The 264,852-nt window shown below is 42.4% G+C and overlaps 6 protein-coding genes across 8 annotated transcripts; 4 read left to right on the forward strand and 2 right to left on the reverse strand.

Annotated features, from left to right (window-relative positions):
• Window positions 1-1,411: 1,411 nt before the first annotated feature.
• Window positions 1,412-74,478, forward strand: arhgap35a (Rho GTPase activating protein 35a). The gene is made up of 7 exons (XM_033631648.2): window positions 1,412-2,013; window positions 48,358-52,207; window positions 57,565-57,706; window positions 65,079-65,156; window positions 68,358-68,489; window positions 70,027-70,132; window positions 71,422-74,478. The coding sequence occupies exons 2-7, from the start codon at window positions 48,470-48,472 to the stop codon at window positions 71,909-71,911; spliced, it is 4,686 nt and encodes a 1,561-aa protein (XP_033487539.1). The 5' UTR covers window positions 1,412-2,013; window positions 48,358-48,469; the 3' UTR covers window positions 71,912-74,478.
• A 3,862-nt stretch (window positions 74,479-78,340) lies between these two features.
• Window positions 78,341-161,396, forward strand: npas1 (neuronal PAS domain protein 1). 3 transcript variants are annotated; one of them, XM_033631845.2, is made up of 15 exons: window positions 78,342-78,664; window positions 79,575-81,457; window positions 81,547-81,687; window positions 114,770-114,937; window positions 124,581-124,748; window positions 126,230-126,468; window positions 141,712-141,779; window positions 145,328-145,417; window positions 154,670-154,844; window positions 154,983-155,095; window positions 155,529-155,725; window positions 155,804-155,910; window positions 156,130-156,277; window positions 157,860-157,972; window positions 158,078-161,396. In XM_033631845.2, the coding sequence occupies exons 5-15, from the start codon at window positions 124,654-124,656 to the stop codon at window positions 159,166-159,168; spliced, it is 2,436 nt and encodes an 811-aa protein (XP_033487736.1). In that variant the 5' UTR covers window positions 78,342-78,664; window positions 79,575-81,457; window positions 81,547-81,687; window positions 114,770-114,937; window positions 124,581-124,653; the 3' UTR covers window positions 159,169-161,396. The 3 variants fall into 3 exon arrangements, with proteins under 3 accessions (XP_033487739.1, XP_033487736.1, XP_033487738.1); XM_033631848.2 differs by lacking the exon at window positions 114,770-114,937 and having other exon boundaries at window positions 78,341-78,664; XM_033631847.2 differs by lacking the exons at window positions 78,342-78,664; window positions 79,575-81,457; window positions 81,547-81,687 and adding an exon at window positions 114,212-114,487.
• Window positions 161,397-170,465: 9,069 nt separating this feature from the next.
• tmem160 (transmembrane protein 160) lies at window positions 170,466-179,074 on the reverse strand. The gene is made up of 4 exons (XM_033630700.2): window positions 178,737-179,074; window positions 178,540-178,564; window positions 172,522-172,614; window positions 170,466-171,766 (listed from the first exon to the last, which is right to left on the reverse strand). The coding sequence occupies exons 1-4, from the start codon at window positions 178,956-178,958 to the stop codon at window positions 171,429-171,431; spliced, it is 678 nt and encodes a 225-aa protein (XP_033486591.1). The 5' UTR covers window positions 178,959-179,074; the 3' UTR covers window positions 170,466-171,428.
• A 20,453-nt stretch (window positions 179,075-199,527) lies between these two features.
• Window positions 199,528-216,502, forward strand: egln2 (egl-9 family hypoxia-inducible factor 2). Its single transcript, XM_033631207.2, has 6 exons — window positions 199,528-199,835; window positions 200,345-201,811; window positions 211,245-211,364; window positions 211,538-211,674; window positions 213,460-213,527; window positions 213,625-216,502. The coding sequence occupies exons 2-6, from the start codon at window positions 200,570-200,572 to the stop codon at window positions 213,675-213,677; spliced, it is 1,620 nt and encodes a 539-aa protein (XP_033487098.1). The 5' UTR covers window positions 199,528-199,835; window positions 200,345-200,569; the 3' UTR covers window positions 213,678-216,502.
• A 32,305-nt stretch (window positions 216,503-248,807) lies between these two features.
• Window positions 248,808-259,469, forward strand: slc1a5 (solute carrier family 1 member 5). Its single transcript, XM_033631898.2, has 8 exons — window positions 248,808-249,484; window positions 254,845-254,887; window positions 255,011-255,079; window positions 255,184-255,350; window positions 255,486-255,719; window positions 255,897-256,091; window positions 257,160-257,294; window positions 257,411-259,469. Exons 1-8 carry the CDS (start codon window positions 248,946-248,948, stop codon window positions 257,643-257,645), a joined length of 1,617 nt encoding a protein of 538 aa, XP_033487789.1. The 5' UTR covers window positions 248,808-248,945; the 3' UTR covers window positions 257,646-259,469.
• A 596-nt stretch (window positions 259,470-260,065) lies between these two features.
• fkrp (fukutin related protein) lies at window positions 260,066-263,235 on the reverse strand. Its single transcript, XM_033630747.2, has 2 exons — window positions 262,858-263,235; window positions 260,066-262,595 (listed from the first exon to the last, which is right to left on the reverse strand). Exon 2 carries the CDS (start codon window positions 262,495-262,497, stop codon window positions 260,899-260,901), a length of 1,599 nt encoding a protein of 532 aa, XP_033486638.1. The 5' UTR covers window positions 262,498-262,595; window positions 262,858-263,235; the 3' UTR covers window positions 260,066-260,898.
• Window positions 263,236-264,852: the final 1,617 nt, after the last annotated feature.

The raw sequence follows: 264,852 nt of genomic DNA on the forward strand, positions 1-264,852 counted from the left end.
CCACACACTAATCCATGTAAAAACAAGATGGCAGCTACGTATGCCAAGTCAGTCTGCAGCCGATCTTGACACAAAAGGTCCAAAACCTGATCACATTTAATGGTTGAAACTTGTTTATTTATGATTAATGTTTGCAGTTTGATATGGCAACACATTTGACCAATTTTAGCAACAGTAACAAGCTACGACACGGTCAGCTAGGAAGTAGTCGTTTGAGGACACTTGGACTTTACTGTTGTCTTGTGTGAGGATGTTGGGACTTTATTATCATTGACAATGTTTAGTTTTTTTTAGATTTATCGGGTCCCAAACAGCCTGGAGAAGTTAAAAATGTATAGCCAACAAAATCACATTTTGGGTTTACTTTACCGTACACTTCATTCTACTTAACTCAGACTTGTTATCCTTGTTTGGGGACCCTTTTTTTGAGCAGTCTAGTGGTAGTAAGACCACAACACACTAATCCATGTAAAAACAAGATGGCAGCCAAATCAGTCTGCAGCCGATCCCTGACACTTGAAACGTGTTTACTTGTGATTAACAATGTTCGTAGTTTGATATGGCAACTAATTTGACCAATCTTAGCAACAGTAAGAAGCTAAGACAAGGAAGTAATCGTTCGAAGACATTGGGACTTTATTGTCGTCTCATTTAAGGACATTGGGACTTTTTTTTATACTTATCGGGTCTGAACCCAAATAGCTTAGAGAATTTTAAAATGCAAACCAGTTATATTATATTATATTATATTATATTATATTATATTATATTATATTATATTATATTATATTATACTACTTTAAATATCAAGTAACAGAATGAAAATACTCATGTTTAAGTTCTTTACATTCATAGGTGTAGAGCAGTAGCCTAATCACATTTTGCTTCCTTAAAATATATTAATTTTTGTGTGTATAGTCACTGGCCTATTACAGGTATTTCTGTGATGTTTAGTTTATTAACCTGTCCAGTGATAATTCTTCTTCTACAGGTCTGTATTGTTGAATAAATGTAGCATATATATCTATATATCTATATATATCTATATCTATATCTATATCTATATCTATCTATCTATCTATCTATATATATATATATATATATATATATATATAAATATATATATATATATATATATGAAATTACCTCAAAGTTTTTTTCCCTGCATTCTCTGAAAATGTTTTTAGTGCAAAATTAGAAATAAACAAAAAGTTTAAAATGTAGTTTGAGTCATCATTAAAAACAAACTCCACAGTCAGGTTTAAATCTCTTGACAAACAGTGTGTGTGCGTGTGTGTTGTAATTGTGTCCATGAACCGCTGGGCGAGACTCTCCCTCTCTGTCTGCTCTGTGTGAACAGGGGAGGAGATGCTGGATTCGGGAGAAGGTCCGCCGCCATTATTGGGAAGCTGAAAAAAAATAGACTTATACACACACCGTCACACATTTGGGCTGCACGGGGATCAACGATAGAAAGGAAAATACATCGCTTTGGGACGAGCTGTTGTGCGCTAACAAAGCGGCGCTTCGGTAACTGAAGGTAGAGCTTGTGGTCGCGTTTCATTACGGACTCTTTTTATTTTTGACACAACAAAGGAAATAATAATTGGTCAAAACAACGTGGTGCTTGAACCAAGAAGGAAAAAACACACCGAAACAGCGCTTGTTCCAACGCCTCCCCCTTTTTCTCCTCGTTTCCAGCCGTGCTGAAAAGCCTGGAGTTTGAACAGCATTTTTTTCTTCTTTTTCCTGACGAGAATTTAGTTGTTTTTTCTGCTCTCCACAGATATGCATCTCGTTCCTGAAAACTTCTGATTAAAAACGAGCACCCAATGTGGGAAGCAATGGACAGATAGGCTGTTTGTTGTAAAGAAGCGGACAATAATCGATGTGAGTGCTGCTAGGAAGTGTTTTTGTCTGTTTTTTTTAAAGTCTTTCACCGGCTGAGTCGCAGAGGAGCACCCAGAGAAAGAAAGGAGTGGACCAGAGCTGGAGAGAGGGAGGAATGCTATGGTATGTAGACTACACTAGACACTCTTCCCCGACACTAAATAACACACATGGATAGAAAATATGAAACAATGTTGAGTTTTAAGGCGTTTACTTCCTGCCTACACTGCAGCTTGGGTTAATTTGTGCTGCGAAATACAGAAAAAACTGGGAGTCAACCCCAGTCCCCCTGAGGGCTGGTGGGATTTCAAGCCCTTAATAGTAATAATAATGGTTATTCTAATGACGATGCATGAGAGTGTGGAAAAATACACCTAAAACCTGTTAGGTTATGCTGCCCTGTGGGTGTTTAAATGTTCTCAGGGGAGAAAGGGGGGTCATAAAAATTGATGTTGTCCAAACATTATAATTGTTTGCACATCAGAGCCTAGAATGCACTGGTCTTGTCAGGCCTGGAGAAATATAATGAGCAGTAAGGACTTTCATTTGGAAGAAAGGAAATAGGATGTTTTGGTTGGACTGTGGTGCATGTTTTGCTGAATTCACTGTCTGATCAAAGACTGTTTTTTAAAAAAAAAAACAATGAAGTGATTTATAAATTAGGTTTTGCTAAGTTCTAACTTATTAAATGTGGCTGCCTTGGCTTTTTTTTGTATGATTAGCATTTTAGTGCCCCCAAACTGTGGCCCTGATCAGATTTAGGTCATGATATAAGCACTTAAACACAAGAAATCTTTGTCATGAGTGATTCTTTCCTCTCTCGTTAAATGTCCCACTAACTTTGCAAACATCAAAGCTGCATGTACAGAGCTGCCTGGTGACACAGTTAGATAATGTGCGTACGCCCTGCCGGGAGGTAACTCTGCTCGGTTTCCGTTTAACTGTACCTGTCACACAAATGACTCAAATCTTCCGAGACAGGGAATACAGTGTATGTGTAGCTATCTCCACCAATTAAATACCCCAGGTAGGGGATGTTTAACTTGGCTGTCTGGGTGCTGCATGCCTACCTCTTCTTGATGTAAGATTAGGTACAGATAGACTGATTAAGGTGAACTGATTTATTTTGTAATTTATTTATGTGCCAGGACTTGTCACCGATGTGTCACAGCTTTATCTCACTGCCACTGCAAAGTGGTCATTGCCCTGCCTGCCACTCCCTTTTTTGTCAGAGTCCTTCCTGTGGACTTAGGTAGTTTCATTTCTCAAGTGATCTTTCTACCTTCCTCTGGAATATTGATTTAAGATCGACTGTGAAAGAGTTCAGAGAGTGAGATAAGTGGGGGGAATGTCTGTGAAGGTTCGTGATATGGCCTTCACTCAGAGGTGTGCAGCGAGGGCCTTCACTGCTGTGTCACTGCCAGATCGAGGGGACGTTTTCAAAACAGGAACTCTGTCACTTGATAACAGATATATGTTGATATGATGTGGATTTTACACGATGTCCCGGAAAATATGTTGACTCATAATTCTGCATTTGCTGTGACTGAATGCTTTTTGATGAGTCTCTTTGATCTTAATCAACCTTATTGGGAGGACCGCGCTATGGAGGAAGTAAACACATGTACTCACGCTTTCCTGGGCAAGACAGTCTCTTTGCTCTCAGGTAAATGCATTAGCAGCTGTCAGCACTTCTGTTCTCTGCTTGATTGGGCCCTTTGCAGTGCAGTCACACCTCTCCAGGAAGCCTCTTCTTCCCCTAATAGCCGTGCCATTTGCCCAGGCAGCGGGCTAGCTACCAGCATACCCACTCACCCCTGTCTGTCTGCCTCTGGGCTGCGGATCGTGTCGTGAGTCCCTGGACTAGAACATGTTCCTGGGATTAGAGGAGGGCAGGCTTTGTTCTTCAGGATGTAGGCCAGAGATGCGGATACTTCCTTTGATGAGGGTGCTGGAAGTGAGATTCAGTCCCATATAACATGGACAGATAAACACAGGGGGTTGGCATGCTTTGTAACAGAAACAGTGAAGGGATATTTACTCCTTACATTAAATCAAATTCTCAGTCCTCACTTGTCAACACCAGACCAGCAATTAAACGAGAAAGACATTCAGGAAGTGCTTGAGCAAGTGTGCAACATTTTCTTAATCAGTCACTGTAAGCTATCTTGATAAAGAACGATGTGTTACTGGCTTATAATATCACTTAATTTGAAAACTTGACCCACACCATATCATTTCCACGTCACCCCAGGCTTTTATTTCCACAGACCACTGTGCCGCTGAATGAAACGGTGGCCTCTCACTCGCTCGTTTGCAGATTTCACAGCTAGCATACCTGTCATCGCAGGGTGACTCTGCATGCCAAGGATGGAAAATTTCCCCGCTCATCTGAAAATGTGCCGCTCACTCACTAAAACCCCTTCTCTCCCCTTGTATTACAGGAGAGGTTTGCTTGTGAGTCAGTGTAAGCCTGTGTTTGATGGAGAAAGGAGCTAATTATAGCGGGCAGCTTTGGAGTTTGGTGGACCAGATTACAGTCACTCTCCTCTCAATGGCTGCCTTGTTCTAGTGGCCGATTATTAGGCAGAGAGAAGTGCATTCTGGGATGATTGTATCTGAATTTCCATTAGAAAGTGTGCCTGCCTCAGTTGAACTGAGGTTCTCTTCTCTCCCCACTGTTTCAGCTCCCATGCTCATTACAGATTTGCAGATGGGGACAGCTTGATATAAAGGCCTCTGTGGTGTGCCCCTATTCTGTTTTAGAGCCATTTTAGCTCCGTATCCTGAATGGCCGAATTATGTATGAGGGAGCTGACCCCAAATCAGCAATGGTGGTTGTGCGGAGTTTTTATTTGGGGATAAGAAAACATCACTGTGCACAAGCCCTTTATAATGAATGGTTCACCCAAGAAGTTTGAAAGTAATTTTTATTGAAATCAATCAGTAATAAAGATTGCATTTGCTCTCTCTCCCAAGCCCACCTTATTATGGTATTGCTTTTCCAATACAAATGCATTATTAATGGATAATGCTAGTGGAAAGTAAGGGCTTTAGATATGATTAATGGTCTGAACGGTGGCTGTAGGGCTCTATTGAGATAGTTTTAACTAGCCTTCATATTTCTTCAAGGGGAAAAAAAAGACACTGTTTGGAAGCACGGTGACCATGGAGATGAAGGACCAGGATGTAAGCCACAGAGGAATGGTGACCTCTGGACGTGAGCGGCCCTGCTTTGCTATTCCAGATACAATTACACAACAGAGGAACAAGGCTAATGGGCTATGGTAATTTGGATGTGCTGTAGAGAGGGGACATGAGGGGAGAACGAGGAAACAGTGTGAGAGAGTGACACAACAAAGTGGTTAGTCAGATGGAGGAGGAAAAAAAAGCAGCAAGAATGAGAAAGTAAAGTAAAACGCGAGTTTGTGCTTCAGGCTGTGATCCTGGTATGTGCCCTTTCAGCTTTGTGCTCAGGGATCAACCAATCAATGACAGCCATAAGTAACCCTGCTGCTTGGCTATTGGCCACTGCCAAATTCCATGACTCAGCGCGTCTGTAGATAAGATGTTATGATTGAGCCACTGCCAGTGAAATGAGGCCACTGCCCAGGGTTCAATAGATTGGACTTCTGCTGCTGTAATCACACGCAAAAAAGTTTGTACCACCTACATGCAGTGCCAGCAGGCTCCTTAAGCCTGAAGTTTTGTGGATAGTTTAGGGGACTGGTCTAATAAGAGAGGTTTGTCATGCATAAATATATGGTCCATTACATGATCATATTAGGGGTATAATAGCCTGTGATTGTTTTGCAGTGAGTCAGTGTTTACGCTGACTGTACTTTGGATTTTGAAAGACTGTAGACACTGGTAACCTCTCAACCTTAAACAAAGAAAGACGGCCCTGAAATCCTCCTACGCACGAATTAAAGGCTGACTTTGAGCGTGTTTGTAATTTGTGGACACACACTCACACATTTCCCACACTAAGCCAACACTTTTCATTTTTGTCTTAACCTGTCGTGTTGACCTACCCTCATCTCACTAGCAAGTCTACGGGCTTCATTGCCTAAATTGGGCTTGAGTCAGGAGGAGAAGTTCCCGTGTGTCATTGTTTGAGTTTCTCTCTGGAGATTCTCCCCTTGTGGCGCCCCTGGGTTTCCTGTAGGAAGTCCACCTACGATGCCTGGTTGTGTTGTGGGAGGCCAGGAGAAGTGGATAGGGTGGAGGAGACGAGGAGAGCTAAGGGTCAAAGGTGAGGGGATGATTCAGAAGAGAGCAACAATAGTGCAAATTTCATACTACTAATAATCCGTCTCCATTTCTGTCTCAAACACTTCCTGTTTGCAGATGATAGTTTGCAATCTAAATGTTGTCTCTACTTCCTGTCTTTTCCCCAATATCTACACTCTCTGCACGTTTGCTTTGAGTGATGGCAGGTGCAGCGGGTGGCACACCTTCCGTTCAATAGCTGCAGGAGCAGTTGTGCGTATTCTCATACAACTTGTTGGTTCAGTAGGAAGCTCAGCAGTCAGCGCGTGCCTATCCTTTTCAAAAGAGAGGTAGAGTGCTGGATTTACACGTATGACGGAACATTTCTCTCTGATTACCTACTGTGCAACATGTCAATAGGACACCTTGTGCAGTCGTTTTATTTTGTGCAAGAGTTACACATCCCTGGGTATCATCAGTCAGATTAATTTCATTCGGGGAAGGGGAAAAAAAGGCTCCTGTAACGGCAACTTCAGTGTGACTGAGACACCCTGAGGTTTTGGGGGTGTTATCTATGAAGACTGGCTGCACACGTAAGCCGCTCCTGTCAGGTGTAATATTACAACTTAGAGTAAGGAAGCAAAAAAAACCTAGCATGCTCACCTCAGCTCTTCTCCTCTAACTGTTCTGTAAACATTGTAATTGAAAGCAATGTGGTGTGTGACTAACTACAGCTATTTGCTTTTTCATTTCATTTTTACACATTAGCCATAATAAGATTAGGTGTCTGGTGGAAGCTGGCGTGGGAATGATTTCAGCGTTTGGCAGTTAACAAACAGCAAACTGTGTGCAAGAAGAGGCAGGAAGTGAGGTTGTGGCAATACTTCAGGATAGTCCCTCTACTGTAAGTCGTCACACTCTCTCTTTGGGTTTAGATTTGTGCTTTGTCAAAGTATAACCGCTTTAGGTGCGTGTATGTTAATGCTTATGTTTAATGCATGTTGTCACTGCAGGGGTGTGATGTTTAGTTTGTGTTATCCCCCCATCATGTTGTCTATTTATCACGATGTCTCCTACATGCTGCTTCTGCCCAGTGTTCTGACAACTTTATTGGAAGCGTTCTCATATACCTGCAGCCCAGAAAAAGAGAGAGGTGGAGAGTGGGAGGCAGAGAGGTGTTCTACTTCTAAAGTATCCTAATTAAAGTTGGCAGGTTTAATCACAGACTGATAAGCATCAGAGGAGGAAAAAGAGGGACAGGAGCAGAGAGGAGCAGGAGGGGGAAGAAGGTGCCTGCAGACCCAGACAACCAGAGGCCTTTGAAAGTAACTCACTCGACCCCAAGTTTTTCTTACTTTTCTCAAACTCTTCCAAAGCTCCATCGATCGCTCTTGTCGCCCCTCTGCTTCTTTTTCCTCTTTGTCTTTTTTCGCATTGTCGCCGCATATATCTGTTTACTTCTGTTCTCATGGCTCCCTCCATCCCTCAAATTTTCTGTCCTTGGAGCGCAGTGCAATGTTATTGTCAGCTGTGGTTAAGGACACAGGAAGGGCACCACCTTGTCACTAGATGTTTGTCTCAGATGCCACTTCAGGGGAATCTGGCCACCACTGTGGTGGCCTGTGGCATCTCCCCAGTGAACATGTGCCGACACGGTCTCTCTCCCACACATACAGGGTCACACAAAACCCTCGTATTTTGACAAGGAACTTTTTACTTTTTTTATTACAATGATTAGGTATTCTTAACTTGGAGCTTGCCCCAGGCATTTTAACATTTGCAAATCATTACGTGGCTGTTATTGTTTAATATTCATGGTTGAAGCAACTCAACTTTGACAGTTTGGAAATTGGCATAGGAAATGGCTAACTGTTTTTTTTGCACCCATAAGGACACCCCGGTCTGAAAAAGTATATGTACACTTCTCTACACACACACATACAGGAGTACACAGCGTAACCAACAGTGGCTGACCCCTCCTCACCCTCATAACATAACTGTCAGAGTGGTTCTGGGCGTTAGGCAGCTGTGTGACAGTGGACATCATATCCTCTTTAAGGTGAGAAGATAAGGTGGCTGTTCATAGCCATTTGTTATCACAGGCAGCGAGCCCCCGACACCTCCACATCCCTTATCTGGCCCAGTCCCAGTTTCTGGCCCTAGCTAGGTCTCATGCAAGCCCAGGGCTGATGAGTAAGCACTGCTCAGCCTGCGGATGGCTTGGCCTGCCGTTATCGATCGCAGCGCCACCGCCTGTCATCCAGCCACCACTTAGCTAATGATGTCCATGTTATTGTCTCACGGCTTGGAAAACGGGCATAAAACAGAGCGGCGACTAACGGCGGCGTCAGAGGGAAAGATGGATTTAACTGATAGAGGAGGCACACCCAAAGCAGCCTGAGCCAAGAGGTACTTCTATCTTAGGATGATAGCACTGTCATTCTCTGCCTCTACTGCCCCTCCTCCCTTTTCTTTCTCTTGTTGGCTGTCTTTATTGTGGTGCTGGTTGGTCCATCTGCATGAAAGAAAGACAGACCAAAATTTCCGCCAGCCCGCCAGTCTCTGTGTTGGCCTGGTTTTGACCTTGATACTCTGATTGTTACTGTTGTTGGGCAAACAGCACATTTGTTTGTGCAAAATAAATACTGTCAGCGATGAATCACCTTGAACGCTTGGATCAAGACGCAATTAGAAAAGGCTGCTGTGAATGCTATACAGATATATATACACAGTGTGCCATTTTAGGGGACTGTAAATAGATTTAGCTCTGAGTTGAGTTTTCATGGGGGTGACATGGGTCATTTCTCTTCTCAGTGCCATAATTTCCCAGGATGCAGTTGGGGCCCCAAGGTCCATAGCTCTTATGTCAGAGTTCATTTCCTGTTGCAGTGATCCAGCAGCTCCTGAGGATCCACCATTTTGTAACATTCTCGTTGGGGGCTGGAGAAATGTGTCTCAATTCGACAGCCATTGCTCACAAGTGTTGCTTTTTAACTCTAAAAGTGTATTTCATAGTTTAGTATTATTTTGGATCGGATGAATTACACAGTGTTGTGCAGAAAGAAAAAAGTTGCAGAGAGTTTCTCTGTTGCAGTCAGCTTTACACTGAATAAACTGAAAGCACAGTCGAGGTCACACTGCGCCTAACACAGCAGAAGTGTGAGATTCTGTGTTGAAGTTACTGCTCACGAGTCACATAATGTAAGATAGTTAAATGTTTCCGAATGAACACAGTCTCACAATAGTTTCTGCTGACGTTTCTGTTTCTAATGATACTTTGAATGCATCATTGTTGGTTCGCAAACCTGACTCTGCATGAGTCCTGCCTCTTCCTTTGTTGCTTTGCTGACTTCCATGTATGTCCCAAGTTTTGAAGATAAAAGTAAGGGAAGCATGGGTGAAGAATGTAAACATTTCTAGGAGTTGTTTTTGGTTTGAGGGTTGTTCGGGGAGAGGACAGCCTCACCACACCACAGCTTGTATTAGTCACAGTCATCAGAGAGAAGAGAATGCAGACCTTTTTGCCCAATGAGGGAAAAGGTCGTTGAGAATGCAGTTTGTCAGGTCAGGACGAGCCGGGCCTGTTGTAGCTTAAATCCACGTGACTGCCAGAAAGAAAATGAGATGGAGAGAGGTGAAGCTCAGCTGGACTAATCTTTGGTGAAACATGAATATCAAGGTGTTACATGTCAGACCTTGTCTTCACTGTAGTGCCAGTGTTGGGATCACTTAGGTGGGGACAGTGAGGAGCAAAGAGGGGGGGGCAGCATTTCCCTCTACATTTGGATTAACATTTGAATTCTGCTATTTGCACAGGTATACGTGATCTTTAAAAATGAAATGTCAAATGTCAAACTTACCTACTCCAGTAATGAGAAAATGATTCCTATTCCCTAAAGTTGTATTCCCACTATTTCTTTAATCAGTTCCATGAATTTAGGGGACTTTGAGAAACAGATTTAAAACAGAATGTTCAGAATTGTGCAACAGAGATACTGATTTTTTTGTCTCCAGTAAAGGTCAAGCTCCCATGAACACTGGGTACTAAATTTCTGATAATGAAACTCATTAGTGTCCAATGGTGCATTCTGTTTGCACTGTGAAGTTGGAATTTCCGAGTTTCCAGTCAGTCCCTGAAGTCAGATTTCCAACTCAGAACGTAGGAGGAACCTCACCAGCCCCGACTTCAAAATCCAATATGGCTGCTCTGCGCACCAACAGTAGTGAAAGCTGTAGTCATATACTGTTAATTAACACTTCTGTCTCATTTGTGTGTCATTGAATAAGTCGTACACACACTACTGTTGCTCATTGCATACAATGTAATGCACAGTTATCAACTGGTATTGCTAACAATGGCTAAAGCTAATATTGTGAACAATATTTTGGTTTTCCGACATGTTATACTGGCACACAGTCAACCTGGGTGTGACGTCATTCCCAGCTCCGACCTCCAACTTCCAAGGCAAATGCTCCACCAAAGCCAACAACTGTTTTTACAGGCTGTGTAGCACTGCCAATGACAAGTAAATTGACTTAAGCATTTAAAAATGGCAGAGTTCCCCTTTAAAAATGAATCAGAATGACACTAAATAAAATAGATTTACTGAAATTGTTGCTATATTGTTTATATATTGTATTAGTATACAGGTATAGTGTTATATTGTTCAGTGGCACTGAAGTTGACCATTTGATCCAGGTGGAAACTGTCCAAACGCTGTTTATTGATGCAGATGGTTATGTTTCCAGTCATGTAGTTACTCCTAAAAGGCAAAGTAGTTCATCACTAATGACTCTGAATGACTAATGGTGTATTCATCCTGCAGCGATTGTGGTAAAATGCTGATGAAGAATTTATTTTGTTCTCAGCTGTTGATCATATCAGGTCAATGAGAAGAAATATTTTTGAACAATCAGGAACGTCGGTTAAAACAAGCTCGGAGACATCGTGGTATTGTGTTTGGAATTTATCCTTGCTTGAGATCACATGCATGCTAAATTTGATGTCAGGACTGTAGCCAAACATTTCATAATCTAAGATACATTATGCAAAAGGGATTTATTAGAGAATGGATGTGCTTTTACACCAGTAATACTTGAATCCCCAGCCTGGATTTTTCCCCTTTAACCACAGTAGCGAATAGATAGAACCAAAACAAGAGTTTATCCAACATGTAGCAGCTTTACCCATTTTGGAACATGTGAACTAATGCTAATGGCATTCCTAGCCTCCTAGTATTCGAGCCAACAAATCTTTAGTCCAATCAGAGTGGTTATTACGTCTCCACTTCCTCCACGAAGCTTTAAATAAAACCACCGCCAATAAGCACAATCGAAAATTAGTGATTAAAGCTGCTTGAGACAAATGAATTGTTTGAGTTGATAAGTGGAAATCCATTCTACTTCTCTTCTGAAGTATTGTCTGTGAGTACTAAGGTCATGCTTTATCTAAGCCATAACAGCATGCCAGTGAAATGCACAATGTAACTAATAGTATCTGATTTTAAACAAAGCTAGGCATGATTCTGCTCATGTCTGGGACATGTGATTGAAATTGTGTTCCTCCACTGTCATCGTAATCTTGGAAACATTCAGAATCACGGTGATAACAGTAATTGGCAATTACCTTGCTTTTATGAGTTTCCTGTCAAACTTCTGCCAGAAACGACACAAAAGCTGTCATTACAGGGATGTCAGTTCAGTACAGCTTCCATTATTTCCACCACATGCTGTGTATATATTGTGCTAGAATGTATGCACGTGTAAGAGAAGTGAGAAGTCAGAGAGGAGTGATTCGGAGCAGCACGACTTTATTAACAAAAGTATATCGGGGCCATCAGCTTAAGTGTTGCCATAAACATGCTGGATCATTTGAGTCATGCTGTTTTGATTGCAGGGCACTTCTTGTTTGTGTGCTGTTTGGAAGAACGAGCCAAACAAGTGCCCGAGACTAGTTTAACCTGCCCCTGAACCACAGTTCAAGGTATTTTATACATGAGCACACTTATTGTGAGACCTTAAGCAAATACTGTTTCAACACGGTCATATATTACAGAGACTCCCATCCGCAATATTTCAGTTTTTGCTCCACAACTATGTAAATATATCCCCTCTCTGTCCCGAGTCTCACAGTGTTTGGTCATAGTGGATCAGATTCTAGGAAATTGTGCAACTCTGAGACTATTCACGTGCTGCTTTTAGACCACAGAGCGGAGCTTACATCTAGGGCCTTGCTTTTTCCTCTCTTCCTCTCCCTCCTCCCTCCAGAGGTCATAGTTGACAGGAGACATGGGTGGGTGATGTCAGTCCTGTCCTTAGGGGATCTGGGAGTCCTCCGGGGTCTCGTAAGGTTGGGCAGCAGCTCTAGAGGGGAAGACGGGAAGTGGTGGTGGCAGAGAGGGAAGGAACAGCTTGCTGTTGTTCTACTTTGTTTGTTTTTTCACATGTCTGTGCTAAAGAGGGAGACGCAGGATGTTGATGGATGGGTCTGTGTCACCAAGAAGAGCTTTTCTATGAGTGTGAGTGTGTATGCATGTATCTAAAAGCTACTGGAACCATTTTGTTCGCCACAAGGCCAACAGATGTGAATTTAAGTTGTTATGCTGTAGTATTTTCTACTTTTCTACCCCAGAATTTCCTTGTTTTTGCTACACGGTCGTCAAGAAAAAGATACGTTGAATTTTGCTTTCATGCTGTGAGAGTTCGCCAGCAAAGGTTGTTTTAGTGCACGCTGGGTCGTTGACTTGTTCAGAGGGTCTATAATGTTTAACATCATGTGCGAAACGCTGTTGTGAGAGTTCCGCGAGTGCGTTGGGGCGGTGCTCCCGGGGCTCCCTGATGATGTACCATGGTAAACAGCTCCTACTGCTTGCACAGCTGGGGCACACTTGACGGGCCTCTGCAGTGCATGTAGAGAGGGAGATGGAGAGAGGGATGGGGAGGAGGCAGACACAGGGAGAGGGAGGGAGGGAGGAAGGAAGGAGAAGGGGAGAGTGACTGGACCGACACAACAGAGGAATGCTGCGAGGGCCTTCAGGGCAGGATACAAACTGCAAAAAGCACAAGCGAGCGCGGAGGAAACAAGAGCAGAAAACTGATTATAAATGACAAATCCCCAGCTCTTGCAACCAAGCAGTGTTAGCTGCTGTATCCTGAGGGTGGGAAAATGCAACAGTAATAGCTCCAACTCCAATCCAATCTCCTGTATGTATTCTGTGCACATGTGTGTGTGTGTGTGTGACTATGTTTGTGTATGTGGCCTCCCCAAATTCAACAGACAGAGGCAGGAAATTTTGCCCATCCCCTCCCGTGTCCTCCCGTCATCCTCTGCCCTGTGCTCACTGCCCAGCGCTGATTGGCTGGAGGGGAAAGCGAGGGATGAGGTTTTGTCATCTAATCTGCCAGCAGATCGCCACTGATGGGCCTCTGTAGAATGGCTTTAGTAAATTACTGTTCCAGGGAAGGGCAAATCCCTTCTATCAGATAGCAGCTCTCTCTTCATCTCTCTCTCCTTTCCAAGTCTTTCTCTTCACTACATCAGTCAAGCCTTGACTTTATCTCCTCATCGCTACCTTGCGCCCCTCTTCGTCTCTTTGTAGCTGCTGGCCCCTACTTCTCCATCTCCTTCTTTCCATTCATTCTGTCTTTTGTTATTTTCCTGTCATGTAAATACCCCATGTTGTGTAGGTATGTGTGTGTCTGCAGTGAACGTGATTGTTTCTGCCCAGGGACCAAGCACCTGGAGTGAATGTCAGAAAGAGACGCTCTGTGGATTGTGCTGTAAGGCTACTCGTACGTCATCAGCATATTACAGTTAGTGTGTGTGTGTGTGTGTGTGTATGTGTATCTTAACAAGACGGACCAGTTTTGAGGGCAGCCATCTTACCTTGCCCAGTCTGACACAACACAAGAGATAATACTGCACATCCTGCCTCAGTAGCTGGAAAACAGTGCTTGTGGATTAGAGGTATTTGTTTTTTGCATGTGGTTTTATGTTTGCATACCTGCGTCACAAAAAGATATAACTTAACCGAGGCAGGTATAAAGAAGATGAGGGAGCGAGATACCTATAGAGGCTGAAAAACAAGGGAGTGTATTTGTCTACCTGCGAGCCCGAGGTGGGGAATGTTGCCTGGCATGGAAAGCCAAATGGCGCCGAACTCGCAGCGAGTGACCGCCTGTGTTTTGTCAGCTACCTCCAGCTCCTCCTCAATCACATAAAACAAGTCGCTCTGGGATGACATATGGCGGCCAGGCGTGTCCGATGTCACACAATGCTGCTGTTGCCACAGCGATACTCCAGCTCGATAATTAACAGGTGGTGTATCGGAAGAAGCAGAGAGGCCACACACACGTAGTTTTCCTTTAAAGAGTGTGTTTTATTGCCGTGATGTTGTGATGAGGCGTCTCACCAAACAAGATTTGCAGAAACCCAACCCAGCAGAAATATCTGTTTGGTGAAGGTTGTTGTTGTAACCGTTTTTCTAATGAGTATGTTTACATGCAGGGCACTATCCCAGTTTTGACTCAGATGCTGGTTTTGATCCTGTTCGAGATAACATATTTACAAGGAACAGAAGTCTTGTTATTTGTATCCCTGTGTACAGATTATAACATGATCCAGGTGTCTTATTTTCTGACGCATGATAATATTTCAGCTTTTTTTTCCCTATATGACTCAGAAGTTTAGGATTAACCCTATTGGCTTCTTGCTGTCTGTGTACAGCTGCTGCATTTACCATTCTGCTGTGTCACCAGTGAAATGGAAGATGAGTGTAACGCCGGATTTCCACTGGATGCGTGTCCGTTGCGGAACGGCAGCGCTGGTTATCCGCTGCGTGCTCCGCCGTCCGTCAACACCCACCGGCTGCGTTTGCTGTGCGGTTTGGTGCAGCTCCGCCGGAAGACATCTCGGTGCACTGCCGTGATTAATATCTCCTCGTCCATGGTGTTCACGGGGTGAAATGACGTCTGAAAACCTCTGACCTGTTGACTTCAGGCCTGCCTCTGCCCATTATGTAGTTTGTAAGGTGTAGTGCAGGGAAATATGATCCGCCGTGAACACTGTGTATTTTATTTTGAAAATTAACCGGACGTTTTATCGTGTTTCTGTGCACGACTTCCTGCCCCGCATGATCTGCTCTGTGCTGAATTGCTGCGTTGTGCTCCGGCGTCCGGCAAAAATAGAAGTCCTGCGTATCTGTTGCGGAGGGCTCCGGAGTGCCGGAACTGAGACGGAGCCGGAACGCAGCACAGCCGCAGCTGGTGGAAACACACACATTGACTAGAATGGAATCCTATCGGCTCCGCTGCCGTGCCGGAGCGCAGACGCAACCAACACGCATCTGGTGGAAATTGGCCTTAACAGTTTACCTTTCGCATCTCAGATGTCTGGCTTCATTCAGTGTGTAAATCATCATTAGGGCTGCAACTAACACTTGTTTTCATGATCGATTAATCCACAGATCACATTTTTCTTGATCAATTTGATAATCGTTTGGTCTATAAAACAGTGAAGCATGCCGATCACAATATTCCAGAACCTAAGTTGTGATATTACATTTCTTATTTTGTCCATCCAATGGTAAAAAACCCTAGATGTCCTCAATTTATAATTGTAGAAGTCTAAAAAAGGAAAATCTTTACATTTGAGAAGCTGCAAGAAGTGAACTTTTGCCATTTTTGCTAAAAAGTTTCATACATGACATCATAACACACACTACATAATGAGAAGACGTGTCTGCCTGTGCACATGACAGCAGTCAGAAACAGTGTATAACAGTAACTCTGTTTCTGTCAGAGTACTGCAGTTTGCATATCCAGGCTTCTTATCTGGGTTACTGAAACCAGGATATGATGTTAAAGGGAAAGTTCCGTTTTTTTGAAGTTGGGTTGTATGGGGAACTTATTCATAGACTGTATATTACATACAGTAGATGTCAGTCAGCACACCCCATGTTTGGAGATGCTAAGCAATCTGCTGCTCTGGAGGGGTCAGCAACAAAACATATTTTATGCCCCCTTAAAAAAGTCCCACCTAAAAAAATCACTGTCAGTTTAAATGTACGCTATATTGAGAGCATTTTCACTGCTTCATCTTAATGTCAGACAGTGATTTCCAACTTTAAAATGAAGCTCTGACAGTGCTCTCTTCAAAGCCACACTCCATTGAGAAAAACAGTGATTTAACATTGCTAAACACAGCAGCTGCTGGTCTGCCACTGCCTCCATCAGTTATTTTGTTTGTGTGATTGTGTGAATTTGTTATTAAAAAGGTTAGTTTAGATTCACCTAAGTCACACAATAACACAAAGGAACTAGCTGATCGAAGCAGCGGTAGACCAGCAGCTTCTGTGCTCAGTGTGCTAAAATTACTGTTTTTGTCAATGGAGTCTGGTGGTTTTGATGGGAGCATAGAAAGGGAACTGAAGCTGTAAATTGCTTTCCTGTCAAAACAGGCTTTCTGGTGCAAAGGCAAAGCCATGAAAATACTCTCAATATAGCAAACAACAAGATTGTTCTGATCTCACTCCTTCTTGACTTTAGTTGTTTGCTTTCCTCACTTCCGTTTCACTTATCATGCTCTGAGCTGACCCACCAATGAGAATGATTTCTCTCACAGATAGGCCTATAAACAGGCAACGACAGCCAACTGTTTCCAACAGTGTAGGACACGCTGCAAGAACTAGGGTGACAGACACTAACCAATGGCCCGACATTGACCACTGGCCAACTGTCAGCTTGTTATGTCATGACTCTTACATGCGCAACACATAGAATACTCCCACAACCTGATCATAACCCACTCAATTATGCCTCTCTGGTTTCTGCATGTGTTCAACAAGTCACCTGTAATTTAAGATTGTTACCTGGACCACACTGGTGTTGATGCTGCTGCCTGGTTGGTGATGTGTTGTTACACTCTGTGATAATGAGCAAACTGTAGAGCCAAACTCGAGCTGGTGTACCGATACTGATCAGAATGACAGGAGCACTGGTTTGGTGAGCCCCACCCTTCTTTATCGACTCTCTCCCCCTGCAGTCTGAGAGGAAGCATCTGCCTGCCCCTCTGCCTCCCCACTGCTTGCCACACATGCTCTCTCCTCCTCTCTCTATCCACAGCCCACACTGCTATCGCTGCGGCTAGCTATCCAGCTCGCGCCGATGTCAGAGCCTCTAATCTCTCAAGCATAAAGGCCATGCAAAGGGAATTTATGTTAGCCTGCCACGGGAAGAAAGGGAGAAGCGGAGAATCGTTTGAGCAGGTTGACAGATAAGGCTCTTGTGCTTTCTGTGTGGTGCTTTTTAAGCCATGTTAAGCTGCTTAATTAGACATAATCTACAGACCCCAGACTGAGGCGGAACTAATGAAGTTAAAAGACTCAAATCCCATCCTACCATCACACTCTCCTCCACTCCACACCATCATTCGCGCCTCTCGGTCTCATCACTACGGTCTCCTCTCTGCTGCCTACCATCACGATCTCGCAGCACACTCTACCCTCTCTTCCTCCTTACCATCCCACTCTTTCCTTTTAACACCACTAATGTCTTGCATCACACACAGACCTTCTGTCCTGTCTCCATTACAACCTTCAAACATGTAATGACAGTCTGCTGTATGATTGTTTCTGCAGAGCAGTGAAATCATCAGAACAAGTGATGCACATAGAACCCCAGAAACAGACTTAGACTGATGTAAGCGTACATCAGTATGAGATGCATGAGTAATATTACAATCATTTTACAAAACATGTTGAACTGTACCCATAGTTTGTACTGTACTCTGTTTGCCCCCCCCCACCAAAACAACTGGTCCGAGACCTTCTTGACGAGGTGGTCTTGGTCCGGTGACAACTGAACTCTGATGCGGTTCGTTTGTGGTGAGACCATGTTCCGACCTGGATCTGAACCAACTGCAGTCACATGACACATTGTTTGGGTTAAACATGAGCATGCTACAGTCCTGGAGGATTATTAATGTGTGCCTCCTCCTGTGCTGCCTTAATATGCACATTCAGCACATCCAATGCATCAAAACATTGTTTTCTTCTGCTTTCTGGAGCCGCGCCTCGTTTTCAAACTGTATGGTTTGACTAAAATGAACAAGGCAAGTGCTTTAACCCTATGGGCCTGAATGACGCATAGTGCATCCAAATTCACACCTGTTCTTCTCTATTGATTTTCTCCATGACCATGTGTCATAGCGAGAAGCCACGCATATCACCTGAAACAGCGGAATCGTAGCTTTCCGACAAGACCACCAGGGCTACCACTTGTCGGTAGTCCAATGTTTTCACAGCCAAAAAATAGATAAATTTACACTAAAATCATGAATAACAGAGCTTTCATGCAGCTTTGCACACACATTACTCTTAGATGGATTACTCATGAATGCAGGGTCGCACAGAAATACCACGCATATCACATGAAAGCGCAGGACCAGAGCTTTCCAATGATACCACACATCATTGTGCTGTCATCCCATCACGCTATAAATACAGATTGATTTTAAGGATAGACCGATACATCGGCCGGCCGATATATCGGGCTGATATTTGAGTTTTTTACTTGTATCGGCATTGGCCGATACGCGCGTGGGTTTGCGGATTTATTTTTCCCTGGCATGATTTACAGACAGGCATCCACGGGCAGCTCTGTGTTGCCGGAAGACCCTGCAGCGCACATGCAGCGAATCCTACTGTGTACAATAATTGTTGTTTTATTTATGCTTCAGCTTAAATATTTGTTTATTTTATAAAGACATTACTGGAAGATTTGAGAGCACTGATGTCTTTTTTTTTTTTTTTTATTTGAATGTATAATAATAATAATAATAATAATATTCTACCTGTTCTACCTCAACTTTCCATCTTGTTTTAGTATTTTTTACTGTTCAATAAATGTTTCTTATTTTAAACTTGAGACCTGTAATATTTGTTATCATTGTGTCATTTTTTTGATGTAAATTGAGGGAGCAAAAGCAGTATCGGCCCCAAATATCGGCTCAAGAAAATCGGCAGTCCATAATCGGTCATCGGCTAAGGGTGATGGAAAAAAATCGGTATCGGCATCGGCCCTAAAAAATCCATATCGGTCTATCCCTAATTGATTGTCTACAAAATAAAAACCTGACTAATTTCTTTACAATCCATCTTGTTATCAGTCACTTCATATAGTGAGGAATATCGTATCTTACCACGTCTTAGGCTTGCGTGTGTGTCTCCCTGTCTATCCACATTTGTAGTCCGGCTTTCAAGATGCAAATATCTCCATATTGTCCAGTTGACACTCCATCAAACTTAGCGTACTTCACCTTTGCGCACCCAGACAACTGTAGCCTAATTATGCATGCCTGACAGGGCCGTAGTCACCATATACATTGAGGGGACACGTGCCCCCCACCCCATGCCCAAAATGTCCTCCCACTATATAACTGAAACTGAAAAACAACAACAGACTTTGTTTACTGCAAACAAAGTGGCAAATATTATCTTGGAGGACATCATTGCACTTGGTTGACTATTTTTCTATGATCTTAGATGTAAATATTGCATGTTTCTTTCAGATAAAACACATTTTTGACTTGTGAATGAGTCAATGGAATTTCTTGCAATAATGAAAAAATACTGGCAATTATGTCCGCCTGGCACAAACCACATGTTTTGGACAGCTGTGAAGTGACAGAATGTCCCACCATCATGGTTCTTATATTCCCAGATTCCAGAGAGTCTCCCCTCTTCATATATGGCAGAATATGTCAACTTCCAACTTGCTATGGTGAAATACATGTAAAAATGTAAGAATTTAGTCACACAGATTTGTTTTTTTTCATTGATATAAAAATTAATATAAAATACAGGCACATAGAAGGACATGGAATGATGGCAAATCTGGTTAGCCCAGATTGTCCTGAAAGAAATAAAACAAAATATAGCATGTGTATGTAGCCTTTATAATGACTGTGATATGAGCTTAAAAGTAAAGGCAGTAAAAATACCCCAAAAACGCCTAGGGCCCATAGGGTTAAATCAACCCATGTAGTTGTCCCTCCACTGTGACATTAGAAAGTGTCACATTTATCTTACAAGTGTACTCTTCTTCAACGTTTTGTTTACTTCCTGGATTTTTCCCGCATGGAAATTCTGACCAATCAAGAGCAGCTTTCTCACACAAGGCATCTCATTTGGTCTGCTTGTAAATGCTGCCGTGAGAGCACGAACCAACTCTAGGCAATTATGCATCTTTGTAACAAAATTAGTCCCTGTAGGTCTAAAAGCACCCTTAGATGAGAAAATTTGCACAACTCTTATATCTGCCTGTTAAACATGAGGTTACAGCCATCAGATGTTAGCTTAGTTTAGCACAAGGACTGGAGACCTGAATCAGCTAGCCTGGTTCTGTCAAAAGTTAACACGTCATCACTCATATTCGTGTTTGTACGGTGGGTCAAAGCACTGAGCAGTGACTTCCTCGAGTCTCTACTGGTTGTCTGGTAATCTCACAATGACGACGAGATCACAGGAAGTCACAGCACTCAGCGAAGGTATAATCCTAGACATAACCTCCTGGTAAAACCACTGAATTAATTTTGTAGAATAGGTATCAGTCTTTTCATCTAACTCTTGGGCATGAAGAAGTGATTATGCAAAGTGTCCCACTATTCCTTTAACGCCTGCACTTTATATTCTATACTCTGTTGGCTGATTTCTCTTTACCTAACAGTTAGTTTTCCTTTGCTGTGCCTTCGCAGACCAGGTTCCTCATGGCAACCAAAAGTCAAGATGAGAGAAAAGTCGTTTGGCAGTTTATTCTGCAGCTTGAGAGTCAGGAGACTCAAACTCTGAAAAAATTATAATGTTATCCAGATACATGCTCATAAATAATACATTTTAAAAACAGTTTAAAAAACACCTTTTGTCTCATCTGTGTTTTCAACATTCACTCGACACAGAAGTCGAGCCACAGTCCTGTGATAAAGTTCCACAGGAGCAAAGGCACATAAAACGAAAACAATATAATGAGGGCTTTCTGAGGTGAGGGACTAATGGCTGCTGTGATCAGAATTCAAAAGGTTGAAGCCAAACTGAGAACCCGGGGGAAGTGGTGAGTGTTACAACAAGTTGCTTGGCAGAGTCTGCGCTCTGTTAGCACATTTCCATCTCTGCAGCAGTTCTGCTTCCAGTCTTCCCTGCCCTTGTTCTTAAGCCTTCCTTCTTCCTCTGGCAGTAAGACGAGGATAAGTTTCTCCTGTCAGTAACACACTTGCTTCCCTAATCCCACCATGGGGCAAATCTGTGCCCTGGCCATGTGTATGAATATTTTATCTTGTAGGTGGTTGAGTGATTCCAACCTTTTGCCAGCTTACAATAGGCTTTGTTTATACACCAGCTCTTGATGTGCCCCCCCTGTTGTTGCTGTGGCATGTTTACATATCTCTCCTATCTCGGCATCTTGCAGGACCGGCTTCTTTGTTGTGTTTTGAGTTTTCCCTGAAGCCGAACAGCAGTTATTTTCCTTCGCCGAAGAGCCGGCTGGCACGCTAGCTTGTAAACGCTCATCCTCTGTCCAGGAGGAGATTGCAGCTGACCATTGTTGGGTTTCATCATCGTCATGAATGCACTGCCTCGGTGGGGATGGCCTGTCAGAGAATTTTCTTCACCCCATTATCTTTCTGCCTCTCCCTCATGCCCTCCTTTAGCCCTCCTTCCCACCTCATCTTTACCTGGAGTGGTTACAGCCTTTTGTACTGTCAAACTCATTCTCCTCACTCTGTCCATGAGGCAAATGTAAACACAGACCGAACCTTTGGAATCAAAATTACCTTAAAGCTTATCAGCTGCCAAAACTAGGTAATATTGTCCTGCTTGCGCTTGTTCTCCTCAACCTGTTCTGCCTCCCTACTGCCTCTCCTCCTTATGTGACACACCTCTCCCCTCCAGTGCTGCCCGGTATCATGGTGGTGTTGAGTGGATGTGAGGGCTGCTGCATTCTGGTCTTGCTTGATTAGCCAGTGTGTGATGCTGTGGGCAGCTTTGTTTTGTTGCTGAATGGGCTGTTCCACTGAGAGTGCAGGAGACGCTGAGGAGGGGATGGAGAGGAGAAGGGTGAAGTGGGAAAGGAAAAGCGGGAGAATGCTGGAAAAGAAAAGATAAAAGCTAAAGGGGAAGGGTATAAAAGCAGAGGTGGGGAGTAGATAAATGAGACGGGAGAAAAGGCTGGAGCAGAAGGGGAAAGCAGAAATGAGGAGAGGACGGTGGTGCAGAGGCAAAAAAGAAATGACCTCTCCTCCTGTGCAGAGGGAAGATAACTGTGAGTGTTTAGAAATGCTGAGGTGGACAGAAGCCATATCTTCCACCAACACAGCACCTGCTAGTCTGCCTGCCCCCTCCCATTCATTGACCGACTTTCTATTGTGGGTATTTGTGCACTTGTGTGTGTCTTTCTGCCTGTGGAAGTGTGTGTGTGTGCGTGTGCATACACATTATTATGCATACAGTTAGTAGCCTATACCATCGTTGTTTCAGCCTATAAGATAGCAGCCTGAGATTTTGTGCTGGAAACATGTTAATACTCAGACATGACAAATCCCTGAACCCCTGCACTGCACCACCTTAATACATGCATGCATTAATAGCTTTTCTTGTAAAATATGGAAGGAGGTCTGTGCAGTAGTTTCTCCCTCGGTGTCTGCGCTTGCATAGAGTTACAGAATTGTACACCAAATACAGATTTTGTGTAAACCTGTAAGAAGTTAAATCAAATGCTCTGATCGTCACACTGCAGGTCCGCTTGGTCATGGGTGTGGTTTCACAAAAACAAACAGTAGTGGCCACATTGTTGGGCTGAAATATCTGAGATAAAATGTCTAATTAATAACAATATTTCTGACCGACCTTGCTATTTTTGAAATTGTTATTATTCCTCATTATGGCTGGATGATATGACGAAAATCAAATATGATATTTAGGACCAAGCACCTCAATATCGATTTTGCAGCAGTTTTGTAGGGTTGACTATAAGTGCTTTCACGAAATATTTACACAATGAGATTTTTGCTAAATAACTATCAGTAATGTGGTTGAATTGACCAAAGTTCAGGGCACATTTATCCCTGATTCACCCCTCCTGGCATTTGAAGGAGAAATCCCAGTCTGGGACCTCAGTCAGGTCATTACAGATGTTTGGCCCAGATTATGCGGTAATGTGAGAGGTTTACAGATCCAGTCTTAAACCTCCTGAACTGCTCACGTAATGATCAGGGCTGCCCTGATAATTTCAAACATGTTTTATATTAGGGATTCAAAAACCGGATGATTTCGGTTATGATTATGTCAGTATGGAGTGACTGACGGTGTTGCCAAGCAACACTAAACATTCGAGCCCTCGAGGCTAACGTTAGCCAGCATACTACAGTGGACAGACATTAAAACTGACAGTTAAAATCTTAACCCCCAGTTCTTGCTGAAGAATGGACAACCAATGTCTCCATTTTGTTAACATCTGCTTCCCCATAAGATCACGTGAGGTGGTGCATTCAAGCATAATATCTGCAAAGTTTCTCTTTATGTTCATGATGCAACCTGATTTTATAAATCAGTTAGGATTTTAAAACTCCTGCAGTCTGAGCCCGGCTTCAGTCGATACAGGCAATTAATAGAACAGCTACAACAGTCTGGTAACTTCAGAAAACTACATCACTTTACTGTTACACAGCCTTTAAAACCATACAAAGACAGCACTTATAATATCACAATATCCAAAGTCTAAGTTGATATCTAGTCTCATAGCACAATATTGATATGGTGTTTATATATTGCCCAGCTCTATATCCTATGACTTAAACATTAGGCCCATATTCATGGTCTGCATAACATCAGACACTTAATACTGCTGTTGACAGCTCTGCACCGTAGCTGCTGTAGCTGACACTACCTTAATTTACTGACAGGACAAACTGCCTCACAGCTTTTAATCCTTGTAAACTTGAAAAGTGAATAATTTTACTCCTTGACAAAACAACCTTTGGCCAAGCAGAAATAGCACAGCACTTTACATTTTGTTATTTCGCCAACTCACACAAGTAACTTTAATTGGCTACAGCTAAGGAAATTTGCCTGGTGCCAGTTTTCTTTGTAGCCGGCAAAACAGCTGGCTTAAACTTTCACTTGCTTATTAAGACTGGGTTAATTATGTAAGTTATAATTAAAACTTCAGCTCTGGCCACATGAAAATTGCACTCTTTCAATTTGTGATTTGATATAAAACTAATTAATCACTCAGCCCGACCATATTGTCTGTATTGGCTCCTAAAAGAAAGGTGACAGGCTTCAGGCCAGCTCGGCGATGCTTCTGTGCATGAGCCCAGAATACTCTTCAGCACCCTGAGTACGGCTTTAAACACCTGCTCTCCTCACCTGTCTCATCCTCTGTCTGCTGCCCATCTGATGACCGCACTCCATGTTTATCTGGGTGTAGTCAGATGGAGGACAAGGAGACAGCCCAGAAAATGTGGGTTATTTTTTAGTGCAGAAAAGAAGGATTTTTTTTCACTGCACAGGCCTTTCTTCCAGAGATGTTTTGAGAGAGCGTGTGTGTGTGTAATTCTGTATGCCTTTGCAAGCATGTGTGTTATGTTTTCTGGAAGCAGACTGCGTTGTAGATGGAATAAAGCCCACTGTGAGTGTTGACAGTATTGGCTTGTTAGCGCTGATGGGGTGGATGAATGCTGAGTACTGTGGGCTAGAATGGGAAGGCAGATCTGCAGTGTTTTCTTGTACCGGATGTGCCTGAATTCCACAAATCTCTCTTGATAAATTCAAGGTTGTACACTAAAATGAAAATATGACAACGATAAGCCCCCTGAGCCCCTTCTTTGCCATCTCCGAGGCTGACTTCCTCTTTCATCGCCTCTCACTTTCTCTTATTCCTCTGTCCTATAAGTGATTCCTCTTTTTTGCCTCCTCTTATTTTCCCTTGTCCCAGAAACCTTCTTGCTTCTTTTACTGGTATCTCCTATATGTTTCCACTCCTCCCTTTAACAAATGGTCTGTTTAAAAGGCGATTGGAAGAACACACACATGCACACATTCATCCACACACAAGCGAAAGACTGAAATAAAGAAGCCCCTTATCTCTCCTACCAGAGACACTTCGTTCATGTGCTCGCATGCAGATGAATAATATATGTGGATACAAGCGCGTACACACACTCACACACACACAACACACAAGTAAATGATTGGTAGTGGTGGTGGTGGTGATGCTGACATGGGCCGTTGTACGCTGTGCATTTGTGCTTTTTGTAACACAACTTGCGTGCACGTGTAAGTGTGCTCTGCTGACTGCTGTCACTGTGGAGGGATGTAGAGTCTCCAAGGGCATGGTGATGAATGGGAGGGTTGTCACCAGTCAGGTCCAGCTGCCTTTGTGCTGTCTTTATGCTGCATGTTCGCCTATTATACCACGAGCCCTGCATGTGTGGCGTGTCTGCGCGGCGAGCGAGTGTGGGTGGGTTTTGTGTTAATGTAGCTTGAATGAAACAATTTTTACGTGAGGCGGTGTTGATGTGTTTGTGAACATGGTGTTAACACTTAGAACATTCCATCGATCGATGTGTACAAGCCATGCGTAAAGGTCCTCATCTTTGTCTGCAACATGTGTGGACACCTGTGTGGACGTCACATGAGACACACATCCCCTGCTTCAGCTCAAATAGCTTAATTTGCATGGATAATTATGAGAGTGTGTGTGTGTGTGTCTTTGGCTTACAGTTGGAAAGTGAGTGTGTTTCCTGTGCCAGCATGTAGATATGTCAGTGTGTGAGCAGTGGGCTCTGAGAAAATGCTGTCAAAGCAGAAGCTGAATAATTTGCCTACAGACACATTCATGATACGGTGACGTGTGTGCATAAATTTGCCTTCCAGTAGACTTGGCTGTATGGTTTACAGATAGTGTGTAATATCGGAAAACCCATACTTGAGTGTGAGGGTCTTTTTTTCCCCCTACTGTTCTATACATGGATATTTGGTCCCACTGGGAGTTTTTTTTAGAAGAAAAGGAGAATATGCACACTACGCACGCACACACACACACACACACACACACACACACACGTATATGGAGAGTTGCAGAGAATTTGTGCCTTCCTATGTGCTTTATGCAGATGAATCAGGTTGTGAGTTGTGTTCAGAGGGTGTGGAAGCAGATAGTATGGGGATGACATAAGTTAGAATACAGGCTTTTGGCTCCCAGAGCATACTGGACACAATTTGCACATCCACCATACCATTCAAATCAGTTTTAGGGTCCTGACACACCAAGCCGTCGGCCATTGATCAATGTGGGGGCATCCGTGAGCGTCTGTCGCCCTAGTTTGTGTGGTATGTCCCACAATAATCAGCCTTTTTTGGCCAATTCAGCATGTTGAATTGGCACTAGAGCCCCCTGAAATTACACCTGATTGGCAGTTTGGGTCACTGCACAAGAAAAGAAATGGAAGTGAGGAAAGTAAACAAAAGGCTAAATTCAAGAGGGTGTGAGATCAAAACAAAGTTGTTATATTAGGTTAGATTATTTTTTAGCCGTTGAGCTCTACAGCACAAACAGTTTAAAATGGTTTGTCTAATTGTTTGTTAGCACACAGTAACGTTGTTCTTTTAACATTGGGTTGGGTTAATAATGTGCTAACTGGCTAACTAGCATCTTGAATCAGTCCCTTTTGGTCTTCTTTGGTTTCCCTTTTTTAATGACAAATACAGACTACGGGCACCTGCTCACACAGGTGCAGAACGTATGTGCTAGTTGACCATTGGCTGTTGTCTTCGCGGTGTGTGTAGGTGCAACTTTGTGGCTGAGACACAGGCATCCTGAGGTGATGCAGTGGTCGACCTGTATTGCCACTAGTTCTTAGATGTCAGTTTGGTGTATTTGAGTCTTTATATACATTAGAAACTAGAAAAAACAGGAATACTCTATAAAGGGTAAATGGTTCCCTGACCATGCAATATGTGATGGCTGAGCTTAAAGAAAACTCTCCATGTTTTATTTAAATGTGAGGAATCCAAAAAATGCAGAAAAATACTCCTGTTGCTGGTAATGACTTCAACAGTTGGACACAAAGGCCATGGCTAACCAGCAGACACTCAGAGGGACAAACCATGTGTAATTTGGTTGTTGGTTGGATTTGACTGATCCCTAAATGTTTGCTTTATTGGCCACAGTTTGGACAGTCAAAACTGGGACGGCACCATCCTGGCTTATTATATGTTTCCTCTGTCTCAGCAGTAAGGTGACGTCGCCAGAGCTGTTACATTCTGCATCTGAGGAAGTAAATACAGTTGTCTGTAACAACACTTACAACATTTTATATGGAAGCTTACCCATATGTGGACGGCTCTTAAGGACACCGTGTCCTGGTAAGGTGCTCTGGTTTTTAGGGGAGCCAATGAGAGTACAGCACGACTGTGCATTAATGGTTGGGTTTATGGTCTGGGAGGCATCACTCTGAGTGTCTAGGGCCAGTGTTTGTTTTCAATGATGCTGTGTAAAGTTGAGTTTATTGAAACTTCTTATCAATGTGGGTTCATGCCTTACAGAGGTATTCTCCTGGAGTTTGCATTTACTTTCTGCAAAGCATCCACTTTCTGTCTTGCTGTGATGGGGATGTAAGCAAGCAGAGCAGACCTTGAAAATGTAGGAGTTTTGTGAAACCAAGGATGCAGGGGCTCTTAACTGTGGCGGGGTTAAGTGCTATGATCCAGACTTGGCTGCTCTTTGGTCATACAGCGCATGAGAAAGTCTTCGGCGCTGCAGCCCACATTTCAGACAGTCTCTGGAAATCAGGTGGGCCTTAATTGTGTACCTTTTATATATTTGTTTTTTTTACTGCAGCTTTACTTTGTTGATATTGCAAAGATACTGAAAGCCTGTCAAACAGAACTGAAGAGGCACTGCATCCCCACATCACCAAATCCCAAGATTTTGTGTGCTCACCATGCTCCAGCTTCTTCAACATCCTGTCTCTATCCTTGGATTTGAATATACTGGTGTCCTTGTAGCAGGAGGAGGATGGCGTGATACAGAATTTGCATGTTGTATGTAGTAGCTTGTAACAGTGGGAATCTCCAGGCACCTCACAATCTCATCTGATTCAGAGGGCTATGATGCGAGTATAAAATGATTATTGATACATCTTGATGCATCAACATTTTTTAATTCTAGACATGATTTATTTATGACTTATTGTATGACTTCTTGCTTTTTTAAAAACATAGCATTTTTGTAGGTCCAGTGTATAGGATTTAGGGAATATATTGGCATAAATGGAACATAATTAAGTATGTTTCCTTTAGTGTATAATCACATGAAAATAAGAATCCTCAAGTCCATTGTGTTGCACCGCCATCTTTCTACAGTAGCCTAGAAGAGACAAACTTCTGAACAACGAACGCCGAAAGAATCTTAAAGGGGAGTTCACCTTTCGCACATGGGAGAAGTTTTAGCTGGTTGCAATCTGCACTCCTCACTGCTAGATGCCACTAAATCACACACACTGCTCCTTTAATACAGTAGTAGTAACATGGAAGAGGTGTGTCAACTATAAGGTTACATTTGCTTACATGTTTCCCTGCATCGCAAAGAACCATCACACAAACAGAAGTGTGCCTCTCTGTTATATCCATCTGTGGCTGCTCACGCTCAGCCAACCTCACCAGAACTTACGAAGCAGTCTAGCTTAGAACGCAAACACAATGCACATGTTTACGTCTGTTTCGTTTCACCCAAGCAGCTACTTCCAGGGCTGAAAAATTGAGCCAACAGGGAAGCGGCTAAACCTGCCGTTCCTTAAATGACCACTGAGGTTATCTCAAGAATCAAGTCAAGGCTCATAGAATCCACGTTGACTTTACAACAGAAATAAACAAGGTTACAGCCTGGTACAAAAAACCTGGTACTTTCCCCCCCTCATGAGAGCTGTACAGGAGGTGAACCTTTATATGACTCACGGGTTTACATCTTATTAAGGCTTAAAGTTATGCATATTTAAAGGCGGGGCAGCTTGAGTGACAGGCTGACCGCAAGGTGTTGCCAATATAAGTCAGGTACAACCTTTGCTCCTCCTCAGCTCCACCCTCTTGTCCAAATATGGTCACTTCTGGCTCCAAAGAACCAAGATGGCAATCGCTGAAACGCTTTAGAATGGCAGTCCACGAGGCAGTGGGCGAAGTCACCATAGCTACATCTATATTTTATACAGGCTATGGTTTCACCATCTAAGCCCAGTTTTACAAAATTGTTAAGGGCAATCATAGCGAATTGGATTTTAAATTTCCAGTTATTAACTTTTCTGCATTGAGATATAATATTTATAAAGAGAAGTACGATACATCTAGAATTGATTTTTCCCCCCTGCATAAAGCCCTACACCTACCTGACGCATTACAGTCAGGATACCTGTCATTTTAAACCACTGCTGCTTTTATGACCTCCTGGATTTCCAAGAATGATACTCTGGTGAGAGACAGGAGTCACACTAAACTCATTTAACATCACAGGTTATAATGCCAAATTACAGCAAGGCTTAATGTTATTGTTGGACACACAGACACACACTTGCTCTCACCTTCCTGTGTGTCTTCAAGGATCTAAATGGGAATCTGACTGGAGGTAAACATGTCATTGTGTAGCGCGGCCCAGCAAACAGACAGCCTGACAGGCCAGTTAATGGGGAGATGAAGGGATAGGCTTTAATAGGCAGCAGAGAAAGAATAGTAGATTTATTTTAACGGGGCAATATTTACCAATCTGGACAGTGCCAGATTGTGTTTAAATTGGCCATGCTGCTCCTCGCCGTGTCATTTATCTGTAATTTCTTCTTATTTAATTCTGCTCATTCATTACCATACTTCCCTGATTGTGCCAAGAGTTTGATTTAGCTTCTATCACATGTTGTTTCTACTGAGGCAAGAGCCTCACTTGAAAACCTAAACATTAGAGTGGACTGTGGGAAGAGAGCCAGGAGCAATCTGCTGCTACAGCCACTGAAGGATTTTAAAGGTTATTGGATGCTATGAGTTAATATGTAGGTACATTGTTTTAAATCAGTGTTTATAAATAGAAAAGTTGAAGAAATGCCTCTGGCTGCTGTGTAGACGTTCCCAAATGAATCTATTCTCTGTAATAAAGTTGTGAATAGCTGTAGTAGCAGGTTTCGGTTTGTGACTCAACACGCCACTTTCTCTTTCTTCCACTTCCAAGGTCCTTTTAATGCTTTCTCTTCCTCTCTCCCCTTTCTACCGCCATGGCAGCAAGTCTCCAGAGTGCAGTAGGAACAGGGCTTTATCTGGCTAAATTCGTTTATTCCTTTCTTTCCGGTCTCCCCCCTTCTCCCAGTAGATTTTATCACGTCTGGATGTTTGGTTGTGCCCCCCTGCTATGTAGATTGGCTTTATGAATGAGCCCACTCAAGGTCATTTGGTCACTGTGCCTGTCGAGGCTTTGCACACGCAGCTCACACATACTTCCTTTATCTCTTGATATTTAAAAAAAAAAAGAAAAAAAAGAAACTTGTTGACTGGCTCTCACTTCCTCCCCCCTCTCCGCCCTCCTCCCTGCTCAAATCCCCATGGAGACAGGACAGAAAGAAACAGAGGCAAAGTGAGCCAGAGAGATTGTGAGAGAAAGAGAGAGATAAAGACAAAAGAGATTCGTAATTCCCCTGATGTGTGTTGAGTGGACGCTGGCAAAATAATCCCTCTTTACCTTCACACGACAATCACAGTAATGACCTTAGCCTGCACTCATCAGTAGACAGACTTGCATCTTCAGTGGGGGGACAGGTGGGGTGTGTGAGACTGCGTGTGTGTGAGTGGCCCCCTCCTTTGTCTGAGATCAAGGATTAGAAAGGCTTAAAGATGGTACGTCTAGCTGGGTGTGCGCATTCGTGTGTCTTTGTGAGGTTAGCGTTATCTAAGATGACGTCAGCACTTAAAGAGACTGGTGTTGCATTTGAAACACTCCCAAGTGCAGAGGCTGCAGTAATATTGGTTCTGTGCTGTGGACAGGAAGTTTTAGAGACATTCTTTGGTTTTATTTCAGCGATACTCTTGTGGGGTTATCACAGCTCTGTTTGGTCGAAAAAAGTCCAAATTGGCAACACTTAACTTTAATCCCCTTATTTAGCATTCATGAGCAGTGTATTAATTCTTAATAATACATAGTTTATATGTCATAATAATGACATATAACAGGGTGTCTGCAGGTCCTTAAAATTTCTTAATATCTGTTTCATAAGTATATAGCCATAAGGGTTATTACATAGCCTTAAATTTGAATCTGTGAGGTCTTAATTGCCACAAATATTTAATTTAATTCATCTGTCTTTTAATTTCTTCTTGACAAAATCCTCTCTGTGCTGAAGTCCACATTTCTGATGTCACACATCTCACAACCTCATACTGCCTCTGTATGACATTGCTGTCATAATATTTTATAACAGTTATGCACATGAAGCAATCTAAGTGCATTATAATGTCAGTTCATGTCATATGTACAAGTCATTCACAGGCAGGGGTTGCTTTTTACAGTGCACAAAATTCATGAAGACATGTTGAGCTTGACCTTAACGACAGTAATTTAAAAAGGTTCACTCAAGGTCTGCTTACTAGTTTTCTCCAACATGTTCAGTTGCATCCTTCATATAAAATATGGAGACAGTTTATATAACAATTGTGTCATATCATGTTGTCTGTCATTGTCTGTTTTTACACCATTTGCTTCACAGCAGGAGTTATAGTTGTTGTCAGATATATTAATTTACACTTAAAAATGTCCCCATTTTTTTTATAAACCATTTATTAACTGTTTATATGTTTTTTTATTTGGCCAGAAAAGCCAAGTTTAGCATGTATTGTAGAAGACAAAGGGCAGTAGAGCAAAAAGCAGCATGAAGGATTGCACAGTTTTTGTTTTTTTTTTTTAATCCTAAGGCAGGGATCCTTGTTTTGCCTGCCTCTGGCCTGTGATGTCAGAGAAATTTGGAGCCATATCAGCGAACCTGATTGGCCAGTGAGCTCATACGAGAACCCAGGGATATGAGGTAGTGAGGAGCAACAGTGCCAATCACCGGGAAGAGAGGGGATGGGTGGGGAGAGGAAGAGAACGGTGGAAAAGAGACTTGGCATCATTGCTAAGTAGGAATGAATTTAACAGAGTGCGTGTGAGTGCGTGTGTTTATGGGCTGGGAGGTAAGGGGTTAACTCCTGGATTAGGGCCAAGAGAACTGCTTTAAAATCCAACCTGGTTGCTTTCCTGTTTCAGCAGAGAGAATGGTCTAATTCTCCTCCCTCTGGCTTTTCCTGAGACATTTTCTTCCTTCAGGCCTGGAGAGGGAGCAGGGCATAGAAACTAGTTTGAAAAAGAATAAATAATGTAGTATATATGGAAGTTTTAGAAATGAGGAGGAGGAGGTCAACAGAGGTCAAGATCGATATAGTGTTTTTTTCCATATGGCTGCATCTGCGCTTGTGGTCTGCCGTTATATTCATTACATTTTACCAACTGTACAGGATTGCGGAGTGTATCAGCTTCAGATTTCTCCTCTAGTCTGCAGCCTCTTAGGCTCCATTCTGCTCCACAGCCTCTCGCAACAGATCCAGACTTCTAATTCAGACTCTTGTGACTGCTGGTGGCCTCCAGCTGCCGCTTTCAACACAGGCAAAAGTTTCTGGGAGGGGACAGCCCCTCTCTAGTCCAGGAAGAAACAACTGTCGACTCAAGGCTGGACTGACTGACCATAAAAGCATGCATATGTAACTGTGAGCTAGTTTTGTCTAAGGATATGACCTTAGATATAAGATGTATAAATATTCAGTAGTTGACATTTTGGGGAATACCTTTATTTGCTTTCTTTCCGAGACTTAGATGAAAAGATCGATACCACATGTGCTAATGATAGAGCTGAAGCCAGGGGGTGATTATCTTAAATTATACAGCTTTATATGCTCACTGGCACCTCCAAAGTTAGCAATTAACATATTGTATCTTGTTTGCGTAATCTGTAAAACAAACAGAAATGTTAAGTTGGTTTTTGGAGTTAGCCAGGCTAGCTGGTTCCCCCTGCTTCCAGTCAAAGACTGTATAAGTAATGGACGCAGCTACCATGACATCACCCATTGGTTTTTGGACTTGTGCTTTGAAGTTTCAAATTCAGCATTTTGGCTGTCGCCATCTTGGTTATTTGGAGCCAGAAGTGACCATATTTGGATGAGCGCCTTGAGCTATTGAGGAGCGAGGAGTGGATCTGACTCATAGACTGCAGCAACTGGTAGCAACACCTCCCAGACAGCCTGTCACTCAGTCAGCCCCACCCTTAAATATGTGTAACTTTGGACCTTAATAAAAAGTAAGCAGGTGTCTTGTAAAGAAATCTACCCCCTGTACAGTTGTCGTGAAAGTCTCTCTACAGAGACCAAAACTGTTTATTGTACCAGGCTGTAAACATGTTATTTCAGCTGTTAAGTTGGGCATTTTAACATGGAGGTCTATGGGATTTACTCTGTTTTGGAGCCAGCCTCAAGTGGCCGTTAGAGGAACTGCAGTTTTTGGTACTCCAGCATTTGCTTTATTTCTCAGCCTCAGAGGTGGCCACATCATCTGATATTGAAAGTAATAGTTTGGCCTGTTAAGACACAAAACAGCTATATAAGCTCATATACTTTGGAATTTTTTTAATTTATTTATTTTTTGCACAGTGGCTTAGTGGATAGAGCAGGCACCCTATGTACAAAGGCTTCCTTCTTGCCGCAGCGGCCCGGGTTCAATTGCAGCCTGTGGCCCTTTGCTGCATGTCGTTCCCTCTCTCTCTCCCCCCTCACGTGTAACAGTCCTATCAAATAAAGGCAAAAACACCCAAAAAATAATCTTGGGGAAAAAAACAACCTATGTCTAGAAATAATAAGCCAACACTGACTCACAGCCCAGTCTCCTGTGTGAAAGTCCTGTGCTTGAACTGTTCACCCACCACTTCTTACTACATCGCCTGACTTTCTGTCAGTACATTTGTGAGTTCTTTCTCATAAATTTACCACTTTAATTTGACCTCTTTGACCTACGAGGAACAGTGTCTGACCTCAATGCATCAGTGTGACAAGTACTAGCCAATCACAGCACGCAGTGGGATCCATAATAACATGTCACAGGGATGGGTGATGGGTAGTGAAACAGCTGAATAGCTGTAGTGTGACTGTTCTCACTGGGGTGCAGATAGACCCTCCACATCTTTATTTTCTTACTTCTATTTTCCATAGCACCAAAAGTACAAGCAAAATGATTATAGTACAAATGTGACTGGTGTATTCACAGCACTCACAGAGTTACAATGTGTGTACGGGAATATTAAGACAGGGATTAAAGAAGCAGTTTTGTGGTTGTACATGCACATGCACAAAGACACAATTACAAAACATCTTGCACCCTGCTAAGTGCTTATCTGACTGTGGTAAAAGCTTGACTCTTACCCTGAAAGGCTGCATTCCTCTGACTGTGATTTAGACAGGACCAACAGGGCAGTGGACACCGCTAAGTGAGCTGCGGCAGGCAAAGCTCGGCCTTGGGCCCTAATGCTGCCGCAGCTGCAGGCAGATCTGTGCAGAGCAGCAAAGTTTTGAGCTGTAATGGCGCTCCAGTGTCTGTCTGGAGACTGATTTAAAATGGATGACCAAGCACAACCCCTGTAACCTCTGGACAAGCTGCCCCAGAGCCTGTCAGCTTCTTCCACTCAGACTGCAGAAGGAGCTCCGAGGCGACACTCCCACGTGTGCGCACACATGCACTGCTTTATGAGTGTTAAAGGTGATGTGTTTACATATGCATCCTCTGTCAGAGCCCGCAAGCACGCTGTGGGAGATATAGTGTATTATGTCTACTCGCCTCTTTTCCATCCCATTCATTCATTCATCTCTGCACCTGAATCTGCTACAAAGGAGACAAATCAAAGGCTACTTTAGTGTGGGGTTATTTAAATGGTTTATTTGTTTGGCCTTCTATTGCCCCTGCATGAATTGCATTTTGGTGGTGCTCACAGGAGGGCAGAAAGAGAGAGTAAAGCTCTTGGAAAAAATGAAAGCTACATAGGAAGAAGAGGAAGGGAGGGGAGGAACGTTCAGGGGGGAAAAAAGCCTCTGCAGCCATCTGCCTTTGTGCCAACAGTTGGTTACTGTGGCAACCAGTAAAAAGTCATTATCTTTAATTTACACTGTGGCAGGTTCAGGTGTTTTCAATTGTATCATTAGCTTTTTTTTCCCTTCTCTGCAGTGGCTCACCCATCTTTGGCAGCGGTCCTCCACTTCATTCTGGGGCTCTTCATTCTTTTTCCCCCCGTGTCATTCTTTCTTTTAGCGTGCTGTGTACCTTTCTTTTAGCTGCCTCACTGGCTGATTTAGGGTGTGTGTGTGTGTATCTCAAGCACTCGTCTCACTCTGTAAGGTTATCCTGTTCCTAGGGCATGCAGTGTGATGCCACTGTGCTTTTAGATGGCGAGGGATTTTGATGGATGACACGATGACAGATAGAGGAAAAAGCGACGAGAGAACAATTTAAAGAGGAAAATGACAGGAGCATAAAAATTTAATGGCAGCAGAGACAACTGTGGGGAAGGTGGAGGGCAAAGAGGTAGAGAAAGTGGTTGTCTATCCTTCTTAACAGCGGCTTATTTCTTTCATGTTGAGGCTCGTCTGGGCGGCAGCAGCGAGAAGTGCAGATGAGCGATCGTAAAGTAGCCCTGTCTGTGTACCATTAGCCAACCGCAAGTACTAAGCACTTACCAGAAGCTGCTTGTGTTAACCTCCTCCTCTCCTCCCCCAGACGTGAACTCTCTCTTTCTCCCCTTCTTACCTTGCTTTGCTGGAAACTCTTCTTGTTCTCTCCATAATATTTTCAATTGCCTCGTTTATGAATTCAGAATCTCGCCTCCTTCCTCGCAATACGTCCATATCCAACAAACTTTGGTTCTTTTGTTCAGCTCATTTCATTCCTGCTCTTTCATAATATGGGACACCTAAGTTCTTGAAAGGTTTCATTTACCAATGGAAAATAATTTCTTTTTTCTTTGCGCCGCTCTAAATGAAAAACACAATTTTGCCCAAGTGTCTACAAAACAATACGAACTTTCAAAACCCATTTGTGGTTTTCAAATCCATTTTATTATAACGAGCTGTTTCTTGCCGCCATCACAAACTCGGTCGATCAGTCTGTGGGTACAAAAAGTCTCCAATTCAATGAAACAGTAATTACACAAACAAAGCAAGTATTGGGATGTTCTGTCGAAAACTGTTGTTTGAATCGAGGCTGTGCCTCTAACTATTGGGGAATCACAAACAGTTGGCAGTGCAGCATCCAGGCGTACCTTTTTATTACTCCTGGCTGCTTTATTAGCTGTCCACAGAGCAGGGAAAGATTGAGGGGATTGACTGGAGATGCAAGTGGAAGTGGCACCTATTGACTGGTTTGGCTTCTTGTGTTATACTGGCAGGGTGCGATGATGCTATAAGGATACTGCTGCTCAGGCCAGCCCATTAGCACCTAGACTCCACACATGAGAACATGACAAGAACAGACCACATACAGCGTGGTATTCGCAGGCAGCCTCGCAGTGATGCACTGTAGCTGCTGGAATATGCCGTTTTCACAGCCAGCGCTGTGTCTGAGCTTACACTTCCCAAGCATTCTGTAGAAATTGGTTTATGTTATCTTCTGTTTCCCTCTTGGCCCATCCTAGTCCCTTCATTTCTGTCATTTTCAGATTTAATTGGTCTCAAGATTCAGCAGCACCTGAAAATTTCTCTTCGCATAGAAGAGACAAAAAACACAGTTTGTTTAAACTTTGGTATTTAAGCAGAGAGCAGTCAAGTTGGAAGGCACGTGCATGTGTGAGATGTGCCGTATCTACGTCGGAGCATATGGTGTAGGTGTTGGGTGTGGGTGCATGTGTGTGTGATGACCATCTGTCACCTAGTAACAGTTTGGGTGATCTCTGGCAGATCTCCCTGTTGGGATCATAACACCTGATTATATACAAAGCTGGGGGGTTACAGGCCCAGATGGAAAGACTTAACCAACATTATCCTTATATTCCGTGCTGATTAGACGGCACGATATGTGTTGCTTTAAGTTCAGAGACTTAAATATTCAAATGTAAAGTTTCTCTGAATCCTGTGTATTTGTAGAGTAGTGTATCTTGGCTGTGGGGTCAGAGTTTCAGCAGCTGGTGCAGTTTATTAATGGCTCTCTAATTGATATATAACAATGTGCACCTAGGTTAAGGCTATGGCTAATTGTGCTTAATCATAATTTCATTAATTTTCATGAGTCTAGTGAGTTAAAAGGTCAAATTGAGATTTTTCCTTGCTACTAGAGTACCACCACATCTAAATGCTTGCAAATGAAAAATGATGGTGTATATTTTGGTAATTTGTATTTGGAGTCAAATCCCAGCAGCAGCAGCCATTTTGCACCAGCCATTCTCCCCTGTCCTTCCAATACCAATCTGAAGCAGGAAGCTGGGGATGCAAAATGCACAGGTGAACACAGCCTGTATGCCGCACAATAGAAACTTGCTTTCATACTAAGACAAAACAATAGACGCTGTGTGGCTGCAATCAAGTAATTGTTGCAATCAAGATGGTGCCGAGAGTTTAGTCTGGCCACTACAGCCCTCGCAGCAGTAGATAAAGTGATAAAAATTAAACTCTGGTGGCAGCAGCAGCATCGCTCTGCGAGCGTGCACAGCTCTCCCGTCTCGGTCACCATCTGGAAAACACACCCAGCACATCTATTAGACACCCACTCTAGCAAAGGATGAGCGCTCCACTGAAAATGGGTTAATAATGACAATTAAATTGAAGGTAATGTCAGCGGTTGATCTGTCGCTCACAAATCACAGTGCTTTATGTGGATGGCTTTCTTTGCCTGGGAGTGGAATTGTGGTTTTAAATAAGTGCGAGTCACTGAGTCGAGTTATTGAAAATCTGAGAAATGTAGAATCGCTGTACTTGTTTTATGGAGACATTCTCTCACTACATGAAGCCTTCCCACCCAGAGGTCAGAGTGCAGATTTGTCTGCAGTAGTTGGTGAGGAAGTAAAGATGAGAAAGTTTCTGTTCGGCAACTTTTCAGCTGTACTATCCCCACAGCAGTATGAGAACACGAGTCGTCCTCTGCTTTACGAGCTCTTTTTATTGAGGAAATCTATTATGCACAGTCTGATTTTATTTGTAAACAGAGAGAATGTGCTGGAAGCAATTTTCAGTTTACACTAATGCACCGAGACATGAACACGTATATTAACACACACAAATATGGGATTTTTTGTTTTGTTCAAGAAAAAAAAACTGGCATGGGTATGAAAATATTCCTCAAATGATATCCAGCGCTCGGTATTGAAAGATGAAGGGCGTCCCCAGTTTTGACATAAGACAAACACACACACACACCTCACACACACTGTTTTTGTCAAACCAATTACACTAGCAGTTCGAATTGGAGGCTCATTCAGGTGGAAGATTAGCAGCTGGGTTTGAAGACTGCCACTAAATCCCCCTCCTCTAAGAAGAGAGCAAAAAATGCTGTCATGTTTAACCACAAAACTGGTATGTGGGTGTTTGTGTGTAAAGTATGCCCCCCCCCCCCCCCCCCCCCCGCTCCATGTTGATTGCATTGGACATATTTGCGTTGGGTCTATAACTGTCTGCGTTGTAGCTGTTTGTTTGTGCTGTTGCATCGAGTTTGGCTGGGAGGACAGGACAGCTGTATTGGATGTCTAAATGTGTGTATACAGTTGTGCTGATGCTGACAAGCCTTCGAGCAGGGGAGCAGGGATCAGATGTATGCTAATATCACCAGCAGACAGTCTGCTAGTCTGACAGGGGGCTGGGCCGTGAGGTTAGGTACTACTGCAGGAGAAGATGGAGCTGAGAGAGGGAGAGACAGAGACAGAGTGCAGCAGAGACATGCTAAGACCGAGGAAGACAGGAAATACAGGGAGAATTAGACAAGGGCCAGGGGGCACTGAAAGAAATGAGGAGTAAGGCAGTTCATGCCTAGCAGAAGGAATTAAGTGGGAGGGAGAGCAGAGGCCCACAGATGAGCTTTTGTGCCAAAGGAAAACACAGGCTTGTCTGTTTTTCTGACCGTGCATGTAAAGCAACACTTGTTGTTGTCGTTGGTGTTGTATAGCCTGTTGAACAGGGAATTCCTGGGCAAAATGTTACCATGTACCAAAGTGCACAATGAGAGTACGCAACTGTCAGTGTTTAGTCCCCCAAATCCCAAACAAGTATGTTTTACTAACCCCAAGATGACCTCTTCAGATTGCTTGTTTTGTCTCACCAGCAGCCAAAAACCCAAAGATATTAAATTTAAAATGATATAAAGAAATTCATCATTATCTCATGTTAGCATGAACAACTGAAGATGATTTTAGAATAAATATTAGCAACTGAAATCAAATCTAACTTAACATCAAGCTCACGTGAAGATCAGAGAGCTGAAACTGTTGCTGCAGAAACACCGTAGCCTCTCACTTTCACTTGCTCACTGTCAGCCTGGAGAGAAATGACCTTATCATCGAGGAAGGTACGGCACTGTGAGTACTTGTGCACACGTGTGTGTTTATAAGAGCGACTTTATGTGGTGGTAGTTCAGATTTATAGCTGTCACTGTCCATGTTTCCAGCACATAATATATTTAGCTGTGCTATCAGTGAGGCCTTCTGGTGCAGTTGAAGAGGTTAAACCACAGTGACACACTGCTCCTCTACCCTCTCCTTCCACTCTCTAAATAGGCTGTCCATTCTTTCGAGATCCTCTCTTTATCTGACTTAAACCTTGCTCTTTTCTTGCCGCCGCTCCTTGAACTGTTCAGTTATAGTCTTGAATTTCAGATTAGGCTGTGAATATGGTCTTCACTGCCCTCTTCCTTCTCTCTTATCCCCGATATCCTGCCTTTTCAATTGTTGACTGTTTGTTTACGGTCTGTGTCCCCTTTTTTTTGTGCTCTTATCCTGCATCCTTCCTTCCTCTCTCTGTCTGTCTGTCTGTCTGTCCGCCTCTCTCCTCAGGGGGTCCATCACTAACTGGTCCTCTATCTCTGCAGTGCCAGGCGGAGGGAGGATGTGGAAATGAACTTAGAGCCTGGGTACATGGCCGTTGCACTTTAAGTTACTAGAAACTATAATACACAGATAACTTGGGCCATAACAGATGGGTGTGGAATAAATAACATCATACTGTATGCACAACGGAGCAGTATTAGAAGATATGGAACAGCTAATCATTAACTTGATGCATACATGTGTTTCTGTGCACACGTGTCAGTGGTGAGATTGAGCAGTAGGGGGATTTGTTATTGGTGACTTTTTCATGCGGTTATATCCCCATGCCATCGGATCATACTAATGCACAGCCAGCACCACTTGTGAACTCACAAATGGAATGATGCAAATAGCCATAGCTAATCCACGATGTCCATAATCCCAGTCACAACTGACCAGCTCTCCTGGATCAGGACCTGGATGTGTGATGGCTGTTAGAGTGCTGCAATGTTGCTTCTGTGCGTTAGTGTGAAGATATGTATTATGTGTAATGACAAAGGTCCAGGGCGTGCTGAGCTTTTTGTGGTTAGTATTTTCTTCTTAAAGCAATTATTCTTTACTTTTGGATTGGTTTCGGTGGTGTGTTTTGTGTGCCTGGCCACATGTGAAATGCATTAGCAAGGGTGCGATAGCAGTGTTTGTTTTCTGCACACATCCAGTCAATGGAAAAAGCAAGGATATTTGAATTTCCTGTTTGGTGAGTGATACGTAGATGAGACAAATGACTTCTGTTTTAGTGGTTACACTGAATACACTGCACCACAGAGCACCTCATGAAAGTGCATCAGACATAGACGCTAGGCTTGGGTGGTGCTTTACAAAACAGCATCTCTGTATCAGTTTAACAGAGAGAGCGGTGACGGTACTTTTGATGGTAGTATAATCATGTCATCGGGACTTCTAAATATCTTGGTAAACCTGAATATAAGCGTTGTGAAGACAGATTTTGTTTTTTTTTTTTTGTTTTGTTTTTTTTAAGATATATTTTGGGGCATTTTAGCCTTTAATTGATAGGACAGTCAAATGTGAAAGATGGGGAGAGAGAGGGAGTGACATGCAGCAAAGGGCCACAGGCTGGAGTCGAACCCGGGCCGCTGCAGCAACAGCCTTGTACATGGGGCGCCTGCTCTATCCACTAAGCCACTGACGCCCCGTGAAGGCAGATTTTTACATATATATTTTTTTCAGCAGCTGTTTACGCCTCACCTGTCAACTCCTGTGCACAAATGACATGATTTCCATTTTCCTCCATGCTCTGGTGAAGGTCACCAGGCTGTTGTTTGTTTGACATGGCCAGAATAAATTGGTGAAAATGAGATTAGCCAACTTTGCTCTGAATATCTGTGTGTGTGTGTGTGTTACTTTTTTACCTTTGGGTATTTAAGGATGGAATTGTTTCAGACCTGTTTTCATCAGCATTCATATCATATTTAGAATCTATCTTTTATGTTTGTTTATGCCTTTGACAGGTAAGATAGCACAGCCTGAGCAGGAAGCTGTATCAGTATAAGGACTCCCACCCCATCCACCCGCAGCCCACTCCCCTGTCCACAACCCTAGTTTTGTAGTAATGGACAACAAGTCTCCAGAGAGGCGGAGAATGGGGGGGGGGGGTTTGGAATAGAGTGATGGAGACGAGTAAGAGTTTATATGAAAAAAAAAACTTGACAGATGGAGATGGGAAAATCTATATGATGAGGATAATGTGGGTGAGAGCAAGAGAGATAGAAAAATAATAAGAGAGAGCACAGAGCGGAAGTGCGTGTGGTTGCAGACTGACATCATGCAGAAGGAGTGAGGAAAGGAGGGGAAACATGTTTGGGGACTGGAGCAAAGGGAGGGCCAGCCAGCCTGGTGTCTTAGAGAATAAGGGAGAGAGATTTTTTCCCTGCTGCCTCTCTGTCATCATCATCACCATCACACTGCTTCATGACTATTTCATGACCTTTGTTTCTGTCAACTCCCAGCCTTCCTGAGTGTATAATACTGTACAACCAGAGGGCTTAGAGGAAAACCATGCAAGCAAGTGGGCCTCCGTGTTTATCTGCGTTTAGCAGTTTTCCATATGAACTGTACTGAAATTAGAGAGTTTTGTCATTGTGTCAGGAGATAGCTTGAAGAGGATCACTGTGATATCTCTAAGTACCTCTATATATGTTGACTTTATAAAAGCCCTTCATTTTGTATTAAATTAGGAAAATTAATCCCTTCAATTTTCCACTTCCACGCAACATTCCTTTTGAGATCCAGCTCACATGCATGGTTATCTCATTCAGCCCATGTGCACTCTCCATTTAAGCGAACATGTCAAAGCAATAAGGATTTTTTGGTATTTCAAAACAAGCCTGACTGACAATTACTCCCTGGCTAACTCTTCCTCTTTGCCCTGTAATGATAGGAATGCAGCCACCCCATGAAAGCTACACAGTCTTTCCTCACAGGCAGTGAACACAGCCTCTTTCCCGCTGCCCCTTGTAGCACGTGTTATGATGAACTTCACGCCCTGCCACCCTAGCATTAGCTTCAGGCTGCACTCCAGTACCCTACAGATGCATCCTATCTTCCGTCTTGTCCTTGATCCAGTCAGTGACCTAGAAAGGGCTGCTACAGTCAAGGCGAGATTTGCTGTCTTGGGTGTGTTTTGACAGTTTTAAACCAATAGATTGGGAAATTCTTGCTAGGAAAAATAAGGAGGGAAAAAAGCAATGGGGAGATGAAGATGTGGTATTTGGGTATGTTCTGCTTGTAATGCTGTTTGTGATTAGGCAGGGCGAGAGCGATGTGACAGGTCAGACCCTGACCCTTAACTCATCCAGGCCTCGCCACACCCTGCCCCTCTTCCCTGAGGGGATTCCAATGTGCAGCTCACATGACCCAGGCCACTGACCTCTCTCCCCTTCCCCTCATACCCATTCTTCTCCAGTACACCCCCATCCTCTCCATGTGCACTAACTTCCCACCCTCTGTCTCTGCCCACCCCCTCCCAGTGTCTTCCACTCCTTCCTGCATCTCCTCCTATTCTCTCTCCCTTTCCTCTTCTGCTTACCCTCATGTTTCAGGGTCAGAGGCAGATGCAGTGCAGGCCCTAACCTATCTCTGCCTCAGCCCTAAACAGCCCTGGGCCTCGAGACAGTGGTATGTGACTGGACATGCGCACCAGACACCAGGCCTCAGGGTGAACTGGGAGACTGGCTGTCTGAGTGCTCAGTAACTGGACTGCCGCACTATAAGGCTAGTTTAGCTCAGGCGGTGGTGTCTTTATAGGTCTGCGAAAAGAGGAAATGTATTCCCTAAATGACTCGATCTATTGTGTATGAAATGTTGCACTTGGACTGCCAGTAGACAGGCTGTTGAAACAAGCTGAATTGTGCAGTTGTAATGTCATATATGTTCCATGTTTCTGTCAGTTTGGCCCGGGCAGAGCAGTCAGTCTCATGAGGCATTTTATTTTCTTCCATTATCTGCTGCTGTGTTTTAAACTGATGCATCCTCACATCACCTAAGATTGAATTCTGAGCTGTCTGTTTGCCTCTCGCTCTGACATGTCACTCGGACACACCAGGAAAAAAAGTCCATTATTTTCTTTTGTTTGCCATTTCTTTTGTGGTTATTGCAAAAATGCCCCAGCTCTCTGTCACATACATACACACGCTTACCTGCACTCTACTGCAGCAAGTATAACTGTCGCAAACAGTGTATGAATTTAAAGATTTGCATACACATAAGAACATTCTCAGACAAAGAAAGGTGGGGTCAGTGAAGCAGATGTTAGCGATGCATCTGTGCGAGTGTTGAGCCTGGCCAGCCTCCAGGTCCATAGGGACTTTAGGAGTGCTTGACTTTATTTAATCCAGACACTCTCACAACCAGTCACAAACATGACCTATTTCACACATGACACACTCATCACCAGGCTATTACATAGGATAAACAAGCAGCCTGTGTGTGTATGTGTGTGTGCACTGTGCATATGCATGTGTGCATTTTAATGTGTGAACTCATATAGGTCATTTGTGCTAATGTGGGTCTGCACCAGAGCCTCTGTACTTATCTGTATGTAACACCCTCTGTCAGCTCAGTAGGCAGCTACTTCAAGCATGTCACAACAGTTCAGTCTGTGCAGAGATGCAGTTCACCGCAACCTTCCCAATAGCAGAGCTCACAAACCTACCTGAGAGAGAGAGAGAATGAAAAGAAAATACTGGTATACACAATTTAGATTACAGTAAATTACTGACTTTAAAGGATCTGCACCACGTAATTGTAATTATTTAGTAAGTAACTGCTGATAAATCAGCTCCACAAGACATTAGAGGTATTTATTTTCAGGCTTCATAGTGAATGGACATCCCATCACATTTTTATTCCTGTGAACCTGGTGGGTGGGATCATGTAGATAAAGTATATAAAAAAAATGATGATTAACAGGCTGGATGCAAGTTCTGTTTGGCCAGCGGACCATATCCAGGGGCAGCAGGTTATGTTTTTGTGGCTGATTGTAGTCGAGGCTGTCTGCTCTGTAATGTGAACATGACTAGGTCAGGGCACAGGTGCGCTTTTAACCTGCTGACTCCAGCTCTATAGATACCACACCTGCAGTTCTTCTCATCGAGCCAAGGCTAGGCAAGTCTAGGCTGGGTGTACTGTACTGTTTTCCCACTGGTTGTGTTCATATCTGGTGCGCGCACACACACACACACACACACACAAGCATACAGAGAGGAAAATAAACACACACGCAGTAAACATACTTATAAGAGAGCCTGCAAAGAGAAGGCTATGAATTAACCATAATACCCAGGTCATATACAGTACAGGCCAAAAGTTTGGACACACCTTCTCATTCAATGCGTTTTCTTTATTTTCATGACTATTTACATTGTAGATTCTCACTGAAGGCATCAAAACTATGAATGAACACATGTGGAGTTATGTACTTAACAAAAAAAGGTGAAATAACTGAAAACATGTTTTATATTCTAGTTTCTTCAAAATAGCCACCCTTTGCTCTGATTACTGCTTTGCACACTCTTGGCATTCTCTCCATGAGCTTCAAGAGGTAGTCACCTGAAATGGTTTTCCAACAGTCTTGAAGGAGTTCCCAGAGGTGTTTAGCACTTGTTGGCCCCTTTGCCTTCACTCTGCGGTCCAGCTCACCCCAAACCATCTCGATTGGGTTCAGGTCCGGTGACTGTGGAGGCCAGGTCATCTGCCGCAGCACTCCATCACTCTCCTTCTTGGTCAAATAGCCCTTACACAGCCTGGAGGTGTGTTTGGGGTCATTGTCCTGTTGAAAAATAAATGATCGTCCAACTAAACGCAAACCGGATGGGATGGCATGTCGCTGCAGGATGCTGTGGTAGCCATGCTGGTTCAGTGTGCCTTCAATTTTGAATAGATCCCCAACAGTGTCACCAGCAAAACACCCCCACACCATCACACCTCCTCCTCCATGCTTCACAGTGGGAACCAGGCATGTGGAATCCATCCGTTCACCTTTTCTGCGTCTGACAAAGACACGGCGGTTGGAACCAAAGATCTCAAATTTGGACTCATCAGACCAAAGCACAGATTTCCACTGGTCTAATGTCCATTCTTTGTGTTTCTTGGCCCAAAGAAATCTCTTCTGCTTGTTGCCTCTCCTTAGCAGTGGTTTCCTAGCAGCTATTTGACCATGAAGGCCTGATTGGCGCAGTCTCCTCTTAACAGTTGTTCTAGAGATGGGTCTGCTGCTAGAACTCTGTGTGGCATTCATCTGGTCTCTGATCTGAGCTGCTGTTAACTTGCGATTTCTGAGGCTGGTGACTCGGATGAACTTATCCTCAGAAGCAGAGGTGACTCTTGGTCTTCCTTTCCTGGGTTCGTCCTCATGTGTGCCAGTTTCGTTGTAGCGCTTGATGGTTTTTGCGACTCCACTTGGGGACACATTTAAAGTTTTTGCAATTTTCCGGACTGACTGACCTTCATTTCTTAAAGTAATGATGGCCACTGGTTTTTCTTTAGTTAGCTGATTGGTTCTTGCCATAATATGAATTTTAACAGTTGTCCAATAGGGCTGTCGGCTGTGTATTAACCTGACTTCTGCACAACACAACTGATGGTCCCAACCCCATTGATAAAGCAAGAAATTCCACTAATTAACCCTGATAAGGCACACCTGTGAAGTGGAAACCATTTCAGGTGACTACCTCTTGAAGCTCATGGAGAGAATGCCAAGAGTGTGCAAAGCAGTAATCAGAGCAAAGGGTGGCTATTTTGAAGAAACTAGAATATAAAACATGTTTTCAGTTATTTCACCTTTTTTTAAGTACATAACTCCACATGTGTTCATTCATAGTTTTGATGCCTTCAGTGAGAATCTACAATGTAAATAGTCATGAAAATAAAGAAAACGCATTGAATGAGAAGGTGTGTCCAAACTTTTGGCCTGTACTGTACCTATTCCAAAAGTATCGGCCAGCCAGCCTGGCTGAGCATAACACACACTACAACTTATTAATACAGAGAACAGGTCTACCCCTGAGTGCCTTGATCCATTTTTCATGCATGTTTCCTCTACAAATATCAAAACACCAGACATTCTTTTTGATATTGATTCCTTTTTCTGCTGGCACTTGGTTATACACCTGGTGCAGCACTGGGGAGGTCTCGCCTCTCAAATGTTAATGCACAGTCTGATTGGAATTTGCTTTAGTAAAACTCAGGATTTCAAGGCTCTGCCATAACTGTCAGCTTTGAACTTCGATTAGTGGCACTCAGCTTTCAAGTAAAACTCGGAAATGTACAGTATATGCAGTAGTCGATACAAGGCAGGTGTGAAGCTGTTTTTTTATCTACAGTGTGTTCCACTGTAGTGAGTTTCTTACTCCTCCTACCATTTCCTTTTTATTGTCTCCCCCTCTGGTGGGCAATGTTGGGCTTTGAAGTTCATCTTTGCGCATCCACAGTTCTCTGTTGTCTGACAAATTCAATTCAGCAGCAACGAAGGCTTTGTCTGCTTTTGTGCTCTCTGTCAAAAGAGCTATTCATGTTTAATAGTGGTTTTAATGTCTGTTTTACTACATTAACGCCTCAGTTATGACATGGAGGGGATGGTCTCATACTGCAAGTCTGTGTGCTAGCTGTCTTGGAAGATTTTTGTTCCTCGCAAATTATGCTGTCAAAGAGGGCCATTCCACAAAGAGCATCCCCCATCTCTCATCCTCTCCCTCGTTATTTTTAGGTCGGATCTACTAATGGAATAAATGATACAGAGATTGGCCAGCCAACTAAGCCTCTATATGTGTTTGTATGTGCTATTTCTCGACAGCACGGCACCAGTTTGTTGCCTGTACTGTAGGTAAATATGTTGAGACATTAGTGATGGTACACCAGCCAACTCTGATCTGTTTGCAGAGTGCTGTATAGTGAGAAACATAGGAAAACATGTTTTTGATGGAGATGAGTCAGCCAACAGGCAATGCAGCCTTTTAAAATGCAGATGGCTTTCCCTAGTTGGCCAATTAGTAACTTTAGCTCTGGAACGCTTATCTGCTTTCATCTTCTTGTGTGTGTCTTTCATTTGGGGTGCAGGGAGCTTAGTGTGCCTGTTTTCACAAGTGTGTGGTGGTGCGTGTGTTTGTGTGCACGTTCATGTGTCTGTTTTCTGCGATAGTGAAAACCCCACATAACTTTATTCTACTGCTGCTGGCAGTGAGACGACCAACCATAGTGTTAGATGTTGGGATAATAAGCCAAAACACATACTGAGACTCAACGAACATAGGAAGGAAATGTGGAAGGCACCACTGTTAGCTGTGAAGTCCTGGCAGTATAAAAATTAAACGAGTTAAATGGGGAAAAATTGCCTTTTACTGAGCTACAGCTGGGTTAAGTAATGTGCAGCATTCCAGCAGCTTTGCCACTGACCTCAATCTTTTCAGGAAACACTCAGTGGAGAAATAGGATCACAGATTAAACATTATCAACAGTACATAGGCACACTGTAAGAATTTAGATGAGACACAATAGCTTTCTAATACTAAAGCCTGTCATTGGAATGTATGTTTCTGTATGTCTCCAGATTAATTATATCTCCCATTCTCTCTCTGTCTCTCTCTATCATGCAGGACCAAACCCCAGCGCAGTGAGCTCCTCTTGCATGGAAACCCTCCTTTCCTGGCAGCCTTCTCCTCTCCCTAGAGCTAGTGGCCAGCATGGCAGGATGAGCCTCTGCCAGCGATGATGATGGCCAAAAAGCAAGATGTCCGGGCACCCACCTACAACCTGGTCGTGGTTGGGCTGTCCGGCACGGAGAAGGAGAAAGGCCAGTGTGGTGTGGGCAAGTCTTGCCTGTGTAACCGCTTTGTCCGGCCAAGTGCAGATGACTTCCATCTAGACCACACCTCCGTTCTCAGCACCAGTGACTTTGGAGGCCGTGTGGTGAACAATGATCACTTCCTGTTCTGGGGAGAGGCCGGGCGAATGCTGGAGGAGGGGCCTGAATGCCGTATGAATGTGGTGGAGCAGACGGAGTTCATTGATGATCAGACGTTCCAGCCACACAGAAGCACGGCGCTCCAGCCGTACATTAAGAGAGCGGCTTCCACCAAACTGGCTTCGGCTGAGAAGCTGATGTACTTTTGCACAGACCAGCTGGGACTGGAGCAGGACTTTGAGCAGAAGCAGATGCCTGAAGGCAAGCTTGTGGTGGATGGCTTCTTACTCTGTGTGGATGTTAGCAGGGGTATGAACCGGAGCTTTGAGGACCAGATGAAGTTTGTTACCAACCTGTACAACCAGCTAGCCAAAACTAAGAAACCTGTGGTACTGGTTCTCACCAAATGTGATGAAGGAGTTGAGCGCTATATTAAAGACTCGCACACTTTTGCCCTAGCCAAGAAGAACCTACAGGTGGTAGAAACATCAGCACGCTCTAATGTCAACGTTGATCTAGCCTTTCTTACACTGGTTCAGCTAATAGACAAGAGTAGGGGAAAGCCCAAGATCATCCCTTACTTTGAGGCACTGAAACAGCAGAGTCAACAGATTGCCTCAGCCAAAGACCGCTATGAGTGGCTGGTCAACCGAATTGTGAAGAATCACAATGAGACATGGCCCACTGTCAGTCGCCGCATGCAGTCTGCCCCTGAGTACAAGGACTATGTTTTCCTTGAGGGGACAGCTAAAGCCAAGAAGCTCTTCCAGCAGCATGTGCATAGACTTAAACAAGAACATATAGAGAAACGTAGGAAGGTCTATCTAAGTACTCTACCACAGGCCTTGTCAGTACTGTTACCAGAGTTGGATGAGATAGACCACCTGAGCTGGTCTGGGGTTCAGAAAGTCCTGGAGACAAAGAGAGATTTCTCCCAGTGGTTTGTAGTGCTAGATGACACCCCTTGGGAGACCACACCACACATTGATAACATGGAGGATGATCGAATTCCCCAAGACCTCCTGGAGACCCCCGCAGCTGAATCTATCTATGAGACCCACCTGGAGCAGCTAAGGAATGAGCGCAAACGGGCTGAGATGAGATGGGAGTTCAAGGAGAAGCTAAGTGTCTCTCCTTTCATCACACCAGGGAAACCGTGGGAGGAGGCCCGAAGCTTCATCATGAATGAAGACTTCTACCAGTGGCTGGATGAGGCTGAATATCTGGATATCTACAACAAACACCAGAAGGAAATCATTGACCGAGCCAAAGAGGACTTTCAGGAGCTGCTTCTTGAATACTCTGAGCTCTTTTACGAGCTGGAAGTGGATGCAAAGCCGAGTAAAGAGAAAATGGGAGCCATTCAGGAGGTGTTGGGAGAGGAACAAAGGTTTAAAGCCCTACAGAAGCTGCAGGCAGAAAGGGATGCTCTGGTGTTGAAACATATCCACTTTGTGTACCATCCTACAAAGGACACCTGTCCCAACAGCCCCCACTGTGTGGACAGTAAGATAGAGCAGATCCTGGCCTCTAGATTCCCTACCCGCTACCCATCATCAGATAGTTCAAGACTGGATTTGGGGAGGGCTGAAAGGATAAATCTTGTCATCTTAGGGAAAGATGGGCTAGCCAGAGAAATGGCAAATGAGATAAGGGCCTTGTGCACCAGTGACGACCGGTACGTGTTAGATGGCAAGATGTATGAGTTAGCCCTTCGTCCAATAGAGGGCAATGTACGTCTGCCAGTCAATTCATTCCACACGCCAACCTTTACACCCCATGGTTGCCTGTGTTTGTACAACTCAAAGGAATCCCTCTCTTATGTTGTCGAGAGTTTAGAGAAGCTTAGGGAATCAACTATAAGCAGAAGGGAAAGGGAAAACAGCTTAGCCCAACTCCCGCTGTCCCTCCTTCTGGTCACCAAGCGGGGGGTGGGGTCCATTGGAGACATTGGAGGGGAGACAGCTCAGACTCTTATCCAACAAGGGCAGCAGGTGGCTGGAAAGTTGCAGTGTGCCTACCTAGACCCTGCCTCTCCAGGCATGGGATACGGTCGCAACGTCAATGAGAGGCAGATCAACCAGATGCTCAAGGGCCTCTTAGAATCAAGGAGGAGTGTGGGAAGCAGCTCCCCTCCTTTACCCCCTCCATCCTCTGCTTTCAGAGACTCTCAGTCCCAGCCGATGCTAGAGGCAGACCTGAGGATAGTCATGTGCCTGATGTGTGGTGACACATATGACATAGACCAGCTCCTTGCTCCCTTCCTGTTACCCCAGCATTGTCGTCCTGCCTCCAGCCTCAGCAGTGGCACCTCCGTTTTGCTGGATCTCAGTATAGGAGGTCAGAGGCAGAATATTGAGCTGTCACTGCTCTCCTTTCATTCCTCATTCTCGCTCCGCAAGACCAAGCTCGTCCATGGCTACATTGCAGTTTACTCTGCTCGCCGCAAGGCCTCTATGGAGACATTATGTGCTTTTCTGTGTGAGGTCCAAGATATCATCCCAGTCCAGTTGCTAGCAGTAGGGGAGAGCCAGATGGAGCTATCGGACTCAGAGTCAGCTAAGGAGCAGGTCAGTCAGGGAGAGGAACTGGCCCATGAAATAGAGGCCAGGTTTAACACAGTAATATGTGGACATGGTGGGGTAGTGGGGGGCCTTCATAAGATAGACCTTTTCCAGTCCTTCTTCAAGGAGGCGGTAGAGAAGCGCACTATTGTTGAGGCTACACACATGTATGACAATGTGGCAGAGGCATGTACCAATGAGAGCATCAGCCCTCGCTGTGGCTCTCCTAGTCCAGTTAACATTCTCATGGACTCAGAGGATGATATCGAACCATCACCACCTTACCCTACCTTGAGGGAGGATGGCAGTCTCAGTTCCCACCTGGGAACCTTCAAGCTGCCAGATCTGGATTCAAGTGATACCTTTTCTGTCATTTCTGAGCTTAGCACCTTTGAGAGCAAGCTGAACAACAAGGTTCCTCCACAAGTGAAGCCCAAGCCTGTCCGTAAGGTTAACCTCGGCCCCTACATGGACCAGCAGGGTGGCACCAACCGCCGCTCCTTGCCCCAAGCTGTCACCTGGGCTCCAGGTAGCGATGGTGGCTATGACCCCTCAGACTACGCAGAGCCCATGGATGCTGTGAGCAAACCTCGACCCACAGAGGAGGAGAATATCTACTCTGTCCCTCATGACAGCACACAGGGCAAGATTATCACCATCCGCAACGCAAACAAGGGTCACTCCAACGGGAGTGCTGGGGGGAATGGCTCAGACAGTGAGGCTGATAGCAGCTCACTGGAGCGCAGGAGAAAGTTGTCCGCCATCGGGGTAAAGCCCAAGCTTTACAGAGACCGATCCAAACGGCTTGGCAAGTTCAGCAGTTTCAGGACGAGCTTCTCAATAGGCAGTGATGATGAGATGGGCGGTCCACCCAAGGCTAGCCAGGATGACGGAGGAGCCCAGAAAGACAACTCCATCGAAGAGAGTGAAGACCCCAAAAGGAGAAATATTCTGAAGAGCCTGCGCAGAAATGCAAAGGTTAGTGCTGTTGCATCCTCTGTTTTTGTGAGATATGAGTGATGTATGGGTTAAATATTCAAATATGTCTGCACTCTGTGAAAAGACTAAAGAAGGGTTAAATCTTAAATTAAGTTTTATTTAAATTAAAAACACTTACTTTTAATTAGTTGATTCAGCTATTCACAAACACAGCAGTGTTATTCCAAAATGATGCATATTTATTTTGGAACACTGCCCAAATTAATCACTTCAGTCATCTTGAAATATTGAGAGTTTTCTTAACCAAGGCTTAAAATAACCTCCTAACTAAAAAGTGTCGTACCCTTGTAAGTATTTTGACAGGGGAAGTGCCACTTGTTTAATGAGTGGAAATTTAATTTTTGAGCAAAACACTTACTGTAAATTGTAAGTAATGGGTGACTCAGGATGTTGTGCAGTCAAAAAGCTTTGTCTGAAGTATATAAGCACATTTATTTGTTTATGGACAGATGTTTGTTAGGGACAGGCATTTGTTTATGGCTTAGATTGAACACCTTTGCTTTTGTGTATAACTGTGTAATCATTTAAGTTGTGGAATCACTAATGAGTTCAGTATAATCTCTCTGCTCTCTGCAGTTTAGCAAACATGGCACGCTGTAGGAGTTCCTCGAAAAACATGTCTGCTATTTTTTTCCCCTGACTGCTTTGTGAGAGCTCCATAAACTAGCCAGATAATCAGAGGAAAAAGAGACAAACTCCAGTCACTGAACTTCTATACCAGAAGGCAGAAAGCCTTAATGAATAGGGACAGAGCCACAGTATACACTGTGCTATTTTATCTGTCTGTGCTCATGTGTATGTCTGCTTGGCTGCATCAGGCCTCCCATTATATAAAAGCCGGCATAATGATGTTTGACATTTTTTATAGCAAGATTTTAAAAGCATCAACATCCATCTCACAGTTCTCGCTCTAGTGGTACATGAAGAGAAATTAAAGCTAATGTTATATCTGAGAAAATTAAGTGTAACACCCCTGCTGCTCAGGAAACAATAGTATTAACAAGAGAAAAAAAGGTGAGAAAATTTCTGCACAGGAGTCCGTCACTCCTTAATTATCATTTACAAAACCTGATTATGCAGTCACCTTGCTTTCTGCCTTGCTTGTAGTATGGCTAAGCAATGTTTACAACCTGGTTGCCAGCGGGTGCGGTGCCTTTGCCGTTAGTGATCCAGTGATTGACATCAGCATCATCTCGTTAAGGCAGCGTTGTTTACTGTTGACTGTTGTGGTGCTGCAGTGAAGCATGTGCCAAGACTGGTCAGCTTGTTCCTAAGACTCCAAATCTTTCCCTGTCAGCTTGGCTTTCTTTGCTTCCTTCCTTTCATTCTCTCATATTCACAGTGTTTGTCTTCTCTTCTTGCTGATTCATACTTTCTGCCTCTCACATTCCTGTCACAGTCTTTCTCTCTCCCTCCGTTATGTTCTCCTCATATCTCTTTATCCTCTTAGCCTCTGTCTGCCCCTCTCCTGTTCGTTGCCGTGCTTGTCTCTCACACGTGTTGTGACGATAGTTTTGACCTTACCCTGTTAGGCTTATCATTTAGGTATGCTGTTAATTCACACACATGGCGTGGTACAGAAGTGTCAGCTGAACAGGAGTTACAGCTGTGTATGTTGAGCGACTGTGATAATTACCATGACTGTCAGAAGGGTGGAACAGGAGGGGGATGATTAATGTTTTCACACACTCAGCTGTGATGTCCAAGTACCTGCGTGAAGGCTGTCCTCTCACATAACTAACTGCCTTTACCACGTTCTTTCCTTCAGGCACTAACCAACTTAGCACAAAGTGTACTCAGTGTCATTTGTCCTTCTGAAAAAATGTGCAAGGACAGATTGCCAATGAATTGGAAAGCACAGTTTAGGTCCCGTGTTAGCAAGTAAGCTCCAGTAGCTCTGACTTCCACCTGACCCTGTGCTCTGACCCAGTCCTTTAAGGGCAGCGAGGGATCAATAATGTATCACATGACACATTATTAGCCGAGTTTCAAAACAAACCCCCAAGAAAATTGAAGCCAGCAGAACTTAGATAGGTGTCATCACCGTTGCTCTAATTAGTGCCTCTGATTTGTGCCCTACAGCAGGTCTGGGATCTGGATATCCGCATTAAGGCCATTATTGCTTAATTGTGGTTGTAACAATGTGCTCAAGTTCCATCACCTGTTTTCTAAGCAGCTGTCTGAAAGATAAGAGTCCATTTTCAATCTGCTGCAGCCTGAAACCCCCTCAGGGTAACTGGCATGTTATTGAGTTATGTGGTCATCTCATGGAGGCGTGCTGCAGCAGTGACTTGGTGCGGGACCAGACGCTCCTGTTAGTGGCTTTTCAGGGTTGACAACCAGTCAGACTTTTAGTTTTAGGGTGAAGATGTGGGTTTATGCAGTGTAAACACTTTCCTAGTCACAGCCTTAGGGAACTGTCTACCACTCTTGAGTCATGACGAGTAGGAACAAATAATTAAAACTAGACTCTGAGCCTGTTTTAAAAGCCCCTTTACCTCAGGCAATGACCAACTGTGTGTCTGTCCCGCCTGCCCTCCCTCAGCGAGAGGCCGGAAACATTTCCTCTCTCTCTCTCCTGCAGCTTTTTTCAAACCTCCTCAGCCAGCAAGAGGAATGCTTCAAATTCCTCAGTCACCTAGTTCCAGTCTAGTGTCCTCTGTGCGAGAAATAAGAGGGAGGGAGACAATCAAAAGAGACAGAGAAAACACAACCACAGAAAGAAAATGAAATGGAGCCGGAGAAAAAATAAGAGTTGTGATAGAACTGGGTTTTTTTTTTTTTTTTTGCATTGCAGCTTTGTGTTTCAGCATCCTACAGCGCGCTGTGTATGTAAACGCTCACCATGGTGTCTGTATGTTATTATTAAGGATGTGTTTTGTTTGTCTTTTGTGGTAGAGGTCTGTTTTGTCTTCTCAGCGCTGGCAACATATCCTGTCTCAGTCAGCAACTAAAAGGAGTGGCCAGAAGGCAAAACTGCAGGGGGAGAAGACAGTGAGAGAGAAAAGTGGGTGGAAGAGAGAAGGCGCGGGGGGGTGGGGGAGTATAGAGACAGTCTGCTAAAGTGAGATAGGGCATAGATATACAACACAGTCAGTGTGATAGGACACAAATAAATTATGAGCTGCTACTTGGAGCTTAAAACCAAGCTGGCAGTCTAGCTCTTCACCACCATGGAGGCTGTTGTCTTGTAGCATCACATTACTACCACTTTAATTCAACTAAACCCCCGTGTGGGTGTTTTGTGCATGTGTGAGTACACACTTCACATGTACGTTTTGTACGTCGAGCATCACAGGAGGATCGGGCAGGGCGGCGGGGGAGTTAGCAGCAAGTGATAAGTGAAGGAATTCCAGTCAGGATTCGGCTCATGCGGGGCTCATAATAGAAAGATAACTGGGCAGCAGTTACCGATTTGCTGGGAAAGTCTGCAGTTATTGAACCTAGATGTGTTTCAACACAGAGCTTCCAGCGGCATCTCAGGGGCCTCGCTGAATGAAGTGCAGACTCTTCTAGTGAGCCAGTCGGTGTTATCGAGTTATCTTTGACATTTTGTTTTCCCGACACTTTAAGCACCCAGTTGACTGGTGAAGTAGCGACAGTGCCCTTTTTATGCAGTTTATCATAGGAAAACACCCCCAGGTAGAAGAGCCTGGATGATACTGGATCTGTGAGGCCAATATTGATATCGATACTTGACAAAAATATAACAATATATTGACCAGTATTCTTCTTTTACACAAACATTCTTGTGAAAAAGGCATGTTAACAACAGTAATTATTAAATGGTTAACATCATTAAAGGTCCAGTGTGCAGGATTATGGAGGCATCTATTTGTATGAAATGAATATAATATTCATTACTATGTTTTCAGTAGTTTATAATCACCTGAAAAGAAGTCTCATGTTTTTGTTGCCTTAGAATGAGCCATTTATATCTACATACAGAGCGGGTCCTCTACCACAGTGTCAGCCATGTTGTTTCTACATTAGCCCAGAATGGACAAACCAAACACTGGCTCTAGATAGGGTCATTTGTGTACACATGCGGCACACAGGAGAAGTTTCAGTCATGCAACCTCACAGCTAGGTGCCACTAAATCCTACACACTAGACCTCTGAAATAAAAGCCATTTTTAATTTTAATAGAAAGCAAGATGAGAAAAGTTAAAGATAAAATGTCCATAAGAAAGCCACCAACAAAGCACGTATAGCTGCAGTTTACCTTTCCATCTCGCTTAGGTGTCTCCCAACACACTGATATGAATGTGTCTGTAATAACCACATATTAGCCCATGATATGTGCCTGCTCATTTGTCGGTCAGGCTCTTTGAGGTGGTAATGAAAGCCAGCTGAAAGATAACATAGATTTACAACAGAATAAATTCACTTAACTGCTCAAACATGCAGTGCAGAGAAACGTCCAGGTGAGCTTGTGTTGATCTGCTCCGTCTTAATTAGTGTTTCCCCGCTTGTTTCCTTGAGTACTGCTGTGAGTTAGTGTGTATATACATGCTATCGAAAATGTTTGGTGGAGTGCGGTGAGGCCAGTGTCTGGAGCAGAGGGCACGCCGGGCTCCTTCTCTCTAATGAGCACTCCTCTGCTCCTTTCCTGTGTCTGTCTGTCAGGCCTGCATTGCTCCCACAGTCTGTGTGCCCAGCCAACCATGCATCCCTGCCTCACCACCCAGCCTGCCAGGGCAGAGCCTCAGGGGGCTGACAGACTTACTAGAGATCCAGGCCTTGGGGGCCTTCAAAACATTCCCACTGAACACCATTAAAGCACAGTGCAATTACTGCTGATGCCACAGCCATACGGAGGCAGGCAGCAAATGTTGCAGGAGTGCATTAGAGGTCTCTTAACAGGAGAATAACAGGAGTTAGAAAGTAATTAAACAATGAATAAGAGAGTTTGATTATGTGAGAGCTGCAGTGCAGTAGAGAGAGAGAGAAAGGGAAGCAGAGAATGTCGAAGGAAGGAGGGCAAGGATGAAGGGACCAGAGTGACGAGCTGATGTATATCTCATTTATGCACAAAACAGGCAGGAATGTTTGATGACTTATCAGGTTAAGGTTTGAAGGAATGTGCGGGAACGGTGTGTGTGCGTGTCTTCTTGCTCAGCTAGGTACAAACATAAAAACAGTCACTTTAAAATAATGTCACGGTCTTTTCCATTTAAATCAAGTCATTTCTAGAACAATGCCCCAAGGCTCGGTGTCATTTTGGAAATGTGTGCCTGTGTCAGCAGTGTCGATGCCAGTCAGCCTCAAATAATGTTGAATTTCTTCTCGGAATCCTCGGAGTAATCTGCTCTTTCTTTGCAATTTACTTCCAGAAACCACGACCCAAACCCAGGCATTCCATCTCGAAGCCCATCGAGAGCAACTACTTTGGTATGCCACTGTCCACCGTCGTCACTCCTGAGCGGCCGATCCCCATCTTCATCGAGAAGTGCATTCGTTTCATTGAAACAACAGGTAAGAATCTGTTTTACTTTACATAATAAGGAGCACAGACACTTAATGGCATCAATTTGGACACAAAATAGGCTGTTATTTTCAGTTATTTAAGTATTACCTTTTTTTTTTAAAATTATTTCAAAGGATCCATCTGCCTCTGCATACACTATACCTGTCTCCTTTGAGCTGTCTTTTTTTATTCCCCTATATTTTTTTCTGTTATCTTAATCCTCCTCCCCGGTGGGATTGTTTTGTACTGTGGTCTTCGTTGCTAAGTGTGTGATTCTGCGGTCCTCCTCAAATCACACACAGCCTTTGTGTCTATGTGCATGTGTGTCCGTGCTTTCCTTTGTGTCTCCCTTACTCTTTGTTCAGGTTTGATAAATGGTACAGCTTTGTTGAGCTGTAGGCTTTATAGGTATGCACCTCCAGGGATGTGAACCAGGTTGGGGTGTTAACTTACTTTTTTTGATAGCCGAAACAGTTGTGTCATAAAAAAAGCAAAAATGAGGTGTGATAAGACTCACGGGTGAAGCAGGTTCATTGTTTGTGTGTGATTATTATAGAAATATTGTTACCAAGGGTTTGTGTGGCAACTCCTGAACTGACTCAAGTAAAAAGACCAAGCAGATCATGCTGGCTTCTGTTTCCAGTGGTTACGGTCATAGTGTTAACTTAAAAATGAGTCATCAGAGTCTCATTCAGGCCAGTGATGCTGATGCGAAAAGCCAAGGGGGAATTTAAGCAGCGACTAGGTTTGTCACGGAGCATAATATCAGAATGGCTCCATGTGTTTTAACTAAAATACTTTCATCTGCTTTGATTAACCTTGAATTTGTTGTGTAGATTAGAGAAACAGGTTTTCAAACTGTTGCCACCAGTCATACACACACACACACACACACACGCACACACACCCGTACCTCCTCCTGTCTCCTCCCTGGAAGCACTGGGAGCACAGATGTGGTTGGATAGCCTCTCCTAACCTTGCTACCCTTTTGCCCAGATGCCAAACCCCCTGCCAGGCTCTTCTGGTGCCCCATTGCCCCAGGACTGCCAGCTTGTCTCTCAGTCTGCCACCAGCTGTTACTACTAAACCAGAGGCGACTTAGTTCAGGGTCGATGCATATGTATAGATATTTGTACATGTCTCTTAGCTGGGCCGTAACCAGGATTTTAGACACTGAAGTCAAGAGTCAGTCTGCCACCTTTCTACCACCAAACACCTCAACATTTTTTAATACAACCCCGAACACTGTGTAAGAAATAAATAGACAGAATGCAATCCTTTCTGACCTTTGTTCAATTGAATACAGTACACAATATACACTCATGCTGAATTTAAAGCCTGCAGCATATCTACAGGGACAGGGTCAGGGACAGGGGCATGTTTACCACCGTGCTACATCGCCTTTCTTTTAACAACACCCAGCAAGTGTTTGGGAACTGAGGACACTAACTGTTGAAGTTTTGAAAGTGAAATTACTTTCTCAAGATTCACAAGCAGGCCCCCAAAAACCTTGAAGAATTCAACGCAGTCCTGTCTGACAACTGTGATAGATAAGTTTCTCCATACACGCTCTGAAATCCCTTTGAAAATTTGAACACAACCAACTAATATCTAGCTAATAAAAAGACCTGTCTCAGAAAAAGAGGCTACGCTTCCTATACCTAGTATCAGATTATATACTGTATTTCTTAACAGGAAACTTCCCACAGAAGTATCAAGACATTACAGACCTGTAAAATGAAGTGTTACAGTTTTATTTTTTGACATAAAGGTCCAAATGATGTTTCAAAGCGCTCTCTCCATGCTGCCAGGAATAACTCTGTGGCAGAGTAATACTAAATTATGTATTCATTTATTAATAAATTAATTTAAACTGGTTGCAAAACATGTTTGGGCTGAAAATACTGGGATCATGTAAAATAATGTTCTAAACTGTGTGACGTAAACTTCCCCATAGTTGCTATCCACCCTCCAATTTCCAGAAAAATGCAGACAATAATACAAGTTACTTAAGTACCAAAGAAACGTAATCATACATTTAAGTAATGTTCAATAAAAGTGTGCACTCATTTCGTTACCTCCCGTAAAATGAGTTGCATGTGTTTGTCAAAACACTGCTGTTGCTTCCTGACATGCCAGTGCATTCCACTGTAATCTCTGTCCTGATTAAAGACTCTGTATTTGTGGATTACTGCGGCTTCACAAAACATCCACCGCCTTTCTCTGTGTAGGAGTATAGGGGCAGAGCTCTAGATAAGGCATCATGCTAGATTTCACCTCCCCCTGTTCAGGTGTTAACTGGAGCAGTCACGGCACTTAGTTCTGGATGAAGGCGGAAAAAAAGTGGTTGAATATGCGTTTATGTATACATCGACTGACTCATGAGAATGTTTTCCACCTTTTACCCCCACTCACTGACTTTAGTATCTTGCCTAATCCTCCGTTTCCTCCTCTCCTCCTGTGCCCTTGTTTCTCTACTTCCTCCTCCTGATCCAGTCATCCTCCTCTCTCTCTCTCTCTGTCTCCTTGAGTACCTTCACTTGTCACATTTGATTTCTTTCATCTTCTTCCTAACCCATATTTCTATTTCTTCCCCTGTCCTATCGTCACCTCTCTCAATTCCCTGCGTTTTTTCTCCCCCTGCTATCCCCTCCATCTCCTCCTCCCCCTCCTTCATTGCGTTCTCTCCTTCCTCTTGTCAGCACGCATTGTGTATGTGTGTGTGTGTGTGGCGGGTGTGTTTTCGCCAGGGGGGTTGCCAGGTAATGTTCTGCCCCATAGCTCCCTCCGTCCGATCAATATCACAAGGTAGGAAATTGGAAGAATGTTTGGGCTCAGCTCTTCTCTGCATGTGTTTAGCTTGCGTCTGTGTTATTTATATGTGTATGCATGTGTGAGGAGTGTAGCTTCACACATCTCACAGTCACAGCCAATAAGAGTGTGCGCGATGAAACACTTTGTTTACATACTAACACATGCAGTACAGAATGGCACACCTACACAGAGAATTACTGCGACTGCGAGGGGAAATGAGTTACAATGTGCCATTTAGTTTCGATTGTAGTTGCTGTAAGTCAGACTTTACTTATCCTGTATCTGCGTCTGCAATCTGTGGCTATAATGGCACTCATGGGAAATTACCATACAGTGCTGACACTATGTTTGTCTCTATAGTGTGAGCTCATGATGAGTGAAGTAGTGAGGCTGACCCTGGACCTGCAGCTTTAACCTACATCCTTCCCCTTTCCTCCTTCTTGAAGCAAAAATACTCCCAAGCCAAACCCAGTGTTTTCTGCCTTTATTCTTATCTGTTTAAATGTCATTGATAATCCTCTTACAGGCTGTGTTCATACTCTGAATGACGACTTTGGTGTATGTAGTAAAAACATATTTTTTTTACCTATAGACAAAGCCAAATTGTTCATTAACTAGAAAACTTTTTCTTAGTCTTTATACGTTTTCAGAGGCATATTTTGGCAATACACAAAGGCACTAGAGAAAAACTTGTTTTTCTGTTTTTATATTTCTTTTCAAACATCTTATTTCTTTGTTGCTTCTCTTAATTGTGCTTCCCAGCTTCACTCCCTTTGTCCTTGAGAATAATAGGAGTAGATGTGGCATTTTGTGTTATTTTCGTGCATTCAGAGCTTGTAGAAAAGCAGCTATATAAAATCAATCCATTGTGACTGCCGTTATCTCTCCTCGGCTCTGGCTTTCTCTCGGCGTTGGTAGCCGCGGTGTGTTCCGCTCATGGGTGCCGGGGTGATGAATGTGTGTTAGCGTGTGCGGGCATATCTGCTGGCCATAGGAGCCTCCATAGCGACATAAAGGGCACCGCCTGTTTTCATGGTGGACTATGAAGTCAGCTGCAGGGGTCTGGGCTGATGTGGGATCAGCTGGGGTGTTGTCAGTAGGTAGCATGGTGCAGGAGAATGGTCGCTAACTGTGGGTACATTGATCTGAGACTTTGTGTGACTGCAGGTTCAGGTGTGTTGGAAGCTATGAAGTCACCATAGATGAGGGTATAGACCCTGAAGCTGATAATGTAATAGTATAGTTTGATAATAGCTCAAATGAATGGAAGTTGCATTTTCTAACAGGACTAAAAAGGCATTGTTAGAAGATGCAAAAAAAACTTGTTTGCCACAGGAAGTGCTTATATTTACATTGACCCCAGGAAGTGCTGGCGCTTTGTTTGACCCCAGAGGAAGAGGATGCTGTTGTCTGTTTGTGAGAGCCCACCTTTCCAAGCTATCACTGTTAAACCCTTCTATTCGCCTTCTTCATCCTCCGACTCTCCTCCCCTCCCGATGCTTTTGGGCTCCTCTTCCATTCTTGTCATCCTCCTGCAACTTCCATCTTTGATGTGTTCTGTTGTTTTAAAAGCATTTCCTATCCCTCTATATATCCTCTCCTTATCTTAATCCCTTTATTTTTTTCTCATTCTCTGTTTCATCAGTCCTGACCCTCACTCCTGTGCATCCTCACACTCCCCCTCCCCACTATCTCTCTCATACTTGTCCTGTTTTGCCCCTATCTCTCACACCCTCTCCCCACTGCTGCTACACTGCTCCCCTCTCCCTATCTCTCCTCACATCCCTGTTTTCCTAGTGTCTGGCTAGAAAAGCTTTTGTGGATAATTGATTGGTAGAAGGAGGAGATCGATGCTGTATATGCCGTGACTGAAAGCTCTCTCATTTCCTCCCTGCCTCTCTCTATCTCACCCTCTCTGTTCTGCCACTCCCTATCTCCCTCACTCCCTCTGGATTGCTCTTTGTCTCCCCGAATCTCCACCAAAGTGGGAACGAAGTGAGAATTTAAAGGGTGGGAGGTGGAGACTTATCTTAGATAAATTGGAAAAAAATATTAATGAAGGAAGATGAAGTTAGCGCTCACTCACAGCAGCTATCTAAGTACCTTTTCTTTCTGCCATTGTCCGGCTTTGACTGGGTTGTTTGTGTCTTACATGTCTGCATACATGGATGTATTGTGGAAAAAACAAGAGTTGAGGTTATATTTACTCATCCTCCAAGGCTAAACATGACTCAGGAAGGACTCAGCCAGATATTTCTCCATAGTGCTACAACACACGTTTTTCAGTTTAATTCATGTAACATTACGTTTAATGTTAAGGATTCTGTTACTCTACAGTATTGTTGTTTTGTAACCTGGAATCTGCTGCTGCAGAGGCAAGTGAAAGCAAGTTTGTGAGCCAGTGCAGGGCCACTGGGTGCTCGGTTTCCACAGTAACAGCTGGTTTTTAGTAGTAGTGGTTTGGAGAAGTGATGGACAACACCAAAATAAGAGCACTGTTGTTTTAAGGTGTAAACAGTTCAATCTTAAATGAGTTAATGAACAATTAAGTTTCACTTTCTTTGCGCCTGGTGTTCTGCTGCTCCATCTGTGCTCAGAGTAGGCTGCGTTTAATTACCAAACTGTATATATATATCGCAACAGGGCTCCAAATTAATAGTCCAGCTCCAAAAAGGGGCTGCACCCGACTAAGAATATTCCTAGTCGACCAATAGTCTTCACTGAGGGCCTTTAGTCGACTAGTTGCCCACATGTTTATGATATTATTTTAATTATTAAATTATATATTTTGGGTGGGGCAACACAATGGTTTGAGTTCAAGCTCTGAGAAAGAATAGTATCAGTAACATTGTTAACACTGTGCTACATTACAGAGAAATACAAAACCGTACTAATGAACCTTCATTAATATAGGCCTATATTTTATCTACAAGTGCACGTCACACACTGAGCGAGCTGCCTGTTAATGATGCTGTCTGCAAAGCAGTAATGATTGTGCTAAGTGGCTAATGGGCATGTAGCTACTTCCATGTTTCAGATGATATGTCATGTTTGTAGTCGACCAATGAAGATGAGTTTACATATCACCTTGGGTTCGTCCTTAACCTTCTCAAAATGATCCCACACTTTGGATTTCCTGCCCAACATGTTATTAACTAGCCTGTGGAATAACCACAGCCGCAGTCGACTATCAGGGGGCAGCCCTAGTTTTTTTGTGACCGTTTTTTTACCATTTGTGAAATAAAAATATATTATGCGTCACCCCAGTTTAATTCAGGGATTATTCAGAAAGACTAATATGTGAAACGATATGCTAAACAAGATCTGACACTGGCCTGTGTAGGACATGTTTTGCACAAGTGTTTTCAGCTGCTGAGCTTGAAATATTTTGAAGGCAGTTTTAAAATTGCTATTGTGCTTTTATTCCCTGTAAAATGAAAATTATACAGCATGTGAGGAAATAGGAGCTTGGTTAGTCAGTGGTTGTCAGCTCAACAAAAAGATCAGTGGTTATGAAAAATCAGTGTAGGAGATTTTTGTTAGATGTTAAAACTTTGAAACTGCCAACTGTATTAGATTATTAGATTATAATAGGGTGGATTATTACTGTAAACAGATAATAAAATCCAACAGGCCTGCTTAATAAGTCTTTAATTGGCTGCTTCAATCATATCGCACTCGACTGCACCTGCTGCGAGCCATTTAAAGTCTGGAAAAATGCATATTGAAGCAGGAGGCGAGAGAAACAGGAAGGCAGAAGTGGATGAAAAATAGCAGACTGTTACTCTCCTGCTCTTTTGTCTTGTATTTTTTATAGTGATAAATGGGGAGCTCTTGTTAAGTCACCTTTACATGCATCTTTTAATTTGCTGCAGTGTTCTTTATTGCTGCCATGAAAGTGTTTATGTCGTCTGAACTATTAGACTGACCAAAATTGTCTAAAAGCCTCCCAAAGTGCCAGCGGTCTCATTATGTGTGTGTTTGATAAAACAACTGATGTTTCAGGTGTTAAATTTTAAGACAGTTCCCTTTGCTTTATTGGTCATAGGATGTATTTTACACCTCTTAATAGACATGAAAAATAAAACGGATATTACAAGAACTAAAAAACTTGCCACAAAACCTCAGTAAACAGAGATGCAATCTGACTGTTCAGTGTCTGAAGAAAGGCAACAAATCCTCAACAAATATCCTAAAAATTAAGTTAGGCGTGAGAGGAAGGGCACAGTACAAGTCAAGCCATTTTTAAGTGTGTGGCTTCTAAGGTAGCCTCAAATTGTCACAGTGCTCCATTGGGCTCTTAGCAGGCCAGTAGGAGTGCTTTATGGGTTTAATAAATAGTGCTAATAGTGTGTCTAGATGGAAGGGGACACAGGGAGAAGCCATTAGAGCAGCCTGCAGTAGCTCCACTTTTTCAGCCTTTCAGAGTGCATCTATTCTCTCCGCATCGTGATGTATCAAAGAGTTCTTGGAGGTGATTGACTAGCTGCTATAAATAGTTGATACTTGTTGCAAATTAAACACGAAAAGAAAAGCTAATAACGTGCTTCTCTCTCTCTTCACCAGGGTTGAGCACAGAGGGCATCTACAGGGTCAGCGGGAACAAGGCCGAGATGGAGAGCATGCAGCGGGAATTTGACAAAGGTATGTGACTTTCTGCTTGCACCACTCACACGTACAAGTGTACACGTGCTTATTATTGCTTCAGCTGTACACTTACATGCTAGGTGTGAAGAAAAGGCCACAGAGATGTGCATGTGCACGTCTGCTTCTATCTACAACAAGCCTGGATCCCCTTAATTAACCAGGGAGCATTAATTCTACAGAGGGAATTGGCCTTTGCTTCCTTTTAGACTGTAGAGCTGCCTCCTCAATCTTCTACCTGCTCCTGCGTGCATGTGCGTGTTCACACATGTGCATGTACAAGTGCTCTCAATGTGTGTCTCTCCATGTGTGTGTCTGTCTGCTGTGGGCAGTTAATTACCTCCAGATTGGTTTGGTTAATGAAGCATGTCGCTGCCAAGATAGATAGCAGAGCGAGATGGCCTGTGTATGAGTGTGTGTACGCTTGCGTCTACGCCTGGTTGAGGTTAAATCCAACTCTGGTAATCAGAGTTGAAGCCCCGTGTTGAATCATTCTGAGCCTCCGGCCAATGGGACAAGACAATTACAGGTGGAACTATGGCGTAGGTGTCTCATAGCCATACTGAAGATGGCACTTCATCAGGCCCCTGAAGATTCAGAGAACTCATTACAGCAGAAAGCAGCATCAGAAGCACCACACTTTGGAAACTCTCAAAATGGGAGCTCTCCTCAGACTGTTCAAGAACTCACTAACCGTATCTGTATTAACTTATTTCTTGCCTCTCTTCTTTCTACACATACTACCTCTGTAAAGTAAAAAAAGTTATCAGAAAATGGCTTTTTTTTAATTAAGTCTCTCTCTCTTTCTCTCTCTTTCACACACACACACACACACACACACACACACACACACACACAAACACTAAAGTGGTGCTCTAGTGGTTTTGCTGTCTGGCTGTCTGAGCTGTCTCTCTCTACTCAAATCGACTTTATAGTTGTCCATGGATCATTCTACTTTTATTTCAGGGCATTAATTAAAGGGACACTTTGCCGATTTTCAACCAGCCTTGTATCATAGCAGTGTGGGGAGTATGTGTAAATGAAGTGTGGTAAACTTCCCTCCATCTAACCAGCGCCCAGATCTCCCTGCTGCTCTTGCAACTTAAATATGCGGAATTATATAAAACGTGTCATTTTGCGGATTTGCACTGGCTTTAGGGCTGTGGCTCAGACTACAGATTTTACTTCCGCCTTTTTATATGCCCGCCACCACAGATGTAAAGAGTATAAAAGTAGATCTCTCTTTTTCTTGCCTCAAACTCACACCAAACTCAGATTAAACAGTAAAACTAGGCAGTGCTGATCAAATATGAACCAAGATTCTGTTTAAGTATTGCCTATTTCTCATCTAAAATGTTTTCAGAAACATATTTTAGTTCACTGTTTGGCTGTAATATGAGAATTTGTGAACAGGAAACAGGCGCTATACTGTTACCTGTATTGTGAAAATGGAGGCTGAAAAACTGAGATCAAATAATAAAACTAAATAGTGCTGATCTAATATAAACCAAGATTCTGTAACTGTCTTGCCTATTTCTCATCTAAAATGTTTTCACATATAGTCCTTTTTAAATGAACTGAACTCGACAGAAAATTGACTTGGTTCTTTTTGTGTTCACATTGTCAGTTCATTTGAAAGAGGACTCTCTCTCAGTTATGAAGCCCTTCGATGAACTTAAAATTGGAGGAAAACCTCAGCGTTTCTGTGCTGTAGACTGTTGCCGTTTGATGTATTCTGTATTCCACATCTGGAGATGTGCAGTGTCTTTAGTGGACCAAACTACTTCTCATCCTGCATCCTTTCAAGCGTTGCAGACTGATGTGGTTTTGTCTGTTTTTTCCAATTGTCCCAGTGCAATAGCATGTGATCTAGAGGGCTAAATACAAAGGCAAAGAGCAAAGCGAACCTGGAGCACTTTGCGTTCACAGTACACAGATTAAGTGAACCGCACCACATACTTGAAACGAACGGTGGTCTGAGTTCGGTTTGCTTTAGAGGGGTCTGAGTTCTCTTGGAGCGTTCACATATGCGCAAAAAATGCTGAGTCACCCCTTTGAGTCCATTAAGATGTGAGAACACCCTTATTTCAGTGCACTGTTTGGCTGTAATTCAAGACTATTTTTACCAGGTGGCCGCAGTCCACCAGCGGGAGTGTTTATTGGGCCGATGCAGGCAGTGCATTCTGGTAGTTGCAGGTTTTCTACCTGTTGAGCAAAAGCAACATGGATGCTACAGCCATTTTCCTCTGTTTTTTTTTTCTAGTCATGTAGCACCAATTTACAAAGTGTTTGTGTCTTTCTGCTGCATAGACAGCCCAGTTATATGAAAAGACCATCTCTCCAGCAGTGAAACACTTTGTAAACTAAAATGATCCTATGGTACATTACCAAAGAGGCTGTTTGTTATTTAGTCATATTGATTAAATGATGAACTGAACAGGCCTGTTTGTGCAGACTTGTCTACAAGCTGTCTGCACAATCCCAAAACAACCACCAACAGTGAATTTTAAGTGAGCGATATGTATAAAAACCCAAGTACGCACACAAGTGTAATTTCACATTGTAATATCTCATCGTGACTTAGTACATTTTCCTGAAAATCAGTAACCAGACGGGCATGTCAGTTTTTGATCCAGAAAATTTAATACCAGACTTTAATAACAGACTAAATCACATTGATGCAAAACTCATATAAAAGTCCATTATTTCCATAAAACACTCCTGTTCATTGATTTGTCAAGCCACCATGCTGTCTTGTTGAATGTGTGCAGTTTTGGCTCAGTAATATGACGGGCTGCTAATAATAATAAATCAGCTTTTCATTGTACTCGAAGGTATATAACACAAAAAGGAAAGAAAATATGAAATAAAAAGTCTACAGCAGGGAGAACAGGTGCATTTTGAGACATCTTTTCAACTTTGTGTTAACCTTGGTACAGCTCTCTGATGGCATTGTTCCAAAGAGCTACTACAGCTTGTGTAAAAATTCCTAGGTGGACCTTTAATAAAAAAAAAGTGGTATAAACACTATAGAACAATCTCTGACAGTTTTATTGTCTCACGCTATATGTGATTTCACAGCCCAGTCAGTGGTGAGCCAACATTTCCAAAGCAGCCACCTCTCTTATTTACTGTATGCATGGTAAATTGTGATGAGTTTTGTTCTTCAAATGTCTTCTTTCCATGTCATTATTTTTCCAGATCACAACCTGGACCTGGTGGAGAAAGACTTCACCATGAACACAGTAGCCGGAGCCATGAAGGCCTTCTTCTCTGAGCTACCTGAGCCTCTGGTGCCCTACAGCATGCAGGGAGAGCTGGTGGAGGCCTTCAGTAAGTCCGGGGGCTCTGGTGTGAGGGCACATGGGGCACGGGGATGTGGGGGAGAGTCCTTCACAAAAACCCGAGGTGTATTGGATTTTGCCTTAAATCCTTTTCCCTTCTTTGTAACTTTTCTTTAACCTAACAAGCAAAACTCTTGCAATCCAAATCCATCCATGGGGAGAATTGGATTTGCCACTCGTTGAGGAAATGGGGAACGGAGGAAAAAAGGGATGGAGGAGAGAATATTTAAGGCTTGGAGAGGAAGGATGTGGGGATGATTGCACATGATGGAGGGATGCAGGAGCAATGTGGATAACGGGGTCTGGATGAAGTCATGAAAAAACAGTCATATGTTAGATAAACGAGGGCGCTCTCCACGGCCTCTCTTTTTCTCTTTGTGTCCTGTAATCTGTCGGAACGGAGATTTAAGGCATAGCTTAGTCTTGCATCGCGCCAGAGAGATTTACCCCCGGGCCGTGAGGCTGCTGTCACTCACCGAGCTCTGTGTGTGTGGGGTTTTTTTTTTTAACGGCCCCGGCGAGACCCTTCAGCCGTGACAGAGACCTGATAAAGCTCCTGCAGTCTGTGCCACAATAGAGGAAGAGAGAGTGAAAACAGAAAAGTGAGGTGGAGTTTAGAGACAAGAAAGCCTTCATTCGGTCGAAAATAGCAAATTGTGCTCAGCATTTTCAGAATTTGAGCTGTCGTTCTGTCACCCAGACTAAGAGGTGGAGAAAAAGAGGGATAGAGAGAGAGCTGGGCGTGTGGATTTTAGCGCATATTGTCATGGTGACGTTACTTTGAATAAGCTGTAGGAAGTTAAGTTTTGATTACAGATGATGGATGTACGGCAGGAGGAACTGGGGCTGTGTTAAGTCATTATGCCTCAAATCTGTTTTTGATCCACGCTGACCTCATTGTGGGAATACAAACTTAAATTCTCTGATTGTAAATCATGTTTGTGATGTGGACGAGAACATCTGCTGTTCCCACTGCTGCTCTCTGCCTCGCTCACACACACACACACACACACACACACAGGATGGACTGTGTTAGCTGGTGACGTCAGCTTTTCTGACTCACTCCTTGCTGCCATCAGGCTTAACACACCCAGTGTATGTGTGTGTTTGTGTGTGAGTTGCTGCAATCTGTAGGACATTGTTATGGGTGTATTTTTCTCCCCTGGAATGTGTGTGGTCTTTGTTGGCCGATTTTTTTTTTTTTTTTTTTTTTTTTTGAGAACTGTAGTGTGGAGTCCCTTTGAATCATGTGTGTGTGTTTTCATGACTGCGATGTGTGAAACTCGCACTGTTGTAGGATGAAATCACTGTGTCCTGCACAGATTTTTTGAGAGCTGAGTCCAATTGCTTTCACTATGCTCTTCAAACTCTCCTCTTCTCCATTGTACTCCCTCCCCTCCCTCCCCATCCCTCCTCATCTCAACTCTCACTCCCCTGACATCTTTTCCTCAGATTCCCCTAATCTTTTCTTTCAGCCACTTTCCTCACTCCTCTAACCTCTCTCTCGTCTCTCTGCCACCATTCAGAGATCAACGATAGGGAGCAGCGCTTCCAGACGATGAAGGACATTCTGCGCCGCTTCCCCAAGGAGAATTACGAGGTCTTCAAATATGTCATCAGCCACTTGAACAAGTGAGTGAGTGACGGGGTCAGAGTCTGCCTCTGACAGCCGTGCTGACTACACTGCCGGTCACCCGGTCAAGTGACCTAGCGGTGACATCACCGAAGCTAGCTCACTGACAGAATAGAGGTTGTTTTACTCAGGTTGAGTCATGATACATGTTAATGCAGTGGTTGTTTAACCCTATTTGTATGTGGATGACTGCTGTGCCTAATTTCATACTATACTGTACAGTCGTTTCCAGGCTAGAGGAACTAAGTACGCCCCTTTTTATTATGTTTGCTCGCAAGAACTATGAACAATCAAAGTCTTTAGACCGCCATTTTGATTGACCTTTTTTTAGCCACAATTTGAGAGTACAAAGGAACTATGAGTGACCAAGGTGTATGCTGATTGGTCAAACACATGAGCCAATGCTGTACTGGCAACCACCATTTTTAAAAACCTGTTAGCTGTGTAAACAACAGACAACACAAAACACAAACAACAGCTTGTAAAGAAAAAAATAAAAGAAAACAGACATACTGAGCATACATGTATCAGGAGAAATACAGCCCACAGGCAACTGTGATTCAGGAGGTAGAGGGGAAGATCAGCGGTTCGATCCCCGGCCTCCTCGAGTCCGCATGTCGAAGTATCCTTGGGCAAAGTAGCGAACCCCAAATTGCTCTTGGCTGTGCCACTGGTGTGTGAGAGTGTGTTTTAGCTAAGTAGCAGGCTGCACCTTGTGTGGTAGCCTCGACCAGTAGTGTGTGAATGTGAGTGTGAATGTGACATGCGTGACTAAAATAGAAAGGTGCTATATTAAAAGTGCATTTACCTTACAGCACAATTTTGACTCATCAAAGCGAAATACAAGAATCTTTGATACATTACATCAGCGTTTCTGTTGGCGGTGCAAATGCAAACCGAAAGAAAGCCCTTGACGGTATGCAGTTACCAAGGGAAAACACCTTATAGTACAGATCAGTGGTTCCCAAGAGGTCCCAAGATAAATCTGAGGGGTCACAAGATGATAAAAGGAATAGGAAAAAAAAGTTGCACAAAATTAAGCTTGTTTTTCCACAGTTTTTTTTTCTTGATGTAAAAAAAAAGAGATACTTAACCTATATAAGAACATTTTAGAAAATAAGAGCCCCGTGCTGTATGAATTTATGCCACATTAGGAGCACAAGAGATTAAGAGGACAACATCAGGTTTTGATCATTTGAAGCATCCCTTTGATAACATGTTATTTTGAAAATTAGGTTATGATTTGTGACTTATTAATTTCATCTTTTGGTTTCTTTGTGTTTCGCAGGGTGAGCCAGCACAATAAGCTGAACCTGATGACCAGTGAGAACCTGTCCATCTGTTTCTGGCCCACACTCATGAGACCAGACTTCACCACCATGGACGCCCTGACTGCCACCCGCACCTACCAGACAATCATCGAGAGCTTCATCCACCAGTGCGCGTACTTCTTCTACAATCAGCCTCTGGCCGACGGCCTCCCCGGCTCCCCCACCTCTACGCTCTCCTCTGGGGGCGGAACCTCGGCCTACTCCTGCATGGCTGGAGGCTACTCATCCTCACCGACTCCGTCCCCGACTCCCTACGTCCTCCCGGCCACCCCTCCTGTTATCCCACACTACGGCCCTCCTATCCACCACCAACACCACCACCACCACCACCATCAACATCAGTCCCCACCCCACTCTCCACCTCCTACTCCTCAGTCCCCGATCCCAGCCCTGCTGCCGCCCTCGCTGCACCCCCATCACCCCCCTACGGAACAACACACGCTGTGAACCAGGGATCAAGGGAAAGAGGAAAAAAAAAAAGACTGATAACGAGATTCAGAGAGATTTAAGGGTTTAGAATAAGAGATTTTGAAGTTTGGGAAGGAATTGAAGATAAATTGAAACGAGAACAGGAGGTAGGAAGAGAAGTCGGGAGAGATTGAGTGAGATGCAGTATGTACAGGGAGAAACCTACACGTTTGGGAGAAGACAGGGGCGTTTGACCCTCTGTTGCTTTTAGAAAAATGGACACACACACAAGGAAGAAAAGGGGAACACTGAAGAGCCTCTGAACTGGCAGTATGATCTTTCCCCCTCCTCGCCACTTTATCCCTTTGTCTCTCAGTCTCACTTCATCTAGACCTGCCCTCCTTGCCTTATAGAGAACCTACACACAAACACACTAATGAGTGAGACGTTGCCAGTAACTGTCAAAGGGACTCAGGGAGGGAAATGGAAGTGAGGTGGAAAGGAGAATGTGAACTCTTGTTATGTTGGGATTACTTCACCACACACACAAACAGACACACACTTGACACAAACACCCAGTGGCCGGTGTGCCTCCGACAACCATTCTCCTCAATCGCTTCGCCTCTAACTGCGCTTGGAAATTTGGTGGACGGCGCCCGTCTTTTTGCAATCCGACCCACCTACTGTACTGACCTGGGAGGCTGTGGCTGGGACAAAGTGGAGCAGAGAGCAAGTCCTGAACACGTTTGTTTATTTCGCCACTGTACAGAGGACTTAAGCAAGAAACACGTGTTACCACTCATCCGACAGGATGTTCTGTCCTCCGCGACACACGCATTCCTATCTATCAACCCCTCACAGAGCCACACACACGCAGACAAATTCAGTTTCAGTTGAGGCAGTATGCCAAGCACAGAATAAAAAAAAAATCTCAACCGACCGGATCTTCTAGGCAGCAAATTGGAGCAAAGGATTTTGGGAACATCGCTTTGCATTCTGGGAAGGCTCCTCCCAGTCTCCTGTTTGTTCTCTCTCTCTGGGTTTGAACTTCAACCTCATGCCCTGTCCATGTAAACACAGTAATTGGTCTAAATCTTGATTCTATATTGAGATTCCTACTGTCCCGATGCGTTTTTTTATTCTGTCCCTCATTTGACAAAATCTTGGGAAACAGAGAAACCCGGGCCCATCGCTCAATGAGTGGCCTTGTCTGTAAGTGTCTGTGTGACTGTCTATCTGTCTGCGTGTGCATGTATCCATGCCTTTTTGGTTTACCTGAATTTCCCTGCATTAGGCAGATAGTGGGAATAATTCTAGTGTTGGACCTTCACCTGTCATGTCGCTTCTTTCACGCTGTGGTGGTTTTTACGAGCGAGTTCAGTGCTGCAGTTATCCACAGTGAGGACCTTGTTCAAAAAGCACTTTTCTGAGCACTTTGAAGGCACATTTTAAATTGGAGCTGCCATGACATGACAGCCACCGTTCACTTTATTGTCAGTCCGCCCTACTCTCTCTCTCTCTGGGAGCACACCACTGACATCTAGAGGAAGAAATGGGTATCGCAGCCATAACCTCACATCCACTACTGCATGGGCGTAGCACCATTTTCCTACTGTGGTTTTTGTAGCGTCAGATTCTCTTCTAGGTGCAATTGTCATGATTTTTCATCACTGTATATCAGGTAAAATTAACTTTAGAGCTCATGAAATGTAAGAGTGTAAAAATAAGAAACGACGGCAGTTTTAAATCTGGTACAAATCAATGAGATTATATAGATTCAAGCTCTGTAGCCACATGTGGTTACATTGCAGTTGATTAGACGTGCAGTGAATAAAATTGCCTCTCTGTCTTTTGTTGTTAGTTTCCACTTCACCAAAGCACTCAGCCCTTTGCAAAGGAGTACATGCCGCTTCCCAGACGCCATATTTGAGTGGAAGGAAATGAAGACTTAGGAGATTGAGGCACAATGTAGCATTACAGGCCAGAGAGTAAGAGCTGGAAGCGAGGCTTTTTGCTTTGACAGGCGGGAGGAGAGGCTTTTTATTGTTGGAAATAATTGGTAACCACAGCTCCACGCCTCAGCACGCTGTCCTCTTAGGACACAGCGTCATGCCTCCAGAAAGGAGACTCAAACCTGCTCTCTGTGGACTTGAAATATAATTTGCAAGAGTGTAACCACTACACCAGACTCCCCCCGCTGTCACTGTTATGCCACCACATCCCCCTAGTCATTCCTAGTCCAAGAGAGACAGTTGGGTCTGGGAGAGACAGCAGACAGAACAGACAGTCCATTCATCCGTCTGCATGACTGGAACGGAGCATCACAGAATTCCTCGGCCCAGCCTGCTGTTACCGTAGAAACCAGCGAGATGGGGCTCGAGGAGAATTGCTGAGCCCTGATCGAAGCAGCTTTTGAAGTGTGTGTGTGTGTGTGTGTGTGTGTGTGTGTGTGAGAGAGAGCTTGAGAAAGTGCGTGTGCATGTGAACCTATGTGTGTTAATGTTAAGCAGATGCTCGCCAAGGTCACTTATTCTGTTTGACACTGAATTGCCTCTCTGCATGTCTCCGCAGACTGTCCTCTCTGCCCAAAAGGAAAAAGAGAAAAACCTTTTAACCAATCACTGAACTCCTAAAGGAGCTTTTATAAGTCTACACTACCTATTTACCTTGTGTGTGGGTGTATTTGTGTGTGCGTGTGATTAGAGGATAGAGGAATTAAGAGTGTGTGTTTGGGTGGGTGGGTTTGAGCTAACATGCTAGCAAGCTGTGCTTGGCAGACGGCCAGACACCAGCGTGATCCAAATAAACGTGAAGGAGAGGAATGCAGTTCTCCTTGCGGTCATTACCCCGCTGTGTAACCCTGTTAGCTCGTCCAGATTACACACACTGATCCTCAGAGAAAGTGTGAGAGAGATGGGGGAGATTGGGGAGAGCAAGAGGGAGGGAAGACAGACAGCAAACGGGTGAATGGGATCATTATTTGGGAGACGGAGGGAGGAAGGAGGGGTGACCACTGGTACTTGTGTGTGAACGCCAGCCAGTGGCGTTGCCTGTGTATATCAATGTGTTAATACTGAACTGACTGTGAGGCAGCCAAAGACTGTGGAAAAAAGGGTCGAGGGAGAGATGGGAAGCAAAGTGACAGTTTAGAAGAACAATTGAATTAAAAATGTGACTTTGGTTCAGCGATATTATGTGGCTGCATTGCTTTTATTTTTCTTTTTTGTTTTGTTTTGCAACAATGGTGACAGATGTCTGTTAAGTTAAAATGAGAAACAAGCAAAACTATATTCAAATGGTTGTTTATTGGTATGTTAGGGGGTCTAACACTTTGCCCTTTAGTCAGTGGTGATAGAAAAAAAAAGTTTCTTTTTATGTTTTATTTTAATAATTAAAAAATACAAAGCATTTTTTTTTTTTTTTAACAATTTCTTTGTGAACGATTGAGAGACCAGCCCAGTATAGTGCATGATTTCTTCCCAACCAAGGAAGAGGGCTCCACCACTCTCACTATTTAAGAGATGATTAAAAAAAATATTAAGAAATAATGGGGGAAAAGAAAATAATAAAAAAATGAAGTACTGTAAAGTGAAAAGATAACATCAAACAAAAAAACTGTCATTATTTGCTGAGTATGGTAATTTGTCTCAATGGGAATGGTGTATACAGCAAGGCCTTATGTGATCTGTATCATAGTTAATAAATCAAATCTTGTAAAGCTTCTGCTTCTTGTCTCTTTGTTACACATGGGTGATTATTGACACATGCAACAGGTGAGGATGTCCTGATCAAGTTTGAGAAAAAATGTGAACGTCCTGGGACACAGTCTGCATTTAGTGTAATGCATTCTTAGCACTAATGACTTTTCCTGTGAGGTAACACTCATCCAAATTTCCCAAATCTATTGTTTAAGTCAGAAAATTGTGCACAGGCATGAAGGTATATTATTAGTGTGATTCTTGATTAGTCTGGCAATTATTTTCTTGATTGATCATTCAGTTGTTTGTCTACAGAATGTCAGAAAATGGTGACAAATGTTGATCAGTGTTTCCCAAAACCCAAGATGACATCATCAAATGTCTTGTTTTGTCTACAACCCAAAGATTTTCAGTTAACCGTCATAAAGGGGTAAAGAAATTAGACAGTCTTCAAATTTAAGAGGCTGAAATCAGAGAATTTTGCCTTTTTTCCCCCTAAAAAAACCAGATCGATTATGAGATTAGAAGGCGATTAATCTTATGGTTGACAACTAATTGAATAATCGTGGCAGCTCTAGGCAAGAAATGGTCCACACTTGTGGTTCCCAACCTCTCTGGCTTGTGACAACATGAAAAAAAGACATCTTTTTGCAACCCCTCATCAGTGGTTGTGACCAGTTTTACCAAAATGAGAGATTTGCCTTCCTTCGTTTACTCTTTCAATTCGATTTTATTTATTTATTTTTGAACATTTGAAAAAATAGAATAGAATATATTGTAGAAAAAATCCTACAAAACAGAGACAAACAATAAATCATGAACAGACTCACAATGAGAAACATAAATTTACATTTCATGTCCGAAAAGGAGCAGGAAGTCTAGCCCTACCCACAATCCCAAACTGTACTAATCCATCACTAATCAAACTGTTACAAAAATACACTCTCCTCACCATCGATCAACCACACATTTACCTCACTGCAGTTTTTAATACCTGATAACCAGTGTTACCCGTGTACAAAACAAATATGAAACAGTATCACCCTGAGTGTGCTTTACAATCCCTCTAATCGTGTCTGTACATTATGAAAATACTGTCTTCGTACCTCTTTTTAAACTGCCTGATATCTTTACAAAGTTTGATTTCTTCACCAGGTGCATTCTACACAACTTAAACAAAAGTTAAGAGACCTGAAGAGGTGAAACTATCCAGTATTTCCCTATAAAGACTATAAAGATAGCTTAATTAAACTGCTGAAAAGTAGAATTACACAAGACAGAATAAGCAGTATGCATGTTAGTCTGGAAATTAACTTGAAATATTACGTATTAGATTTTATATTCCAAGATAATTAACTTGACAAACTAACTCAGAAATCTGTCCCTGCGTATGGCAAACATGTAGCAGCCACATGCAGGTCTGCATCGTATATTCAACTTCCTGCTGAGTCACTGATTAAGATACATGACATCCATTTTACAGATGTTTCTGCTTTAAGTAGAAGCAGTCTGGGGGTCTATATAGGCGTGTCATGATAAAAAGTAACATAACAAAGAGCAATGAACTTTAAGTCTGACCAGAAATGGCAGCTTTATATGACTCAACAGTTTTTTTCTGTTCATTCTGCTTAGGCACTTAGTCATACAGTGGTCGGGAAAACCCAGCTGTTTATTCTGACATCATGCTGGCTAAAATGTTGCTGACATTCTTATGTTAAAAAAAAACAAAACGTGAACACAAGGGCAACATCAGATATATAGACATGACCTCGATCATTTTCACTGACTTCAATAAGTGGATAACATAATTATCATGGCAGGCCAGGCTCTACGTCTTTGTCAAGGACACTTTGGCATGTGGACGGTCACACACCTTACGATTAATGGTCACTCTGCTCCTCTAAATGCCAAACAGAGATACAGCGGGCCGGCCCAGGATGCAGTTTTTGGGTGGAGGAACGAAACACACAGTGTGTACACGACTAGTAGGTGAAGAACAGTTATCTATCCACCCTAGGTGTTACTGTGTCCTAAATAGAAATACAAGTATTTACAGTCACAGGAAGACGTGCATACTTTAATTTATAAACCTTCCTAAAAGTTTAGTTGCACTCAACTTGTGACAATCATTGTATCACGGTGTGTAGCTCTGCTGTCTCTGCACGCTGTTGGAGGGCCACTAAAGCCACATGGGGCACCAGGCGAGGTCACAGCACCCCACGGGGCCCTCCCAGTTCTTCTGAGAGCGGCCCGAGAAGGGCTCCGCCTGTGCCATTTTCAGGGTGATGTAAGGACTCGGGTCCCTGTGAGGGTGATGTGAAGGCCTCACTGCCATTTCATGGTGCCCTCATCTGACCTTTTCATTGAGTCAAACCAAAGGAAATCCATGTCCATGACCTTTGTGGTGCATCTCTCTCCATTCTGGCACAGGAAGAAAAAAAAAGCGAGCGCAGCTGATTGGGAATGAAAAGGGCAGGCCCGTGTGCACACAGGACACATGACCCTTGAACTCTAACCTTTAAAGAGTGTCACGAGGGAGAGAGCGGTGTGGGATTTGATTGGAAGTCAAATATGGGGATCGTCAACATTGCTTTACGGGCCAATGTAGGCACTCAGGGCTGTCAGGGATGCCAGGATTGATGCAAAGATGATACTTTGCAAAGTTAAAGCAGCCCATAATCCATTTAACTAATTTACAGTTATCTAAAATCCTAATTTTCTTTAATAAAACGTCCTCACAGGCATTTTGCTGCCTTTCCTTGTGCGTGCACAAACTCGCCACTAGGAGGCTGACTTGTCCCACACTACCCATCATCCATAGCTCTGCTGTATCCGGGTAAAGGAGGCAAACGCCGAGCATGGACCTAATTGATTGGGTCAAGGTTTGGATGTCAACATTGAGACGACGCTTTAATCCCGCGCTCACAGTGAGATGAATGCGTGAGACGAGCATCTGAAGACTTTTCTCATTGATGTCGAGCTACACTTCCCCTCTCACAGTTTGAAGTTGGTGGAGGAAAAAGGGTTTGACTAAACTCCAGAGATTGTGTGAGGAGTCGGAGGAGGAGGAGGAGGAGGAGGGGAGCTCGGCAAAGTAAGCCTCGGAATAAAGACAAAGAAGTTAATTTGAAGTCATTGTTGCTCTGTATTAGAGGCGTGATGTGCTTCTTCAGTGCGAGGCATGACCAAAAAAAAAAAAAAAAGTTGTGAGGTAGACAGAGAGGAGGAGGAAGGGGACATATATGGAGAGAAAGAGACTAGTCTTATGATGAGTCGAGGCACGTATCTCCGCTCAACCGTGTCTTTCTGGGCTTCGAGCTCGCAGCTGCGGCGGCGGGTATTGAATTCAGATGCGGCCTGTCTCTCCGCTCCGGCCGCTACAGGTGGAAATGCTCTTATCAATACGGACTGTCCGAGCCTGACTGCGGGCCGATCCGTCTCATTGATGATTTTAGGTGCCCCTGCCCTCCCTCTCCTCCCCGAGGAGCCCATTGATTAATGTCTGGGTCACAGTGATATTTCCATATTGATGGCTCGATTGATGACGGCGCTCCAGGAACAAGCCGTATTGACCAGCAGCAAAGTGATACGTTTCAAACTGTTTGGCGGATGTATTTATGTATAATGGGCATAATGAGGGTTAGGTACATCTGGCGGAGGCGCAGGAGATCTAGGTGAAAGATGAAGTGCATGTGCGAAGCGTGTAAACGCAGCGATGCTCTGTATCCTGGGAGGAAAAACATCAATATTCCTGCAATAACAACAACCTTTTATACTCTCACAGCCATCACAAGCAATGGACACATTACCACTATTAATACCTCAGTGTGACATTGTGCTTTATGGCATCTTCACCATCCTGTATTACAAGATCAGATAGCCTAACTTAATTGATCACCAGGTACAAAACTAATAATAAATCAAAATTAGAAAGCTATATAGGTAGTTTGCAAAGATAAACTGTACGTGCAATGTTTCTACTAAATAGACTCCTCATCTTTAAGGTCATTTGTTCCAAACCTGGAAGACAGGACGCCCTGATGTGTCACAGAAGCAATCTGAGGGGTCATGAGAGGCTCAACAAGGTAGGAAACAGTAAACGCAACACACAAAATTATGCTTATTTTTGCTAACTTTTAAATCTCTCCTACAGTTTTGCCATCTGCAGGAGTCCAAACACCATTACAACCAATCTGAGAAAGGAATAATAATTATTTGTAGAGCTTTCCAAGAAGAAGAAAATACAGAACAAAAGTGATACTAATAAAACATAAGCATATGCATATGCCTTCACCAACTTAAACACATATATACCTGTAAGTATGCAGGCATGTGCACATGGCTGCAAATGCATACACACCCATACACACAGTAAGTCTATCAAGTGTCAGGAAAGGCCACTCTGTAAAAGTCAGACGAGGTTTAAAGACGTGAACAGAGTCAGCTAATGGAGCAAGAACTGAAAAGGCTCGATCGCCTTTTGTCTTTAACCTGGAATGAACCGAACACTTTGCTCATATTGTAGCTGATGGACATCTGTAACATGTGACTACGGGTGCTGGGGGGGTTTAAAAGGTTTAAAGGTGCTTCATGTTGGAAAATTGGGGCAACAACTTTTGGATTCCTAAATGTAGTCAGTGAGGAACTTTGTGCAAATATACCTTGAAAATATTACAGCAAAAATGACCAGGGAGAATCCCATAAATGCCACATGAAAAAGGACGTTTAAGTAACTAAATTATTATCAGAAACTCCTACAAATATCAGGTCGTAATAGGTTGCATGCTGGTCAGCAGCAAAAAAGACTGTACAAAACAGACCCAGCAATCACTGCTCTGATAAATGAGTTTTCAAAGTGGGTTTCAAACAAGTCAAATTATCTGTGCCCAAATTGCAGGTGCAGTGTTAAAGAAACTGCGCTGTTATTGAGCAGAGACCTGTCTTGAGAATCACATATGTCAAAATCAGAAAAAGTAGCTGTTATAAGGATACAGTATGATGGACAAACAGGAGTGCGCATGACTTTAGCAAGTGCTGCTTTTGACACGCAACCTAATGTGACCTTTGCAGCTATGCTTGTAATGGTGATTTAGTTATTTTAAAGTTGTTAAGTGGGGTGTTTACATGCATTTGTCAGCCTCTTACCGCTATGGGAACATATTGCTGTGATATTTCCACGCTATCTTTCTAAAACTGTCTAGTTTTTTCTTCATCAGGTCAAGTGCACACACTGCATAATGCAGAACAACTCCACAGAGGGCCCAGAGTTGTGAACCCAATTTTGCAGACACCCAATTTAAAGGACGGGCAGACAACAACATGATTCTGTGGGACTTGTTCTGCTTGTTGTGGAGATTACTTCGGAGGCAGAGGGCATTGTGTGGAGATGGTAGTCAGTGGGAAAAAAAATCAAGCCTTGAGCAGAACTGATCCCACTTTACGCTTTTAGGGTCAGTGGTCGAATAGGACGCTCGGCCTCCAGGTCCCCGTGACATGGATCAGGGGCCCCAACGTATATCTGCTGATTACATCTCCTGAAGTGGAAAAAATGCAAATAATAAATGTATGAGCAACGTGCTTGTTTTTTTGCTTGATTAATTATGCCGTTTAATTCCAGATCCACCACGCCGCTCCACCGTATAATTTCCCAGTGGTCTTGGCTGTTTCTTCTCTCACATGCGCTCTCTCCTTTTTTTTCCTCATTGCAAAATGAATCATGGATCCAACCGTCTGTACCCGGGGGAGAGCGGCGAGCTGGCGAACGAGCTGACCAATCATGAGCATCAGAGGCAGACACACAGACGGAGGGAGCCTATTGTTGTGTGCTGCACTCATCAAGTTAGGAGACAACTACCGATTTGGCCTGAAGAAAATTAAAAGATGGAGTGTAAGGAGACGAAATAACCAGCTTCATTTGTGTTTGTCAGTCTGTTTTCTCTCTCTGTTGTTACATTAAATCTCCTCTTTGCGCCGCAGCTTATCCAGTCAGACTGGCCAGTGTGTGTTTATCTGAGTGGGTGGCAGAGACTCAGCGCCATTCATAATGTCAACTGGGACCATGACCGCTCCTCTATTCCCAGCCTGGCCAACCCTCTCTCAGCCTCCTGACAGTTCCAGGTTAGCCTCTCTCTCCTCTATCCCCTGGCCCTCCTCTTCTCTCTCCTCCAGCTTTCCTCTCTAGCTCTCCCAGGGGCCCCACTGAGAATACTGCTCAGATCCAGGCCTCTGAGCCCCAAAGCCGGCCCTAATCCTCCGCATCGATCGCCCTGAGAATTTCCTCCCCAGCACAGCAGGCCCCGCTCCCCGGCACTCACACTTCTCGACCCTGAACAGCCAGCACTTCTCAGTTAGAGACAGAGAAAATAGGGTTGGGCACATTACCTGTGTCTTCCTAACAGATGAGTTTTTTTGATGTGATTTGTTATTTGGTGCTTATAGCAGGCTATACGTCGCTCCAGAGAGCGCTGATGTTGTTGCCTCCCCAAATTCAGTTAGATTTGACTGTAATAGGCTCAGTTAACATCTCACAATGTTTCAAACTGATCTATCTGTACAGTCTTTTTCTAACACAAGTGGCAGTCAGGAAACTGGCCTAGATGTTGTTGCTATTGTATTCAGTGATCCCCAACCAGGCATGCTTGTACCTCAGGGGGTACTTCTGCAGTTGCTAGTGGGAACTTTGGAAAAGAAAGAGTTGCTATTACGAATGCGTGAAAAGTCTAAACAGGTAGCTAAAAGTAATGTATTAGATGATTGAAATAGTATGAAATAGTAAGCTAAAGGTGATGGATAAATGGTCAAAATAGTAAGCTAAAAGTGATGTATGAATGGTCAAAATAGTAAGCTAAAAGTGATGTATAAAGGGTCAAAATAGTAAGCTAAAAGTGATGTATAAATGATCAAAATAGTTAGCTAAAAGTGATGTATGAATGGTCAAAATAGTCAGCTAAAAGTGATGTATAAAGGGTCAAAATAGTAAGCTAAAAGTGATGTATGAATAATCAAAATAGTTTGCTAAAAGTGATGTATAAGTGGTCGAAATAGCTGGCTAAAAGTGATGTATGAATGGTCGAAATAGTCAGCTAAAAGTGATGTATAAAGGATCAAAATAGTAAGCTAAAAGTGATGTATAAATAATCAAAATAGTTAGCTAAAAGTGATATATAAGGGTCGAAATAGTAAGCTAAAAGTGATGTATAAATAATCAAAATAGTTAGCTAAAAGTGATGTATAAATTGTCAAAATAGTAAGCTAAAAGTGATGTATAAATGGTGAAAACAGTTAGCTAAAAGTGATGTATAAATGGTCAAAATAATAAGCTAAAAGTGATGTATGAATTGTCAAAATAGTAAGCTAAAAATGATGTATGAATTGTCAAAATAGTAAGCTAAAAGTGATGTATAAATGGTCAGAATAGTTAGCTAAAAGTGCTGTATAAATGGTCAAAATAGTTAGCTAGAAATGATGTATAAATGGTTGAAATAGTTTGCTAAAAGTGATGTATAAATGGTCAAAATAATAAGCTAAAAGTGATGTATAAATGGTCAAAATAATAAGCTAAAAGTGATGTATGAATTGTCAAAATAGTAAGCTAAAAGTGACGTATGAATCGTTGAAATAGTTAAAAATGGTATATAAATAGTCAAAATAGTTAGCTAAAAGTGATGTATAAATGGTCAAAATAGTCAGCTAAAAGTGATGTATAAATGGTCAAAATAGTCAGCTAAAAGTGATGTATAAATGGTCAAAATAGTAAGCTAAAAGTGATGTATAAATGGTCAAAATAGTTAAAAGTGATGTATGAATGGTCAAAATAGTCAGCTAAAAGTGATGTATAAATGGTCAAAATAGTTAGCTAAAAGTGATGTATAAATGGTTGAAATGGTCAGCTAAAAGTGATGTATAAATGGTCAAAATAGTCAGCTAAAAGTGATGCATAAATGGTCAAAATAGTTAGCTAATAGTGATGTATAAATGGTCAAAATAATAAGCTAAAAGTGATGTATGAATTGTCAAAATAGTAAGCTAAAAGTGATGTATGAATTGTCAAAATAGTTAGCTAATAGTGATGTATAAATGGTCAAAATAATAAGCTAAAAGTGATGTATGAATTGTCAAAATAGTAAGCTAAAAGTGATGTATGAATTGTCAAAATAGTAAGCTAAAAGTGACGTATGAATGGTTGAAATAGTTAGTTAAAAATGATGTATAAATGGTCAAAATAGTTAGCTAATAGTGATGTATAAATGGTCAAAATAGTTAGCTAAAAGTGATGTATAAATGGTCAAAATAGTCAGCTAAAAGTGATGTATGAATGGTTGAAATAGTTTGCTAAAAGTGATGTATAAATGGTCAAAATAATAAGCTAAAAGTGATGTATAAATTGTCAAAATAGTAAGCTAAAAGTGATGTATGAATTGTCAAAATAGTAAGCTAAAAGTGATGTATAAATGGTGAAAACAGTTAGCTAAAAGTGATGTATAAATGGTCAGAATAGTTAGCTAAAAGTGATGTATAAATGGTCAAAATAGTCAGCTAAAAGTGATGTATAAATGGTGAAAACAGTTAGCTAAAAGTGATGTATAAATGGTCAAAATAATAAGCTAAAAGTGATGTATGAATTGTCAAAATAGTAAGCTAAAATGATGTATGAATTGTCAAAATAGTAAGCTAAAAGTGATGTATAAATGGTGAAAACAGTTAGCTAAAAGTGATGTATAAATGGTCAGAATAGTTAGCTAAAAGTGATGTATAAATGGTTGAAATAGTTTGCTAAAAGTGATGTATAAATGGTCAAAATAATAAGCTAAAAGTGATGTATAAATGGTCAAAATAATAAGCTAAAAGTGATGTATGAATTGTCAAAATAGTAAGCTAAAAGTGATGTATGAATTGTCAAAATAGTAAGCTAAAAGTGACGTATGAATCGTTGAAATAGTTAAAAAATGATGTATAAATAGTCAAAACAGTTAGCTAAAAGTGATGTATAAATGGTCAAAATAGTCAGCTAAAAGTGATGTATAAATGGTCAAAATAGTTAGCTAAAGTGATGTATAAATGGTTGGAATAGTAAGCTAAAAGTGATGTATAAATTGTTGAATTAGCTAAAAGTGATGGATAAATGGTCAAAATAGTAAGCTAAAAGTGATGTATAAATTGTTGAATTAGCTAAAAGTGATGGATAAATGGTCAAAATAGTTAGCTAAAGTGATGTATAAATGGTCGGAATAGTTAGCTAAAAATGATGTATAAATGGTCAAAATAGTAAGCTAAAAGTGATGTATAAATGGTCAAAATAGTCAGCTAAAAGTGATGTATAAATTGTTGAATTAGCTAAAAGTGATGGATAAATGGTTGACATGGGATTCCCCAAAAACTTGGTATTTCACACAGATGAGCGTGGTTTTGCAGGATGCAGCAATGTATGCTTTAGGGAGTTCTGTAAACGTCTCATCCCATGCTCTGACTGCATGTTCATACTTTATACAATTACCTGCACACACCTTTGTAAGAATACAGGACAAAGACCCTGAATTATTTCTAGTTTGGTGAAAATCAGAAGTTGGACTGAGTGGCAAGGTGTGGACTGGTTTTATTTCTAAAGCTTGGAAAATTAGGCAAACTAGACGGCATAATACACGCTGCAAGTATGAAGTCAAACAGAATATGGGCTGCTACTCAGGTGGTATATTGGTCTCACACCTATACAGTACATGGAAATTGATAGTCTGCCACGCAAGCCAGTTGCTCTCAGATTACAGCCTCGTCATCTGAGCAGATTTTTGTTGTTGGACATAATTTAGTCCATTGAAATGTCATTATAATTTAGCTCTGTTGAGTTGGAGATATTTTACAGTATGACATTATGATGGTCAGTGTGAGAATTTATCAGCAGCCAGGTAAACGTCATTTGAAAATCTAAATCTACTATTAGTCGCAATTGCAGCCATGCCCACAGTACAAGGAGTAAAAATCTCAGTGTATCTTTTAAGATCAATTATCACAAAAATTAAATAAATCATCGCCATTTGAAGTTGCAATTTGGTATGAAGCTTTGTGTAGGTTTCATCTTGAGGTCAAGACAATGTGTGGGTTAATAAAAGTAATAGATAAATGGTTGAAATGCCCCGCTTTTGTCACTCTTGTAATAGTACGCAAACATGACCAAAATGGCCAAACAGTTTACAGCTAAATTGCATGTTATATTACCGTTAGAATATCCACTTTTATATAATCAGTAGTGTTAAATATCATCCAGTTCAAATGCAGGTGAAATGCTGACGTCGATCAGGGGGTACTTGTTTACCTGATAAGGCTGTGAGGTTACATCAGTTGGGACCACCGCTCGACTGTGAGGAGCATTGCACAAGTTTGAAATACACAGTTCAGTTGTTGAAAATCTCTGAGAAATCTAAAATGCAGAGCTCCTGGCTTAAGGATAGGCTGTATTTCCATCCATCATGCTGATGAAGATGGAATAATGGAAGATGGTGTATGCTATACAACTCTGCTGGAAGATGAGAAAGCATCATTACTGGAGTCCTCCTGGGAGAGCTCCCAACCAACAGTCTATGCCGCGTAACATACTTGTTCATAATTTATTTACGCGGCAAGCATCCCCTGGACTCTGTACTCTGTGTGTGGGTGTATGTGTGTCTTTTACAGCAAGTGTAGAGGTATTTGAGAGGTATTTTCCTCTACCTCTGTCTGCTTCTGAACAAAACCAGCAAGGCTATGTATCCAGTAGTGGATGATTAAACCTCATACTTTATTAACACGTTTGCTGTGTGGTCATCCCAATGATGAACAAGAGGGGGGTGGGGGGGGGGGGGGATTTGGAACATTTGGCCCTGTCAAAATGCTGCCATGTGGACCAGTTAGAGCATCTCTGTCAATACTGGCATTTAAGAGCCAGTACAGATGGTAATGTATCAATACTCTGTTTAAACAGGGCTCTGAGCCACATTTCTAAATCTGCCCCAGAGATATTTTGGGGAAAATCTGTTTCCAGTCCTTCTTGGGTAAATTTACAAATCTGGTTGACTTGTGGTCCGCTGCGTTGTCACAATATACTGCAGATCCATCTTTTATCTGCATTTTGGATTTTAATGCGACAGATAAATTCAGTAATTATGTACCTTTTACTCTCTCTGCCTGTCTTCCTCACACTCTCTATACCTTTTATTCATTAGCTTTTTTCTACCTGAGCTGACCGCACACCCTTAGCAGTCACACACACACCCACACATCCACACACACACTCTATTTTTGCAGCTTTTACCTCCATCTCCTCCCTCCCAGACCTCTATACTTCAGTGCGTTGCTCTTTCCTCTCATACCTCTCCTTCCCTGCCCTTTCCTCAAGTCTGCTTCCTTCCTTCACTCACTCTCCTCCCGTTATACCCTTGCACTTCCTACTCTCCTCTTGTCCGCTCCCCCCCCCCCCCCCCCCCCCCTCCTCTCTCCCCTCTTTCTCTTTATTAATTTATTGGGTTGTTATTCTCCTTGCCTGGCTCTGCTAATGAAGGCAGGATGCAGATGAGGGCGAAGGTCGTCTCCGTAGCGATCGACCCCACCGCCCCGCAGTATGGCACTCTGACTGGCACAGGTCAGTGGCAGCTGTCAATCAAAACACACACACATGCACATTCACGTGCACATGCAGTCTCACACAGACACACACACTATCATTAAAATACATTCATACACAAAGATATGAGCCATCACAATTAACAATTCATAATTAGCTATGCAAATTCAGATGCTGTGGAGCACAAACTTTGCCAGGCTCTTATAGCAGTTTCGGTATATAATCCCTCATCATGAAGCAGGCAGCAACATGCGACCCCTAATCATAGTTTGTACATGTCTGTGAGCTTGTGAGCAGCTTAACCAGTGAATTTTCCCTCTCAGATTTTTGCATTTTTACAATTTTTACAGGCCTGAGGACGTAAAACTGTCTGGAATTTAAAAAGGAAAAAAAGCAAAGATTAAAAAGTAGAAGTCCATAAAAACGGACTGAATTTTGAGTAGTTTATTAGGTCAAGCCATCCTCCATTTAGTCTACCCTAGTGGACAGTGAGACAGTGTGCTGTAAGACACTTTGGACAAACAGTATATACTCAGTATAACTTTGAACAGTATTGTTCAACAACAATAACTCAATCTAAAGCCTCCAAATCTATCATTAAGTTGCCATAATCAACATATCTCTAAAACAGTTCACCTTCATTAAAGAAGAATTCATTGCAGAGCTGGTTTATTAGACTGCATCTGAATCAGATAAGATTTATTACCAGGTAGGTTTTCACTTATAAGGAATTTGCTTTGGTTTAAGCATAATAAGTCAAAATAAAAATAAGAAAAAGTACTGCAACACTTAAGAAGATAAATATAGATAAAAAAGTTAAAATGAAAAGTACTTTCAAAAAAGTACTTTAACATAAAAAATGCTTTGGTTTTAACTAATTAATTGATGACTGAAAGTGTTATTTAATGTTCTATGGGTTGGCTGATCCACATATATAAGTTAAAGATTTTCCGCAAATGTTGGGCTGATTTGCCGGCCAGCTGGGAGCGTTTATACACACAGGCGGAAAGGCGAGTTGATCCGAGACGCCCAATTTTCCACCATGTAGGGTAGTTATAAGCCCATTTTAGATAGGAATTGTGCAAATTTGCAGGAAAGCCCAATCTGTCTTTTTTCAGCATTGGCAGTATAAAAACAAAATCGAGGAGGGTGGCAAAATGCAGCCTACCTACTTTTGTTTATACAGAATGCGCCTTTTTCAGGGCAATGGGGGGCGTGAGCAAGTAACAAAACGTGTAGCTCAGCGTGTGACGTAAACAGTGACATGGGAGGGAAGCCGCGGCTAGTCAGGCGGCTATTCTCTCATAAATCGGCCCGTTCTTCACCATCCCCGTCATCTGATGGTTAATGGCCTCTTCGTTTATGGGTGCAAGGAGGCTGCGCTATTCCTTGTCTCCCCAGTTGCTCATCTTTACAGAGTCTGTCAGGTTTGCGTTTCCCTCTTGCTACTAGCTGCTCCATAATTACTGCTATCAGCTGTTTCCTGTTTATTTATTTATTTTATTTAATTATTTTTTTTAAAGATATTTTGGGGGGCATTTTTGCCATTAATGGACAGGACAGGTAAGCATGAAGGGGGGAGAGAGAGGGGGGATGACATGCAGCAAAGGGCCACAGGCTGGATTCAAACCCGGGCTGTTTCCTGTTGTGGCCAGTGGGTTGCACATGCGACGTCATCAACAGCTCCTCCCACAAGTCTTCAACAGCCCCTCCCGATGCGGAAGGCGGCCTCGGTCTGTTTAAACTAAAAGGGTTCCGCCAATATGTCTACCCTATGAGGCGGAAAATTGGGCGCCTCAGATCAACTCGCCTTTCTGCCTCTGTGTGTACAAACGCTCGCAGCTGGCTGGCAAATCGGCCCAACATTTGTGGAAAATCTGGCAGTGTAAAAGGGGCTATATTGGCGGAACCCTTTTTAGCCCCTTTAACACTGCCAGATTTTCCACAAATGTTGGGCTGATTTGCCATTACAGTCATTCTTCCGGCTGCAATGACTGTGCAGAGACGCAGATACTGCAGACCTGGAAATGCTGACCAATCAGAGCAGACTGAGCTTGTTTAGGAGGGGAGCTTAAAGAGACAGGTGCTACTATGAAGTGTCAGATAGAGGGTGAATACAGGAGTTCAGGCACAGACAGTATGAGGATCATGTTTCTGACCAAAACATAGTTTAGTTTTGACCAATCATGTTTTATCAACACTGAAACATGTAAACATGTTCTATTAGAGGCCCAAACTGTGAGTATGACCCTGAAAATGACTTTGTTGAGCCTCTGACTTTTCATGTAGCGCCACCATGAGGTTGACATTTGTGGTTCTGAGGGAAATGTCTCAACCACTGATGGATAGATTGTTGTTATATTTGGTTCAGATATTCATGTATCTTTCATGTAACAACACATTCTCACTCCAACCTTGTCACATACTGACGTTTGATCATGGACTTTCCATGTCCACATACGACGTGCAGGATACCCTGGGTGGGTTGGTTGTTGACGTTCTGGGACACCATGTCAAATTCTGCCTGTTACATGCATTGTCTTATTTCAAAATACACTTCCGTTCTCACAGGAAATTTAATATTTACATACAGTCTCTTTCACAATAAATGCACTACATCGGTACAAAAAACGCAAGTTGACGTTTTTTTTCCGTCAGCAACAAACACACATGGTTGGGTTTAGGAAAAATGAACAGGGTTTGGCTTTAGAATCTTACAGGAGGCGAACACTGTCTTGGGTGGAAGTTGGAAGTTGTTTGTTGGACCCATCCACCACTCCTCCTTCCCGCCCCAGTTGGACTTTCGCCGCCGTAACTTGTGTCCTTGTCCCGCTGCGTTTCCCCCTGACCCCCTGAATGCCTTCTTTTGTTGATTTCTGATGCTGCAAGTCACTGCCCAAGCGCCAGAATTCGCTGACTTTGGAGTGAGACCGGGCTCATTGTAATCACTTAGGTGATTACCTGACTTTGAATCAAGCACCATCATTAGGTCAAAAATTTAATTTGTCCAGTAGTTTGGTTTATGACTAAATACCTGCAAGACTAATGGAATTCCCATCAGCCTCAGCTCATTTGTGTTTGATGCTAATTAGCAAATGTTAGCGTGCTAACAGGCTGAAATAAGCTGATGAACCTGGTATATGTTATACCTGCTAAACATTGTGAGCATGTTAGCATTTAGCTCAAAGCATTACTGTGTCTACGTACAGCCTCACTGAGCCACTCAACATAGCGTGTGTCTTCTTTTCTATCTTGTTAATCATATTGTAACCCTTTAGGGGGTCCTGACCCCCAAGATGGAAACCACAACCATATAGAACATCAAGTGTGTCCAAATGGCATCACCTCAACACCTACACACACAAATACACTCACAGATAGTCTTTTATTTAACACACATTAACTATTACACATGTGTGTGTGTCCACAGGTTGTGTTATAGCAAAGATTGTAACCCCTGCCCTGCCGTTCATTGGCCTCGACATGGTGAAGACCTCTGAATTGCTCCTCCCTGCGTCCCGTATCCCAGTACTTGTAGCATTTACAACCTCTGCTCTTCATCACAGCGTGTCAAGAGATTGTGCGTGTATGTGTGTGTGCGCATGTTTGTAGATGCACGCTGCGTTCAGACATCCTGTATGCATGAAGATTTTGTTCATGGTTATTGTTGTGGGTTTATTTGTGTGCTCAGCCATGTTCTTGAGTGTGTTCACCTGCATCTGGGCGTCGGTGAATGTGCATGAGCGCACAACAACCACACGCACACACACATATCTCTATTAGCAGTAAGGTAGTGTTAACAGTGTTATGCCATGCGTGAACCTCCCCACCTTTCCCTCATATCTATGCAAAGCTGGGGTCCTGTCAATCAGTCACCTTGGTGACATAGAGCCCCACCTCCCCAATTAGAGCTGACAGGGCAGGATTAGGAGGGGGGCGGGCCCCCGCCGACCTGCCTACGTGTCAATCACGCGCCGGGCATCCACACGCCTGTTTACTGTCAGATCCCATCTCCGTCTGTCAGACTGCACGGCAACCGTCGCCCAGGGAGGAGAGGAGGAGGGTGGGGGTAGGCGGGGAGGGGGGAGGAGGAGATCTGATCAGAATTAACTATGCTTCTCCCCACAGACCGGCCGTGCTTTTAATTCATGAAAGGGATGAGAGGAAAGTGGGAAGAGAGAGGGAGTGATAGAGGGAGGAGAGCATTTAAAACCCAGAGCAGGGCCTTCTTTAGAAGTTTTCAGAGTGATGTTTCTTCTCTCCCTGACAATCACTTTTCTTCTCTCGCTGACTCTCCCTCCTGTCTCTCTCTCTCACTTAGACTTCTTTCGAAGGTGTGATTCATGCCGCCTTAGAGCCGCTACGATTTATCAACAGCCTTCCTCTCTCTCTCTCTCTGAAGTTGTTATTTGACCCTGGTTTTTTAAAGTCGCACAAATATGTATTAGTGTTTTTTTGAGTTAGAGAGTTAAGGTCAATTTATTTAGTTCTGCACATGCTCATGCAAATTTGTGTCTCTGTTTCGGTATGTGTCTGGGGATGAGGGTCCTGCCTACACACCTACAGTATGTGAATACATAATGCTGTTATGCTCCTCAGACTGTGTGTGCTTTAAAGCAGTGTCATGTGTGCAGAGTGTACATAATGCTAATGCGTGTGTGTTTGTGCGTGCACTCGCGGCTCTGTGGTCCCTGGTGTGTGTGCATTTCTTCTCTTTTAGGGTCTCTGGTGGTGGCCTCACTTTGACCCTGGTGCCCCTACTCTAATCCTTTAGCAAATGAGGGCTATGTGGGGCTGAAGGGGGTGTTTGGGGCTCTGCGCCAAGCCACAGTTCTAGTAATAGAGGACCAGAGCGAAGGTCCCGGGGTTGAGGGATAAAGCAGAGGGAAACAATAGATTGTACTGGAAGAAAGGGAAAGGATACTCCCAGCATTGTGTTGGCCAGCAGTGGTCATATGGGATGTTTAATTACCTCCATCAAAGAGACTGCTTTTATTGTCTCGTCATATTTAGTTGTTTTTTAGTTACCAGGATCAAATCTACAGATTTAGTTAGACTATAGTCCAAAAAAGGTTTGATTATTTATTTTTTGTGTGCCTGTGTGTGTGTGTGTGTGTAAATAGCTTCACAATATGGCCATTTATAAACCAGTTAAGCTTTTCTTAGATTCCTTGGTTCAACCCAAAAAAATGTTATGTACTCATTTTTATCGATGTCATGTTTTCCGTAGTTCCAAAATGTGGCCAAATTCCTGTAAACCTGGCTTACGTTTTCTTAACTGCACAATTGCAACCTCATTTAGATAAAATGTGAGCATCTCAACTCCAAGCAATCCTGTAAAATTTTATACTGTATCATTTATAGGTGGCGCTACAAGTAATGATCCTTTTAATTGGCTATTACTCACTGGTCATGAATCCAACTTGGCATAATTCAGCCTTGATCTCTAAAGAGTTAATAGCCTGACATCTTCGGACTAAATCACAAATGCGAGGGGCAGGCAAGGGGGCATTTTTATCGGCAGTACACCGAAATGCCTCTGGCTGAATTGGATAGATTTACAACCAATCAAAGCAACAAACCATGTGATGTAACAGTGAGTGATGGACAAATGTATACAGATTATAGTGTGCAGAGGTGAGCTGTGATGGTGCAGCATCAATATGTCTGTGAATGAGTGTTGCCATCAGAATTTAAAAATAATACTTAAACAGAAAGTTCATGTCAGCTGCAGCCATTTGGGTTGTTACTGGAAATGCCTCAAAGGCACTCCTCTTTACTGAGTTAGGTTTATGCTCACCGTAGTGTTCCTGGCACCAGGATGTGCTCGCAGAAAATGACTTCCTCGTGTATTCTGCGTAAAGTGTGAAGGCTCTGAAAGTCCCAATCATCGTCTGAAACTTCCCCCATATTAGATAGATGGTTGTGATTGGCCTGACCAGGGGCGGGGGGGGGGGGGGGGGGGGGGAATGCAGATTTATCTGTTTCCCCAGGCTAAAGAGTTAGCTCTTTAATAAGTAAATTTTTGGCCACTTGGGGGCAGCAGAAAAAAATTGTTAACTCTGACATATTATCACTTTTTAACTTGATATGACAAACTAGCAAATAGTTGCTTATGTACACATCCAACACTTTCGGAGCAACATTACCATTCATCTGGAGTCATGTTTCTGGTCACCTGGGGAATTGAAGTCCAATATTCGCTCTCATTTCGCTCTCTTTCTGAACTCTAACAACTCGTGAGGGAAACGTGTGGCTCGTTAGCTGTTAAATGCTCCACTACGTTCACTATGGCCACACTGTGACCATGGTGAGAGTGAACCGAAACATTAAAATTGTTGACCGGACAGCTAAACAATGAGATGAAACTCACTATAAAACTCAACAAACTCAACAAACTCAACAAAGCCAATGGGAGTTGTTTTCACATTGTCATTTAATACACTGTAATTTAAAAATACTGATTATAGCCACTTTAAAAAATGGAATGTCTTAGTTTTGTCCAAATCCAGTTGGGCATTAAAAACATTTTTCTGTGAATAAAATCGAGTATTTAGAGCATTTTTTGCTGCTCCCTGAGTTTCTAGTTGTCTCTGTTTCTTGCTTCCACAGTTTCTATATCTATTTGAATTTTGTTTGCATGATTGTCAAGGTGAATTAATAAATGTCAGTTTATTCTGTATAAACAGTTTGTCAGCCATCACGCAATATGCCGCTGACAGGTATACATGTACCATGTCATTTCTGCTGATAGCTGTATGTTCCCAGTATTTGTTGGTACCAGGCATATGTGGGGAGAACGTGTGTGTGTGTGTGTTTTGCATTAGAGATGCGTTGCAGGGTTGTGTCTGAGACGCAGCTCAGGTGTCTGTTGGTGTCTGTTGAACGACCTCGCTGCAGGGAACAGGCTATCAGGCTTAGAGGGAGGCTATCATGTTAATTACTTTACACACACCCCGCCAGCCAAGCGTGCAACACAACTGCTGAGCTCACACTCACACAAACACACTCACACATGCACCTGGGCACAAACACCATTTAGCACACACACACACACACACACACACAAGATCAGCCGTCTTTCTTTCATTTTGTCGTTTTTCTGTCTTCCCACTCTGGCTGTTTGAAGGCCTTGGACATCAATTCCCTTTTGCTTTCAAGAAAGATTGTTTTATATTCTAATCAATTCAAGTCCGTCCTGTGAAATTAATTGACATTCATTCAATGATTTTAAATTCCTCCGAGGCTGTTCTTTTGTTTCAGCCTGTCAGCGAGCTGCAAGTGAGATCGGGCTAAATGTTTTGTCATCTCACACTCCAGGGTAAGCCCGCTCCAAAGCGTGAGCCTGAGGTCAGCTTAACCTCCTCACAATCGTCGTCTTTACCTCTGGTGAAAGGAAGGGGGGAGGGCAATACAGATTCATGATCAGAAACTTGGGTGAAGCTCATTCTTCTTTGGCAGCCTTCATATGTCTCCTCAGGAGGATGTTTTTTTTTTCAGGATCATGTCAGTGGCTTTGAACGGCGGGTCCGGCGCTCTCAGGCCAGGGAAACAGCGGAGTGGTATTGGCTGGGGCAGGTTGATGCCTTTAGTTAAATGATGCTGGCACGCAGAGGGATTGCTTTGGGAAGTTGTCATCCATCATGATTTTAGAATGACTCAAAGCAGCACTCTGCTTTTGGGGTTATGGTCTGGGATCCATGATTGATGTGAAGTGGATGTGTGTGTTGGAGGGAGGAGTGAACGTGAGACTGTGTGTATTTGTGTGCTAAAAATAAGTAAAACTGTTCCTTTGGAGAAGTGTGTTTAATTTTTCCTCAGCTCCTTTTTTCATGTTTTGTTAAGGCAGTTAATGGAGACTCCGCTGATTAAAGTTACTCTAAATCAGATACTAATGATCAGTGCAACATTTTGTGAATCCTACCATGTGGCAAAATGTCTATGCCCATTTATCTTTGAAGGAGCTCCGATTCTTTCCCCCATTTTGTACGTGAGCACCTGTGCGTGTTCCATGGATGCACCCCTGTGTGTGCTTTATTGTATTTCTTTAAGCTGAAGCATTTTGTCCATCTTTGCCTTTCTCCCTCTCCCTCTTTCCAGGTTCAAGTCTCGCCTAAGTTCATTCTTCAATTAGCGTGATCCCGATATTCAGGAGAGATCATGGAGGGAGCCCCGCAAATCGATGTCCAATTAGTAAAGGCTCCCTAGCCCAGAGAAGAGGGGGACGACCGCTTTGGTCATTTTTAGAGAACAGGGGGCTGGGGTGGGGTCTGGAGTTGAACGGAGAGGTTTAGAGTAGCAGAGATAAAAAGGAAAAGAGAGGCGGCATGAAAGGAAGAACAGAAGTGGGTAAGAGGAAAGCATTCAAGCTCTGTAAGTGGGTGGAGGTGAGGAGGGAGCATCAGGGTCTGAGGAGGTGGGGTGTAGATGTTAGATGCTCAATCAAGCTGTGTGAGGACAGTGTAATTAATCCATTGAAGATGTCTGATTGCAGATGACTTTGGGAATACCAGAGTGGTGGCTGGGCCTGGGGGAAAGGGGGAGGGCAGGAACAAGATGGATGCAGGGATGCGGGGAGTGGAAAAGCGGAAGGGCAAACAGAGGGAAAGAGTGAGATTAATTGAGACAAGGGAGATACAGTACCTTTTAAATGAGAAGGATGAGTTTCAGTGACAATGTAAGAAAAGGAAAGAAAGGGGGGAAGAAAAGAAAGAATTGATCATGGCAGGGTTAGGTCAAAGCATCGCTCACAGCACTGTAGGGATAAAGACCTCCACCAGATGTCACATGTATGTAAAGAAAGAATCACGAGGCTTGCTAACTCATCCCTGAGTTTCTCGCTGCTAAAACACTCTCTTACGAGACAAATGAGTGTCTATCCTGTTCTAATGCTAATATGCTTTTAAGGCACTATTAGCCGGCAGAGTTTTGCTTTTATTTAATGGACTATTAATTTGTTTGAATGCATTTTGTCTCGGTGGCTACACTACAGAGTTGGCTTGGCTTTAGCTCAGCTCCTGCCGGCACATGATTTACTTACCCACAGCTATTTGGAGGCTAAGCCTTTATAATCTAATTAAATTTGATAAAGCAGAGTAATCATCAGAGTATTATGGCGAGTACTCATCATACTGATATGGTAATTTTGTTCTATCGTGATTGAATGTTTTCATTAAGGGCTTTTTTTTTCATGTCTGTGTTTAAAGCTGCATTCACTTTGTTGTGGTACGCTGTTCATAGCAAAGCAAATGTTTATTGTTTTCAGCAAGAGAATGACAGTAAACTGTGCTGGGTAGTCACAAGGCGCTACCTTTCACGTGTACAGGTGGAAAAATGCTGACAAAAGTTAAATTCTCTAAGTGTTTGAGTTCTTTCATGGCAGAGAACACAGAGTGGATCTTGACATGTCGCAGAGCACTTTTTCCCTCTCTTGACAATTGAAGTCAAATGGGTGCACACACCTGTACAAACAGTGCCGCCTGTAAGTAGGAGGACAGTGACATGTTTTTGTTGTTTGGCTCTGTGCTGGTTTTATTTTTTATTTGTTTGTATTTTCGTTCTGACATTGTGTCTTTTTATTTCTTTTACTCAAACCATTACTGTAAAGCACCCTCAGTCTATTCAATAAAGGTGCTGTATTACATTTACTTGATCCAACATATTAGATTTTAAACGAAACGATTAAAGCTGCTTTTAACTTTAGGTGTTTACATTTATATCAAGTGAATTGTGCTCAGATCATGGTGCTAACAGTGCAAACAATGGCAACAGTGCTGACAGAGCTAACAGTGTTAACATCTGAGGGAACCAGATGTTGGGCGCCAAACTTTCAAGCCAGGGCTTTCCATCCACGTAGGTCAGGATGGTGTTATCAGCACTTAAGTGAAGAACAGAGACGCTCGGATAACAACACACAAAGAGGGAAAATGGCGACACGGTGGTGCAGTGGTTAGTATTGTCACCTCACAGCAAGAGGTTCGAACTCCAGGGTGGGGGTGCCTCTCTGTGCATGTTCTCCTCGTGTCCCCAAGGTTCTCTCTGGGTACTCCGGCTTCCTCCCACAGTCCAAAGACATGCAGGTTAATTGGTGACTCTAAATTGGCTGTAGGTGTGAATCTGAACGGAATGGTTGTCTGTATGTTTCCACATACAGAGTACATGGGAACGAAATTGCGCTTTCTCACAACCCCAAGGTGCCATCAGACACGTACAAGTATGAAAATATTAAGATAAAAAGATATACACATCGCACATATATGTATATATACATACACGTGCACATATATACATATACATATTAATAAAGCGCACATGTAGAATGTAGAATATAAGACAGAAAAGTTCCAGCAGAGCCCATGACTACCCCGCCTCTCGCCGAATGTCACTTGGGATAGGCTGCTATATTAATGCTCTGAATGTCACATACAGCTCCTTTACAATACAGCACATGTCATCATATTGACATTTGGTGTCTAAGCCTTTGCGGTCAGTAACAACCCATAGACCTCAGCAGACACTTGGTATCATCCCTGGTGACACTCTACCAGATCTGTACTTTAACCAGCTTCACTTTGTGTTTGTTTCAGGGGTTTCTGCATTTGGCTAACTGAGCAATAACAGGTCAATCATATTTCAATGTTTGTCCCATAAACACTTTGCCTTGTCTATATAATTATTAGGGCTGTCAAGCAATTAAAACAAATGATCTAATTAATTACATGCTCTTTGATTAATTAATCTCAATTAATCACATACATCAATTTTTGCTGTGAAACTACTTAAAAATTTTCAATTCAAATGTGTCATAGTAAAGCTGCTGGATTTTGGACACAACAGTCCCCCTGTCCTCTCCCACCAAAACTGGGCTGCAGTCCATTGCAATCCATTTTGCAAGGGAGTTAGTTAGTCAGTTGCAGGTAGACTTACTCAGTTTGCGTCTGAACACCTGGTCAAGTGTGGCTTGACAAGGCTAGATGCTAGCACTAGCATCAGAGGCTGTGCTAGCTCGGACCTCTGGGTTTGCTGCTAAGTGCTTTGCGTTGATTATGATATTTCAGGCTTTAAGTACTCCAGTGGTACAAAAATCCTTGCTGCAGAAATTGCAGAGATGGTGCTCCTATCAACAGTTAAATCTGGGTGTTTTTTAAATGTAAGTATTCCATTAATTGGGCCAAGCAGCATCATCTCGTCTGCCTCCATAATGTGACAAAGCCACTGTGGCCTTCAATGACACTGGGTCTAAGGGCACCACGGAACATGATTAATCAGCGTTCATTTTTTAAACATGTTATTTTTTCAGTGATTAATTAATTGCAATTAAGGTGTTATTTTGACAGCCCTAATAATCATATTTATTTTTGTTGCTGCTGTTTTGTCCTTTGTATAAAAACTGATAACGATTCCTAGACTGTTCACTAAACTAAATTAAACACTACTGAAAAGCTTAAGATCAGCACTTGAACCTCATTTCAAATCCAACCCTGAGTATAAAACATACAGCTACTTCTATACTCCACAGTACATTTTTCCACTTGCTGCCATCTTCTAATAGAGATAAGGTGCTAAATGAACATCTGTTTTCTTCAGACCGTCGTACAGTCTGAGAGAGGAAGATGAAATTCCATGTTTTGGTTCGGCTGCACTCTTCCATTTTCCCTCCTTGTATTCATTTACAGAAGGAATTACGTTTAATAATTAATGCAAAAAATGCAACCTTTAATACATTCAATGAATAATTGAAAATGAACATGATACTATTTAAATGGATTGCTTTTTATGTATCTGCATGCACCGGATGGTCAAGGCTTGTGTTTATTAAAATCACCATGGCAACAAAGAGGGAGTTTGCCTTTGCACTTAGCTGACATCCTGCAACACTGACCCGCAGCACTGTGTTTACACTCAGCGGCGCTGTCATAGAATTTAATTTTAAATTTAGATTAGCTCACTATTCTATGATACATTTAACATTTTAATGAAACGATCTAATGAGGTGATTATAGCAGGAATGAATGGTGAAAAAATATGTGAGCATGTGTTTCAGGGTTGCAGCAACACAGGTGTGCACGAAATGCTTCCTGAATCTGTATTTATTTACTGTATGTCTGCTGTTATTGACAGATAAATCTGATGTGTTACTTAAAAAGTCACGCAGACATACCTGCCAACATCATGATACACACTAGGTAGTTTCATGACTCACTTCTGGCAGTCATGGCTGGAGTCGGCGGTGAACAGTATAATTTCTAGGGGAGACTACAAGGGGCACATGAGGTGTTGAATGAAAATAATGCGAAGAGAAAGGGGGCAAAATAGAAATTAGTGGAGAGAAAGATAAACAGAAAGATGACAGTGTGAGATAGAGTGATAGGGAGATACAGGAAGACTGCAGAGAAAATTGTCCAGAGTGTAGAAAAACAGTGACAGGCAGTGGCAGAGTGGAGGGAGAAATGTAACAGACAGACTCAGGGAGAGCGAAGGAGAGAGAGACAGGCAGAGACAGACAGAGCGAGAGATAGACAGTGACAGAGGGAGAGATAGACGAGCTGTGTGAGGATGCAGAGAGTGTCCCCCTCTCTCGGCTGCTGCCAGAGGCAAACAGACAGCCTCTCTGCTGGTGGAATGCTAATGCAACAAGCTGCTCCTCTCTTGTCTTCCCTCCCTTCTTTACCTTTCTTCTTCTTTAACTCTCCTCTGTGCAGAAAGTTTAGAGACTATAGACACAAGCATAGACTTTGATAATGGAGACCCCGGTGCTTTTATATTATTTGCACTTTGCAGATCCATCTGTGTGTGTCAGTTCTGCAAATCGGGCGAGGTGAGCAGCTTCACATCGGAAAATAATGATTTTAATGGGAGATTAGTTGGGTGTGAATGTGTGCGTGTTGAGCGGAATCTTAGATGAGTTATTATTTGACCTCTCTCCTGCACCCCACCCCCCCCCAAGTCTTACTCTGACATCATGTTTGTCTGCAGCTCAGTAGCCATGGCTACCACGGTGTCAGTGGGGGGTCGCCATGTCACGGGCCAATCGCAGGTCAGTCAGTCGACCTTTCTCTGTCTGTGTCGCAGTCGGCTGACCTCTGACCCCCAGCCCAAAAGAGAGACACAAAGCAGTTGTTCGGGGACGATAAATGTCTCCTGGCTTTATCGAGCAGGCAGGTTGTTAACTTCCATCATTTAAGACATTCACATCACACCACACGGAGAAAGGCCCGCACGTAAAGACCACGCTTATTTTTCCTCTCAAACTCCGTCACATTTTCCCGCTGTAGCGACAGTCATCAGTTTTCAACTTCAGGCAGGACATAACCTTGAGTGGAGCAAGCCGGCTGAGCCTGTCTCCCACCCCCCCACCCCGCCCAGTCTGTCTGTCTGTCTGTCTGTCTGTGCCGAGATGGCAGCTTCTGAGAAATGGCGGCACACTCTGAAGTGTGATCCATTTAGATAGTGGCGAGGTTCACTCCCTGCGCACACGCACACATGCATGCACTCTGATGCTAAACACACACAGCGCAACAAACAAACACGGGCAAACACACAAATCTGTGCGCACACGGACACAAAGAAACAGAAACAGATCTCTCTTCTCTCCACACACACACACACACACACGGCAGTCTCTTGACATACACTTGCTTGGTTGACAAGTCATCTCAGATAAGCTTGAGTGACAGGTAGGGAGTGTTGACTACTAGTGTGTGTAGAGCGCTCTGGTAGATATCGCCACCTTATGATTATTGTATTATACAGTATTTACTTAATCAGATTTGTATTATTTGTTTTAAAATAACAGGAATCCATTTCCAACAGATGCGGCGACGATTATTTTTTTTCCATTTTGCTCTTTCCGTGGACTTCATCTTGTACTGGGTATATATATTTTTAAGACACTGTCTCCCCCTGTTTCATTTTGGTTGTTAATTTCCCTGCCACCTTTTTCTATCTCTGCTCAAACATATTGCATTGCCTCCGTCATCTAGAGAGAATCTTGTCACTTTTTTTGGCACCAGATGTATGTTCAAGCTATATTTTGAGGATTCAGGCCTTGTATACCCGCTCGCTTACACTCCCTCCCTCCACTCCTTCTATATCCCCAGGCCTCCCCATGCTCCATTCCTCTATTTTCTTATCTACTTTCTTCTCCTACTTGCTCCTCTATGTCATTGCCAAATCTCTTATGTCTGCTCCTCTCTGTCTTCTCCTCTCCCTCCCTCCTACCTCTCTCTGTTTCTTTTACACAACCCCTTCTCTCTCTATCAGTCTCTCTATTCTGTGACTGCTCTGGCTGGTCCCCCTGTGGCACACCGTGTCGTGTCCCTAATTTATTTATAATTAGTGCTCTTTGTCGGGATGCGCGGGGAATGTTAAAGTACACGCCACCTCGCTCTGGGTACAAATAGGCTGGTGTTCCTCCATCCTCCCCACCCGCCCCAACTGCCCAACCGACACGGCCACTGGGATGGACAGATCTTACATCCCGAACCCAGGCTCTTAAAATTATAACGACTCCACAGAGGAGACGGCAGTGCACTGCAAGAAATCTCCATCTTATCAAGTCTTTACCTGAGTCCTAAAACACTTATTTTGTTGGGACAAGTTAGCGCAAATCACTCTGTTATGGATTTTGTACTAATTTTCTAAAAGACTGTCTGTATCAAAGAAGGGGAAGGTAGTTGATTGCATTAAAATCAAGTAAAAATGCAGCTTGATTATGGAAGAAAAATATTCCCTCTTCCTCCACTTGCATTGCTTACGATTTTATTTCACCTTTTTTAAGGAAATAAGGCTTTAAGACAAAAACGACTTCATAACAAGGAGAGTTTACACCCTGAGTGACACCTGCTGAGATACAGATACACATTGTCAGTGCGCTCACCTGTGCAACGCCTGAATGCAAAACAGAATAACAAGATGGGACAACATGTAATCTGAAAGTGTAATTTATTAAACATCCTGTTGAATTTTAATGGCCATCACTTGTAAAGTTGAGTTGTTTTGGGGGTTTGAGCTGCAGAAAAAAAAATTATATTTTTTTTATCACACCGCATTAATGTCAACGCTGTCTTTACACATAACGTACATGACCAGGAATGACGGCGCTGACAGGACTCGCTGAGTGTGTGTGTGATCAGCCAGGAAGAGCTTTTGTCCTTGGGCTGAGAGGGCACCTGGCTCCTCTTCCCGTCCTTGTGATCTCTCTGTTCCCTCTCTCTCGTGCCGCTCTATCCCTTCTCTATCTGTCTCTTCCTCTCTTCTCTCGGCTCCGATCCCTTCATCCCCCCATCTCGCGTTCTCCCTCTCCTCTGCCCAAGGCGATGCCGTCCTGCAGGCTTTGATCAGGGGGCCAGGGAGGAGAGAGGAAGTGGGTCAGAAAGTTGTGCTGGAGACTGCAGGAGAACAAGGCTGGAATATCGAGTAGGTGAGGCTGGGAGAGGGAGCGAGGGAGAGATGGGGTAATCTAGTGAGAAAGTGATAGAGGGGGAGAGGGGGAGATAGCGGGGGGAGAAAGAGGAGGGAGGGAGTAGGTAAAGAGGAAGAGAGGGAGGGGTGAAATGGGGCAACTGTGAGAGGCAGCGCGAGGGAGGGGGTACTGCCTGAACTAAAAGAGTAGAAGGAGATAAAAAGAAAATGAAGAGAGCAACAGGAGGAGATAGAGGAGAAGGACGTGGGAAAGGAGAGGTGTCTTCATTTACTGAGAGGAAAAAAAGACAACACATTTGTCTTGAACGTGATGCTCAGCATTTAAACAGCAGGTTGGAGGATAAGGCCCTGTTTTAACTAATCTACACAGCACAGGACAGATAGTTCAGCTCACTGTGTGTGTGTGTGTGTGTGTGTGTGTGTTTGCATCGGCTTCTCTGTGTTTGTGTGTGTTGCTGGCAGTATAGCGCTCGACTGTGGCTCTTTGTTTTTTTTTTTTAAAGATCATTAAGATGCATGGTTTATTAATATTCAGATCAAACCATTAATATTCGCCGAGTGTTTCTGCTCTCCTTGTGTCGTCAGCTCACCTGGGACCAGGGAGGGCAGAGGGGGGAAGAATGGAGGGGGGGGATATGGGAGGAGGGGAGGAGGGGGCAAAAGATGGAGTGATTTAGTGGGACTTGTAGAGACGAGGGGAGCAGAAGGTACAGTAGAGGTGGTGGAGGTCCTGTGAGGGGTCGGGAGTATTGTGATGGACAATCTGGCCCGCGCGGGGCTGCGGAGAGGGGGGTGGAAGGTTGGGGTGTGTGAGGGGGTCCACCGCTGGGACTGTGAGGTGAGAGGGGTGAGGGATTTTAGGGGAAAGCAGGGAAGCAGAGGGGGTTTGGTTCTGGAGTAATTGGGCCAATGGGAGGCTAACCATAAGCATACACACACACACACACACACACACACACATGCACAGGCACGCACATTAAACAATACAAAACACACACGTTTATATACACTTTTAAGTCCACACATACAGATTTATATTTATACAGTCACACAAATATATCTTTAATTTGGGTCCATGAAAAACAAATGTGCTCACCTTCCTTGTATTTCTAAGCACATGAAAATTTAAATGTGCACGAATACTTCATATACTCACATTTTGGGCTACAACTAATGATCTTTTTCATTTTCGATTAATTTATCAATTTCCCAATTCATTGAACCATTTGGTCTAGAAGAAAAAAAGTTGTTTTAAAATGTTTTATCTGACCAACAATCCAAAATCAGACTATTAAATTATAGTAATATGTAAGTGGGAAAAATCCCAACACATTCTCACTCCCAGCTTGCCAAAGACCGACACTTGGTCAGTGGCCCTAAATGTCAAACTGTGACACTTGTAGTATCCCTCCAATGCCGGTTTTGGACGTTCAAGGATGGTGTGTCAATTTATGCTGGTTACATGCATTGTGTCTTTTTATAATAGACTTTAAACGTTGGTAAACCACTTTGTTTTTAGGTTTACTTCCTTAGGTTTAGGCAACACAATTCCATGGCTAAGAAAGGAAACATAATGGTCTGGTTTAAAATAACTACATTTGTTAATAATATAATGTAATGTCAAGTGACATATGTCACTTAAGCGTAGCATGTAACATTTACCAGCACACAGTCATTAAAGTAACTTGATTGACTTCTGGTTTCAGACAGGATAAAAACAGCGGTCTCCTGGGTAAAAGTCTGAAGTTTGTTTGACCAATCCACTAGGGGTTTAACGATCCATCGATCTGGATTGATATATCGATATGATCCAGTTTCATCGATGCAAAGTGAGAGCATGGATCCATATTATCATCTTTTGGATGTGCTTTTATTTTGAAAATCTGTGTCACCATCAAACAGCGGCAGGCAGACGGCAGGAAAGCCAAGAGAAAGACGATGAGGATAATGTTATACACTCGAGAATAAATCAGCACAGTGGAAATATTTTGGATTTCGGAGAAAATACAGGACAACAGACGGAGCACATGCCGTATGTAAACAATGATGCTATGAAATAAAAACACGACATAACGTTACCTGCTTGGACGGGCATCTCACTCTGCTAACTTCTTGCTACAGCAACATTAGCCGCTCTGTTTGGCTGAAAAAACGTGCATGTAGGCTGATATTCAACCATACTGTTGTGTCGGGAGGTGCAGTGACTTAAACCACCAATGAGTAAGAAAAATAATAACGTTACATGTAATCTGTTAAGCTACGAGTAGAGGAAAAAGTCTGCTACCTGCGAGGCTAATTTATGTAATGTAAACATGCTTAAGCTAATAATGGCCGACTAGCAAAAATAGTTGTTTTGTTGTTTTTGACAGTTATAACTGAGCTGAATGTGATACTTTTGCTTTGTTTTGTCGTTGGGAGAAGTTTGCCTTCAGGATTTAGGCCAGATAGACCTGAGGTTTTAGGAAGATGATTGGGTTAAAGTGAAAAGGTTTCTTCCAGAAACGACTCTCTTGCAGGAAGCCCTGAAGGTTAACGTATCCCATGTGCTGTTATGTGTTAATGGAGTTAAAGTAAACTTCACTGCACTGAACCAGTTACAGTTATTTACATAATTTATGTGTTGCTTTTATCGCTTATGGCCAAAAGTAGAAAAGTAAGGGGTGGCAGCTGCTTCTGTAACTGATTCTGTTAAATGGGCAGATAATTTCGTCTCATTTCAATTGCAGGCCCTGAAATCACACTGAATCAAAATCATATTGTGGCTTTGTGATATCAGCAAATATCGCGTTGTTGTCCAAAGATTAGACATAATATCGTATTATGATGAAACTGGTGATTTACACCCCTACCATCCACTTCCTCTTTCACCCTGTGTGGACTTTCTTGCTCTTTATACTACAGCCATTGCTTGGGGCGTCAAAAAATTCCGCCACTTGGTGTGTCTCATACCAAGCAAAGGATGCCTCTGTGTGTCGGTATTTGAGTTTGGAGTGGGACTGCTTTGAAAATCCTCACACTTGAGATGCTGCAACCAGTATTTTTACTTTAGTTTGATAAATGACTTTTACAACAACTAATCAATTATCACAGTTGTTGTGAGTTCATTTTTTTCCTATCTAATAAATTATCAACTCATTGTTTCAGCTCCGTGCTTACATTTAAGTACGTGCACTTCATGTAAGCATACATGTACCCACACACACACACACACACACACACACACACACACACACACACACAGTAAGCCCTCCAGTCAGCTCCAGATACACTCAGGCATGCACAAAAGCGGACAGCAAATTAAAGTGGTAATTACTTTTAAGCCCAGAAAGGTGAAGGATTGTATGGCAGGGAGCAATGGGTCACTGTTGAATAGAGAATAGCGGAGCAGGCAGACAGTGTGAAAGGCCGATATGCATCTCAATGAAATATGGAGGAGCATACTCAACAAAAGGCGAAATGGCTCCTTAATGGCCACATGCCCTCAAAGAATTATTGTCTGATAGATTTGGAATATTATCTACTCTATGGCAGTTATCTTAAACACCCTTTTATACTTATCATCCGTGTGTGCTGCTGAGGGGAAGGTGAAGAAAATGTTGTGTTCTGCCGGGCTAAATTTTCATAGTCTTAAATACTTCACTTACGGCTAGCGGCTCGGGGGAAGTATTTTATTTCGAGACAGAAGCTGATGGCAGAAGGAAACTAATGATTTTTAATGTTGCAGAAATGCTGCATCCTATCAATACCATCGATACCTTTAAAGACAAATATTATTTTTAACAGATTTGTATCAAGGCTCCCCTCTGATACTCAGGGGTGTTCCTGCAGTTTATTCTGGCTTTTACTACAGGTCAAAACAATACTGCTTCCTACACTTCACATAATGCAACCTGATGGTGTACACTGCCTGGCCAAAAAAAAAGTCGCCACCTGGATTTAACTAGGCAAATAGGTACGAGCCTCCTATTGGATAATTACTGCATGGGCGATTATCTTTCAGCTGGCAACACGTTATTTAACCCCAACTGGTGCAATGAGTTGCTTCACATTTCCTAAACAACCATGTCGAAAGACACATCCCGTGGTCGTGGAAAAGATGTTAGTCTGTTTGAGAAGGGTCAAATCATTGGCATGCATCAAGCAGAGAAAACATCTAAGGAGATTGCAGAAACTACTAAAATTGGGTTAAGAACTGTCCAACGCATTATTAAAACCTGGAAGGATAGTGGGGACCCATCGTCTTCGAGGAAGAAATGTGGCCGGAAAAAAATCCTCAATGATCGTGATCGGCGATCACTTAAATGTTTGGTGAGATCAAATCGAAGAAAAACAACAGTAGAACTCAGGGCTATGTTTAATAGTGAAAGTAAGAGCATTTCCACACGCACAATGCGAAGGGAACTCAAGGGATTGGGACTGAACAGCTGTGTAGCCCTAAGAAAACCACTAATCAGTGAGGCTAAACGGAAAAAAAGGCTTCAATTTGCTAGGGAGCATAAAGATTGGACTCTGGAGCAATGGAAGAAGGTCATGTGGTCTGATGAGTCCAGATTTACCCTGTTCCAGAGTGATGGGCGCATCAGGGTAAGAAGAGAGGCAGATGAAGTGATGCACCCATCATGCCTAGTGCCTACTGTACAAGCCTGTGGGGGCAGTGTTATGATCTGGGGTTGCTGCAGTTGGTCAGGTCTAGGTTCAGCAACAGTATGTGCTCAAAGAATAAGGTCAGCTGACTACCTGAATATACTGAATGACCAGGTTATTCCATCAATGGATTTTTTCTTCCCTGATGGCACGGGCATATTCCAAGATGACAATGCCAGGATTCATCGGGCTCAAATTGTGAAAGACTGGTTCAGGGAGCATGAGACATCATTTTCACACATGGATTGGCCACCACAGAGTCCAGACCTTAACCCCATTGAGAATCTTTGGGATGTGCTGGAGAAGGCTTTGCGCAGCGGTCAGACTCTACCATCATCAATGCAAGATCTTGGTGAAAAATTAATGCAACACTGGATGGAAATAAATCTTGTGACATTGCAGAAGCTTATTGAAACAATGCCACAGCGAATGCGTGCCGTAATCAAAGCTAAAGGCGGTCCAACGAAATATTAGAGTGTATGACCTTTTTTTTTGGTGGTGACTTTTTTTTTGGCCAGGCAGTGTATTATTGGTCTAACAAGTACTTGCCAAGACTACTAAACTGATTTTTATGTATAAAATTGGCACAGTGCCCCTTTAGGTTACTTCCATCAGGAAGAAATCATCTCTTTGGTTGGCCAACTTAAACTTGATGATGAGAAAAGATGATGTGATGAGAGCGTAGTTACATGTGTTAGATCATTTTCTACAGCATACACTGCTTTATGTTGAATGTTTTTCAAAGAAACATTATCATCTAAAAGAGGAGGACCATTTATTTGTTAAATGTTGATTGTTTTCTCTTTGTGTGGTCTGTACATTCAGTTTACTGTATGTTAAAATCTAAATATGTGTATGTGTGATGTAGCCCAGTCTATTTTGGGAAGTATTTCAGCGGAGCAACTTCATTTTAATTCACTGCACAAACACGGTGTGTTTTAGCTGTAAAGAGTCTGCCAGTTTTCACCGTGTTTACTTCCCACAGAAACAGAAAGCAGTCTGTGGTAGTTCAGAAGACACACAGTAAATGTGATCAGTGTTAAACATTCAATTGCCACATGTTGTTCTCCCTGTCATTTAGGATCGCTAACCTCAGCTAAAGGTGTTGATTGAAGTTCTTAGATTTAAAAGCTTTTCGTTGATTTAACAATTTTCTTTTTTTGTTAAATCACTGTTTCCAATGTCAAAAATGAACATTTACCCTCAGATTCAGTTCATTTTTTAAAGCTCCTTTTCATTCTTTTCTTGAAGTAAATATGTAATATTCTTAAAGAAATTCTTCACCCCCAAAATGATCATTTGTGTATGAATTACTCACCCCATGTTACTTTTAATGCAAGAGGAAAATTTTGTTTTTCTTGCAAAACTGAGAAAAATCTTTCGTGAATTAAAGTCACAGGGATCCTTGACTAACAGCAAATCTATATCAAAATATCTGTTGACAAACTCTCACACAACTCCTGCAGTATATTCCAAGTTTCTTTTATCCAGTTGCATTCTCAGTACTTCCCAAACTCAAGCATTTACCCTAAAACCATAATATTTAAAACATAAACAGCACAAGCGCGCTACTCGTTATGTGGCAATGTTTTGGGGTGAGTAAAAATGTATATGTTTGGGAAGTACTGAACATAAAACTGGATAAATGAGTCTTGGATTATACTGCAAAAATTGTGTGAGAGTTTGTAAATGGATGTTTGATAAAGTTTTGCTGTTGTTAAATGGAGCTCCCTGTGACTTCAATTCATTAAGACTTTTTTCTGTTTTTGGATTCTTTGTTCACCGTGGAGACTCGAAAGTTTTCTTCATGAATTCACCCTATCTTATTAGGGTTTATCTGGTACTGTTTGTAAGTATGCTAGCCAGCAAAAGAGAAAGTAAAAGCCAACCCCAGATTCACTCTCATTTGGCGTTTTGCCTCATTGTATTTGTTTTTTATGGGGTTTTTTTTTTGGCACTGCGTTTCTTGGATGCCTGCTGCTCACAGTCTGGCATCTGGTCCCTCCCTTTTTATAAAGCTTCAACCTCACCTGATCGCTGTAAGGGTACACGTCTATAAACATCTGGAACACAGAAAATAAGAAGGAAATACAGACAGAGGGCAGAGTCTCTGCAGCCACACACATCTAGTGGGTTTTAAGTCATTGAAAAGAATTAGTTATTTTGCATGTCAAGATTTTAGACACAAAACAAGTGATAATCTTCTGAAATATGATGCTTGTATAAATTAAACTATTCAAATACAACTGTAGTAGCACAGTAGTTGTAATTAGCTTTACCTCGTCCAGCTACAGTAAATTAATAATAACTTGAAAAGTCTATTTTGCAGAATGAGTCATTTTACTTTTAATTATATTCCTCTGCTACGACATGTTTTTAGTTTCTCTTCTTCCATCACTGGCCTCTTTGAACTGTGTGTCTGAAAAAGGCAGTTTCCTGTCACTACATCGAACTGACCACAGCCGATAGCATGTGTAGACAAGCGGAGAAACAAGGCCAGACATGGGTGTGACTGTCTCGCTGACTGCAACAGTCGTCACACGCTATTCCACATGCATGTGCAGACACACACACACACACACACAGAAACACATACACACTCTGACTAAGGATTTTTACTCTTATTTACCCACTTGATTCAATTACATTTCTCATCCATCAGGCCGGGTTAATTCTTCAGCCTCAGGTTGTAGTTTTTCTTACTTCCAGGAGCACCCTGATTTGTGAAGGGAACACCTGTAATACTGCTCCGCGAGGCAAGCCTCCGGTACTAAACTAAGCCTGTGAGGGCTCAAACACACGCTGACACACACACACTGACACACACACACAGAGTCAGATATTCCCTGCAAGTCTCCTTCAAGGACGCCTGGGGAAGACTTGGAGGACAAAATCACACACTCCCTCTCCCAGTGTCTCAGACGCACTGCACTTCTAATGCAGACAGAAAGCCTCCTCCAAAGAGACTAGGCACACAAAAACTCTCTCCTGCGCAGACACACACTTACACTCTCACACACTTAAACACACAAATACCCTGAAAGGCCCTTCCACCTTCCCATCCATGTGAGAAAAGCAGGACATTTTCTGTTTGTATTGTTTCTCTTATTGTCGCTCTCTCCTGCTCTCAGCTGTTTCAAGCTGTTGAGTGTATGTGTGTGTATGTGTGTGTGTCTGTGCAAAGTGGAGGGGGCTCACTGGGACTCTTTGACGACCTCATTCACTCCCCCCCCCCCCCCCCCCCCCCAGCCACACCATAGCCGACATGCCCAACAATGAGGCAGGAGGGTGGGAGTCGGACAAAAACCACTGAATGCGTCTTCATTTGCCTGAACTTTTCACACGTCTTTTTCCTTTTGTTGCGGGCCGCCCGTTCACTACAGTGCTGCGAGCCGCTCGGCCAGTTTCCGCTGGCAAGACAGCCAACCAAAGCAGCACCCCCCCCTCCTCTCCTCTTCTGACACCCCTCTCCCCTCCTTTCCACAATGTTAAGCCCATTTTTAGCTTGACATAATCTGAAATGGTACTTAAGTGAATTTATGTCTACCTCAGTGCATTAACTTCTGCTATTTCCTCCTTTATGTTGCTGTTTTTTTTTTTGTAGTGGGTGCAGCGACTGGAGGCAGCAAGAGGGAGGGAGAGATTTGAAACTCAGACCACGGAGTAGACAGCCTATCAGTATTCAGTAGAGAAAGTGAGTGATGGAGGGAGAGAGAGAGACGGAGAGGGAGAGAGAGAAAAAGGAGGAGGGGGTGATGTATCAATATTCTGAGTAGTGTTTGAGGGCAAGGGGAACGAACAGAGGAGAGGGGGAAGGGGGAGAAGGAGGGAGGGAGATTGGTGGGAGAGAGAGTACTTGAGTGAGTCTCTGAGTGTGATTATTTGTTCACATATACGCTCGCATGTGTGTGTGCGTGCGCATCCGCAAGTATGTGTACGTGTGTGGGTCTGAGCACATGTTGACTATAGGTTGCACATACAGAACATACAGACGCTCAGTGGAGGAATATAACTAAATACAATTAAAACACTGCACAGTTTTGAGGTACTTGTACCTTACTTGAGTATTTCCATTCTATGTTACTTTGTAGACTATGTCAGAGTGAGTTGGCAGCAGAATTCATACATGTATTAGCAGAAATCACTGACACATCAAGCCAGTGGTCAGACGGTGGTCAGCGTCACGCCATCAGTGAGTGGCTGATACCTAGTTTTGTGGTGTGTCCCCCGTTGTTGGCAATAGTCAGCCCTCGTTTGCTATTTTTCAGCTAATTCAGCACGTTGAATTGCGAAGCCTGTCAATAAATGAAATCACACTGACTGACAGTTCAGCTCAGTGCACGGGAGACTGAGACACAAGTGTCCCGATGCGACACAACAGTTCTTTGATGTCAGCTTGGTGTGTCTGGCCGTTAAAGGTGCTCTGGAAAGTAAACAAAAAAATTTGTTTCCCTTCAGTGCTGCTCACCAAAATGTATCCCTAAGCTCTGACAAATGTGTGTTGTGCATTTCCTGCCTTATAAAACTAGTTGTTCACTAGTTTGCAGTCTTCTTCTGCATATCTTAATGTGTTATCGCCACCTGTAGATTAGTGGGATAGTGTGAAACCTTTGGCAGGAGAGTAGTGTGTCATCCCTGTGTGCATGCATGCGCTTAGGAAGAGACAAACAAAAAAAAACACTCAGAAAAAAAAACTACTAGAGGTCAAAAACTCCACAGGGAACCTTGGAGCAATTTGGTTTAAGCAGTAAATTTATTAAGTGGTTAAAGGTTCTTTATGGTTATGGATCTAGACGGTCCAGAAACATCGAGGTGCTGAGTAGCATCAGTTCCTACTGTCTCCACTGCTGTTTGCACCGGCAATTGAGCCAATACCTGTAGTAATATGTTTCTTTTTTTAAGCTTCCAAAGCAAAGGCAAAAGTAGTGGACATTGCTGTGTCACAATCCAGATACTTCCATGCAGTACACTGTGTACACTACATCACACAGTACGTCATTTTCTACAGGGTAGTGTTGTTTCAAATTGAACATGGCTGTTGTGCACTTACCATAAATGACAATCACATCTACTTTTTAAATGGCAAATTGCAACTGGATAGAGCATTACAACCAACAACCGACTGCTATTGTCGCCAACCAAAATATCTGTCGGCTTGTTAACTTGTTCACAGCACCAACCGCTGCAGCTTCCTCAACCGCCATTTTCACAAGTTTGATTGTCCCTCCCCTTGTGCTATCTAGTAAAGATGGTGAACATTGAGGGTTAGAAGTGTCCAGTGTTCAATTAAATTTTTGATATTATTTATAAAGCCCAATATCACAAATCACAATTTGCCTCACAGGGGCTTTACAGCATACGACATCCCTCTGTCCTTAGGACCCTCACAGCAGATAAGGAAAAACTCCCCAAAAAAACTTAAACATGAAAAAAAATGGTAGAAACCTCAGGAGGAGCAAGTGAGGAGGGATCCCTCTTCCAGGACGGACAGACGTGCAATAGATGTCGTACAGAACAGATCAACATTAGAGCAGTAGCATATATGTTGTAAGTATATATATAGTAGGAGGCACCAGGCAGGACCACAACAGCAGTGTAACCTGGACCACGATCCAGGCATAGTCTGGACTCGAGGGAACTTGCGAGATAGTGGAGCACAATGACTCCAGAGAGGAAGCTGAGTTCATGATATGCAGTAATAGGACATGACTGTTAGCAAATGAAGAACAACCAACTTTTCAGAAACAGAAAGAGAAGGAGAAAAAAAGAGTAGGGACTCTGTGTATGATAGGAGGTCCCCTGGCAGACTAGGCCTAAGTCAGCCTAACTAGGGGCTAGTCCAAAACAAGCCTGAGCCAGCCCTAACTATAAGCTTTATCAGAGAGGGAAGTCTTAAGTCCACTCCTGAATGTGGAGACGATGTCTGCCTCCAAGACCGAAACAGGAGGATGATTCCACAGAAGTTTTCCACACTCAACTTTTTGACTGTTATGTTTACACCATCTGGGTACTCATAGTGCATTGCATTTTGCCATACTTTTCAGTATGAAAACACTTACGCACTTAAAATAGCAAGTGTAAGTATGCAAAGATGCAAATTGTGACAGCTTGTTGTAGTTTATGGAGCCCCTCTGTGCGGAGCTTGCATGCTCTCCCTGTGTCAGTGTGGGTTTTCCAGCTTCATCCTGCAGTCTTAAGACATGCAGGTTAATTGGTGTCTCGCAATTGGCCGTAGGTGTGAATGTGAGTGTGAATGGTTGTCTGTCTCTATATGTCAGCCCTGTGATAGTCCGGTGACCTGTCCAGGGTGTACCCTGCCTCTCGCCCAGTGCCAGCAGGGATAGGCTCCAGCACACCCATGTCCCCTAACAGGATAAGCAGTTACGGAAAATGAATGAATAAATGAATAAATCAGAAAACGGACGATATGAATTATGTTTGTAACAGTTTTGTTAAGATGACTGACAAATGATATCTGATTTACGATGCGGGCGTCAGATATGGGTCGTTTTGGAGGGCAAAGACAAATGTTGGCTTTTCATTTAGTTTGGAGGACTTGCGTAACAAACGTGTTACCTACAAGATAAACATGAACTTCTATGGTTAAAACTTTGTTTTTTGGTTAACAGTAGGTCAACATAAGTGTCCTGGAATTAATGTAAGTCAACGTGATGTCATCCTAAGCGACAAAAACAAGTTTCTGTGTATGTGTGTTTGCACGGGACAGGAGTCACAGTTTACAATACGTGTGGATGTGATGGAATCTCCCACTTGTTTCAGTCATCCCTTCTCTCTCTCTCTCTCTCTCCCTCTTTTACTCTGGCTGCTAATCAGCATTTGAAAGGCAGCTTTGACAGTGAGAAAGAAAGTGAGGGGGGCACAGGGAGGTGGGGGTAAACGAAAGCATGAGACACAGCGAGTTAGGGAGCGAGAGCCAGAGAGAGACTGAGGCGAGGGGCTGTACAAGCATGCCTTTTATATTTACTAGTGACTGAGAGAGAGAGGGAGAGAGGGAGCAGCTGAAGGCAGAGACAACTGGTGTGCACGGCTTTCCCAAGAGGAAATGAAAAGAAAGAAGCTCAGCGAGGAGAGTGAATGAGTGAGCGGGAGAGAGGAAGGGTGGGAGGGAGCATGCCGGCTGGAGGGAGGCAGAGAGAGAGAGACGTAGTGAGGGAGAGAGAGCGAGAAAGAGATTCTCACACTGGCTGTGTCCTAATCCGAGTCCATCTCCAAGAAGCAGCGGAGCAGAGTGTTGGTGAAGTGAGTCTGAGAGCCAAGGAGAGCTACATCAGCTAGCTCCGCTCACACACACACAAACACACACACACGCACACACACACACTCTCCCTCTCTCTCCCTCTCTCTTTTTCTCTCTCTCTTTCACACACATACACACACACACTCACACACACTCTTTTGCAACGGGAGTCCACGATGTGTCCGGCTGCACGGCCACGGCTTTTGTGAAAGTGAGGGGATTGACGCTGCCCCCGTCCCAGCCCCCTTGGCTCACACACACAGTGTTTGTTTGCTGTGTTTAAGCTCGAGGTGCTGGTGGAGCTGGTGTGGTGGGGGGGCACCGCCAGGGCAGAGCAGGGGCTCCGGAGAGGAGGAGAAGAAGAAGAGAAGGAAGAAGAAGAAGAGGAAGAGGAGGGAGACAAAGTGGATCAGATCAACAGCAGCAGACTGAACGCTGGAAATGCCCGTCAGGTGAGTAGATAATGGATCTAACAACTCAGGTCAACATACACACACACACACACACGCACACACACACACATGCATGAGTGTACACACAGTTTGTCACTCTCTTGCTTGATTTTCTCACACACATGCCGGACACACACACACATACGCACAGTTATAAAGTTGTCACCTTTTGTCAGATTTTTGCTGTTAGTTTAAAATGATGTGATTGTCATATCTTTATAAAAAATCGAAAGATAGTTTTATTTTAACTTGTTAAATTTACACCTGAAGTTGTTTTTCTCTTTCTCTGTGACGAAATATCTGCACGTATGCAGCGGTGGTAACTTTTTGCTGAGTCTAACTGAAGACAATTGCGACAATTATTTGCTAAAATTGGCACATTAGCAATTAGTAAAAAGTAAAAGTGTTTTTTTTCCTACATAAATTATAAAGAATAAAAGAAAAAGAATAAAATCTTGAGCTGTTTTATTTTAAAATTGACCTGTCCTCTGCTCACAAGAGTCCCCTTTTCACTATACATTTGAGTACAGAAAATACAAAGATATATGTGCATATTTTAGCATAAAAGCATAGATTTATAATATACTATAAATCAACATTGATGTTTCATTTGATCAGATAATTAGGGTAAATGTTTGCTCTTCCTTGAAAGCACCATTATTGCTTTTACACAAAGTTGTGGATAAAACATTTCCACTGCAAATATTCCAACCGCTGCTTTTCAGATAAGCCAAATAATTATGTATGTTTATGTTCTGTGCTGAATGAGCGCAAAAATACCAGCCCACCACTTTCTGATAAATAGTATGTGTGTTTGTGTGTGTGTGTTTGCATGTGTGGTGGACTTTGAGATACCAGAGGCAGAGAGTGAGCGTCTGCGTGTCCGTCTCCACCTGCAGAGGCAGAATTGGTCACAGTTTACTGGCTCAGTAACATTCGGTGCCTTCAGGGTGTTTGCAGCAGGTGGTCCAAATTGGCAGAATGACTGTGACAAACGCACAGTGTTCGCTGCCGCTGTAAAGTAAATAACAACATCAAACCATCACATAGTGATTTCAGGTTTTTTTTTTTTATAATTTGCAGGTGTTGTGGTCGGAGGCTTATCACATGAAGTAAAAGTCGGAATGGTTGAACGGTTATTTCTCAAAGGAAAAACGTGTGTGCAAATGTAAAGGTATCTGTGTGATTTCCTGCAAGGTTTCCTATTTGCCTATTTGCGTGAACGACTGTGTCTGTCCATATGTGGATGTTTGTGTTACACACCCTCTGAATGTTTCTCCAAAACCTGTGCTGTAAATTCTGCTGTGTTTCGTACAGCCCCAGCAGCATCATTTGCACACACACCTGCTGAGATAGCAGGTGCTTTAGATAAATTCAAACCAAATAACTACCTGCAGTACAGAGTCCCTCTTTCATGTGTCAGAGTGTTTCTATATAAGAGTTGCTGTCCATACTTTTATGTAACCCGGCAGTTTTTAGCAACTTACTAAAAACAAGCTTTTTTTTTAATCTTTTTCCAGCTTTTAAAATGTCTAGTTGACTGTTGCTTCGATAAAGAGAAGCAATGCACGTTTGTAGCAACAACAACTGACACGAAACAGGGTTAAACCGTGTCATCACATGTCCGTGGTACAGTTTATACCCTGGCCCGCTGAGCAAGTAAGCTTCTCCATCCGTTCCAGTTCTCGCATGTGCAAGATGCTTTGGTCGTGACCCACGTTTAGGCCTTTTTATTCGACCCAGACGCAGGTTCCTTCTTTGGCTTTTGGGTTTAAGCAGCTGCGGTTCATGCCAACAGGCGACTGTGTGACAGACCCTGACTTGGATTACTTTGCGAGAGTACGAATGTCGGCAACAAAGTGTCCCGTTTAAAGACGGCAGATGGAACAAAGTTGAATTTAATTTAACACTAATAAAGAGTTGTTCTGCGAGCGAGCAGCCAGTTTTATTTTGCTTCCCCTTTAAAGATGAGCGCTGATGTGTGTTTCTGATTATGCTGTGAGGTTAACATCTGGTTCTCTTTTCAAGTTAGTTGTATTCTCTGTTTTCATTTCATAAGATCACATGAGTGGATAAATTAATAGCAGTAATGTATAAACGTATCTGGGTTGGCAGACAGAAGCAAACAGTCACTTTTCGTGACTCATTGACAAGTTCTCAGGTAGACAGACACCTCACCTCTCCCTCCCCTCCTCTTTTTTTTCCTCTCTTGATATTTTTGTCTCTCTCTGTTGCTCTCTTACACACACACACTAAGGTGGTCAGTGTCTGGCGTGTTGACAGACAGCCACTCACACACGTCTTGCTCCCGGCGTGCGTGTGTGTGTGTGTGTGTGTGTGAAGAGCGTTGACAGACAGTGTGTGGGTCTGTGACAGAGGGTGTCAGCGCGGTGTCAGGGAGATGTGTTTAGTGTCACACTCTGCTGACCTGATCTCCGGTTGGACTGTCCACTCCGGCCCCGCTGTGGCTCCTTACATAACCCCCGCTGTCATTCACACGCCGGCCTGAAGGGATCCACCAGGCTGGGCGCACACGCACGCTTACGCACACACACATGCGGTTACTTAGTGACGTGCACACGATGTATAGGCATCTACACTCACAGTCACATTTCCCTCTAAAGTGGACGTCAGATCAGGTGCAAATCTTCCTCACTATCCCTCCTTCATGTCCTCTTTCTTGTTCTTAATATATGCCATGACATAATGCATAAGTTACATAAATTATCTGGAAATATTCAAACAAAGCGCCAAGCTCCGAGCAGTGTGTGGGAATATAGTATGAGGCCAGCGGGTATCGTGGTTTCCCCAGTGTGCTGCAAGACACCTACACAACTTGTGCAACTCTTATCAAGAGTTTGACTCTGCTCTGAGCTCTGACATTTGCACCATGCTAATTGAAGTGTCTGTATTAGCATGTGGACATCTCTGTGCTGATGTGCAGAATGATGGTGTGCTTTCAAGTCCTGCTATTCAGTACACACGTTGGTGTGTGTGTGTGTGTGTGTTGGAAGGAGTGAGTGACCCTGTGTGCTGTGCTTTGGCCTGTGGTTATTTGGAGGTCAGTGCTGATGTGGTCTCTGCCTGCAGGAGTGGATTTACCATCTTCTGCCTTATAGAGACCTGCATCCACTTAGCTGACCCACAGTCAGAGGAAGAAGTTTCTGCCTTCTTTCAACCTTTTTCTATTTGTTCACCAATAACTTTTACACTGTATATGGATATTATCAGTATTCTCTTTACATGTGACCACATCGGCATTCCTTTTTTGAAATAAGAAGCTTTTATCATCAACTTTCCTGTAAGTCACGCTTTAGTCACCTTTATCCCGGCATTACATCGAGGTCGGGATGTTTAACACCAGAATAGATTGCTGCTATTATTTTGACCCAAGATATTTCCTGTCAAGTAGGACAGTTAACTTCATAATAGACTGAATATTTTTACTTTTTGCCTTTCTTTTAAATATGATATGAAATTTGATTCTCAAAGTTATAAGTAACATTAAGTCTCTCTGCTGAACCATTTGTTGAAATCTTCCGCCTGTCCTGCGATCACTCTCACTGCTCTCTCTCTACCCTTTTTCCTAATGTGCTGTGCTACTTCTGCTACAGGGTTAAAGCATTTAAACTGAATATTTTGTGAAATCATCTAAATTGCGTATTAATTTAACATACTTGCCTATTTTATGTGGATTATTTTGTAGATCCTGTCGCTCCAAATAAGACCATGTTGCTCCTTTATGTTCTGAAGAAGTGCCTTGTTGTTCCTAAAACTGCCAGATAAAGTCTGCACCCGTCTTCGAGTTATTATACTTAAACCTTTTTCATTACTTTAAATATTGAGCGAGGAATGACATCCAGTTTATTTGAGAAAAATCACTGGAGAGCAATCTTCAGAGAATAGGTAGTTTTTCTGGTAAACACTGTAAATATGGGATTCTGTGCGCCGATACTTTCAATTTCATATTTAATACAGCGCAGGTGAAGTGGAGCATTTCTTTTGTGTATACTCAGGCCGAGGTAGATGGTAATTATGACAGGCATGGATTGGATTCCGCGTAGCTCCACGCCCATGAGGAGTGGACATCAAAGCAACACTCACCAAAGCCCTCTGTAATAAAAGAGAAGGAGGAGAAAGATATTGATTACCAAGGGTGAACATTAGCAAATCTCTTTCTCTCTCCTTTTTTTCATCTATGTCTTCATCCGTCTATCATTTCTCTCTCTCTCTCTCTCTTCCCGTCTGATTTGGCTCCCTCCGCCTCAACTTATGCTCTCACCCTCCCCCATACACCCTCCATACACCCGTCTCCCCCTCTCTAATCATTTATTTATCGCTGATCTCTTTATTCTGTATTCTTCCAGTTTAGGGATGGTCCACGCTGTGACTCTATGTCGCTGTTTCGCACATACGGACTGTTATCATCATTCCTTTACACCCCTTTTCCGAACCCTCCTCTTCCTCCTCATCACCACAGAGATACCTGGGGGCGAGCGGGGTCACTCTGGTCCAATCTAACGCTGTATTGATTCCATTAGATAATTAATGACCCAGGCAGGGGCCAGGGAGGAGCAAAGAGGGGGTTAGGAGAGATGGGGGGGTGAGGATGATGGGAGAGGCGAAGGGGGTGGAGGAGGGTGAGGGAGAGAGCAGGCGAGGGGGGGGACGCCAAGGCCCTTGAGAGTTGAAGAGAACCTTGGGTTGGGAATGATCCAGAGTCGTCAAGGTCAACCGCAGCCGGCGCTCCGATACGGAAGCAGAATGCCGAGCGAGTCAGAATATGGAATACTGATAGAGAGGGGGGGGGAGAGATCTTCATGTCCAGCAGCTGTCGATTGATCAGCAGCTGAAAAATTGTACATTAAAAAGTCTTTTGACTTCCAAATCCTGAGGTCCAACCGGGGCCGTAATGCATGATAAGTAGTTTTCAGCCCTCCAACCAGAATACCAAACTTCCAAACCCCGGACGCTCCAGACACTCATTTACAACTACTCAACAACATGAAAGGCAAGATAGAAAACTAGCTACATCAAATATTCTGTTCATGTTATTTCCAACCATGTTTTCTACATCTTCCATGATATTGAACGTTCTCTGTTTGATAAAATATTATTCACAGGAATATCTTACATCGCTGTTGTATGTGTGCTCCTCTTTTACCTTTAGATAGAGATAAGTAGAGACGGGTGGGCGTTAGAGCAAGAGAAGGGATCTGTCTTAAAGTGTTAGCACTAAAATTTTATTTGAGTGAACACTGAAAAATTACCAGAATGACTGCTGTACACAGTTTTGATGTTAAGTGAAAACTAATGTCAGTGTTTGCCGTATTTGGGAGGCAATTTTTGACCTTTCATCAGTCGTAGACAATTGAGAGGTGACAGGAAACAAGGGGAGAGTTAGAGGGGGTGGTGCTTAATGATGATCCCATTTCGCAAATACAGTTTGATTTGCGAGCACCGCTTAAAGGCACATTGCAAATTGTGACAGCATCATGATTCACAAATGGCTGTCAGTTATAAATTGAAACTGAATAAGCCCTTCGAGGGCAAGAGTATGGTTTGTTTTTGTGTAGTGAAACGTGTCAAAATTAACAGGAGAGGAAATTATCGAAAATTGCAGCTTGTATGTTGCAAATTTCATATCAAAGGCCCCAGGGACGTTTCGATCATGAGTAAGAAGACATACCTATCCTCTGTATTTTATCACTTTGTCCTAACTGAAAAGGAAAGAGATGTAGTTTGTGGATTTTCCTCAGTGTTTCTTCAGAATTTGGTCATTATAAAAAGAAAATTGTCAGAAAAAAAATCTTCTTCCTCCTTCTGTTGTAAACTCTACACTGCATAGGCTTCGTGCTGCTCTTCACCTTGCATGATCGCAGCGTGCATGTCGTCTCCAGTGGGCTATGAGCGCTCCTCTGCCTCCACATTCACAGTCTTGGCCAGCCTCTGTATTGGGCCCCAGGGGTTGGGGAGATGAGGCATAAAACAACCATGTCTCTACCTAGGGGAGCTGGTGGCATGGCAGTGGGGCTATTGTCTGTCTGCGTGCTGTTTGACTTAAATGTGTTCATTTGCCTGATGCCCCTGACTCCCTACGGGGAGGGGCGGCTCGGGGAGAGGAGGGGCACGCTAACGAACCTCTGACAGCTGGAGGCCCTAATTAAACGTCCCTGCTGAAAATAAACAGAGCGGGAGCCAAGCAAGCAGCCAGAGAAAAACGCACGGCAAACAGCGGCTGTGAACGCTTGCCGTAGTGCCCTCCGCTCTGTTGCTGTTGAGACCGTGCCAAGAGAGCACGGCTCTATAGGGTAGAGGTCTCAAACACACACTCACGTATACACACACACATATACACCACACTTATGAATATGTAGCACTGCAGCAACACATTGCGAACACCTGCGGTCACACTTGATACAGGTTGATCTCTACAGCTGTGGGCGCAGTATATTTTTACACTCAGTGCTCTCAGAAGTCACACTTTCCTTTTCTATATATTTCCCACTGTGCCATTACAGAATAAGTCGACTCAGCTCTATTGAGCAGATTGTTTCACACTCTGTCTAGATGACACTTCTGACATTCAGCCTGTTGTGCTGCTAGCTAGCCGGAGCATTAGCAGTCAAAGTGGCGGGGTCCATTTGGGTGAGTGCATTAATGGGCCGCCCAACCTGCGACAAGGTTATGAGGCTGATTGAATAATTACTGTGGAGGCCCCTGTCCATTACGCCCCTGTGTCTGCCCAGATAGAGGGAGACGTAGAGAGAGATGGAGAGATAGTTCGAGACAGAAAGATGGAGGGAGAGATTAGATAAGCACAGATAGGGTCAATTAAGAGATAAACATTCAGGTATGGGATGGAAAAGGGTTGTGCATGTGTGTGTGTTTGCGAGGCTGTGAAAATTTGAGAGTAAACTGTTTTCTTCCTGTGTGTCCTTTTGATCTCTCCGTCCTACTGTACGCAGCCTAATTTGGCATGTAGCGCATTTATCCAGGTGAGATAGAGAAGGTGACAAAGGTGAAGTTGTTAGACAGAGGTGCTCTGCCCTCTCCTCGACCCTGTCTTCTCTTCATCAGACTCTCTGAAAAGAGGACTGTCAGTGTTGCAGGCTGGAAGCTTTAGAGGCAAAAAAATATATAGGTTTCCTATAGTTGGATGAAGCTTTAGCCTTATACATAAGCCTTGGACAAAATATTCTGTCAATGTAAGGGCCCTGGGAAGAGGTTAAATCTGGGACTGTAATATTAACCAGATTGATCAAGTCTCTTACTCACTTGAATTTACTTACATGGCAATCAATTTTAGAGTAAATTCTCTGAATCACACAAAAAAAACCTTGAAGGAGCGACAGCAGCCATTGATATCTGATCAGACATTTAACCCTCCAACTGGCAAACAGTTCAGTCCAGAAATCGAGAAACTTAAATGAGCCAGACTGTAATTAATCATGCACTGATATATTTTTGCAAAAAAGTTAATATATCTTTGATGGTTTATTGGTTTTATATAAATAATATATGCTTATGCCTACCCCAGTTATCTCCTAGTGCAGCACAGGGTACTACAAGTTCTTGTAGTATTGCCTCTTTTTTGCCCCACTAAGCAACATTGTTCTAGGGATGGCAACGTCAGTCAGTCCGCCACTTTGCTGTAAACTGGGGTATCTCATTAACTGTCATGAAATGTGGTACAGATATCCATAGTGCCCAGAGAAAGAGGCACACTGACTTTGGTGATCCCGTGACTTTTCCTGTATTGCCATCATCAGGTCAAAATTCAAATTTTAGCCAATACCTTGGTTTATGATCGAATATCTGTATGACATTCCCGTCAGCCTCAGGTGCACTTTGCGTTCACTGTTAAGTAGCAAATGATGCTAAAACACTAAGCTAATGCTGAACATGGTCAATATTATACCTGCTAAGCATCAACATGTTAGCATTCTGATGTTAGCATTTAGCTCAAAGCACTGCTGTGCCTCACTACAGCCTCACAGAGCTGCTAGCGTGTCTGTGTAGACCAGGGGTGCACCGTCAGGAGAGGCAAACCAGGACAATGTTTTGCCCCCCCCCCTAAAAGAATTTGGAATAAGGGCCCCCCTCATATTGGCATATTTTGCAATGATGACTTTAAGTCCCCTTAAGCCTCCCATGAAGGGACCTACCACTGCCCCAAATATCCCCCGAGTAGGACCCATTCTAGCTATATGACCTTGATAGGTCTTGATGGGCGTCTTTGACTTTGGCATTGACTCTTAGTTTTGTTGAGTGAGCACTGAGCTTTGAGCACATTTTTAAGGCTCTATTAATAGATGCATTCTGATCAATCATTGCATGGTTGAAGGAGATATTACCAGGTAGATTTTCCCACTGAAGCTGATAGTTTTAACACTGACTTAGGACTGTTTAACAATAGGCAGCAAACAGTTTTGCTTAGCTATTGCTGCTTAAAAGTACTAAAGGTAACCAAATGACCCCAACTCCCCTTTCAACAACTCTTCTCTCTGTGTTGAATTTCTCATTGACTCGGCTACCTTTGAAATTGGTCCAAGAAGTTTTCATGCATACATTTAATGTTGGCTGTTTTAGCCCAGATTTGTGAAATGATATCTGCCAAACCTGCTCAGCTTCTGCTGACCCCTCTTAGCCAAGGTCAGCATAGCCATGCTCAAACTCGAGACATAATCCATTTTCTTCTGCCCCGGCAAAGCTCTACTGACTTGATTGTGCTGACCCAGCCGGGCCAAAGAAAGAGAGAGTTAAAGAGTGAGAGGCAGTACGAGAGAGAGAGGGCATCTCAGGCCCAAGGGCATGACACCGCGGTGCTCCGGGCCACGCTAGCCCTTTAAATGTCAACACAGCAGAGAGGGGAGGGAGGGGAGAGAAATGGATGAGGAGCGGCGCTCTGTTTGAGGACAGGGAGGAATATTGGCAACTTCCGTGGTAGAGTTGGAGACTGGCAGCAGGCAGTAGGCAGCGGACAGCATGTGCTTCGTCTTTGGAGATGTTTTCTTTAAACTCCAGTCGCGGACAAGTTTGAATATTCTCTCAGGGATGAAGGGAGACATTTGGAGATCTGTGATTTCCAGCTTAATTGTGACCTCAAAGGGTGCTCAGTGTTTTGTCTTATGTCTATTACCTTGGGAACAGTCTCTGACCTTTATGTGAGGAAGTACATACAGTACCTAATTGCTCTCTCTCAACCTCGCCACCTTCTTTCTTTCTTCCTTTCTTTCTCCCTCTCTGTCTCTCTGATAGATGATGTAAGAAATAAGATGGGTTTTCATCCGAGCATTTTAATGCAAATTGTGTTCTATCAAATTAAAAGGGCTGAATGGGAAACTGAAAATGGAGATAAAATGCCATAATTTTTCTTTATTGAAAAACAGGCTTTATGCTCACTCTGAGCCTAAAAAGTATTTCATTGAAAAAATACATTATGCAATTTATCGTGATGGAAACACATTTGGTAATTTAAAAAAAACGCTAAATTTGACGTCCCGGTGTGCTGTCTCTTGCAAAAGTTTAAGTAGTTCATGACTATTTGATGGCTGTTATTGGTGAATGAACCGACCTCACTAGACTGATTTTCCTCTTTCTTCTTTTTGTTCCTCCTCTGCTGTCTCTCATGGATCTCCAGGTCTGACTCTGTCACACCCTCAGCCAATCAGAGCCTTCGTTAACAGCGGCGTTGGCACGTGATTGGGAGAAGGATGGCAACCATGCCGTTTGTCAGCGAGGGGAAGTGCGTGAGTGTGGAGTGGGATTTCCTACAAGGACTACTGGCCAAGCCTCCCACCCTTCCCTGGTGAGACATGGCACACACACACACACACACACACAGGCTGATACTGTATAAGCCTGCGTGCATGCCCATGAATTAATCTCTGCAAGGTAAAATCCATGCATTAACACCCTTGCGCACACCGACAGCCTGAAGAGGAATTTCCTATCAATGAAACACAATCCAGGAGACATAAGTCTGATCTCCTCAGTGCTACATGTAACCTGTATTGTTGCTCACCTGCCAATCCTGTCAGAGCCGTGAATCCCCTCCCCTTAGTGGGAGATTAAGTAAATTTGGCTGGAATTATTAATGGGCAGTCATTTACAGGCGGATATAAAAACTAAGCAGAATCAATGTGTGTGTATTGATTGTTCTCGGTGGCTGGGGTCGAGGCAGTATAATAATGAGATGTTACAGAGGCCTGGCAGCGTGAGTCCACAACACACACACACACACACACACACACACACACAAACAAATACACAGTTTTTACTTATTAGAGAATAGCAGGGAGAAATACAACAGCTGTGTCAGCTGATTAAGATATAAACATATGTACACACACTATGTACAGCCCCTTTCTTTGTTCTGTTCTTTCTTTCGCTAATGCATCCTCACACACACATGCACACACACCACTGGTGGTCTTTCTTAGGATGAGAATCAACAACACAGATACGAGGGAGAAAGGCTGGTTCTTCTTTCGGCTCTCGTTCTCTCTCTCTCTCTCTCTCTCTCTCTCTCTCTCTCTCTCTCTCTCTCTCTCTCTCTCTCTCACACACACACACACACACACACACACACACACACACACACACACACTTTATTCCAGCGCAGCACCGACACAAATTGTGAAGTGGCTGTGACAACATAATTCCACCACTCAGGCCCCATTGAGGAGAGTCAATACCCAATCAGAGAGACAGGCTACCTGAGCCCCGGCCCCCCTCTGTCACTCTGCCCCTCCCTCTCCTATTGATCCCTCAATCACGGCTTCAGCTCAGTAGCCCAGGACCAGATGAGAGGGAGGGAGAGAGGGTGAGAGAGGGGGGGGTTGGAGGGAGGAAGGGAGGGAGGGAAAGTGAGAGATAGGCAGCGAGAGATTGTGTGTGTGTGTGTGTGTGTGTGTGTGTGTTCACATATGGATTGTGGAGCAAATGGCATTATTAGGACTCTGCTCTGCCTGATAGAAGAAGGGAGTTTGTCTGTAATTACCAGGCCAATCTGCAAGAGATGGGTCAGAATGGAGATTGTTTCACTTGAATTGCAGGAGCCGTTACCATTATGTGTACTGTATTTATGAAATGAGTTTTCTGGATTGATGCTCAGGTCATTTATACAGCGCAAGAATCAATCAACAGGTGGTCAGCAAATGGCCGTTATGATATACGACACCTTACCAGTATTGATATTCAGACTCTATTCTTAGCCGTTCTCTCATGTTTCTCCATGCGTTCCTCTATTTCTTGCATTAACGCACCTTTCCCTTGTTCGCCTCTCAGTCTCCAGAACCTGCGTAAAGAGAAGTCTCGCAATGCGGCTCGTTCACGCCGGGGGAAGGAGAATTTCGAGTTCTTCGAGCTGGCCAAGATGCTGCCTCTGCCGGGGGCCATCACCAGCCAGCTGGACAAGGCCTCGGTCATCCGGCTGACCATCAGCTACCTGCACATGCGCACCTTTGCCAGTCAGGGAGACCCACCCTGGAGCCCTCTGATGGAGGGAGACAGCAACTGCAGCAAAGGTGAGCAAAAGGGAAACGTCTAAAAACTGTAAAGAAGAACTGCTAAGCAAACTGCATCGCTTCAGTCCACAACGCCACTGAAGAATTTCTGTCTAATCCTTCCTTTGACTTCCTTTGAGTGGTCGTAGCCACTATTGAGGACACTGAGGTCATGTCCTCAGTACTTCCTCTTCGAATCTGAGGTTTTAGGGACAAGGAGAAGTGAACATTCTGCATTTTGTGGGCTGATTACAGTATTTTGGACTCAATATACTTACATTTGATTACTCTTGGCAAAATGAAGGATTTATACTGTAATTTCCCCACCAGATTTTGATACTGGCAGTCTGAAGAGGGGAGGGAACAGTGTTTAGGCCTTCATGTTGGGTAATCAAATTCCAGAGACTAAAATAAAGAATCAAATAAGAAAAATATTTAAGGCCTTTTGTTGTCAAACTTTCCTTGGGTGGAGGAGACTTGGACTCATGATGTCATGATGTTAGTATTTTTAAAATCCTGGCTACAACCCTGTGAGGAATATCTTTATAATTTATGAATTATTGACACTTATTATGCACTTTGATGATGGCAGCGTTCAAGTATGCAGTTAAATGAAACATGGTTGCGACGGATCATCTCTCAGCTTGGCTTTCAGGCCATTCAGCCTGTGAGAAAATTATACAGCAGAAATAAATATGCTGACATTTGTTGCCAGTGGACACAAACCACTGAAATCCCCGCGTCTGTCCATCTTACATCTCTCTTTCAATCAAAAGCAGTCCTCAGCAGTCAGATCTGCCCAGTTACTGTCGCCCACAGAGACACCCCACGCCACAAAAATCCAGTTCGGACCAGGACAATTATCCAGTCCTCGAGTAACGACCGTAATTACTTGTGCTGTGAATGTGACACAAACACGTGTCCATTCACAAGCCTGTAAACATACATGTGCGTATAATCATACAAGGACTCTCCATAGGCTTTAAATGTACGTGTTGTGTGTAATTGTGTGTGTGTGTGTGTGTGTGCGTGAGATAGATGATACACAAAGAAGGAGGAAACTATTGGTGCGATTTGTAATTACAGAAATTAACTATATAACGAGGACAGTGTAATTATACAGCCTGTCTAATTGCTACTATTACTGAGGGGAAACGATGCAGCTACAGTACAATTAGAGGTGTGTGTTTGTGTGTGTGTGTCTGTGTGTGTGTTTATGCCTGTTCTTTTCTAATTTGAGGAAATGTGAGCAAAAAAACAGTCATGTTAATAGCATGTTTGTGTGTGTGACTGTGTGGGGCTTACTACGACACAAGACTGTATGAACCACACACTCCTGGTAAGATATAATGGTTTTGATGGTATAATAAATTGGGCTGAGTATCAATAGTGGCGCCATTGCAATACCTGAGTTATGGCACCAATACCAAAACAATACTTTCATCAAAATCCTTTTTATAAATAACAAAACCTGTGTTAAAAACTGGGGGGGGGGGCTTTAAATATGTGGTATTTACCAGTCAGGAATTCTTTAAATGAGAGATGCTAATGGCTACATCATGGAAAATGTGTGATACTAAAAGTCAGAATATCTCGGCCTCTGCTACTTCGATTTTAACCAACCTTTTTTAATCTGCCTCTTGTACAGTAAGTAAGCCACAGGAGTGTGACAGTGAGCCAGCATGGACAATACCAGATTTCAGAAACTGAAGCATCCATCCATCCATTTTCTGTAACCGCTTATCCTCTTAAGGGTTGTGGAGGGGCTGAAGCTGATCGCAGCTGACACTGGGCGAGAGGCAGGGTACACCCTGGTCAGGTCACCACAGGACTGACACACAGAGACAGACACCCATTATGCTCATATTCACATCTAAGTCACCAAGCAGGGGTGTAAATATGGAAAGTGCAGATGATTCAGATTGCCACCTCGGAATTACACCTGTGCTCAAAGAAGAACTCACATTCTATTACAAATATTGCCCCAAAAATGCAAACCCATATTTTTCTTTTCTTTTCCTTTTTGGTAAATTAGTCAGTAGCAATCTATAACGATATTATATGCTTATTCTACATAAAATAGAAAAACCATACATAACTATATATATAAAAAACTATCCAACTAAATTAATAATTTCTTATTTTCTTTGATATTTTTGTCATATACAGGTATGCAATAATGATTGTTGGGTAACATCTATGTTGATGTTGCCTGATGTCAAGTCTCTATTGGATCATGTGACCAGACAATTCGATACGGTTGCTTGTTTAGGCGCAAAATCTGTCAAGACTGACAAGATGAGCACATCTACAAATCCAGTGAACAGTCATGGCTTTTAAGCATAAAAGCGGCAGTAAGAAAGGACGAGAGAAACGAACAGGTGGAAGAAGTAGCAGCACTCCCTAATTCAATTCAGTTCAATTCAATTCAATTCATACTTTATTAAAGACACATCTCAAGGAGAGGTCCGTAGCACAATAAGAGTAAGACTAAATTAGATTCATTTGGCTTTTCGTTAACAGTCACCAGGTGTATGTGTGCGCTTTATAACTAGTAATGAGCGTTCACTAGGTCCTGTCATGATAGCGTGCACTGAGGCCCATGGTAACTGCTTCATGCCACTGACACCAAGTAATCTAACCTGCATGTCTTTGGACTTGGGACGCTGGAGAGCCTGAGGAGTAAAAATGAAGCAGCTAAATGGAATTGAGCCATCATTAATTGTATTATTTACACCTGTGCTTCTCCTACTGTGACATGTTAAAATGTCTTTTGAAGGTGAAAAAGGCCCATTGATGTTCAAAGTGGCAGGCACTGTTTCACTTTCTGTACATTGATTACGTAAGGTACATAGGTTTTACTAATTGCAAAACATTACAGGACATTATGAGAATTACTGAACTGAACACAATTAGTAGGCAGTATGGACCTGAAACTAGGTATGGGACAAAATATAAGAGTTTCATTTCACAATTATCCTGGCCAAAATAATTGTGATTCACAATATGACACTGATAATTATCAAAATATGCTTAAAACTCTTAAACTAGGACTAAAACATCAATCCATCACTTTGCCTTACATAAGAAATAAATATTGTTACTGCATCACAGAGAGAACACACATCTTTTTTTCCTACGAAAGCCAGGCTTTACAACCATTTGAAATGTCACCATGTCATTCGATATGAAATATGCCAATATTTGATTGAGATCTTTTGCGTTTTTTGAGATAGGTGCAAATGCAGCCTGTTTTTGAATAGTCTTTTGTAATGTTCGTCGTCCAGCACTCTCTTTGGGTGCTTTTAGACATGATTATCATGATTATCCTGATGAAGGAAGTTCACTATGATCAACTTATTGTGTGTATTTTTTATCACGATCCATGATTTTTGATACTTGACAGTTTTCAATATACTACATACTCTTTTCAGTTGAGTTTCCCAGCCATAAGCATCTCATGATTTCACAGGAATACCTCACCGTGCACCAAAAGCATCCCACTCAGAGAGCTCATATTGCATTATACATACATGATGAGCCCTAATCTATAGCCATGTTATCAGAAAATATACATTATTATGGGTGAACCCATTGGGATCCATCAATATCTAATCAGCCATGCAGCGCTGCACATTCTGAATGTCTGAGTGATATCCATACACCGTGTAGCCCACAGCCGCGGCCTTGACTGAGCTCTGCACGTAGTGAATTGTTTTGCCGCGGTGTTCCAGGCTCTCCTTCGGCCTTGATAGAATGTACCTGTTTAGAAAAGTAGGTGTGCGGGTAGCCGTGCTGTCCTGTGCATGAACTGGAGGTGTGGTAGAAAGACAAATGTGAGGTATGCTGTTTACACCACAATGAGAAGCATTTCTCGTACAAATGTGAACCATAACTGTGGATATATAGAATCCTGCAGCGGCTGCACGAAGGTCAGAGAAAATTGTGAGGCATTTGAAAAACACAATGAATCGCGTGTCAGCTGCGGTCGGTATTACACCCTGAATTATCTTGAACACTTGTTCCACCAGGTCGGGATCTGATATCTTGAGTATTTTATTAAATGTTTAGAGATTTTTACAAGCAGGTCACACAGTCTCAGCGGGGCCAGGGCTGAAAATGCGATGCTAATTTGGACATCAGTTTGAACAAGTCTACCCACAATGCATTGGCAGGGTTTTAAGTGTGATGCATGACTTTAATTCCGTTAGTGGAATGTGGTCAGAGATCCAGCTGAAAGGGAGAGGAGGACGGAGAGGAGGGGAAGGGACAAATGTAGAAGGAATAAAGAGAGAAAGAGGAGAGGAAGGAGAGGAGTCTGAAGAGAGAGGAGAGACGGGGTGGAGGGATGGCGGGGGGTTTGCATTCCTCCACTCTCCCTCTTGTCCGAGGGTTTTTGGACGGGCGAGGGCCAGCGGAGAGGGAAGGAAGGTGGAGGGTGGAGGAGAGGAGAGGGATGGAGGGAAGGGGAGGGGCCGGTGTGGCTTTTGTCTGCTTCCCACGTTTCAAAGCCAGTCTTGAAAAATGAATAGACAGAGGAAAATCAATTGCATGACCTTCACAGAGAGAAAGAGGGAGAGATTGAGAGAGCAGGAGAGGGGGGAAAGAAGGAGGAGAGAGACAGATTATGGAAGGAGGGAGCAAACGAAAAGGAAAGGCTGAAGGGAGGAAAAGTAAAATGACCCATGATATTCATTCCCATTCTGTGTGAGGTGTGTGTGTGTGTGTGTGTGTGTGTGTGTGTGTTTGTACCTATTTGCACAGCGCATTGAAGGACTAAACCCTTTTATTTGAAGCCATTTATATTTCAAAACATCTTTATATTGAGTAAATTTTGCTTTGGGGAACAGTTTCTTTTTTCTGTTTCTCTGCCTTTTAAATGTCCCGTTAAAGCATTACTCCACTTTATTTTATCCAGAGCCTTATTTCCTATTGGTTATGATTAAATTGCCCCCTGGACTGTAATGTGATTACAGCAGCAATGTTGCTAAAAAGCAGTCTTAAGGGGCAAGAAAGGCAAGTGAACAGGGCCCACCTTTGATCTGGATCAGAATGATCCTGATTTGGAAATCTCATCTTTTGCTATGCAGGATCAGCTAATCCACTTTATTTGTTTTTGAATCATCCTCATCCAGAAAGAATATTAAAGATTACCAAATCTGGATAACCAGTGCTCTAAATGGGACTACATATCACAGTTTAGACCAACCGCTGTATTTAAAGAACAACAGGTAGAACGAATGAGGGGCGAAATTGTTAGAAACTTCTTTTGACTGTGTCGTTGTAATTATAATAAAGCAATGCACAAGAGTTAAAATTAATCTCAAACATTTTCATTCAAATAAATCTATGTTCGGTCACTCTCTATCACCGGATGATGTAAGACAATGGCGATTGAGCCTACGACCCACTGATGAAAGCCTTTCATTTGCAGTATCAAGAACTGGGTGTCTGTGGTGAAACATACTCATATGCATACTCAAACACACTGCAATTAATCCAGTGTCTTACTCAGCATCCTGTTAATCTGAACCACATCTATGTTGTGCTCCGATGTTTAGCTAGCTGCAGGATCTTTACTAGCAGCTACTCCCTCGTAATTATTAACGGTAGTAGGCACGTAAAGTTGGGTCTGTGTGATTGAGCGAAAGTCCATAGTATTACAAGTAGACGAACCATTTAACCTTTGCCCATAAAAAAACTGTTATCTGAGCATGTTTGAGGATGAAAAAGAAGATATTAACCCCAAAATAGGAGAGAGGACAAGTTCAGGCTTGCCATCGCTTATCCCTGTGTCACATGACTCACACACTGCAGTTACTGATGATGGCCATAGGTGCTGCCAAAGAGAACAAGACGGAGATCTTTTGAGATTTTAACTTAAAGTTATCTTTGTTTGATATTGACAGCTATTTGAAGGATTATTTTATGGGGACAGAATCCTTACATTTTTTGTTTTACTTTACTGTACTTAAGGGACTAATAGGTAGCCTAATGTCTACAACAGTTAAACAAATCTGCTAAATATAAATAGATGTGTATATATTTGACCAATTTAAAAATGTTATTACATTTTCTTCTTAAAATTCACCTTGAATCCACCTTCCTGCTGGGATCAGGGTAATCCTGATTTTTGGATCAAAGGTATCCCAGTCCTACGAAAAAGTTTTTGAAAAGCACACACTGAGGCTTTAGGGGCCGTACACACGCCGCGTTTTTTGCACCTTCAAATTCATTAATTTCTACGTTGACACACGACAGGCACACTCAAATGCCAGAGTGATGACATCGTGGCACGCACACGTTCCCAAGTGCCCTGAGTTCAACTTTTGGAGCGCAGCAGCGCGCGCTGCATGTCATGTGACCAGGAACAACCAATCATAGCCGACAGATATCTTTCCCTTCTTCCGTAAATATAAGCCTGTAATAAATGTGGAAAAGTTGATCATTTTGGTGCAGGGGTACCAGAGCTTTACATCTGTCCCACGGGCGATAGGCCTACGCACTTTTTAAACAGTGCTTGGAAGGAGATCAGCTCTAGCCTGAGTGTCAGACTGAAGCTCCCAGAACCTTCAGTCTGACATGGCTTCCATTGAAGGCGATTTACAAGGGGGAGGGAATTTGATTTTTTCCCTAACCAATCAGTAGAGATCAACGACTCACCCAGAATCTGACGTCATTAGTATCCATGCCTCGGGGGTGCCGAAAACAAGCGAGCATTGCCCGTTTAAAATGTCTCCGTCGTCGTGCACGCCCAGCTGCATCGCCGTTAAATCCAGTTTAGCAGCTTCCTTAATTTGGTCCTCCATTAACGCGAGTAGTGGCAAAATACCTCGATAGCATCGTTAATGTGGTCTGTAGGATCTGTAGCGGTCGCCATTGTTGCTATCCTCACCAGTTACTCACCGGCGCACAGCTTGACATCAGCGTGGCGCTGATTGGCTAATCGCTAGACCCACCCCCACCCCCAGCATTCATTGGTCCGTCCAGCGTTTGGACGAGATAAATCGCAAATTCATTGAAGTATGCCAGACCAGAGATGCAAGTCTACTCAGTTGAGTGGGCGGGGTCTATGGTCTGGAACCAGGCTAGATCAGCTCTGCACTCATTTCAGATAAACGGTGCCGTGCTTGTTGAGGTTGCTTAACAACTTTAGACGCAACCTGCTGTTGCGCTCTTGAAAGCGGGCAAAAAAAGGCACAAAAGTAGTGCCCAGTGTCCAACCTCGAGTTTTCCAGGTGGATAAACATGCAGCATGTGCACAGCCCCTTAAACTAGATCAAAACCAAGACTAGATTACATAATCAAATCTGTTTTCAGAATCCTTTTTTGTTTCTTTTGAAAAACCCATTTTCAAGATTTGGTTCAATCCAATAGCTGGAATCCATTCAGATTACTTCTGAACAACTGGGCACAAAGGGTCAGACAGGTTGTAAACAAGCTAACAGTTTAGCTGGATTAGCTAAATCTCATTATTTAATGGGTAAAAACAAATATAAGCAGTAGTAACCCCTCATTGGACAAGAAAACAATGCACACACAACTACGCTAAGTACAGTAGGCTTAAACAAGAATCAGAAAGTCAGCAACATCAAGTGTGATGGATGTAAATGTCATAAGATTTGGCAATAACCTAAACATGTGTCTTTTTTTTCTTTTACAAATTAGTTGAAGGTTTGTTTTAAATTAACTCAACACCAGGCTCTAAGGCAGCGTTTCACTGCACTCTCGTTTTGAACATATGTAGTGTGTTTCACCTCTGACCACACCCTGAGTCACTGTATGCTCTGGTCAGAGGTGTGCTTTACTGCACATCTGACCACACCCAACAGTGATGTCACTATGCACTGTACCCTCCTACATCACCTCAGTAATTTACATTTTTGATTGCACAAATTTTCTCTCCTCAAATCTGTGGCAACTCAACCTTTAACAGGTGCAACATGGCAGCTGGAGAACCCCTCAGTGTTTCACAAGGTACAGTACAATGACAACTCACTGCCAGCAACAGGGCCAGCTCAAGTGTTTTACTGTCTCTGTTAGTGAGGTCAAACACACCTCTCTCCTCCCCAGCGTTGGTGACATTGACTTTCATTCCGCCTCCACTCGCTCCCTCTCTCCCTCGTCTCCTTTCTTTCATTGCCTATATCTCCCTCGCCTCCCCTTCTGTCTCCCCCACCTCCTCGCGTTTTCCCTGCATCTGCCTCCCCTCTAATTCACGGCGTTTAAAGCAGCCGGGGCTTTTAAGGGAAGTTAATTGCACTCAAATTATGTTCGACCGCAAAAGGAGTGAGGGAGCGACGGAGGAGAGACAGAGAGATAGAGAAGAGATAGATGGAAGGAGGGAGGGATGGATGTCAGAGTGAGAAGATAATTGCGCCAGAGAGGGACGCTGCGATTAGGGTCACTCTTTCTCCCTCTGTCTGTTGAACAGACGAAACGTCACATTTGGATGGTAGTAAACAACTTGGCAGGTGATCAGGCTCTTGTTTTGAAAGGGTGAAAGTACGGCAGCGGAGCCAAACTTGAGAGACAAAGACGGAGAAGAAGACAGAGAGAGGGAGGTGGATGGGAAGAAAGAGGGGTTCACTGCATCTGTTATCTGTTTGGTTCCCATGGTAACATCCTAACCTGGTTTAAAAGGTTGACGCTATGGGGGTGGAAAGGGAGCCGATGTTCGTGTATATGGTTATGTGCATGTAGGCAGGGGGATGTTTGGGTGTGTGCGCGTGTGTGCGGCCATTACTCATGGACTTAACTGGGACTAAATTATGTATTAGACAGAGGTATAATGAAAATCATTCAAATGAAATTTCTATCTTTTCTTCTCATGGAGCGCTGGGGAGACCCCGAGAATTGACCTGCGAGTCAGACCATAATTAACGTGTCCGATCGCGCCCCGTCCCATTCTGTCTCCTATTCCCACAATGAAATTAAACCTCGCAGCAGAGTCCTGGGGAAGCTAATGAAATGGGAATGTGACAGAAAGGAGCGATCAAAGACCTCAGGTGCACACACGGGTCTGCAGCCAGGACTGTACACAAGCACGTACACGGAAGCACAAAAGATGTTTGTATATTTACATAAACAGTTTAAAAGGATAATTCCAGTTTATTACAATCTTTCCTCTTCTCCTCCACTATTTCTGTGACAACATTGTACTCACCAAAATAACTGCTGAGATCTGGGAACGTGGCAGCCATGCTACAACAAAGTCAGACGGGGTAAAGAATGAGTCATCAGACAGCGACACTTAAGGCTGATTACCTAAACCACTATTTGGAGGTAAAACCACAAGCTAGTGCGAAAGGTTGGCGATCATCCTGCATGACTTATATTACTGGCACATGAGATTTGTGTCCAAGTGAGCAACATTACTCACTTCTCAGCACTCATTGTGTATTTCCTGTAAGTTTTGGGCAAAGCAGGGAAGGGTTTAGGGGGATATATTGGCAGAAGTGGAATAATATAATGTAATGAATATGTTTTCTTTAGTGTATAATCACCTAAAAATAAGAATTATTATATTATTGCTCGAGCACTCGGAGAGCGCAGACCTCCGCCAATCAGCTTGGATTTCCCGCCATTTTATTATTTTATTCAATTCGCTTCAACCAATCACCACCAAAATTGTATCATCTGTTCCTTGTGCTATTATCAACCTTTCCTGAAAACTTCATCAAAATCCGTTCAGAACTTTTTGAGTTATTTTGCAGACAAACAGACCAATGCCGGCGAAAACATAACCTCCTTGGCGGAGGTAATAATAAAGATTGCCATGTTGCACCACGTTTCCACAGTAGCCCAGAACAGACAAACCAAACTCTGACACAAGAAAGGGCCATTGGCGTCTTTGAGTTTTCGTGTTTTTGCATTGTCATGTTGGCTGCAGTACTTTGCAACCCCTCCAAAATGAGAGCATCGAAAAAACACAGATTTTTTTTACGTGAAACTGCTTTATTCAGTGTTTTATGCCATTTTTAAATCACTGGGTCTGTTTGTTTTGGAGAGGAAGAGACCTCTGTCTGACAGTAAGATCCTCCTGAACGTCTGAAACAGAAATAAGGTGAGCACACATTAAGTTATTAGAGAAGCACATTAGCAGATGCTGGGCAAGCCACCCATCTGTGACTTGCCAAAGAACATTGCAGAAAAACTGATTTGCAACGTGAAACCGCTTTATTCACCAGTTTTAATCAGCTGGTCTGGAGGAAGGGACCTCTGCAGATAATAGGCTCCAGCTAAAAACCTTCTAAACAACGAATACTGAAGGAATTCTAACTGAGAGAAGTTTCAGCTTGTTGCAATCTGCAATCCTCGCTCCTAAATGCTACAAAATCCCCCTAAATGTTACTCAGTGTTCCTTTAAACACGCCACAAGATACAAATACACAGCAGTGTGAAGTATAAAGTGTTTTAGTTCAGTCTGACAACTGCTGAAAAAAGAGCTTAGATTTTCACCATAAATAGATCCTACTGTAAATGATCTTTTTAGAGCCTAGCAGGTAGCAAGGGTAGTTTTTGCAATTTGCTTGTATTGCATGATTCAGTTAAGTTATAATCCAGATCAAAATTGTTTCAGTCCAATTTAAAGGAACAACAAAACAGGAGGTTTCAAACACAAGTCAGCAATGAAGAAAACCGCATAACAGCAAACATGAATGTAAACAGTGAGCGACTTTATTCATTGAAGTGGCTTTTCAAATTTTTCATGGGGATGGACATGCATTTAACACTTTGACACTTCTCCCACCAAATTTGCTCATGTATGCAGGTTTTTTTTACTGTGGGAAAACTCGTTATAGATAGGTGATAGACTGCTCTCCCATTGCCAGTAGACCAGTATGACTTTGGCTTTTTTTCTTGGTGTGTCTTGTTGGGAAGACAGGTTAGTCAACAGTAGAAAGCAGCATCGAGGCCAGTGGGCAGTGGTTACTTCTTTTTTGTATCTCTTACTTACTCAGTTTCTCTCTCAAACTCGGTGCTGACTAAATTTTGAACAATGTTTGAGTCCTTCTTGGGGGGCCTCCCTGGTGTAGTGGTTAGAGCACTCATCCTCCATGCGGACGGTCCAGGGCTCAAATCCTGCTGGGGTCGACGTCAGCAAAGGCATGTGGTCACAAGAGGCTCCCACCGCCGAATCAAACAGGATCGGATTCCCCAAGGAGGCTGCTGGATAAGAGAGTAACTCTTGAATCTGTGCCAAGTCCTCAACGAGGACACGTCTCAAGCCCATTGTAGACGGGAGGTTCCAGATGTAAAAGCAGATTCAGTTTGAGCGCTTCTTGGATGGAGACAGACAGTATTTTATTGCGGCTCATCATTGCGCCACACCGGCAAAGGGATTAAAATCAGCTCATCTACCCAGTCGTCATCATTCAATCACTGCTGACCAGAACACAGCTGGAGCCAATAACTACCTGTGACTACTGCAGAGTCATGTCCCAGGAATGAATGTCGATTGTAACCTTTACCATTATACCAAAGCCAAATGTTAGTAGTTTTTTGTTCAGTGGGACTTTACAGATTCACACAATGCAGTTTGGTTAGATTAATGCCCCCGTTTTATTCCAATTCAGGCACTACTTATTGCACAAGAAAACTTTGCAGACAGCTACGGTAGGTGAGGCAGGTCAAATTTGAACCAGGGGGTAAAGTGTGACGGGACAGTTTGGGTGATTATTTTGTTGTTTGACCTCATTTTCTCTTCCAAATAACTTTGGCTGCTTCAGGTGTTTGTTAAGAAGCTTTGTGAGTAACTAGCTGCTTGTGTTTTATTTCTCATTTGACTTTAAGTTTTAGTGATGATGCAGCTATCATAGATCTCAGCAGTGGACTGATTACAGTTGCAATAAACAACTTTTTTGTGAAATGAGGGATCATTACCAACACTTTGGGTTGATGTTGTTCAGATAATCTGGCTACGCTGCCGGTTTGTTAACACCTGTCTTACCGAAATTTTCCTTTAGATGACAAGACAAGATATTACAGAGGTGATAATATTTAAAGACACAAACAGAATAATGCAAGGCCCTCACACACACACACACACACACACACACACACACAGAAGTAGGGGTTCACAGCGTCACTACAGAAGGATCTTTGTTCTCAGGGTGAGATACGAACACCGCTGTGAGACTCTCTCTTCACATGTGTGCACGTTTGTGCTTGTGTTCTCACACACACCCACACACACACACACACACACACACACACACACCAGGTCCAGTGTTTTGGTTTCCTGGCTGCCCTATTGTACCCTGGCAGTCTTTAATAAATGGTCCTCTGTGTATTTGTGAGCGTGTGTGAGTGTGTAGACTCATCTGTCAGCCCTCCTGGCCTCTTGTCACATCCAGCGTTTCCTTCGCCCCGCTGACACTACTCAGCGCTACTGATCACCCGCCATCACCTTCACTCCTCTAGGGATCTGTGGCATGAAACTCAAGACACACACACTCCATGTATTTTCTTTCAATTGTGCATGCGGCCTGCACAAACTAACATCACGGTGTGTGTGTCTTGTTTTTGATTCACTCTCATATGGCCATGATGGGGGTTGCTTCCCTCAGACTCCCCAGCGCTGCAGCTCCATCACAGCCCCACAAGGGAGCCTGATAGGCAGGCAGAGAGCGAGATGGGCTCCCCATCCCCCTCCAGGCAGCGACTGGCTAGGCTGAAGGGTCCCAGCACCAGACCCCCTTTCATAGCCCTGAATGGACTTGCCTTATTTATATTCACACTCTGTCACACAGGGGGACCCCAATCTCACAATGCCACTGTGGCTTTGTCCGGCAACTCTGTATTTATGTGTGTGTGTGTGTGTGTGTGTGTGTGAGTTTGTGTGTGCGCACGGGTATTTGTGTTGTTTAATCGGAGGGCATGTTGCCGCTGTGTAGTCTGTGCATGAGAATTCATTGCTGTGTGTGTGTGTGTGTGTGTGTGTGTGTGTGTGTGTGTGTGTCTATAGCTCTAATGGAATGCCTCCCTCCTCTATTCACCGAACCCACATCACAAGCAGGCAGCTGGGCGATATAGTGTGATTGTATGTGTGTGTGTGTAGGTGTGTGTGTGTTTGTGTGTGTTCCGACCCTCCCTCTGTGTTCAGTTGTAACCCAGAGCAGCGCTTTCATTTTCCTGTCATAACGTGTATTGATTTCCCTCAGCCTTGCAGCAACACACACACACACACACACACGCACACACGCACACACACAGATATCCGATGATCCTTAAAGTTGCACACACATGCGCACATTCATATGCTCTTGTACACACACATTTCGCGTGCACACATACATAGTTTGTCTCTGCCGGATAAGGAACATTGTGTTCAAAAGCTGCCTTGTTGGAGTGAGATTACTTCTCACGTATGGTCGCCACTTTTGCAATCACACACTCGCAGGTGCACACACACACCATCACATACTCTTTTTGACATAAAACAGTAAATACGGCTGATTGCTAAATTAATCTTCCACGTCACTGCAGCCCCTCGTGCCCGGCTTTGCTTGGGAGAAAGTGATCACTCTCGCCTTCCTTAGTGTTTTCTCATTTTCCCTGCCGTACCCTCTCTGCTCCTCTCGTACCTATCTTCACCCCCCTCCCCTACCTAACCACCTCCAACTCTATTTGTATTGTAATTGCCTTGGTAAACAGCACCACTTTGGCACTGAAGCAGCTCTGATAGCTTGTGTTTGGGATGCATTAAGAGTGGCGATGCAGACACCATGAGTGTGTGTGCATGTGTGTGTTTGTTTGCGTGTCTGGCAGCAATTGAGTAGTGTGCGTCACATAGCATCCCCTCCGTATGCTCAGTTTTTTTAGACATGCAACCGTCTCGGTCGATTCTTCTGTTTATCAGACATGATTTGTTCGAGTTTAGCTTTTCATTTTCAGTGCAGATTTAAAGACATCACAGAAATGCAGCATTATCACCAGCCCCAGACGTATTTACAGATAGTTACTGTAAATCCTAATATTTCACAGCTTTATTAACCCAATCTGAAAGTGGCTAAGTTTATTAATATCATGATCCCTACAAGTTTCCACAGAGTTACAGGACACAGCTTCTCTTGGAGTTTTTCACCTTTTGTAGTTATCCAGAAAAGTGAGCTGGATAAAAGTTTGTAAGAAAACAGGCCCCACGCCTCTTTCCTTCCTAAATTTTTTCTTGCACCTTCGGTCTTCTAAATTGACAGATGCAAACAAATTCAGCAAGACTTTAAGTGTTTATTTGAGTATTAGTAGAGAGACAACAATCAGTGGAGAGAAATGGGAAACAACATGCAACAAAACTCCACAGTGGGACTCAATCTGAGGACACTGCAGTTGAGGCTCCTTAAACCCCTCAAAAACCTCCTTTTAAATACCTTATTTTACAGTGTAGCAAAAATTATGTCATTTATATATCTTGTCTCTGCAGTGCAGTATGTGGTAGATGGACAGATACCATGTCAAATCTGTAGTTGACATGGCAAACTAAAACTGGAATCTGGGTGTTCAGGATCACCGCAGATTTCATTATCGCTCTCAAAGCTTTTGAATAAACTTATAGTATCAAGTAAATGTTGATGTCTGTCAGTCAGTACGTTTACATGCAGATTGAGAAAATCAAATTATTGGCTTCGTCCGACTGAAACCAGACTTTTAAATGCATGTAAAGAGCTTAGTCCAACTGAAATTGGACTATCCGTAGCTCAACTAACACACCTAGATAATTTGATTGAAAATCAAACTATTGCTGCATGTATCCACTTAGTCCGACTCGAGTCGGACTCGGCGTTCTGCGCATTCACCACTTTTTCTTTTGTGGGCTTTTGATGAAGAAGGAGATGGCGTAGCAGCAGTGCAGTAACTCCCAGAAAAACAAACAAACAAACACCATGGTGACCGAGAAGCAGAAGACGCACTTCTGGACAGATGAGGAAACTACATTAATGCTTCGACAGCTAAAGGAGCTAAACATTTTGAAGTTTATGGATGGTATGAAAACATGAAACACGGATTTATTAAAAAAAAAGTTTCTGAACAAGAACCGGAACTAGTTCAATACGCACTGTATTAAAAAGGACACAGCGCCGCCCATCGAGGCGGACTCCGACGTACTTGGTCAGAAATGCGATTTTCTCTTCTGCATGTATACTCAGACAAGACGAGAAGTCCGACTTGACTGATTAACTGAGCTATGAGCTTAGCTCGACTACTGCGTGCATGTAAACGTACTGAGTGTCTCATGTGTGTTTGTCTACTTTCTCTCCGCAGTAAGACGATCATCTCATTCCCTGGCCACTGACATGTTTGAGCAGCACCTAGGGGCGCACCTCCTGCAGGTAACAACCACAGCACCTACACTTTCCTCCTCCTTCTTCTTCTGTGATAATTATTATGCAACTTCATATGTTTACATTATGTATTTTAGATGTTTTCACTGTAGTGATTAAACACTATCCTGTCTCCAAAAATGTCAAACTGCCCGTTTTTAACGTTAAATTTTTAGGTAGTCCAGGGAGTTTTATTTAGTATGAGAAGTAGGTAAATTTTAATTTTTTAATTTCTCCATTTATCTGAAAAGTTTAAAATATATATAAGGCTTCCTTTGGACAGTTGTGCTTTAATGTTTATGTAGGGAAACTTTTGCTTTTAGGAATGAACCACAAGTCAGTCTGATCCAGGATTTCCGAGCACATTTGTCTCATAAGTGAGTGCATTGTGCCACAGTGTGTCAGTGCTTGCGTGTACACCTCAAATCTTCTTCAAACTCCAATCGCACACTTTCCCAATAGTATGTCTCTGCAGACCCGGAGACTGCAGATTCAGACCCGCAGTTCTGGACCCGCAGTTCTAGACCCCTTGTTTTTCGTCCCCTACTGGACGGCTGTATAACTGCAACTAAATCAGCATCTCACCCAAACACCACTGTTTGAAAGAAGTTGGACTTTTAATGCTTTATTACAATTTACAATTTTAAAATTTTATTACACCAGAATAAAAATACCAAGATTTAATTGTTGATTTATGCCTGGGTGCTGTTCTGCATCATTATTGTTTGCTGGTTGTTCTGTATGGTTTGATCCAACTATTTCTTAATATTCATCAGACTGCTCTGACTAGCACGCCAAAAACTTGCACTGCATTGATCAAACCCGCTACAACATATAATAGGAAATGTCTGGTCTTGGGTGTCCAGTACTCACTTTTGTTGTGGGAATTTGAAACAAAGGCTGTGAAATACTGAAATGGTTTGAAATGTTTTATTGTGTGCAGTGGTTACATCACACATCAGGGAGATCTGCAGAGAAAAAAAAAGAAATCAAACATATCACAAAATTGAAAACAGAAACACTTAAAAAAAATTAAATGCCTATCACACTCTACACTGAAATACTGAAGATTCTGGAGCACAGCAAATACATTATTATATCGACATATTAACAATAGTGCCCCTTCCTTCCTCATCTGCCTTTCGATCCTCCACAAAACTCCTCCACTTCACTGTGGTTTCCCCTTTCTGGATTGTTATGTGCACCTTAAAAAGAGAGTCCCTAATTATTCAAAGTTAAGATTTTTCAACCGTTTTACACACATAAACAAGGCCAAAACCTAATAATAGACAAAAATACATTTCTGATCATCTGCGCTGGATGAGCTTAATTTCTATCCACAAAATCTCATCTCTAAATATATGCTATAGAGTAATATCAATGTAGTGATATAAACACGTGATATATAATATTATGAATAATAAAGGAAAAACGTGTGTAGGTGTATTACATGATAAACATGAATACAAAATTAACTTTTAGCATAAAGTACACTAATTGCCAATATGTAAACAGTTTCATGCTTGTATGAAAACGTAAGCCTATACACGTTTTTCTCATATCATCCACTTCATTGCTTTAATCATTTATTCATGTTTAATTTAAAGCACATGCTAAAATTATTCGTCATCGTGCTTCGGTTTCATGAAACAAAATGTGCAGGTCAAACAGTTCATTGCTAACAAGCTAAACTATTACCTACTACTTTAACCCATATTTGACGTGCCTTTCAGACTATCGTGGTAAAGACAGTCATATCATTTTAAACGTATCACTGTAAAACATGAAGTTCGCTCTCTAATTCAAGTCAACAAAATAGTTTAAACAAATAATATGATTCACATTCAATACTCACACTCGGATCGTCGTTGGCCATATTCAATAGTTGTAATAGTATGTTGGCTTCCAATGAAATAGAGGGCGCTGTCGCGAAATACAAGGGGTCTAGAACTGCGGGTCCAGATCTGCAGGTCTGAATCTGCAGTCTCCAGGTCTGCAGACACACCCTCCTCTCCCATTCACACACATAGACACCCACACATTTCATATACTTCAGATGCTCGGACGATATCATTGGCTGCCAAAGAATGCCTCCCTGAGCACTGACAGATGAATGGAGCCTGAGGGGGATTCTGGGGCAGGAGGGCTGCAGGGATGACGAAATGCAGGATGTAGAGACAAAGAATCAGAGCTGGTGTGAAGAAGGTAACACTGCAGGTTGTGGTTTAGACCGAGAGGAAGCTGAGGGAGGAAAGATGGTTGGGACTGCAACCAAAGCAGAGAGGGATATAGAAAAACTTGAAGGATCTTAATGCCTTATGTCTTATGTAAAGCACTTTGAATTGCATAGTTGCTGAGAGGTGCTAAACAAATATATTTGCCAAGTAGGAAACAGGTAGGAGTGGGAACAGGTAGAGAGGGGGGGAAAAGAATAGACGCTGAGAATTTAGAAGTGAGAAGGTTGCGGTAAAACAAAGAAACGTTACATATGTCTGCTCTCCTCTGGCATTTTAAAGAGGAAGGGAGGCTTAGGGAACGGCGCTGATAGAAATCAAATTAACGCTCCAGAAAAACTGTATGATTCTTTCCTCCCAGCCGTCCTCCCGCCGTAATAGCCTGATAATTGCACTTTAGTTCTCCGACATTCAGGCGGCTGGTTTCTCCTCGCCGCGACACACGACGCCCCACACCCCGGCCACACATTTGCATACTGGATGTGTCAGTTGCATAAATTACCACTGCCACTTTAAGCACTGGGCCGCCAAAATAGCAATCATTCTTCTAGAGCAAAGTGGCCCTGGTCTGTGTGTGTGTGTGTGTGTGTGTGTGTGTGTGTGTGTGTGTGTGAGGGGCTCACTCCTGGATGCTTGTTATGACGATTAATATTATTCTCTGAAGCAGTCCTCTCTAATGGCCTGGCTGTATACCTTTCACTTCTCATTAGAATCACTGCAGGCTGTAATGACTCTGGTTCTATCTGTGTCTGTGTCCGAACCGGTGTCTGGGCGGGTGTTTACGTGTGTGTGTGTGTGTGTGTGTGTGTGTGTGGCCGGAGACACAGGATGAAGCTCTGGTTCTGAGTTTATTACAGTTGATTGAAACAGCTCTGGTCTATAAGCTCAGTTTCTCGTGTCTCTTTGCTCTGTTTTTTTGTGTGAGTTTGTGTGTGTGCTTGTCTAAATGTCTGACTTTGTGTGTGTGTCAGTGTGTTTGCGCACACATGTGGCATTTTTGTCTCAGTGCTGCTTTCTGTGTGTTTAGTTATGCAGGCCTTGTTGACAGCTGTTGTGTGTAGCTGCAGCTTGCATCTATGGGACTCGTTTCATGTCTGTTCACATTCATGCGTGTGTGTGTTTGCGTGTGTTTGTGTGTGTGAGCGCCTGTGCTTGTGAATTGAGAGAAGAGGCCACAGGGTGACGGGTTGTTTGTTCTCTAGCTCATTGTAATTTGTTCGATACACACTAATTGCTCTAATTTGTCTGTCTTGTTGTTTCTGTTTGCTGTTATGTGTGTGTCGGTGTGTGTGATGTGTGTGTGTGTTTTTTTTATGTGCACAGTCTCTGGATGGCTTTGTGTTCGTGGTCAGTCAGGAGGGACGTTTCCTCTACATCTCAGAGACAGTTTCTATCTACCTGGGACTCTCACAGGTAAGACGACCTCATTGCACACACACACACACACACACACACACACACACACACACACACACACACACGCTAGAATAATCCTTTGTACACAAGTGCATTTGCACACATGTGCCTATCTTCTGCTTACGCTTTCATATCCCCTCCCAGGAGTGTGTGTGTGTGTTTGTGTGTGAGTGTGAATATCTTTGACTGCACTCTTTGCGCTCATCTCTGGAGTGCAACTCTCACGGGGGCAATGCCGCTCTCTCTCTACGTCTCTCCGCCACCCTCTCTCCCTCTCCAGGTGCTCACCTCTGTTGATTGCCTGTGGCCTCTTGTACTGTGAATGTTAAGTCCTGCCATTTTGCCCAGATGCATAAATAATAACAGTAATTACTGGCCCAGCAATCAAAGTGTCGCCCCAGCGCGCTGGGCCTGTCTAGGGGAACAAATCGATAGGCATCTTAAAAGCCACATTGATTGTAGGGAGGGGGAAAAACACCAAGGGGGATGGGAAGATAGATAGAGACAGCCGGAGAGAGAAAGAGAGGGGGAGGAAAGGAGGAGAGGTGTGATAAGAGAGAGATGTTTGGAAGTAAGGAGAATCGGTACAGCATGAGAGAGAGAGAGAGAACGAGGGAAGTTAGTGCTACAATAACAGAAGTCACTGAGTGTTTTTATAAGTGTGGAAATTCGCTCTGATTGAGTGTCTGCCCTTGGCGACATTAAAGGATAAGTTGAGGTTTTTTCCACTCTATCTTTGCACAATACTCACATGCTGTATGTACATTGAAAGAGTCATTGGTCACTGTTATCATTTCCCCTGTCTATACTGGCTGCGAGGCAAAATCCACAGTCCTCACTCTGTAGAAATGCAAGTGGGTATCTGCCAAAGTTACAGTCATTTTAGTGATGACTGTAATGTACGAATACCACATGGGCAGTGCTTCCCTGCCGAGCCATGGCAGAGGGATGCTTTGTGCTGGCCTCATGTAGTTTTGTCTCCAGGACACCACACAGATATTATGTGACAGTAAGGACCCAGTGAATACACACTCAATTTGGTCAACATGTTCTCACTCCCAGCTCGAATATGCAGTTTGATCAGTGGCCCTATGCTTCAAACTATGACGCTCTAGGTATCCCTCTAGCATCAGTTTTGGACACTCAGGGACAGCGTGTCAATTTCCACTTGGTCTTTTCAAAATAAATGACAAGAAAAAACAGGTTTCATCACCAAAGCTATTTTAGGTTTAGGCAACAAAACTGCTAGGTTAGGTTTAGAAAAAAGATCCTGGTTTGGGTTAAAATAAGTCTGTTGGTCAGCCCTGTGATAGTCTGGCGACCTGTCCAGGGTGTACCCCGCCTCTCGCCCAGTGTCAGCTGGGATAGGCTCCAGCCCCTGACAGGATAAGCAGTTAGTTACAGAAATGAATGAATGTTTGTCATGTTTCTTAAGTAAGTTACGATTACATCACATAACCCATGTGTCACATTGTCTACTTAATGTAGTTTAAAGCAGCGGTTCCCAACTGGTGGTTCTCTGGTCCATTCTGAATGGATCACAAGTGACTCGCAAACATGTCTAGTTTGTAAAAAACATTCTTTATTTTTTAGCGAAGAGAATTTCCGGCACACAGCTACTTTTTTTCAGTGCTGTTTCCTGCTGTAGAGTGGGTGACTAACGGACAGCTACTTGACAGAGACAACAAACTAGCTCAATGACATGGCCAAATGCAAGTATGAAGCTGTATGTATTAAACTGTGTTGACCTTGAACTGATAACTATGGAGAAAACTGGACCTCGTGCCAAGATCAGTTGGGAACTACAGGTTTAAAGAAAACCTCAACTTCTCACACAGGACCTGGGGGAAAGCCTTGTGTTTGTTTGACCCATCCTCCACCCAACACTCCCAGCCTACTTGGACTTTCTATGTCTTTATCTATGTCATTGCTGTGGATGGGTTTACACTGGAGTTAGTTGAAAGCCTGGTAAATCTCAAACAGATGCTAAAGGTTGCCTTATGCATTGGAGTCAACTGACTCACTGACCAAGCTGTATTTGACGCCCTGGGAATGAGAACGGGCTGGATTTGTCTAACCCAGACTGCTAAAGCCTTGTCTTACTAGCAGCTGAACCTCAGAGTCCTTTTTTAAACATTTACTTTTTGTCTTGTATTTTAATTGATAGTTCAATGTTGAATTTCAGCTGTTAATGTCACCCTTGCAAAACCAGATTGATGTACTGTACACGCCTTATTGTCCTTCAATTATATTTCCCACTGTAAACCTCAGTTCAGACCAATGATTTGCGATTAGACGAAGACATTTTAGAACATTGCTAAGAAAAGTTGCAGCAATGTGAACTGGTCAGTTCACTCAAGCCGGCTGATGGTGTCACCTGCAACTCACCTGATCAAATCACTGCCGGCTTGTTTTCAAACATAAGACATGGCACCTGTTTCAACAACCAATCGGCTTGTAGTAAAGTCAGAAGACGCAGACAGCATGTTACCCACCGAGCCCTCTGTTTCCCTGCGTGTGCCCGCATTGGACGGTGGGTCGCTGCTGCTGCTTGCTGTGCTTTTCTCATTCTCATTGACTGATTAATTGGCCCTAATTATTGTGGCATATTTATTATGAATACAGTCCATCTGATACTCATGTTATGTTTTTCGCTGTTTCATCACTACTACAAATGCAGCGGTAGCCAGTATCTCACTATCACTATCCTCATTCATATTTTAAGACACTACAAATTATATTCAGCCACAAAATAAGCATGAGAAGCTGACTGGAATCACAGAGATTTATTACATAAAGATGATACAGAGTCTCATCTAGGTGCATCGGTGTAAACCGGCGCATTGCAAGTAGCTGCCTGTTTCAAATCGTCTCGTCGTGAATCCTTGGTCTGACCTGGGCTTAACTGTGTTGCATGGAAGGTTTGCATTTCGTCATTACTGAAGAGGAGACTCTTGCAAGTGCTCCTACTTGTAATCCCCATTTTTACATTGTTTCATTCACTATGATGCAGAGCAGAAATCGCTGAGTGCGAGTTTGCATTGGAGATTCCTTTCCTCAAATTCCTGACAGAGTAACTAATGCTGAAAATATTTTGCTGTCCTTTATGAGTTGAATGTTTCAATCCTGTTTAATCTCTGACCACACCCACTACCAGTGGTAATAATTTCATTGTATGCTTTAAGTTACTTTTCCAAACAAGTTGGGTTTTTTTCAGAGATAACCCACTGTCATTGGGTGTGGTCAGAGATGTGCCTTGTCATAGCCACACCCGACAGTGAGAACCTGGAGTACACCTGTGCAGCACGACAGGAAGGTGAAAAGTTAAACATAGGCAGTCAGAGAAAAATAAGACTTTCAGGGGGTGGTAAGTTACTCTTTAATGTTTTATCCACTATCAACATTCTCCAGGGGTATAAGAAACTTGTAGGAGAAAACACAAGCAGTTTCTGAAAACTCCATGTGGTATATTTGTAGTCGCCATCGCTCTGACGTGCAGTTACATTTTTGAGGAGCTACATGTATAGGCTCCTTCTTAAAACAAGCCACATTAGGAGGAGATCTCTTCACAGCCAGTAAGGAGAGGATAATAACTCTTTCATGTACACAGGGGCATGTGAGTATTGCATTTGTATGACAGCTTTGAAAAAATCCGATCCTGTTTGGATGGAGAGGCCAGGACAAGAGTTGTTGGCACCTGAGTTTATTGGGCCCTGTCTTTGCAAAGACAAATACATAAGGAAGATAAAGTGGTGGAGGCCTGGAGACAGAGCAAAAAGGAAGATAGAGAGAGACAGAGAGAAACATAGAGAACCAGACAGACAATTACGTGCGAGAAAGAAAACAAAGGAGTGGAATAGGGGAGCGAATGAGAGACAGTGGTAAAGAGAAGAGAGAGAGTCTGAGTGTGTAAATAGAGTTTAAATGTGCAGTAGGAATGAAATTCGCCTTGGGATTGCCTAGGTAAACAAGACAGCCGAGGCTTTGGTGGAGATGCTAATAAAACAGAGCTGTTCTTATCAGCTGAGCAGATGGCCTAACCCATCACATCTACTCAAACAGGGCCCGAGCCATCAGCATTCTAATGAAATTATTTATGATCGAAGATTACGTTCAAAACCTTGAACATACAACGCCACGTTTACCTTCCTGAAAAGATGAGAGCAGGCGGGGATGGAGGGGGTTTATGATGAGAAAGAGAGACAGCCAGAAAGGGCAGATAGAGTTAGGACTTGGGATGAGTTAGGGGGCTACGTCGGGGGGGTATATAGTGTGTTTATGGACACATGCGACGAGAAAGAGAAAGATACAAGAGGAGTGAGAGGAGAGGTGGGAGGGAGGGAGAGGACAAAAACACTTCGATATACTTTGTTGGCGAGTGGAGGCGGACACAGGGGAGAGAGGAAGGACAGACAAACAAACGATGTTCTGAGTGGAAAAGTGTAACTGGTGGTTTGTTTTAGAGGGCATGTCGCCCCTGTAGACCGCCCCTGCCCTGCCGTCTCCTGTCCCCCCTGTCTGACCCCTCTGCCCTAGCTTACACCCTGGGCTTCTCCCCTGACAGGGGGGTTGCTTAGCTGGCTTAGCCCAGGTCAAGCACCTTGACCAAGGGCACAGCCCGCCGCCCACTCCCCTGGTGCCTGCAGGTATCATTTTTCTTCTCACTGGGTCTCTGGGCCGGAAGCACGGGGATAAACCTGGGAATGCCACAAAGCAGATGAGGGGAGGGGGGTGAGGAGGAAGTAGACGAGGAAAGAGAAGGATTGATGGAGTAGAGGAAGGGGAGACAAAGGCTGGAGAAGATGAAGAATTGGAGGGAGGAGAGGTGGAAGGGATGGAGAAGTAAGGAGAAGGGGCTGGGAGGAGAAAGAAAAGGGATAAATGGGGTAAAGAGAAGGGAGGAAGGATGGTGGATTAAGGGAGGAGAGAATTGATCTGGGAATGGTTAGTATGCAGCCCCCGCTCCCCCTCCCCCCCTCTCCCCCTCCCTCCCTCTCTCCTCTCCCATCAGTCAGTGAGGGCTGAGGGCTGAGAGTGTGTTGTGGACCACTGCCCGGATGCCTCATACATATTAAAGCCCCCTGCTATTATTTATATCATGTCTCTCCTTCCCCTGCTTGCTGCCCTCCTCCTCCCCCCTCATCCCCACCACACCGCCATACATACATGCACGTACATGTCTGCGCACACACACGCGCGCACACACACACGCATACACACACACACACACACACACACACAGGTTCACGCAGGTGCACTGACAGACAACTACTCACACAAACAATGACACACAATGACGCGTGGAGACACAAAAACAGACAGTCTAGTCACATACACAGAGAAACAGAGGCGCGCCGTGTGCTTGCATACGCACAAACACACACACACACACACACTCAGGGAGATTTGAATGATCTCGGTCTCTCCTCACGTCTTCCCTTCGCGCCACATTCTATACCTGTTTTTATGTCTGAGCCTGACTCATCCTCTCAATCGCTCCGTCTCTTTCTCATCTTCTCATTTCTGTCTGATCTTTTTTCAATCCCTCCCTCCTGTCTGTGATGGAGTGATATTATTCGGATAGGTCTTAAGCCCGATAAAGCCCATAAGGACCTGTTTGTCTCTCTACCTTGTTTTCCAATACCACAGGGCCAGGGGATTGTGTCTCTTTCAGATGGCTGGTCCAGTGTTCTGAGCGGAGGTAAATTTAGTACTTGTTTAAAAAACGACAAGAATTCCCTTTGCAGAGGAATCGCTTTTCATAAAACACAGAAGCCCTGACTGCAGATAGACGGACAGACAGAGAGACAGACATATCTTAATATAATCACTAATAAAAGATGCCTAAAGCAGTGTTCATCCAGAGTTTTACAAACCAACCCCAGTCCGTCTACTCGTCAAATACCCAGCCTCTTAATGCATAGATGCAAAATCTTAATTTTTAAACATTAATGAACGAGTCAGTTTTGATGTCAGAATCAAAAGGAATGCGGCAGAAAAATCCAGCACCTAGTAATTACACTGCTGACGTTATGGTATCTGCATAATGAAGAGAAGAGGGATCAGAAAAAGAAAAAAAAGCCACTTATCCTGAAGATTTAGGGTGTTAAGCTTTCTACGTCACCTCCTTAACACACAGGATTTTTATTTTTATGCCCTTTAACATTATGGATCAATACATGTGTATTTAAATAAGAAAATAATTTGCAAATGCACTTTTTCTCAAGAGTCATAGCTCTGATTTTGCCCTTTTTCCTTATGATTAGCTTTGATTATTGATGCTATCTGTTAATAACTGCCAAAGCACCTTAATGCAACTTAAAGCAGCTTTGGTCAAAAATCTTTTATCATAATCAAAAAAAAAAAGAGTCGCTCGTAGTGATGAACCTACAGAGAATTATCACTCAAATCTGCAGCTCCTCTCTGCATTATAAAGATTTGTAGTCAGTTGGTTGTCGTTTAGCTGTCCGACCACAACTTTACTGTTTTGGTTTACTCTCATCACTTTTATGCCGTCATTTTCAAGGACAAAGCTCCAACAACCCAGCGACTAAAGGCTCAGACACACTAAACCAAGGCTGAAGAACTAGTGGCGACGAAGGCCGACTGTTGCCTCATGTCGCCTGTGTCACTGACAGAAAGTTACACTGAAGACTACAGCCAACAGCCAACTAGCACATACGTTCTGCACCTCCATGAGAGGGAATAACTCTCCATACCAGCAGGCAGCAGTCGTCTTTATTTGTTATTCAAAAAGGGAAGCTGGAAGTCGGACAGGACAAATTCTAGACGCTAGTTAGCAAGTTAACACAATGTTAAAAGACCAAATGATGGGGCGTCGGTGGCTTAGTGAATAGAGCAGGCGCCCCATGTACAAGGCTGTTGCCGCAGCGGCCCGGGTTCGACTCCAGCCTGTGGCCCTTTGCTGCATGTCACTCCCTCTCTCTCTCTCCCCCCTTCACACTTGTCTGTCCTATACATTAAAGGCTAAAAAGCCCAAAAAATATCTTAAAAAAAAAAAAGACCAAATGATATTTACTGTGCGCCAGCTAACAATAGCACAAATAATTACAAACCATTTCTGCTGAAGAGCTCAGTGACCAAAAACATAGTCTTACTTGATATAGCAAATTTGTTTTGATGTCACGTCCTCTTTATTTTAGCTGTTTGTTCTCTTTCCTCACTTCCATTTCTCTTCCCGTCCACTGAGCCGATCTGCCAATCAGAGTGATTTCATTCACCGACTAGCTCTGCCGTCTCCAACGCTAATTCAACGTGCTGCTGGGCCAAAATAAAAGGTGACAAGGGGCGACAAGGCCCAACCGTACGGGACATTCCACAAAAACTTTGGCAACAAATGCTCACCTACAGCCGGACATTAACCAACACCCAACTGTCAGCTTGGTGTATCAGGGCCCTTAGATTCACCAGGTGGCCAGGGACACAACTCCAAATAAAAAATGATGTTGCTCCGTAACTGCTGGATGTTTAAATAAGCAACAGTTTGCTAACAAGTTGCAACTTACAAGGTGTTGATCATTACATGTCTCTGCTGCCGACAAATGCCCAAAAAAATCTCTTATTGCAGGTTTAAAGTAACAGTGAAACCAAAATCAGAGCATCTTTATCTTTTCTAATGTAACAAGTGAAACAGAATATGTGAGCAGGGTATAGGTACAAAAGGAACTTTAAATCAAATCCTGCCTATGTGATTGTATCGCTCAAAACAGAGCCTGTCTTTATCAATGTGGCACTTAAAGCAGTTTTATGTGATGGATGGGGTTAGTTACAGTCACTTCAAATCACACTTGACTTGATATATTTCCGTAACGCCAGAGTAATCAATAACATTTTTAGGTTTTATAGGAAGATTTCTTGTATTTCTTTAACACATATTAAGCATGTAACAAGAGATGACTGAACAGTGAACACAGGGAGATGGGATTAAATATTCACTGTGTCTTTACACTGGTATAAAGACTTACAGTATGCCTTCTCTGCCCAGTATTTGAATTGATGAGGCCTTTAAAACATCTTTTCTTCACTGCTACTATCAAATAAAGGAGAAAAAAATAAATCTTTTTTATATTTTGGCTGAAACAAATATCAAAATAGGCACATATAGTCTGACAGTAGCACATTTCAGTATGTAGTGAAATATAAATACTTATGGCGCCTATCAAATCTAGTATTTAATTATATGTTTGGTGGCAAATGTCCAAAAAAACCCCCACAGGACATCCCTCAAGGGATTAAGCCCTGCATGTCTGGGACTAAGAACCTCTATCCCTTCACTTATCCTCCCTCACTCGGCGGGGTTTCCTCCATCTTTACCCCTCTCCGTTCACTCATCGTCCACCTCATTCCTCCGCTCCCGCCTTCCCCCGTTCCCGCTCCTTCCTTTCCCCCGGCTGTGATGTCCTTGAGGGCCTGCTGAAGCTCCCATAAAGCCTGCAGTAAATGGCTCTAATCCGGTAATAAATGGCTGTGTCCTACAGACAAGGGTGTGAGGCTGCTGCAGCCATGGCTTTATCAGATGGAATGATATTGGCACACACATGCACAGACGCACACGCACATTCACAGATGTAATAGGAGCTGCATGCATGTGTGGAAGCATGCATACTCTCTCTCTCTCTGTCTCTCTCTGTCTCACACACACACACACACACACACACACACACACTCATTTATACAGCTTCAGATGGAATCACACCTGCTCCGATTGTGCTGCTTTTATGGATGCCATGCAAGAGCAGCGCCATTATTACCTTTAAATGATTAGAGATGCGACTATGATGCATTATGATGATAGGATCATATAGAGCTGTATGAGCTGTTGCGTCGCTCTTTATGCCTGCAGGGATAGACTGCAACTGAATGAAGGAGCAGGGAGGGACACGGGGAATAAGAAGAATAGTAATGTGACCTTTGGAGATACTTGGAGTTCACCTGTTTTTAATCAGCAAATACAATTGATTTTTATCTCCCCTGGTTTTATTTGTGTAATACTGTAGTCGCTTGGTCCTCTGAGACTGGACTTAAATGTATGTGCATGAGTGTGTGTGGGAATGTCTTACAACCTCCACACTCCTTGTTGAGTTGTAACCCAGAGCAGTGCTTTCATTTTCCTGTCATAACGTATATTGATTTTTTTCTGTGTGTGTGTGTGTGTTGGGGGGGCTCATGTGCAGGCATTTGCGCTCTAAGCTTCTTTTTTTTTTGATCAGCGTATGTGTTTCCCTTCAGGTGGAGCTGACTGGCAGCAGCGTGTTTGACTACATCCACCCAGCGGACCACGTCGAGATGGCAGAGCGGCTGGGAATCAGGCCGCATCTAAGAGCCGAGGCCGGCTGCCACACGGGTCCCGAGAGCGCCTCCAGCTCCGCGTCCACCTCCTCCCTGGCTGGTACCCCTGAACCCGGTACTGATTACACTGTCAATTTGTATTTATATCCGTTACATTTGCATCACAAAAACAACAAAAATAATTGAATATATGAGATCCTGTAGGTTGGATATATTTTTATATTTTACCCTCTTCCTCTCTCATCCTCCACAGCTCCGTCTAGTCCTCATTCTCCTGCTGATGATCCTCCCGACCGCGGCTTCTTCATCCGCATGAAATCCACACTCACCAAAAGAGGCCTGCACGTCAAGTCGTCTGGATACAAGGTACAAATGTCTGAGGAAATAAGTCCTCCTAATTTGGAAACACACCTTGTATTTTGCTTTCTTTCCCATTTACACGCTTGTTCTCGGTGACAGTAAAATAACAAGCAGAGCCTTGTCATTTTGTTTTGCACGGCCAGTGTTTCATAGCACTGTCAAGGTGGTCGTTTTCAGTGTGTTTTATGGTTGTGACCTTATTTCACACTGGACCGCTGCACATAACAGACGCTTTACTGCACTCACTGCTGTAATACCAGAGCTGCTGCATTCTTTAGCTTAGATTTGTCTTTGTGTTGTGTTTATGTGAAACTTATATTGATGAATGTTTTATTTCCTCTGTGTGTTACTGTTATTATCCACACCCTGGATTGTGTAGCTGTCCTGTGATTCTAAAAATGTCTTGTGTGAAGGGAATACATGCTGATGTCTTTGACAGGTAATCCATGTGACAGGACGAATCCGCTGCCGCCCTGCACTTGTGCCGGGCTCCGCTCGCTCAGTGCGTCGACCGATGGGTCTGGTTGCGCTGGCACACACCCTCCCGCCCACCACGCTTAATGAAGTCCGCATGGAGAGTCAAATGTTTGTCTTCCGCGTCAACATGGACCTCCAGGTCACATATTGTGAGAACAGGTGAGGATTGTGTCTAGATGTTGAAATTTAATAGTGTGGACGTTGAATACACACAAATAATTTTTGTTGTTTTTACAGGATCTCAGAGTATATGGATATGACCCCAGCAGAGGTGGTGGGACACACCTGTTACCACTTCATCCACGTAGAAGACCTGGAAAACCTGCGGCAGAGCCATGAGGACTGTGAGTCGCATCATATGTAGTGTATGGAATTCATCCCCACCCTGTTATCCTACACAGTGCCTGAAGTTGGGGGGAGAAGCCTGTTGAAAACTCATTCTGTCCTGTTGTGATAGGCGCCCTCTGCTGCCATCATCATGAACTGCCAAACCACTAACAGGCTCCTTCTCTGTCTTCTCTCCCGTGTCCTGTTATACATTCTTTTTTTCCGTCTCCACCCAGTGCTGAGGAAAGGCCAGGTGGTGACCGGCTACTACCGCTGGCTCCAGAGACGAGGAGGCTACCTGTGGATCCAGTCCACTGCCACCGTCTCCATCAACCACAAAGCGCCCCATGAACGCAACGTCATTTGGGTCAACTACGTCCTGAGGTCAGTGCAGCCACAGTGTGCGTTCCAGGACTGCTGATATGAACCAAGTTTATATTTGCAGGCGCCATACTGTGCACAGAGATGCTTTGAAGGGATAGATGATGAAATACAGAGGGATTATTGGAAGAGATTCACTCTCTCCAACATATGAGGATACTTGCTGCAGATAGTGACATCAAAGCAAAGCACATAATCAGTTATTTGACTTATAAATATTAAAGATAACAAAATTCTATTTTAAATTATAGGATGACAAAAAATAGGTGATTTTATGTTTTATTGATTTTAAATACATTTTAGATTTATTATTAATATTATTATTATTTTAGATATTTTACCCCCAATTTAGATTATAGTTAGTGAATCTGCTTTTATTTACTTGACTGGACTATTTGTCCAGTTATAATGACTATTAAAGAAAGCAGATTCTAATCATTTAAATGAGATACTTTAATTGACAAGCTTTCACAGTGCATGCTGCTATAAAGGAGTCTTTCTTAATTAATCACTTTCAATTTTTTGTCAGTTTTTTTAGTCAATTTATTTTATTTATTTTTACATTTTTTTAATTTTATTTATTTGTTTTTTTGTCGCATTTAAAATGATTTATAAAACTTGAAAAAAAAGTCATTACTCTTGCAAAGTCCTGTTCAGCTGTCTGTAAACAGCAAGGCAGCATTACACACACACTATTTAATGTCATTACTCTGAATTGGGCAGACACGACCTTATAGGAAGGCTCTGATCAAGGAAAATTAAAGACTCCGCAGCTTTTTGTTTCTGTTTAACTTTATTATAATTGTCTTTTAAATGCAGCATTACTTTAAGGCTGTATTTATTTACTCCGCAGACACAATGACTGCAGCAACCTCGACAAAATATGCTTTTCCCTTATGTCCCTCTTGTATACACACACTCGCGTATTCGCCCAGACACGGATGCAGTTACACTTGGAGGATACACACACATACGCACATGCACAAACACAGTGCATAACACAGCGGCAGAGCAGTCAGACAAAAACAAGAGGAGTAGGCTGAATTTCAATGCTAATTGGACTCAAGCTATATAATTACAACAAATGGATGTCAGAATTTTGGGGCTGAATGGTGTTTTAGTTAATTAGTGCTGTAATTACAAGAGCTCATTAACTTCTCCAACAGCCTCCTCCTTGTCTGAGCTTAACTGTGTATAGGTGGGCTGCTGAGTGGGGCACAGTGTGTGTGTGTGTGTGTGTGTGTGTGTGTGTGTGTGTGTGTCTTGAAGGGCGGGGTCTGCCTATCTGTCTGTTTGCGTGTCGCTGCTTGTGTATGTGTGATAAGGGCTGTTGTTTGGAGAATTGGGTGGATGTGTTAGGTGGAGGTTAGAAGGGTTTGAGGCAGTTTGGCTATTGGAGGTTGCTATTAGGCTGATTATATGTTGTTTCCATCTCTAAGTATTCACTCAAATCAGCAGTGCACTAGTGTGTTTTTTTTTTTTTAGAAAGCTGTAAGTGGCTTTTAAGTGGTAGATGATCATTTGTGTATACGTCCACCTTTTCTCCTTTTCCATTTTCACATCCATCATCCATCCATCCATCCAGTCGAACAGAGATGCCCGACACTCCCCTGGATCTACTGCAGCTACCAGAGAATGTACGAGCAGAGCGACTTCGAGTTAGCTCATCCCCCACCGACAGCTCCCCACAGGCCCGAGGTAGGACGCTACACACACATTACTTCCTTCCCGTGATGCCCACTGACACACAGAAACACCTGCCTGTGCCTCTTCTTATCATAAAAAATCTCCCTTCCTCCTCAGGCTCGCAGCCAGTGAAGAGCTCAGTGGGGAAGAGTGACCCCGACACTAAAGGCAGAGAGAAATTCACTGCAGCCACCATCCAATCAGAGGACAGGAGAAAGCGCCTGCTGAGGTCCGACCCCGAGGGCGCTCCTCCCGAAACCCGTCGCAGACTGGAGGAGCTCCGTCACGCAGAAGAGAGTGTATCGGCCTCCTCTGACCTGGCGAGCGAAAGCGAGGGGGAGGAGGAAGAAGAGACAGAGTGGGACCAGGGGGGAGACAGTGACAGATTGAAACAGGAAGACGGCGGGGGAGGAGGTAAACAGAATAGGGGAGGAGACACCCCCACTAGAGGGGAGAGAGGGAGCAGGGTGCACAACGGCCGGGCTGTGATCCAGCAGCTCAAGAGCGTAGTGACCCCGTCTCCCCTGCCTGGCAGCCCCAGCATCAAGACTGAACATGAAGCCCTGACCACCGGGGGGCGTTGGGGGTCACACACACAGACCTCCACCTCTCACACACACACCTCCCAGCCCCAACCCTCACATGCACACACACCCTCCAGCAGCCTCAACGGCGACAGCCCCACCACCCCGATCCCCGACTCTTCTTCCAGCAGTGAAGCCCCCCCAAAAGGGCTGTTCACTCCCCCGTCCCCGGCGCTGTCCCCCGCCATGTCCGTGTCCTCCCCGCTGCCTCGCGAGGACAGAGTTGTGTCGGGGGTAGTCAGTCGGAGCAGTGGCGGTGCAGGTAGTGCTCCTGACTTTGAGCTACTCCAGAGACTGGCTGCAGGCGGTGCAGCGGGGCGGGTCCTCTTCCACCCCCTTGCCCTCGGCCCGCAGGGCCCTCAGAGCCTCTACGCTCCTAGCACTATCCGCTACGCTCCACCTGAGCTGCCCCCCTCCCACCACCACAGCGCAGGACACAGCGATGGCCTGCAGCTACGCTCAGACCACCACAAGGGACCCCCGCCAACCTTCTTCCCCCACCTACAGCGGTTGGCCGGCTTGCCACCCTTCAGTGGTTTCTCCCCGTCTGACAGCCCTTTCTCCTCCGGCCTGCCCTTCTGTATGAATGGACTGAGGGGGGCTGCAGGCTCCGAGGAGGACTGAGACTCAGAAGAGAGGAGGTGAGAGGAGAAGATAAAAATGAAGGACGGAGCAGAGTGACAGACCAGAAAGAGAGACATTGAAAAGGGCAGGAGAGACAGAAGTGGCAGGACATTAAGCCTCTAAGGACGTTACTAATTGGACACTGAGTTGAATAACTGCAATTTTAAAATATGTGACAAGTCACTGCCATCGGGAATTATTGTGTCTGTTGTGGACAAGTGACAGTGACTCTCGGAGAAAACGGGATGTGGAAACTTTTGACTGGTTGTCCCTCAAGACTTTCCGTCTCTACAACAATAATGAACTCTGCTCTGTGTCTTTCTCTCGATGACTGTGTTGATTTCTGTGTCTCTTCCACTCAGAGAAGCCATATTGTATATAGAGACAAAACCATAAAGACCCTCAGCTCACATCCTCCTCACTGTCACTCCAATTAACCCAATTAACCCTAAAGCCAGTAGAAACAGATGGACACTTGTCTGTAGGAACGAAAGCGACTTTGGAATATAAATTTTTATTATTGCAGTATTATACAAATCACCTCTCGCACTGAGATCCAGGTGAGAGGTTGATTAAAGGGTTCTTCCTTAAATCTGATGGAGAAAGCCCTCTGGTGTTTTTGTATTGAGATTCAAAATGATAATAATAAATAAAAAAATCAAGTATTCATCCGTCAGCCATACTTAAAGCACACTGTTGGGACAAAAATATGAACAATAAAGTCCCAGACATTCCATTATATATAAGGGAAGAAAATGCAATGCAGACAGGACGTTATTTCTGTTGTTTGATTATAGAAAGGTCACTTGTTTAACTGAGTATTAATTATAGTATATTCTGTATGATGCTGCGATTGTGTTTGTGTATGAAAGCCATATTCATGTTTTTTTTTATCACCAGATGGAAGGATGGTGTGAAAAAATGTGTCTAGACAGACTAAATAACATTGTTTTATTGGATGTACAATATTATCCAAATACCTTTTTTTTTATTCTTTAAAAAGGATATTTCTGAAAATGTTTTTTTAGGAGGGGAAATGGTGCTGGACACAAGTGTTTGTTATCATTTAAACCTCTGTGTTTTTTTCTGAGCACTTACCGAAATTTGTTCTGGTGTGAACTCAAAGCACTTCATCACTTAGCACTCACTGCGTGATCCTGTTTAAAAAAAAAAAAAGAATAAAAAAAACATGCAAGAGTGGTCACTAATATCATAGCCTGACCACAGTGCAGTCGAGGGGATTAATGGTCATTTAAAAAGGCAGATATATAAACAGACCGCATGTGGTCATTAAAAGACGACCGTCGCAGGTCAATAAAAATTACCAGAATTATTCTGATATTGGTTTCGGTTCAATCCAGTCAACCTGAAATAAAGTTTTAAATTAAAAAGTGGAAATTTTAAAACACTTTAAATTTCTGTTTCGCTCTGATTGATTGGATTTCCTCTCAGGACTGAAAAAAACACTTTTTATATGAAAATAAAAAAACACAATCAGTGCATTTAAATAAAGTGAGTCACAATTTGTTGATTGTCTAAAAGATACTCCAATAAATTCAAAATCTTCATTCCAAATTGTAATATTTAATATCTGAAATGTGACCCCCTTTTAACAAAATGAACACGATTAAAAAATTGTGACAATAATATGATAATTATTAATGATACACACACACACACTCAGATAACTTTTTAGCACTTTGGAATAAAGTTCTGCAAACTTATGTCATGTGATCAAAATACGCCATATGGGAGTTGCTTTTTTTTTGGCTTCCAAATTGAGATTACGGTCGACTGTCTGATCCGAGGGCTCACTTTACGTGGGAATCTCTAACGTTCTGATGTCTGACAGAAAAAAAAGCAGAAGAGACATCTATAATTGTGAAGATCCGACGTGCACTACACACCCACACCGTAGCTGTCACATGCAAATATGTGTGAGTGCACATACTCTCGGGTGTTTAATGGTATAACGTGTGTGTGTGTGTGTGAGATTGAGAGCGTGTGCATCTGCTTGTACAAGTGTGCATGGTTTTTGTTTGTTTGTTTGTTTCTTTTGGTTGAATTAAATAGCTAACCTCCCCCCTTGCCCATCACTGTGAATCTAACGTTATCCTCCCATCTTTGTGAATACTCCGCCCGCTCATCAAATAAAATGAACAAATGTAAAGAGAAAAACAGTGATACAGATGACGATAACAATAAAATATTCCAGTAGAGGAGCACAACTCAAGGCTTTGTCGTTTCTTTCTTGCTTCTATGCTGCACATAAGCACTTAGGAATGTAAGAAATGGGTGAATTTATTTTTTACATAGTCAATTAAGGTTTCATATGTGATTAGATAATGAATTAAATATATAGATAAAGTGGGACACATCATAAGGTAAGCAAGTTAGTTTCACACATTTGCACATAGTAGATTTGTTAGTTATCACTGTGTCAGACGTATAACAGACATTTATGAACAACCTTTTACTATATATATATATATAAGATTAACATATTCAAGTAACACGCAGCCAAGAATAACAAACTCAAGGGACAAATCAGTGGTAGACTAAATATAAAAGACGTCTTGTTGTGTCACTGCAGGTAGTTTTATGTCATCATCAAAGTACGTGGGTGATCTTGCGTATCTCTGAAGTTGACAAACTGCAATAAAAAACACACAATAAAACACAATCATATTGATCCTTTATTAAAAGAAGGGCACTGTGGAGCAGGTGAGAGCGACCCCGGCGTGAGGCAGGACATCACTGGCATGTGATTCAACAAAAATTCATCTGAAATGAACACAAAAGCACGGCGAGTACAGGGATAGCATCTTACTTATCAGAGATTATATGCGGGGCTGCATTACCATGTGTGTACATATGTGTGTGTGTGTGTGTGTGTGTGTGTACATTGGTGGTTTGCTTGTGTGTCTGTGTGTGTATGTGTGTCTCCATGAATTTGCGAGTGTGTGTGTTGTCTGAAGCAGCCCCAGGGAGGGGCTCTGACATTGAAGACGGGTTAAATCCTGTTTTACATTCAAGTGGCAGGCCCTAGTTCATTAGAGTGAGGATCATTCCTCCTCAAGACCAAAGGAAGCGCATACTAAACAAGAGCAGTTGTTGGGGAGAAAATGCCATTGTACGTGCAAAACCGTATGTACTGTATAAGTGGATGTGCTTGCGCTGATGTGCTGGGAGCAGAGCCGCACAATAACCTCTGGTTTCGTCTTTATATCTTCCTTTTCTGAGGAGTACAGTCTTTATATGGAGAAGCAGAGACGTGGCTTGTACAATGCACTGTTTGTGTCAGTGTGCATTTGTGTGTGTGTGAGAGCACGCAAGTCATGACAGCTCTCCTGACTGTCTTCTACTCAGCCTGTCATTGAGTCACCCATATGCCCTCTCTGTCACTGACTTTGATGGCTTATCTTACCCCCTGAATTGGAGTCGCGCTCCCGGGGGAAATACCTTAGCACATGTAAATGCATTTGAAAGAGTAAAAAATATGGGTAGGAATAATAGAGTGAGAGATGGAGGGAGACGCACACAGACAGCTTCCGCCTGACATGGGCTTAGTACACCTCCACAACTCTCTCTTTCCTCCATCCCTCCTCTGCTGCATGTATTTTTTGTCAGTGTTGCCCAACAATCTCCTCTTTTTCCTCTCAGGCAGGAGAAGACCAATCTATACTTAATGCCCTTCTCAAGGCAGATCCTTTGATCCATACACATGGCATTTAACACCTGAGAGCAGATGAGCAATCTGCTCTCAAAATAAGCAGAGGTTATGGCTCCTACTTTCGGGGCTGGGAGTGTAGATGTGCAGCTCAGGTTTCGAGATGTATGAGGTTAGACCTGGACTTGGAGCTGCGGCTGGTGTTGTGGTTTCTGTAGCTGCTCGGGGTCTGGGGTGGATGGTGTTTGTCAGTGAGGGCGCGTCTCCTGCCTCTGGGCGCCCTGCCCTTTAGACGCGCCAGGCCTCAGGAGCCTCCTGCATGCCAAACAGACCTGTGCAGTCAGATGCAGCCGCGGCCGAGAGACGAGGAGAGGAGAGGAGAGGAGGGAGGGGAGGAGAAGCGAACGTGAGGAGGAGTCCAGAAAGAAAGGACTGGAGGGCGAAAGGGTAGAAGAGGATCTGAGGGAGAGAGTGGAGGAGGGAGGAGAGTAGGGGCTCGAGGGGAGGAGGTGGGGTGCTGGTCACACTGCAGCAGCCATCCAGACACACCCTGCATGTGAAACACAACTGCACCGAAACGCCCTGGGAATCGGCGAAGGAGAGGTGGGAGGAGAGGAGAGGAGAGGAGAGGAGAGTGAGAGCGAAGGAGAGGAAGAGAGGGTGACTCTGAGGTGAGTCTCAACAGCAACACTGTGTGTCGATGGCCGCGAGATATCACAGACCTTCGCCCTAACCCAGTCAGTGATAGTTATCACAGACAAAGCCCCCCCATCACCAACACTCCCACACACACACACACACACACACACACACACATGCACACACACAACAGCAACCACATGCTACTCAGCTCAGTTCATATATTCATACATGCTCGCAGATGAGCAGCTCATTATAAAAATTATGCATGTACAGCATGTGTGTGTGGATAGTTTGTACATCTTTTGACTCCCACTGTAGCAAGAGTTTCTACTGACTCTGACAGCACTTAGACATTAAATTGGGCCATGTTTGCATAATCAAAAAAATACAACTTCTTATGAAATATCTGGTTACAAGTGGAGGTCTTTATTTGTGCTGATAATTTGCTGCAATTGATGGTTCTTGATTTGTTTATTTTAAAGATCTAGGAAAGAGATGTTTGCACGTATTTTATTTTTTGAGCGTCGTACCCTTATTGATAGTTCAGCTGAAGATCGACAGGAAAGGTAGAGGAGAGGGAGGATGACATGCAGCAAACCTAACCTGACCGCTGCAAAGGACTCGGCCTCTACAGGACACACACTTTACCAGGAGAACTAGAGAGCGCACACTTTATGTCAATCATCTCTAAGGTTTCTACACCTTGATTGGACTCCACCTGTGCTAAATTCAACTGATTGGACCTGATTTGGAAATGCACACACCTGTCTATGTAAGGTCTCACAGCAATGCATATCAGAGCAAAAACCAAGCCAAGAGGTTGGAGGAACTGCCTGCAGAGCTCAGAGACAGGATTATGTTGGGGCACTGATCTGGAGAAGGCTACAAAAAAGTGCACATTGGAGACTCCCAAAAGCACAGTGGCCTTCATCATTTTTAAATGGAAGAAATTTGGGACCACCAGGACTCTTCCAAGAGCTGGCCGCCTGGACAAACTGAGCTGGAAGAGCTTCAGTAAGAGAGGTGAACAAGAACCTAGTGACATAGGGACAATTCTGTGAATGTCCTTCAGACAGAGCCTGGACTTGAACCCAATCCAACATCTCTGGAGTGACCTGAAAATGTCTGTCCACCAACATTCCTCATCCAGCCTGACATAAAGTAAGAGGACCAGCAGAATCTCCAAATCCAGGTATGCAAAGCTTGTCACATCATAACCAAGAAGACTCAAAGCTGTGGGCTAATGGCTGTCAAAGGTGCTTCAATTAAGTACTGAGCTAAGGGTCTGAATACTGATGTCAGTGTGACATTACAGGGTATTTATCTTTAAGATTTTTAAGAATTTTAAGATATACTATGAAGAGCTTTCCTTTAAAAAACAATGTATCGACTCTCAATCATCCCTTATGACCCACTAGAAGTGTGTGGCTTGTATTTTTGTGCTGAGACTCTGCCCTCTGCCTGTAATTTTCTTATTTTCTTTATGGGCCTGTACCCACACAGCGCTCAGGTGAGGTCAGGGCTCTACTTACAAAAAAGTAGCGCCCAGGTACCAGACCATAAGCAGCAGGGCCGTGCAGAGACCTTTGGAGGGGCAGCTGAAAGTTAAAAAGGGGCACATGGAACAAGACTTTAAAACACCTTATGACGACATAATTTACAGCATAACTAGCTGAATTATAGCAACCTATATTCATAAAGAATGTAACATGAAATCGCATCATACTATATCATTGTCCCCATACCATTTCATCAGGTGGGGACAATGCAAAGCAGAAGTAGCCTGTGTTTTACCTGAAGGGGTATACAGTGTTGCTGTTGAGGGGTTGCTGGGGCTGCTGCTGCTTGAAGTGATAATGGGTTGTGTTGATCTGAGACTGTAGACATTAAAACAAACATGGGAGAGATGGTAGCTGATTAAACAAGTGTTATGTGATAATAACAAGATGCAAAGATTGCCGATCCCCTCATCTGATCTATCAGACTCCACTCGCTGTCCATATGAGAACAAGGCACAATTGACCCTTCGCTAAGCCTCTCCCTTAATCAGTCACTGTCCAATCCTACGTTAGCAACCGTGTGTAGCAACCGAGAGGTCCGTCAAGCTTTCAGCAGAAGCTAATATGCCGAAGCGGCGTGCATACAGTAACATTACCTTCATGTCCGACACCTGATACCCAAAAAGTGTCGAAGGTGGTGTTGAATTTTTCCCCTTCCCCAAGCCCAAGACCCAAGGAAGATATGGCTAAAACAGTGTGGAAGACCACACGAACAGCTGAATCCAGCAAAGATCAATAAAAACACCTACGTTTGTTCCAAGTTAAGATGCTAACTAACGTTAGCTGATGCTAGCTTTGTGTGCTAGCTGCTCTCCCTTTGTCTGCCCCAAGGAGGGAACATAACTCAACATTAACTTAAATTTAAACCATATATTGACTTACCCTGCTGTACAAGAACATTCTTTGTCCTTCACGTGAAGTGTCAACACGTGGGGTGCCTGGCACTTGCATTACGACTGGTGAGCTTTTCCCTCTATTTTAATGTTCTCGTGACTTATACTCCGCCAGCAGGTGATATTGTGAATGTAGCTCTCACATGCATATTGAAGACCTCTCTGTCGGATTCTCTCTGATATCTCCGAACAGTTTTTCCAGAAATTTGATGTTATTTCCTTTGGAATGTTTCTCACTGATATCGCTGAAAACTCCATATTTCTTATGCTAGGAGCGAAAGCTTGACGGACTTGGCAACAGTAACTAAGGGGGGTGGGGCTTAGCGAAGGGTCAGTTTGCTATTGCATTAATCTATTATTTCATTATTCACACTTGACAACTGTTGCACCTAATAATGATAGAAAAATATTATATAACTAAAACATTGCAATTGTGTTTATTATTGTTGTATTTTATACCCGAATACCTCTGCAATGTAAACAACTGGTACATGTGTTATTCTTACCTGTTGTGCTCTTCACCCAGCTGGTGAGGGATCCACTGCCTTTAGCAGCCTCACGCAGCTCCTTTTGTTTTTCCTTCCACCTCCTCTCCTTATGAGGCATGTCTACACAATGAAATATCATGATTAATAAAAGAAAATCTGATTCCCCAGCGCATGCACACATGCATACACACACACACACACACACATGTTCACACATATTGACTTTTCATTCCTTTTCCAGAAATACTGTATACTATGGCCACAGGTTTGCTCCATGGTGCTGATCCATCTGTCCTCAATTATTCCTAGTGCTATAATAATATAGTGATAATAATAAGAAGAATAAAGTAACAACGTAATCAATATAACATAATGTATTTATGCTTACATTCAATTTGTTTGACTATCCACTTTGCGCAAGGCAGAAAGCTAATTAAATGTTTAAATTGTGCAGATATACATACATATATTTATAGATGTATACGTACACACGATATATTAGTTAAAATGACATTTTTTACTGACATTTTCCTATTTCTTCCTAGTGAGATATTGTTCAGTTTATATAATAATTTTGCTGTTGTAAACATTAACTTTGCTACTGTGAAAGCAATATTTTGTCATATTTAAAATATACATATATTCTAATCCTGTTCTGAATAGAAATACAGTGTGTTTTTTTTTTTTTTTAAATATTGTAATTATAATAGTTCAACATTATGTGACTATGCATATTGCATAGTTTTAGTGAAATATAAGCCCTCCAGAAAGGTGGGGAAAGCCCTGTAAATCATATGTTCTCTAAAATGGTGGACAGAAGTACACTTCGCCCATGACAAAAGAGAGACAGAAACAAGAAGCCGATCATACTCCCCTCCGCCCCCCGCCCTCCTCGGTTAGCTAGCGGCTAATGGCCACTACTTGTCAAGTTAGTAACAGCAGAGTATCTGACTCTGGTAACAGGTAACGTTGCACACAGCATGCTCATTTCACTTAGTAGGTTGCCTTATAATACACCAAACAACGTGCACATGCTGCAAACTCTACTTACCGGCATTTGAAGATAAATAACTCCTGTAAGCTCGTCAGTTCTTCTCCTGCAGAGTTTGCAGCATCCCGGTGTTGTCAGTCGCAGTCAGAGCAGGGAGGGCAAGTGAGGGCACATGAGGGCGTGTCGGGGCCGACCAGGGCACGTCGAGGATGAACAAGGTTAAAGGTCATCATGTAACTGACGGCAGCCAGGTCATTTTATTTAGCTAAATTATTATTAATTACTATTAATTGCTAAATGTTATTGTTAAAGGGCACAGGCAGGCCTACACACACACACACACACACACACACGCACCAAAAAAAAAAAAAAAAAATGCCTTGACAAAGGGGCACCCTCTGCCCCCCCCTCTGCACGTGACTGATAAGCAGCAGGCATCAATGAGACACAGCCCTGAAAAACTGCAAATGTAGTGAGGCAATATGCCAAAAACAGTGAATCTGGGATCGGCTTTTACTTTCACTTTCGCCGGCCAGTGTGTTTACAAAAAGTAACCAACAATCCTGCAGAGTATACCTTTAAAATCTTAGATTTAAATCTAAAATCTTGTTTTTGCTCTCTCATTTTAAAGTATTCAGTGTGGATGAGGTGGAAAAAATAATAATTTATATGATTTTAGCATAAAACAAAATGAATTTCTGAAAAGTTTATTAATGCACCATGTGTACCCTGTTGACTCCCCCGTCATGTACAACACACACAGTACACTGTAAACGGTAGCTTTATTAAACTCAGAGATCAAGAAACCATCCAGTACTTCCACACAGGAATGCTACATGGCCTGAAAGCATCGTGTCATTTAGTTTGCATTAACACAGATTTATTCAAGATGTAAGCATAATGTAAACTTTAAATAATTAAAGTGTAACTTCACCTCAGGTCTGAGCCTAACTCCACCCACAGCATAATTCTGAAAAATGCGGGCTGATTTTAAAACAGTGGACGGCATGTTGAGCCATTTTCAGCCCATGAATGTGCCATTTGGTAAGAAATGTCAATAATAACACCAGCACTGATGTGTTTCATCACAGCACAGTAATTTTAATTTATTTTACAGCTAATAAAAAAAAACACATTTAAGTGTACAGTACCTCTTATAATTCAGGATGTTATAATTCAGGATGCATTAAATCAGTAGTTCCCAACTGGTGGGTCGCGGTCCAAAACTGGGTTGCAGGTCCATTTTGAATGGGCTCCGAGCAGTGTTAATTTCACTGACAAAAATGACCTTTTTTCCACAATGGAAACCAAACGACAAGCTAAAAAATAGATCTTGGTAAGAAAAACTAAGACGAAATCTGTGTTACATTTTTGTTTGTGGTGGACTATCGGACATTGAAAGCCGAGAACGGCCGTGCCTGCATTTGTCTTCAAATGCTGCATAAGCGACAGGCTAGTTAACTCCAGTAAATAGTCTGCACTGGGATGTTTCACATGCAGCAAAAGCACTCAAACTGGAGCAATGTCAGCTGTTGATACTGAAGAAATGCAAGTTTGTAATTGTGAAGAAATTATTTATAGTTGTGCTAAAAAACTGTCTAAATTACAATTTTGTACAACCTGTCACCTTGATTCTAACTTCTGATACGTACATTAGCCTGACTGGATTAGTTTAAAGATAAAAGATATGGATAGATAGCTAGAGATAGATATATAGATATAGATAGATGTATAGAAAACATGACTAAAAGTTGACTGAAATGTCACGAATATTTGTTGACTAAAACGTTTTGAATTTTCGTTCACTTCAACATTTTGAATTTTCCCTGATTTAAAACTAGAAGGATTAGGACTAGTACGAAGGATGAGAATGACTAAAATGCGACTAAAACCAATAAGCATTTTGGTCTCAAGACAAAATCTAAAATAGCTGTCAAAATTGACACTAGCTGTGTTTCCATCCAAAAGTGATTCGAATCATTGGGAAATGCTCATTAAAAGAAATACGAATCCTGTGTGTTTCCATTAAATGTACGGACTTTGGTGAAAACTACGAACTTGCGCGAGTTTTCCGCAGAACAGGAAACAAAACAAGTTTCGCATTCTTCTTCTTCTACATTTTCTGGCGATTAGCAACCAGTTTGTAAATGCATTACCGCCTTCCCGACCCGGAGTGTGGATATCACCATGGAGAAAGGAGCGCCACGTCAGACTTAATTCGAACATAACTGTTTTCATCCCGTTTTGTGAATCAACGTTTTTTCTTATCAATCAAAACCTGGCTAAAGCGAGCGTATTTTAGTTTGTGCAAATCAGGGGATTTTAATTCAAATTTTGGCGTTTCCATCATAATTTTCCAATGTGATAGGCTACTTCTAGATGCGCATCCAGGCTGATGGAAACATGGCTATAGCTACTGACTGTAAATGGCTCGCAAATCTGTCAAGTTTGTAAAAAAACATTTTTTTACTCTGAAGTGCTGTTCCCTGCTGTAGAGTGAGTGACTAATGGACAGCTACTTGACTGAGACACTGTAAATCAAAAACACGGCCAAACACAAATATCACACTGACTATTAAATTGTGGACCTTGAACTAATGACTCAAGAGAAATACTGACCCGTTAATGTTTTTTTTGGGGAGTTTTTCCTTATCCGCTGTGAGGGTCCTAAGGACAGAGGGATATTGTATGCTGTAAAGCCCTGTGAGGCAAATTGTGATTTGTGATATTGGGCTTTATAAATTTGATTGATTGATTGAAATATTGCCCCCATGGCTGGGTCCCTTAGGGACCACTGCACTAAATCAGTAGACCATTTAAATGGCTCCAAACTTTTGGGCCCTGTCACTCTTTAAAATAAAGAGTTGTGGACACCTGAGGTACAATCAGCCAGTATTTCATTAGAAATGCTTATATGAATATTATATTGTCTTATCCTGCCAATCATCTCATAACCCTGAGATGTATTGACCTGTAAAGGCATCATGAATCATAACCTCCAGTTTAGAAACCACTGGTCTGTTTAAATGTGAAAGCAAAAAAAAAAGCACATAGTGAAGTTTTGACTGTCAGATTTCTTCTCACTTTATTACTGTATGTACTGTCGCAGTAGGGTGCACTGAAAGCGGTGCACGCAGAAACAAAAGTAAACAATAGTGAACCCAGATTCCCACACACAAACTCAATTTCAGCTTTTCCATGTGATGAATGTCTTTACATCCATTAAAACAGCAGTTGTTGTGATCACCAGATCGTGATAAACTCACTCAAAAGGTAAAAAGGTTTATGGTTACATTTAGGTACTGTACATGTGGAACAACAACATGGAGCCAAATATATAACCAAATACATATATAGACTAGGGTTACTATGGTGACAAACAAAAACTGACAAAGTGCTATTGCCCTTAGAAGACAAAATAAAAAGAATTACTTCACAGGGTAACTTAAACCTCTGAAAAAAAAATATCCTAAACCCTCATTGATTAAAAAACAAAAAGACCTGAAACATGCACATAGTATGTCCATCACTGTGTATCACAACCAGCGTATTGTATTTCAAGACTTTTCTGAAAACTTCAAGTTGTAAATCACAGTTATGTTGAACAAGATAAGACCAAGAGCCATTGAAATGGCCTTAGAGTGATTGCATACAGTGTTCTCAGTGAGTCTTTGCAGCATGCCTGTGACTGTGAGGATGTAAGTAAAACATGTCACACAGATTGATAACGTAAGTGAAGCAGCTTTGAATAAATCTGATAAGAAATCTTACAAAAAAAGGCTATTTATTTATTCACCAGAAGTGAATGTAGTCAAACTACCAAAATTTCAGCATCTTCCAAAAGATCTAAAAGTCTTTCTTCACCAAAACAATAATCTTTACATCAATAAAACAATGAACAATAGGTCTGTGTCTTCATAGACTCACAGCGCGCGCACACACACACACGCGCACACACACACTCACACGGGAAGCCCTGAATCAAAGCATCACACACACCCTGTCCGTCCGAGATCTCTACTTCTTCGACCCCTTGCCGTCACCGTCCTCACTGTCTTGATGTCTGCTGTCATGGGGGCCACGATAACCCCGGTGCTCGCGCCTCTCGCGGCACTCCCGGCACTCCTCATCATCCTCTCCCTCCTCCTCCTCCCCCTCGTGGATGATCTCCACCTCCAGACGGCCGATGTAGAGGGATACCGCGCAGAGCCAGAAGAGGGCGGCGCTGCCCACCACAGCGCTCTGGAGCAGCAGCGCTGGCACAGACAGCAGCATCATCCTCCGCAAGGCGAAGAGGCTGCCAATGTACGAGGCGCCGCCAAACGACACACACACACCTCCCAGGATGAAGAAGGCTGAGGAAAAACAGATTGACAGGGTATTATTGTGGAGATCCAATTAATTTTGTCACTGTAATTAAATTTTGGATGGAGGCGGACTGGGCCTTAAATTCTCTTAACTATTTGTGTAAAAGTAAAACATAAAATACAATATTTAAATGATTTAAACAGAATATAAGCTCTCATCTCTACTAATGTCCCTATCATTGATCAAGCTGTGTTACTTAATTTTGTTTCCATGGTTTTCAAACATTCCTGTACATCAAACTCAAAGACTAATTAATAATTTAATAAAGGCCTTATAAAAAAATTATACTCAAAACTAGCAAGTGAGGTAACCATGACACTGATACAACTAAATATCAAAGATTTTAGCTTCTTTTTTATGTACTCCTGATTTCAGTCAATTGCAGAAATCCTTGTGAAATTATTTATTTGCTGAGTTAAAAAATAGATTTTAAGGTTCTGTTAGAAATTGATTGAGAACAAAAAGAGCTGAGGTGGTGCACATTCTATAGCTGAATACAAACTCTAGTTATTCTAGTTATTTCATGGACATTCACTGATTTTTAAAGCCTTTTTATTTTTCTTAAATCCAATAGTTTTAAAGAATTTAGGACGAGAGCAACTCTTTGTTACTGAGCCTGAATCACAAGCTACTACTGTTTGTTATTGCACTACCGTAGAGTTTTGGCTACAAGTGTGCTGGTTTGCAGCTCTGTTGTATGTTAAAAAAAAGAAAAAGAAGACTGAATAGTTGGAGCCTGTACCATATCCTGCTTCTCGTCCCACTTCGCTCTGGACAAATGCGATGACTCCGATTCCAGTTGCCAGCAGACCGTTCCTGAACCACGAGAGGAATCCTGCGAAATGGTCAGAGCCAGACATAAACAGATGACACGTTACAGCCTGAGCAGAAATGTGTGCAGAGAGCCAGAATCAGACAAGTTCCACTACTTTAAAACTTGTATATAAAAACTCAATCAATGAGAAAAACCCATATCATAAGCTGTATCCCAATTCCAGACTACATACTATGTCTGTGGTAAAATTAAATATACTCAAAGGTGTCAGTATGCATGATAGAAAACATTTGATTTTTTTGAGTATGAACACTATTGTTCCACAATGAACCTCACAGAGAGAAAATGGAGGAGCTCCTCAAGGCTGCAAAACATTGATGCCAAGTGCAGACATCGATATAAAACAGTTAAAGAACGAGCTTAACCAAAAAAAGTACAACACTGTCAGAAAAAGCGTGCGTTCTCTTTGTAAAGATTAAATAGCAGTAAAGTTCCACGGCTGTGGTGTGATGTCAATGGGTCAACATATTACATAATTTCCTGTTATTACAAAACAGTACATCATCACAATTAGAATGGTAAAAACTAGGGATGGGTCACGATTTTCGAATTTTGAATAGTCGTTTTATTTTTGAAAAATCGATTTTTTTAATGCGACTATTACTATTCGCCGTTTTATTTCCCCCCTTTATTTGACATGCAATTCAGCTCCTAACCGCACGAGGGCAGTATAGGATTGGGATTATTCGAAAAATTGTCGAATAGTTGCCACGATTTTCGAATAGTGTTTTTGCTTGTGCTGCCCATCCCTAGTAAAAACTGTGTATTCAGTATCAGTGTGTCTACAGATATAACCAAGTTACATTTAAGATGTTTTAAGACCTTTTTAATACCACCTAATATGAAATTTAAGACCAAACCTGCAAAGGAAATACACATTATATGTGTGTGAGATTGAAAATATATATATATATATATATATATATATATATATATATATATATATATATATTTATATTTAAGACCCATCCAATCTGAATTTAAGACAATTTAAGACTTTTTAAGGACCTGTACACACCCTGAGTATGTAGTGGTACAATTGGAATTTGGACATAGACACACTTTGTTCACATCGAAATACCTATGTTGGCGTATTCAAGCAAAAACTTCAGGCAGTCATTAAAGCAGAGATTTGGATAAAGATATTTTTCTCCTATGTTTTTGGCAGATGGTCTGATATGAGCAGTCCGTTAATTTGAGGCTCTGCACACCTACACATTTTGTCTGATTAGACCTCTGCTCAGGGTGGAATGGGGTGGTGTTAGACAGGGCAGAACTGCGATGATTAATCAATTGTCTGTCGATTATTAACCAGTCTGACTAGTTTTTAAAGAAAAAAAAAAGTACGATTCTCAGATTCCAGCTTCTTCTTAAAGGAGCAGTGTGTGGGATTCATATGATTTAGTGGCATCTAGTTGTGAGGACTGCAGACTGCAACCAGGTTAAACTTTGGAATTATCCTTGGAGGTCTTTACTTCTCCAAAACAAATGGATCAGGTAAAAAACACTGAATAAAGCGGTCTCATGTTACAAATCTTTGTTTTTAAGATGCTGCTCATCGCCAAAGGGGCTGCTAACTACGGTGGGCGGTGCAAAAATGTAAGGAGCCCTATCTAGACAGTGTTTGGTTTGTCTGTTTTGGGCTACTGTAGGAACATGGCAGTGAAACATGGTAGACTCTGTGAAAGAGGACCCACTCTCTTTGTAGATATAAAGGGCACATTCTAAGGTAACAAAAACACAACTTTTCTTCTTTACTGGGGATTATGCACTTGAAGGCATACTAGTGTTGCACGGTATACCGGTACTAAAATAGTACCGTGGTACTAAAATAGTACCGCGGTACTAGAGTATTCCAAACGGTACTATACTGCATTTGGAAAATACCGGTACTTTTTAAATTGAACATTGAACAACACCTATATCAACATTCGCAGCTGGCACACGTGAAAAAAGGCAAGAGAAAGTCTGCCTCGCAAAGGGAGACAAGACGAGACAACACCAACTTGGTGAAACATTTAAGCAACCAAACCATGACGTCCGTACCGAGGTACTTACTGAACCATGATTTTTTTTTGGTGCCGTTACACCCCTACTATTTATTGTTCTAAAGGTTTGTATCCAAAAGGACTTTTCCTTAGAAAAAGTACCGAAGAGTATCGAAATTGGTATTGGTACCGAAACAAAGATTTTGGTATCGTGACAACACTAAGGCATACGTATTAGAATATATTCCCCTAAATTCTACACACTGAATCTTTTAAATGTGAATATGTTCTGGTTACTTAACTTCTCTGACAGTAAACTTAATATCTTTAATTTGCAAAGAAAACAACACATTTGAAGACAATTTTTTTTTTTTTACCATTTTGTGACATTTTATCGACCAAACAACTAATAATTAATATACAGATTACCTGATAATGAAAGTAATTGTTAGTTACAGCCCTCATACATGGACTTACATTACGTAATCTCTGTCATAATAACAATAAAGCTGATAAGATAAAGGTAATAAATAAAGACACTTTCTGTATAATGCTGAGTTTCCATTTTTATTTTTAATCTCAGTATTATTTTTGCCTGTGCTGCCTGCTCATCACTACACCCACACCACTGCTCTCTCCCCGCTGCCTCCTCAGAGCTTAAATAAAGTTCTGACTCCAGTCTGAACCTCAGTGTCACTTCCCATCACTGTGACAGACTGAAACCCTGTCAATCAACAAACAGCTCAATCATCCGTAAACTAAATGATATATTTCTCACTCCTCCTCACTAAAGTTACTGTATACCCTCTGAACTTTAGGGGTGGGGGAAAAAATCGACACAGCATAATATTGCAATATTTTTGTGTGGCAATATCATATCGTGACACACGATTTTTTTTCATTATACAATTTATTAATATTTCAAATACATATTAAACTTTTGGCAGCCTATTAGAATAATATAATCAATTGCTTTTTCAGTTTGCTAGATACATTTTGCTGCTGCAAAAAATGAAGTGAGATGAACAGACTCAAAACTTTGTAATTAGATAAAACATATATTGACAGATGTTCCTTTGGGGAAATTATTTACAGCTGAAAAAATGTCATAGGTCGCAATATATTGAATTTTTTAAAAATCATAATACTCAGCATATCACAACATAATTAAAATCGCTATAATACTGTATCTTGTCTTAACTATCATGATATCGTACCGTGGATCCTCTGATTCCCACCCATATTGACCTTTGGAGCTGAAAGATCAGTCGATCACTCCATTTTCATAATCAAAGCAAAAATGTCACTCATTTGCTGGTTCTAGCTTGTCAAATGTGAGAATGTGCTGCTTTTCTTTGTTATTTTATGATAATAAATGAAGAGTCTTTGGGTTATGGATTGTTGGTTGGACAAAAGAAGCAAAGTGAAGTCTTCACTTTGGGCACTGGGAAATTGTGAGGAGCATTTCCACTGTTGTCACTAAGCAATTTATCAATTAATGATGAAAATAATCAGCAGATTAACTGATAATGAAAATAATCATTAGGTGCATCTCTATTGACCTTTTTACACAAGGTGTCTACAGTTATCAGTTAAATGTAATGCTATTTTAAGACCCTTTCAAGACACCTTATAATCAAATTTAGGACAGATTTTTGGACAAATTATTTAAGCACTGCAAGTAAGCATTGCGGATAAGTGGTATATACAGTACAGGCCAAAAGTTTGGACACACCTTCTCATTCAATGCGTTTTCTTTATTTTCATGACTATTTACATTGTAGATTCTCACTGAAGGCATCAAAACTATGAATGAACACATGTGGAGTTATGTACTTAACAAAAAAAGGTGAAATAACTGAAAACATGTTTTATATTCTAGTTTCTTCAAAATAGCCACCCTTTGCTCTGATTACTGCTTTGCACACTCTTGGCATTCTCTCCATGAGCTTCAAGAGGTAGTCACCTGAAATGGTTTCCACTTCACAGGTGTGCCTTATCAGGGTTAATCAGTGGAATTTCTTGCTTTATCAATGGGGTTGGGACCATCAGTTGTGTTGTGCAGAAGTCAGGTTAATACACAGCCGACAGCCCTATTGGACAACTGTTAAAATTCATATTATGGCAAGAACCAATCAGCTAACTAAAGAAAAACCAGTGGCCATCATTACTTTAAGAAATGAAGGTCAGTCAGTCCGGAAAATTGCAAAAACTTTAAATGTGTCCCCAAGTGGAGTCGCAAAAACCATCAAGCGCTACAACGAAACTGGCACACATGAGGACCGACCCAGGAAAGGAAGACCAAGAGTCACCTCTGCTTCTGAGGATAAGTTCATCCGAGTCACCAGCCTCAGAAATGGCAAGTTAACAGCAGCTCAGATCAGAGACCAGATGAATGCCACACAGAGTTCTAGCAGCAGACCCATCTCTAGAACAACTGTTAAGAGGAGACTGCGCCAATCAGGCCTTCATGGTCAAATAGCTGCTAGGAAACCACTGCTAAGGAGAGGCAACAAGCAGAAGAGATTTGTTTGGGCCAAGAAACACAAGGAATGGACATTAGACCAGTGGAAATCTGTGCTTTGGTCTGATGAGTCCAAATTTGAGATCTTTGGTTCCAACCGCCGTGTCTTTGTGAGACGCAGAAAAGGTGAACGGATGGATTCCACATGCCTGGTTCCCACTGTGAAGCATGGAGGAGGAGGTGTGATGGTGTGGGGGTGTTTTGCTGGTGACACTGTTGGGGATTTATTCAAAATTGAAGGCACACTGAACCGACATGCCATCCCATCCGGTTTGCGTTTAGTTGGACGATCATTTATTTTTCAACAGGACAATGACCCCAAACACACCTCCAGGCTGTGTAAGGGCTATTTGACCAAGAAGGAGAGTGATGGAGTGCTGCGGCAGATGACCTGGCCTCCACAGTCACCGGACCTGAACCCAATCGAGATGGTTTGGGGTGAGCTGGACCGCAGAGTGAAGGCAAAGGGGCCAACAAGTGCTAAACACCTCTGGGAACTCCTTCAAGACTGTTGGAAAACCATTTCAGGTGACTACCTCTTGAAGCTCATCGAGAGAATGCCAAGAGTGTGCAAAGCAGTAATCAGAGCAAAGGGTGGCTATTTTGAAGAAACTAGAATATAAAACATGTTTTCAGTTATTTCACCTTTTTTTGTTAAGTACATAACTCCACATGTGTTCATTCATAGTTTTGATGCCTTCAGTGAGAATCTACAATGTAAATAGTCATGAAAATAAAGAAAACGCATTGAATGAGAAGGTGTGTCCAAACTTTTGGCCTGTACTGTATGTGGTCTTGCGAAGAGGTAGGTGCTATGTAGGAATATGGTTAATAGAGTGAGTTAAGTTGATCTACATTTTGCCGACAGGTAAGTGTAAGAATGAAGTAAAATGACAGTATAATATTTTTTTAAAGATTTGTAACATTAGAAATGTGGAGACTTTTACGTACAACAAAAAAACAAGAAATTAAAAGATGTATGAATGAAATTAGATAAAATGTTTGTAGTAGTTAAGGCCTCACAAATTCAAGTTTAAGACTACTTAATGACTTTCAACGCCATCTTATTGTTGCACAATTGAATGTAAGACATTTTAAGACTCTTCAAGGACCTGCAGACACCCTGTCAGCTTTCTGCAGCTTTCTTATTGCTCTGTTATGTCAATGCTATTAAGTAAGTCCTCCAAATTATGATGTCAAATTTGGCATTTCCACCACCTATCAAAGGTAAAACACCTGCTACATCATCACTAACTGGGATAGTTTTTCATAACCCATCAGGTGCTGCTCTGTTACTCCTGTAAGTGTGGTACACCTACAGTGTAGCTGCTGGGCACACAACAGCTCTGGTGTATGAGGTGGAGGCTTATGCTGACAAAAGTTAAATATCCAGCATGAATCTGGTCAGGTTACCTGTCTCATGGGACTTCCTCAGCATCTACAAAAGACAGAGATGACACCTATTAGGAACACCAACCTCAGTTTTCTTATCTAAACTTACTTATTGTGGATTTACAGTGACACAGAGGAGGAGAAACGAAAGCAAACCCAGCAGGGACATTCCTCTGTATAGGAAGCTCACTACATGATCTCCATGTACATGTTCCTACCAAAGCGTCCGCCTTGTCGAGGTCTGTGAGCTGGTACTGCTGCTCCGGCCCCCGGCTCTTCCCCCACGGTCCCTTCTCTCCGTGCCGCAGCCGGGGCGAGCTGTGCAGCCTCCGCAGCGGCGCCCCGGCGCAGGGAGACCGGAGCAGCTTCACTGTTGTCCGGGCGAAGTGACACACGGCCGGCGGCAGCTGCCTTCTCAGGAATAGACTCAGGAAAGCCATCACATCACGGGGACCAGCTAGCTACAAACAAGTCGCGCTAAAGCAAAAGCACAACACGACCTCTGCGTGGCCTGTGAACTCTCACATGGTCAACGACACACCCGGAAGAGTGAAGCACGCTGAGGTGGAAAGATGAGCGGAGTTGATTCAGCGCCATCTTGCGACCGACCGGAAACAACACAACCGAATTATAGAAAACCATAACTTATAATATTTTAAACCACAGCTGATTTTTGTCTTTATTTTTGCGTTGTGCATTTGTTTATATCTATATTTCCCCTCTAAATTAAATAAAATGTCCTGCAATGACAAATTGTGGCCACTTGAGGGCGCCAGAGTGCAAGGCTATGACTGATGACGTTCAGACAGAAACCAAACAAACAAAACACCTTCAATTTAGAAATACACTCAGAAAAAACACATGGCCAAACCAGGGATTCACAAGGTTTAAAAATAAAGTCACATATATTATCCAGTGAATTCTATTATTTACAGATACATACCTGACATGACAAATGCACCTTTGTAACAATATGATAGAAACATTAGAACATTTATTCTTTCAATGTGTGAATGAACATGTGACATCTTCTGAACTGATTTTTTAAGTTGGATCTTCAAAGACATTTTGGCAAGAACATTTCAGTCAAAGAACCTGATTTGTTAATAACTGATATTCAAAAATCCAAATTTCTCCAAGAATGAACAATATATGATTAAGTTGCTCATTTTTGCTAGCTAAATTTTATATTCAGAAAACAAAATACTTAAAGAAATTGCCCTCATTTCCTGCTTTCAAGAGTTCAGCTCTAGATACATATCTGAAAATAATATAAAACTTAAGAATATGTAATAAATAACTAACCAAAACTACTGATTTATGTGTATTGTACAACTTTATAACCAATTAGGCAAACCCCTGTGTGTGAGTGTGAGATTGTGAGAGTGTGGGTACTTGTCACATTTTCATTTGTGGTGTATGGTCATTTAATGAATGAATGAATAAATGACTTTATTTCAAACCAAAAATTTGAAAGAATAAATAATAAAAAACAAACAAGACAAAGATAACAGTGTCCAAAAGGAGTAGGTAGGTAAGTAGGTAAGTAAAACTTAAATGTCCCTGCCCCTTTCTTACATTTCTTCTTTTACTCGTACATTTCACAACAAATTCCCAAACGTATTTACAACTAATATACAACTATCCCCAGTCTATTTACCAGCCAATGAAATGAATGAGTAATAAACCCAATTTTATCTACAGTCAAAGTACCACCCAGTGTCGAAAAATAAATATGCACTCCCCTAACACAACCTTTCCTCGCCTATATATCTGCCAGAAATATCTATGTTGTAAAGTATTGCTTTCCAAAGTGACTATATTGACCACCAGATGCATTGTGTTGAAAGTGATGATATAAAGTTAAAAATAAGATAAATAAATGAATAAAGAAACACTTGTATGACTGTTTGCCATCTTTAACTTTTTATGTGTAAAAAAATAAAAAAAACAGGTAATAGAATACCTATGTCATTTAGAATAATTATAACAAATATTATAATAATTTTAAGGACTTTAAGACTTTAGACTTTTTCAACAAACTTGAAAAAGTAACATGCAAAATATTTCAATGTGAAGGAAGCATTTCCCTAACAGTGATATCCTGTAGGCACAAGCTGATACTGCACACACTGTCAAAGTGTGTAAAACATCTTAGAAGAGGAACTCATAGGGGACAATCAGGAGTTTGGGAGAGATGTGAATAAGTAATCTGAAGATTTAAAAGTCTGGTGTGTAGGATTTAGGAGGGATATATTGGAAAAAAATAAATATAATCTCATAATGTTTTCTTCAGTATATAATCACCTGAAAGTAGGATTATCATGTTTTGTTAATTTAGAATGAGCCTTTTATCTCTACATAGGTAGCTGGTCATCATCCACAGAGCCACGTTGCACCGTCATGTTTCTACAGTAGTCCAGAATGGACAAACTAAACACTGGCTCTTGATGGGCCATTCACATTTTTGTGTCAGCCACCGTAGTTTCACAGCACCTGTGCAATTAAAGCATTGGAAAACACAGTTGTTGTTTTTTAACAAGAAAATTAATAATTCACTGATTTTACTGGTTTAAATCACTGCATCTGTTTGTTCTGGAGAGGAAGAGACCTCTGCAGATAATTTGGCTCCTGATAAAAGCCTCCTGAACATTTTGATCTTAAGTTGGCAGAGAAAAAAGGTGAACACACATTAGCAGGACTGGGCTAGTGGCCTCTCTCCAACATGCCAAACAGCGTCGGAGAAACCTGTTTTTAATCAGCGGGTCTGTTTGTTTTGGAGAGATACTGGTAAAAACCTCCTGAACAATAGACCTTTTTCATAGCAGACATTATGACACATCATGGTAGGAAAAACACAGGTGCATTCAATAACATTTTTGATAGCTGTATTCCATTTGGAGGAGGCCCTGGTGTTGGGAAGCTAAATGGAACTTAGCCATCATGGATGTTTTCAGTTTTACCTGTGTTTTTCCTTCTGTGACAAGTCAAAATGTCTGCTGTGAAAATGGTTCATGAATAGTGAATGAATCCTAACTGGGAGTTCACGCTTGGCACACAGACGTTTCAGCTGGGTGCAATCTGCACTCCTCACCACTAGATGCCGCTAAATCCCGCAAACTGTCCCTTTAAACACAAACTCACAGCTATTATTGTCCTCCTTTCTTGTGTGTGTGAGGGAGAGATTTGTGTCCTCAGTGAGGATGAGTGGACGGCCTCTTCCTGAGGGTCTTTTGTCTTTTTCGGGTCCCGCTGGGACCCAGAAAGGCCACGCCTGTCATACCTGATTGTTTAGTGTGAGGAGCACAGAAAGCTGCGGGGGGATGGGTCTCAGATGGGAGTTTGTAATTGTGTGTGTGTGTGTGTGTGTTGACAGTGGGGTCTTTTACAAACACCCAAATCTTTGATGTGATGCGCAGCTAACCCTCTGGTCGCTCTCACGCTACTGTCTTCAACACAATGGGAGACTGTTGTTTGTGTACACACATACGTGCACACGTGGACGCGCTTACACACTAAAGATAACGGTTATCCAGTTTACAACAGTTTGATTATTGAAGCGACATTAGCCAAATGCAGCAGCAGCAGTTTCTTATCATTATCTCCAAGGATCTTCAGCCTTTTCCAAACTTATGTTTATTCCTATAACTTCAAAAAGAAAATGCAACTTTTTATAACGTGCGTCAGTCAAGTAACCAGAGGTGTTTGAATTATACGCCCCTTTAAATTTGTCCAGAGAATTTCCTTTTGTCATGTTGTGGTGATAAGATTACTGTAAAACACACACTCACACACACAGGTTAACTAGGTGTGGTCCAGTCTTCCCAGGATGCTGTCCTACAGTAGATTTCCTGGTATTCCTTCGCCTCCGTGGGTGTGTAACTGAACATGTGGCAGTGTAGGTTTAACCTGTCTTAACCCTTTCACACAGTGTGTTCATGTCAAACACAATCAGAATCAGCTTTATTGGCCATGTATGTGTGCATATGGATCTCAATGTACATATACAGAAGCTAGCATATTATTCTGTGCATGCACCCATTGGTGTGTAACTTCATGCACCTAAAATGTTAATTAGGTCCAAAATTAAAAATATTTGAAATGTTTATTACTTGATTTTGTTCAGTGTGTTTAGACAGAATGCTCTGCTGTAAACATCACCAACAAAACAAGGTATTTACCAGCAACAACGCAGCCACTGCTGGTATTGTTTACACCTCGTGTCTGTCATCATGGCAAAATGTGGTCCAGGTGACACCAATTGTAGTGGGAAGTACCACAGAAGCCACAGAAGTGGTTTGGTTCGTCATATGACTGTCTGTCTGTTGACAGATTTTGTTCACATAATAATGTTACAACTGTGCAAGATAGAGTCACAAAACTTTACAGGTGTGTAGCTGAGATCACAATGAAGGCTGAGTTTGAAGATGGGTGTGGTCCAAGCAAGAGCACAGGAAGTAGGGAAGGAGCTATTGGCCCCCCAACTTTACACCCTTAGCCAACATTAACTTTAAGGCCTCTAGTTTCCCGGTGCGGCGCAGGGTGGCGAACCCCACGCAGAGCTAGTTTCGAGCAGCGCAACCCGAGGCGCGCTCAGTTTGGTAGTATGGCAGACTGAGGTGTGCTGAGATGGGTGTGGCGGTGCAGCAGGGGGAGGTGTCGACAGATCCAGCTTGGCGCAGTGACAGTTTCGTGCCAAAAGGCTTCGCCGAAGGTGTGCTAAAAGCTCGCCAACTGAAACCAGGTCTACTGTCAGCGCAGGTGGAGCGCAGCCGGTGTAAGTGGAAGTTTGGCTGACCGGCGGAAATGGAAACCAGTGGAGGTCTGCTGACAGTTCGGTATATTAGGACACTGCGAGCTTGGACCTCCCGGACCAAAACATCAGTTTCCTCCTGGGAGAAGTTTGGCTGTCTGACACTGCTGCTCTCTTCTGCCATGGCGAATTGAGTAAACTCTCATTATGTCTTTGCACAGCGCATTTAAGGGCAAGGAGAGGGGCTCATGTGATTGGTGTGATGTGTGTAAAATCCACTCCACGCCTTCTCTCCTCCCTCTTTCCGACTTGCGCAGGTAGGAGGGACGGAGGTGGGTAAGAGGAGTAGCTGCGCCAGCGCGCACGGTGTGCCAAACTTGCAAAATCCGCCTGGCCACACCTAGTTGGCGAAGCGCAGGTGCGCTGCGCCTCTGCCTCGCCCAGTCTGCGAAACTAGAGGCCAGAATCTCTGCTTGGTTTATCATTGCTGAAGTGATCCCAGCACAAGATGGACTCTAGTTTATAATATAACTCTGGTCGGTGTGCCAGGATAAACAGTTTGTCAGTTCTCTTTAACTGCTTTCCTCCATTATAAAGATCAGTGGTTCTCAAATGGTGTGACGTGATGCCAATCCAGGTGTGTCATGGGATTTTGTAATGATCACACATTATTATGGGAATATTCAACTGCGCCTTTCCAAAAAGTTATGAATGAAATTTTAAATGACTGTATCAGTATGTTGTGCTCACACATTTCCTAATAAAGAGGCAAACTCTATGGGGTGGCATTTGTAAAGTGGCTCACACAGATTTAGATTTAGCATTTAGATTTACATTTAACATTTAGATTTAGATTTAAAATTTAGATTTAACGTTTAGATTTAGATTTAACATTTAGATTTAACATTTAATATTTGGATTTAATGTTTAGATTTAGATTTAACATTTAGATTTAACATTTAGATTTAGATTTAACATTTAGGCTTAACATTTAATATTTGGATTTAACATTTAGGTTTAACATTTAATATTTGGATTTAACGTTTAGATTTAACATTTAATATTTAATATTTGGATTTAACATTTAGATTTAATGTTTAGATTTAACATTTAGATTTAGATTTAACATTTATTTAGATTTAGATTTAACATTTAGATTTAGATTCAACATTTAGGCTTAACATTTAATATCTGGATTTAACATATAGGTTTAACATTTAATATTTGGATTTAACATTTAGATTTAGATTTAACATTTAAATTTAACATTTAGGTTTAACATTTGACATTTAGATTTAACTGTGACATTATATTTAACATATTTCAAATACTGCTGTAAATGTGGTAAAAAGTGACTTTCAAAAATTCACACCACTTTTTTAAACGTTGTTTGAAGCTAAATGTGGCAAAAAGTTGATGTTATTTTCAGTGTGAGCCACTTTACAAATGGCACCCCATAAAACTCTAGCTAAAAACTTTAATTTAATAAATTTAATTACACAGGGAGAATATTTGCTGTTGTTTACACATGGGAATTTTAAGAGTGTGACACATCAAAAGCCCTGATTAGCAGCCAGTGTGAGGGATGATAATATTTGAAAGGAGAAAGCCATGAGTGGGACAATGGATCGCTTTATTGTACAGAGCAAATTACAACAAAGCACCAGTGAAGACGACCTACCACCGAAAGGTCAGTAGACAGTATCACGAAGGCTATCTGTCTTATTTTTTCTTAGTCTTTTTGTTTTTCTCAGTCTTTTTGTTTTATGTCGTGATAAGAGTAATAACACATGTTAGAGGCTATTGTGCACAGATATAAATACAGGTGTGCCTTGAGATTTTGGGCCTTGGGCACAAACAGTTTGAAAACCACCAATATATGTCATGTTAGTAAACTCAGCAGATGTTTCCCCTGACAGAAGATTTAGCCATACCGACATGTTGCTTGTTCCATTCCAACCCTTGATGTATAGACGGATATTAGCTGCTATTTGCTCTGAGCTGGACTTTGCATTTGAACAGTGGCTGCATGTGGTGGCAAGTTAGTAGGCCTACTAGCGTTACAATGAGGGTACTATGTGTAAATGAACTGTGGTAAACTTCCCTCCATTTTACCAGATTTCCGTGCTCATCTCTCAGCTCAAATCATGATCTGGCAGATTTTTTTGGGTGTGGTTTGGACTACAGATTGTACTTCATGATTTTTGAATGCTTGCCATGAGAGCGGCCCCTCTGCCTCTCTCTCTCAAACTCAGACCAAACTCAGATCAACCTGAAAACAAGGTAGTGCTGATCAAATACGTACCAAGATTTTGTGACTGTATTGCCTATTTCTTGCCTAAAATTTCTTCAGAAACATATTGTAGTGCACTGTTTGGGTGTAATACGAGAATTTGTGAACAGGAAGTGGACGCCATGCTGTTTCCTGTATTGTCTAAATAGAGGCTGAGCAATTCTTACCTTTCTTGCATTTCACACAGCACTTAGAAAATATATGAACATCCACAACTCCTGCCTCCCTCCAAAGTCGCATCCCCCTCCTCCTGCAACTCCACCTCCCTCCAAAGGCCTACTCCCCCCTCCTCCATTACATCCTCATTACCACTATGATAGATGTGGGCTTTGAAAAGTAATGTTAGATACACAGAAGAGGAGAGCGAGTGTAACGTTACAACCAAGACAGTTAAACACAACCCCAGAGTTTTAAAACTCAACCGGAGTCAGTGATAACTGATGAGTTTTAGAATAAGGTTACAGTGCTAACGTTAGATAGTAGCGTTAATGTTACGTAAGAGAATGGTATATTTATGAGTTTTTATTTCTGGTGGAATTTACTTACATTTCAGTGTGCCATCAGCTTATTAATAGCATTTTAACCTAAACAAAGAAAAGTGTAAAAAAATAGAAAAGAAAAGAAAAGCAGTGCATTCTGGTAGCTGTAGTTTTTCTACCTCTTGAGTAAAAGCAAATGCCACAGCTTTTTTCCTCTGTTTTCTCTGGTCATGTAGCACCAGTTTCAAAGGTATGTGTGTCTCTTTCTTTAAGGGTCTCTTTTGATGTTCAAAGTGTATCATGGACAGAACGGAGTAGGTATATTCACTGCAGGCAGAAAATTCATATCTCTGTGAGCTATTTTAAGGAAGGCTAGCGTCACAGTTGAGCCTCAAATTCTCCTGCATTACTACTTCACTAACCACTATCACTCTCTGTCCTCGCTGCTATCACTCACTTTGTTTTCCCTTTGCTCTCATGTCTGTAGTGTTATTCACCAAGCCCTCTTCCTCTTTTATGATGCAGGTCTGGATGACTGGGCTTCGTCATCATGATGCTTTTTATGTGTTTGGTTGTATGGTTTTATTTCCTTTATTGATTTTTATGGGGATGGTGATATTAATACTGGGTTGAAACAGTTTTGCAGAGCTTTTATAATTCAGTCCCATCTCATCCATTACCAGCTTTAGCCCCATGCTTTCTTTTTGCTTTGCTTTCGTAACAGTTTACAATTTTTTTTTTTACACATCCCTGTTTCTATTTTTAAGGATTTGTCTTTCATCCTCCTTTTTCCAAATCTTTCTCTCCTCTTGCTCACATACTGCTCTCCCTACCTTCTATTAAATAAATGAAAAAGAAATGATCATATCGAAGTGCTGCTGTCTATTTTTAAAGTGGTCATCTAACCAACATGACCTTTGTCATTTGTGTTGTCATGTGTCCAGCAGCAGCATGATAATGGATGACTTCAGCCATAAGATGACCATTTGTAAATCACTTAGTCATACTGTGTTACCTTGAATTCTTGAAGAAAACTTTGTTGTTGTTGTTTTTTTTCTCATGCCTCCATGGAATACAGTGAACATATTGATTTACTGATTGATGGGAGACCACGTTTAACAGCAGAACTATATCAAAACATTCATTTACAAACTCTCACACAGCTTGTGTTGTATAATCCAGGTCTCATGTATCCAGTCGTATGCTCAGTACTTCCCAAACACATGCATTTTTGATTAAACTGTATTATTTAAAACTGAACAGAAAGTGAAACTTATCTATGCTCTCTTCAAAGCCAGACATCAAAACTAAGGTTTTTTAGTTAAATATATATTTGGCAAGTACTGAGCATACAGCTGGATAAATGGGAGCTGGAACAGACTGCATGAGTTGTGTGAGAGTTTTTAAATTGATTTTGTTAATGCAAATTTGCTGTTGTTACAGTCCCCCATCAATGAATAAATCAATAAGCTTGCATTCTTCAGTGAAAACATGTCAGAAAAACAAAGTTTTTCTTTTTATTTATTTTTTTCACAAGCTCAAGGTAACACAGCATGACTGAGTAGTGTACAAAAGGGCTTTTAAGCCCTGTTTCCACCAAACACTTTCAGTTTGGTAACTTTGGAACCAGAAGTAACCCTTCAGACATGGTACCTAGACCCTAGGTGTGCTTAGCGTTTCCAGCTCAAACAGTACCCATAAATGTGGGCAAGGCTGTTGTCACTCACTGCTCCGTCCAGCACTCACTGTATTTCCTCATTACCAGTGATACAAATGGAAGTCTGCATCTCGTCTCTCGTCCACAGAGCAGGGTTGCACACTGACATTTTCAAAACAAAATAGAACACGCTGCAGTGAGAGTCTCTCTATGGGATATTTAAAAATAGTGGGTCTGTGCATTTAGTCCTAAGGCAGACTCGGGGGGTTTAGTGTTGTTGGAGGCCACAGGAACGACGCTCCATGACACTTTTTTTTCTCCAAGTGACCGTCCGCTACTGACCAATCAACAGACTGCAGTGTTCACAGCTCCACCTTTTTAGTACCAGATCTGTGTGCTGGGTACCCCAACAGAAAGGTGACCAAAAATGGAAACGGTATGGAACGGTTCCATTGGTACCATCCACAACTTTTCACACTGGAAACAGGGAAAAAAAGCGTACCAAACTAAACCGTGCTGTACTGCTCGGTGGAAACAGGGCTTTAGGGAGTGAAGTATTCCCTTAAATGTACAAAACCCCTTATTCCTTATAGAATACATGTTGAATACAGGCTTGACAAACACACAGCATATCACTATAAAAACCAAACAAAATTTTAAGCCAAAATTGTTGAGAAACAAAATATTTTGTTTATGATATTAGTTTCATGAACAAATACACATTTAGACCAGAATTAGAGAGCCCAGTAGAAGACAAATTATACAAGTCTACTTATAGGCCTCACCTCCTTTAACTCTTTGTTATCCTCTCTGTTTGATTCCTGCAGCGTCAACAGAGAAGAGGAAAAGAGAGAGCGGGACAGCTGGAAAGAGGGACAGATACAGATAGAGGGAGGAGGAGCAAAAGATGTGTATACGTGCAGAGTTGCACTGGTCTGTGTTCCACAGTCTGGGGGATTCCAGCCAGCTGTGTTGGGAACATTGACCTTGGCTATGAGGACATGGTTTTTCAGTCTATGGGACAAACAAGTGTTGAATACAAGTGTCAGCGGGTCAGTAGACAAATGATTTACTGACTTTAATTAAAAAAAGGAACATTACCGCATAACATGTGACTGCATTGATACAAGAGTACCAATTGAAAACGAACTAAAACGAACTAAAACATTTCATGAACACACACTCCGTTTAATCTAGATAATGCAATAATGTCATATTTCATTACATAAACTGTGCGTTCTAAGTTATTTTGAGGCAAATACCATAATGTACCAACACTACAGGATACAGGATGGAGAGTTGTCGGGGTTATTTAATGTTGCAGGTGCATGAATGTGTGTGTTTTCAAGCTTGTTTTTTCCTTTAATTATGGTCCAGCTTTCCTTCTGATCTCTTTTCACATGGGAACCCTTCATATTAAGACGCGTTGTTTTCCTCAACTTGAACTATGCCTTTTATATTGTTGATACATACGTCACAGGCTAATGCATTGCACATGTGTTTTTGTATGCGTATCACCATCTATGTCTGCTGTTATCAGATTGAATTCAATGGCAGACATGTTATATGGTGTGAGCTGTTCAGACAGTACCTTGGGCAATGCAAGAACTTGGTACTTGTTCTTCACTATAATCCCAGCCAAACAATGACTCATCATTCATATCTTACTGCTGCGCAAACAATGGTATCATTCTTTCAGTAATGTCTGACTGCTCGGGTTGCTTGGTAGTGGGGAAACTTGGTGGGACAGTGTTATTTTTTGTCAGCTCACTTGTGTAAGCTGTATAACTTGAGGGCGAACACATCCTGGCTAACATGGTGGTAAGAATTTCCTTTGTTTCCTTTAAGCACGCTGCCATTCCTCATTTCTTTGCACTTAATTAGGGTCAACCTTTGGCATCTGTGTTTGCCTTGGAGTTGCACTAAACTTCCTTCATGCATCTTTTTTTTTTGTGTCAACACCAATGAAAATCAGCAACAATAAAACATACAGTGCATGCTGCACATTACCAATACAACAGAAACTAACTTTGACCTTTTATACTGGTAATTACAGTGTTCAAGGGGTGGCTGATGTACTACAATAATTATCAGGAATATAAACTACTGACCACAGATGAAACATTTCCTAAATAAGTTCCCTATTGCCTGAAGCCAACCAATGTGTTATTATTCATGTTGGGCCTAAAATATTTGTTCCTATTTCTTGTACCCACCCACAAACCACAAGCCCAATGAAATACACAAGTATTTCTACTGTGAAACAGCTTTGTCACGACTGATGAATGATGAATCATTGTTAGTTCCCTGTGGAATTTCTTAATCAATTCAGAGTTTTACTTGACTCAGTTAACTTGGAAGAGACCAGCAATCTCATAAAATCAAAGAATTTGTGGTTTGCAAAAGCATTTACAGTAAATGTATTCCTGTTAAGGCCCCGGCACACCAAGCAAACAGTCGGTCAGCGGTCAATGTTGGGCCGTCTGTGAGCATCTGTCGCCCTAGTCTTTGTGGATTGTCCCACACCATTGGCCCTCATCCACCCTCATCGGCTTTTTTTTGGGAGATTTAGCATGTTAAATCACTGTAACAGATGCTAGAACCCATTTTGTGAATAAAATCACTCTGATTGGCAGTTCAGCTCAGCTTGCAAGAAGAGAAACTGAAGTGAGGAAAGTAAACAAAGAGCTAAAGTTAAGAGGGAGTGAGAACAAAACAAACTTATTGAATAAGATAAGATTATTTTTCTTTAGCCATTGAGTTCTTAAACAGAACTGTTTTCTGATGGTTTGTGTTATTGTTTACTGGTAGACGGTAAATATGCTTTGTTCTATCAACACTGGATTGTGTTGTTCATGTGCTGGCTAACTAGTTGTCAGGGACTAAGCAATGAGGTAATAAGGAAAACAGGAGTTTGTTGGTAAAAATAGGGTTGTTATTTACCAAAAAGATGCAAAAACAATACAAACCAAGAACTGGGCCTATAAGAGAGCTCAACAAAATATAACTATGTTCAAAATAACAGCAACAAAATGAGTTATTAACTTAAAAAAACCTGACCTAACAAAGTGAAACATGACAACAACACGCCTTTTTGGTTCTCCAGGAAGAGACCTCCCACTAGCACGGAAACTCAAACAAAGATGGACAAAAATGATTGATATAACAGAAAATTACTCATTCTAACCCTCCGATGTGAAAATAGTAATGCTAATAATTTTGAATCCTTTCTGCTAAGATGGCTAAAGCTCAATGGCTAAAAATAAAAATATAATCTTACCTCTCCTTTCACGCACTAGGCCAAACTGCTAATCAGAGTAATTTCTTCTCACAAATCGGCTCCACTGGGTCCGACGCTGATTCAACATCCTGAATCATCCAAAAACAGCCAACAAGGGCCAAAAAGTGAGGAACACATACAAAAACTAAGGCGACAGACAGTCACCGAAGGCCTGACACTGACCAATGGCCAACCATCAGCTGGGTGTGTCAGGGCCCTCAGTTGTATGTTTACTGCTATGCTGTTTACAGCTCTTAATACAGCACTGTATAAAAATTCATCTGCTGTCATATCATCTAGATATGACCAGAATCTTGACAAAGAGATGATCTTTTCACCTACAGATGAAAGGTACAAAGGTAAAATATAATCTAGAATTGTAATTTGATCTCTGACTTCAAAGAGTCCTCTGCTCAGTTGAGTTCAATGACTCAACAAGCATATAGTCAGACACAATCGATCCGAAGCCTGACCAGTCCGTTATGAATCTTAACACATATAATCCCATCCTTTTCTCAGCTGCACTACTACTCAGTGTTGTTTATCCTCCGCCCGATGAAGAGCAACTAAAGAATGGTTTAACATTTTGGTAAATTATCATTAACCATAGCAAGCAGCTGATTAGCTTAGCTTAGCTTAGCTTAGTTTAGTTTAGTACAAAGACTGGAAACAAGAGGAAACAGCTGGCCTGTCTCTGTCCAAAGGTAAAAAATTCTGCCCATTAGCACCACTAAATAATGGATATAATGTATCATATAATGGATCTCTACAAAAAGCAAAGTGTAAAAGTAAAACATCTATTTTTGTTTTGTGGCTGTTATGTGCCAGAGTTTTTCTTGGCCAAGTGCAGTGGCTTCCTCCACTGGTTGCCTGGCAATGTCACAGTAACAACAAAACATACGTAGCCTATACGTATAAGAATTCTAAGTATCTAACTCTTGGCAAGGAAGTGAATGAACGTATTTTCCAAAATGTCAAACTATACCATTGACTTTATCCAATAGTACCTCACTGTGTTTTCACAGAAGTATATATGTGCATGTGTGTAATGCACATTGTTTTGCATGTACAGTATATATCTTGGTGTGTACAGTACATAGGTCTATATGTATCTGCTGCATTTTCTTACATACCTGTAAAAGTCTGTGATTGCTCCAGTATGTTCATATGTGCTTTAAAGCCTGATTATGGGTGACTGCTTAGGTCAAAGATAATGACCTCTGGATCTGCATTCTGTGCCATATGTGCATGTATTTACATAGATGGCATAGATGAGTGGTCGGCCCCCGGTGTGGCATCACATGGCTGCTCTCCACGTCCATCTATAAGCTGAGACAGGGCCGCACTGGAAACAGCAGATGGATGTGGCGTGCCACTGTTGTGTCAATACACTCTGTCTCTAATCCCTCGGGGTGAGGCGCTAAGTCCACCACCCTAACCCCAGGCCAAGCTTTGAAACAGCGCATGACCTCACTTCCTCCTGCTACAAAAATATATCAAATGTAAGCAGAGCGAAACAAACCTGGAGTTCAGTGCTGAGGTCAGAGAAGCCTGACATCATAGGTTCAGCAACAGACACACTAAAGCTCACTCACTCCCAATCCTGATATCTCAATCCTGGTTCCAAACAATACAACAGCTGACTCAGTGTTCTCTAATAAATACATCCCTTAACTGGGCAACATGACAACATGTATTCTGAGAAAATAGAATGATTATGTAGGTGAATAGGTGATGTCACCCACTGGTTTGTGAACTCCCATTTTAAAGCCTCGAGTTCGGCATTTTGGCTGTGACCATCTTGGTGTTTTGGAGCCAGTGAACATATTTTGGTGAGGGTCTGGTGCTGTGGAGTACCGACGGGTGGGTCTGACTGAGAAGCCAAGGTCATTATTGGCAGACAGCTGATCACTCGAAGCTGCGTTCCCTTAATTATGCATAACGTTAAACCTTAATAAAATGTAAATGATTGAGTTATGAAAAAAATCCCCACGAACAGTTGTCATGAAGAGGGAAAATAACTTTAAGAAACCAAAACTGTTTTTTGGATTGACAGAATGTTTTGCTTAAATGTGAGGAAGTATGTTGATTTGTCAGGCATTTACTGAATTATCTGTTGAATTTCTCAGTGGATGTTCCTTGTCACTGATTCTATTCATGGACAGTATCTCAAGCTACAGCCGTGGGAAGGAAAGTGTCCGGTTTTGCATCTTTGCTTTCTGGAAATGATGTAGTTCTGTTGGTTTCATCACACTGTGACCTCTAGCATGCACAAGGGCAGTTTGCAGCTGAGTGTGAAGAGGATGAAAGTCAGCATGTCCAAGTCTAAGACCATGGTTCTCTGCTGGAAAACAATGGCCCCTCTGGGTTGGGAAAGTGTTACTGCACCAAGCAAAGGTGTTCAAGTATCTTAGAGTACTTTGATTACTTTTTGCAGTAACGAGTAACCTTACGTGTTAGTTTGCTGTTTGAGTAATCAAATACTTGAGTACATTTTCAAACAAGCAATCAGTTACTGCCGTTACTTTTAGAACGCTGGTCCTTCAGCTCCAAAACAGCAACAACTGTCTTTTGGTTCTAATAACGGAGATAACGTTAAACCTATCAGTCCGAAAGAGGTCATGAAGCTTGTGGCTAGCTACGTGGTAGAAGAAATGCTGCTGTTGTCTATGGTGGAGTCTAAAACATTCCGCAGGATCATCAGATCAGACTCAGGACTTGCATTATGCCTGGTACACACTAGTACTACACAACTTTTCTGCCCGTTCTGAAAGTCACTATATCACATTACACGATTGTGGAGTCATAAAATCATGCCGTGACTTGGCCGACAGACGTGACACACTACACAAGAGTACTCACCAATTATCCCCAGTCGTCTTTCACGGTGTGTGATGTCATCAGGTTATTCTTGTCCTATTTTTATTACTTTTACTATTATTTGAGTCACTGTGTTTATTCATGTGCCAGCCGACATGTTGTTGTAGTCACCTAAAAAGCGCCAGCAGATGTCAGGAGCTACATTTGAAGTACCACACGCAAACATTCAAGCTACTGTATCCTCCACAATCAAGTTCCTACAAATGTTTCACAATAAAAGCCTATTTAGAAAATGGAGGGATTCTGTAGCCGAGGTTATGAGGGGCTTTTAATTTGAAACAAGTTCAGGAAGTGTTGAGTTTAAAATGACGGCGCAGTGCATTAACTTGAGGGAGAACAGGCTCTGATTGGAGGGAGAGCTAAGCACGCCCACTTAGGAGACAGAAAGAGTAACTGTTTTCTTAACATTGGATAAGCCTATGGTGGGGTATCTCCTTTATCCAATATCTCTGATGTAACATTGTTTGCTAGCTTGATGCTAATGACAGTACTCACCAGGCCCCCCCTCGTGGCCCAATTGTTGAAAAACGCTTGCTAAAGTGCCCTCTTGGGAGCCAAAACGCGCGCTAAAGCGCCCTCTTGGGAGCCAAAATGCGCAATAAAGTGCCCTCCTGGGAGCCAAAACGCTCGCTAAAGTGCCCTCCTCTGAGCCAAAACACATGCTAAAGTGCCCTCCTGGTTGGCAAAACACACTAAACTGCCTTCTTGGGTGAAGAAAACACACTAAACTCAAGAAGACTATTAGGACCAAGAAATACTATGAAACATTACTATTGCAATGACTTTTATGTTGGGCCCTTTTTTGATCTATATTGAGCCAGAACTATATCTCACAGAACCAGTTTGGATTATCTGGTGCTAATATGGTGTTAAAATGCACTAGAATACAGGAAATGGCATCTACTGAATTGAAAATGTTCTGTGGGAGGACCCCCAGACCCCCCCAGGGATTTATTTCCTTCATACATCCATGTCTCTGTGTGTTCTTCACAGTCCAACGTTGAATCTACACAGTTCTCGTGGATGCTGATCCTAACTACAAACTAACTTGAGTAGTCTGTCTAGTTAGTCTGTTTTAAGGCTATATAATGTGCCATTTGTATAACATATAAACATGTCTAAAGTGCCCTCAAAAACACGTGGAACTTAGTGCCCTCTTCAGTGGCGAGAACGTGCTGTATGTGCTCTTTTTTTTCTTTTCGCCCCTGCCCTTCAAAAAGTCTGTGCACCCCACTGAAAGTGCCTCTGCTGTTTCACACCATCATTTTCCCCTTTTACTCTGTGTGGTAACATCCCTAGAGGAAATATTAAAAAGGCTGGGGTGTTGTTGTCCTACAGTTGTCTAAGGCTGCAGCTAATTCTGTGTTTCTATTGGTGAAAGTGACGGCTGTGATGGGAGAATTGGATCTCAGTGAAGGGCAAGTGGTCCATAACTTTAATTTTGGAGACACAAAATGTAGGATAAGCGCCCTGTGGTACATTGCCCAATAGGAAATGTAGAATACTCAAAGGTACTTTAAAAGTACTTGAGTTACTTTTCTCAGGGAGTAACGCAGTGAAGTAACTGGTTACTTTTCAAAAAAGTAACACAGTAAAGTAATTTGATTACTTTTAAAGTAACCCTTACCCAACTCTGATCTTAGGGTCTTGTTCATAAATAAGGTTAAAATAGAGTGTGAGATGGATAGGCAGTTAGGCGTGGCGTCAGCATTGATGTGGGCACTGTGCTGGACCGTTGTGGTGAAGAGGGAGCTGAGCAGGAAGGCAAAGCTTTTGATTTACTGGTCCATCTACATCCCAACCCTACCCTATATTCATGAGCCTTAGGTCGTGACCAAAAGAATAAGGTTGTGGATACAAGTGGCCAAAATAAGTTTCCTGCTTAGGGTAGGAGGCTGGGCGCAGCCTTGGAGATAGGGTGAGGAGCTCAGACATCCAGAGGGACTAGAGCCACTGTGCCTTCACGTCAAAAGGGGTCAGTTGAGGTGATTAGGGCATCTGATATGGATGCATCTTGGGTACTTCCAGTTAGAGGTTTTCTGGGGAGTTCCAACTGGTAGGAGGCCCAAGGGCAGACCCAGAATACACTGGAGGGATTATATATCTTATCTGGGAACATCTCAGAATCCCCAAGGAGGAGCTGGAAAGCATTGCTCATCCTGTTGCTATTGCGACCTGGACCAGGATAAGTGGATGAAAATGGATGGATTGATGGATACTACTAGAAAGATACTTCATACCTCTACTCCATTACATTTCACAGGGAAATTTGTACTTTTTGATTCATTGCATTGATATGATATCTTTAAAAACTTGTTACTTTACAGTTTAAGATTTTACATACAAAAATACAATATATAATATAATAATAATAATAATAATATTGAGTATGGGACTGATGTGTTGCACAGAGAGTTTATAGCTTTTGCTAATTTTCAACTTCTGTCTCTAGTTGGGCTTTTACATGCAGACCTAAAATGTTACAAAAAATATACAGTTTAAAACATGATACAACCACAATACACTATAAACATGGAAGGCACAATAAAATACATAAACCATAATCCACATACTACAATAGACATACCACAGCACATATACCACAATACATACATCACAACATATCCAACAATACATCTGCTACAATAGACATACCACTATACCCATACCACAATAAATACACTAAAGTACACATGGAACCAGTGGACTCTAGTGTTGTCTGCGTTGTGTTGATATGAAGAAGCCCAGACTGTGTGTCAAAAAAAATTTCTTCGTAATGACTTTTAAAGCAACAGAGATCGGAGCCGAAGTATCAAAGTTTAACAAAGTTTTATTTTCTTGTACAAGAAGGAGTGTTTCACAGTGCAACACACAAGGTGAGATTACAGAGAAAAAGGCTCCCCGGAGGAGCGTTTGCTATCAGGTATTATACAGCATAGGTGGGCGGGGAAGCTCGGATGTTTCTATCAAGTACACACTTGTAGATAACGTCACAATCATCTTCGGTCCCTCTGTTGGAACAATACCCTGTCTGTCTGGCCATCCAAAATGGCCTGTCCTTGACTTGTCTCCGATCCAAGCCTCCCTGTCCTCCCTTACAGATACAGAGCTGATGAATCTGCTAACGTTGTGGTGTTTACGTACAAAACAGAAACAGTATTCTACTGACCGGTACACAGCGTACATACACAGCGTGATCATAATTTTTATAACACCGTGGATATCTTTCGAGGCGATCTGTTTATTTCTGACAGCTGACAACAAGAGGTGAAAACAAAATCCTCTGTCAAATACAACCATGTGAACTTGAGCCTCTACATAAATTAAGTGACACAGGATTATGTTAGCATAATATGAATTTAAAAACAAAGCTTAACAGCGCTAAAACATGGAAATTACTATGATAACAATGTCACTTACCTTTCCCATGGAGTACAGCAGCAAAAGAGGAGGCAAGGTGGAGACACCCCTTTATAGGTGGGGTACCCCTAAAGGTGAATATAGAGATACAGAAACTGAGTATCAAAAGCTCCACAGTTTTGTGTAATTATAATACTTACAAAGGTAAATTTGACTTTGTCACACATATTACTGCTGTATAATTGACCCTGTTACACACATACTCTGGTTTGCTTTTAGCCAGCACTTGACCTTTGTTGTAAATTATACATCTGTAATCACCTTGATTTCAAATGGAAACAAATGGAAAAAGCTGATTGTCCAAATTTATACAATATTGTATTTTACAACTGCCATTCATGCTGCTCCTTGTTTCCTATGATTATATTAAAAATATATGGGTGCAATGTTTTTGAGGCTGCAGCGTTCCCAAATTTCTACGTCATTAGGAATGACGCCCACTTTCAGGTGGTGCCATTGAGTAATGCAGGATTTATACTTCTGCGTCGAAACCACATTGTACCTATGGTGTGGGCTCTGCGACATAGCCTACATCGTAGCCTGATGTGCACCTCCCCAGATATGTAACTACATGTCGCGGGCAACGCAGGCCCCCTGTCTATTTTTGTGAGCTGAAACCATTTCGCTTGTTGGCTTGTTGGTTTATTTTCTTTAATTTCACAGATAAGAAACAATAAATTGTGAAGACAATAAAGTCTCCACAAAAATAGCATTAAGTCTTGTGTGTGATTTTTCCTGGCTTTATATGAGCAGAGGAAAGCCGCATCTTCGCTAGGCTAATTTATACAATATAAAATGCCATAGGCTTGTGCTAATGTTAGCATGTCACGTTTGTTTGGAAAATGTTTTTAGTATAAGACAGTTGTTTTGTTGGTGAACCTTGTGAGTTGTAATGGAGCTGAATTTTGTAACGGTACCTTTGATAAATGTTGCCGTTGTCCTTGGCTTCATTTGAGTAGAGAAAAATGTCTGCTAGCCACTAGGCTAATTTATACAATGTAAAATGCTATAGGCTTGTGCTAAAAATATTAGGTAGGCTACGGTGCCAATATCGTCCCCCTGCAGAGCCGGAGACAGCCACCATTTTAGACATGCGCATGTGCGAGTTTCAGAGCCATTGTTTAGATGTGCGTATATGCGAGCTCGAGTGGGCAGATTGTCTGTCAATCACTCTTTAATGTGGCTAATTAGAGGCTCACAATCCCCTGTCAGCCATTTAGCCAGTCACTTCACAGTAGTGGAAGTAGTCAACATTCCAACTCGCGCTAGGTACACCCTGATAATAATGGAATACAGTAACTTCAACCACTGCTTATTTTGGAAGGACCACTGTGAGAAAATGTGTTCTTTGTTTATAGTACAGTTAACAAACATCATAGTTGTTTATTTCTGGCTGCCAGCAATTAGCTAGAACAGCTAGCACACTAGCGCAGCTGGCACATTAACTAAGTTAGCTTTAAAGTTGTCTATTTCGACTTCAAAATAATAATCTAAACAAAGACCATGTTTTCTTGAAGTGGTCGTCCTAAAATGAACTGTGGTGAAAGTTGCTATATTCTTTATTGATCCATGATAAAGGATAAGCAGATAGCGTTAGCTAGCGAGCTAGTGTGCTAGGTAGTAGAAAAGTTTTCTATCTTTTCTTTAGTCAAACGTTTGTGAATACAAGGCTAATGTTATTTTTACAACAATGATCAAATCTATGTATTTACCAATCTGTGTCCGTCAGAGCCTGGTACTCGCATATTTGCATGTCTAAAATGGTGGCTCTGAAACTGGCGCATGCGCACGTCTAAAACGGTGGCCGCTCTCCTGCTCTGCAGGGGGATGCTTCTATACGGAGCAGGGTCTGCCGCATGTACGCGGACGGGGTCAAACATTTAACTCCGCCCATGTTAAGCACCGCCCGAGCAGCACATCGCAGTGTGAGGGTAGTTGTCCTAATCCGCATCTTTTACCACTGACAAAAAGCTCACACTTTATGCATTTAAAGCAGTTGGGAGTGGAGTCCTAATGTGACTTAATTTTCTATTCATGTTTAAAATAGAAACCCTGGTAGAAATAACATGATGGTTCAACTGTATAATCAATAATGTCGCAATCTTTAAAAAGACAAAAATCAGTATTGTTGTGGGACGGTTTGTGTCAGTGCAGCTGAAGGTCGGCCGTAGTAGCAAGTGGTCACATGGTCTGCAAGCACGTAAATGACAGGAGGGAGTGGAAAGAGAAAGCGGGCTGTAGGAGGAGGAGGAGGAGGAGCGGGGGGTGGAGGAGACAGGCAAAAAGTGGGGGATGTTCATCGACACAACAGAAATCACTTTTTTTGGGTGACAGAGGGGACCTCGTTTGGCCCCGGGGATCACCCTCCGTCCCTCGGTTGAGTTGAATGTGTCAGACCGGCGACGGTCGCCGTCTGCTGCCTGGATTTTATTTATAACCGACAAGAAAATTGGATGGGACGCACACACGGGCAAGACAATCCCGGAAATAACATGCGTACTCTCAGCCTGTCACGTACGCTCGCTGAGGATTTGCATTGCTGTAGGCTGCCGTAGGTAAGCATTGGGGGAGCCTTGTAGTTGAAATATACGTGTGTTTTTGACATTGCAGCCAAACATTAAATGCAGTTTACACCCTGAAATATGTTAGGTTCATTTTTTTATAAAGGGCGACATTATTATAAGGCTACTAAGTTGGAAATCGATAGCTGGTGAAGACGAAATAAAGTCATTTAATGGATGTTTCACAGTAGCCATATGAGTTATAATGATAAAAGGCTGCATTTATAGCAGACATTTTATATTTAGTTTCTATTTCAGTCTTATTTTAATGTAAATTATTGTTGGTAAAAGTGAGTTTTATTCCAGTATTAAATATGATTAAATGTAAGCTGCAGTAAATACATGCACTTTTTTCCTTGCCTTATTTTAAATATTATAAGTAGACCTTTATAAATAGACCTGATGCACCGTTTTAATACTGTGGACTAGATTTATTTACTTGTGACAAGTGATCTGCACTGTGCTATTAATAGGCCTAAAGTGTATCATTTTACTCTCCACAGATATCCCGCAACAAAATGTTTATAAGACGGATACAAACAAATACACAGCTTGAGAGTGTTGTATGAGAGTATTTGGTAAAAAATAAGAGCGAGTAAAAGAGGACTTGGACATGAAACTTCTAGTGGCAGTGGCAAAGATCCTCTATATGAGAGAAAGCAGCGGCTCAGCGAGAAAATGAAGCGAGGACGTGAGCTACGTGCGCATCCAGCAGATGACGAGATGAAATGGAGAGCTTGGGACACACGGACCCTTTAAACCCAAGCTCTTCCCTCGGATCCGTAGCTGTTTCAACCACGCAGCAGAGCGTCTTTGGAGCGGCAGAGATTCATCACACGTACCGAGCGGACATGGGGCTTAACGGCGTATGCGCGGCACCGGTCGGGAGTCCGACGGCCGCGGAGTTACTCGCGGGTCTGGCCTCTCAGACCGACTCCCCTGCAATCACAACCCCGACGAAGCTGTCTAAAACCGGCGTGCCGCTCTACAACGGTGGGGTGGTGTCTCCATCTGCCACCGTGGAGGGGAGCCACGCAGGCGTTTTGGCTCACACACCAAACGGTTACCCGGCACAGATAAAAGGGGCGGTGGGGGTGACAGGCGACCCCATGTACCCTCTCACTAGCAGAGCCTCTCTGATGGAGAACGGGGACCGGGCAGCTCATGAGAAGTGTCCTTCACTGATGAGGAGAATCAATGGTGACCTGAAAGCCAGGCAGGTGCAACAGAAACGCAGAGGTGGGGAGAATCGGGACATGGGGTCAGGAGCTCCTCATGGCCTCACAATGGAGTCACCCGGGTCAGGAAGTTCTGTGGACTCGGCTTTTGCTTCTGGGGACTTGGACTGTAAGCGGAGACGGTTGGCAGATGAAAGTGTTGCTCACAAATCTTCAGAGGCCTCCAGAGTGGCCCGAGTGGTCGCCCCGCTCGCCAACTGCAGCAACAGTTCCCATAGCAACCAAATGACTGTCAATCATGTGCACTGTGTCACTCCCCAATCTCCCTTCACCCCTCATACTAACCAGCACACCGGACATAAAGTGGCCTCCTCAGGACCGCTAGCTGCACCCAGCCAGACCTCCCCCGTCGAGGCTAAGTGCATCCCGACTCCACCACCTCCAGCAAGGGCAGGCTGGTCGGCAGAGCACATAGCCCAGCAGTACATCATCCCCTGCATGAAATACTATGGCATCTGTCTGAAGGACAACTTCCTGGGCCCTGAGCTGGGCAGCAGGGTCCTGGATGAGGTGGAGGTCCTAAACCGCAGCGGGAAATTTCGGGGTGGGCAGCTGGTGAGCCAGAAGAACATCCCCTCTCGGAGCATCCGAGGTGACCAGATAGCCTGGGTGGAGGGAGGACAGCCCGGGTGCGAGAGCATCGGGGCACTGATGGCTCACATCGATGAGGCCGTCATGTACAGCGCTGCCAATGGACAGCTGGGGGACTGCGTCATCAATGGACGCACCAAGGTGAGAGGAGGTACAGGGTGGGGACAGGTAGGGTCGGGTAAGAGAACGTCAGGCAGGGGTATGTTTTCTACCAGAGAAAACACAGGCTACATACAAACCAGACAGTGTGATAACATCATTTGAGCAAGTGATTGGTTTGTGTCATGTCTGGTCTATTCTATCTCTGCTTCTCTAACGCCGACATGTAGGCAGGCAAACACACACTCACTCACAGTGGGACAACGAGCTGGACGTCAGGTAGGATGTCAGGATGAGCTCTGCTGTGTTTCTGGCACGTGAGCTAGATAAGGGGGGCTGTGGGCCAAGCCTTCCCCCCCAAAACTGGCACTGTGCCTGAGTTTAGGCCTGCCTAAGTTTGCCCCTGCCGTCATACCACTGGTACCCAGAAAGAAAAACTCTCTGTATCTCCTCTGCCATCACTAAATCTCTGCCTTTGAAGACAACCTCGATCAGCGCTTTTACCCATACAAACACAGCACTGACGTCGTAGGAGAGATGTTTGTTTTCTTTATATTTTTCCTTTATTTCACCGCTACTACGCTGCATGCTTCAGCTCCTCTTTTCGACTGATACTTATCAAATGCAACGCACCTAAGAGTGCGCTAAACACTGAATGACTACAGAGCCTATAACTATTTTAATTCCCTCTAGTCCACAGACGGCCTGACAGGCAGTCATTTTCTCTGTCCTGCACATAGCTGTGGACATTGTTTGCAAGACAGGGAACCCCCCCTCCCTCTCCTCCCCTGCAGTGACGCAGTCCTCTGTTATCTGACCCAGGTAATGTCAGTGACCCGCTCTGACTAAAGTCCAGTGTATTTTCCATCTTGAATCTGTATGTACACTCCCCAGTCAAGTCATCACTATGGTTTTTTTCCTGTAAAATGGAAAAACAGTGGAAGAGTCCACCTCTCCCTGTATTCTGTAACTGTGTTATTTAAAAATATAGTGTCATGGTCCGTTTCTGTATCAGCCGTGAGTTAACCATTACGTGCCAGTCTAGACTGTTATCCAACATGTTGTCAGTGTTGCTGCAGCCCCCTTGTTTGGTCAGGATTTACAACAGATAGAGGCAATATTGAATGGTGTGATTAAGTTAATCTGGCTTTTTCTAAATCACAGACTTCCAAATGAAAGCTCAAAAAAGAGGGAGATGGTGAAACATTAGTATTTTAATGCATTTCTGTCAGAAGAGGTCAGTTTGACACAGTGTAACCTGTGTAAAATGATCAAACTGGTGGTGTCCCATGTGGGGAGTAAATCTAGGAGGGCTCTCGATGAATCCCATGTCTGATCTGATGTGGAAAAAGAGAGACTGCATTATTGCTCCCTATGGGAAAATTAGACGAAAGCTGCTACCTGCAAGCTGTCAACCCCAGGTTAACTTCTGTAGTCTCTGCCTAATCAACTGAGCTGTAAACAAGACTGTTGCGTAAGTGTTCACAAGCATACAAACAGCATTTTTAAAGCAAAGTGGCCATTTACTGTGATTAAATGCACACAGGTGTGAGAATTTGTCTGAAGTCACATCTATCTCACCTCCATGTTTGATATAAACATCCTCAGTTTTTTCTCCTCTCTTCCCAGTGTATTGGCCCCACAGCCTCGTTCACCCCATCTGTGCACACCACACACAGCACCTTACCCACCTTACCCACTGTGCGTCGAGTCATTTACATAAGCTCGAGGCTAGTGTTTAAACAGCACTTGGTCGGGCCTGCCTCAGCAGCTTTTGCTCTCGAACGTGGGCTGACTGAGCTGCTTTCAGGTGAAACCCACGACTAGTCTGTGACAAACTGACAGCAAAACGGGAAAGCTGAGTGACAACAATGGAGGGAGGGAGCTAACATATGTCTGATTTTTCCATGATTGTGTAAATCTGTATTTAAGAGTGCGAAATACTTCTGCCTACCGCTGAGCTGGATTCTACTGCGTACGAATGTGGTCTCATTTAGCAAAAGACATAAAAAACCCCTCTTCATCTCTTCATGCTTCAAGCTGCACCTTCCTTTCATGACTGAAGTAGATTTAATCGGTGAAATCAACAACACATCAAAGATGTCACATTGATTCTCCTGCCTGTTCTGAAGGAGAGGCAGCTCATTTAGTTTAAAAGAAGAAAACATTTGAGCATTGTAACCTCACTTGATCGCGATTATGCTTATAATCAGTGCATACTTTGAAGAGGTGAATATAAAATGTATGCCAGACATGTTTCTTTCCTTGTGTCGTTTAGATTGGCACTTGTATGAGGCTTGACATCTGTTAAGAGAAGTGAAACAAGATTTTAGGACAGGAAGAGTTTCTTCTGGGGTTGCCAAGTTTGCATTGATGGGCGTCAGCCTTGTTTGATTCTTTTGTTTAGGTGTTTGTCTTTACCTTCCAGAGCCTTTTTAGGATGCAATTTTGTGTTCATCTGTTGCTCACTAGGTTAATACTTTCGTTTTATGTAGCATGGTGATGACTAACCGTGTGATTCCCAGGTTAGAATTGCCAAACACCAACTGTTCTTGGCCAGATCTCCCTGTTTACCCTTGGTAGAGCAAAAAAAAAAAGTTCAATGTTGCACAATACAAAATGTCCTGACTGGGTGTTCCTGTAGGAGAGTGCGTGGCAATAGATTCAATGATGAAGTGTACTCCAGGAGAGAGGAAGTGATGGTAAAAGAAAATAGGAGGATCAGGGAGGAGTACATCCAGATAGGTCACTGCGTCTTTTCTGCCTTCCTAATCCCTGCAACCTTTCCCTCTTGTCCTTTGTTCTGACCTCCATTCCCTTTCCTCTGTTCTTTACTTCACTCCTTCTCTCCTTCATTTTATCAACCCCCTTGTTCGTCACTCGGACAAAATATTTCCCAGCCGTTACCTTGGTAACAGGCCCATACAAAATCGAGCTCTGTATTGTGTATGAATGTGATGTAGAGGGAAGAAGAGGGGCTGGCAATGGCCAAAATAATGCCTCACCAGCAGTGGGTAATATCTCTGTACTCTGACTCATGTTAGTCAGCAGGAGCTGTCTGTGACAGACAGTCGGAAGGATCATGGTGTTAACAATGCTAACTCTGTTAAAATAGTGAAGGGTAAAGGTGGCAAAGTCTTGTACTATGTGGAAAAGACGTAACAACTCAGCGCCAGGAACAAGACACACAAAGCGGGAGGGGATAGACTGGAAGTGAGAGTGGAAGGAGCTGGGAGATGGGGTGCAGGGAGTGGGAGGATAGCGTCGATGGAGTGAAAAGGGGTGATGCAGCAGAGGCTTCGGTATAATGAGAGTGTCTGCTGCAGCAGCTTGTCCTCAGATGCCCCTCCTAGAGCTCAGCAGTGCCGCCATGCAGGCAGGAGCTTGAAGTCATACACAAATACACACAATGCAGCTACAGGCCTCCTAGCTAGCTGATATGGATGGATAGACAGACAGATACATTTCTCATTTTGGTGTTAGCTTAGTCTCAGTTCAGACAAAGCAATTCTGCTAATCCTTAGCAGATAATATTTGCCCTCAAGGTGGCGTTAATGACATGATTTGTGTTTATTTGGGTTTCCCTCATTGCAGCATCAACCAAAATCATTTGCCATTTGTGTCAGTCAACATTACAGTTAAATATCTGGTAAATTAACGGGACACTTTGCCGATCTTCAACCAGCTCTGTATCGTAATAACGTGGGTAGTATGTGTAAATAAACTGTTAAACGTCCCTCCATCTTACCTGCATCCACATCTCCCTGCTCATCTCTCAGCTCCAATTTCAGTTGTGAAATGTCTGCTGGGCCTTGGGTTGTTGCCTGAGCTACAGATTGTACTTCAGCATTTTCGTATACCTGCCACCACTGACGCTAAGAATAAAGAAGCAGATAGAGAGAGACAGACCTTTCCCTTTCACTTTGTCTCTCAAACTCAGACCAAACTGAAAAACTAGGCAGTCCTGATCAAATATAAAAAAGAATCTGTTACTGTATCGCCTATTTTTCCCCTTAAATGTCTTCAGAAACATATTTTAGTGCCCTGTTTGGCTGTAATACAAGAATTTGTGAACAGTAAGTGGCCGTCATGCTGTTATTAAAATGGAGGCTGGAAATACTGACTCAAACTGTAAAACTAAGCAATACTGAACCAAGATTCTGTTACTGCGTTGCCTTTTTCTTGCTTAAAGTGTCCTCAGAAACATATTTTAGTGTACTGTTTAACTGTAATTTGAGATTGTTCGTCACCAGCCAGCTGCCATTTTGTTCCCTGGGGACAAACAGACAAGCTCAAATTATGTCTTCCACCAGCAGGGGTGTTTATTGGTCCGGTGTGGTGCAGTACGTTCTGGTAGTTGTAGGTTTTATACCTACTGTGCAAAAGCACATGTCATAACACTTTTTCTGTGTTTTCTCTGGTCCTGTAGCACCAATTTCAAAAGTATGTGTGTCTTCCTACTGCACAGACAGCCTAGTTGTATGAATAGACCATCGTTCCAGCAGAGAAATACTTCTTTAAGTAGTCCAGGTGGTGTTTTTAAGTAAAGGCTGCTTGGTTTTTGTGATTTTTTTCATATCTAAATGTGATAACAATTAGTCAATTAATCAGTCAGTTGGCAGAAAATTAATCAGCGACTATTTAAGTAATCAGTTCATTGTTTTAGTCATTGTTCAAGAAAAGTGCCAAACATTCTCTGACACCATCTGCTAATTGCCTTTTTTTTAATCTCATCTTAAGTTTACTATCTTTGGGTTTTGGACTGCTCATCAGATATAACAAGCATTTGAAGACATCACCTTAATTTAATGTAGTATCCATTTAAATTCTAAGTTTCTGACATTTACAGACCTAATATTTATTCAAATATGAAAATAATTGTCCAGTAAATTAGATAAACAGTTCATTATAATCTTTGGTCCCACCCAACTCTGCACACTCACTTACACACACTGTATTTCTACATCATAACGTTTAGAGATGACTCATGCATAACGAGCGCCATTGGGGCCAAAGCAGGACTGACTCATAAGGGCTAAGCATGGATTCATAACTTTTTTTGGTTTTATGTTCGCATAATATCCAAACTACATGACAGCTGAATATTTGTTTGTGTTTCAATTCCACCATCTGTCCCTAATTTAAGATACAGAGAGATGCTCCTTCTCCAAATATGGTGACTGCCAAAAACATTCCAGAAGTGCAGTAACTTGCATGAAGTTCAGCCTGTTTTCTCTTGTATCAGTGCAAGCAATGTGCGACCAGCCTTTGCACATTCATGGGACATTACAGATATCATTGTGGTTGGTGCTGTGTGTGAATATGGCCGATAATTTGTAACCATAGTGATGAAACCCTCTTATGGACCATTTCACTGGAATTGCATTGCTGGGTAACAGCTTGAGTCCGTGTTTACTTCCTGTCAGCTGATGTCATTGACATACACTGCTAAACATTCAACAGGAAATACAAAGGGGCCCATTAAGGATGTTTATGTGGTCAAGTTTGAAACGGTCTTTAGTAAGAAAAACAAAAGTGTGTCTACCTTCACACACACACACACACACAGATCAGCTTCTCTTGGAAGATGAAACCAGTCTGGTGTTGTTGTTTATGTAGCAGTAAATCCATAAGTATGTTAGGAAGCTGGGTACGTTAGCAGATGGCACTCACTTGGACCAGAGGTTATCATGTCCTCAGAAGCCATTATCCAGCCAGAAGCAGTAACATAGCGGTGAAATTTACTGAATAACGAGGCATGATGTGTGCCAGGACAGATATAACCTGGGAGTGACAAAGCAGTTCATAATTAAACTTAATTCACCCACTTGTATCTCATTCACTTCTCTCAAATCCAATCTGGTAGCAACTATTAATAATGGCTGATCCTGATTTATATCATGCACTGTGTCACCCAGGTTGCTTGTGAGTAATCACCTGTGGAAATTAAGCAAGATGGCGATGGGACCTGAAGGATAGTGAATCAAGTGGTTTCAACACTGGAGATGGCAAACATCTGTCGTGCTGAACAAGACCCTGGCCCTCTCCCAACAAGGACTCGCATACTGTGATGCATGTTTTCCGATAACCCACAGGAGCTCAGGGTTGTCCCACTGTGAAACTGAGAGGACTTTGGGGATCCTTTCAGACTTTTTGAGCCAAGTTTTCAATGTAGCAGCGTTTGCTTGAAGAAGTGATCATTTCACACATGCAAACAAACATGCGGAAGTAGCGGATGTGATTCGTCGTTGTCATTACAAAATTGGTTGTTTCTGCTGTCAGTTACATTGATTAAGTCATGGCAGGTGGCCAACAAAATCTTGGTCAGCCCAGGAGTCCATGGCCTGACCCCATGGGTTCAACACAAGCACACAAACACCAGACTTTGACCCAGGAGAGCAGCGTTTGAGAACAGCAAACAAAAACATAAGTTGTAGCATTTGTGGCATTCAAAGCTAGATGTTTTTGTAGCATCATTCGCGATCTTTTCCTAACCACAACCAAATAGTTTTGTTGCCTAAACCTAACTGCTGACACCTTCTGTGAAGATACAATGAGAAAGGCTTCCCCCTGCATTATTTTAGTGACGGAACGGCATCAGCCCCAGCAGCAAAATGTCAGTAGGGATGACATGTTGGATTTAATATATTGTATATCGATATAGATATTGGACCATAGATATCCAGATCCAGATATATAACTGAGGTACTGGAAATGGTTTTGAGAGAAAAAAATGACCAACAAAACCAGACCTTGAGTAAATTCTTGAGTGTTTCCACAATCATCATGTTAACCCCTATTATCCCTGTCACAGACATGCATACAGTATATTCTTCCCCTTAGTCTTTCTCCTTGACAAACAGTGCTCGCTGTGTTTGTTCACGCTTATCTAGCCCCTCACCCCTCTCTCTACCATCGCTCCTCTTATCAGAATATGTGCGCAGCATTGGAGCTTATTTTTGTTCTCGTTCACGACAGCCTGTTCTCTATGCTCGGCTGTCACCTTGACAGCCCGGGTATCTGCCCAGCGATGCCATTAGGCCATTAATGGTTGCGCCTGGCAGACAGGTGGTTGGTGCCAATTAGACTTTAACTCACTGTGGGCACAGATGTCGGCTGAGATGAAGGCGCAAGGAGGGCAGGAACGACATCGATAGGATCGAGACATGCTGTGTCACGCTGTGTAACTGAACATGTTGTGTGTGCATGTGTGTGTGAGTCACTAACAGTAGGGGATTGAAACCATGTGGATGTATGTGGAACTGGTTTGAATATTAGTGATGTGTTTTAGTGCCTGGGGTTAGTTTAGAATGAATGCCATAACCCTCCTCTTAAATTATAAGCCTGTCTTGTGCAAGAGTTGAAGGAGACATCATGTATGTTTGTATGTGTGTGTGTGTGTGTGTTGCGTTTATGCTGCAGGCTAGGGCTGAGCTGTCTGGTGTGGCATATTACATGTTAATCGCTGTTAATTACAGTTGTTAAGACTGTTAGCAGTTTGATAAAAGCTATTTGCTAGGAAAACATTCTTCCTTAAATACATGCACACCCAGAATAATCACTCTCATCCTCATATGTGTAGAGCGAAAATCCATCCTTGAACTCATGCTCCGTAGTGCTACTAGTGGTCAGAAACTCCAGAGTGTACCTTTAACTGAAGGGCTGCTTTAATAAGAAAACACAGAAATGAAGAGATCAAATAACAGAAGTCTAGAAAAGTAAAAGAAACGTCACAGTTTTTTTCCCTGCAGTCTTAATAACCCTACCACTGACAAAATGATTCACTCATACTGTGATCAGCTGACAAGTTTGAACGAATCTAAATCGCATTCAGATTACTGTAATGTTTCTGATGGTCTTTATGTCTGCACACATATTTTCTTGGGTGCATTTGATGTTAATTTTGTCGCAGCAGGTCTGCTCGTCAGTTGGAGCCCCGGAGCAAGGGGTCCAGAGTTTAATGAGCTCTGACTGCGAGCGTCGGTCAGTAATGAGAGCTGACAATGGCCACTGAACAGAGTCACACACATCACAACCAAACTCACTTGGCTGTCACTGAGTGGGGAAACATCACAAGAGAAAGAGGGGGAGGGAGGACTGTGCGCTCTCTGACCAAAGCCCTCCTACACAAAATGTCACTTTTGTTTACGTTTAACACACAACACAACAACAGGTGTGTTTGTCTTAGAAATCTATACGAGCATTGTTTGATCTCCTCGGGGTTAGGACTCTCACATTGTAGTGCGAGGGCTTAAACGATAGCGTGAGGCGAGTCAGATCGATACTGCAGCAGTGCACAACCTGTTAGTCATGAATGATAGTGTCCCAGAACGGAGCTGAAGTGATGCAGTGACTCCTGATATTGTAACGTCTGCTTCCCATGCAGAACAATATAAGTCAGGACAGTGACAGTATCTTTTTTATAGTCAGCCTAGAGAGATAAAGCAGAAGTTATTACTCTACATGCTGCCAATGATCATCACCTAGAATCTCCTTCTGCTGGCATGTCAGTCAGTGATTCACTTGTACACTGTCTCCTTCTCCGTCTCAGCTGAGCAGGGAAGACTGAACGTTTGCTACAGCCACCAGAGACAGTTTGGGAAGTATTTACACAGCTGAAACTTGAGCCGATAATATGTCATAGTGACACAAGCTCTGCTCAGTTTCACCCTGGTGCAGTACATTCACAGTCCTATGGTCCTGTAACACTGACCGAATAAGTCTCACGTAGATCTCGGTTTCCTCAGGTTCCCCGGGGAAAGCAGCGCTCTCCAGCTTCATAGCCTCCGACACATGGATGTCAAGGAGGGGAAATACCAGCGCGAGACCATTGTTTGAACGTGGATACTCTATCTGCAGATCATTTCGTACAGCTGGACTCTTGTGACTGTGCTTCACAAATTACATCATGGGATATTGTATTAAGAATGCAGTCTACCCGGGAAATTTGGAGAAAATAAACCTCAAAGAAGTATTTTACTGCTCTTTCCATAAAACTAAGCAGTAGATAGACACAAATACTTTTGGAATGAGTGCTACATAACCTTAGAAAACAGAGAAAGGGTAGGAAGAGGTAGAAAACCTACACTGCTGATCAGTGCTACCTAGTTTTACTGTTTGATCTGAGTTTGAAAGAACCAGAGGGGCAGGTCTCTCTTTCTGCCTTTATACTCTTTGTGTCCGTGGTGGCGGGCATATGAAAATGCGGAAGTACAATCTTTAGTTTGAGCAACATCCCTAGAGCCAGCACAAATTGGAGCTGGTAGATGAGCAGGGAGATCTGGACGCTGGTAAAATAGAGGGAAGTTTACCACAGGTCATTTACACACTACCTACAAAGCGGGTGGAAAAATGGCAAAGTATCCCTTTAAGTCATCAACCAGGATGTGTGTTCAAAACCTTTTTTTATGATGGTGCATCAGGTGCTTGCTTGTGGTCTAAATGCACAACTAATGATCCTGTTCCCTCTGTTTAGGCAATGGTTGCTTGTTACCCGGGGAACGGGGCGGGGTACGTCCGTCATGTTGACAACCCTAACGGTGACGGACGTTGCATCACGTGTATCTACTATCTCAACAAGAACTGGGATGTCAAGGTACAGTCACAAGATCATGACTAGTTTGGCTTATAAAATGATTAAAACAAACCCCACTTCCTCACAAAAATCATGTATTTCCAGTGAAGTCAAAAAACGCACCACATGCAGACTCAAGCTGAAATATCTCTAACTTGTGTGACTGTGTGCTCTCTCTGTATGTGCGCTTGTAGAAACAAGGAGGGATGCTGCAGATCTACCCTGAAGGCAAAAATGTGGTGGCCAACATCGAACCTCTGTTTGACCGGCTGCTCATCTTCTGGTCTGACCGCAGGAACCCACACGAAGTCAAGCCGGCCTTCGCCACTCGGTCAGTAACTCGGGTCTCACATGCACACACACACTCTTGATTATGTGTGGGAAGAGACAGGGCACACTGCCAATACTTTCAGCTGTGTATATCTAGTATATTTTAGTGCGCTCAGTAATGTAAATACCTATACTTCTTAGTTACCATATAATGAAAATAAACTGAAAATGAATTGTTGAATCATTTAACACAGTTTCCATTGAAAACGTAATATTTATAATACATTTGTTATAAGTCAAGCAGGTTAAGGGCACAAAAATACACACACACATGCACACACAGAGAGATGTATTGCTGTTTTAGCGTCCTGCCTCCTCTATTTCCTTTTTCCTGCTCTTGTCTCTCCTTCAGAATTTTGTCAGGGATGCTTGTTTCCTAATTGATTTAATCACTTAAAAGGTGACTGAAATTCAATGATATTGACCTGACACCATTAGACACTTGTGTAAACCCCTGCGCACCTACAGTTATTTACATCGTAGCTCCAAATGATCCATCAAGGGCATGTGACACGTTCTCTTTCACTCCTGCCTTTCCTCCGCTCCTCTCCATCTGACTGCTGGGGGGCGAGGTGGAGCCGGAGGCAGGAAGTATGTGTTTCCTGAGGGGGTCGGCGGGAGGGAGAGGGGAGGAAGGTTCGATTGCAGGACTCGTGCTGGAGCGGCACAGACATGAGAGACAGGAATAAACAACACAGCCCCACTGGAGAGACTAGAAACTGGAGGAGTTAACCCTCCACTGCCCTGGAGATCTGCTGCAGTCTGCCGTCCACTGTCATACAAGACTTTTTATTTTGTAACTTGTCGTCTCTAGCTGGGTCAGAAAAGACCTTTCGAAGGCTAATTTTTGCCCTTCTGATTTTTCAAGGGCAAATTGGGGCAAATTGGTCATATATCTCAGACAGTTTTACTTTCTATCTTATGTCACAGCCATTTCACGGTCTTTTTATTGGCAATTTTGCTTAAATTCGAAGCCCCTCTCTAGGCACGTTTTAAAGTATGTAAAATATTTTTGTTTAGCAGGGTGTCCCAGATAAAAAAGCCACAAAGAGGCGAGAAGGTCTACTCTTTCTCCATTATTGAGAAATCGGGGATCTGGCCTCTGTACCGCCCACCACTGCTACTTGCGCTAGGCTAATCATTGAATTAGTGTTAGAGGTAACATCGTAAAGATTCAGCTTATGATGTTTGTTAGCCTGTAGGCTAACTGGCAGTCGCTGACGCAGCTTTAATGGTTGTGAAACACTGCTGTGATGGGGTTTTTGGTAGAGGAGGGAAACTCCAAGGTCCAGTTGACATCCAAAAACTGCACACTCTATCATGTTTGTTGTCAAAACTTTAACTATGCCAATACGAACTCTGCTGCCTGTACCAACAAGTTCGCTCAGCTCTCTGAGGTTTCAGGTTTCTTTGCCGGTGTTGAGTTGACAGCTGATCCTCCGGGGATATATGTTTCCCATATTAGACATCGATTGGCTTTCGAATTTATGATGTACCTAATCGAGCTTGCCTGAATCTCAGATTTAAGGGCAAGTGCACAGACATGGCCGCCTTCAGTAGAAGAATGTGAAAACACCTCTCTAGTGACAAACTGTGCGCAGATACAAGTCAATGTAGTCAAGGTCAGACATTTTAGGGGATTTAAACAGAAGAAAAACACACCTGTAAGTGGAGGGGATCATTTGTGACACAGCTCAGTTTTGTCTACCAGTTATTTATTGTACTGACTAAAGAGATTAGCTTTTGACCAAGTGTTTTAACATCTCCTCTTCCTTGTGTTTTACAGCTATGCCATCACAGTCTGGTACTTTGATGCCAAAGAGAGAGCTGAAGCTAAAGAGAAATACAGATTGGGTAAGTTTCTTAACAGTCATAGTGTTAATGTATCACCTCTTTAGTGCAAATTAATATCGTATGTGACTAACATGCTCTTTCTCTATTGTTTGTGCAGCAACAGGACAGAAAGGTGTTCAAGTGCCTGTCACCCAAAACAGCAGGACATAAATCTTATCCAATTACTGGAGAGCACTCTGAAAGCATTATGTGCCTTCCTGGACTACTAATGGACGTCACGATGGAAAAAGGGAGACATCGTTAAAACTGTCAGTCACCAACGCAGCTCCGTGCCACTCTTACAGTGTCAGCTGTCACATTCACATCAAGGACTGTGATGTAATGTTTCGCTGCCACGTGACGAGGCTGCTGATCAAAGACGTGGCAGATACAGAGCACAACAGACTTGATTGTGTGGCCAAGGTGAGATCAGAGTTGTGCAGAAGTCATGGCAAAAGGAGAAGAAAAGAACTTCAATATCTTGCTGAATCAAGTATGAAGACAAGAAACTAAGAAAAAAAAACAAATCTCCTTAATTTTATTTTGTTGCAGTTTTGCCTGTTTGGTTAGCAGTGATGTTGTGATGTGTTAAGAAATTATTGTTTTACTCTGATCTGGTGTCATTTTTAATTCAAACACAAGGAGCATCAATGATGAATCAGTGGGAAAAGGGGAGCAAGGAGAAGAAATCAGCAGCATTGTCCCTGAAATTCCATATCTCTCATTGTGTGTTATGTGATCCCCTTGTCTCATGACGTGGGCAAATGTGTATGTGTGGTCAGTGTAAAAATAGAGGCACGGAAAAGAATGGAAAGTTGCCCTTTGGCATTTATTCAGTCAGTCCAGGCTCAAGCACTAACCTTAAACATTACAGGGACGCACTTAAAACTTGCATGAGGACAACTCAACACTGTAGTTTTACCCTACATAGCACACTAAGTGAAGATCAAGAAGTGTTTATGGACTTCATTACAAAAACAGACAACTGTCTGCAACAGCCACAAAATCGCTCAATAGTAATCCAGCATGGGTCTTTCTTTTTAGTATTGTTTTTGCAGTTGGAATGTGTGAAGCAGATTTTCAAGACTGCATGTAGAGTACTCAGAGGTTTACTACATAACGGATGTGCAGTGCCCTGTATAGGACGTGGCTCACACTTGAGGGGAGACACCCCAGGTGAAAATGTAGTCTGGTCAATTTTGAGATTTTGGGCTATTTTGCATCCATAAGAGACATTCAGATGAGTGGAAAGAAAATGTCCAAAAACACATTTAGGTGTTTATTTTCTCTGGAAATATATGCAAAAATCATACTTAATTAGATAATACCTAATTTGCATATTTAACCCTTTGAAACCTGAGCAAATTGGCTTAATGTCTTCTAAAAAAAATGGTAGGAAGGCAATCAGCAAAAACAGAAGAAATGACTACACTTTTGCAAGAAATTAGTAGATAAACAAAAAAACAAGAAAATTTGTAAAGTAAAAAAAATGTGAAAAAAATTGTCACAAAAAATGAAGGGGGGGGGGAAACAAATTAAAAAGCTTGAAAAAGTGCTTAAAAATTATTTTAAAAATTCTGAAGCATCATTTTAAACTAATAGTCACAATTATAAATATAGATTTTCCCTATTTTTTTTTAATATATATTTTATATATTTTTTTATCTATTACTTTTTTGCAATTTGTGACACATTTCTCACCAAGTTGCTCATTGCATTTTTTCCTATGTTTGTAAAAGAAATCGCACCAATTCGCTCAGGGTTCAAAGGTTTAAATACTTGGCAAAGGTGTATTAAAGCAGCGCAAGAACAGTGATGTCGCTCCAGGTTTCTAAGGGTTAAACATAAAATTAAAAAAAAATTGTAATACAAAAAAATAATCGTCTTAATAGTAAAGTAATCAAGATATCGTGAAGATTTAGCATGATATCTATCAGTTAAATTTTTTACCCTACTCATCTGTCTTATTCTTTTGTCTAAAAATGTGTGGAATTTGACAATACATATGTTTAAAGGCCATTTTCTCACACTCTGCGCCAGAAATCTCAGCTTCAGTATCACTTACATACAGCAAACGTTTCAGTTTTATTCCTCTCTATATTCAGAAGGTTTTTACAGAGGAGGTTGTTCACCTATCACTCACAGCCGGATTTATAGAGCATTTTAATCCTAAGAAAATGTTGAAAATTGATGAGTGATCCCAAAACCCCCTCTTTAAAAACCTTTGACTCTGATGTGTCAATAAAATAAGAATTTTGAGCCTGGCTTTAATCAATGCTCAGATTTTTGTTTTTTAAATGTATGCAAATTAGTGCATGTTTAATAAGATAAAGAATCATTTGTATATTTAAACATAAAGATTTCCAAAAACTTGGAATACAAAAAAATAATTGTCTTAGTGTAAGTAATCAACCGGGGACGTTTCATAGTGATATTTATTAGTTACCCACTCACCTGTAGTGTCTCCCCCTGAGACAGGAGGCAAGCTTTCCAATGGCTCTAAACAGGGTTTGATGTTTGATCAGTGTGCTCTTTCTCTTTCTGTGTGTGTGTGTGTGTGTGGGTGTGGGGGTGTGTGTACATTAACTTGTATGCACACCCAGCTTGACTCTTACCTGTTAACAAGATAGAAACAATATGTAACAGCAGTGCGGACACTGTCAGACAAAACTTGTGCCCTAACAAAAGACCATTTACAGTATAAAGCACAGAGTTAAGATACGCTGCAGGGTCACACTGCCTGCTTGTGTGTGGGATTGACTGTTTGTGTGTAAATGTGTACTTGCACATGTATGTGACAATTTCTGCTGTCTCTAAGAGGGTGGCAGGTCTCAGTGTATTTTAGACTGGTTTAAAGAGAAGGTTATTTTTAAATAAGCACTTTATTGTTTGTGTGAATGATAGAAAAACTATAACTAAAAATGTAGATTAATGCCTTTATGCTGTGGAAAATATGGTCATTCAAATGCAATAGAAACTAAAACAATGAGAACAAATTAAAATGGTTTGCTTTTTTTTTTTTTTTTGAATATTTAATTAAAACCCGTCTGTTTCTGTAAACAAAGAATTTGTAATTGATTTACTGGGAAAAGAAAATCTCTGCATCTTTATCCCAGCTATATTCAGCTCGAGAGACGAGACCAAGACAGCCGCACCAGGCATGTTTTCGAAATAAAGTCAGCCTCAGTCATGTGTGAGGGATCAGAACACAGGCAACTAATTGCGGGGCATGCTTTGAATATCAGAAACCAAATCTTTCTGGAGATGGCACGTGCTGAAAATAAACAGCGACAGCCTCTTTAAAAGTCTGTCGGAAGAGTTTTCGGTTATTAGCTTACTAGACTTGGCAAACTTTTTTAAGCTTCTAGACTTATTGGAAAGGAAAGTACACCAAAGTGCTTGTGTAAGTTCCAGTTTGAGGGCAGCGAGGAGGAGTTTATGGTTATTAATAAACTTTGTGCTTTGTGAAATATGACAAGACACAGATACACTTGGCAGCAGGCATGTTAAGTATCATCATAATCAAACACTGACAGTAAAGATGATTTTTGGTAGTGTCAAAAATGTTGAGACCCATAAAAAACAACTCTTACAAACACTCAAGAGGAGTCTGCATTGTCTCAACATACAACACAAAGAAATGTGGGTGTTCTAGTGAATTTAAACACAGACAGCACCTGTATGTGACTGCAATATTTGCCGACAGATAAAGCCAAATTTGCCCTTTTGACTCCCACTGTGCGGTATCTTAGACTCTGCCCGGCTCTGCGTTACAGAGTAAACAGTTGAAGTCAAACCAACAGACTGAAAGTGCCTGATTCAGTAAGGGTTTATAAGAGTTGACAAAACACACAGTGCTGCAGTTTCGTCCTCTGCTAATCAATGTTTGCTTTAGTGTCATACGAACCACAGTATCAGAAGGCTTCGGTAGAGATCTGTCTGCTGCTGGGTTAGTATTTTCAAGACATTCGTCACTTCCTTTACTGTGCTTTTGATTCCTCAAGTCTGTTTGGTGAATTAATGAAAAGAAATTACGTTAGGGTACAAGAATGTTTGTGGGATTCCAGATTCCAACACCAGGGCCAATACACATACAAAAAGTGGAATAAGCAGGATAGCATTTTCCAAATCCACGGGATTTTGTTGGATTCAAGGTCAGATTGAAATGATAAGTTGACAAAACCAGAGTTGATGAGGACCAGCGGGGTTTTGTAGAACAAATAATGAGCTGCAAATGTTTTGAGGAGCCTTTGAACTGTGTGGGGGAGGATTATTTAGAAGCTCTTCATCAGAATAAGTCAGCAGTAGGTTAATTAACAATTTTGATAATGGATTTAATGTGTAAGTCAGTTTTAAGCAAAGAAAAATACCAAGAATATGAGGATTTGCTGTTTTTCTCTTGGTTGAATTCGACACCTTGGGCAGGTGTCACCGTTATTGTCACTATAACTGCACAGTTACAACTCTTTTCTGTCTGAGGGATCACTACTAATAATCGTTACTCAAAGTCCCTTAAATTAATGTCAATATAAGACACATTTGAAGTTTTAGGAATATGAGACCACATAATGAGAACAAAGATATCTTACTTTGTGGGTACGGACACAATTTTAGATATACACACGTAATGGAAAAATTACACAAGCGTGTCACACTGACCGTCTCAGTCATCACCCTGGTGCAATGATATCAACTCAACAGACAACTCTGCTAAACAAATGGTCCCCCAGATCACACTGCCACTGGCACAGAAACACAGATGGTGTTCATCCGTGTGTTTACACACACAAACAAACTGTCTCAATGGAGTGAATTCCCTCGGTGGAACATAGTCTAGTTGTGCAACCTGCTTTCTCCTCTAACACACACACATGTATGATATTAAAAAGCCAAACAAGTACAGTCTAAACGTGTGTTATCACTCTTATCACATCATGTACTGAATTACATTTTATTACATTTTCGAGGTAGAGTTTGCCTCTTTTTTAGGAAATGGGTGTTCACAACATACTGACACAGTCAATTAAAAATCCATTCATAATATTTTGTATATGCCCAGTTGAATTTTGTTATGATAATGTGTGTCTACCACAACCCACAGCACACATGGATTTACATCACGACACACCATTTGAGAACCACTGATATAAACAATGCACCTTGTGACTCTGGCTGCTGTTTTGGCTGCTCTCCTCCAACTTCCTGCTTTACTCTGCACATTCCTGGAACCTGACTGGAAATATGAACCATACAAGAAGAGTTGTCATAGTAGAAGGGGAAACTCAGATGTCACCCGGGAGGCTAATGCTTCTGTTGTAGTTCCAATACAGTAGGGCTGTTTGTGTGAGCTGGTTTTAATACTAGTTTTCATTGAATAAAAAAATCCAAACCTCTTAAATGAAGACTGTCTAAAAACAAGCAACCATGAGAGAACTTTGGCCTAAAAACATGGTCCAAAATCGGCTAAAACTTTGGCACAAATCAGGAACTACTGTATCTGATTAAACAAAGTCAAATAAATTAATTAGAGAACAAGTAAACTTATAAACTCTCAGTATCTGACAGATTTAGAATTCCCTCCACTGGCCGAGTTTGTGTACACATACAAGGCGTTTGACTCCGGTTCTTTGTTGCTTTCAGTGTACCAACACAGAAAAAAACATACAGTTAAAAACAAGGATAACAAAGCTGGGCAGAGGTAAGACAAACATTACAACTATATACATATCCACCCATCCATTCTTTTTCTGTAGAGTCGTGGGGGGGCTGGAGTCCATCCAAGCTGACATTGGCCAAGAGGCGGAGTACACCTTGGACAGGTTGCCAGACTATCACAGGGCTGACACATAAAGACAGATAATAATAATATATCTTTATTTGTATAGCACTTATCTGAACAAGGTTACAAAGTGCTTCACAAAGTGCACGGAAATAAGACAACAATAACAATACCATATTTAAAAAAAATGCTAAGAGCTAAGAACAGTAATGTGTACACAGACAAAAAGAGAACAAAAGTAAATAAATAAAATACAAATCAGGCATTTAAAGGGAAAGCTTTCCTACAGAAATATATCTGGTAAATCAGCAATGATTTGATAAGAGGTAATTTGCCAGCCAGCCTAATCTCCTCAGGCAGAGAATTCCAGAGTTTCAGGGCCTAGATGGCAAAAGCCCAGTTACCTTTAGTTACCATCCTCGATCTAGGGCAGCTAGTGAGGGTAGGCTTGAGGATCTCAGGTCACAACTTGGAGCATACAGTACAGGCCAAAAGTTTGGACACACCTTCTCATTCAATGCGTTTTCTTTATTTTCATGACTATTTACATTGTAGATTCTCACTGAAGGCATCAAAACTATGAATGAACACATGTGGAGTTATGTACTTAACAAAAAAAGGTGAAATAACTGAAAACATGTTTTATATTCTAGTTTCTTCAAAATAGCCACCCTTTGCTCTGATTACTGCTTTGCACACTCTTGGCATTCTCTCCATGAGCTTCAAGAGGTAGTCATCTGAAATGGTTTTCCAACAGTCTTGAAGGAGTTCCCAGAGGTGTTTAGCACTTGTTGGCCCCTTTGCTTTCACTCTGCGGTCCAGCTCACCCCAAACCATCTCGATTGGGTTCAGGTCCGGTGACTGTGGAGGCCAGGTCATCTGCCGCAGCACTCCATCACTCTCCTTCTTGGTCAAATAGCCCTTACACAGCCTGGAGGTGTGTTTGGGGTCATTGTCCTGTTGAAAAATAAATGATCGTCCAACTAAACGCAAACCGGATGGGATGGCATGTCGCTGCAGGATGCTGTGGTAGCCATGCTGGTTCAGTGTGCCTTCAGTTTTGAATAAATCCCCAACAGTGTCACCAGCAAAACACCCCCACACCATCACACCTCCTCCTCCATGCTTCACAGTGGGAACCAGGCATGTGGAATCCATCCGTTCACCTTTTCTGCGTCTCACAAAGACACGGCGGTTGGAACCAAAGATCTCAAATTTGGACTCATCAGACCAAAGCACAGATTTCCACCGGTCTAATGTCCATTCCTTGTGTTTCTTGGCCCAAAGAAATCTCTTCTGCTTGTTGCCTCTCCTTAGCAGTGGTTTCCTAGCAGCTATTTGACCATGAAGGCCTGATTGGCGCAGTCTCCTCTTAACAGTTGTTCTAGAGATGGGTCTGCTGCTAGAACTCTATGTGGCATTCATCTGGTCTCTGATCTGAGCTGCTGTTAACTTGCCATTTCTGAGGCTGGTGACTCGGATGAACTTATCCTCAGAAGCAGAGGTGACTCTTGGTCTTCCTTTCCTGGGTCGGTCCTCATGTGTGCCAGTTTCGTTGTAGCGCTTGATGGTTTTTGCGACTCCACTTGGGGACACATTTAAAGTTTTTGCAATTTTCCGGACTGACTGACCTTCATTTCTTAAAGTAATGATGGCCACTGGTTTTTCTTTAGTTAGCTGATTGGTTCTTGCCATAATATGAATTTTAACAGTTGTCCAATAGGGCTGTCGGCTGTGTATTAACCTGACTTCTGCACAACACAACTGATGGTCCCAACCCCATTGATAAAGCAAGAAATTCCACTGATTAACCCTGATAAGGCACACCTGTGAAGTGGAAACCATTTCAGGTGACTACCTCTTGAAGCTCATGGAGAGAATGCCAAGAGTGTGCAAAGCAGTAATCAGAGCAAAGGGTGGCTATTTTGAAGAAACTAGAATATAAAACATGTTTTCAGTTATTTCACCTTTTTTTGTTAAGTACATAACTCCACATGTGTTCATTCATAGTTTTGATGCCTTCAGTGAGAATCTACAATGTAAATAGTCATGAAAATAAAGAAAACGCATTGAATGAGAAGGTGTGTCCAAACTTTTGGCCTGTACTGTAGGTATACAGAAGCTCAGCTATATCCTACTGAGATCCGAGCTTTTGTGTGGTTTGCATTTTTAATTCCTCCTAGCTATTTGAGATCAGTAGGATCTTATAAGTGTAAAAAACAAAACATTGTAAATGATAATAAAGTCCAAATGTCTTTAAATGAGATGATAATAAAGTCCCAATGTCCCCAAACAAGACCATAATAAAGTGCCAATGTCTTCAAACGAGTATTTCCTAGTTAACAGTGTCTTAGCGTGTTACTGTTGCTAACAATTGGAAAAATATGTATGGCATATCAAACTACAAACATTATTCATTATAAATAAACAAGTTTCGACCATAAAATGTGATCAGCTTTTGTACCTTGTCCACTTTAGTGTCAGGATTTGAAGCATCCTGACTTGGCAGAGATGGCTGCCATCTTGTCTTTACATGGATTAGTGTATTGTGGTCTCACTACCACTAGATGGCACAAAAAAGTGTCCATGAACAACGACAACAGGCCCAAGTTAAGCAGAATTACATATAAGCTGCAGGAAACCCATAATAAGATGTCCTCATATGAGGACGCAGGGTCTCAGGAGGATACAACTGGGGGCTAAACCATGTTGAGCTTTAAAAGTTATTCATTCATGCACACATTTACACTTACGGACAATTTAAAGTCGCTAATAAAGTTAATCTGCGTGTCTTCGGACTGTAGGAGGAATCCAGAGCTCCCAGAGAAAACCTACACTAACATGAGAACAGTCGAGTACAGCAAGACACTAGTGCAATGGTGCAGAGTGCAAGGGGTGCTGTCATTAATATCAAGTGCTTTGAACACATTTCTGTCTGTACCCAAGAACCCACTGAGGTCCGACAGCCACCCCTAACTATGTCTGGTTATCCATCATTGTGTGCAATCGAAATGCCCCAGATCATCTCTGGGAAAAAATGTCAAGAGGGCCGAATAAACATGCTGATGATTATGCTACTTAGAATATGAGAGCCTCTCTGTTTTGTCTTTATATAAACAGTGTAGTGTGTTCTGCCAATGCCCCGGCCTTCTAGTAATTACAAGGGAGATGTATGATGAGGAGCATTTGCTCATTAATATGCTGCAGAGACTGAAGTGTCTTACCTGTAATGGTGTGTCTGTTGTATTGGCTGGATATTTACATCACCCCAGGCTACTTTGGTTCTTTCTAAGGAGTGTGAACCACATAAAACACATTATTGTATTTTAAAGGCGTTGTATCTGACTGGAGGGGGTGATTTCAGACAGCCACATGGCAAAGTATGTGTTCATTGCTGTCATCTCTCTCCACCTTGTGGCTCATTTTCTTCATAGCAGTAAAGGTCTAATTCTTCCTGTAGTATCACGTGTAACCACCAGAGGTCAGACCGTAACATGAAAAGCCTTTATGTGTGACCTACTGTTTGTGAATGGAGCTCTTTGTGGATTTGGCTTCATGTAAGCTTTGCGCGCAATTTCTCCCCCTCTCTGCCTCTGTTTTTATATGGGCTGTATGGATTGTGATGGAACACACACACACACGCCCAGGCAGTACTGAAAACACACACAGCACGTGAGATGTTAGCAGGTGCACTTACATAATGGAAACACAGTTGGCACTTGCTTGGTGTCCTATAGCTGAGCAGTACATGATATTTCTGACTTTCTACATTCTGTCAGCAAGCATTACATCACATGGTAAATGATTTTCTTTATAAGGGTCTTGACTTGGGTCTGAGATATTTTTGTTTTTCTTTTGCACTCTGGTCACAATGATGCAATCCTTCGTAACTATTACTCGCATTACTTACTACTATAAATAGTAGATCATGCTGATGCTATTCTGTGCCTTGTGGCTGGGTGTGCAAATACTGACTGCTGGCTGTCTCTCTCTGGTTTCTAATACAGGTTTTGCATAACTCCTACATCAGTCCATGCCAATTTTTCTGGCAATTTTACATGTTGTTCTCTCTTTTGTGCAAGTTTCTAAAAGTCGTTTGGTGACTCATCTGTGTTTTGTTGCGACCCGACATTTTTAATTAATGGTTTACATCAGGGATGTTCCACTACTCTCACACGCTATTTTCCCAAAACAGTTTTTAAGTTTCAATATGTCTTACTTTGGGTGTGTTTCCATATTTTCTCGTTATTTGGCTGTTCCATACACTTGGGACAATTTGGGTCCACTAAGTTTCAGTGTGACTCCAGATTTTAGAGTAAACATTATCATCATCCAGGGGCCATAGCAAGTAGCTTCATCAATAGCTTTTTAGTCAGGAGCATGCTTGTCATAGATTTAACTGCAACAAAAGGAAAAACAGTTATGCTTGGCGCTGATGGCTCCGCTCTTAGGATGCTCCCTGGATTAGACAAGCAGCACGCTAAGCCCAAAGTAAGACATTAAATACCATTTTGACCTTTCAGCCATGTTAGGACTCCATGAAGCCATGCAGCAGGATCAGTGAGTGGGACATCATATTCAAATGGGCCGCCTTGTTGTGAGAATGGTATGTGATTGGCGCGTGACTGATTAGAAACAATGATTTAATCAGAGGGCTTTCATATGATTACAGCTGAGGCGTATGACTTCTGTGTCCTAAACTAACACCATGCTTCATTTATTAGGCCTATTACAGGATCAGTGTCCGGGATTAAATGCCTGCATAAATTTAACTATAATCAGTTCCAGGTACTGAAAAAATATGTAATTGCATCACAGTTACTAATCAAAATGTTGGTGATTACAAAGACGTTGTATCTAAATATGCTCTTTTCAGTGAAACGTTTATATGTAGACTAAACATTAACTCTAACTGTTTGCATCCTTTCACCGAGCGAGGATGCCTCTTTTGGCCAGAGCCACTTTTTCTGACATTTTTCATCTTTATTGCCCTGTTCAAAACATTTGTTAGAAAAGTAATCAAATGTAATAAGTTACTTTACTTTGATGAAGTCATTAAAATGACACATTACATTTTTAACGGGGTGACTAGTAATCTTTATCGCATTACATTTAAAAAGTAACTTATCCCAACACTAACTAGGATTCAGAAAATTAGATTTTACTAGTCCATACCCATTGGTAGCTTTGTCACCTTCTACCTATGCCAATCCTCAATGCCTATGTGCAGTTTCACATAGATTGACCACGTCAGTGAGTAGAAAAACGTGGGACAGACAGAATGACTGACTGACAGAATGACACACTGACAGTTTCTGTGATTATGTACAGCATACCATACCATGACTTAGTCATACCAAAAATTAGAAAAAAACAACAACATTGGTCCACAGGAGGAGCCACAGCGATCGGTCACATTTTAGCCATTTTTAAGAATTTTTCTGTTGTTATAGCGCCACCCAGTTGCCAATTAGAGTTAAATTTCTCCAGTCACCTTGAGGCATCCTGTTCTACATATCTACCAAGTTTAGTAAAAATCGATATGGCGGTTAGGCCTAGATAAGAAATTAGCTCTCTAGCGCCCCCATTTTGTTTGATGGGGTCAATAATGGAGGGGTCCCCTTAGATTGTGTGGTCATATGCCTACAAAGTTGTGTGGTGATCGGTGAAACCCTTGAGATGTTATACACCTTTTTCCAACTTTTGCCAAGAGGGAACTTTAGATATTGGTCCCTAGATTATGTTCACCAAGTTTCATGCAGATCGGTCAAACTTCCTAGGAAAAGATCGGTTTTAAGTGTTTTTCAAAAAATTCAAAATGGCGGAAAATCTATATAACTGGAAGTTATGGGTTCTTGAGGCAAATTTGTTCCTCATGAGGAGAGGCATCTCTGTGCAAAGTTTCATGTCTCTATGACACATGGGGCATGAGATATGCCCATTCAAAGCTTGCAATTTCAAACGGTTGCTATAGTGCCCCCCTTTGGCCAATTGATGTAATATTGCTTCATTCGCATCCTCCCATGACGCTCTACCACTGTGCCAAATTTCACATGGATTGACCAAGTCAGTGAGGAAAAAAACGTGGAACAGACACACAGACAGACACACAGACAGAGTTTTCGTCATTATATAGTAAGATTCTAATTCCACTGCATTTAACAGAACATAAATGTTGGCATGAAGATGTTTGCCATGTAAAAAAAAGATAATAAAAAAAAATAATTGAAAGAGTTTGTTTTGAAAAAAAAGAGAGCAGTGTTTGAGTTAAATACAACAGTCCATCTCCCAGCACCATCAGCCGAAATGTCACACGACCTTTGAACTGTTTCAAGGATCGACAAACTAATACGGATTGCTTTTACTGGCATATCAAGTGTACCTCCGACTTCCGAAGAATTATTTGGTGGTGACAAGACAGCAAGAAGTGAGCGATATCTCCACATCACCACACCCGGGCTGGTCATGACCAATACTGTGTAGGCCCTCGGGTTCAGATGCTGGACAAGCTGCTGTTTGTCACAAACCGGCTTAGAGAATGGGGCAAGAAGGAGTCCATTCAAAGGTTACACTTTCAACTCAATGTTATTAAAATTAAGGTTAAATCTAAACAATGGAGAATGTAGAATTAGCAGCGAAAGCAGTGTGTGGATGTGTGGCTGATGCACTACGAAGGTGTTAAGTTTAAGTTTTGGAAGTCAGCCACTGGAAGACAGAGACAGGAAAAACCACACAGGCCAGCCTTCATGTCCTAAAGGTCCTATGTAAGTACATACAAGGAAGAGTGGAACATGCTATAAGTATAAGCAAAGGCTAAATATACACAGTGTAGAGCTAAAAATAAGCACCAAAGCTCATCACAAATGTTTGACAGTATACAGCCTGCAGCTTGACAACGCAACAAAAAACTTTGTCTTCACAAAAGATACCAAATGCACAATAACATGTAAGCACTAAACCAGAGTATCACACCAAAAGGTTCCTCTAAACAACAGATCCACAAGAGGAAACCTAGCCACAACACAACTCACACCAACAATTCCAACCTAAGCATGAGCTATAGCGCTCACCAACAAAACTGTGAGGCCAAGCTGCCACATTGCGGACACAAAACTACCACATTGCAGTTATTTAAGTTCCTCACCTTCAAAACCAAAATCTATCATGGACATGTTAGGGCTTACCATGTTCAACATCCTCCCTCTCTATCTTTTTTTTTAGTATTACAAACTCATGTTACTTTTACACTCTTGTCACAATGATGCAATCCGTCCAAACTATTACTTGTACTATAAATATTTAATGATCTACAAATATGACAATGTTTTATTGTGTTTGAATGTACAAATATTGACTGTTGTGACAGTGTGTGTGCCTATCCGTCTCACTGTGCCCTAAGCTCTGATCTCTGATACAAGTTTTGCATGACTCCTCCATCCCTTGGCACCAGTTTTCCCACAGTTTTATGTTTTTCTTCCTCTTTTGTAAGTTTCAAAATGTCTTCTTTTTTGACTCATTACTGTTTTCTTGGAAGCTGACTGTCTTGAACGGTTGTTTAATTTTAGACATCTTCCAGTACTCCCATCTAGATCTAGAAGTTTTTTTGAGTTCCGTTTTGTCATTGAGGCTGTCTTGGTCCAAATTACACATAATTCAGCTGTACATATTTTCCAGTGTAAAACACACCCTGCCTCTATGTCCAGTCACTTTCCATTTGACTCAGAGTGAACACGATCATCATCAAGAGGATGTTGCAAGTGGTGTCATCAATAGCTTTTATCATTACAAGCGTTCTTGTAGTTTTAGAGAAATTCTCAAAAAATGTGATTTATTCAAATTTCCTTGCAGTCATTTCCCCTATCAATAAAATGTTGCAGTCATAGCTAACACAAATGTTAGTATCAAGATGCTTGCAATGTAAAATAACAGGATAACTGAAAAAGTTTGTTTTAAAAAATGAAGGTGTGTATTTTAAATTGAATGTAACATCCCCTCTAGGATTCACGATGGTAGCTTAAAGGTCCCATATTGTAAAAAGTCAGATTTTGTCTTTTTTTAAATCATAAATCAGGAAAAGGTGATATATAAATATGGTTTAAGTATCAAAACCCTCAATCCACAGAGAAATGCACACAGTCCATATTCAGAACCTCTGACTTTTAAAGAGCCAACAAGACTTCTGTAAAGTTATGATGTCACAACTACACTATATACATACTGTTTTATTAAACTCGAAACATCAACATTCTGAATGTGTCTCTTTGTATTTCCTGTTGGGACGTTTTGCAGTCTATGTGAGGAGCCCCTTTTACACTGCCAGATTTTCGGCAAATGTTGGGCTGTTTTGCCGGCAAGCTGCGAGCGTTTAGACACACAGAGCTGGACTGGCGAGTTTATCCAAGGTGCCCAATTTTCCGCCTCGTAGGGTAGTCATATTGGTGGAACCTTTTTAGTTTAAACAGACAGAGGCAACCTTCCGCAACAGGAGGAGCTGTTGATGATTTGTGGGAGGAGCTGTTGATGACGCCGCATGTGCGAGCCACTGGCGGTGGATAAACAGGAAACAGCTGATAGCAGGAATTAGCAAGCAGCTAATAGCAAGAGGGAAACGCAAACCTGACAGACACTGTAAAGATGAGCAACTGGGAAGACAAGGAATTGCACGCCCTCCTTGTCCTCGCAAACGAAGAGGCCATTAATTGTCAAATGACGGGAACGGTGAAGAACAGGCCGACTTACGAGAGAATCGCCGAAGGACTGACCAGCCGCGGCTTCCCTCGGAGTACGTCACTGTTTACGTCACACACTGAGCTACACGTTTTGTTACTTGCTCACGCCCCCCATTGCCCTGAAAAAGGAGCATTCTGTATAAACAAAAGTAGGCAGGCGGCATTTTGCTGCACTCCCTGATTTTGTTTTTATAATGCCAATGCTGAAAAAAGACTGATTGGGCTTTCCTGCAAATTTGCACAATTCCTTTTTAAAAATGGCTAATGACATCAGCTGACAGGAAGTAAACATGGACCCAAGCTGATGCCCAGCAATTCCACTTGCACAATGCAACAGCCTATAAAGATAGAAAGTGCAGCTACAGTGCCATTACAGTCATTCTCCTGGCTGCAATGATGATGCAGAGATGCCGAGAGCGCAAATCTAAGACCCCCACACACTGACCAGTCGGAGCAGATGTGGCTTCTTTGGAAGGAAGATTCAAAGAGACACCTGCTAAAAGTAAGCGTTTCAGACAGAGGGTGATTACAGGTATATTCAGGCAAAGAGAAAAGTCATGTGTTTTTTTAACATTATTCAAGAATGGAGCTGAAAATAATATGGGATCTTTAAAAAAAAGCAAAGCAATGGGGGCCATTTGCATTTGTGTCTGTGCCACTCATCCTGATTTCAGCAGGCACACTGCAGCATTCAAACCCAACACACTGTTGGTGCAATGGATCTAAAACACATCACTCGTTATTCTTGTAGGTGAGCCGAAAATGTTGAGTGTCTGAATTCATTGCATGCTACTATACAATAATATACATTGCTCGTGATTACAATGCCGTTGTTGTTGTTGTTGTTGTTGTTGTTGTAGTGAGTAAACAGTTAAAATTCCTGCAATCACGTCATGTTCACTGAAGGCCCTTTGGCTTTGACAAAGCTGTTATTGAAGACAACAGGAAGTTGGCGATTTCCCTGCCATGCTCATTGGACAGACAATTAAGTCCTCATTGTCGCTGTTCTGTACACAACGTGGTCTCTGCTTGAGCCGCTTTTGCTCGGCCGCTTCAACTGCTGCTTGGATCTGTGCATCTGGTCGAATATACCTGTGCTGCACTGCTGTTGCAACAAACCACTCTGCACTGCAGTGATGAGCCGGAGACTGATTAAATATGCCCAGGTCATACTTTCTGTTTTATGTCTCAGTAGTAAATTATATCCCTCGGCTGCTGAAGACAGTTTTTAGGAGGTAGCGCTGAGACAAACAGGGGGAACGATGAAAGATTGGTGAGACTGAAGAGAAGATTATCATGTGAAGGAAAGGTTGTATTTCAGGTGAGACAACGCCCTATTGATGATGCTTCAGTATAACTTTTAGTTTTAAGGGAGGATTTGAGAGTGGAAGAGCAAAACAGAGAAGAGTATTGAATACATTGTGAATATGCACTAAACACTGAAGTTATTACAGTTTTCTCTGAAGCAGAGAGCAGAAACAGCAAAGCTTTTGTTTTCTCCAGGTCGTACTTCTGAATATCTTTCAGGCTTGTGTGTGTGTTTGAGTGTGTGTGTGATTGATTCAGAATAACAAGTGGGCATTCTTATCGTTATTGAGGAAATAGCGTCCATATGAAAACATCAAAGCGAAAACAGCAGGAATGCTATTTCTAAAACTTGTTGGGTGTGTGTGTACATGTGGATGTCAAGCGGACATTGATTTATGTTGTGCAGTAAATAGCTTTTTGCTGGTTCTCCTCCCTCCTCTGACCTTGGAATTCAAGTGCAGGTGGATTCACGTGAAAAACAACAAGTGCTGAATTTTATGGGATGTTTTGTAAAATATATTCTGTGAGAACAGGGGTTGTCAACCAGGAGTCTGGGGATCTGCAGGGGTCCTAGAGGGAGTTCCAGGGGGGTCCCCAGAAAAATGGGGAATAGTTTATTTTCAATATGTAATTCACTACAGACGTATAAGAGTAATTCGCATGGGCATAACTTTTAGGGAGGACATCAATAGTTACAACATGTGCATTTGTACCCCTTCAGTAAAAACATAACAAACATAACGTGCTTTTATTCTGACAATTGCTGAATGCGACTCATAGATGCAACAAGGCCTCTGGTAATTTTACGTGTTGGCAGTATGCAACCTCTAAAGCAACAGATGCAATTTGCCATGAAATGTAAAGAGGATGAAGCAACTACACACAGTTGAAAAAGGAAGTACCATAACATTTCCACATTGCTGCATAAAAAAATCACCAGAATGCAGGAAACGAAGTGTTTAATGCGCAACATTTCTTGGAGGACCTCATATCAAATCAAATGTTAAAAAACCCATGCCCTTAGTGATAAGACTGACTGTTCTGATCACTGGATTCACTCTCTTCACTGTTATCTCCTAAGCAGTGGCGTAAAAAGGCCCCAGTGCACACTATCGTGCATGTATTGTCTTGACACAAATAGAGACTTGACATTGGACAACATCGACATTCATATAACCCAGCAATCATCATTGCATATCTGGTAAATATATCAAAGAAAGAAATTAATCATTTAATCTAATATATTTAATAGTCTAGGCAGCACGGTGGTGCAGTGGTTAGCATTAGGCCCGTTTCCACCGCAGGAACTTTGGGGTAAATTTACAGGGCCGGGGCCGTTGGTGCGTGTCTCCACCACAGGAACCACCCCTGAAGGACAGAGTTCCGGAACTTTTACGGGGGCTAAACAAGTCCCTACCTCAGAGTAGGTACTCAGAACGGCCCCGAAAGACTCCTGGCTGGGGCTTGGGGATTACTTGGTGCTGATTGGATATACTCAAGGAGGGATGTGACGACAACAGAAAGCAACAAAATAGCCGGCATTTTTAAAACTCAGCAGACAAGGGTTAGCTCGTTCATATAGCTTCTGCCGCCATGTAAAAAAACCTCACTAAATGGCCCGTGAAAAAAATATCTTATCCAGCGGATATTTTAGTTACAACATGATTGAGCTAGCAAAGCAGTTTTGTGTTGATGTGTCTGGTATTTATTCAGTTATGGGAAATCACGATGTCAAGAAAGCATCAGCTAACAGCAGCATCAAAGCTAACATCAGGACGTCATCTGTTAAAAGCCTCCCGTTGTCGGATACGACATGAAGCTACTCCATTATGCCAATCATGTTGTAACTAAGACATCCGCTGGAAAAAATATTTTCTTCACGGGCCATTTAGTGAGTTATTACAGACACCGCTATCGGCTAACAGTGTCCCTACGTCCCCGGCCAAAATGGTCGCGCAACGATTACGTCACATCCAGAGCCCACCAAATAATACCAGGAACTTCTTCAAGAGGGTTCCTGGTTCAAACCTGGGGTGGGGGAGGAGCCCCTCCATGCGTAGCTTGCATGTTCTCCCCTGTGGATTTTCTGCAGGTACTTCGGCTTCCTCTCACAGTCTAAAGATATGCAAGTTAGGTTGATTGGTGACTTTAAATTGCCCATAGGTTTGAATGTGCATATGAATGGTTGTCTGTCTCTATGTGTCAGCCCTGTGATAGTCTGGTGACCTGTCCAGGGAGTACCCCGCCTCATGCCCATTGTCAGCTGGGATAGGCTGCGGCACTCTGCAGCAAAGGGGCCTTGTGACATTTGTGACATCCTGTGTGACATTTGGTGTTCTAGCTTTGTGCTATGACAAGAGGCTCTCAAACATTTCCAGTGCTTAGTTTGTGTTCTCTCTCAATCTTTCTCCCTCACACACACACACACACACACACACACACACACATGCACACACAGATTATCATGGGAGCAGCCACTTGTCCAGGAAATTTGATGTCTGGCTTCGACTTCACATTGCTGATCTTGGTGTATGAGTGTGTGCCGAAGAGCAGCTTTAATTCACCTCATCACACTATCATGAAACACCATTCCTAGATCTCTACAACATGGCTGCTTCGGACTGGACTCATCATTCTTCTTTGCCTCTGTGTCTTAATGATGTTTTCATCCTTTGCTTTGCTTTGATTTTTGTTATTGCCTGTTTTTGACAGACTTTCCATGATTTAAAATGTCTGCCCCTCTTCCAAGACACCCATTCACCATTTAGGTTTCACAATGAGACATCAGTGTGACAACATATGTCTTTCTTTCCCCTTATTTTCATGTCCCCTGAGCACTGACCTCTGTGCCAGAGAACCATGTTTTTGTTCGTCCTCAGGGTCAAATATTATTTTTCCTGTAAAGGAAACAGCCTGCTGCCTTGAAGCGGTTCAGACAGACACATAAGTCCAGCCTTGGTAATATCTGTGAGCTGCCATTTGTTTCTACATACCCTGATTAAGACTGTGAGTTGAACTGCATAGGCGCTACGCCCCATTATTAAAGGCTTTTTGATTTTTGCCAAGCAGTGTGCCTTGGTAGGTTATGGTTATGACTTACTGATCACAAAGCAAGGTACAAGTCTAACCTCTCCTTCTTTTTTGGTCTCAAATGTTCATGGATTTAAAGAGTTTTTGATACCTGCATTTGTGAAGTAGCACTCCTCGGCTAATCTTCTCAATAGACATGGCAGTTGTTTAAAGTGGTGTGTGTGCCATACACCCTCTCATCATATGTGATCTTTCTGCTCTGCTCAGCATTAAGGCTGCAATGATTAGTCCAATAATCGATTAGTTGATTAAGAGAAAACAAATCTAGTTCAGAATGCAGCAGCACGTGTACTAACAGGAACTAAGAAACGAGATCATATTTCTCCTGTTTTAGCTTCGCTGCACTGGCTCCCTGTAAAATCCAGAATAGAATTTAAAATCCTACTGTTAACTTATAAAGCTCTAAATGGTCAGGCTCCGTCATATCCCACCAGAACACTGCGCTCTGAGAACGCAGGGTTACTCGTGGTCCCTAAAGTCTCCAAAAGTAGATCAGGAGCCAGAGCCTCCAGCTATCAGGGTCCTCTCCTATGGAATCATCTTCCTGTTACGGTCCGGGAGGCAGACACCGTCTCCACATTTAAGACTAGACTTAAGACTTTCCTCTTTGATAAAGCTTATAGTTAGGCTTATAAGCTTAAAAGCTAGTTAGGGCTGGCTCAGGCTTGCCCTGTACCAGCCCCTAGTTAGGCTGACTTAGGCCTAGTCTGCCGGAGGACCCCCCTATAATACACCGGGCACCTTCTCTCCTTCTCTCTCTCTCTCTCTCTCTCTCTCTCTCTCTCTCTCGTATTCTATTACTGCATCTTGCTAACTCGGCCATTCTGGATGTCACTAACTCGGCTTCTTCTCCGGAGCCCTTGTGCTCCACTGTCTCTCAGATTAACTCATATCACAGCGGTGCCTGGACAGCGTGACGTGTGTGGTTGTGCTGCTGCCGTGGTCCTGCCAGATGCCTCCTGCTGCTGCTGCCATCATTAGTCATTAGTCATACTTCTACTGTTATTATACACATATGATTATTGTCACACATGTATACTGCCAGATATTAATACATACTTTCAACATATTGTACCACAGTAGCCAGAACTATAACTATGATATTATTACTTTCAATAATGTTGTTGTAAGCTACTGTCATTACCTGCATCTCTCTCTCTCTCTCTCTCTCTCTCTCTGTCCCTCTCTCTCTGTCTCATTGTGTCATATGGATTACTGTTAATTTATTATGCTGATCTGTTCTGTACGACATCTATTGCATGTCTGTCCGTCCTGGAAGAGGGATCCCTCCTCAGTTGCTCTTCCTGAGGTTTTTTTGGGGAGTTTTTCCTTATCCGCTGTGAGGGTCATAAGGACAGAGGGATGTCGTATGCTGTAAAGCCCTGTGAGGCAAATTGTGATTTGTGATATTGGGCTTTATAAATAAAATTGATTGATTGAATTGAAATCTGCAGCTTGTTTTTTTTACAATCGAATAATCGTCTGAGAATTCTTTAAAGCAAGAATTGCAAATGTTCCTCGGTCTCATCTTCTCAAATGTCAGGATTTGATGCTTTTACCTGCCTGAGGATGCAAAGACAAAAATACTTTTCCATAAATACTATGGTCAGTGGTTTCCGTATTATTATATAGCATAAATTGGCGTTTGTATTTGTTTTTGTGGCGGTTAGAGGATGCATAATTGTGTGTGACCGTTGCTATGATGTGTGTTGCTTGTTTGGGGAATAAAAGACACATGTAAGGGTTATGGCTGAGAAGACTTTCACTTTTAGTCAAAGGATGTGTCTGATGAATATAAATGAGTCTTCTGGTCATTTCACAGATTTTATTTTCAGTATTTCTGGTTTCGGTTTGACACATCGGTGGCAAATGACGGGAATATTGTGTTTTTCTTAGCTCTGCCTTTTGTGCCAGGAACACTGTGTCTTTTTGGCCATAGAACAAAACTGTGTAATTAGGGCTGGTTCACACCGCACCTGTAGAGAGACACACAAAATGGCAGTAATTCAAAGCACACACACACAAAAAAAATCATAAATCTGCAACGTTTTAATGTTTAATGGTTATTTTTCCCACATCCGAGCTGAAAAAGCAGGATTATGCCTTTCATGCTCAGAATATACAGCACCGTCTTTAACATGTCCTCTACTCCTCTAAGGTCACATCTGTGGTTGCCATAGTGATGGATCTCCTATCCATACCTCCACACCTCGGAATAATTAAGTGATTTCTAATGGTTGTTACCATCTCTCACGTGCTGTATATCCGCTACAGTTAAATCAATAGACTGTCTCTTTGCATATCCGCAATATGTAGAGCACAGACTATATGGCTGCATTAGATTGTATTTACTGGTGCATGTGTTTGTTTTTGCACGCACATGTGTCTTTGTGAATTTATTATCTGACGTGACAGTCTTTTTTTTTTTGTTGTTGTCTTACATGTGTTCACATGAGTGTGTGCCCATGCTTGTATGTGCATGTGTGTTTGTAGAATAACAGACGTAGTTAAGGATGGTTGGCTAGACAGACTTTATACATGGGTGTGTATGTGTCGCTGTGTCCCAGAGAGCCACACAGTGCGAGTGTTCTCACGGGATGGGGTGTGTCTGAGCACCTATCCCAGGGGCATCTCTGACACGGGGGAGGCTTAGACAGTCTGACCCCTCTGTCTGACCTCTGCGGCAGTCCTCCACCGGGCCCCACCAGCCCTGCCTCTGCTGGCGTCTGTCTGTGCAAGCACCCTCAGTGAGATTCTTTCAGGTCTGGGAGGTAGTTATGTCACATGTGAGCCAATATCTGAAAGATAAAACTAAATTCTGGGTGTAGTCTCAAGCAGATGTTACACAGGGCTCTGCATGCCAAAACCTGTAAGCGTCTATTGACCTCAGGTGTGTCCAATTAATGGTGTCCACAGCAGCTGCACAGTGGAAGCAGAGTTCTACTTAAACTGGTCTATTACAATCATGGATGTATAAAGAGTGCTGGATACTGTGTTGCAGACAGGACCCTGTTCATTCCCATAAAAGTCACTCAGTGGTGCAAGAAGCCAAAAAAGTTGAGGTAGGAAATTACCCGAATGTTCTGCATTATGAGGCCCGCAGAGCAGTTCTAGAGACTTATCGTGGCCGAGGTTAACTTCCGCCAGCGAAAAAGCTAAGTTCCGGTTTCGCACCCTGCTAACTTGAATGGGGATTAAAATGATTAAATCATGCGGCTCTTCTAGATTTGATAAATGTCCTTAGACTGAATGGATCAAATCCTGAAAGTGGAACGAGTCATTTCACGGGGTTGTGATGCTCAAAAATATGTATCCACTAATTTAAAGACATCGCTTTCACAATGAAGGTCTATGGGGAAAAGTCTTTTGGGGCTTCTGGCTTCAAGTGACGGACTCAGACGTAATTCCATGTTCGGCCACTGTGTCACTGTGTAGTTTGGGTTCAATGAATTGACAGAAAATTAATTGTAAACTGCTTTAATAATCTTTTAAGTCATTTAAGTCGTTTGATGGTACCAGCTTCTCGAAGAATTTGCAAAAACTTTGGCGATCCTTTAGTTTTTTTAATTTTAGTTGTTCAATACTTTGATTTGCAAAACTTTTCCCATCAGCCACAGCTGTACTCTGTGTTCAGGGCTAAAAGCTAATTTTAGCATGCTAACAAGCTAAAGTAAGATGGTAACATGGTAGGCTAAACATTACATCTTTGATTCAGAATATTAGCATTGCCATTGTGAGCAACCTACCATCTTGTTAAATGGATTTATTTCTGGAGCCCATATTGCTAGCCTACACGTGTGCAATGTGACTGGATCAACATCGAAAAATATCTTAACCACTGAGATTTTTTAAGTTCTATAAAAAGGTTTGTGAAAGCGATTGTTCCCTTGTTTGGCCAGAGGAAGGCTAGCTCTTTTTCCTCGGTTAAATGGACACTCTATTGACAAATGCTTAACGCGTTCTCACACCCAACTTCTCAAATACTGCGGCTTGGTCAACACTTCAAACTGTGATACTCTAGGTGCCCCTCTAGCGTCAGTTTTGATCGTGTCAGTTTTTGTTCCTTACATAAATATCCATTTTCACAGGAAATGTAGGTGTTTAGGAAACAACATGACTTGGTTAGGTTTAGGAAAAGATGATAGTTTGGGTTAAATGGACGCTAACTTTTGGTTTTACACGGGACACAAACAGTGGCCTCCTGTGTGAAAGTCCTGTGTTTGTTTGACCCGTCCAACCACCCCTCCTACCTATGTGGACTTTCTAACTCTTTATTTGACGTCACTTGCTCTGAGCATTTAATATTACAGTAGATGGGTTGACATTGGAGCTAGCTGAAAGCCTGATGCATCTCATGCAGACCCTAAAGGGTACGTTGTGTGTCAGTAATAGACATTAAGAAGCATGCCAAACTGCCAGTATTAGATGACCTGGGAGGGTTAAAATAATCAAGATGAAGTTCATGACATGTAGCTACATTAAGTTCCTGCTGTATCAGCGTATGGTCCCTCTTAGGCTAAGAAAATGTTTGATTAGGCAGCAGTATGCTGGTTAAGGCACGCAAATGAGAAGGATTAAGGCAGTAAGAAACTGGGGCAGAGGAGGGAGATAATGCAGACACAGCGACTACCTGCACAGTGGCTATCAAATCTGCAGGCTAGTACAGTTGGGAGAAGCTTTTTCATGGCCACTCTTCAGATCAGGCAGTGACACATTTGTCGGGTGACAGTAGGAAACTGTGTCAGTGGGAGCAGGAGCAGTTTATCTAACCGACATGGCAGCACTGCTTCATCCAATCTACTATTGCTGCTAACAGCCAGAGCCAACAGGCATTATCGGCTACAGTAAGGGGATTAGGCTGCCATGCACACACTGAGAGGAGAGAGGTAGTGAGAGAGGTACTGCAGTGAGCCTGGACAATGAGGGAGTGGAGATTAGGAGGGTTTTTTTCTAGTTGCATGCTCACTATACTCATCATAACAGTGAAATCCCAGTGAAAACAAGCACAAGGTGAATCCAGCTTTCAGTTTATTACTGGGAAGATGATAGCTAGTGTTTGTTTAGCATGTCAGCATATTACCTCCAACTGTGTTTTCATTTAGAGCAAAATCCTTTAATAGCACTGACTACTGAAATTAAACTGACTCAGCAGCCGCCATCAGCATATTGCTTTACAGCCTTACATCCTCAATATTGAAGGACTAAGATGCTAGTGATGTTCATGAGAAAGGTATCTGTGGATATACTGAGGGATTATGAAGGTTATAAGCAAGAATGAGAAAATATTTCAATTATTAGGGATCCAGGGGCAGGAGGAGTGGAGATAATCAAAAATGAAACCGACTGATCCCGGCTCTGGCTTCTCCTATATGCAATGCAATCGAATGGAATAGATTTTCAAGGTAATGTAATCAAAACACCTGGAGAATCCTTGGTTGTTATGGCAACATAACCTCTCCCCTGTAACCATGAAGCTCTCCCATGAGGTGTTGATGACAGTGTCATTGCCATGGAAGCACTGACATTTTTGCCTCAAGGTCAACCACCTCTTTTGTGAGGATTCTTTTCACTTTCCTGCTTAATGACTTCCTTGTTTGTCAATAATTATTAAACTGGTTCCTTCAATCGTCACCACTCCACCCCACCGCTTTCATTTAGCTTGTTTTGTTACAGAATTGGTGGTAAGGCATGCAGGTCTTTACATGCCTCCATTTGAGGAGTGTTGGGACAATACCTTTGTGAAGGCCAGGTGAAGGGCAGCAGTCCAGCCAAACACAACCCTTGTGAGAGGAAACATAAACAAGGCGGTCACACCTCCATCTCTCTTTTAAATCTTGAGTAAACATACATTAAAGTCTGAATGACCTCTACTCTGGACAGGACCGGTTATAGCCAGCTACTTCTCATGTAAACAGGGCTATGAATATACACAGTACATGCTCCTATACTGACAACAGGCATATAGTACACATAGTGTTCATACAACATAAGCAGGCACACACAAACTGTGCCAGACCTAGAACATTTGGTGCTCTCTGCAAGCTTCCACTGGTGCCACCCCTCCCACCACACCCCACAAAAATTATTATCATTATTATTATCTTTTATATTTACTGTGTTTATTACAAACAAGAACAAGAGCTAAGGAGAAATCAACACAAATAAACAACTTAACATGCAACGATAATAAATAAACAACAGAGGAAGATGGTATGTCCGAACGAGAAAATTTCATCATCTTTTCATTCTTTTTGGAGTCATGAGCTCTGGGTAGTGACCGAAAGAATGAGGTTCCAGATGCAAGGGGTGAAAAGGGTTCAGTTGATGTGGTTCAGGCATCTGATCAGGATGGCGCCTCCTGTTAGAGGTGTTCCAGGCACGTCCCATAGGTAAAAGGCCCTGGGGCAGATCCAGAACATGCTGGAGGGTTTACATATCTCATCTGGCCTGGGAACACCTTGGGGTGCCTCAGGAGGAGCTGGAAAGTGTTGCTGAGGAGAGGGACGTCTGGGGTGCTTTGCTTGGTCTGCCGTCTCTGCGACCCGGCCTCGGATAAGTGGACAAAGATGGATGGCTGGATCATATTCTTTTTTCTTTTGCTTTTTGTTTTATTGCTCCCCTCATGGCTTTGGCCTTTTCATTTTCTCTCACTCCAATGTTGTGTTAACACTAGGAGCGGCACAGCAACAGACTATAAGTCATTTTCAATGGAAGCCAGTGACACATAGCTACAAACCAATACCCGTCACTGTGGCAGGCGTGACACGCTGCAAATCATATATTCTTGTTGGTAGCTGTGGTACTGTTTATTGAGCTTAGTTAGGTGAAGCCATGCTAGCGTGCTTCACCTAAGCATGCTATGCTATGTGCATTGGGGTCGGCAGTAGCTCAGTCCATAGGGACTTGGGTTGGGAACCGGAGGGTCGCCTGCTCAAGTCCCCGTCCGGACCAAAATATGGAGCGTGGACTGGTAGCTGGAGAGGTACCACTTCACCTCCTGGGCACTGCCAAGGTGCCCCTGAGCAAGGCACCGAACCCCTCCAACCGCTCGGAGCGCCTGTCATGGGCAGCCCACTCTGACATCTCTCCACTTAGTGCATGTATAGGTCCTGTTTGTGCATGTGTGTGTTTGGACCTGTGTGTAACTGACAAGCAGAGTGAAGAATTGAATTTCCCCTCAGGGATTAATAAAGTATATAAAATTAAATTAAAATCAAAAATTAAATTAAAAATTGCCATGCAAACAGTGATGCAATGAGGTGGCAAAATGTGATGTTAACATGGTGCTCACATGTTAAATAAAACATAGATGTATTTTTTGACCAAATACAAACTTCAGTCTGAGTAGCTTGAGTTTATCCAAGGTTATGTTGCCTGCAGGAAGATCCACCAGTGCACATGCAGACTGTAGACATATAAATACAGTTCATATAACAGGTGAGGAGCACCTCTCAGCCTTCTAACCTGCACTCAGTGAACCTGACATGTTATTCACTCTGCAGTGCAGCTGGTTTCACCTCACTCCTTCTGGGATGTTTTTTCTAGAAGCGTATCACGTATCATATCAGATCAGGAAATTGGAAAGTTGGCAAGCTACAGTGCAAAGAAACTGAATCTTCTTAGGTAGATCATTGTGTTCACTGAATGCATTTTGATACCAATAATGCTTCAGTTTCATATAGCCATTTCTAAATTTCCATAGTATAATCTAAAACTGTTAATACAAACAATCAGAACAACTGAAACAGTAGCATGCTCACACCAGCATTTGGAATAATCTGCTTCACCAACTCGGTTTTAGTTGTCTTGTGTTAAATGGGTGCTTAGTGTTTGCCCCGGCATGTACCAAATATTTCACTTGCCCTGTCGTAGCCCCCAAATTTATGGGCAGACGAAAGCACGATCCGCAGACAACACGTTTCTGTGTTCTGCAACCTGTATACACACAAAACACTACTCATAAAGAGCTGGAGCATGTGCACTCTGCACGTCAAGTGGGCAGAGAAATACTGCTCTCTGTTATTATGCTGTTTGCAACTCTCATGGTGAGTCAGCAATATAGGGTGTCACTGTAACATGATTCAGCACGAATGACAGTTGTGCTACCCCATAGAGGGCAGAGTCCATTGCATTAAACCCTTAAAACCTTTAAAGTTTCTTAACACAAATGTGATTTATGAGACTCTCCTGACATTTCAGATTTAAAAGAAGCCCAAACTGAACAATTACGCTTTTTCCCTCGCTTCTTTCTGTTCTTTGGGCCCAGTCCTTATCTACACAAAGAAAGCCAGTGAATGAGAACAGAGTAGGAGTTAGAAATCAAGAGGGAGAGGGTGGGCTGGTGAAAAGAAGAAATTGTGACCTCCTCCATGCTGTACAGTATCATATGACATCCAGAGCAGGACTGCGGTAAAGGAGCCGGGACGGGGGAGGCGTGGTGAGAAGGGTGTGTTGTTCTCAACAAATCAGAGCCCTCACTTGCTCAGTCTGGCTCGTCCTGCTCAGGCCTGAATGTTCCCATCAGATGTGTGGGAAGATTGTGTTCTGCGTGTGTTTTTATTCCACAGGTTGCATGCCCCCTTACTGTATATCTCATTCACTTTTGTCAAGCTGCTCTGTGACATTACCTCAGCCCTCTGTAAACGTCTAGCCAATGATTTGAGATACTCGGGCAAATAAATCTGTTGTTGCAGAGGTAAATAATCTATGTAAATGTAAGTGCTTATTGTAAAGAGACAGCAGGAGTAACACATATATAAAAATATATGGAAAAAGAAAGCCAGACAGTGAATTAAAATTATGAATGTCATAAGAAATATTTCCACCATACAGGACTGCAACTGGTTAACAAGGCTTGCTCATCTAAACCAAGTGATTGCCAGGGTGTGACATAAATCAACAAACTTGCCTGACTGGATGGATAATGGCAGTGAGTGAACTGTTTCAAAACAATAACCAAATTGTTCCAGAGCTTTTTCTCCCCTTGTGGCCCAGCGTGGAAGAGGTGTGAGTGCCCAAGCTGGGGTTGATGCTCTGTTTGTGTCCTTCAGGATGATGTCCTTTGCATCTCACCCCTGGGTCTGACTTTTGGTGTGGCCGCATGTAAAGACAGGAAAGGTTTGACTCGGGGGGGGGGGGGGGGGGGGGGGAATACATCTAGACTGCAACCCCTGAGTTGGCTGAATATTGGAAAGGATACAAACAGAAAGCAGTGAAGTCTTGTTATAATCTGTGTCCATGACTGTGCAATAAAGCAATGATCCTGCACAGTAGACAACAAGACCGAGCAGATGGCTCTCCTCTCTGCGCATTATTGATTGACCTCAGTCTAATGCAGGTCATTTATTCACATACACACACTGACACAAACATCAGCACATTTACACAAGGTGGTATCTACATGCATGCGCATGAACTGCTTGTATTGTTTACTGTCCTCGTTTAACAGAGGCACAGAGGGAATGACGAAGGCAATCTGTGTCCTCCTGAGGCAGTGGCAGGGTGTGTTTTTGACCAGCCTTGGCTAAACAGACTAAATACGACCTCTACTAAATGACACACTCCACCTATTGCAGATAGAGAGAGAGAGGAAGCATGCAGAGAGATCTACTGACTACATGTGAGGTGAAGCAGGAGAAAGAATGATTTTGGATTGCATCAGTCCTTCATTTTTTTATCAGAAGCATAAAAAAGCATGACTGGAGAAGATGAGGAGGATTTTCCGAAGATATAATAAGTTAAAAGGTTAACAAGAATGCTGTACTGTATTCTAGATCTCATTACATCTTTGTGTGTAACTGTTCATTTAACAGACAGAAGACATCTGCCAGAAACACTTACAATACATTACCTATGGGTGCGAAACACTCTGTCAGCATTTTATACTAACTGAGCTGCAGGGCAAAACAAGCCAAAGGAAAAATGGTGCTGTAGAGGAAGGGGAGAAGGGGAGGAGCCGTGTAGGGTTGAACACTTAAAGCTATAACATATGGGGCACAAAAACAGCTTTCTAACACATGGTGCGGTTTAAAGAGGTTCCTCCTACATAGGTGCCTCGTGTGGATGTACACAGTGTGTGGATAATTAACCCAAAGTGTTTGGGAATGGGGGAGGGTTGTGTGATGATAAAGAAAGATGCAAAGCTATAGGAGGGTTAGCACAACTTGTTCTATACAGTGTCAACAACAGGACAATTTAATTCTAGTAATTAAATTGTAATTGTATCTTCAGTAAGCAATAAATGAGTTATTGACTGAGACTTGTGACTAACGCTTGATCAGACACTTTACTAGAGGTTGTTTGACGTCGAAAGTTTCTCAACATAGTTTTAGACAGGATGCTCCAGTTTGACAGATTGAAGGCTCAGGATCATTTGAGCAATCTGGCTAATGGGTATTGGTAAAAGCTTTTCTGATGACAGTTCAATGCCTGAACTATGTTTCAGTCAAATATATATATGGCCTTTTTGATGGGCAGGGCATAGCTGGTGGTTAAACAATTCTGCACAGACATTAGCTAGTGCTAGCTAGCAACTTCCGTTGGCTTGTTTTCAACTACAAACTGGACCGTTCATACATTCATAACACATTCACCGCACTCTTGGAGAGGCAGAGTGCTCTCTAAGCACCTTGTCTGGGGAAACGGAGCAGCAGAGCGCCGAGCGGAGCAAATGTGTGATTAACTTAATTGTTCGTTTATTTGTATAGAAATATAATGCCCCATTTCTTTGACCAACAGGGCTCTCTTTTTGGTGTAGACCATCAGAATAAATTTACAAACGCGCTATGTCAGGTCACTCACTCTGTGGGACCATGAGTGTTACTCGAAAAAGTAAACACTAACCAACGGGACCAGATGGCTGACCCGTATGCTCTCACTTAGTAGATGGCTGATTTGACAGGATTGTTGAAGGTTGAATGGCCAGCTATGGCAATCTCACAAAGAAGGACAACACTTGAACAGTCTCCCCCAATATGTTTTGCAATCAAAGCTAGCATTAGCTAGTGCGCTAAAAAGTTGGCATTACAGAGAAATCCAATATGTCTCTTAATAACTGCCCAATTTCTGATGAGGTGGACATGATAACCCTTAACACACTTAACGTTATTCATCCCTACAACAGTAAATACTTCTTCCCTAACCTGGGTGCTGCACATGTGAGCATTTTTGATGATCGCCTCTGTCCAGTCCTTTCGTCCTATCACATTTAACCATAGTTGCCTTTGTTTTTGTTGATGGGCAGTGGTGGCTGGTTTTGAGCCATAACTCCTTCTATGGCTCCCAGTTTCACAATATGATGACATTTTATGTAGCCCACAGCCCTGTGGTGGCAAGTCGTGTTTTGCCTCCAGCTTATAAAATTACGTCATTGTGACGTTGACCCGAAAAGGTTCTATAATAAATATGTGGCGGATATGCATGGGCAAATTTTGAGACAGTGTGCACCTGGGTACAGATATGCACCTCGCTTACATAGGAGCCAAACTTTGTGCTGGTTTTGCATCGCTTTGTGGTCATTACGTGTCTCTTTGCAGGTCATTTGCATCTTCTTGCGGCTAGGTACAACTGCAGCTGGAGCAGCTATGTGACCTGCCCACTAGCTACATAACTTGGCCACCATAACCTATACATTGGTCTACGATCAGCTCCCTTTGCTCCTTGGTTCGGAGGTAGAAGGCTTAAAGAAAATGTTAAGTTTGCATTTATGGAGTAAGAGGTTAAAAGAGAGGTGGTAAGGTTTGGATAAGGGAAATGGGAGGGGTTATAAGCCGTTTCTTATAAGGTGAATCACTTCTTCATGTATGACGAATTATAAAGTAGATTATTGCTACGTTTGTCCCTTTTTGCTCATTACAATGTCGGTTGTAGCATGGTTCAGATAACTGTTGCATTGGTGGGATTGCCTTATAATAGAGGTGAGTGTGGTTTGTAGGGGTGTGGCCATGCTAAAAACACAATGTGTGCAGCTATACATCTCTACATCTCTGTTTTCGTGGTCATTTTGAGTCTCTTCCTGGATGGTATGTGGTAATTTCAGTGATATTTTGTAGGCAAAGGCAAGGGGGGCCCTGACACTGTACCTGGTCCATCCATGAGTGAGACTGCGTTGTTAAAACTCAGGTGCAGGCTTACACAGGTTTTATTGATGCACCATCATAGAAACTCATGGACTAAAAATCCGCTTCTGCAAAGCAAAACCGGGTGAATAGATATACATCTTAAGATAGTCCACCAGTATTTCATACACAATATTGCCATGTCAAACCTCAAATGGTTACATATAGAAACACTGACAAGTTGCACATCGGATGGAAAATCAGTCAGAAGATCAAAAGCCCTGAGCTCTGTTATCTTTCATAAAGATTATGTAAGTAGGACTGGGCCACCCTGAGACTGGTCCCATCCAGTATCCACAATCTGATCTTCAAAATATTATCAGAGTGCAACTTCTTTTAATGTTGTGTATTTTACCATGGTAACTCTTGAGATGCTTCCTGTGCAAGTGATTGATATGATTGATATTAGTATGTATCTACTACAATATGTCTTCACATTCCTGCCTCACTGTTTCATTTCACAGTTACACTGCACATATTTTAAATGGTATATTAATCGTATTTTTTTTATATGTGTTTCTTGTCGATACACCAAAACACAAAACCATATTCCTTGTATGTAAAAACCTACTTGACAATAAACCGGATTCTGTTTCTGATTGTAATAACATACCTTCCCCACAGGGGTCCCAGAACAAGCATGTTCTATGAGGCCAAATGATGCTAAATAAAAGAGCCAGCAAGTAATTTAGATTATTTACATTGAAATTATAGTTCACTTATACATGAAGTCAGTCTGGTTATGACAGACAGGCTGCAACAGACACAGGAGGATGGCTGCAGGCCGGGCATGTGAGTCTGATTACACAGTGTAAATCCGTAAATAATTTTGGGAGGCCCCTCCTGGTCACGAAAGGCTCTGTGAGATCAGACAGGGTTTAGGGGCCTTCTCGTCACTTCTGGACTACAGGGATAACAGTGGTGCTGAATCTAGTGCTGTGTTTTCATGACTTAGCACTTTCCTTATCATTGGTTTATATGTCTGCATTCTTTTGATTTTATCCACTGAGATAGCTTGTCTTGGTCAAGATACTGTGGAGATTTTGTAGAAATCTACATCAGAGATCTACATAGGTGACCTTGCAGTCAGTGAAAGCCTTTTTGTACTGCACCTTGGCCCTGCTCGGTCCTGCTATATGACAACAGTAGAATATAGTTACTGGATTGCACATTAAGATGCAGGATTAACTTTCATTTCTTTCTCCAGCCTTCCAATATTTTTATTGTCAGTCTCCCTTTCTTTCACCTTTTGTTCTCACGATACCTGAGACAGCTGCGCTTTGTTGTCCTGACACTTTTTCCAGTGTCCCAGTTTCAGGAGTCACGTGATGCTTGTTTTACGTGACCTGGTTCAGGTACATCATAACTTCAGCAGTGAGATGATTAAAATTCAGTGTTTTTGTGATCAACTTTAAAACAAGCTTCTGTAAAAAAAGATACAAACTGAGGTGAAATTTGAGAATAAAAAAAATAACCATGGTTTGCATTTTGCATTGTTGTAAGCTTTTATAAGGATTTATACATCCCGTTTTGCTTTTGCAGAACAACTTGTCTTTTTATTTCTTCTTTACATTTGTCCGAACAAACTCAAACATGAAAATAGAGGAGGGCTTTTATTTTGACAAAATTAAAGACATTTACACCATAAACTGGTGCAGCAAAAGCACAAATTGGTGCATAAACATTCAGCTGAATGCAAGAAATTTTTGATGCTCTAACTTTTCTGTCGGAGGACTCCTAAAACCCCATGTTTAATATGTGTCCCCCACAATTCTGAAAGGAAACTTATGCCTTTCACAATCCTAACATGCTGATGTTAAGAAAGAATAATGTTTATCATGTTCACCATCTTGGTTTAGTGTGTTAGCATGCTAACATTAGCATTAGCACTAAACGCAAAGACCGGCTGAGGCTAGTGAGAGTGTCATTTTACAGATATCCAGACATATTGGAGAATTATTTAATGAAAAGAAGTAGGACATGGACCTCTGTACCAAATTTTACGACAGTCCATCCTAGTTGTAAAGATATATCACTTAAAACCAAAAATGTCAAGCTGCACTAGCTGTGTAAAGTGTCCTTCATATACTAAGTGGTTATTGTTAGACTGTGAACTGGGTTTAATGGTAAATGCATAGGAAGAGAATATTTAAACCAGTAATCAAAGCTGTTGCCACTGGAATCTGCGCTCATGTCCGCAGCATGCTCTAGGTTGTCAATATCATTGATCGAAGACTCTTGTCTGCACAGTTTTGTCATCCTTGTCGTAAGAGATTGGCATTTATAAGACCAGTCAAATAGGATGTTAAAAATCAGCAAAACCTCATCTCATCAGCATGTGCAGCTTGTGTGAGTGCAGTGTGTGTTTTCATAGATGGGGCCTACTCTAGAAAAACTCTCTCGGCTCTTGTGTCATGTGCCTGCGGGTTTAGCTATTGAAGTTGTCCTTTCTCACAGAGTAATGCACTATTTCACAGAATCATAGCAATTCCTTCAATCATTCACACAGTCAGAGGGAACAAAGAACAAGCCTGAGATAACAAACTGAGCACTGAGAGGGCAGCTTCCTACCAGCCTGGGTTCTGGTCCTGTGGGCATTCTTTGGTGTTAAAGGTGCTTTTCCCACAAATTTCTACCAGTGGGACTCTGTTTAGAACGGGCTCGGATTGTTGTTTGAGTGTAAGCTTACCCCAGGCTTTCTTGGACCTCTACACACACATTTTAGGCTATCAGACTGTAGTCCTCAGTATTTTGGACAATGAGAGTCTGTCTCTTGTCACAGATTGATACCCACCTTGCCAAAAACTGCAGGGTTGTAGTTGGGAAACTATGATTTTGAAGAAAATTTGAAACCGCTCTTTTCCATCCCAAACTTTCGTTCTCAGTCACTTTCATTCCTATTTTTTGCCACCACTTGTCCCTGTATAAATATCAGAATGAAAGTAGAAGGATGTGGTGTATTGCATGCTTTCCTGTCTATCTCTAATGATTGGGTAAGACAAAGTGCCGTTGACATGATGCAAAGCAAGCCCTTAATTATCATCATTTGTCATTCAAACATACCAGATGATTAATGATTAAATAGATTAATTGTACTGCTGTGCTCGTGGCTCTACATGCACTATCCTTTGATGATATAACTATGATAACAATGGCATTCATTGAGTTGGTACTCGGGAGGAGAGCAAATAAGCATACAGAGGAGGGAGGTCTCATCAAAGTGCAGTGGCAGTCTCCACAGCTGTTCAGGCAAAGCCTCCGAGTTCAGCAAACGCAACCCAGTTATTGCTATTCTAATATAAGAGAGTAGTATTTCAGTATTGGCTGAGTTTCTTGGTTTTTGATTTTAGCTTTTACATTGGGTTTGATTTTCAGCATTTTTTTTACAACCACGTTTTATTCAATACTCTGCATGTATGATGATACAGGAGTACAGATTAATGTTTTTCTTTTAAAACAGTAATATCCCCCCTTTACCCACCCCCTGCTCCTAAAAGCAGAGTAATAATGACCAAATTAAATGAATAAAATAAAAAATAATAATGACTGAATAACATATACACAAAATATAAAGTAATTTTGCAACTACTTAAACAAAGAAAACAAAAGAAAAAATGTATTTAGTTATATTTATGCTCAAGGGAGTTTGCATGTAGTTGTGCTTTTCACTGCATGATGCAATACTTGAGGCTTGTTTCAGGGTTATACTTTAGTTTCAGAATAATTTACATCATGTACCATGCATGGAGACTTGTTGCTTTAGCTGTAGTGTGTGTGTGTGTGTGTGTGTGTGTGTGTGTGTGTGGCCAGCCCACTTGGACTTGCAGACATCTGAAATATCTGCAATGGTGAAACAACATTTTTCAGAGAAGCACACGTCTGGCTTCTGCTTCAAACAACTTTATCATCCAACCAGACGAAGTTATAACAGATGGAGCGCATTTTACTAAAAGTAACAGCCCTTCAATCTTCATTTAGGCTAATAAACAGTAAAACATGAACCTGACCAACAAGGCCTTCTTGTGATGTTTGTGACCTACCTGTCCACATTACCCAAACTTCAACAATCTTGTGTATGGTATGATGAGCATGATATTGTGTTCAACCTAAAATAAGACACACAATGCCTTAAAAGAAGGATGTCTAATCGTATTTGCATTTTAATGAATGTAATGGAACAGTTGAAAAAATTAAATAAATTATTTTTAAACACGCCCAGTTCACACGTGACAGGGAGGGGGCGTGTATATTCTGGTCAGATAAGTAGGCTATCCTGTGAGTAACAGGAGCATCGTGTACTTGTGCGGGGCAGCTGTCGCCGTGTGGTGACACTACTTAGAGGTACTCTCACTACAATTTTTTTAGCGAAGTATTTGTTCTTTTAGGATAATTTCCATAGTAACTTTTAACGCGTACAATGGCTGAGAAGATGGACATGGAGCAAGGCAAGGCAGCCAATGGCGAGGCGCACCTCGATGAGCAGTTGGCCAACGGCACCAACGGCCCCAAGAAGGGCAGCAAGGAGCCGCTGGCCCAGCGGGTGAAGAGGATAGTGATGGCCAACTTGCTGGTGATCCTCACCGTGGCCGGGGTCATCATCGGTGTTTTTATTGGACTCGCTGTGCGCAACGCGGACCTCACCAGGACCCAGATCATCTACGTCGGTTTCCCCGGTGAGCTACTCATTAGACTGCTGAAAATGATCATCATCCCCCTGGTAGTGTGCAGTCTGGTGTCCGGGGCTGCCAGCATCGACCCCAAAGCTCTGGGCAAACTTGGTGGCTGGGCTATGCTGTTCTTCCTGGTCACCACCTTGATTGCGTCCTCCATCGGGGTTGTGATGGCTTACATACTGACGCCGGGGTCGGGTTCCATATCCAAACCCAAGATCCAAGGCTTGGATGACGACGTACCTGCCGCCAAAGAAGTCATAGACTCCTTCTTAGATTTGATCAGGTGAGTGAATCCCCTCATTCAGTCTCACCTGCTGAGCTCACAAACTCTTTAGAAGTAATTATGATGGCTGGGTTCATCAGCGCCTTCCCGCGGGCACACGTTGCCAAAGTGAGATACAGTAGCTCTCGGGAAAAGATACAAGCCCCTTTTTACCTTCTGTCCCGTCTGGTAACCTTTATTTTTACAACACAAGGGAAAATAACTCTAACAGTGGGATAGTAGTCAAATGAGACCCTTGGCTCAGTCCATCATCAGATATGCGCGCTGTGGTGCTGTAATGACAACTGGCAGTTGCGTCAGCTGAGCTGTGACCAGTAACTCCCAGGGACAGAGCGCCGGTTGCCACCGACTATTTAATGAAACCAACACAATCCTTTTCACATTTAAAATAACTAAACTTAAATTACTATTCTGTTTTCACACTATTGCCTTCGTGATATTGACACAAAACTGTTCAGTGAGAAACATATTCATATAAATACTCCCCAAAAGGCACTCCACATTCCAAAAGGCCCTAACATGTGCGTAACACCTTGAGAGACGAGTGGTTAGACTCTTCATGTCGGGACTGTCCCGTCTGGGACAATAAAACCACCACAACTTCAGTTTTATTCTAAGTAAGAACTGCTTCACCATGACTTCAGAGGATGTTACTTTTTTTATGAATTGACAACCAGATGTGCGTCGTGGGCCACATTTCTCGTCCAGGCTGATGCGCAGACACGTGGAAGAAAGAAATGTGGTGTAACATGTCTGATGTCACAAGGCTGTCTAAGTGTCCTCCAACATGCAGGCCTTTTGGCACAGTGTGTTCTCCACTGTACAGCTCTAAACGTATCTGATGGAAATTAGTCTTTTTTTATCTGCGTGTCACATTCATGGGACATTCATGAGACCTGTGCCACCTCATCTACACTGAGGATTAAAGGGAAGCAGGGTGCTCACAGTTGGCTAACAATTGACTCAGAGCCTGAAATAGTGAGACGTGAACATCTTCTGACACATTCTCATGTCTTACACAACTACTTCCACCCTCTTTTACCCCAAAAGCAAAGATAGCATGATGGTATTGCTTATCAGGGCGACTATGCTGTGAAGGTAAATTGAATTGACCTTTTGTGTACACGTTGCCACACACTGTGATGTGAGCTGAAGCGGCCGGTTCCCTTACAAAGACAGGAAAGTGGACTGTATTTAGCATAAACACACTCCTTTGTGTTTAATGGGAATGTGTGATCTCTCTTTAACAGTCCATTATCAGCTAATTTGATGCCTTCAAACAGTTTTCCGTTTCTGCAGAGAGATCAGAACTTTCACTGTTCACATGCAGTCTTTTTATGCTCGGGACTCTGTTGCATAATTTTGTCTGGTTAGTTCGAACATTCTTTGGAACGTTGAGAGCCGCTTTCCATTTTCCAACCTCTCTCCTTCTCCTTCTCAAAGAGTTTGTCCTGGCAACCCCCTCCTTAAAACATCTCATGCTGCCCACAGCCAGATTAGACATGCAAGAGTAACAGGGCAAAACCTAACCACTCGCAGATGATCACTTTTACCCCCCTTGTTTTCAAATCTGAGGCCGACACATGCCGGTATTGAAGTTAGAACACAATGTTCTAGTTTCGCAAAACTCAGATGGGCTATTTGGCATTTTGTCTGACTCTGTTCATGTTTAATGATGAGGATGTAAACTCATAATGTAGAGCAGATTTACCCCGAGAATAAGTGCAGCAGTTGTTGTTAACTGATGCTCCTGAATGCAACATCTCAGATGCACCATGTCCAGATTTGTTTACTGTTGCTGGCTGCTGTTTTGAAGGAAAAGCTCAGTAAAGTAATGTTTATCTCGTGCAGGACAAAAGCTCTCTCACACACACACACACACGCTATCCTAATAGGACAGCAGGCGAAACCTGTGCCTCTCATTAGAGCAAGCCCTCTCAGTTGGTGTCCCAGTTAGTTTTGACAACAAAGACAGTGTGGGACTGTGACACAAGAGCTGCTCATCACAGTGTAAAATTGGCCTGGTCATTGTTCACAGACACAAACCCTATTAAATTATGCTCTGTCATTGTCCACACAGTACAGTAAAAGACCACATGTCAGCGTAGGGGTGTATGTGATGTGTTAAACCCTGGCTGGAGCCACTCCCTACACATCCTTATTGACGTTTCCCATCCCCCGCCTTTGTTTGGTCTCCCACTTAGAACAATATGGTCCACATTCACAGGTGACGGATATGAGTTGGTGCTAACATCACCTGTGAATTTGACTACATGCGTTTTTTGCCCGAGGTTACAGGAAGTTAGTGACATTACATACCGATTGTGTGGCACAAAGTATTTCCTCAAAGAGGTTCACGCATTGCCTGCTTTTATCCCAAGTACCTGTGGTGTTAGACTGTATTGGATCCCTTTTTATCCTTTATTTTTAGTATTTTTCATCTTATGGATCCAAGCTCAACATTGCCATCTCAGCTAAAGTCAAGTAGTGTTCTTTTTCAGCTTTCTAGTAAATTAAGGTGGAATTTCCTCTTTTTAAAGGTCATGTGTGTAGGATTTAGGGACATATATTGACAGAAATAGACAGAATATAATACAATTTGCGTGCTTTCTTAGTGTATAATCACCTGAAAATAAGAATTGTTATGTTTTCATTACCTTAGAATGAGCTGTTTATATCTACATAGGAATTGGGATGTCCACAGAGTCCGCCATCTTGTGCCACCATATTTTTACAGTAGCCCAGAATGGACATTCGCATTTTTGCATCAGCCACAAAGCGTCCCCCTCAACGAACAGAGTGTCCACAAAACACTGATGAAACTGCTCTATTCATTGTTTCTACCAGTTTCAACCACGGGGTCTGTTTGTTTTGGAGAGGAGGAGACCTCTGTGGATAATGCAGCTCCTGCTAAAAAACCTCCTGAACAATGAACACTGAAGGAATTCTAACTGGGAGAAGTTTCAGCTGGTTGCAATCTACAGTCCACACCTCTATATGCCACTAAGGGTGCTTTCAGACCTGCCGTGTTTGGTTCGGTTCAATTGAACTCAAGTTCGTTTGAATGTTTTGTTTACTTCCTGGATTTTTCCTGCATGGAAATTCTGACCAATCAAGAGCAGCTTTCTCGCGCAGGGCATTTTATCTGGTCCGCTTGTAAACGCTGCTGTGAGAACACGAACCAACTCTAGGTAATTATGCAACTTTGAAACAAAATTAGTCCCTGATTTGGACCGATGCAAGACAGCTGAAAATGCCCTAAATCCCCCTAAATCTTGCACACTGTTCCTTTTAAATAAGCTGCTTTACCTTTCAAACTCCTGATGTTACATTTTAAGGAATGCCTCGTCAGTGTTGCTGACAACATAACATTTTTTAGCAGGTAGCTAAACATATGGAACAATAGACACAAAGCTGTGAACATCTGATGGGCTTTAAACTTACTGAATGTTCCTAACTCATTATACTCAAACTTTAATTTCACTACTCTCCGGATCCCGTCTAAAACTGGCTCAATGTGAACAGAGTGGGAGCATTTTTAAATTCATCATTCGTTCTTTTAAAGACCTAGAGTCATTGTTGTAGGGTAGGGGGTGAAACATTTATTATTCTATGACATGCATGGATTGCTACCTGCTTGTTGCCAGATCCTGGTGTAACAAGATGCTCGGAAGACGTCAGAGCAATTATCAGTAGCCCGCCATAAAAGAAACACGCACATGCACGCACGCACGCACGCACATACCTAATGATGTTTCACCTTGTGTGGATTGTTGTCATACCACTCTGATGATTATCGTTACCTGTGCTTGGGCACGTCTTTTTACGTTGTCAAAAATCATGTGTGTCTTACAGGATTTTACAATATGTACAGCGTCTGAGATCCTCTTCCAGAATCCCAATTTGAGCCAAAGAAAAACTCCACAAAACCAAAACGAGTAGAGCCTTTAGATATATTACTGAACATACCACTTATTTAGCATAGCAAGCATATTGGATGCAAAAGGAACACACACAAGGATGTTAACCTGTTCTGTGTTGACTAACTTGTTGTGTATTGTAGAAAGTAAACTGTAGGTGCTTCTTCAGAAAAGTAAAAACGTGATGACTGGAGGAAATGAAACCTTTGACTGTCTGTGAATGCCTAAAAATAGTGCACACGTACATATCCTTTATTTAGAATTGGGGTTTTTTTACCTGTTCCGTATAAAAAGGAAGTGGAGGTTTCTGCTCTGCGTTGTCAACTCTATGCAAAATTTAGGTCAATGCACAATGCAAAGCAATGCAGTGCTGCCTTTCCCAAACATCTAGGTCTTTTTGACACTGAAAAACTTGACTCAGGAGGACACAACATGGTTTAAAGCCCTGTGTTATACATTGCGTGATAGTATGTGCATCAGGCTCCAATCCAGCAGTTTGTGAAGCTGTTCTAAAATTCATTAGGCCTAATTATACTAAATTGACACATATACAATAAAACAAGAGTTAATCTATTTGAATATCCAAATGAAGACTAATATTGACTTGAAAGCCCGACAGCCTCTTTGTCATGGCTTTTTGCTGCACAACCAGAAGCTGCATGCCGCCCTGTCTATCCCACAGTCACATGATGTTTAATTCGGATGCATTATGGTTCCAATGAAAGGGGAATGAATGGTTGGAAAGAGCTTGTGAAGTTAATTCCTTAATATACTCTAAATCCATTACATATAGGGGTATCGGGGACGCATGGGTTTCAGGAGTTCTTTAGAGATTTAATATGCAGCTCAACCTATATAGCAACGTGTGTGTGTACTCGTTAGCGGAGAATGAATAACACAACAGCGATTAGAAGTAGAGGGGGGGAGGAAAAAAAGGGGATTAATAGTTAAATTCTCTGAGCTATTTCCACATGATCGATCTTGTGATTCCTTCTGTTTGGGCTGTCACTGACACCCAGAGGGTGTAGCTAGCCACTGTTTCTACAACAGACAGAAATAACTAGTTTTTTTTTCAAAGTGAGGCTATAAGGTAGGACTCTTATGTGGCACACAAACATTTCAGACTTAGAAACATTTATGAACTCAACAGAGATCAGTCTTTGGCTGTACAATGTGTTTGCCTTGTAGCAATGTATCCTTGCTTCGTGTGTCCTTTCCCATAAGCGGTCAAGGTTGTTTCATGCAGTTGTGTGTGCCGATAGAGAGAAAACAAACAAACAAGGCCCGAGCATTTGCATTGTGTTGTGCCGTTCGGTTCCCAAACATGTAATTTATCCCCTTCCAATCACAACCACATGTTTTTTTTGTTGGGTTTTCCCAAGGCCTCTAGTAAACACTTGGAAGTGTTGTTTAGTTGTTGTGTTTTTTTTCTTTCTACAGGAACATCTTTCCCTCCAACCTGGTGGCTGCTGCTTTTCAATCAGTAAGCACCTCAATTCTATAATTTTACATAATTAAGGTCTGAAATAGTATAAAGGAAATGCTTGGATAAGATGTCTGGGTGTAACAAAATAACTAACTGGGCAAAACTTTCTTTCCCATCCAGTATGCAACCAGCTACAAGCTGGTAACCAGGAATGGCACAGATGGAAACCTTAATATCACAGTGGAGAAGGTGAGCAAAGTAAAAGGCTGAGTTGTCGGCATAAAATATACCACAAATACATTAAGGATTCTAATGTGTTGCCTGTCCTCACTGTTTTTCATATGTGTCTTTAGGTGCCCTTTGGAACCGACCAGGATGGCATGAATATTCTTGGTCTGGTCGTGTTTGCCATTGTGTTTGGTATCGCTTTGAGGAAGCTGGGAGAGGAAGGAGAGATCCTCATCAAGTTCTTCAACTCCTTCAACGAGGCCACCATGGTGCTGGTCTCCTGGATCATGTGGTAAGAAAGACCTACATGTTAGAACAAAATCAGTGTTAAATACGCTTGATTATTGAGTACAGGTTTTTTTTCCTAGAAGCATAATTATATAATCATCCGTCCCTTCTCTTTCCTGCCCCTCCTGTATCTCTACAGGTACGCCCCTCTTGGTATCATGTTCCTTGTAGCTGGCAAGATCGTCGAGATGGAGGATGTTGGTAATCTGTTTGCCAGTCTGGGAAAATATATAGCCTGCTGTATCATTGGACATGCCGTCCATGGCTTTCTCGTACTGCCCGCCATTTACTTCGTCATTACAAGGAAGAACCCATACACCTTCCTCTGGGGGATATTCACAGCTTTGGCAACTGCCTTCGGAACAAGCTCCAGGTAATAGACTCAACGGTGCTCACTTCTCTAACTCTCCCGCACACACACTTGTTTGTTCTCTCTAAATATAAAATACTGAGGCGCTCTTGTTCTAAAACATACACACTTTCCTCCTTCTACAAACACATGTGCGCATACCTTTCGCCGTCTTACCCTGGCGCATTCCTTGTCTCTTAGCTCGGCCACTCTGCCCCTGATGATGAAGTGCGTGGAGGAAAATAACGGCGTATCCAAGCACATCAGCCGTTTCATCCTGCCCATCGGAGCGACGGTCAACATGGACGGAGCTGCTCTCTTCCAGTGTGTGGCTGCTGTTTTCATTGCTCAGTTGAACAACTTTTCCCTCAACTTCATCCAAGTTATTACCATCCTGTAAGTCCTGAAACGCACAGTTGCCGACTAGATTACATGTTCAATTGTACATTTGCCTCCTTTTATCAAGTACTTCAATGTAGGGGTGGGCGATTTATCGAATATACTTGATGTATTGCAACTTATCCCAAGTGGGATGTATAATAATGACTATATCGCAGACACTGAGTACAAACTACAAATTTTTAAGCCACCGACAGGAGACTCTCTTACGGCTCCTCCCTCTCGCAGACCTAATATAAATATATATATTTATAAAAAGAAAAAAAGGCTCACAAACACGATGCAGGGTGTGCGTTTTCCTAACAGCAGTGCTCCAAACTACGATCATTTAGTCTCATTTTGTGACCATGGAGCACCAGTGTGACTTGCAAATACTATTATTATATGAACTGGAGAGCTATTCGTTTATTTTCCCACAGTGGATCAACCCTTATGTGTAATAGTGCTGCTGTAACTAACAGCTAACTGTTGACCAGAAGCTTCAAGTTCACAAAACATCAAGAGCACGACCCGAGACGAGCCAGGTGCTTCAGAATAAAAGCACCAGTGGTTCAGCTTTAAATAATTTCATTATAATAGTACTTTAACTTTTTTGTAACAATACTTTATTTAACTTTATTATAACAGTACTTTATTTAACTCTATTATAATAGTGCTTTAACTTTTTTTTATAACTGTAGCTTATTTAACTTTATTATAACTGTACTTCAACTTTTTTGTAACAGTATTTTATTTAACTTTATTATAACAGTACTTTGTTTAACTTTTTGTAACAGTAGTTTATTTGACATTATTGTAACTATAGTTTATTTCGTAGTTTAGTGTTTTAGTAGTCTACAGTAGTTTAGGGGAGATTTCAAAATACCGAGATATACATCCTGTATAGCAATACAGCCTAAAATTATTGCAGTGTTATTTTTTTGGCCATATCGCTCAGCCCTACTTCAATGTAAATATAGTTGGTATACAGTGATATATAAAATTTCATGTGTGTGAAGATGCTGTTTAAAATTGTAGCTGCTCTATCTGTGTCTAACTCTGTCATCTTCCCTCTTAATGTGTTAGTGTGACAGCCACAGCGTCCAGTGTTGGAGCAGCAGGTATACCTGCCGGTGGTGTGTTGACCCTGGCCATCATCCTGGAGGCTGTAGGATTGCCCACCAATGACATCTCTCTCATCCTGGCTGTTGATTGGCTTGTGTGAGTATTTTATGTAGACATAAAGCACGGCAGCCAAATAACATGACGTATGTCACATATGAAATTACGATGGGTTAATATTAAAACTGCTTGGCATCCATTCTGTCTTTCTTTAGTGACCGTACCTGCACAGTGCTGAACGTAGAGGGCGATGCCTTCGGAGCTGGGCTTTTGCAGCACTTTGTGGATCGTACGTCCAAACGAGACGAGGGAGCAGAGCTGAGCGAGGTCAGGATGGGAGACCCAACACTTCCAGCCCCTGAGAGCTCACCGCTCATTGAGAAGCGAGGTGGGAGGGACAGTGCAGACGCTGCTAAGAAGGCTCTTGGTGAAAAGGAGTCCATCATGTAATCCAGCTGCTGACATTATCAATGAAAAAAATACCTTTTTTAAAATTGTTTTATTACGTCACCTTTTTTATTTTTCCTCTGTGTTCACCTTTGTCAGATTCCCATCTTACTATACAGAAAAAGGATCATATTTGTTATGAAATATATCATAATATGCTTTTTATATGAACAGACGTACGATTTGTCATATGTAAAGCTAAAAGCACAAACACTTGTTCTTTTTATAGCTGTAGGGGGTTAAGGCTTTTAATATTCTTTTATTGTGGCGATGACTTTATCTATGCCAATGACTCTCTTGTGTACGATGCCTTTCTCCTGGTGAGAAGAAGCAATGAGGTACAAAGGTAATACTATCCTTAGTAGCACTCACTGACGTCCTAAAGCTAAATGAAGGAACTTTTTCTCAAGGATTCAAAACATCCACGGACACAGATGGACCTCCGAGCATTTCTGCCTCTTCTAATGGACATCGGTGCGATGGCAGACAACGCAACCTCAGGTTTAACTATGGCTTGAAGACTGTCCTCCAACTACTCCTTAATATTCAGAGACCAAAAATCACATCGACTCAGCAAACAGGAAGGAGACCGATGAAATCCTGATAGCATTGAATGACATTTCCAAGAAGATTTTTTTAAATTACACCCTACATTTTACTCATCCTGTTGCTCTCTGTCGGTACACACATTTTATCAAGGCACAAATGGGTTTTAAAGCAGTCTCTAACAAGAAGGACAATATGTTTGATGTTGTATAAAAGTGTGGTGTGACTTCATGTGATGTGTAAGTAACAAAAGTCCTTCCACTACATGAATATAGCAGCAATTTGACTGTCCGGAGCTAAAAGGACTTGAGTGAACGTAAGCTTGTCTCCACTGAAACCTATTTATGTTTTGGCTGTGATGGCCATAAAGACGAAATACTAGATTTATGGGCTTTAGGCCGACTTGTACACTATTTTCGATGCCTCAGATGCCCCTGAATATCTGTTTAAAGTAATATTTATTTCCCTAAACAAAATCCAAAGACATTTTTCGCCCATGTTTTATCATGCTGTTCCAGTTTCAAGTCTTGTAATAACTGGTCGGTGATAGTTTTTTTAAATGATGTATTTTTCTTGGATTATTTCAAACTTGTGGGTGAGTCTAGTTTGTGTCTGTAAGGTACTTCTGTTGGAATTTTCTCTGCAGTTTGTCCACAGGCATTCAGGAAACTTGAAGACTTTGGAGAATGTGTGGTGTAGCAGTGATGAGATGAGTTGTACTCGCCGCACCCTGGAGTGATAGAAACTGTTTTCTAATACTACATGCATATATGAATCATACATGTGTACAACATATGCTATGCACGTATGATTACCGGTACTGTTGCACTATTGAATGTTTATCTCTTCCATCCATATCATCTTGAACTATTTAAAGCTCTACCAAATAACTGGGGTGTGTGCTATTAACATATACAAAGATTCTCCATACTGGATCAGCTCAATGTTAGTGTTGCAGTGTTTCCCATGATCATCTATGAAATTGTTACAGGCCCGAGGCCTCGTCACTCGGTACAGTCTTATGTCACCAGAGTGCTGAAATGTTAACCATTGCCTCAAAACAGCTTTTGTGTCTACTTTGTGCTTTTATGGTGGAAGGTTTAAGATGTTATCATTCCTCTGAGATCTTTTGCCGTACGGATGTCTGTCTGGTTCGAACAGAGTATTTGTGTTGTGTATATGGTCATGTTAGTAATGACTTTGTTACAGAGGGGTTGTTTCAAAACTTAGTCTGAATTTACTGTCTTTAGGGTTTTAATAATAAAGACTTTTTTTAAATTATGTGGCTGTCTCTCTTGGTCTGTATTTAGTTTGTCTGCATGAGAGCTCCATAGTGAAATAATGCTTTCACCTCCGTTCTGTAGCAGCATGCAAGAGGAGAAACATACTCAGTTACTTATGTTTTTGCATCCTAAAATAACCACACAGCCTCTCAGCTGTATGGATGCTTATGTCATTCCAAGGCCATATATGAACAGTGTTGATTATGGTGAATAGAAGGAATGAAAATACACCTTGGGGAATACAATATGAGCAGCAACCACAGGTGAAAGACAATGACAGGACAACGTCTTGTGTAGTATATGGAAGCTATTTACATCACTGGACAAGTCTGACAAAACAAGCGAGCTGCATTCCTGTGTGTCCTGTCATAAAATCCTCCACCCCCTGGGCCCCTGCCATATGGCTGAGGAACTCCCATAATGCCTTTGACACAACTTAGTGCAGAGGCTTAAAGGAGTTACAGAGGCTGCAGAATAAATAGGTGTGTTGTGCCATCTAGTGTTTAAAAAAGAAAATTGCAGCCAATATTGCACATTCAATGTATTTACAATGGATTTGCCAACAATTCTCAAAACAAATGAATAACGTAAGTCAACCTGTTACGACGTCTTTATTTTACCGGTTCATGACTTGGAGTGACACACTGATACATCACACATGTAACAACGCTACAGGAAACATCTCGTACCCAGAGAAGCTTGTGTGTTTTTATGTCCGACTTCCCTGCTGAATTAAAATTTCATTTAAGTTAACACATAATGGGTGCTCAGTAGTAACACACTTAATTTTGGTAAAGGTTATTAATTTACGTTTCAGTAAAAGTTTTCTAAGTCCTGATCATCCTCTCCATACGGACGAATGACGGTATGTTTCTCATTTCACCACATCGAAATGTACGCACCACGCTACAGCTGTCAGATACCAGTCGGCATCGATACACAGTAACATCCATTCATAAACCGCAAAACTGACAAAACCTGTGCAAATCAATACAACAATCAAGAAATTCATAAAACACCTGTCGGGGCAAAAGCACTTATGTAACACAGATAATCTGTACAGAATCTTAAATCCTGCTTAAGATCATGTACACTAGCTTTTAGTGAGAATCCACATCTTCACAGCAGTCATATTTATACTTTACTGTACAATACATACAGATTTCGTACAACATGTGGTAAAGCCAGCCAGTCTTAAAGATATGCCTGATGTAAACTCACTAGTGTATGGATTTAAATCTTTCCAGGCAGTCCAATGTTGGACTTAACATCCAAGTACTGATCTAGCTGTCTTAAAATTGACAGCAACGGCAGTCATTTTGGCACCACATTAGTCCCAAGCATCATCTTTTAGTCTGTTTTTCGTATAAAAAAAAGTGGCAGAATTTTCTGAACAGTCGACATAAAACACACTTCTTTATCGTCTCTTATAATTTGCTTCTGTCCAGCCTCTTTTTCGAAGGGTTGGGATACTGAGGGTTCTCAATCACCCCCTCGCCGAACTTGAGTTCCAAGAAAGCTCGGTGGTTGTTGGGGCTGTAGGCAGTGATGCCAGCAAAAGACATTGGCACCAGCGGCTGCAGGAAGTGCTCCGGGAACTCCACGTCTTGTTTGTGCTCTGTCCATGTGTCTTTGGTCATGACGCCGTTTCGTGGGTAGAACGGCCAAAGGTCAACATGCAGGTGGTTGGCCTCGCTGTACTGGACCCTGTAGAAGTCTCCTTCCACTGCGCGCTCCCAGACATAGCCATTAGCATCCACGAGAGAACCTGAGTCCAGGTTCTTCAAGTGATCACAGTTGGGTACGTCTTCTAGGTAAATGCCCAGGTCCACGTCATAATCCCATGGGATGATGTCCTGATGGCGGACAGCACCCAGTAGAGTCCCCCCCTCGAGCCAGTAGCGTACGCCTGAGGTCTCCAGGATATTGATGACATACTTGGTGGTTTCCCTGAGAGCACGCAGACAGCAGGGAGGCGTCCAGCGATCCAGATAGAGGTAGTCTGGAGTGTCATCCTGCACTGTGCCAAAGCAGCGAGGCGTCTCTTTACTGCAGCCATACCACTGTTCCTTCCCATCAGGCAGCAGGAGACGCTTCAGACCAAAGCTCCTCATGAGCTTCCCTGTTGTCTCCTTCAGCCGAGTGTCAGCCTTCCACTGGTTGTGAGCAGAGCTGAACAGTGGCCGGTGGTTTGCAGCGAAACAGGGGCTCTCCAGCAGCTTGACCTTCCAGCCTCTCAAGGCAGTCTGGACGAAGAGCGAGGAGAAGAGGGGCCTCCCCAGAGGGACAGAGAGGTTAAAAAGATCCTCTGTGCGAATGAGGACAACTGCATCTCCCTGTAAAGCCGTACACACGCTCCCGCTGCTCCCGGACGCAGCTGGCGAGTAGGTGGCTGTCCACTCTCTGAGGTTCACCCGCAGGTGAAGACACTGCACAGCAGATCGAGCCAGCACGGGGGCAGCTACCAGCCTCACGGGCCCCCCACCCTCACCCTCCAGCTCCCTGATCAGCCTCTCAATCGCCCGAGGTTGCTCCAACTCCACTCCATCAGGCACCACCAGCACAAACTCCGTCTGGATGTGGAACTCTGGCCTGTGAGCTTGCGGTGGCTGGTCCGGGCTGGGGGTGAGCACTAGAAGGCGTGCGCCCTCTGGAAGCACCAAGGGAGGGTACGGTGACGTGTCGGCCACAGCCAGGAAGGGAAGCTCAGGTCTCTGGCGGAGGAAGGAATTCGCCACATCCCCAACATAATTCTCAAAGTTTTCAAACTCCCGCAGAAGAACAGTCACACGTGGGCCACGACTGTGTCCCTCACCTCCGACCCCTCCAGGCTCACCTCCAGTGCCCACAAGTGCCCCCAGGCCTCCTCCCAGACCGGAGGCTGGTAGGGCAGCCCTCCTCGTGCCCCGCCCGAGCTCCTTCCTTTTCTCCATCATCTGCTGCTGGGCCCGGGACACATAGTAGAGAATGAGGAGGTTCAGGATGATGGCGCCAGTTAACAGGCCCTGGCAGAGACTGATCCGCATGGCAGCTGATGACGAGACGAGGTTTCAGTGAAGAAATCCAGTGGTGGGTCTTAGGTCCCCATTAGTGCAACAGTAGAGGAATGAGAGTTGATGACAACCTGTGAAAAACAGAGGAAACAATGCAGCTTATATGTGTATAACAACTGTACGGATATCTTGACTGTGTCATACAACCTAAAGCTACTTTAATATGAGACATAGGACTACTTTGATGCACTGAATATTATCCTAGCCATAATCAGTTAATCTAAATGTAAAACAAGGACAGGTAGCTCAATGCAAGGTTTCCTTCTATAGGCTACATAAAATGCATTATCAACCTACACAAACAGGCTGAACAAATTCATGAACACAACTCACCTTAATTTGCATCTATTTTATTCTTTATTATGCATCAGCCATGTTATCAGGAGCATTTCCACCTTGGAGCCTATTGACCTTGTTGCACTATACTTGCTTTCCATGGTGGTCCATCTCAGCCAGCTCTGGTAGCACAGGAGCAAACCTGGCTGAATCGGTAACAGCAAACACACAGATTAATCCGCATTGTTAGATGATAATAACGCGTTTGAGGATGAAATCTGGTCTCCAACATTTAGAGAAGAAATCCAAAACCAAGTGAGCCCCAATCGCACCAGAATACTGCATTACTGTTTAGCTTAACTCAAGCTTAACCATTAAAACAAACTGCACGATTTTACCATTAAGAAATCACGCTTCCCGTCTGTTGCCCGCAACAACAGAAAGACTTCCGGCTCGATTCCTTCAGAATAAAAGTGACATATGTAAGAATGTAAAAAAAAGTAAAAAAAATAAAAATGCACAAACTGCATCAACTACTTATCAAAATATAATCTGGCGCTAACTTACCAATTGAACTCATGAAAAATATATATCTTAATTGTTATATTACCAGGAGCTGTCTTATTTGTCTGTGTTAATGTTTTAGTCTAGTCATGCTATTTTGTTAAGTGTTATATGTGAGTTGTTTTGTGCACTGTCACGAATGTTAAGTTGTTGTGGACCTCAGGAAGAATAGTAGCTGGGGGTCCTAATAAACTAAACTAAACAATTTTAAAAGGAAAAAACTCTTTAACTATACACTGTACAATATTGTCAAATATCTCTTTTTGCACAAATTATATGTGAAAAACGTTTGTGTAAAAAGAAAAGTATTCAAATATGTAATGACATCTTCATAGTGTACATATAGGAAAAAGAATAGATGTATGTAGCCTTATTTAAAACATATTCTTAAATATGGCACTTTTTACTTTTTATTTTATTCTGAAGAAATCATGAAACTTCGATTTCTTCAGAATAAAAGTGCCATATTTAAGAATGACAAATAATAATAATACATTTTTAAAAAATACACAAAACTGCATCAACTACACATCATAATACTATTGTAGGGCTGACATTCATTCTTAAACTATGATTTAATCTCTACCATTTTAAAGAAAAAACTGAACAAAATAGTCAGATTGAGACATATCTCTCTGCACAAATTAATGTGAAAACATTTGTGAACAAAAAAGTATTTAAAGATATAATGAATTATTCACACTTGTACATACAGGAAATAAAATAATGTGGATGCATGTGGCCTTTAAAAGAAATTATGATCAAACAAAATGACATGTGTTTTTACTTTGTAGCAGGGATTCCAAGTTGTAACCTTATTTTTATACAGTCTATGGTTGTAACCTTCAGCCAACATCTGTACAGCTTATTTTTGTAACATCCATCTTTGCAATATCTATTTTTCTTTTCAATATCTCTTTTTTTTAATACATACTGTATTATGGAATTATTCTGTAGCCTACATATTGTATGTGCTTATATCTTCATTTCCATCTGGTTAAAATGAGAAAATAATGATTACCATATGTTAATATGTGTCCACCTGTCCAAGTCCAATGGATAATAGATCTGCAAGAAAACTGATTTAGCCATGCTCAAACATGCCCAATGCATTTGTCCCCCAGTAAAATCATTAAAGTAGCAGTGAGAACTTTTATTTTGATGCAGGAAATTAAGTGTTTGACACTCTAAATTTCCTTGGGGAGACCTAAAACCCATGCCCTCATTAATATGTGTCCCCTTTAATGTTGAAACAAAACCTACACCTTGCGGAGGGACCTATATTATATTCTAACGACTATATTATATTATATTATATTATATTTCCTGTATTATTATATATCATTCCATTCAAGAAATCCCTCAAAACACAATTATTCAAAACTGCCTACAACCTCTAAAAAAACTGTTCTTCTTCTCCCTCTCTGCATTGTTTCCCTTCTTATAGATTATTTCATTTTTGTTTTTTCTTTTTTGTTTTGTTTTGTT

This window comes from Epinephelus lanceolatus, chromosome 4, assembly GCF_041903045.1.
Source record: "Epinephelus lanceolatus isolate andai-2023 chromosome 4, ASM4190304v1, whole genome shotgun sequence".
In the NCBI taxonomy this organism is placed as follows: Eukaryota; Metazoa; Chordata; class Actinopteri; order Perciformes; family Serranidae; genus Epinephelus; species Epinephelus lanceolatus.

Excerpts from the sequence above, each read along its gene's own strand:
- fkrp (XM_033630747.2), bottom strand. The coding sequence starts at position 262,497 with ATGCGGATCAGTCTCTGCCAGGGCCTGTTAACTGGCGCCATCATCCTG.
- tmem160 (XM_033630700.2), bottom strand. The coding sequence starts at position 178,958 with ATGGCTTTCCTGAGTCTATTCCTGAGAAGGCAGCTGCCGCCGGCCGTG. Across the intron at positions 178,565-178,736 it reads TCGACAAGGCGGACGCTTTG|ATGCTGAGGAAGTCCCATGA; the intron begins GTAGGAACATGT and ends TGTCTTTTGTAG. Across the intron at positions 172,615-178,539 it reads GAGGAAGTCCCATGAGACAG|GATTCCTCTCGTGGTTCAGG; the intron begins GTAACCTGACCA and ends ACCATTTCGCAG.
- egln2 (XM_033631207.2), top strand. The coding sequence starts at position 200,570 with ATGGAGAGCTTGGGACACACGGACCCTTTAAACCCAAGCTCTTCCCTC. Across the intron at positions 201,812-211,244 it reads TCATCAATGGACGCACCAAG|GCAATGGTTGCTTGTTACCC; the intron begins GTGAGAGGAGGT and ends CCCTCTGTTTAG. Across the intron at positions 211,675-213,459 it reads AAGCCGGCCTTCGCCACTCG|CTATGCCATCACAGTCTGGT; the intron begins GTCAGTAACTCG and ends TGTGTTTTACAG.
- arhgap35a (XM_033631648.2), top strand. The coding sequence starts at position 48,470 with ATGATGATGGCCAAAAAGCAAGATGTCCGGGCACCCACCTACAACCTG. Across the intron at positions 68,490-70,026 it reads AGAGCTGGTGGAGGCCTTCA|AGATCAACGATAGGGAGCAG; the intron begins GTAAGTCCGGGG and ends GCCACCATTCAG. Across the intron at positions 70,133-71,421 it reads GTCATCAGCCACTTGAACAA|GGTGAGCCAGCACAATAAGC; the intron begins GTGAGTGAGTGA and ends TGTGTTTCGCAG.
- npas1 (XM_033631848.2), top strand. The coding sequence starts at position 124,654 with ATGGCAACCATGCCGTTTGTCAGCGAGGGGAAGTGCGTGAGTGTGGAG. Across the intron at positions 155,096-155,528 it reads TCAAGTCGTCTGGATACAAG|GTAATCCATGTGACAGGACG; the intron begins GTACAAATGTCT and ends TGTCTTTGACAG. Across the intron at positions 156,278-157,859 it reads TGGGTCAACTACGTCCTGAG|TCGAACAGAGATGCCCGACA; the intron begins GTCAGTGCAGCC and ends CCATCCATCCAG.
- slc1a5 (XM_033631898.2), top strand. The coding sequence starts at position 248,946 with ATGGCTGAGAAGATGGACATGGAGCAAGGCAAGGCAGCCAATGGCGAG. Across the intron at positions 255,351-255,485 it reads CTGGTCTCCTGGATCATGTG|GTACGCCCCTCTTGGTATCA; the intron begins GTAAGAAAGACC and ends GTATCTCTACAG. Across the intron at positions 255,720-255,896 it reads GCCTTCGGAACAAGCTCCAG|CTCGGCCACTCTGCCCCTGA; the intron begins GTAATAGACTCA and ends CTTGTCTCTTAG.